At 37.5% G+C, this 288,358-nt stretch overlaps 17 protein-coding genes across 25 annotated transcripts; 6 read left to right on the top strand and 11 right to left on the bottom strand.

The window, feature by feature from the left end:
- Positions 1-65,042: 65,042 nt before the first annotated feature.
- Positions 65,043-68,452, bottom strand: lsm3 (LSM3 homolog, U6 small nuclear RNA and mRNA degradation associated). Of its 2 annotated transcripts, none has more exons than XM_007251495.4 (4): positions 68,336-68,452; positions 66,609-66,719; positions 65,899-65,994; positions 65,043-65,396 (listed from the first exon to the last, which is right to left on the bottom strand). In XM_007251495.4, exons 1-4 carry the CDS (start codon positions 68,357-68,359, stop codon positions 65,316-65,318), a joined length of 312 nt encoding a protein of 103 aa, XP_007251557.1. In that variant the 5' UTR covers positions 68,360-68,452; the 3' UTR covers positions 65,043-65,315. The 2 variants fall into 2 exon arrangements, with proteins under 2 accessions (XP_007251557.1, XP_007251558.1); XM_007251496.4 differs by lacking the exon at positions 68,336-68,452 and adding an exon at positions 67,972-68,079.
- Positions 68,453-69,141: 689 nt separating this feature from the next.
- Positions 69,142-79,739, top strand: zgc:171566. The gene is made up of 9 exons (XM_007251498.4): positions 69,142-69,378; positions 70,829-70,943; positions 71,039-71,089; positions 72,359-72,443; positions 72,546-72,684; positions 75,300-75,406; positions 75,489-75,579; positions 77,495-77,632; positions 78,093-79,739. The coding sequence occupies exons 1-9, from the start codon at positions 69,297-69,299 to the stop codon at positions 78,212-78,214; spliced, it is 930 nt and encodes a 309-aa protein (XP_007251560.3). The 5' UTR covers positions 69,142-69,296; the 3' UTR covers positions 78,215-79,739.
- A 4,081-nt stretch (positions 79,740-83,820) lies between these two features.
- podxl2 (podocalyxin-like 2) lies at positions 83,821-109,201 on the bottom strand. Its single transcript, XM_049471887.1, has 9 exons — positions 108,759-109,201; positions 101,634-101,882; positions 96,571-96,959; positions 95,123-95,398; positions 93,619-93,693; positions 89,133-89,289; positions 88,458-88,519; positions 87,552-87,731; positions 83,821-84,650 (listed from the first exon to the last, which is right to left on the bottom strand). The coding sequence occupies exons 1-9, from the start codon at positions 108,775-108,777 to the stop codon at positions 84,387-84,389; spliced, it is 1,671 nt and encodes a 556-aa protein (XP_049327844.1). The 5' UTR covers positions 108,778-109,201; the 3' UTR covers positions 83,821-84,386.
- A 912-nt stretch (positions 109,202-110,113) lies between these two features.
- mcm2 (minichromosome maintenance complex component 2) lies at positions 110,114-123,841 on the bottom strand. Of its 2 annotated transcripts, none has more exons than XM_007251501.4 (16): positions 123,696-123,841; positions 121,536-121,726; positions 120,793-120,959; positions 119,815-120,087; positions 118,888-119,107; positions 118,371-118,578; positions 117,463-117,597; positions 116,712-116,903; positions 116,099-116,192; positions 115,041-115,291; positions 114,518-114,644; positions 113,936-114,048; positions 113,318-113,560; positions 112,255-112,437; positions 111,429-111,584; positions 110,114-110,528 (listed from the first exon to the last, which is right to left on the bottom strand). In XM_007251501.4, the coding sequence occupies exons 1-16, from the start codon at positions 123,699-123,701 to the stop codon at positions 110,418-110,420; spliced, it is 2,670 nt and encodes an 889-aa protein (XP_007251563.2). In that variant the 5' UTR covers positions 123,702-123,841; the 3' UTR covers positions 110,114-110,417. The 2 variants fall into 2 exon arrangements, with proteins under 2 accessions (XP_007251563.2, XP_015461879.2); XM_015606393.3 differs by lacking the exon at positions 123,696-123,841 and adding an exon at positions 122,668-122,802.
- A 1,381-nt stretch (positions 123,842-125,222) lies between these two features.
- ccdc51 (coiled-coil domain containing 51) lies at positions 125,223-128,232 on the bottom strand. Of its 2 annotated transcripts, none has more exons than XM_007251500.4 (4): positions 128,082-128,232; positions 126,744-127,112; positions 126,293-126,457; positions 125,223-126,168 (listed from the first exon to the last, which is right to left on the bottom strand). In XM_007251500.4, the coding sequence occupies exons 2-4, from the start codon at positions 127,065-127,067 to the stop codon at positions 125,380-125,382; spliced, it is 1,278 nt and encodes a 425-aa protein (XP_007251562.3). In that variant the 5' UTR covers positions 127,068-127,112; positions 128,082-128,232; the 3' UTR covers positions 125,223-125,379. The 2 variants fall into 2 exon arrangements, with proteins under 2 accessions (XP_007251562.3, XP_007251561.3); XM_007251499.4 differs by having other exon boundaries at positions 128,086-128,231.
- A 1,241-nt stretch (positions 128,233-129,473) lies between these two features.
- On the top strand, positions 129,474-133,952 carry tma7 (translation machinery associated 7 homolog). Its single transcript, XM_015606386.3, has 4 exons — positions 129,474-129,616; positions 131,134-131,189; positions 132,021-132,108; positions 133,384-133,952. Exons 1-4 carry the CDS (start codon positions 129,601-129,603, stop codon positions 133,416-133,418), a joined length of 195 nt encoding a protein of 64 aa, XP_015461872.2. The 5' UTR covers positions 129,474-129,600; the 3' UTR covers positions 133,419-133,952.
- Positions 133,297-141,803, bottom strand: LOC103029902 (deoxyribonuclease gamma). The gene is made up of 10 exons (XM_022682184.2): positions 141,698-141,803; positions 138,332-138,417; positions 138,132-138,220; positions 136,970-137,056; positions 136,761-136,873; positions 135,795-135,907; positions 135,542-135,699; positions 134,418-134,514; positions 133,948-134,014; positions 133,297-133,819 (listed from the first exon to the last, which is right to left on the bottom strand). The coding sequence occupies exons 2-10, from the start codon at positions 138,410-138,412 to the stop codon at positions 133,797-133,799; spliced, it is 828 nt and encodes a 275-aa protein (XP_022537905.2). The 5' UTR covers positions 138,413-138,417; positions 141,698-141,803; the 3' UTR covers positions 133,297-133,796.
- A 1,823-nt stretch (positions 141,804-143,626) lies between these two features.
- On the top strand, positions 143,627-152,735 carry dnase1l4.2 (deoxyribonuclease 1 like 4, tandem duplicate 2). 2 transcript variants are annotated; one of them, XM_022682181.2, is made up of 9 exons: positions 143,627-143,785; positions 145,845-145,934; positions 146,206-146,294; positions 146,375-146,461; positions 147,210-147,322; positions 149,665-149,777; positions 151,524-151,681; positions 152,213-152,309; positions 152,386-152,735. In XM_022682181.2, the coding sequence occupies exons 2-9, from the start codon at positions 145,854-145,856 to the stop codon at positions 152,476-152,478; spliced, it is 831 nt and encodes a 276-aa protein (XP_022537902.2). In that variant the 5' UTR covers positions 143,627-143,785; positions 145,845-145,853; the 3' UTR covers positions 152,479-152,735. The 2 variants fall into 2 exon arrangements, with proteins under 2 accessions (XP_022537902.2, XP_022537904.2); XM_022682183.2 differs by lacking the exon at positions 143,627-143,785 and adding an exon at positions 143,906-144,010.
- A 3,778-nt stretch (positions 152,736-156,513) lies between these two features.
- si:dkey-222f2.1 (intermediate filament protein ON3) lies at positions 156,514-165,849 on the top strand. The gene is made up of 9 exons (XM_007251505.4): positions 156,514-157,058; positions 159,463-159,671; positions 161,134-161,194; positions 162,327-162,422; positions 163,325-163,489; positions 163,841-163,966; positions 164,605-164,825; positions 165,164-165,210; positions 165,412-165,849. The coding sequence occupies exons 1-9, from the start codon at positions 156,768-156,770 to the stop codon at positions 165,513-165,515; spliced, it is 1,320 nt and encodes a 439-aa protein (XP_007251567.2). The 5' UTR covers positions 156,514-156,767; the 3' UTR covers positions 165,516-165,849.
- Positions 165,850-166,255: 406 nt separating this feature from the next.
- LOC103046464 (pre-miRNA 5'-monophosphate methyltransferase) lies at positions 166,256-168,578 on the bottom strand. The gene is made up of 2 exons (XM_007251504.3): positions 168,282-168,578; positions 166,256-167,527 (listed from the first exon to the last, which is right to left on the bottom strand). Exons 1-2 carry the CDS (start codon positions 168,528-168,530, stop codon positions 166,973-166,975), a joined length of 804 nt encoding a protein of 267 aa, XP_007251566.3. The 5' UTR covers positions 168,531-168,578; the 3' UTR covers positions 166,256-166,972.
- A 1,076-nt stretch (positions 168,579-169,654) lies between these two features.
- Positions 169,655-171,409, top strand: LOC103045965 (cytochrome c oxidase assembly protein COX14 homolog). Its single transcript, XM_007251502.4, has 2 exons — positions 169,655-169,759; positions 170,981-171,409. Exon 2 carries the CDS (start codon positions 170,990-170,992, stop codon positions 171,170-171,172), a length of 183 nt encoding a protein of 60 aa, XP_007251564.1. The 5' UTR covers positions 169,655-169,759; positions 170,981-170,989; the 3' UTR covers positions 171,173-171,409.
- Positions 171,410-172,257: 848 nt separating this feature from the next.
- cers5 (ceramide synthase 5) lies at positions 172,258-198,639 on the bottom strand. 2 transcript variants are annotated; one of them, XR_002651586.2, is made up of 11 exons: positions 198,231-198,639; positions 187,257-187,362; positions 185,439-185,569; positions 184,931-184,988; positions 184,001-184,051; positions 183,763-183,855; positions 177,297-177,425; positions 176,445-176,551; positions 174,155-174,311; positions 173,791-173,979; positions 172,923-173,012 (listed from the first exon to the last, which is right to left on the bottom strand). XR_002651586.2 is itself a non-coding variant. In XM_022682180.2 (10 exons), the coding sequence occupies exons 1-10, from the start codon at positions 198,401-198,403 to the stop codon at positions 172,863-172,865; spliced, it is 1,155 nt and encodes a 384-aa protein (XP_022537901.1). In that variant the 5' UTR covers positions 198,404-198,635; the 3' UTR covers positions 172,258-172,862. The 2 variants fall into 2 exon arrangements, 1 of the variants encoding a protein (XP_022537901.1); XM_022682180.2 differs by lacking the exon at positions 173,791-173,979 and having other exon boundaries at positions 172,258-173,012; positions 198,231-198,635.
- Positions 198,640-204,816: 6,177 nt separating this feature from the next.
- On the bottom strand, positions 204,817-213,576 carry gpd1b (glycerol-3-phosphate dehydrogenase 1b). Its single transcript, XM_007251509.4, has 8 exons — positions 213,462-213,576; positions 209,059-209,236; positions 208,554-208,694; positions 208,129-208,267; positions 206,849-206,961; positions 206,523-206,759; positions 205,930-206,036; positions 204,817-205,507 (listed from the first exon to the last, which is right to left on the bottom strand). The coding sequence occupies exons 1-8, from the start codon at positions 213,500-213,502 to the stop codon at positions 205,411-205,413; spliced, it is 1,053 nt and encodes a 350-aa protein (XP_007251571.2). The 5' UTR covers positions 213,503-213,576; the 3' UTR covers positions 204,817-205,410.
- Positions 213,577-215,107: 1,531 nt separating this feature from the next.
- Positions 215,108-232,341, bottom strand: smarcd1 (SWI/SNF related, matrix associated, actin dependent regulator of chromatin, subfamily d, member 1). Its single transcript, XM_007251508.4, has 13 exons — positions 232,093-232,341; positions 227,457-227,629; positions 227,313-227,355; positions 226,894-227,016; positions 226,234-226,356; positions 224,813-224,929; positions 224,496-224,597; positions 223,540-223,701; positions 222,874-222,971; positions 222,558-222,693; positions 218,937-219,059; positions 218,004-218,105; positions 215,108-217,061 (listed from the first exon to the last, which is right to left on the bottom strand). The coding sequence occupies exons 1-13, from the start codon at positions 232,324-232,326 to the stop codon at positions 217,008-217,010; spliced, it is 1,590 nt and encodes a 529-aa protein (XP_007251570.1). The 5' UTR covers positions 232,327-232,341; the 3' UTR covers positions 215,108-217,007.
- Positions 232,342-235,697: 3,356 nt separating this feature from the next.
- On the bottom strand, positions 235,698-238,029 carry si:ch211-220m17.5 (guanylin family protein). Its single transcript, XM_022682179.2, has 3 exons — positions 237,883-238,029; positions 236,641-236,836; positions 235,698-236,113 (listed from the first exon to the last, which is right to left on the bottom strand). Exons 1-3 carry the CDS (start codon positions 237,952-237,954, stop codon positions 236,055-236,057), a joined length of 327 nt encoding a protein of 108 aa, XP_022537900.1. The 5' UTR covers positions 237,955-238,029; the 3' UTR covers positions 235,698-236,054.
- Positions 238,030-246,515: 8,486 nt separating this feature from the next.
- On the top strand, positions 246,516-252,656 carry nmur3 (neuromedin U receptor 3). The gene is made up of 3 exons (XM_022682178.2): positions 246,516-246,633; positions 249,511-250,445; positions 251,994-252,656. Exons 2-3 carry the CDS (start codon positions 249,578-249,580, stop codon positions 252,398-252,400), a joined length of 1,275 nt encoding a protein of 424 aa, XP_022537899.2. The 5' UTR covers positions 246,516-246,633; positions 249,511-249,577; the 3' UTR covers positions 252,401-252,656.
- Positions 252,657-255,036: 2,380 nt separating this feature from the next.
- lactbl1b (lactamase, beta-like 1b) lies at positions 255,037-269,743 on the bottom strand. Of its 4 annotated transcripts, none has more exons than XM_049471885.1 (8): positions 269,564-269,743; positions 267,323-267,459; positions 263,555-263,705; positions 262,615-262,721; positions 261,940-262,097; positions 258,556-258,803; positions 257,242-257,347; positions 255,037-256,574 (listed from the first exon to the last, which is right to left on the bottom strand). In XM_049471885.1, the coding sequence occupies exons 2-8, from the start codon at positions 267,383-267,385 to the stop codon at positions 255,596-255,598; spliced, it is 1,812 nt and encodes a 603-aa protein (XP_049327842.1). In that variant the 5' UTR covers positions 267,386-267,459; positions 269,564-269,743; the 3' UTR covers positions 255,037-255,595. The 4 variants fall into 4 exon arrangements, with proteins under 4 accessions (XP_049327842.1, XP_022537897.2, XP_049327843.1 ...); XM_022682176.2 differs by having other exon boundaries at positions 263,555-263,699; XM_049471886.1 differs by having other exon boundaries at positions 267,323-267,400.
- Between the last annotated feature and the right edge of the window lie 18,615 nt (positions 269,744-288,358).

The raw sequence follows: 288,358 nt of genomic DNA, 5'->3' as shown, positions 1-288,358 counted from the left end.
ATTATGCTGCTATCAGGGCATCTCATGGATGGCGGTCTGTCATGGACCCAAGCCATGCCAACTAAATGCCCAATGCAGCATATTATATATTATAATATAATATAATATAATATAATATAATATAATATAATATAATATAATATAATGGCGCCACCAGAACTTCTCCCTCTAGACAAGCACTCAAGTCTCTTCATGGTGTCATGATGTATAGTGCACATCTGGAAAACATGGTGGAGGTTGACGTGTCCTTTTTTCCACTTTATTCAGAGCAGCGGTACCACTTTAAATAAGACTACCTTTATAAAGGGTTTATAAATGCTTTACAATTAGTTTATTTATGATTACTAATTAGGTTGTAAATGCCTTAAAAATCATTAATAATCAGTTATAACACATACATAGAAAGGGCAACAATGACCTGTTGTTTGCCAGATAGTGAACTATATTACACAGCCCTCTATATTGTTGTCCTTTCTACGTATGTGTTATAATTGATTATTAATGATTTTTGTTAAAAGTTGAAAACCATTTCTTTGCATGGGTCCCCATATGCCCCTATCATTAGCACTGTTAGCCTGTTAGGAGCATTTGTGTAAATAGCTGTATTTAGGAATGCTGGGGTTGAACTGAGATGGGCTATTCAACAAATGTTTGTACTGGTTTTCATGTTTTACCATATAACACAAGTCCATTTCATACTGGAGTTTCTTTTCCCTTTTAATAATCAATGTGTCATCGTTGGTTAAGTTTATTTCGTTTTTTATTCACACAAAATGTAGTTAATTTTTTAGTTGTAAGAATTTGGGTTTTGCTTTTAGAAAAATATTTTTTTCTCTTGACATGGCTCATTTTCTCAACTTATTTATAGGACTGTGGATCTTTATAATAAGGGTTTTTTTCTATAATATCCCTCAGTCTGATCTGATCTAATGATCTTCTGGGATTTTATTTTTACATAATTTTTCATATAATATTTATTTGTTGTTAAATCAAGAACCACTGATGGAATTTTTTTCTCTTCTAACAACTGATCCACGTCCACCTTCTCCAGCGTGCACACTCAAACTGATACCTGCTTCATCTTCACTCATCATCATCACTTCTGGGAATCCAGACCACGCTTTACCCTAACTTAAAAAAAACTGCTCCATCAATAAATGATGATTATACTAAGAATTAACCCAGAACACTTGATTTCAGTGTTATTGTGAAATTACCCGCAGTGTTTTTAGTCTGTTTCTTAGAAATGCTGCTTCTGCAGCTCTTTTATTTTTGACCAGACCATACCATACCATACTACAAGATACAAATCAGAAGGTACAAATAATATATATATATATATATATATATATATATATATATATATATATATATGCACAGAGAGAGAGAAAAAAAACCCACAATCAAAAAAAAAGAAGAAATTACAGCGCCTTTGGTTTTCAATCATACTTTAGGCATAGCATCAATTACATTCTGTCTGTCCACATCTTCAGTCACACAGCTATAAATATTAAATATGTACTCCTGAATACTGAATATATATATATATATATATATATATATATATATATATATATATATATATATATACATCTTGTTACCTTACTTCACCCAATGTAAAACAAATACATGAATTTTACTGCAGTCTTTCCATTTTCTGTGCCTGAAAACGTTGGCACCAATTTAAAACATCACCACCCTTAAAGATAATCTCCCTCTGACTGTGAGGCAGTAATTCAGCACTGGGCACCAAATATTAAGATGTTTTTTAAGATAATCCTTGTGTATATTTGGCCCAAAGGGGACAAAACAAGACAGGACGGGACAAAATGAGACAAAACAAGACAAGACAAGACAGGGGGAGACAATGTGCCGTTAATCAAGCGAGCTGTTCACCAAGAGTCCCTTCACAGACAATAATATTCAATCAACATTAAAAACCGCCGCAAGCTGAGCGACGCTCTGTTTGGCTGAGAGTCTCAGTACTTTTCCACCGCAGTTAAAGAGGAAGTGGAAAGAGGAAAGTCAGAAGCTCACCCTGCGAGACGTTTCCCTGATGCCGCGTGTGTCATCAGTTCTGAAATACGTGAAATAAGACAACAACAACAGCGTGACCCTCAACAAACGTCCCAAAAATTCAGGCTTCATTTTTTTTCTTTTTTTTATTTGAGCAAATAAACAAGATTTTTGGAGATGATGCAATCGTTTCGAAGGACGATAACTGTGTCTCGGTGGAGGTCATGTGACAGGAACGAGAGAAAAACAGTTGAGAGTGTGGTTTCCTGAAAAACACCTACCCGCTGAAAGCTGCTGAAAGCTGTTATCGCTTGGTTCAGGGGTGCAATGTTTCGCTCTGCGCTCCTCTGCCAGGCTGTAGCATGGCGCTGCACGTGTTGGCGCTGCACATGGCACCACATGGGTACTGCATAACGTCTGCTCGGGTCTGTATGGTGCAATTTGTAATAAACAAGAGTGTGCAAAAGTCATGCCACCCCTAGCAAACATGCACTATACTTTATGTGCTATATTTTGTAATAAATACATGCATACAATGCATTTCCTTCAAGTTGCATGCATTGGTGATTTTTATTTTGTTAAATATTTTCTCCACAATTTAGCACAGCCAATTACCCAACCCCCTAATTAGGACTCAACACCAGGAGGGTGAAGACTAGCACACGCCTCCGCCTCTTTTTGAACTGCTGTTGATGTAGCATTGCAGAGTAGCATAACAGCGCTAACGCTTGGAGGAAAGCACAGTGACTCGGTTCTGATACATCAGCTCACAGACGCCCTGTGCTGCGGACATCACCCTTTAGTGATGTGGGGAGAGAGTGCCATCTACCAATGCAGATGCATTTGTGATTTGCAAAAAAGTGCAAATGCACACGCACAGCTTGTCTAGTGCCTGTAGAATTATTGCCAATAGAATAGAATAAAACTTAAAGATTAAAAGAAGCAATAAATGAGTAAATAATAAATTACTTTTGCCACTACAGTGCAGTAATAGTAAAGTTAAAGTCATTGGGGGGATAGAGGTTCTTACTGAATTGACTAAGTTACTACTTAAGTCTAGAAAGAAAGACAACTTGCATGAATGTCTAGGGATGATAGACATGCTGTGGTTGGTGTGGTACAGTGGATAACACCACTACCTGCCAATATATATATATATATAAAAAGCAACACACCAGAAATTTACCTGAACACAACTCACTTCCAGACCACCACGCCCATTAGTGTTAGATATATTCCTAAACCTTGGGCACAAGAAGTGAAAATAGACTGTTGGTTGGGTGTAAGATAGCAAAGAGCATCATGGCAACCCTGTGCAGGGTGTACAATATGGTCCAAAGTCTTTTAATATGCTTTACTTTAGGAGGAAAACAATACTTTTGTCCATAAAGTGTATGTTAATAAACACTTGTGCTGCCTTCTTGAGAAATGGGAGATCTTGGAGAATGTTCAAACATGGAATCTGTTGCGTAGGTTGTCTACAATGGTCCATCAGTTGGTAGCCCACCTGTTGGTCCTCTGAGTTCCTCTCCATGTGGTCTGAAGTAGACATTTCTTTGATGTTAGACAGTTTTACAGATTGGCTTTCAACCCAATGCCAACCCCATAACCCCGAGGCAAGGAGGTCTATATTCATCTGGCCTCTAGCCTTTGACCTGTCCAGGATGGATGGCCATTCACCAGTTGATGGATCTACTGGCACAGCTCTCCCAGTTGCTGTCTCAACATGACCCATGACCCAAGTATGGACCATGAGCATGTGCTTCACTGTCTCTGTTACAGTATAAGTTTAAGTTTCTCGAGGAACTTTTAAGGGAGCATCATCAAATTTACACCAAATGCACACTTCTGCAGACCAAAACAAAAGGGTTAGGACCTCAGAAACAACATAAACTACACTGAAAAAAGATAAAGTATCTTAAGGAACTTTTATTGGTTCTCAATCTTCAATCTGTGGAAGAGCCTCTTAAGGGAGCATCATAAAATTCACACCACCTTAAGACCTTAAGGTTCCTCTGCAGTTTTAAAATGACGAACCTCTGAAAGTTCCTCAAGAACTTATTTTATCATCTTACAGATTGTGCCAAGTGAAAGGTCAGTAGTGTTGTATTAGGTTACCTTGAAATCCGAAGTATTAACCAGTTTGAGTGTGAGGTCCATACTCCAAAGTTCTAGGTAATTAATTTGGTGAAAAATGATGATGAGTGAGGACAGTCTAACTAAATCACAATGAAATGTGCTACAGGTTCTAGGTAACAGAATAAAAAGAACACTTCTGAGACATCTGCTGGTGCCAGATGGACAGGACATTTAATTTCTGAATTTTCTTTCCAGGAATTTAGTGTTCCTCAATCTACAGTGTCACATGTGTAACCAGGAACACCTCATCATTACAAGGCATCATTACAACCCACAGTGGATAGTATTGCAGTCAGTGGTATTTATCGTGACTGGTAGTGTCTGGTTAGAATTGTCCATGCAAACAGACAAGTGACTCTGGCAGAAATCACTACAGTTTACTCATGTGAGGAGCAGAACTGAACATTCAAGTTCACAAACCCACTAAACTCACTAAAGGCACATGTTTAACACAGAATAATAACCATTGATAGCATGCTAACCGAATACACTGTTGTTTTACACATGATTAGCTATGCTACGCTACGTTATTAGATTACTAGTTTCTTTGACTAAACTCTTCTTTTAAGTGCAGCTACACAGCCAGGCCACTGACTTTGGTACCCAGTGCCAATCTTGAAAGGGCACTGAAGCTTTCGGATGTAATCTTCTTTAATCCCTGCATGCAGACGGCATCACCCAGTCTCCAGTCTACACACTGCGCAACCAGACATGATACTTCCATCGTCAGACTAGTGAGACCCCCTAGGTCATCATACCCTATGCAGCTTGGACGTCATACTCTATGAAGCTTGTTCATCATACCCTATCACACTCTTTGCATCTTGGACATCATACCCTATCATACCCTGTGAAGCTTGGTCATCATATTAAATACAGCTTGAATAACATATTCTATGCAGCTTGGTCATCATACCCTATCACATCTTTTGCATCTTGGTCATCTTACCCTATCATGCCCTATGCAGATTGGACATCAAACTCTATCATTCCCTATGCAGCTTGGTCATCATACCCTATCATACCCCATGCAGCTTGGTCATCATATCCCATGCACATTGGTTATTATACCCTATAATACCTTATGCAGCTTGGTCATCATACCCTATCATACCGCACGCAGCTTTCTCATCATCACCTATCATACCCAATGCGGCTTAGTCATCATACCCTATCATGACATCATTACCCATGCAGCTTGATCATCATACCCTATGCAGCTTGGTTATCATACCCTATCATTGCCCATACAGCTTGTTCATCATACCCTATCATACCGCATGCAGATTGATCATCATCACCTATCATACCCCATGCGGCTTAGCCATCATACCCTATTATGACATCATGACCCATGCAGCTTGGTCATCACGCCCTTTGCAAAACTTCTATCCAACCCTACTATCTCTTTTATATGTAAAACAAAATTTTGACTCTAATTCAAAAGTAAGCCGTGCTTTTAAAATCACGTACACCACCGTTATTCACCTGAAGCTATTTTAATCCACCTGTACGTCCAACAACACAGCCTGCAGTCGTGACATTTCCAAATAATTATCTCAAGTACCTGCATCTAGCACAGAACACATGCTCACGAAAGGTCCCACGAGTCCTGAGGACAATCCTCACGCGAACACACACACACACACACACACACACACACACAAACACACACACACACACACTCACACACACACACTCACACACACACACTCTCTCTCTGGTGGAAAGGAAAAAAGTGAAAGTCATTACACACACGCCTGACCCGCCCTGACTAATCCTCCAGGATGTTCCTCGGGTCAAAGGTCAGCTAATGCCGCTACGGCAGGCGGGAGGAAGTGATCTGACTGTTCTCAGACTCTCAGAAAGAGGAACAGTACGAGATGTTAGCTTATTAGCATATTAGCCTTTAGCATGCTGACTAGCAAATACAGCACCTCACTCAAACTAGAACTGATTTGACTTGTAAATGAGCGATGATCTGATGATCTGAGGATCTGAAGACCTGGTTCGGCTGTTGCTCTGTCTTTTTCTGGCGCGGCGCTGCGTGAGCATGTCTGTTTAATCCCATATTACCGCGGCTCAGATCTCCTCATGTGAGCTTTAAGCATCTGACTCTCAGGAGCTGCCAGGAGCGCGGATTAAACCCAAATAAACACAGTTCTCAGTAAATAGCCAGCCATTGAAAACAATACCTGCGTAATGCTATAATTGAACATCCGGTAACTGCTGGGAGCATCACACAGGGACCACCTGCTGCGCTGTGGGCATCAAAACACTGAAATTATTATAAGCACATTAGAGCTGTCATCACACATTGGATTAGTTATCCAAAAATCTAACTATTATTTAGTTTTTTGTTGTTTCTAACTAGAGATTATTCAATACTACTCTTTCCTTTTCAATACTGACACTAAAACCTTTATAAGGAAGTCTGTTTAATACGGTTGACCAGTCTTAGTTTCTAAGTATATGTATAAATTATTGATAAAATTTGATAAGTTCCTTTCTATACAAATCTACTTCCATTGCTTTTGGGTATTATCCCAGCATAAAAAAACCTTTATAATATTTACAAGATTTGGTAAAAATTAGGATTATAGAATATAGTTTAAGTTTTCTGATCATATTTGGGGTTTAACACTAATCACCAATTAGTTCATTGGAAATTTATACATACAGCTCTGGATAAAAAATAAAATAAAATAAGAGAGCACCTAAAAATGATGAGTTTCTTTAATTTCACCAAATTGAAAACCTCTGGAATATAATCAAGAGGAAGATGGATGATCACAAACCATCAAACCACCAAACTGAACTGCTTGAATTTTTACACCAGGAGTAAAGCAGCATAAAGTTATCCAAAAGCAGTGTGTAAGACTGGTGGAGGAGAACATGATGCCATGATGCATGAAAAAAACTGTGATTAAAAAAACAACCAGGGTTATTCCACCAAATATTGATTATTTCTGAACTCTTAAAACTTTATGAATATGAACTTGTTTTATTTGCATTATTTGAGGTCTGAAAGCTCTGCATCTTTTTTGTTATTTCAGGCATTTCTCATTTTCTGTAAATAAATGCTCTAAATGAGAATATTTTTATTTGTAATTTGGGAGAAATGTTGTCTGTAGTTTATAAAATAAAACAACAATGTTCATTTTACTCAAATATATACATATAAATAGTAAAATCAAAGAAACTGATTCAGAAACTCAAGTGATCTCTTCATTTTTTTATATAGTACAGTATGTGTGGATTACACGTCTAGATTACTGTGTGTGGTAGATGCATGTGTTTCTGTGAAATGGTTTGTAGGTGATATTTGGAAGTTTTAGTTTGGTCTTTGGTGCTACATGGTTTAAAATATTTTAAAACCTCGGCCGACAGGGAATTCTGGGATTTTTATGCATTATTTTTGTTTCTCTCCAACACTATCTGCGTTCTACAGACAGTATAACTCTGATATGCCAACATTGATAGAGAAAAGCTGATCTTAAGTCCAGATTTATTCTTTCTAAACAACTTCTTTCTAGACAACAAGTCCTAGCCTGTCTTATGAAAGAGGAATTTACTGCTGGGGTTCCGTATAAAATCTCCACAGAAGTGTTTGGATTTGAACCTTCTGGACATTGAATTGGCTGATGGATAAATGGATAAATTCATCAGGCCTGACTAAGAAAATCTTTACTCATAAAACATTAAACTGAGAAAAATGCACGTCTTCATCCAGCACTGGATGCGTTATATCGATTCACACATTCCTGTAATATTATTAACTCCGTCCACTGATTCAGTAGCTGTTCAGGTCCTTGTGTGTCATGGATATGTTGGTAAAGTGACGCAACATCTTTAAGTAAACAGTTTTTTCCTGGTTCAGTAAAGCGCGAGTGCAAGAGTTCAGCGGCTGAGCCGAGGCCTATATCAGCCTCATGTTTTGACTACAAATCTTCTTAAGGGCTTTCAAGGTAAACCCTTGACTTCTGACTCCAGTGTGGAGATGATCACGTTACTGAAGGTTGCGTCTCCGCTGAGCACAATCCTTGTTAAAGTGCACCATTTACCAACATCATTTATCAACAGAGGCCTTACCAACTTCCTCTACCATGACAGAGGCTATTTTTATCAAATACTTTCTTTAAAAAGTCTTTAAGTGATGAACCAAGACATAGTAGCACATAACTGTAAAGTAGAACGAAAATTTAAATCAAATAAAAATCTGAAAAGTGTGATGTGCAAAAGTATTCAGCCGCCTTTACTCTGAAACCACAGCTGTTTTGTAAAGATTTCAGTGGTTTTGTCACATATTAGCCTGTGTCTGTCCTGTGTTTTTCCCTCTTTTGGTTTTCTGTGCTCCTGCCCTCTGTTTCCCTGTCTTGTGTTCCCAGCCATGTGCTTTTTTTGAGCACATGGCATTGTTTTGTTATTGTCCAGTCTCCGCCCTGTCCCCGCCCTAGCCCTGCCCTAGTCATTAGTGTCATCACCTTGTGACTCATTTGTAACTCCGCCCCCTCATTACCTCCACAGGTGTACCTAGTGTGTGCCAGTGTATAAATACCCCATGTGCTCCTTTGTTCTCTGTCGTGCTTTTTGTTTGATGCTATCCTGTTCAACCGTGTCTGAAAGTCAATCTGTGTTTTGTCCATAGAGTTCTGGTTTGTTTTCTGTATATTGTTTGATCAGAGAAACAGCCAAGAGACCAATGATCACTCTGGAGGAGCTGCAGAGATCCAGGTGGATCTGGAGAATCTGTCCATAAGAAAAATATAAATTGTGTCCAACGACCAAGGCAACTAACAATTTTCAATAAACAAAACAGCACAAAGCACTTAGAGGTGGTCATAATGTTATGCATGGTTGGTGTAAGCACTGAAAACAGTGCTGTTATGGTTTTAAAAAAGGTTTGATCTGTGTTTTTTATCTCTTTACGAAGTTTTACTGAGGTAATCTTTCTCTCCTGGGCTCTGGAACACTGCAGACCTGCTTCAGATGGATGGATGATGTTGGAGCAGATAATTGGCTCTTTTACCTGCTGTGACCCGGATTATTATGCTTGACTTCAGTTTGTTGATGTTGATGTGATTTTTAGATTAGGGAAGACACTGTGTGAGGGTGGAGGTGAGGGTGGAGGTGAGGGAGGTGAGGGTGGTGAGGGCGTGAAATGAATTCTCTCAGAATTAAACAGAAAACTTAAAGCGATATATGGTTTTAATCAGACATACAGTAACATTAAAACCACTTTCACAGTCGAGTAGCCCCACCCCCAAATAAAACACTTAATATATGCCAAATATAAGTAAAAAAAAACAACATTTAAAATCTATACATACAGTACCAGTAAAAGGTTTGAATGCACCATCTCATTACTTATTACTTCTTTATTTTATTTATTTATTTATTTAATCATGATTAAAGACATAAAAAACAGTCTTTAAGGGACACACTTAGGAATTAAATTTTAAGAGTTCAGAAATTAATACTTTTGTTGGAATAAACCAAATCAAAGTTTTTTTTTTCATGCATCTTGGTATTTCATGCATGTTCTCCTCCACCAGTCTTACACACTGCTTTTGGATAACTTTATGCTGCTTTACTCCTGGTGTAAAAATTCAAGCAGTTCAGTTTGGTTTGATGGTTTGTGATCATCCATCCAGGTTTTCAATTTGGTAAAATCAAGAAACTCATCATTTTTAAGTGCTCTCTCACTTTTTTCCAGAACTGAATTTTTACATGTATTAATTAGATTGTATTGTTTTACTATTAATTTTTGTTTTAACCCAATATTATTGCTTTACCAATCAATAATGACGCACTTTGAATTAAATTTTGATTGATAGTTGGTGTCTAAATGTTGATGTTTTGCAGGTGCTGACGTCCCTTTAGGAACTGCAGAGCTCACCTGCTGCTTCACTCCTGATCAGAAACTCTAATATTGAAATGATTTGGTTGGAGGGAGGATGTAAATCTGCAGGGACAGGCTGGAGGATAAAGCTACATCTGCAGAGCTTTGCATTCATAACCAAATCTAACATCTCTGAACTGCAGTAAACCCACAGATCTACAACCCATCTCCACCTACACACTGCTGCCTGATTCTGCTCACAACTTAGCATCTGGTGCTCACCACATAGCATCAGGAGCTCACCACTTAGTATGTGGTGTTTACCACATATTATCTGGTCCTCACCACTCACTTAGTATCTTAGTATCTGGTGCTCACTGCTTAGTATCTGATGCTTACCACTTAGTAGCTGGTGTTCAACACTTAATATGTATCTAGTACTCACCACTTAAAATCTGGTGCTCACCACATAGTATCTAGTACACACCACTTAAAATCTGGTGCTCACCACTTAGTATGTCGTGCTGACCACTTAGCATGTATATGGTGCTCACTGCTTAGTATCTGGTGATTTGGTGTTCAATGCTTAGTATATGGTGCTCACCACTTAGTATCTAGTAATTACCACTTTAAATGTGGTGCTCATTACTTAATATGTATCTAGTACTCACCACTTAAAATCTGGTGCTCACCACTTAGTGTGTAGTGCAGACCACTTAGCATGTATATGGTGTTCACTGCTTAGTATCTGGTGCTCACCGCTTAGTATATGGTAAGCACCACTTTTTTTTCATCACCCTGCGGGAAACGACGTTAACTTTACCGGATGTAATTTTGCTGGATTAGATTACTAAAGATCCAGTTACAGCACTTACTGTAAATCCAGAGACCCTGCCAGTACACATGTTTACAGGGTACAGGATGTCCCAGAGATGGGAGCCAATAGATGCTGAGGCACTTTAAATATTTACTCTTCACAACTTTTACAGTATCTACAGTGTTTCTGATACGTACACTGCTTATTAAAAAATAATTATTAAACTATTAAACTGTCTTCTTATTCTTCCTTGACTGATTCTTCTCAAATTTTGCATTTAGATTGCACAGTCAGTCCTGTTTCAGAACGAGCCATTTAAGGTCTCTGTCACTTTTATGCAAATAAGCTGATGCTGGCCACACCATGGTTACTCTTGTGCTAAATGACAAACCACAAACAAGCTAGTTCATGCTTAACTGCAAAAGAAGCAGTTTAAAGCAACTCCAAAAACGTATTCATCTGCTTACCCCAGACAGTAGGTACAGATCCCTCCCTCAGACGAAGTCTGCTGGCTAATCCTGCTGTGTAGGGTCTGAGGTTGTTAACCAGCAGCTCAAATTGTGAGCATTTCTTCAACTGATCTAGTGGGTGGGGTTAATGGGTGAGGGGTGGAGCCAGGGTGGTTCAATGCAGGTTTCCTTATTGTGACATCACAATAAGGGAGGAGCCATACGAACGGCTCATAGAAGCATACAATTCCTGACACTAACTTTTTCAGTCGATCCATGATGTTTGGATTTTTTGGTGTTTGGAGTTTTTATAGGTGCAGTCAAGAACCAAATTAATTGTGTAAAGGTTTTGGTGTTTATTTCAGAAACTGTTGGGTTTTGCGTTTGATATAAACTTGTTTAATCTTCAGCTCAGCTCGAGTCAGGCTTCGAAACACAGAGCGAATGGTAGAAGTTCGGAGGTCACGCCGCAGCAGATGTGCGTCCTCATTGGTCCGTTCGGGGGACGCCGGAGGCCGCAGACATTTGCTCTTTCAGAAATGACATCAGACAGCTGAGTCAGAAAACATCGGCGCAGAATAATCCGTTCTGCTGCGAGTCGATTTTAATATGCTGATTCTTTTCCGCTCTATATTCAGCCTGGAACTAGATTATGATGCAGCGGGACGGAAAAAAAAGCTTTCATACAAAAAGCAATCAGTTTCAGAGCATGACTGAGCAGAAGAGACGGATACGGCATTACAGAACTCACATGAAGTCCAGGAGAGGGAGGGGCCTGGGGGTCGACAGGATTACGTAATAATAATTCAGTGACCTATTATAAGCTCCAACTGCAGCCAATGATGCATCCTTTAGATTAAAAGGCAAGAAAAAACAAAAAAAGCTCGACATTCTCGACATGGATATTAAAAGCTCTGTAAAAAAAATAAGAGATCACTTAAAAATGATAAGAATATAATCAAGAGAAAGATGGATGATCACAAGCCATCAAACCACCAAACTGAACTGCTTAAATTTTTACACCAGGAGTAAAGCAGCATAAAGTTATCCAAAAGCAGTGTGTAAGACTGGTGGAGGAGAACATGATGCCAAGATGCATGAAAAAAAAACTGTGATTAAAAACTATCAGGATTATTCCACCAAATATTGATTATTTCTAAACTCTTAAAAACTCTTTATGAATATGAACTTGTTTTCTTTGTATTATTTGAGGTCTGAAAGCTCTGCATCTTTTTGTTATTTCAGCCATTTCTCATTTTCTGCAAATAAATGCTCTAACTACTTTAGGCACATTTTAATGCTTTTATTCTTTTAGTCATCTATGTAATTATTTAATCAGATCCCGTCTCCAGTCTTTTTCATGTGTGCAGAGAAACATCCTGCTCCTCCATCCAGGCAAATCCATGCAAACATCTCGCGCAGCCTGTGTTCACAGAGCCGTGTTCATTTGCTTGTAGTGAATAGTAAATCTGCGCGAGAGTTGTGATAGGTTGTGATAGCTCTGGATTAATCACAGCCTCTGCAGATGGTGTCAGAGTTGCTATGGAAACCGGAGATCCACACAGATTTGATCAGGCTTTGGAGAACAGAGGTATGAAAGGATGCTGAAAGATAACGTCGTAAAACAGAGCGGGTCCAGTTTCAGTGACGAAAGAAAACACCTTTAATATTAACAGTAATTTACAAAGAGTTACAGGAGAAATGTGGGAAAAAAACATGTTTCTGATGATTAAAAGTGTCCTGTGGGCAGTGTTCTATAAGAAGTGTCCTGTAGGCAATGTCTCGTGGGCGGCATCCAATAGGCAGCATCCTGTGGAACAGCATCGTGAGGGCAGCCTCCTGAGGGCAGTGTCCTGTAGGGAGTATCCCATGGGCAGTGTTCTATGAGAATTGTCCTATGTACACTGGCATGTGAGAAGTGTCCCGTGGGCAGTGTTCTGAGTGTAGTGTCCTGTAGGCTGGCTTCCCATGGGCAGCGTCTTGTGGGCGGCATTCTGGGGGCAGCATCCTGAGAACAGCATCCTGTGGTCAGTGTCCTGTGAGCAGCATCCTAAAGGCAGCATTCTGAGAGCATTGTTCTGTAGGCTGTGTCTTATGGGCAGAATCCTGTGGGCAGTGTCCTGTGAGAAGCATCCTGTAGGCAGCATCCTGAGAACAGCATCCTGTGAGCAGTGTCCTGTGGTCAGCATCCTTGGAGCAGCATCCTAAAGGCAGCATCCTAAGAGCATTGTTCTGTAGGCTGTCTTATGTCCTGTAGGCTGTAGGCTGTCCTGTGGGCAGTGTCCTGTGAGCAGTGTCTTGTGGGTAGTATCCTGTGAGCAGCCTCCCATAGGCAGTGTCCTGTAGGCAGTGTCCTGTAGGCAACATTTCGTGAGCAGCATCCCATGGGCAGTATTCAATGAGAATTTTCTTGTTTATAGCAGCATGTGAGAAGTGTCCCGTGGGTAGTGTCCTGTAGGTAGTGTCCTGTAGGCAGTGTCCTGCGGGAAGTGTTAATTAAAATAGTTAATTAAAAATAAATAAATAATACATAGCAACTAAGTGAAATATCTACAGCCAGTATTTGAATACAGAAATGTTGCACGGTTTGGAGTGTAAAAAATTCTATATAATCTATATTTTTGATAATTTGTGTGATATTTGATGAGATGTGGGTTGAAGGTGAGTCCCTCAGGTGGGCAGATCTCCAGGACGAGGTCTTGTGGTCATTTCTCTACATGCTTCAGTGATGATGAGACGCAGGATTCAGGTTTAAGAGCCTCATTTGTGGTTAAAAATTAAACTCTCTGTTTGTAATTTACTGAAGCTCCTAAAATCAGCTGAAAACACGGCTGAAGAGGAACCAAACAATTAAGCAGTTGTGTTTACGCTGGAGGAGAGCTCTTCTGAGAAGCTCCTCATTGTCACGTCCCCGTTAAAAGTGTCCTCACTGCGTTCCTCTACTGGAGCTACTTGGAAAAATCTCAAAATGACATCAAATATTTAACTTATGTTCGACAAATATTTAACCAGAGAGCCCTTATGTAATATAAATGTAAATGTAAATATTTAACTGAAGAGCCGTAACGGGTGGTTTTATCACTGAACCTGTGATATACTGGAGTAAAACAGTGTAAAACAGAAAGACTGTAAATCTCCACAGCGCTCTCTACAATGATGAACGTCTGTGAGGCTGAAGTCTTTCTATAAAAACTGTATTTCATGCAGATTTTACATATAAAATTATAACTAGGAGATTAAAGACAGCCATAAAAGTTATTCATTGACTGATAATGAGTGAGAGTCATTTACCAAAACCTCATAAAATCTTAAAATCTGGCCCTGATAAGTTTTTGAAGAGTTTCATATCATATCATATATCATACCCTTTACCTGCAGGGTAAAGGGTGCAGGGTACAGTAGGACAGTAGGTGTAGTGGCTGGTTGATGATTGTAGCTGGTGCTGTCTGGCTAGAACTGTACATTTACACTTAAACTTAAAAACTTAAAAAAAAATTTTACGTGTTTCCAAGAGTCATGGCAAAAGTAATGGGAAAAAATTAACTGTAGCATCATTGGAGGTGTTAAAAGTAATGAGACCAGGTTATAGTCCTGTAGAACTGACTTTATTTAAAAAAGGAAAATTGGAAAAGACGCAAAACAAGCAGTGATTGCCAAAATAAAATAGTAGCCCACGGGTGGAGACCCTTATCCACCCTTCAACCCAATAAAACTCAACCCAAACCCAAAGCCCCCCAAAAAACATTTATATAACCACAACAGAAGAGAAATATAACCAAAAAAAACCTCTTAAGCCCCCACTTTTACTCCTAAACTACCACCACAACAGATCACAAACAAATTAGAATAAGTTTAGAAATTATATGACAGTAAAAAATCGATATTAAGGGGTTCAGATATCTGGCCCACCATGGTATGCTTTGACCAAAACTTTCTTAACCGACCAAATTAAAGAAATGTGCGTAAAAATGACAGAAGTTCATCGCAAATTATTTATGCAAGCTATTAAACCCATATTGGACAGGAAGATTGTAAAAAAGATCACCAAACAAGCAGCCGTCGTCAAAAAAATAATAATAATGGCTCATCAGTGGAGACACTTATCCACCTTCCAACCCAACGCCAAGAAGGTGAATAGCGATCCACCACTGGAGCTGCCACAACTAAACTAGAAATTATATGGCAGTAAATAGATGTTAAGGGTTCACCATTATGTCTTGATCAAAACTTTCTTAGCCAACCAAACTAGAGAAATGTGCTGTAGTTTAAGTCTTATAAAAACCATCCAAGCATCCAACTTTTACCCAAAAATGACCAGAATTCATCCCAAATAGTTTATACAAGCTGTTAAACCCGCATTCTCTGATATTACAGACGAGGGAACATCCTCTGTTATTGTAATCTTAAACGGACAGGTCGGACTGTAGCTCTTGTTCTTTCTGGCACGACTCGGACGAGCTGTTCTGGGTAATCAGTGAACATCTATTCAGTTTCCATTTTTAATAATTTGGGAGATCATAAACTCAGTAACACCGCATTCCTCACATTACTGTGGCGGTGCTGAGTGAAATGTAGACGGCTAATGCTTCGTTTAACAGAGACGCTGGCTCCTTCCCCCGTAACACCGTCCAACATCCTCTGGCCTCGCTCCTCACATTCAGAACTTGTTGATAGCTGGAAGGAATTTCCAGGTTCTTGATTTTTTCCTTTGATGCTAAAATTAAACTTTATTCTCCGTTAAAGAGCCTCGCGGACAGGTCGTATTTTAGGCCAGATAAACGCGGCGGCTGAAAATAGCCCTGTTTGTTCCTCTGGTTCTCAGCAGCGTGAAATTAAAGCTTTGCATGCATGCCCTCCATAAATCCAAATTATTAGATTTGGCAACTCTGTGGGAATGTGTTCAAAAAGAGAAGTTTTTTATTTCCTGAGATGCCGAGTCCACGGAGCTGCTGCTGGAGACGTTTAGAAACTTGTTTTTGTCCTTTTTTAAAAAACTCACTAGCGTTGGGTCCTGTGTTTTTAATTTTTTCTACTAAAAGCACTTCTTACAATGGTGTCCTTTTATTAATAGTATGTAACTTTAAGTTTTATAGAGATTTTTCGCAGCAGTTAATGAAAAACAAGTATGATTTCTAGTTTACTACATAATTTGAACATACAGACTGTTCCTCACACTGTGCCAAAATTTCTTGATGAACAAACCAATAGAAACTCTTCAAAATGACCTGAAATAAACTCTTTTTACATTGACTTCCATTGAAAGGTTACAAGGTTTTTTCTCTCTCCTGTAAAGTTGCTGTTTTGGAGATAAGTGTTTTTCACTGGACAGCGACGATATAAATGTTAGATAATCAAGCCCTCCTAGTCTGTTTTTGCAGTATTGCAGTATATATATATATATATATATGTGATTTATTGTTGTGATTCATTGCTCTCATCACTGACCTCGTGTGTAAAGCCAGTGTTGTGCCGAATTCAGCACCCCCACCAGGAAAAGCACCACCTCTCGGGAGCGCGCACTCATGTCTTTACTTTGAAAATAGAAATACACAGGATTCTGTTCTAAGCTACGCTGACAGGTAAAAGAATTAGGAAAAAGAAACATATCACCTGCAGCCTCTCCCGAGAGGAGGTGCTTTTCCGAGCAGGGGTGCTGAATTCAGCACCATAGTAGTAGATCTGCATCCCCGCCATGAAAAGCACCCCCTCTCTGCAGCGAGATCCACCTATTTCTGATATCATCGCAATTCCTACGTCAGCTCATAATTTTTAAATGGTCTCTAATTTTTTTCAGAGCTGTATTTGCAGTGGAACGCAGCTTTCAGTGCGAGTGTGTGTCCTTGTGAGAATATAATCAGTGGCACTTTTTATTATTATTTTATTGTAGATTTTATTGCCAGGTTGCTAAGGTGATAAGGTTAAGATAAGCTAAGCTTATCAGGTACCAACATACTACAGCTATTACTTTTGCATTAAACGATAATAAGGAATTATCAAATGAGCTGGACTCAGATCAGGAAAAAATGAAAGTTTCTATTAGAAAACTCTTTAATACTATGCCACAATATCTTACATATAATACAATAATCTTTTATTCAAGTTTTAAAGATTGAACCAAAATGCATCATTCTATAATTGTTGGTTTGTGCACATTTTGCACTCCTACTATAACCTAAATTAAATTACTTGAAATCTTTAATCGGAGATCTGTTCTTAATAAACATTGTTGTTAAATAATAGGTCTATGCTTCTTCAGTGTTGCAATGTTAATTAACATCATTCTGAACAGAGTTCGCTCATTCAAACAGCCTGAAAATGGTTTAAAAGCTCAGTTTTAACACTTTACTTACTTATTTAAAAAATATCGGGTTTAATTCAGGCTCAGGCTTATAAGGACAGTGTATGGGGCGGGTTGGGCTCGGTCTGAATGGATATTTTGGGCCAGTTCTAAGCTCTGATTACAATTATATTATATTATATAGTAACTACAGACAAACAGCCAAAAAATGGCCTTGGGTTTAAAGGATTTACCTTCCTGAAGTTAGTTTTTGCAGGGTGTGAGATCTGTAGATGGGACTCTGTGTTGTTCTCCACAAAATAAGGACTCCAGGACTGAGAGTGAGTAAAAATGTTCTGTACTTTTTAATAAAGTAAAAGGTCCTTGGTGTTCCTTTGTGGTCAGAAGAAGCTTCCCAAAATAGCAGTGAGAGCAACAGTGTTTAAAGAATCCTGGAATATTTCTACTGAGTTTTCTGGTAGAAGTCGTGTCAGTTGCTCAGTAAAGTCCATGAAAGACCACAGGGATGCAGGTTCCAATCCCCTCGCCGTTCCGCTGTGAAACTGAATTAAGTGTTAAAGACCAAGAACTTCCAGCATCAGCAGAACGTGCAGAACTCATCAAATATCCATCACCCTATTAAACGTCTCCTACTGCTAAAATCCAGTTTTTTCACTTGTTGTTTGTGAAATACAGCAGGTCTCTCTGAGTTGTTTTTGATGCTGCAGATGAAACTCTTCCTCATCCTCCATTGTCTGCAGCAACTAGTAAAAGAAAATCAGTGCAGAGCAGAGCTTTCAGACCTCAAACAATGCAAAGAAAACAAAAAGTTCATATTCATAAAGTTTTAAGAGTTCAGAAATCAATATATGGTGATAGTTTTTAATCACAGTTTTTTTCATGCATCTTGGCATCATGTTCTCCTCCACCAGTCTTACACACTGCTTTTGGATAACTTTATGCTGCTTTACTCCTGGTGTAAAAATTCAAGCAGTTCAGTTTGGTGGTTTGATGGTTTGTGATCATCCATCTTCCTCTTGATTATATTCCAGAGGTTTTTAATTTGGTAAAATCAAAGAAACTCAGCACTTGTAAGTGGGCTTCCTTTCCATACAGGAACCACTAATGGTTCTACTATGTATTAAATAACAATTTAAGACAATTAATGGTCTATCAACATGTTGGGCTCTATCCTAAGATTTACAGCCTATGAGAAAGTATATTGTATCTATTAATACGGCTAATCAGTACATAGTTTATGATGTCTAATAAACTGTTGTCTGATAATCTGCTACTGTTAATTAAATGACACAGCTTTTATCTGGTAATCCAAGATTAAAAGCTCATGGTGCCAATAGATTCATGCTTATCTGCACAAAGGGTCCTATTCTATTGGCAGTATTTCTCAAGACGTGTATACATCTGTATTTCTATATATATTAATATTTGCTGGTAATTAATTGAATCCATTCTTTCCTCCCTAGTGAATTTTCCACTTTGCCACTGGCTGCAACACAAGCCCAAAGCATGATCCTTCAACTTCATCCTGAACTGCTTGAATTTTTTCACCAGGAGTAAAGCAGCATAAAGTTATCCAAAAGCAGTGTGTAAGACTGGTGGAGGAGAACATGATGCCAAGATGCATGAAAAAACTGTGATTAAAAACCATCAGGTTTATTCCACCAAATATTGTTATATTTCTGAACTCTTAAAACTTTATGAATATGAACTTGTTTGTTTTCTTTGCATTATTTAAGGTCTGAAATCTCTGCATCTTTTTTGTAATTTTATCTGTATATCGCAGCTCTGCACACATATTTCTGGGGGTCTGGTTGAGAGAACAGCGGCGCTTTCTGCAGAAACCCTCCACACTAATCTCTTATCTCATATCTCTAAAAACAAGCCTTCATGCTTCTTTTTCTGCACCTCCTGACCTTCTTCTCTTCCTCTTCTCTTCACCTCATGTGACCCTCCTCTCCTATCTGACTCCTCTCTGTTATTATTCCTCTTCTCTTCATTGTGAAACTCGTCACTTTCACTTCCCTCAAAATCCAACAATGCTCAGCCTTTGACAAAGAGATAAAAACAGACTAAAACTCAATAAAAAAGATATTTTATTCAGTAGCTTCATATCTGAAGGATATACAGCTGTGTAAAGGTTTGGGTGCTGATCTTATCTTCTCTAAATTAACTGTGTAGATTTGTTTAGTTTAACAATTCTGCGTGATTTGATCAGCCGTGGTTTTATGTTTTTTTGGATACAATCCGGGTTAGCACCCGAACATCCCTTTCAGACAGCGTCCACAGTTAATCCTGTTGGATGTGGTTGGTCCTTCTTGGTGGTACGCTGACATTACCCTGGATACCGTGGCTCTTGATGCATCACAAAGACTTGCTGTCTTGGTCACAGATGCTCCAGCAAGACGTGCACCAACAATTTGTCCTCTTTTGAACTCTGGTATGTCTCCCATAATGTTGTGTTCATTGTAATATTTAGAGCAGAACTGTGCTCTTACCCTGCTAATTGAACCTTCACACTCTGCTCTTACTGGTGCAATGTTCAATTAATGAAGATTGAACACCAGGCTGCTCCAATTTAGCCATGAAACCTAAAATCCCACACTAAAATGATGACAGGTGTTTCAGTTTCATTGTCCAACCCCTGTACATGCTAGGCTGCTAGGCTGGGGCTATAAGTATATAATAAAGCAATGGCTCTGGCCTGTGGTCAGAGAGAGACAGATAAGGTCAGTGGAAAAACAGGAGCATTAATCAGAGCTCTGGAGAAACTCTGAGATACTGGGAGAGATATGTGAGGAATGCTTCACTGGGGGGTGGGTTTATCAGGGTGGAGATGAGGTGGAGAAGTGGAGGTGGAGGTTTTCCTCAAGGACAAAGCGAATCACAGTAAAGCGGAGCTCCCTGACTCACACGGCTCACGCCGGCCTGGGTTTTATTTCGGGTCGGAGAGAAGAAGTCCGAACAGCTCGCTGTTTTACTTCTGCTTCTTCTGTACTTCAGTCATGTGACCTACTTAGTGTTCACTTCCTCTCGATAAGCGCCGCAGTATCTGAGCGCTCTTATCTCCCAGCACTGCTGCATTGCCTTTTACAGCGCTAATCTGTAAAACCTGCCGAGCCGCTCACTGTGACCAGCACAGTGTTCAGATACATCACCCTACCCTACCCTACCTCCAGCACCAGGACATTCCTGTACACGGCTTAAAAACACACGGCCTTATAAGGTGAGGATCAGAGGCAGGGGAGAACATTGAGTTTCATTATTATTATTACTGTATTAGGGGCCTGTTTTGTATCCCATGACTTTTGTCCCATGTCCTGTGGAAGCTAAAAACAAACAAACAAAAACAAAACGTTGCACTGACTTGCGCTAACCTGGGACATGCATGGGAAACCTCTTGCCAATCAAGTCAATTAATCAATTAACCAATTAATCAATTAATAAGTCAAACAATCTATCAAAGTTTAGCAACATTTAAACTGATTCATTTTAATAACATAGACACATATATACATAGACTCCACATAGCATAGCAACCGGCATCAGGAGGCAGGATATAGAGAATCTATGTATATATATGTCTATGTTACTATCAGTACAGTGATGGCGGCGCTCAGACCTGAAGCTAGTAGTGTTATAGAAAGTAAACAATGGTTTTAAAAAGCTTTTTAAGCACTTTTTAAGTTATTAATGCCTCGTTTTAAATGTCAGGGCTCTCCGGATTCTAGCAAGTAGGCAAAGTAGAGCTACTTTGAGCTGGATAACAGTGTAAAAAGTGATTTATCAGGGTAAACTAATTGTTAAAATTCTCTGAACGCTGTGGGAGAACAGAGGTGTGCTATTCAACAATAGTAAATCATGATTTACTACAACAAAAGTCCATTTTACACCAGAATTCTCCTTTAATGTTGAAGACAGCAGGGGAACTCTGTGAGCTGGCTTGTCGGTGAACCCCTGGAGGATCCCGTTGCTCAGTGGATAGCGGGTTGTGTTACAACACCAACAGAACTTGGCTTCCACTCACACGCTTTACCAGAGGCATCCTGACAGGTGTTAGCTTAGCGCGCGGGCTAAATCCAAACTCTCTCAGCACTCATTCTGATCTTAAAGCTACAGATCGTCCACTGTGCTTCTCCTTGATCTAAAATAGATTCATACAACCATCAAAATAAGGCCAAAAATTCATAATTAATCTCTAACCTCTTGTTGTTCATTGGAATCATTGGAATTAAATAGATTTTTGTGTTACTGTGCCTTTAAGACTGATTTACTGTACAGTATATACCATGTGGAAAATAAGTGTGAAAGTATTGAAACACTGCTCATTTTGCTTTGAAGTTTTCCCACCTACAAAGTATGGAGAGGTCTATGATTATTTCTATCGTAGCTACACTTCAACTGTGAGAGACAGAATCTAAAAAAAAAAAGTGAAGCATGGGGGCGGAAGCATCATACTTTGGGGGTGACTTTCTGCAAAGGATGGATTCAGTCCTGCTTATAAACTTTTTATTCGGCTCGTTTATATTCTGATTCATCTGTCCTGATTAAAAACAGCTATTATTTGTGTAACGTGCAAACAAAATATTTGAAAAAATAAGACAATACATGATGTCTATTGTTGACATTGATGCAGGGTCTGAAAGGGTTAATTTCGTAAGTATATTTAAACTCTTTGGATTTTAGCATCCAATACAAAGCGAATACAATCTGGGCTCGTTGCAGTTGGACAAAACGGAAAATGTTGGGTACAAATGAAAAAAAAGGCACCTAAAATGGTTTTATCCATTTTACCCAACTCTATCTCAACTTCTATTTAAAAATCGGATATATATATATATTTTATTCCAATGATAGTGTTAGATAATGAGAGTGTGTATCATGTTATATAAGCTAACCATTAGACCATTAGATTGCAACCCTGGTTGGCAGTTTTATAGTGAAAATTGGAGCAACATGTACGTGATGTGCGCTGCGCTACACCAAATTATCACAGGGTTTATGACGGAGATTAAATATGCGATATCCCAAATTGCGTTTGAAAGGGCATCTGTGAACACTTGGGAAGGCAGCTGGGCTCAGAGCATGCACATCAGAAATAGTGTCAATAGCTGGATGCTGCGCTATCGAGTGAGAGCTAAACTTAGCGGCGTAGCCGTGTGTCTTTTATATACGAACGCTTTCGCCTTTGACACAGTTCCCGATTCCCGGCGAATACCAGCTTTGATGTCTTCAGGACCGTAAGACCCCGGGCTTAGGCGCACCGAGAGAAATCCAATTTAAAACCTTTCGCTTCAGATTCACACCTTAGTCACTGCACTGGAATGAATTTACAGTTAGCATTCTGCCAACAGAATAGCTTCTGATAAGCTCCCGGTAATGCTTTTTTTTAATGCAGCCTTTTGGCTAAATAAACCGCTAACTAAATTTAGCATTAGCCTGGACCCAAAGACCTGCTGCTTCTCTCTAATACAAAATGTTCTTGTCCGGGTTTTATGATGCTCAGAGCACCTGGTATCTGTTTCTACTGACACTTTTACTGCCTCCTCGCTATGAGCACCTCACACCTGGCACCAGCGCTCTGGCAGGTTCAACCAACGGTCCAACTATAGCCTCACTGGTGAGGTAATCGAGCTAAAAACAATACACCAAAAATAGTGATACACTGCGGTCAAATCCAAATATAAGATGCAGGAACTTTACTTTAATAAGTCCCCGCAACCAGCGGGACTTAAACTGCAAATTGCATTTCAGCAGGACAGTGCTCGTCCACATGCTGCTGCCATCTCAGGAGCTTGCATTGATCAACCACATCAATAAACTTATCATCAATTTAAAACGTGTGGGATGCTTCTCCACCTGCACATCCATCCTTCTACAGAATGATTTACATTCTACTAAATATACATATATTTACTAAATACAATACGTGCACAGGTTTTTATTTTTCAGTATTGTTGTATCTGCTGATACCTGCTTTTCCTTTTTACCTCATTTATTTTGTATTACTGCACGGTATCCTATTAACGCTCAGGTTACCTTCAGTAAATCCAAAAGGCATGAATGAAGATTTTTCTTTGAGTTGTTTTCTTTAATTTATTTGTTGTTTTTTGATGTGCATGTGGATTTTTAAGATACTGTTATTTTGTTTAATTGATTTTGAGTAGGACATATTTTCATGAGATTGTGATGATTATTATTGTTTTTGAAGTATTTTGGTTTTTACCTCTACTACCCACTACTTTACTTTAACTGATGCTCTCAAACACTTTATTAAGAGACAAGAAATTCAAGTAATTAACTCTTGATGAGTTCAGCACAGCTGTTAACTGAAAGCCTGAATTCCAGGAGACTCTACCTCATAAAACTGACTGAGAAAATCCAGCAGAGATGTTCAAAACTGATCATCTAAACAAGAGGAAATACTTTAAAGAATGAAAGAGAGACCTTCTTCATAGTTTGGAAGAGTTTAGTATTAATCTTAATTAATTATAATTTACGGTGCGTTCAAACTTTTAAACGGTGGATTATAAAATAGATTGGACATATCTATTCAGTTTCTTCTTCTTGGTTTCTTAAACATTAAGCAGAGTACTTAAAAACATATATAATCTTACAGCCTGACCAATTAAAAAACTGACTGAGCGTTTAATATATGTGTCACATGCCTCGTTTATTTCTCAGCACTTTACAGCTGCTTTCCTTTAAAACACAGTAAAACAGTCAGATCTCTCTAAAAACACTACAGTGATTTATGAAGCCAGAACAGGATGACGGGACCCACAGTCTGCTGCTGTCCGTTTACCATAAACCCACATTTAGTTTGTACTATTTTATGTAAAACTGGATATTTCCAAACATTACTCAACTATTATAAATTAGCTGAATATTTGTGGGTTGTGAGTTTAGTCCATTCAGACAAATTATTTGCATTTTTGGTGTTTTTATCACATTCTCGTCCTTTTCTGTGTCTTTCCTAGTCTCCTGTCTGTTTATTTCCTCTTGTGTTTCCCCACGTGACTGTCATCTGTAGCTCCGCCCCCTCGTTACCTATCCCCAGATGTCTCCTATTTCCATTTCCCTCCATGTGTATTAATATCCCAGCATTTCGTTGGTCTGTCTTTGTGGATTCTATATCATTATCTCATTTATTCTCCGTCTCCTTTGCTCTCCCGTTTATTTCCCTCGTTCATTTCTTGTTTGTTTCTTGTTCTGAGTTTAGTTTTAGTCTCTTGGTTTCCTCAGTTGTTTTGTTAGCCTCCCTGCTGTTTAATAATAATAATGATAATAATTTCAGCTTATACAGCACCTTTCTATGTTCCTTTTATGCTTGTTTTGGGTTATTCGGTTGTTTCTTTGTTTGTTTCTTTTTTTTTGAGCAAATTAATTGGTATAACAAAAATAAAAACAATTTAAAGCAACTTCCCCTTTTAGTTGTAATAACTTGATGTTTTAATTTATGCTAACTAAAGTTTTCAATACTCATTATTTAGCTATTTTAAAGCAACCGGTTTGCTCAATTTTTTAAGTAAATTCAACTTATCCGCCCAGCACAGTGTTTAACCATCTCCATTATTTATTTTCACGCCGGGACTCTTGTCGTGAAAGAATCTCTTCACCTCGCCGTGTTCACTGATCACTAGTGCCTGTTATCTTCAGCCCCCCCGAGGAAGATCTGCAGCATGTGGTGCCACATGATGCCCCTGCCCCCGCCGGAGCTCTGTACTGCCCTTATTTTACACACTACTGATCTGGAGGCAGTGGATAAAGATAAAAGAGGGGAAAATAATAAAAGGCTGATAATAATCACACAGACTGGGCAAACAATACTCAAACTTCAGAATGAGCCCTTCTGAAGTCTCCATTGCTTTTAGAGGCTGTACGTGGGACGTAAGGACATAAAGAATCGTGACGTGGCCAGAAGAAGAAGAACTCCCACAAAAGTGACCTGAAACCCCAGTTTATAGAATGAATATATTAGAATTAGGATTAGCGGGGATCTTGGTTCAGCATACTGGTACCAATAAAAACACAATATTTTATTCATATTTTTCTCCACTCAGAAATGCTTTTGTTTTTAGTTTAGAAACTAAATAATACAGACTGACACTTTAAATATATATATATATTTTTTGTTACAATTACAATTAAGCTTTTAAGTAATGTTTAGTATTAAACATGAAAGCCTTTTTATGTAATGCTTGAATAGTCAGAATATCAGAGTAGTAGACAATTGATAAAAAAAAATCCTGGACTGTTTAAATTATAGGTTTTATTTTTTATTTTTTGCTGAATTATTTCTTACATTTTTTTAAGAAATAAAAAATGATTTAATTTGGCAGGCTATACAAGTTTCTAAAGTATAAAGTTATAACGTTTATAACCAATCACATGGTTCAGGAGAGATGCTGCCCTCACTGAGATTAATCTCCTTCATTTTAAACTGCAGTGATTATTTGTAGTGATTATTTGTAGTTATATAAATGTTACACAACAAAGTTAGCGTTCCCCATAAACCAGAGAAAAGATGCCCTCCGGCCACCGGCGTCCGCCTGCTAATAAATTCCTCTCCGCGGCTCATCGCCCGTCTCACTCTTCACCTGTCTCGCTGGCGAGCGTCTGCAGCCTGAACGGAAAACCAGCGCATCCTGTCTGGCTCCGTCCTTAACTTTCCACTCTCTCTGTTTTGGCGTGGCGCTGCTCTCGTCCGTCTGCCAGCAGGAACAAAAACAGGAAGAAAGATAAAAGTTACAGAAGAAAGAAAGTGTACAAGTGCAAACTTCCAAAACTATACTCTGATTGGGGCAGCAAGACGTATCGGGAGAACAGAGCTCATCAATACAACAGAATCAGTGAGAAAGTTAAAGTTAAAGTTGTGCCGGGGCTGGGTACTTCAACAAGACAACGACCCTGCAAGCGTAAAACATCTGGCATGTGAGGTTGTTTGAACTATAATGAACGATAATAAAAAACATAACTCATTTATAATGCTTCTCTGGAGAGCTTTTGTTTACAACCCTCCCCCTGTCTCTATCTCTGTTGCGCTCGGTTTGACTTTAGTTTACACTCGTTCTTGTTTTTACGCCCGTTTTTGGGCGGCTCCTTATCTCCTTATAAGGGCTTTTTTTTTCCCAGCCATGTCCCAATTCACTGGCCAGGGCAGTAGTGTAGTAGTGTTGTAGTGTATTGGGGCGCGACCCTGACGACCCGAGTTTGATCCCGCATGAGGAGCAGTGTGTTCATTTTTTTTTTTTTCTTGGGTTTACCTGTTTTGAGATCAACTGTTCAAATCGTGCAATTACCTTCAAACTCCACCAGTCTTACACACTGCTCTTGGATAACTTTATGCCTTTACTCCTGTTGCAAAAATTCAAGCAGTCCAGCTTGGTGGACTTTTTTTTTTATCCAGAGCTGTACAACTAGACCTTATGGCATCAGGTTCATCTATTTTATTCTTAAACAGTAGAAAATCTGCTTAAATCTGTTATGTTAATTTACAACACTAATTCCAGTGAAGTTGGGACATTGCTTAAGCATAATTTGCATAATAAGTTCACTACAAAGACAAAATATTTAATGGTCAAACAGATTAACTTTAATTTTTTTGCAAATATAAACTTATTTTAAATTGGAAAGTAAGTGTGTGAAGCATATCATCACCTCTTATGGGCAGTAATTCTCTACAGGGTGTGCATTTGCACATCTGTGTCAGTTATGATGGCTGCAGCTTGAAGTATCTTAATGCATTTATTAGAAGAGGTGGATATAAACTTAATATGAACTTCTTTTTGACATTTGAACATACAGTATAGTGTTTTGCAGTGTTTTTAACATCCTTCCTAGAGCAGTACAGGCTGTTGCTACAGCAGAGACGCGGTAAATTCCCAAATAATGGCATTTATTTCTGGGGAAACGCTGGATTTGCAGGTGTATAAAAATATTTTTGTACATTTAGTCTCAGTTTCCCAGCACTGTGAATGGAGAGGGAAGTATAATCCAGGACTGAACTTAATCCCTGAGTGGGAAACTGAGGCCTAGAGTAATAACAGGTTGTATAAAAGCTACAGTAGCATTAAAATCCTGTTTAATTTGGGTTTGTTGACTTTAGGCTCATGTGTGGCTCCTGGGTGTCCCAAACTCCAGTCCAACTTAAGCTTCTTTAATATATATTTACATTCTACAAAAATACATTCATTTTTTATAAAAACTAAAAGCATTTCGTCACTCTCCAATGAATAAAAACACTTATCTTCAAAACAGCAACTTTATAGGAGAGAGAAAAAACTCAACTCAACTAAACTTTCAATGGAAGTCAATGCAAAAAGAGTTTATTTCAGGTCATTTTGAAGAGTTTCTATTGGTCCGTTCATCAAGACATTTTGGCACAGTGTGAGGGAGAGTTTGTCTGTTCAAATTATGTAGTAAACTAAAAATCGACAAAAAAGGAGATACGTGTTTTTCATTGGACAGCTGAAACACTAGGGAGGAGCCTAGTGCATCCTAAATTTCATTATGACATTTGGAAAAATATGTTTTGGGTAGGGGTGGAGGTACTGTACTATAGGACTCTGCACATTACTTTTACTTTTATACTTTTTAGTTTTTAGTTTTGAAAACAGTACTTTTACACTTTTACTTTTTTTTTACACCTTTTTTACAGAATTATTTATTTTTAAACCCATGTATCTGATATACTTCTCCCTACAGAGTAAAACAATAAATACAGAGAAGATTTTTTCACACTTTTTTTATTTTTGCACGTTTTTTACATTAAATGCATCAAAGAAACGTTAAACTTTAATCTTTTTGTAGGTTTAAGTCGATAACTGCTCCTCCTTTTTTATCAGGAGCTGATATCTCTGCAGTCTGTTATTAAAATAGCCCTGGTTCCCTGTGGGAGAGTGTAAAGTGGGAGGATAAGTGGTTATTTTTTGGGTTAAAAATACAGCTTTTTTCTCTCCGCTTTGTTGTTATAGGAGCGAACAGCGCAGCGCCTTGTGACTTTCACATGGGAGAATCAACCGCTAATAAAAAAACACACAGAGCGGCTGAGTCAGTTGTTTACAGGAAGTGAATTACATGTAAAAAAAAAAAAAAAGAAAGGTCCAAGGGAGACAAAGGTCAGCAGAGCATGAAATTATTTTTATGTCCAATTTAAAACACATTAACGGCTGGCCGAGCTCAAAACGTCCAATCAGGCTTCTTCTGAGTTCACTGCCAGATTAATCTTATCTGCCACAATATTAAAACCACTGATGCACAGGTGAGAGGAATAACACTGATGATATGCATGCTTCTCGGGAATCCACATGTTAAGGAGTGTTTTTTACATATTAGGCAGCGAGTGAACAGTCAGTTCTCTAAGAGCATTAAAAGTATGTTTAAATTCGCTAAAGAATGTACTAAAAGTGCATTTTCAATTTCAGTCAATATACTTTCTAAGAATACACATTTAATATGTTTTCCCTGTCCTTCCATAAAAGTATTTTTGAGCAATGTGCTATAAATGATACATTGTATAATTGTGTCATGAAATACTGCTTAAAGTGCACTTTAGAGTATTTTATTCCAGAAGTATTAATCTGTACACAGTATGTGCATCAATATGCAAAGCAGTACATTTACAATATACTTTAAGTATATTAAAAATCATGTTTAAAAATACTTAAATCAACTTAAGTTTGCAGAAGTTGTGTGAAAAAATGCAGCACTCAAAAGAAGAACTAAAATGATTTAATGTTGTATTTAAATTTAGTTTAATTACATTCTTTTCTTCAATCTACCATACTCTACCATACTCTACCATACTCTACTACACTCTACTCTACCATACTCTACTACACTCTACTCTACCATACTCTACTACACTCTACTCTACCATACTCTACCATACTCTACTACACTCTACTCTACCATACTCTACTACACTCTACTCTACCATACTCTACCATACTCTACTACACTCTACTCTACCATACTCTACTACACTCTACTCAACCATACTCTACTACACTCTACTCTACCATACTCTACTACACTCTACTCTACCATACTCTACTACACTCTACTCTACCATACTCTACTACACTCTACTCTACCATACTCTACCTCACTCTACCATACTCTACTACACTCTACTCTACCATACTCTACCTCACTCTACCATACTCTACTACACTCTACTCTACCATACTCTACTACACTCTAACTTACTCTACCATACTCTACTACACTCTACTCTACCATACTCTACCATACTCTACTACACTCTACTCTACCATACTCTACCATACTCTACTACACTCTACTCTACCATACTCTACTACACTCTACTCTACCATACTCTACCATACTCTACTACACTCTACTCTACCATACTCTACTACACTCTACTCTACCATACTCTACCTCACTCTACCATACTCTACTACACTCTACTCTACCATACTCTACTACACTCTACTCTACCATACTCTACTACACTCTACTCTACCATACTCTACCATACTCTACTACACTCTACTCTACCATACTCTACTACACTCTACTCTACCATACTCTACTACACTCTACTCTACCATACTCTACTACACTCTACTCTACCATACTCTACCATACTCTACTACACTCTACTCTACCATACTCTACGACACTCTACTCTACCATACTCTACCTCACTCTAACATACTCCTGCTACACTCTACTCTACCATACTCTACTACACTTTACTTTACCATACTCTAATGCACTTTACCTTACTCTACCATACTCTAACTTACTCTACTACACTCTACTCTACCATACTCTAATGCACTTTACCTTACTCTACCATACTCTACCATACTCTACCATACTCTACTACACTCTACTACACTCTAACTTACTCTACCATACTCTACCTCCCTCTAACTCACTCAACCTCACTCTATACTCTACCACACTCTACCTTACTCTACCTTACTCTAACTTCTTCTAATTTGCTCTACCTCACTCTACCACACTCTAACTCATTCTGTCTCACTCTACCTTACTCTACCATACTCTTTTGCACTCTACTTTACTCTACATTGCTCCTTTCCATACCACAACATATAGCGCATCCCAAACTCTTCAATGTTTCTCAGTGCCAGACACTTTTGATGCTAATATTCAATATTAGTACACTATGTACTAATAAAGCAGTGTGCAGAACACTGTGGGATTAATGGGATTAGTGGGATTAGTGGGGCATGATGATTAGTTGTTGAGGCATTGCCCAGTAAACGACCCCTGACCTCAGGCCTGTAAACAGTTTAATGCTAATTAAATGCTAATTGATGAGTATATCTTAGTAAGGGCTTGTTATGTAAAAGTACCGTATTTCATTACACTGAAAAAACATGATGAGTAAAATTTACTTAAAAAAAGTTTAGCAACTTTCTGCATTTGCTTTTTTTAAGTAAATTTAATTTCATGTAAATTTAAGTAACTTAAACTCGGTTTCGAGACTTAAATTTTTTTACTAAAATTTTTACTAAAAGTAAATGCAGAAAGTTGCAAAACTTTTGAGTTTTTTTCAGTGTAGGTGTGATTGTTATTTTCAGAGTCTCACGTTTCTGAAGTCCCTCATTAGGGAGCGAGAGTTTAATCGGGTCATTGGAGCTGTCTCCTCCGCTGTTCCAGCCCGAGAGGACGTGGTCATTGTTTGGGTAAAAGAGGGGAAGAAAAGGTTCAGAAACAGATCCCAATAAAAGCTTCCTGTAAATCAGCGTGATTGGTTCTGATTCTTGTCAGGAACCATTAGAGCGACGGGCTGGAACAGAATTTAAGCAGCACGGATTCTGCATTCCTCTGAGCTTCATAAAAAACAGAAAAAGAGGTTTGTGTTTGGATTTAATTGGTGTAACGTGATTGCCTTATCAGCGGGAGGTGAGGAGTTGGTTTTGGCAAAGTGATTTTTTGTTCCACAGCAAAAATATAAACAAACGAGCAGGAGGTTCAGTTCAGTAACAGAGAGAGAGAGAGAGAGAGAGAGAGAGAGAGAGTAGAGCTGTATGATCTGGAGAAAGAATGCAGAGTTCAGTAACGCTGTCAAATATTACAAAATCGCTGTGAAACCTGATAAACGAAGATCTTAAATTCAGTTAAACTCCTTAAAGTATTTTGGCGCTTAGCTTTGCTGCATTTATAGCAGTATAAGAAGTAGTTTGATGCAAGTGTTTACTGTGGACCTCTACCTCACTCTACATTAAACTCTACCTCAAACTCTACCTCACTCTACATTAAACTCTACCTTAAACTCTACCTCACTCTACCTTACACTAATTTACTCTACCTCACACTACCTCAAACTCTACCTCATTCTACCTTACACTACCTCACTCTACCTCAAACTCTACCTCACTCTACCTTACACTAACTCACACTAACTCACTCTATCTTAAACTCCACCTTATTCTACCTCACACTAACTAACTCTACCCAAAAACTCTACCTCAAACTCTACCTCACTATACCTTACACTACCTCAAACTCTATCTCACTCTACCTCACACTACCTCAAACTCTACCTCACTCTACCTCAAACTCTACCTCACATTCTCACTCTACCTCACTACCTCACTCTACCTTACACTACCTCACTCTACCTTACACTACCTCACTCTACCTTAAACTACCTCAAACTCTACCTCGCATTCTCACTCTACCTCACATTCTCACTCTACCTTACACTACCTCACTTTACCTTACACTACCTCACTCTACCTCACTACCTCACTCTACCTCACAGTAACTCACTCTACCTCAAACTCTACCTCACACTAACTCACTCTACCTCAAACTCAATCTCACACTTACTCACACTACCTCAAACTCTACCTCACACTACCTCAAACTCTACCTCACACTAACTCACTCTACCTCAAACTCAATCTCACACTTACTCACACTACCTCAAACTCTACCTCAAACTCTACCTCACTCTACCTTACTTTAAGCATGGTGGCTAGAGAGAGTTCAACCTTACTCACAAGATAACACCTCACAACTTATACAGGTGTGGGCATTTCCAGTCCCTGCGTTAACACATCATGATCACTTTACTTACTTTACAGAAAAATGAAAGAAACGTAACTTTAAACGTAAGTAAAGAGATTTTATTCTGTGTTATTTTGGAGCATTTGTATTGGTCCATTTATGATGAAATTCTAAAACAACATGAGGAGCTTCTATAATGTATTAATAGCAACTTAAAAAATATATATTCTTAACATTGTTTACATTGTCAATATTAGTTGGAATAGAGAATAGAAATGAAATGAAATGAAATGGTTAGGAAATTTTGTTCAGTTAACAATTACTATTACTATTACAAACTATTACAACTCTTTAACTTAAATGTGAATATTTATCCACACATAGTGCAAAATCCTAAATAATTCACTTACTTTCCTTAATTGTAACTTATTCCAACAATGTGGAAATTCCGAGTTCAGTAGTTAAGGGTGTGTAACATATCTCATTCAGGAAAAAAACAATTGAATCATTAATATGACTCTATTATCACATGATAAATGCTGAGTGAGCTTTAGTCACATTTGCTGTTTATTAGATCTGTATGCTGGGAGATCACGTGTCTGTGTTGAGCTTCTCTCAGTGGGTCAGATCTGCTAATCTGTGGATATGGTGTCATTCCATTTACGGGTCAGTCGGCCACTGGAGATAAGGAGCATTTGATGAGTGAGCAGAGTTCTTAATATAGACCCGGAGTTCAGAACATACGACCAGAGACCCACCTCTCACAACCTGGAGGATATATATATATATATATATGAGAGCACTTAAAAATTATGAGTTTCTTTGATTTTACCAAACTAAAAAAAACCTCTGGAATATAATCAAGAGGAAGATGGATGATCACAAACCATCAAACCATCTTTTTTTGTTATTTCAGCCATTTCTCATTTTCTGTAAATAAAAAAACTCTAAATGAGAATATATTTATTTGGAATTTGGGAGAAATGTTGTCTGTAGTTTATAGAGTATATATAGCAGGTCCACACCTACATTAAGTGCTTGGTTCGCAGAAAAACATGAAATTCTAAAGGGTTAATATACTGTATATTGCAACATTATGTGTCCATATATTTGATATATATTAGCAAATATTTAATCAAATCAATGCACTAAACAGTGTACTAACTGTGCAATGCACTATAAGGAATACACACATATGCCCATGTCTTAAAAAAATACACAACATACTGTATATAAAAATATATTTCTCCAGTATATCTAACTATTTTTTTGTAATATCTTAACACCAAGATTTCAGAAGCTTCACACCAATCACAGAACAGTGTAGTATATAGAACGTATAGTGGTGTATTTTGGGGTATTTTTGGTACGCTGTTTAGGATCTGGTTAGTTTAAAACGTGACGGCGTCTCTGTTGTTGGGTAAAGCTCTGTGTGGATGTTTAGTAATTCTCCTTCGGCATGCTGGCGCTAATCCTGCAGAGATTTAGAGTATTGGAAGTGACAGGACTGGTGAATCATGTCTAGCGTCCTGTAATCTCCCTGAGAGGATCTGCTCATTAATGAAGGCAAGGTCATCACACCCACAGCGCCTCCACGAGAGTCCTGAGCCCCCGCCGCCGCAGGAACGTGCCACCCGTCTCCAGGACAGTGGAAATTCACTGGACCCTCATCCTCCTACCTCCACCAGTTTAGAATTTACTTCTTTCTCTAATAAACGCTCTTAGTGGCGTCGTGTTGAGCACCATGATGAATAGTTTGGTGTCACGTGTCACAAAAAGCCCAATCCCATTTCTCTTTTGCACCCTACCCTTTAAAAACAGAGTTAAAAGAGAAAGAGGTGAAATTCTCCACCTCTGAAGTAGAATTATTGAGAAAAACCCATCAAGCTGCCAATACAGATTTAGCAGAGTTAGCATTGTAGCAGTGGAGCGCTAAAGTTCAGCAACCTAACTGCTGCTGCTTAACTAGTGAACTTTAGAGCGTTTTTTTTTTATTGTATATCTTTATAAAGAGGCTGGTAATGCAGACATTATTTATTCTTGTCCATTTCTTAATTTCTCTGTGATGGGGAGATAAAATTAGCTTTTTATGAGCTTTTTTAAATTTTATTTTCACGTTCCACCTTAAATCTTGCAGCCTCTGGAATTCCCAAACTTTTGAGGTTACTTACAATTTAAACCTATTTTCACTTCTTGGTAGTAGAAATCTCAACAAATTATGAAATGTAACCTTTAATTGCCCAGCTTTTGCTCATGATTGAATCATATGTTATCCAATTTAAGCCTTTTTTACTTTTTGGCAGTAAAAACCTCAACAAATTATGGAATTTTACCTGTAATTCCCAAACTTTTGCTCATGCATGTATCAGATTTTTTTTTTTTTTTCGAGTTTTGAGCCTATTTTCACTTTTTGGTAGTAAAAATCTTAACAAATTATGGAATTTTTCTAGAATTCCCAAGCTTTTGCTTATGATTGTGTGAGATTTCTTACAATTTATGCCTTTTTTTACTTTTTAGTAGTAAAAACTTCAACAAATTATGGAATTTCACCTGGAATTTTAAAGCTTTTCTCATGATTGTATCAGATTTCCTACAATTTAAACCTATTTCACTTCTTGGTAGTAAAAACCTCAATGAATGATAGAATTTTACCTGGAATTTTAAAGCTTTTGCTCATGATTGAATCATATTTTATCCAATTTAAGCCTATTTTTACTGTTTGCTAGTGAAAAACTCAACAAATTATGGAATTTTACCAGGAATTCCCAAGCTTTTGCTCCTGATTGTATCAGATTTCTTACAATTTAAGCCTATTTTACTTCTTGGTAGTAAAATCTCACCAGTAGCCAGTGGTGCGTGCAAATCAAACCAGTATGTTGGAGAGATTTAGTTACACAACATCCTTATCTTCCGCTGGTATCTACTGTACTGGTTAAGTGGAGCAGCGGCGATAAGATTGTACCAAACACTCTTATCATATGTCAACACTTTTAGTAGATGGACGTGAATAATTGACATTTAAGATGAAGCTGTTGCTGCAGGTATCAGAGTGAATTGCTGGCTTATGCAACAGGTTTGTTGGCTGGAGGTCCGCTGATGAGCTGCGTGGGAGGAAAACGTGGGTCGTCTCTGTACAGCACTGTTAAAGCGGTATCTTTGGGAGGCAGCCGGACAGATTTTGGCCTTCAGGCTGGATGATGGGTGAACTGATACATCAGGAAACGCTGCATCTCCATCAGATTCAGACACAGCTAAAGGACAACACACAGCTTAAAGGAGAACTCTGGTGTAAAACTGACTTTTGTTGTAGTAAAATATGATAAAAAGTACTTACCTTTGTTGAATAGCTCACCTCCGCTCTCCTACAGCTTTCTGAGATCCAGTAATTTTGTGCTTTTTGCCCAGAAAATCACTTTTTATACTGCTATCCAGGCTCAAAGTAGCTCCACACATCATTGGTCGAATTTGGAGAGCCCTGACATTTAAAACAAGGCACTAATAACTTTAAAAGTGCACAAGAAGCTTATTAAAAACACTGATTACACTGTTTACAACCCATAGCGTAACCTAATCTCTGGGTGCCGCCAACACTCTACCACTACAAATCATGACCATAGACATATATACATAGACACCACATAGTCCTGCCTTCTGATTATAAAAAATAATGATTATTATTAATATGCCACACTATATCTGTCTTTGTTAAAGAGCAGAAAACAAAGTATTTCAGCATGAAATCAGATATGTGTAATGTGTAACAGCATCATGAATCATTAGTACATCTCTGCTGTTTGTAACAAACCAAACTGTGTTAAAATCAGGTATAAATTGATAGAGTTTTTTTTATTATTATAGGTGTATTAAACACCTTCCTCAGTGTAAATAAACAAATGCAATGGGTGCCGACTGATACACCAGGAGGCAGACTACACGGAGTCTATGTATATATATGTCTATGTTATTATCAGTACAGTACTATACGTTAATAATGCCTCGTTTTAAATGTCAGTGGTGAGAACCTTAGACACATTGGTGAGACCATTAAGAACAATGGTGAGAACCTTAGAAACATTAGTGGGAACCTTATAAACATTGGTAAGAACCCCAGGAACATCAGTAACAACCCAAAGAACATTGTTATGAACCGCTGAAGCAATAGTATGAACCCGATGAACTTTGGTGAGAACCTATTTAATTGAATTTGGATTTAATCTATTGAATATAAAGATAGTTATACGGTTTGAAGAGTGGTCTATTACATCTCCCAACTGTTATTGCCCAATAAAGCCGTACAGTGGGACAACATTCAGCGAATTTGTTCCAGTTTCCCACAATAAGAGCTAGAACTATGTCAATCTGTGGCCAATTGGCTATTGGCTGCGAGACAGAGGCCGTACATTATATGAGCAGTTAAAAGAAAGACCCCCCTTCTGGCAGTAGCATCTGCGGTTTACAGAAGAGACAATGCATGGAGAAGTAAGTGAAACCACACTGCCCAAAGCAGTTTCTTCCAACACACTGCTGCCTTTCATTTGTTGGCACATTTTTGGCCATCTTTCAGTCTTGCGACAACAAAAGGCATCTGTTAGTGGCGTATAATCTGCGAAGTGTGGGGAAATTCTTCAGAAGCTTCAAATTGTCCTCTCAGGTTATATTTCCAACTTCTGTTGCTCTGGGCTCGAAACCATAGCCCACAGAGCCCACGATGTGTACATGTGTGTGTGTGTAAGAGTGTGTGTGTGTGTGTGAGCTGGGAGATCATTTCTCAGCGTGTCTATTTGAATTGAAGCGAGTGCTTGTATAAACAGGTATTCTGTTATGTAAACTGGTATGCTGTTTCAGGGGGCCACACAATAGCTGTGGGGATGGCGATACGAGGGCTCGGCCAGCGGACTCCAGAATGTGAACGCTAACATCGCCCCTGCCAGGAGACACATACGGGTTTAGACTAAATCTTAAAGTGGTGTTTAAAACCTCGCGGGACAAATATTGACAAGTGCATCACCATTACATCCAGGCTAAAAAAAACAGGTCAGTCTGTGGTGGCTCCAACAGTTGGTCTCACAGGGAAGATTGACTAATGGGGACTTAATATAGAGCAGAGGTTCTTAAACATTTTAGACCACTTTCCACCAATGGCCAAACTAAAACTTCCCATGTATATCCCTACCAGACCATGCCATACCATGCATATCCATCCTAGACCATGCATAACCATTCCAGACCATGCATAGCCATCCCAGACCATGCATATCCCTCCCAGACCATGCATATCCATCCCAGACCATGCATAACCATTCCAGCGTATGCATATCTCTCCCAGACCATGCATATCCCTCTCAGACCATGCCATACCATGCATATCCATCCCAGACCATGCTTATCCATCCCAGACCATGCATATCCATCCCAGACCATGCATAACCATTCCAGCGTATGCATATCTCTCCCAGACCATGCATATCCCTGTCAGACCATGCCATACCATGCATATCCATCCCAGACCATGCATAACCATTCCAGACCATGCATTTCCATCCCAGACCATGCATATTCCTCCCAGACCATGCATATGCCATTTAAACAAGTGACATCCCTGCAGAGTCAGCCCTCACATGATAACACTGAGTGTTTGACATTTAGCATTCTGACTGAACGCCGCCGGCCGTATGGAGGCTGCGAGTGGCTGTTATTTACATCATTATGTAATTGATGTTTGCAGTGCTGAGGCGAGATGCTGCGCGCTGTAGCGTGAGGGTCTCTGAAGGGCAACTCAGTGATGAAATTTCAGCGTAAGTGATTACGTAAACCGCCAAGACTGGATCAGAGCTTTAACTAAAGCAGTGAAAGTTTACTCAGCGCAAGAAAATGACAGATTATTTTTATTCAGCATTTTGTTTATTATATCTGTACAGTGTTATTTGGATTGCATTACACTGATGGAAAATTTGCTTGTTTCAAATTGCACTTACATATTTACATATTTCCATGAACCCAACCTCTTTATTTGACTTTAAATTGTGTTTATGTGATACGTTTCTGTGTATTTCATGCTATAAAAAGACCACAATATGTTGTTAATGATGAGATGTATTAGATAAAACATTATAATGTGAAGGGCTTCTTTAACTAGTTACCAAACTCCAGACTGTGTTTGATTAAATAATGATAAATAGTGCACACAACAGATTACAAACGCAGTTTTTATTACAGCAATTACATTATACACTTAATGCCCAGTAGGCTAATGTGCAGTCCGCTCTGTAAGCCTGAATAATTGTGCGTATTCATGAAGTGCATGCAAATCAAAGAGGGTTCTCATTGGTTTGTTCTCTGCAAAGAGTCTGGGAGTCAGCCAATCAGCTTTAAGTGTGGGCGGGCAGTGTTTTTTTCCCTCCTGGATGGGATGCGTTCAGGAGCATCATGGCTCCCATTAAAACTCATTTAACCTCAGACTACTCTAAAGTATATCCCTGTCTGGTAAAAGTTAAAAACTATGAAAGTGTTTCCCCTGTACAGTTTGCAATAGTGATTTTAGCATTGCTTATATTGTTTCTGAACAATCTTTCTCACAATGTTTGGTTATGGATGGGGAATGTTCTGTTTCACTAAATTGAACACTACAGGATTGTTTAATTGTTAAACTTTTATTTCATTATATATTTTACGTCAGTTTATTTATAGAAATTGCCTGCAATTCTGTTCGATCATTACCTCAGAATATATATATATATACTGATTATTAAAAAAATAAAAGTAGATTTTAGCAGTAGTTTTACTACTATTACTATTATAAGACCTATAAGATATTTTACCTTTTGAGTTCATATTTATCCACAGAAATATTGAGTGATTTCATCATTTAAGGCATTGTGCCATTTTTTATTGTGCATGAAAGATAAGAGTCATCTAAAAATAAGTAAATAATGAATAATTTATGCTATTTTAGATAACTGGAAATAAAAGTGCTGTTATAAGAGAATCTGGAAGCATTATGTGACTAAGTGTAATGAGATCATTTAATTTAACTAAATTACCTTATTTTAAGTATAACTATATAACAATAATTATAAAATGATTCCTGTATGATGCTCACATACTTGTTCATGTTTTTTTCTGAATAATCTGACTCACAGTTTTTATTGTATTTTAGCATCTTCAGGCTGACAGTGGATACTAAATATTAAATATCATGATTTTTTATTATTTTTAACAAAAGGCTCAGTCGAGTTGATCAGTGTCTGAGGAAAATATCAGAAGCCAGATTCTTTGTTGTGGTTTCAGGGTTTAAAATTTCATGTTTTTACGTTTTTGTTTGGTTTGATTTGCAGATTTCTGCTCTGATAGAGTGGATGGAGTGAGAGCGAGGAACCTGAGCAGGTATGTGAGGAGTAGAGCTGCAGGTGGGTAATGAAGATGCTCTGGAGCTCCAGGTGTTCCTCCCAGAGCTTCTACAGGTAACTGAACTCAGCCGTAACCCGACGCCGCGCCGAGACGCACCGTACGCTAATAAAACAACAACACAACAGCAGAACTGAGGTTTCTGCTCGTAATCCTACCTGTACCTGTACTGCTGACGCCCCGCCCGCAGCGCTGCACACTCACCTGGAGACTGACGCTATTATCATCAGCGTTTATAAAGCTCCCAAAAATGACAGAATATTACATTACACTACTGTACATCCAATATATTATATATCTGTAATGATTATGGATGCGGGAATGTTCTGTTCTAATATATATACATATATATATATATATATATATATATTAACTTTTTACCTGACAATTTAAATATTTTACATCAGTTGATGTATAGAAATGGTCTGAAATTAGCATGTGTCTATAATTTCAAAAATTAATCTTAGATTTTAGTAGTTGTTTCAACTATTATAAGAGAATTTTTCTTTTAAATCAATTTATCCACAGAAATATTGAGAGATTACCTAAAAATCAGTTACATAATTTAATAAACATTTTTTAAATAAATATAGGCTACTTTAGATATATATTGTGTATAATGTGTTTATTCAAAATAAATTGTAAAAATATATATTATTACACAGAGTTTTTATGCATTTAAACATGAAAGATCTCTTCAGACAGTGCAGATTATTGGTGGTATATTTGTTTAGTTGTGTTTAATCTCCAACATAATCAATTCCAACACAACGGAAAATCAAAGCTCATAACGTTTCCCTGTAAAAAAAACTCAGATTATCTCAGATGCTTATATTTTGGGAGTTGGCGATCACAACCTGTCCACGTTGGTTACGCTGAGGTTCACGCGAGGTTCGGTGACTCAGCACGGGACACCCTGTACTTTCACTGTAGCATCAACACAGATACGCCCTTATGTGTCATACTTGTACCCAATAGAAGTGAGAATAAGGGCTCTAGATTAGTGATCTATAGGCGAGATCTCAATGGCACACCATGCAGCTGGATTTAGGGTGCGTCAGAGTGTGTTTGGTATCGTAAAGTCGCAAAAAATATATTTTGTGCAGCTTAAAATTTAACAAAAGACATTAAATAATTATTTTAATTAATAATAGCTGTGTTTTGGGTTCGCTTTAAGAGCCAGGTGAGCTCTGACTTTGGCGCATTGGTATCTTAACAACACTATTTAAAAAAATAGACTGTTGATTGTATATATAAAATAAGTCCAGGGTTGATTTAGATGAATGGACCAATAAAAAAATGCTCCAAAATGACCTAAAATCTTGTAACACTAACATTTTTAATAAAAGCAACACATTATTATTTCAGAAACACATTTTTTATGTGCACAGTGATGATATGTAGTCTTTACATTTGTATATACACTTACATGCCAAAAGTCATGGAACCCACAGGAACTTATCCTGTCCGTATTGTGTCCCATGACTTTTGCCATGTCCAATGAAAGCAAAAAAAATATGCTGCATCCATCCATTGAACCCCTCCATCTGCCACCTCCTACTTTTAGGCCTCGCTCCAACTCACACTTGCCCATGTTTAATGTCACTCAGAAGATAACACCTCACTACTTATACAGGTGGGCCCTGTCCCTTTTAACATTCCTTAACACACATTGGACAGCACAGTAGGGGGTACTGATGGTGACCGGTGGTGTCTGGCAAGAACTGTCCTTTTAAATAGAAACGGACAACAGTTCAGAAATAATCAATATTTGGTGGAATAAACCTGATGGTTTTTAATCACAGTTTTTATTTCATGCATCTTGGCATCATGTTCTCCTCCACCAGTCTTACACACTGCTTTTGGATAACTTTATGCTGCTTTACTCCTGGTGTAAAAATTCAAGCAGTTCAGTTTGGTGGTTTGATAGTTTGTGATCATCCATCTTCCTCTTGATTATATTCCAGAGATTTATCATTTTTATGGGGTATCTTATTTTTATTTCCAGAGCTGTATGTTGTAAATATTGTTTTCTGTATATTAATGGGAACTTGCACCCAAGTACTGTGAAAATAAATCTGATTTGTATTTGATTTGATTTGATTTTTCATGCTGTTGGAAGCATGAGCTTTAAGCGTTTGAATGCTACTGTATACAGTATATATCAGACTGGACAGCTTCCATTGTTTTGGCCCAAACATTCCGACTCATCCTCTCATATTAATAATATTTCCTGTTCAGGTTCCTGTAAGCACGAGTTGCCATAATAATAATTGCCCCCCCCCCGCTAGCTGGAAAAACACCGCCGCCAGTCTGCCCTCCGCTACCCAGAATTCCCTGCAGCGTCAGGTGGTGGAGGTAAATGGAGGTAAGCATTAATTTTGACACGCTCTCTAATATCTGATCTGACGTCAGCAGGGAAACTGGGTCTAGACCTGATTTAACATGTTCACCAAAGCTCAGCAAACTCTTTCCCAATTCAGATGAGGAAACATGTCGGGTAATCAGACGTAATCATGTGTGTGTGTGTGTGTTAGTCACCAGGGTGGGGCGATCACTAACATTGACAAACAACACTGGTGAAATCACGAGGGCTCAGAGGATGCTGTGGTTTTTCTCAGTCACTTTGATGCATTGATAACACTTTATAATAACTCACATTAATATACCATTAACTAATGATTTATAACTGTTATTTTACACATTTTAAGAAACTAAAAAGTTGTAATGAACTTGCTTGTGAACAGTGAGTGACCAGATTACAGTCATCTGGTAAATTGGATACTCTAAATTGATCTGGTAAATTGGATACTCTAAATTGATCTGGTAAATTAAATACTCTAAATTGATCTGGTAAATTGGATACTCTAAATTGCCTAGAAAAATTGGATACTCTAAATTGATCTGGTGTATATATGTATATGTGTAAAGTGTGTGGTATGTATGTAAGTGTGTGTGTAAAATGTATGTATTATTGTGCCCAGATATGGATTGGCACTCTGTTCTGAGTAAATGCTGTAGTGCCCGATGCAGTCCTCCTCCAGGTGGACGGTTGTTTCCGGTTGAGAGAATGCTGTGCCGTACTTATTAGCTGCCGCTTCTCACCGGTGTGTGGATGAGTATTGATGTGTGTAATGTGCTTGTGTGTAAAAAAAAAACGTGTAAATAGTAAAAAGCATCCTTGGGTTTCAAGAAAGGCAAAATATAAGTTGAATTTCATTCATTCATTTATAAATAAAGCTTACTTATACAAGTGTAGAGCAGGATCTACAGGTCCAGCTGCAAAATCTGTTTAAAAAATGTGCTGCAGGATGCACCATGTTCTTTTCATCTCCTAAAATCTTGAGAAATGCCCGTCTCAGTTTTTCTTCCCATTAAGATGTTAACCAGACTCCAGGCTCCATGCCAGCTGAAATCCGTGAAGGGGCCGGACTTGTCAACATCTTTTAAACAGCAGACAATAGGCTCCAGTTTCACAACACAGAACCTCCAGGTCTTAAATACTAGCAGTCAGTGACGGGCAGTTCAGTCCTGTGTCTAAGAGACACTTCTGCTATGCATTAACTCCTGAAATTACTGTACATCCGAGAACATAAACCTGTAGGTTCATCCACACACTTTTGGTTCCAAGGTCTCGTAACTATGTGATGTATAAAGTCGGTTTACAGCAGTTACTGAATAGTGGTGAATAGTTAGATAATAACACAGCTTATGGCTTATGGGATTAGTAAGCGCACAATTAGTGCTAAGGCCAAGTTGAACCTGAACACTGCAGCAAAAGACAAAAACACAAGATATGATATGATAATAACATGTTAATAACAGTAAAATTTACATTTTGCAGGAAATAAGAGCTAGCATGTGAAATAGGTACATTAGTCCAATTTCAAAACACCACAGAGAGTTCTCTGCTCCGCCCACCCCTCTTCAGACACCAAGCTCACTCGGGTTGCCAAGTTGAGAGAGACTGATTCTACACAATCCATTGCAAGACGAGTTCTACCATGGCAAACAAACAACGACGAGTCAATGAATACGTTTGGAGTGTTTTTATTGTTTGCACATTATAAATCAGTTAAAGTGAACTTTGTCTGTAGTTAGCTAACCTAGCTTTGAGCTAACGCTAGCTGCGTTAGCCTACGCCAATCCTGTTTTACTAGAAAAATCCCACTGCTTCAAACATACACTCCCTAGAGCTGGAGTTAATACTTTAGAGGTCATAGTAATAATGAACTGCTTAGTTTAGCAGATAATATATACATCTATATTAGATTTTTTCATCTTGTTGTTTCCTTAATATCTGATGATACATCTTGATCATTTTATCATTTATTACTGAAAATATAATCCCTAATTCTCCTTATTTTTACCAGTTTCCATGGTTCTGTTTTCTCTCTTTTGCTTCTAAGTAACTGAGATCACTTGCAAACCAGTCTAAAGTCACTTCACAGCAAACACCTCATTTATTATATATTTTATTGTGTATTTATTTGTTTGTTTGTTGTTGTTTCTCCTAAGCTGCTACTCTGCACCACCCAGTGGAGGTCATATCTCATAATGCTTCACCTCCATCCAAGAACTGACCTAATTCTGCTGTGGCACACTGCCCCACTGTTTCACTAAAGCTATTAAAAGTATCACACCACATTACAGATGCCCTCATATCACTGCCACACTTACACTTTAAAGTGACCTCAGGTAGTGATCTCACTCAGGTTTTGAAGTGACCTCAGGTAGTGATCTCAGGCAGGTTCTGAAGTGACCTCAGGTAGTGATCTCAGGCAGGTTCTGAAGTGACCTCAGGTAGTGATTTCAGGCAGGTTTTGAAGTGATCTCAGGTAGTGATCTCAGGCAGGTTGGAGGTGATCTCAGGCAATGATCTCAGGCCGGTTTGGAAGTGACCTCAGGCAAATACAAGCCATCCAGAAGAGGAATTGATGGACAGCTGTCATCTATAGACTATTTTGGACTCTAGATGTATTTTGCCCAACAAATCACAGCCTCAGACAGTAGCCTTAGGTAGAAGCAAGTTTTAAGATGATCTCAGACAGGTTTTGGAAGTCACCCCAAGAAAATATAAGCGAATACAAAGGCCAAACCAGCAGCAGAGGGTGATGACCAACTGCTATTTGCACTCTATTTTGGATTCTAATTGGATTTTTTCTCAACAAATCCTCAATCCATGCAATCACAATCAAATTCCCAACAGATCTAGAACAAATAGAGCACATCATATCATATAAATGCTGATGCACAGAACGTGGGATGAGGGAACAGGGTCAGGTTCAGTTGTAACCTAAATCCACCTCCAGTGCTGGGATAGGGTTAGGGGCAGAAAGTGCAGCGTAGCTCTTCAGGCCAAGTCTTTATCCTTGAGTCATTCACACCACGGCCAATTAATAATGAGGTAAGGCCGGGATGAGATTTGTGTCACTGCAGTCTAAATGCACTCCACCTCAGATGACCCAAGGTCAGCTATGAGTGGCTCTGTTTTCGTGGCGTACAAATAAAGTGGTAAAGTGGTGCACGTCTCTCGGGAGGTCAGGGTTGTTTATGTTGTTTTGCATGTAAACTTTCTTTCTTTTTTTTGCTTTTACAGCAGAAGAGACGTTGCTGTTTTGGTCCAGTCCCGCTCTGGGATGCTGCGTGAGCCGGACAAAGCTCCAGTGTGTCGCCAAGGGAGAGGAGGCTGAGGGGTATTGGAGAGGGGGGTGGAATTCCCAGGATGACTCTCTGTAACCGCAGTCTCAATTACTTTTCCACTCCAGGCCCCGTTTGGAAAAACAGGCTCCGTAAAGCAGTTAAGTTGTCGATGCCCCTCGATGGGCAAACGACGACAAATCTGCGCCGTGCTAACGGTTTGCGGCCTGCTGTATTCTACACGCACTGCGCGAACCCGGCGCTCGTAAACAGATGCATGCACAGGCTGACACCCACATGGAATGCTTTTATTTGGCCAGAGCCGAGGCCTCTTTCAGGGCACTGGTGTAAATCCCAGCTGGGAAGAAAGATGTCTGCTGGGCCGGCCATTTATTCAAACAGCATATATACTGGCAAGCTGGGAGGCTGGCAGGGCCCATTTAAGCCTTTTAAGCAGGTCTTTATCTAGTCTTTTTATCGTGTCTATCCCATGATGCTACCATCTTTCACGAAAAGCTAACGAACACTGCACTGACCAGCATGAGTCGCTTAATATACTGTATTTTCGTACAGATAATTTTTGCACAGATCACAATCATTATCACCTTTCTTTTCCAAAAGGTAAATACATCTCCAAAATCCAACTCCAACAATTCACATTGCCTTGCTATGAGAGCGATGGATAGAATTCAACAGCCTCACTCACAAGATAATACCTCAAAACTTACAGAATACAGGTGTGTGTATTCTCAAGCCAAAGCTATTTTCCACGTCAGGCAATTTCGTTAAAGATAGGGTAAATGATAAGTTACATTACCATGACTCAAGGGGGTGGCAGGGGGGTCAACTGCCCCCCTTGGTGACCCTATATTATAAGGTATTGCATTTATGTTACTGGCAAATCCAGACAGGGACTTGAACCCAAGACCTCAGCACAGAGAGGTGAATGTGTAATGTGTTAACCACAGAGTGGAACATAGCTTGCAGAGCACAGTCATGTATGTATGACCTCACTGATTCCATGCCATGTACACATGGTCTCATGGTTTTTCATGAAGTTCCTGTTAGAGTTAGAGTATACCCGCCAAAATCCACGAGCACACAACAGCCATGCTTCAGGAGTGAGGTCATCATCAGCCCTTTAAACACACAGCGCTGCCTGGTCATCCTGGAACAGGTGAGGGAGTTCATACTGTACGTGAGTCATCAGTGGAGACGGTTTACTCCTGAAGAGTGTTAGCGGAGTTTAGCAGAACTTTACGGCAGTGTTGCACAGTTTTGTGTATAAAACAATGACCAGATCTCTTTAACACCTGCTTATATTTAATATTTCTTTTGAAATTGAGGGAAATTTATAAATAGGAAGATTGCTCCTCCATTGCTGCAGTAATAGGGGTATTGTCTGGCTTCTGGAAAGTCTTTAAGATCAACAAGATGTTGAAACATTGCTGTGAGGAGGATTGATTTGATTGCAGTCAGATTCATTTGATAGCATCAGTGAGGACAAGCACTTTTGAGGTATTTTGGACAGGAAATCAAGTCATGAAATAACAAATTTAAGTTCAATGTTATTTGATCATGAATGGTTAATTTAAGGAATAGCTTGGGAACATCCACACCTGTATACATTGTGAGGTGTTATCTTGTGAGTGAGGCTCATGATCTTTGGCCTGTGAGGCCACAATAATGGGCAATACAACCAAGAGTGAATATTGCAGTGTGTGCGGTATTGATGATTGTGATCGGCTGTTGAGTTGATGTGGCTATTGGCTATTGAACTCCCACACACATATTCCACAGATAAGTGCAGCTAAAGTATATATAGTAAATCTTTAGCTTCCATACAACAATGCAAAGTTAGTAGTTAAACATAAACATAAATTAGGCTTAAGGGATCGAGAGCTTTGCAGAAATGGAACGGCCAGTTCCTCTGACTCACTTTGTATGTATAGGGGACCCTCCCTGGTGTTTTTGCATCGTTCACTTTATACCACAACAGGTTATTCAGGGTGCACACCAAAGCTGGCACAGCCTCACACAATGTTCTTTGGCCGGGACCCAAAACCAACAGATGTGGAAAGAAGCAAGAAAGGGCAAAGGAAAAAAGAGAACAAAAGTGGTTGCCGTGGCTCGCAGTGACCGAAAGAGGACAATGAGGTTTCTTTAAATAAATTAGGGTCTGGCGAGAACAAATTAAGTCCGCAGAGAGCCGCTGAGACGGGGCCTCCTGAGTAAAAAGGAGGGGATGTAATTTCAATGCGAGTCAACAACACACAGGCGAGAGCACTTCCTGAACCGGCTCCGATCCGGTGGCTCCTGGCCGGAGTGCATGCTGGAAAACGTGCCCCGGAGAAGAATGGCATGCTAATGCCGTCGCGAGTCTTTTTCCCGGTATGCGCTGGTGAGGGCAAAGCTCCCCATAAACTTCTCCGCAAGTATGGGAAATGACACTCACAGGGAAGCTCAGGCCCATCTGCTAGATGAGTTCCATATGACCTGCAGATAGAAGAAGGCCTTATTAAGGCTATTTAACCGTCATTTTGGCTTTGAGGCGTCGCGTCTTCCCAAACTTGAGAGGGAAAGTCGGTCGGCGTGCCGGACCAGGACCTCGCTACCTCTGTTTACACCAGTCTGCGGCTTCACCCAAATGACTGGTCCTGACCAGACGCTGTTATTGTGTTTATGATTACTGTAAGGGGCTGTGCGCAAACACTCGCATAGCTAATGCCAGAAAAACAAGGCCAGGGACAAACAGCCGTCAGAGAGAGACGCTGCCTGGGTGCTGGCTAAGCATGAAATTAGCAGAGCCTACGTTAGAAATGCGTAAATGCTCTCGCGGCCCTGGCAAAAACAATCATTGGAAGGCTTGAATAAAGTCCAAACTGGAGATGTTGTTTAATAAAAGTGACAATAAAACTTATAAAACTGACAATAGAGAATACAATAGAACTCTATGGAGAACTAGAAAAGGCAAAGTTCGTGAACGAACTTTAAGTTGGCTTGTCAAATAGTTACTAAGTTGTGTAGTGTGTGTGTGGTGTGGCGTGTGTGGGGTGTGGAGTGGGTTGTGGAGTGTTTGGAATGTGGTGTGGTGGAGTGTGGGGTGAGTTGTGTGTATCAGGTGTGGAGTATGTGTGGTGTGGAGTGTGTGTGGTGTGGTGTGTAGAGTGTGGTGTGTGTGGAGTGTGTGGAGTGCATGGGGTGTGGAGTGTGTAAAGGTTGGGGGGGGTGTGGTTTGGAGTGAGGTGTGTGTGGAGTGTGTGGTGTGTGTGTGGTGTGTGTGTGTGTGTGTGGTGTGGGGTGTGTAGTGTGTATGGGGTCTAGAGCGTGTGTGGTGTGGGCTTTAGAGTGTGTGGGGTGTGGAGTGTGTGTGTGGTGTGTGGAGTGTATGTGGTGTGCACAGTGTGTGTGGTGTGTCCACATGGTTGCTAAGTGGTTGCTTGGCAGTTGCTAACATTTTCAAGGTGGTTGCTAAGGTGTTGCTAAGTGGTTGCTAGGCTGTTGCAATAATTTCTAAAGTGGTTGCTAAGTGGTTGCAAGGCAGATAATAACATATTCCAGTTGCTAACATATTCCACATGGTTGCTAAGTGGTTGTGGTGTGGGCTGTAGAGAGTGTGTGGCGTGGAATGTGTGGGGTGGGGTAAGGAATGTGTGGGGTGTGGACTGTGTGGTGTGGAGTGTGTGTGGTGTGTAGAGTGTGTGGTGTAGGGTGTGTGTGGGGTGGGGTGTGGAGTGTTTGTGGTGTGGAGTATGTGTGGTGGAGTGTGGGTGTGGTGAGTGTGGGGTGTGTGTGTCAGATGTGGAGTGTGTGTGGTGTGGAGTGTGTGGGGTGTGGATTGTGTGTGGTGTGGACTGTGTGTGGATTGTGGACTGTGTTTGGGGTGTGGACTGTGTATGGAGTGTGGACTTTGTGTGGGGTTTGGACTGTGTGGAGTGTGGTCTGTTTGTGGGGTGTGGAGTGTGTGGTGTTGGGTGTTGAGTGTGTAGTGTGGGTTGTGGTGCGTGTGTGTGTGCAGTGGAGTGTGTGTGGAATGTGTGTGGATGTGTGGTCTGTGGAGTGTGTGTGGTGTGCGGTATGTGTGGCGTGTGGAGGGTGTGTGGTGTGTGTAGTGTGGACTGTGTGTGGGGTGTGGAGTGTGTAGTGTGTGGTGTGGAGTGTTTGTGGGTTGTGGACTGTGTGTGGAGTGTGTTGTGGTGTGTCAGATGTGGAGTGTGTGTTGTGGGGAGTGTGTGGGGTGTGGAGTGTGGGGTGTGGAATGTATGTGGTGTGTGTGGGGTGTGGACTGTGCGTGGGATGTGGACTGTGTGGGGTGTGGACTGTGTGTGAAATGTGTGTGTGGTGTGGAGTGTGGACTGTGTGTGAGGTGTAAAGTGTGTGGTGTGGAGTGTAGACTGTGTGTGGGGTGTGGTGTGGACTGTGTGTGGTGTGGAGTGTGTGTGGTTTATAAGATAGAGGTGTATAAACCCCCCAAACATCCACATGGATTGGGCTGTGGAGCAATAGAACTCTTTTGCTCATTCTTTGGAATGATGGTGCTCCATCCAATACTTTTAGATAGAATGGATGAGTTGGGGAGTTGAGGTTGACAATGAATGCAATGAAATCCTCACAGCAATGTTCTATCCAAAAACTAGAAGAAAAAAACTAGGTATTTTGTGGACAGCAGAGACAGTTCCTCCAACAAAAACAACTAAAAATAATAAACTCTTTTTAATATCCTTGATTCTGTAATAAACAATAAATGGGAAGGTGTTCCAATACTTTTTCCCGCTGTATCAGAAATGGGTGCAACAAAAGTAACTGAGTGCATTCACTGCATTCAGAAGTGGTGTCCACAAACATTTGGACATATAGTGTACATTTATAAGCAGATGCTCTCACAACTTCTGTCTCACATCTTGAGACGTGTCCTTATATGGCTCAATGCACGTTTTCAATGCATGTTCTCACAACAATGTTTCGTCTTCTAGTCTAAAGTCTTTTTTATTTTAGAAGATAAAAGCTTCTTACTGCAACAAAAGAAAGCCAAAAACACGCTATTATTTCCCTTGATTTCAGAAGAAACCATTTCCCTATTCGCTCTGTAATCCAGAGTGCGACGTCACGAGTGTTTGTTTGTGTTGCCTCTTCCAGAAAGCGTCCTTGGCGCCACTTAATCACCTCACCTTGTGCCGAGGACATCTTCGGAGGACTGTTATCTAACAGCTTGATTGGTGAGCCATGTTAGGCCTTAACGATCTCACCGCTCTGTCCTCAGCTCCTGCAGGGTCTCTGCCGCCGCTGTTACCGCCTGGGAAGCGCCCAAGCCTTTTGACCTATATTCCTCGGCCCGATCCCATCAAGGTAATCCTCTTGCGGGAGAAAAAATGTCCCGACCCAAATGATAATCAATTTGTTTATAAGCCGAATGTTACCTGCCTCACAGGGAGAGACACATTTCATGAGTCACCGCATCATCGAGGAGCCGGCTTGAAAACACGAAGCTGGAATAAGGCTATTAGGCAGGCTGCGGGTATTGTATAACCACTGGGAAAGAATGCCAGACAACAGCAGATTAAATGAGGCATGCAACACTGCCGCACTGTCACAGAATGCTTAACTTTGTTGGGAAAGTTCGTTTCATTTCTAGCATTGCTGAGGTTTCCGCGCAACCTTGCCTGAATTTAAAGATCCTGAGGTGTTCCAATTAACGGCAACCTTAGCATCAGATTCTAGTTCAAATACCAAACAAAGAGTGGATAGAGGACTATCTACTATCTATATAGAGGATGCTCTGTCCGCTATCCACTACCTGATAGCAAACATCCTTTCAATTTTTAGGCCAAATGCACATATGAACATAAGTTGCATCGGCCCAAACTTTGAGGCCTTTAGGCCCGATTCTGGCCCAAATGCAAAGGCTGGCTCAGATGCTGAAATAGGCCAAGTGCTGCACATGCCAAAAACCCAGCCAATCAGCCACACTGTATTTTATGTAAAACTGGATATTTCCAAACATGACTCACTTATTATAAATTAGGTGAACATTTGTGGGAACCTATATCTATACTTTTTTTGAGTCAAATTAGTTTATTAACTGAATTTAGTCTGTTGGGAGTCTGTTGGGAGTCCTCCAGTTTCTGACAGACACTCACCATCAGTGTGTAGTCAATCCCCCCCCAGGGCTACCTTTAGTAAACTTGTATATTGTATACTGTATATTATGATTTACAGTCTGTACCTCTAAATCTAAAAACCTTTTCCAGGCTTACAGTGTGAATATTTATAAAATAAATGTTTAAGTGAAATGGAATTTAAAAGAAAAGTAAGAAGAAATCAACATATTATTTATTATTTATTCGGCGTCGACATTTTACGTCTCTCTGATCAACTTGTAATTCTGAGGATTTTCTTTTCTCAGCTGCTGCAGACAAGGGAGGCTAAGAATCAGTCTCTATGCAGCATCATAAACAACTCAGAGAGACCTGTATTTCACAAAGAACAAGAAAAAGTGAATTTTAGCAGAAGGAGACATTTAAGAACCCGTCGCATGCGGATCAAAGACAACCACACGGTACTTTGCACACAACATTCGAGACTAGAGGCCCAAGGCCTGAGCTGAAAAGACCTGCCGCAGTGTGCGTTAGCTTAGCGAACAAACACAAAAGCTTGTATCCACTTGCTGTATAAACCGACGATTCAGGCAAATCTGGGGGAATTATGGTCGGCCCTGAGTCCCAAAGCAGTGGAGGTAAAGCCTGCGTGATGTTCATGACCACTGACGAACAGAGGAACGAGTGAAGGACGAAGCTCCGCCGCTGTTCGGCCGTGATGAGTGGTGGAAATGCAGGTTGGCATGTCCACGCCATGACCTGTCTTCTGTCAGAGAGTATCTGTGATGGGAGGCATGTCCGAGCCATTTTAAAGACATTTTAAAGGTCAAGTGCCAACAGAGACCTGGAGAGAAGCCACGGAAAAAGACAGGTTTCCATGCGGTTCCTTTACCTGCAACATTTCGTCTGTTAGGACTAAAGTTCCTGACCTCTTTTCTCATCTGAACCCTTATTGAGTCATGAATTATTTCCCTCGAGTAGCCCTCAGGAGCCTGCATTTACCTAAAAAACATGAAACCTTTCAGTACAGTATAAAAGGCTGTGTTCTCTTTACGAGTCTCATTCATAAACTCTTGGTTTTTCTTGACGTTTCTGTTTTTAACGCTAAAGAATCTGTGCCTGGATGATCTCCACTTTGTCAACAAATGCATGTAGAAATGATTGAGTTATCTTTCTCAAGCACAGCAGCACAGAGTTACAGTATACTATAAAAATTAAACACTTAAAACTTAAAAAACAAAAATGTAAAAAACTGAAATCTTCAACAGCTCAGGTGGGAAAATCTTATAAGTTGTACAACATACAAATCTGGTCTTAATGGAAGAGTAAAAAGAAGAGGAAACCATTGTTGAAAGAAAGATGTAAGAAGTGCTGTTTGCAGTTTGTAGCTACAAGTCATGTAGGAACACAGCAAACACGTGGAAGAAGTTTCTGTGGTCAGATCAGACCAAAGTTTAACTTTTTTGGATAAATGTAAAACAGCGCTATGTGTGTGACGAAAAAAAGTGACACTGCTCATCTCCCTGATCACACCATCCCCACTGTGAAACATGGTGGTGGCAGCATCATGCTGCGGGGAAGCTTTTTTTTCTTCAGCAGAGATAGAGTTGGGAAGATGGATGAAGATAAATACAGGATAATCTATGACGAAAATCTGTTGTACGCTTTAAAAGAAAGAGATTGACCTTCCAACAAGACGATGACCCTAATGCCTTATGTTAACCATGTACAGAAGCAGTGTTGACTTCTTTGGGATGTATGTTGTGTGCTGCAGATACTTCTAGTAAAAACTGTTATCAGCAATAAGTGTAAAAGCCATGGCCTGTCATGGTATGGGGTATGTTAGAGGTCTTGTTTTGAGTTCTTGGTCTTGAGGGATGTTTCAACAAGACAATGTAAAAAAAAAACACATGCTGCACACATTTGAAAGATTTCTCTTTTTTGGAGTGTCTTTCAGGTCTGAAATGCATTTTTCATTTCGACGGGTGGTGTTTTTTTCATTTACAGATATAGGAGATTGTCCTACTAATGAATAATTAAATCTATGAACCAGTTTAGTTTTGTATTTAATATTATTTTGGGTACTTATTGGCTTTTATATTGGCTTATTGCTGTGTTAAAACAAAGTTGGATGAAATCCAGGTTTGAGTCTATGACACATAAATCATCTCAAGGTTAGCAATGCTAGCAATCTATTTTCCGCTCGCGTCGAACGCATGACAACTGCATTCAGTCATCGAGTCACTTTTTTATTTTTTATTTTGTGAAGCAGCTGCCTGTGGGGCAACCAGAGAAGTCACGGGAGCCCATATATATATTTATATATATGTATATTTCCCTCCGTCTGTCACATTGCTTACATTGCACTGCTGTTGCGTTTACAGTGGCTTGAAAATGTATTTATACCCCTTAAACTTTTTTACATTTTATCACACTACAACCACAAGCTTAATTTTATTCCATTGAGATTTTAAGTGATAGACCAACACAAAACAGCACATAATTAGTAGAATAGTAGTAGAATAAAAATTATACATGCACTATGTGTGGCAGAAAAATAACACTGCTCACCACCCTGAACACACCAGCCATTCCCACTGTGAAACATGGTGGTGGCAGCATCACACTGAGAGCGAAGCTGGTCGAGTTGATAAAAAGGAGACGATGGATGGAGATAAATAAATACAGAACAATCCTGGAAGAAAAAGAAAAGCTGTTGGAGGCTGTAAAAGACTCGAGACCTTCCGACAAGACGATGACCCTAAACATACAGCCAGAGCTACAGTGGAGCTATAATGATTTAGATCAGAGAATATTCATGTGTTAGAATGATCCAGTTAAAGTCCTAAAGACCTAAATCTCATTGATCTTCTGTGGAGAGACATGAAAACTGCTGTTCACAGACCAACGCTCTCCATCCAACCTGACTGATCTTCAGCTGATTTATAAAGAAGAATGGAGCAAAACCTAAACCTAAAGGTCTTCAGCTGTAACTGCAGTGATAAGCGGCTATATTAAGTATTGATATATTGAAAATTAAAATTACAAGCCATGGTAATGTAGTATATAAATACTGAGGGACCTCTGGGCTGTGTAAAGAGGAATGTATCTCCATAAATCGATCACCGTTAAATGCAAATACAAGCCTGTGTCCTCTAGGACATCCCACCAGTCAGATTATCACGCTTTAAAATAAGTTAATATGTGAACAATTAGCAGAAGAGTTGGCGAATAACTGAACCTGATCTTTAGAATGAGAACGACACTGACTGAACCTGAAGCTCAGAGTTTTATTATGTGTGATAAACATACTCCGAGCATTAGACAGTAAAACAGTAAAACAAAAATCCCTAATAAATCAGATGACATAATATTTATACAGAATATGGTAACACTTTATAATAACTTATTATTATCATGAATAGACCATTAACTAATGATTAATAATAACTGATATTTTTCACATTTTAAGAAACTAAAAAGTTGCTATCACATTTGTAAAGACTTATAGAAGCACTGGCAACATGAACATATAATAAGTCAAGACTGTGATGTAATAGTTTTGGGGTTTTGGAATCGGCTCGTTTTTACAGCTCTGCTGGATGTTATTTTAAGGAGGAATCATAGCGTTTCAATTGTATCAAATGAATTGTTATCACTTCTATTTACTGAACATATTTTCTGTATCTATGCCAAGATAAACACATTCAACACGTTCAACAACATAATAGGAAACTTATTATGGGGAACTGATTGAACTTTGAGTGCCCTTCACATGGGAAAAAACATCTGAGTGCCCTCTTTAGTGTCGTTTTTGCCAAAAAATAAGCAAGACAATTAAAAAATCTCCTAATAGTGCCCTCTATGTGCCTTAGCAATGCCATAAATGTGATTTTCCCTGTAGTTGAGTATCGTTCTGATGAAAAAATAAGGGAAATTTCACTTTTAGATGCCCAACAAATTGAGAGAACATGATGCAGTGCCCTTGAAACGCCCATCTTGGGGCAGAGGGTGCACTGTGAACCGAATGTTCGTCCATTCTTACAATTCAGGGCTCCCTCCAGACCACCACACACCTTGGCTTGGCTTAGCTGCCCTGATGCCATGTGCAGCTTTACGCTAGCGAGAAGCCTTTCCATAAAAACTCGTAAATTGTCCTGTCAACACATAACGTGAAGGAAAACAGAGGAGCCGGAGGCTAACATTAGTGAGACGACTGGGCTGAAGTGTAATGAAAACATTCCTCGCTGTTGTTTAACAGGCTTCGCATTAAGTATCCCTGATATGTCTGGGAAAATTATTTTTATAAAAGAAAGGGAAAAAGGAATTGCTGGAACCTCCGCACTGCGATTTTCTGACTACACTGGCAGATCTGGGTGGGTCATAAAGTTGTGGAGGAGGCTGCTGTTTTCAAAGAGGCTCTGCATAGTAAATTCCTTTCGGGTATTATCTTAAATATACTCATTTGGGCTTTTTTGGAGGAGGACTTTCTTTTGGACGAGGCCGAACATTTTTCAAATTGGATGTAAACACTTCTTTTATGCAGAAAAACAAGTCATTTCTTTGCTTTCTGGGAAATTTGCACAGCACTTTTCTAAAGAAATAAATAAAAATGTAAAAAAGGGCTACGACATTCTTATTCACGATATGGCAGAACAAAGCCATTGTCTACTGTCATTGTGCTAGTCTTCTTCTATTCTTCTATCCAATATGTATTATATTGTCTTTACTAACCCATAAGATATTACAAAAATGAAAAGTTTGAGTGCTGGCATCTCTTTAAATTGTTAAAAAAATCGTTAAAGAGTGGAAATACTGTACGTTTTAATCTGTGTTTTAATAGCCTCTGTTCCCGTTCATTCACCAGTCCTATTTCCTCACCCTGGGTTGCCAGGTACAGAACACAATAGGAAATAAACACTGTATGTTGCAGCCCCTGCATCCTACTAAAAAAACTCCATGACCAGAAAAGAATCCCAGAAGGACTACAAGACAGATGCAAATTAGGAGCTTCTAATTTCCTTCTGAACAAGTAAACACTGAGCTTTTGTTACAATTTGCTAAATATAGAAAGGTGATTCATCTCAAACACTATATATATATATATTAAGTCATTCATAAAATTGAGTGCTCAGGTCTTTCATTCATGTTCAGCTGGGTTATACTATCGCTATGCTATAACATGCTAACCTTTAACCGAAGAGATAAGGACAGTCTGGGGCCTTCCTTGAATCCTTGTGCAGGTAAAACAGGTATATCAGGTATACCCCCATAAACGGGGTGCCAGTCCTTCACAGAGCATTTACACGTAAAATGAGTTGAGTAAGTTGATTAGGAGTAACCATAATAAAATAAGAGAGCATTTAAAAATGATGAATTTCTTTGATTTTTACCAAATTAAAAACCTCTGGAATATAATCAAGAGGAAGATGGATGATCACAAACCATCAAACCACCAAACTGAACTGCTTGAATTTTTGCACCAGGAGTAAAGCAGCATAAAGTTATCCAAAAGCAGTGTGTAAGACTGGTGGAGGAGAACATGATGACAAGATGCATGAAAACAAAAACTGTGATTAAAAACCAGGATTATTCCACCAAATATTGATTATTTCTGAACTCTTAAAACTTTATGAATATGAACTTGTTTTCTTTGCATTATTTGAGGTCTGAAAGTTCTGCATCTTTTTTTGTTATTTCAGTCATTTCTCATTTTCTGTAAATAAATGCTCTAAATGAGAATATTTTTATTTGTAATTTGGGAGAAATGTTGTCTGTAGTTTATAGAATAAAACAACAATGTTCGTTTTACTCAAACATAAACCTATAAATAGCTAAATCAGAGAAACTGATTCACAAAATAATTTTGTACTGTAATACATTACCTATTCTCCATACTGCATGGTTTAAACACATGTAAACACGTCTTTTATGCAGGAAAACAACTCACTTTATTTTTTTCTGAGAAAACAACGAAACAATTTTTCCCTAGAAAATGAGAAGCAACGACATTCCCAGACACTGTATGGTAAAACACAGACCATCGGTAGTGTTTATCCATTTACACATTTTCATTTTTCCTTTTTTTTGTGTTCGTGCTCGTGTGTGTGTGTGTGTGTGTGTGTGTGTGTGTGTGTGTGTGTTTCAGATCAGAGCCCAGCTACAAACGAGCCCTTGGCCTCGGTCGAGCTCCGCCGCGTAAATAAAGGCCTGAATTATGTGTAATAAATTTCAACGGCCAATTAAGATTTGCTGCAACTGGCAGGAGGACCGGAGAACAGCAACAGCAGACGCTTTCGAAAAACATTGCGGCCGCGAAAGCATACCGCGGCAACATTTATGAGGCTGGCTGTTAGAAAACTCAGAAGAAGTGCTGGAACAGCCTTGGCTTTACTTCAGCAGCTCCTCACAGAGCCTTCAGCCTTGTTTTGATCCCGAAAGGACCTGGATTTTACCATTCAGGAAGCTAAAATGAACCTGAAATGGTAAAAACAAGGTAATATAGAGGAAAATTAAGATGTGATGGTCTCTTAACATGAGGAGGTTAAAACTCTCTGGTCAACAACAATAACCTGCAACTTTACTGAACTGAGATTTTATTTTACTAAACATCACTTTATGGACTGTAGGAAAAATACCGGACAATATGAGTAATAAATATACCTGTAAAATGTGATCAGGTATAACCCTGCTTAAGTCCAGTGGAGGAGTGGGTGGGCAGTGGTGAGAAACGACAGGATTTCGGCTCTTGCTCATGAATATTCATACATGCAAACATATCGCCTCTGATTGGCTAACAGCACTGCGACACCAGGAGTCAGCGAGATGAACAACAGTTAGAAACGTTTTAATATAAAGAGTTCTTACACTAATAACAGTCTTTACAATGTTATATGTTACTTTACAACATGTGTAATAATGCCCTGCTAAGTGCAGTTCAGCCACTGACCTAGAGTCTTAGAGTCTCTGTAAAACACCAAATCCACCGGAGATCCTATTTAAACCTATAGTTACTTAAACACAGAGGTGGGTAGAGCATACCTGTCAAGTTTTAGATTTAAAAATAAGGGATATTTTCCTCTGTACGCTTAAAGCCGTCCCACCAGCCCAACGAAGGTTCAGTATCCCTTACATTTTAAGACAGGTTTACAAAAAATCTAAAATAACCACAAGTGAACCACTTACACACTACAATTAGATTATCAGAATCTGAAATGTTGTGGACATTCCTACATATGTCATTCCTTTAATACAGCCAAATTAAAAACCCTTTTCTATATATTTTTTAAAAAATTAAGATTTCATGTCTTTTTTGTAATAAATGCACTCTTTTATATGATATATTTGTTATTTATTTAATGGATTTAAAATTGAACAAAGGGTGCACAAATTCTGCAAAATTACTGTTGGTGACCTAAAAATAGTATCATGAGCTTTTACTAAAAGGACATGGACCAGATATGTTTCATCAGTAAAAATTAGTCCTAAGGGGCCTGCACAATAATTTTTAATTAATACTTCTTCCTTTTGATCACTCCACCCCTGATTAGTTCAGTTAATTTCGGTCCTCTCCACATTTCTAGTTAAACTGAGTCACAAGCTGTATTTTTTATTTTAAAAGGTTTAATCTGTGTGTTTTATTTTGGAGACGAGTATTTTTAAGCAGCTATCAGAAAAATATCATCACAGTTTACATGATTAGCCAACCGTTACCTTTCTTTAAGAAAAATCGCTGTATATCCAAATCTGTTTTAACATCAGCTGCTCCGACTAGCTGCCTGAACTCACAGCGACGGGGGGGGGGGGGCTTCCCCACGCTGACCCTCCTTTGCAAGCTGATTGGCTGTTTCTCCTGAAAGGCGGGACTTTCTCCTTGAATCGGCTCCACGATTGGTTAAGAGACACAGAGCGGTCAGTGCCCTGTGTCCTCAATAATATATATATTTTTATTTTAATAGAATACGGGAAATTTACGGGAAAATACTAATACGGGAGGACGGCGGGAAAGAGGAGTAAAATACGGTAGTTTCCCGGCCAAAACGGGAGACTTGACAGGTATGGGGTAGAGTCCAGATCCAAAAACTAACTAGTGTAAACAGAACTGTTCTAAACATCTAAACACCTATCTATCTCAATAGTACTTGGCTGTTGGTGTTTTTCCTCCATAGACTAATTCTAACCATTTGTTTCTTAGCTCTGAATTACTGGGTAAAGTATATAAACACTGATGTGTTATTCGCACAAATAACACAGGAATGAACTGCATGCTGTTCCTAGAGCTGTTAGTTATCTCCTATCTGGCGAGACGGCATCGCCGCCCGGCTTCAGCTCTGCATGTGGGCGCTCCCCAGCCAAGGTGGGCGGGGCCATGGATACTTAAGTCACGGGTTGACGTAGACACGGTGCTTTTTTTCTAATCGTCTCGTTTTATTTTCTGAATATTTTCTTTTACTAGCTACTGCAGACAATGAGGAAGAGGATGAGGAAGAGTTTCATCATGTGCAGCAACATAAACAACTCAAAGAGACTCACTGTATTTCAAGTAAAGGACAAGAAAAAGTGCATTTTAGCGTAAGGACACCATCTAAACAGGGGATAAACCTGAGATTAAGGTGGGCTGTAATGATAAGGGGTCCATTTGGCCATGTCCCAGCCATTCGAGCCCCACAGGAGCATGCTCTCTGGGTTCTTTTAAAGAAAATAAAGATGTTTTTGCTCAAAAAAACAAGAAAACAAATATTTCACAGCCAATACTACATTACAGCTGGCATCGCTCATCCACAGCAGCACTTTAGGGTTTGATGGTTGGAATCCTGAGGCGAAGGATGGAGCGCTTTAACTGACTGCACATTTACATTTTACATAACAGACGACATTAAAGGCGTAACGCAACGCAACATCGTAAATAATTCACTTTCCCAAAACCTCAGCTTTTCCCTCTAAATGGGGCGGCCTGTTTCTCCATTACGCCGAGAAAGAAGCTGAGGACGAAGATGATTGAATAAACCATCTAGCAATTTTGGATATCAAGAGTGGAAATATGAAAACAACAAAACGATAAATCTGCAAAATTGCCCACCATCATCATCATCATCATCCTTGTAGTCATCATCTCAATAGGAGGTGTTTTTATGGATTTTAAGGATCATCTGTTATGGGCACATAATGACTAAACATCTAAAAGTTTCTAAATGTAGCCTTACTCTGTGGCAAAATATATATATATATATATGTATAAAAATCAAGAGGAAGATGGATGATCACAAGCCATCAAACCAAGCTGAACTGTTGGATTTTTGCACCAGGAGTAAATCAGCATAAAGTTATCCAAAAGCAGTGTGTAAGACTGGTGGAGGAGAACATGATGCCAAGATGCATGAAAAAAAAACTGTGATTAAAAACCACCAGGGTTATTCCACCAAATATTGATTACTGAACCTCAAATTTTAAAAGTCTGTCTTAATCCATTTTAACAGATTGTCTTTAATCAGACTCGACTACTTAAAGTCTTAATCCTAAACCCGACTCAACTGCTGAATCATAGTACTTTAATTTTCAGTTCTTATATAAAGTTCTGTTAAATAATTAGACCACTTAAAATGATGAGTTTCTTTGATTTTACCAAATTTGAAATCTCTGGAATATAATCAAGAGGAAGATGGATGATCACAAACCATCAAACCACCAAACTGAACTACTTGAAATGTTTTTTGCACCAGGAGTAAAGCAGCATAAAGTTAGGCAGCGAGACAAACAACAGTTAGAAATGTTTTAAAATAAAGACATTTTTACACTAATAACAATCTTTGCAATGTTATATGTTACTTTACAACATGTGTAATAATGCCCTGCTGAGTGCAGTTCAGCCACTGATCTAGTCTTAGAGTCTCTGTAAACCGCCAAATCCACCGGAGATCCTATTTAAACCTATAGTTTTATGACTGTTGTAGGTTCTGTTACTATTCTAGTTCTAGTTTGATTAGAGGTGCACAAACGTTTGCATGTCATTTCAGGTTCAATAACAAAAAGTCAAAAATAGATGAAAGAATTAGCTGAAAATTGTACTTTAACAATAGTGGACCCCCTTTTGATGCTCTATTAGACTCTACTGCATACTATTGGTTTTTACTGCAGAACTCTGGGAGAACTCTCTGAGACAGGGGGTTGTTTTTGCCCGGTGCTTCGTTCCTCGAGAGCAGAACGCTCAGCGCTAAAAGGTCATCTCTTCAGCTCTTCAGCTGGCGTATTTACCCTCGCTGTGTTCCAGAGCTGCAGATAGCTGAGGGTCCGTCTAGGAACAGACCCTGTAATAAAAGCTGTGTTCACATTACAAGCCACATTGTGCTCAGATCTGATTTGTCGATCTTGTCGGTTCACATTCACTGTAAATGTTTGTGATCTGTATGTGTGTGTAATGTGAACGAATCTGTTCCCGAATTGTCTCACGCCAAACTGCGTTGTTTTTTGGAGTGATTAATATCAGTGCTGTTCTGCAGACGCTCGGCTGCACCGAGTCCGGAGTGGCTTCTTATTTTAGCGAGGAATTCTCCTGTTTGATGTTTCATTGACGGGGAGCAGACAGCTTCCACTGCAGCTACAGAAAACAGCATTCTTCAAAAAACCTCTGGGAAATTTCCATTATTAGCTTCCAGCCAAACATCTGCACTCCAGCGACCAGCAACCAATCACATGATCCATAAAACACGAGTCCATACAGAAACAACAGTGTTTCATATCAGATATCAGATCATAAATCCCAATCGTATCAATTCCAACTCTGCAGCCACAAACACAACCCCACCCATCAGCTCTTCTCCTGGACAAGCATCTATACACACACACACACACACACACACACAGCAGACCGCTCATTTGCATAACAGCAAATTTCCAATCACTTTCCGATCACTCCAGATTTGTTTGTTTCCTTGTGTTTTTTTTTCCCAAGACCACAATTTGCTAAAATGAACAAAACCCCATAATTGTAATATTTAAATACACTGGAAAGGGGAAGAATTAGTGTAATTTGCTTGTAAAGAATATTTAAAAACAACTGCAGATATACAGGGCCATCTCAAAAAATTAGAATATCTTTGAAAAGTTACTTTATTTCAGTAATTCAGTTAAAAATGTAAAACTAATATATTATATAGATGTATTAAACACAGAGTGATCTATTTTAAGAGTTTATTTCTTTTAATGTTAATGATTATGGCTTACAGCCAATAATAACCCAAAAATCAGTGTCTCAGAAAATTAGAATATTATATAACACCAATTGGTACTTTCTGCAGTGTGGGCAGTGTGCCAAATCCTGCTGGAAAATGAAATCTGCATCTCTATAAAAGTTGTTCTCAGCAGAAGGAAGAATGAAGTGCTGTAAGATTTTGCGGGAAAACAAAACTGTATACTATGCATGTGGTGATTACATACACCAAGGAAAGTGGCTATAGTGGTCATCGTAGTTATGTCGTACTGATCAATATTTTAAAAATATACATATATATTGTGATATAAATTGTGGCTATATAATCTATCCCTGATTGAAAAGGTTTGGGATACAAAAAAATAAAGATTGAAATTGTACTTTTTTAATAAAAATCTCAGTCTTCAAAACACTGTTTGGTCTTAAACCAATCAATTGCTTCGACTGCGTAATTTACTGAACAAAAAAATACAGTTTGGATTAATCCCAGTCCTGGTGTACACACCGTTCTGAATAGAGATCTTTACTGGTTTAAAAAACAGGTTTATACACAGCATAATTTAAACGAAACAATTTAAACTAAAACAAAACCATTCTCAACCTGTTATTTTACTGTGTATTTACTTGTAAAACACTGATTTTAATCTTAATATTGGATAATATGACCTTATTAAAGCATCAGTTATGAACCACATGGGCCTATATTTAGATTATGTTCCAGCAATAGAGTTGTTTACATCAAGTTTCTCTCAGGAAGGTTCACAAGCAGCAAATCCACTATATTTGGTTGAAAACAGAATTAAGTAGATATTTTTAAGCTGTGGGAAAACCTAGACTAGAGCATCCTCACTGAAGACCTTACATCACTCTCACAAAAAGGGCATCATCATCATCATCATCATCATGGGAAAATACAAGGGCGGATTCATTCCCAAAAATATCCCTATTAATAAAACATGGAAAAGTTTGGGTTTTCTTACAGAAATAGTTCATTATTTTAATTTAGATCCAAACCATGAAGCTGCTTGTAGCCACTGAATTCTGGACAGTAAGTGAAACTAGTTTAAAATCAGTCCAGAGATCCAGAGAGATCAACAAAATAAGATTTGGAGCTTCTGGGTGAATCAGAATGATTATGTAGAGAAAGCAGCAGCAGCAGCAGCAGCAGCAGCACCTCTCAGTGGTAAAAGCAGCTCTAAGAATGAATGAGGAGATAGCACCACCTTCTGGAAAACACTGTACATGGCACCTAGTGGCAACCTGGTCAAAATGATCATTACAAGCCAATCAATTCAAATCTGATTTTTTCCTCAGATCTGATTTGTGTATCTTGTCGGTTCACATTCAGTGTAAATGTAAGTGATGTGTATCTGTGTGTAATGTGAACACAGAATCTGTTCCTGAATCGTCTCACATGCTGCACATTAATACCTGTATAAACACCTCCTTCACCAACAACAAACCCCTCATATTAGAGAGAGGAGAGACTCGTAGCTTTATAAAGGGAAATGGATGAGTTAGCAGCTCATATGTGGAGCATCTTTTGCTGGAGTGGAGAAACAGGAAACAGCTGCTCTGAAGTTCATGCTCAGCTCTAGGAGGTGAAAAAAAAAAAAGGTCAGGTGGTTTGCTTTTGCTGTTTTTTTGCAGCTATAGCTGCACAGCTGCACCAAGAGATACAGTGTGGGTACGAGAGAAGAATGCTAATGCGTAAAAGCTAAAATTAAAAGACGCATGAATTCCATGAATTAGACCGTTCACATTTATGTCGCATGTCCATGGATCAGATACGTATCCGATTTAGGACCACATATGAAAGTAACTCGGATCTGATTGAAAAAATCGGATTTGGCGTGTTCACACAGCTATGGGGGAAAAAAAAAATCAGATTTGAGTCACTTAATCCTAACTTTCACCAGGTACATTAGTAATCATGTGATTAAAAGCATCTGCTAAATGTAATGTAATCTAATGATTAGAACTTCTATCTAATGAGAAGTAGCACCTCTGCATCAGACCGAGAACAGAAAACACTCAGAAACAGGAAATTTATTCAGAGATGTTTTACAATATTTGAAACTGACCAGAAGTATCCTGAATAAATCACCATCAAAGAACAAATCATGATATTTTGTTTTATTGTGTTTGTGAAAATACCAAATTTCCATGAACTGAAACGTACAAAATCAACCACCTAGCATCAACCTAAAAACTCGGCACGCTAAGCATCAACAGGACTTTTCAACTAAAGAAATAAAAAAATAATATTACAGTCACAATTCTGTGATCTACCAAAAGACAACACAGGTATGCTCTCCTGAACACAATTTACAGAGACGGAGGGAGTGGGTGGAGGAGGATGGAGGAGGGTGGCTTCCATTCTTAATTTTTTTTTTACCCAACTCTTAAGGGCGGCGCAACCAGTACTACACCGTCTCCACGGACAAACAGCATCGGGATGTTTCTCTTCGTAGACTAAAAATATAAAAAACAAGAAAGACAGAAACAGACGACAAAAATAAACAATATTGTCTCATTTTATATCTATCTGATATATCTAAAAACAAATTGATATTTCTTAAAATATGGAGACTTTATTACTTTATTTCAAAGTGACATTAAACCCAACTTTCACAAATAAGAATTACTACCTTTTAGTGCAGCAATATATATGTATCAAATAAAAACAGATGAGGTAGATGCAGCAGCTGATGTTTTCAAAATTATACAGGTATTTGAATTGAGCTATCAAAATAAACTCAATTAACATTTTTTAAAGTGTCCGTCAAACAGCGTAAAGCAGAGTCACGTCGCAAAACCACATTATGAAGCACGCCAATACATTTCATCGTAGCCTACTTTATATTTTTGCATGAATAATTGATGAAATTACTGTAGAAATGATGGGGATGATTGAAGACACTTTTCTATCGTCCCCACGATATTTATCATCATATCGCACAGCACTAATTCATACCTTGTAAATTTCTTCATACGTCTCCTCGTCAATCTCCACCGTTGTTACCGTCTCCTCCACATCCCCGAGGATCATGTTCAAATGTTGGTCGTAAGCCTAAAAAAAAAGTGTGTATATACACACAGGATACAGTATGAGAGGTCTGCAGTCAGTTAATGACACACACTAACACACACACACACACTAACACACACACACACACACACACTAACACACACACACACACACTAACACACACACACACACACACTAACACACACACACACACACACTAACACACACTAACACACACACACACACACTAACACACACACACTAACACACACACACTAACACACACACACACACTAACACACACACACAACACACACTAACACACACACACAACACACACTAACACACACACAACACACACTAACACACACACAACACACACTAACACACACACACACACACTAACACACACTAACACACACACACACACACACTAACACACACACACACACACACACACACACTAACACACACACACACTAACACACACACACACACACTAACACACACTAACACACACACACACACACACTAACACACACACACACACACTAACACACACACACACACACTAACACACACACACACACACTAACACACACACACACACACACTAACACACACACACACACACAGTTAGTTATAAAAAGTCCTACATGTAATCTGCCGCGAAGTTCTCTGTCGTTCCTCATCTTTACATAAATTCTCTCATCCAGACTCAGCCGAATGAGGTCCAGCGGCTCCTCGACCGTGTTGGTGGTCTGTTGCTGCAAATGAAATTATAAAGTTATACATAAACTTAAACATAAGACTTAAAGGGAAGTGTCAAACCTGCTGATACTAATGTGCATTTAACTAACAGCATTGTATTTTTCCACCCAAGAACAGATTTTGCACATTCTAACTTGCGAATTCTAAAATGTTTACATTTTGCTTGCTTTTTTTTTAAAGGTGCTGATGTGTTCAGTGCATTCTTTCATAACTCTCTTAAACCTCAGAACAATTTAAAATATCATAACTATTTCATAACATTTTGGGGGGCAATTTATGGTACCTCAAATTCAAGTTCTTTGTAACGACACTATATGACAAGAAGAAAGATATGCACAATTCAAGTTACTTTTAGGTACAGTACCAGTAAACATGTTTGGACACACCATCTCATTCAATGTTTTTCTTTATTTATTTTTATATGGTAGAGTACCATTAAAGACAAAAAAAACGATTAAGGGACACTGGGAGTCTGCAGATCTGTCCTCAAAGAGAAATGTGATACAGAAAAAAACATTCTGATGTGATAGTATTACTATATTCTCTGGGATTAATAAAGTATCTATCTATCTATCTATCTATCTATCTATCTATCTATCTATCTATCTCTTATATGTAACCTATGTTAACATTTTAGATATGAATACTGTTTAGAGATTAAGATTTTAGCTAAAATATGCAAAATACTAATTTACTAAAAAAGTGCTGCAGCTAGATGAATAATTTACTCCACAGTTGCTTAAATACAGGATTTATAGGCACTAAAACAGAAAACAAAGTTAGCTTAACGTAGCCAGCTAACGTTACTATAACTCCGCATATAAACGCTACGTTAGCTTAGCTTAGCACAACTAGCTATAACCTTACTATTAACCCGCATATAAACGTTGCGTTAGCTTATCTTAGCAAAGCCAACTAACGTTACTATTACCTTGTACATAAACGCTGCATAAGCTTAGCTTAACACAGCCAGCTAATATTCCTAATACCTCGCATATAAATGCTGTGTTAGCTTAGCATAGCATAGCCATCCAACCTTACTATAACCCTGTATAAAAGCTGTGTTAGCTTAGCTTAGCTTAGCAGAGCCGGCTAAATTTACTATTACCCTGCATATAAATACCTATAAACCGTTAAAACTGGTTTAATCGATCATCCTAATATTATGAAATCTTGACCACATAGACTAGCCTCAGATTATGTGTTTTAAATGAGATTAAATAAAATAAACAGCTAAAATCTCCAAACCTGTTCAACTTCGTCCGCCATTCCTGCAGTACCCAATGTGCATCTCGGGAAGACGCGCGTTCATGTGCGCGAAACATCACCACCTGTTCACTATTATGTTTAAAACCTGAATTTTGATCTGTTTCTGGCACCGTTCATCCTTTTTAAAGCATGATTAATCAGAATAATCAGGAAAACACCGTGTAGTATGATAGGCTTCAAATATTCAGCCAGTTCTGATTCATTCCAGGCAGAGTTGACATTTAAGAGCTACAATACTTCATTATGGGTTCAAAATTTATTTAAAACACATAAATTAACCATTTTAGCAACTGCTAGTGGCTCTATTTTGACTTAAAAACTGAAATATAAAATTAACACAAACCTGTATCTCCACAACGGGTGCCATCGAAGCTACTGGTCGAATATAACCTATAATCTCATGCAGGTTCTAACCTCAAACCGATGGGATGTGTGAACACTGCTCACTGTGAGTTCATCAGCAGCATCACCTGAGAGCAACACGACTTTTAAATAATTAGACGAATAACATTTTATTCACTAAATATTTCACCTTATTTTATAACACCACGGGTTTTTTGTGCTAATGACTGCAATCATTTATTTTATTTATGTTTTTTGTACGCTTATTCATTTATAATATAAAAAAAGAAATACAAAAATGCGAAAAAGGGTTTTGCTTATGAGTGAGAAATTAAAAATATAATAATCCATGGTCTAACAATATTAATATGTTTTTATTCACAATTGACATATTTATTTTATTTTATTATTTCATTGAAAGTTAGTCATAAAAATTTGTTTTGCTTGCGAAATTAACTAAAGCTTCTAAAAGTAAAAGTACACAAAACATGTATAAGCTGTAAAAGTAGATAAAAAAAAGAAAAAAAAATATTGTTTAAATTATTTAGTTATTTAGAGCTTGCAGCTGGTAAGTGGCAATGGAAATTCCAAAACTGAGCTTTGGAAATTGATTTTTTATAAAAATTATAATTTACTAAGATTAAAATATTAAAATATATATTACAAAAATTATAATTCGCAGTAAAATAAACAACTAATGAATGTAAATGCATCAAAATGCGTAAACTGTTACGTATACATTTTAATTTAGTTTTATTTTGTTTCTCGTTTTTCACGTTTTTCTTTTTTTTTTTTTTTGCTGTTGCTAAACTGCAGTTCACGCGCAGCAGCACGAGCATCCATCCTGTCAGTGGGCGCGCGCGCGGAGAACCTGCGATTCTGACGTTTAATTAACGTTAAATTGAATGTTTTGACTATTTTAACAGATTTTAGCCTCTCTATTAGTTTCACACCTGTAGTGAATGTGTCTCCCGGCCGTGGTTTGGGCGGTGCTCGCCGCGTGCGCCTCAGCCAGCGTCCCCCTCAACTACAGACCCGTCATCGGTGAGTCTCGCGGAAAACCGCGTTTAACGGACGTTTAACGGCTTTCTAACGTCTGTAGATCTGCTGCTGTGATAAATATGGCGTTTTGAGTCTGTACCGTCAGTGCTCCCCACGCCCTGCGGAAGCTGGACTCGGTTGGAGCTGAAGCTCCGCCGGCTTTTCTCGGTTCTCTGGAAGGTTCTGGAAACATCTCGCCATTGTTCTTTAGGTTTACTGGGTCTTTCTGAGCGGTTCTATGGAGGATTTTGTGGAGAAAAGAACATCTTCCAGATCTGAGTTGTGTTTTCTGAGCGGGTTTCTGTTGTTTTCTGTTAAAATCAGTTGGGGATTGTAGCTCTTAGCTGTGGTTCCTGAATACAGTCAAATCTTCACAGCAATGTTTAACTGCAAACTCTAGTAGATGAGGATATTCTTAAACAATATATATGTTACAGTTACTCTAACAAAAAACAGGATAAACTATTTTAAGTTGGGGTGTTGAGGATGAGTTGGGATATGGGTGAAGAGTTGGGGTGTTGAGGATGTGTTGGGGATGAGTTGGTGTGTTGGGGATGACTTTGGGTCTCCTTGAATCCTTGAGTGTTGAGGATAAGTTGGGGTGTTGAGGATGAGTTGGGGTATTGTTGAAGAGTTGGGGATAAGTTGAGGTGTTGAGGATGTGTTGGGGATGAGTTGGTGTGTTGGGGATGACTTTGGGTCTCCTTGAATCCTTGAGTGTTGAGGATAAGTTGGGGTGTTGAGGATGAGTTGGGGTATTGTTGAAGAGTTGGGGATAAGTTGAGGTGTTGAGGATGTGTTGGGGATGAGTTGGTGTGTTGGGGATGACTTTGGGTCTCCTTGAATCCTTGAGTGTTGAGGATAAGTTGGGGTGTTGAGGATGAGTTGGGATATTGTTGAAGAGTTGGGGATAAGTTGAGGTGTTGAGGATGTGTTGGGAATGAGTTGGGGTGTTGGGTATGAGTTGAGATGTTGGGGATGACTTTGGGTCTCCTTGAATCCTTGAGTGTTGAGGATAAGTTGGGATGTTTTGGGGATGAGTTGGTGTGTTGGGGGTGAGTTAGGATTTTGGGATGAGTTTGTGTGCACATTTTTTCCAATCATTGAGCTGTGAAGAAGTGACAGACCTGTGTTTTCTGGAAATTTAGTGCTCCTGCCAATAGTTTAAGGGTTGGAAGATGGGTTGTGATGGGTTTGAGAGTTGGGATTTGGGTGTTGATCATCTTATCCAATATCCTGACCTCTCTAAAGCTCCTGAAGCTGAATGCAATCAAATTGTCACAACAGGGCTAATCCAACATTTAGTAGAAAGCATCCCCTGTGTAGCAAACGCAGGATAAACTCTTTTAATGACTTCAATTTAAAAAAAAAACTGAAAAAGTGAAATAAAATTTGTAAATTTGAGAATTTTGTGAACATATGACTCTTTATATTCCCTCCTGTTCTGTATCAGGTGTTCTAGCTCAGGAGAACCTAGAAAGTGACACTCATGCCCAAGGATCCTCCTACATAGCCGCTTCTTATGTGAAGTATTTGGAGTCGGCTGGTGCCCGGGTTGTGCCAATAAGGTAGGGTTTTTTTTAGGAGCTTAACATGAATATAAACTACAGATTCTACAGGTCAGAGATCAGGTGACTGACCTAAAGATTATCTGTTTTTGCAGGATAAATGGCTCAGAAGAGGACTACACAAAAATATTCTATGCAATAAACGGGTTAGTGCACAGTATTTTTTTATGTTTTACGTTTTTCTTACGGTTGAACTAAAATACCTTAACTTATTTTATGTATTTATGTGTATTTTTATTTATTGATTGTAAATATAATGGTACAATAGTACATGTCTCTGTCCAATATAATAAGACATACAAGTGGATTAAAAATAAAAATAGGTTTATTTACTATATTTCTCGTTGTAAATGTACTAAAGCTTTTGGGCAAAGTTATGCAGGTAGACCACTAGTGTTTCAGTTTTTTTTTTTCATCAAAAGTCAAAATAGAAATTCATATTTAATATATCCACAGGTACTCCCAATCTTTCAAAAAATATATGTCCGCCATTCCACCGAAGGGGTGACATTTGCTTGTTGTAATTCTTCCAAATTAAACTTATTTTTAAATCTTTTTTTCTACTCTGAGTCTATTAACACATATATTAAACTTTAAAAATATATATATATATTGATCAAATCATGCAACTTTACTTCATTTTTTACAAGGAACTAATTTCCTAATACTGGAACTCCTGTTACTGGGACTTTTTTATGTCTTGAGTAACAAGACTGAAAGTAACAGGAATGAGTTTGTAGTTTTTACTTAATTTTGGTCTTCCCGTGGTCTTCAGAAGAACCAGCTGATGTGACTTCCTGTTGTAGAATGTTTCAGATGTTTCAGCAGATGGGGTAATGAGCTACAGTAACAGGACTGAGTAAAACCCGGGGACACAACTAAAAAGTGTATTTCAGCTTAAATATTATGGATTTATTATGAAAATATGTGAAAAATAGTTTTAAAAATATGAAAAATACTTTTAAGGCATAGATGGAATTTAGACTTAGATTTAGACACAACAATGCAAAAAAATAACATTTCTGAAGGATTGTAATAATTATATTTCATGGTAAAGTTTATAGTTAGAGAGTGGGGAGAATGGGTAACAAATGCTATTTGTTCAGTCGTTTTTAATTACATATCTTACTTTTGCAATTAGGTCAATGTACAAGACACTAATCCTAATAATAAAATGTATTTTAAAGTTATTTTTGTGCGCATTTATACTAGAAATTTCCTGGGAAATTGCACCGGAATTTTTCCTTCTAAAAATATAATTAATGGCGTAGAGATTTAAGATTAGGATTGTCACGATACCCGCATTTAGATTCTGATAGCAATACTCAATACCAAACATTACTATGATAAATTAAACCCTCATCACTGTCTGATCTCCGTCCAGTCTCTAAATAAATCTTTGTTTTATATGGTAGGTTGTTGCTACCAGGTGGAGATGTTGACCTTCAGAAATCCCAGTTCAGTCGAGTGTCCAAGATCTTCTATGAACTGGCAATTAAGGTAGAGTTTTGGACATTTGGACGTCCTTTTCTCCATTTTTAATAAATATATGTTATATAAATACTGTTATAAATGCAGTTCTATTTCTTCTGTTCTCTGTAGGCCAACGATGCAGCCGATTATTTCCCTATATGGGGAACTTGTCAGGGTTTTCAGCAGCTGACCGTTCTGACCAGCAGCAAAAACCTGCTGACTTTAACCAACACCAAGGCTGTGGCTTTACCACTCGTGTTTACCCAGGGTTAGTGGATTCTCACGCTACTTTCCATCATTAAATGTAAAAACACATATATTTTTTATAAAGTTTGCAGCTTTGTACAAAATAATTGTTAAAAAAATATACCAATGGCACATTATATCTGACTTTATTAGGTTTATGTTTGAGTAAAATGAACATTGTTGTTTTATTCTATAAACTACAGACAACATTTCTCCCAAATTCCAAATAAAAATATTCTCATTTAGAGCATTTATTTACAGCACATGTGTCAAACACAAGGCCCGCGGGCCAGATGTGGCCCGCCACGTCTTTTTATGTGGCCCGCGAGAGCTTGTAAAATCTTAGTGTCTATAATAAATAGGTCAGAAGCGTTTTTTTGACCAAAAACTACATTTCCCACAATGCTTGTCGATTGTATTACCCGCGAAGTTACAGCTTACTGCCACTACACAGCAGTGTAGTCATTGATGTGGAAACCCTGCCGGAGGGAAGGCGTAACTTCGCGGGTGGAATTGAGACATGTTTATCCCATAATGTCCAGAAAAAGAGAAGTTGATGCAGACGGACGGCTGTGCTTCAAGGTGAAAGACCGGTATGCCTTTTGTGTTACGAAGAGTGTTACTGACCAAAATAAACGCTTTTTAGGAGAGATATAAGTTATGTGTAAATATTTATAAGACAATACCTGACAAAATCTGTTTTAATGTTAATAAACATCACTGTGACAGCGCTAGTCGCAGTTTCACCTCAGCAAAGGACGAGGAGGTGAATCACTTATCTAACCAGCCTTTACTGATTTCTGCCCCAATAACCCTTTCAATAACCTCCAATAGCCTTTAGTAGTCTTCAGTAGCCTTCAACAGTCTAACCTTGCAGCCGTGGTGTGTCCACTAAACTCCGTAGTTATAAACATCCTGAGGTTAGCAGCGCGCTAACTGACCTGTTTATAATGTAATCCGAGCAGTGCCTCCGTGACGCTGCTCTAAACTGCTGCTGTTAGCTGCTTGGGCTGAAAGATGAACTGTAGAGAGCTGTATTATCCGGTTAGTGGGGTTAAAACCTTTATTTCCTATACAGAATAACTTAAAAAACTGTAAAAACGCTCCAGACTGGCTCAGCTGAGCCCTGTAGCCCGTGGCTCGGCTGTAGCTCTGACTCAGTAAAGACTGCGGGCTTGTGCTGCTACAGCTCAGACTAGTGGTTGGATGAGGAACTGCTAAATCTGAGGAAATGCTAAATCTGTCACATGTTCTTAACAGCTCACAATTTTTGATTTTATATTTATTAAGCCTCTTTTCAGTATCAAACGCTTTGATCAAAGTTAATATAACTTGATGTAATTTCTATTCACTTGACTAGTTTGGTTCTTGATTGATGGAGTTTTTGGATTTCATAACAGGACAAATTAAAAGGATTTATGTTAATAGAGCAACAAGCAACCATTTTTCCATGCAACTGTAATATTTGATTGAATAAATAATATATTGAGAGTTATTTAACATTAAGGAGTAATTACATTCATTTTATATTACATCTGGTTACATTTTATTACATTTATAAGTTACATCTGGCCCTCAGAGGACAGCCAATATGCCAATGTGGCCCTCGGCCAAAATGAGTTTGACACCCCTGATTTACAGAAAATGAGAAATGACTGAAATAACAAAAAAAGATGCAGAACTTTCAGACCTCAAATAATGCAAAGAAAACAAGTTCATATTCATAAAGTTTTAAGAGTTCAGAAATAATCAATATTTACATGTTCAATATATACATGTTCTCCTCCTCCACCAGTCTTACACACTGCTTTTAGATAAGTTTATGCCTTAATAGTATACATATAAATTATATAAAATATATGAATTATAATCCTAGTAAAGTAATATGTATCACTACATTGCTTTATTCTCGTCAGTGCACATCTCTATTCACCAGCCCACCTGCTTTGACTAGTGGAAATTGGATATTACTAAAATTGGGGAGATTGTTCAGGATTTTTGTTCTGTCTTGGTTTTAGAGCTTAGAGGAACACAAACAAACTCAAAAACTAAATAAACTCTACGGATTTCACACATTTTTACAAAAATATGAGTGAGTAAGAGAGATAGAGAGAGAGAGAGAGAGAGAGAGAGATTTATCAGTTCATTCTCCCGCGTAGGTTGTTCAGGTATATGAGCTACTTACAGGTAAAGATTATCACAGCTGCTTCTCAGATGGACGTATATCTGTGTGGACTTTATTCCTCAAGCTGTATCACCTGTTTCACTACAGAAAACGTGCTTTTATTTCCTCCCGTTCATATTTTAATCACATTCTGCGGCTTCCTCAGAGTTTTCTGTCGTTATTTTGAGGTTTGCGTAAAAAATATAAACAAGAATTAACAAGCAGAATCGCCCCCTGTAAAAAATACCGTTTTTATTAGTTTCAGTTTTTGTTATTTCGTTCATTTTCGTTAACAGTAATACTTGGTTACTTTGATTATATAAAATAAAAATAACATTAAAAAACAGACCCCTACATCACAGACTATTTTCTGGAACCAGGTCGGATCAGGTTCGGGCAGAGAATCTAAGCTCTACTTGGTTTCTTTAAGTGGTTTAAGATGGTAATTATTCTTTGTTTGATCTGTTAAACAGGAGCCCAGAACAGTCGCCTGTTTAAAAACTTTCCAAAGGACCTTCTTCTGGCTCTTTCAGAGGAGAACATCACATCTAACTTCCACAGCTGGAGCTTGTCTTTACAGGTACTGATGAGATCATATTTCAGTACAAGCTGTTAAACGTGAGGATAGTTTAATAACTCACTGATCTGCTTTAACCCAACAGAACTACACCCGCAATGCCAAACTCAAACGCTTCTACAAAGTCCTGAGCACGAACTCTGACGGGAGGAAAGAGTTCATTTCTACGATGGAAGGTGAGAAACGCTTTGCATCAACAGATTCCAGTCATATGATGCTTTTGGCAACAGATTTAAGATCTATTTGTGAAGAGTCAGTCAGCTGCTTTGTGTTAAATTTCTGACCACAGGATTGGACATGCTCTGACTCTCAGTTCAGACAGTATACAATATGTTCCTATAACACTGTGAGATTCTAGAGAAATACTGTATTTTTGCATTATAAGGTGCACTTAAAGTATTATTGGCCTGTAGCCTGCTGCTAACCCCGGATAGCACTGCTGGAGCAGCATTAGCATTAGCATTGCCCGCTAATTGCACTCAATATTTCTCTGTCCAGAGGGGAGTAGTATCTGCCTGTAGACTGCTCTTAACCCCGGCTAGCAATGCTACTGACCTTTTAGCCTCTAAGCTTACTGTAAATAAACTGAAGTGCTTTAATCTATCTCCCAATTAAACAGTTTTCAGGAGAGAAATCTATGTAGATTAACACCAGCACATATTTTATTACAGTTTTGTTTACTTAGCTAAGCTTTACTTAAATTAGATAGCTTAGATGCAGCCTCTGCTGTCTGTTGCACGATTTAAGGTGGAACAGGGAAAATAAACTTAAATAAAGGCACATTTCAGCTAGCTAGTGTAGAAAAGATGAATTGAAGTATTTTACTATAATCAATAATAATAATCAGCTTAATAAAATATACTCTATGCATCATGGAAAGGTGCTATAAAGCTTCATATAATGCGCCTTAAAGCTACTTACTATAATCCCAATACTAATAAAGCTAATGAAGTATTATCAAATGCATTTTGAATAAAGGTGTGATGCTCTGGTAGACAACGTGACCAAACATAAAACTCAGGGCTTAGTTAAAGAAAAGGTGTTAAAATGTTACGGGCAGAGCCAGAGGGAGGCAGCTGAGATGGCAGCCACACAGTTCTCTATAATACTTCTCTGTTTTGACTATCAGATCTGACGGTTAGCGATGAGCTCGATGTTAGGCAATGGAGAGAGAACCGGGTACTACTGTGGGAATAAAACCGAAACACAAAACTTCTGATCAAAACCAGCCTGAACCAGTTTTTGGGGAACTGTCTAGGGTGCCGTCCTCCATAACTTTGACGTGGGGTTTGTCTATAAAAACGTGCGTCTTTGAAAAACTCTTGAAACCTCTTCTTTTAAACTCCTTGTGAGTAAAAGTCGTTCCCAGATAGGGCTGCACGATATATCGTTTAGGCATCGTCATCGTGATGTACGCATGTGCTATATTCACATCGCAGGAGGAGTGATATCACTTAAGGCAATTCAATGAAACGGGAAAATGGGATTGGGCCTACAACCAGTCTTTATCTCTGTCTGAGAAACTGCCCCCATATCTCTAAATGTTGGTGGACACCCTTTCTTATGAATTCTGCATCAAACTATTATAAGTTTTCACCCATTGCTGTTGACACATGCTGTGCAAATGCACAAACACAGCTTGTGTACTCCCCGTAAAAAATACAGCCAATAAAATAGGACTCTGGGGAGCAGATAAATAAATACAGTGGTTGCATGTTTGTCACTCCTAAATGTTTCAGATCATCAAACGTATTTGAATATTAGTCAAAGACAACACAAGTCTCTCATGTCCCTGTATGAAAAAGTGTTTATCACACCTGGGTTTAGTTTCTCTAACCACACCCAGATCTGATTACTGCCACACCTGTTCTCAATCATGTAATCACTTAAATTGGACCCACAGATACTCAAAATCATGCCAATATCCAAATAAATTCAGGAACAAATGAGAAAGAAAGTAATAGAGATTTATCAGTCTGGACGAAACCCCACTCCCAATGTATTGTTTTTAAGAAAAATGTTTCTATTGTGTAAAAAATGGTGAAACTGCATTTCTTTTTCTCACTGCTAACTGAAATAACCTTGTTGCAGCTTACCGCTACCCGTTCTACGCGGTGCAGTGGCACCCGGAGAAGAGCCCGTTCGAGTGGGTGGACAAGCCCGGCATGATCCACTCCGTCTCCGCCGTCAGAGCGTCCTTCTACACCGCCAGCTTCTTCGTCTCGGAAGGTTCGTGACAGTATAAACCATAATAAATATCAGATATTTGCTATTTAATCACATTACTTCTCACCAGTAAGAGAGATTCTTATTATTTTAATTGTGTTATTGTCTTTACTTTTAATTTATTTTGATTCTTATGATCTTAGTTCATTATTTTTCTTTTTGTCATTTCTTTTCATTTCTATCATTTTATTTTATCATTTACTTATATTATTTTTTTTTTTCTTTCTTTGTATTTTATAAATTCTTTACTTTTTAAGTTAAGAATTTGTTTATGGTGGTTTTATTTAGATTTTCCCATTTGTTATATATTATTATTATTATTATTATTATTATTATTATCCTTCTTTCATCCTGTTCTTCCTTCACTGGTCAGAACATTTATTTAAACAGGATTTTAGAATTAAATTAGTGTTTTATGTAATATTTTTGCTGTAATTGAGTTTTATATCTCTTTTTCTCACAGCTATGAAGAACCAGCATCGCTTCCCCTCGCCACAGGAGGAAGAGAAAGCTCTTATATATAACTACACGCCTGTTTTTAAAGGCCTGGATGCCATCTTCATGCAGAATTACTACTTTGATTAAGCACCGACAGCATTATTTCTGCGTTACAGTATGAATTATTGCCATATTAATATGGGAAAAACAAACGTTTGTTCTGTTTCTTCCAGCGTTTTACAGCCAGGATCAAAAATATTATTTTTTTTAAGTTCAAAGTTATTACTGTAATTTTTACATCTGTTTAAAGGCAGAATTTAGAGTTGTGACAGGGGTTGCCAGATTGTTTTTTAATTCCTGTAGATTACAGATGATTGTAGAGTGTAGCATGTTTAATACTTCACTGCGTCACTGAATGTAGCAGTGCGACACGCTGTCTGTCTGCTTGTTGGAATAATGAATATTGTGATTGTTTAGACAATCTTCTGAAAAATCTGCCTTTTATTGCTGAGTAACTTTTTTCAACGTTTTTCTGTGCTGTAATTAGTATTGTGTTCTGCAGGAAAGTGGCGATACAGGCAATATGTATTACAGGGGATACAGGAGTTATAATTTGATATATATATATATGGAGATATATGGAGGAGATGTATTGCAATTGTTATTTTTGTTTTATATGCAGGGTTCATACAGTCATGAAAAGTCATGGAATTTAAAAATAGGCATTTCCAGGCCTGGATAAGTAAAAAAAAACAAAAAAAAAACAATAAAGTTTAGGTAAAGTCATGGAAATTTGCAATTCACATATGTGTGTTTCAATTTATCGACTGAGAAAAGCTAGTAATATAATATAATATAATATAATTCAGTAATTTAGCCCCAAACAAAGCAGCTCTCAGGATCTGACACACATTTTATTATGATTATTAAAGATTGTGTCATTATTGCTTAAAAAATATATATTTTTCATGTCATTGTAGTTTTAGTTGTTTTTTTTTTTTTGTTTAATCGTTCATGTATGCATTGATGCTTTAAAGATCGTATTGTCATGAAAATTTGCCTTAAAGACATGGAAAAGTCATGGAAAACAAAAATTATTGGTTAAAAAGTGTATGAACCCTGTATAAGGAAAACTGTTCTAGTATACAAATACCATCATGATTTTATTGTTATTGTTATTGTTATTATTATTATTATTATTATTATTATTATGTTAGCAGCAGGTTCCACAGAGCAGTGTAAACCCATCAACAGTACAGAATGAAAAATTAACCATTGAGTGTGTCAGCTCATGCTTTGCATGTTGAGTCCAATAATGACCCATATAATACCTGATATAATATCAGAGGCCTTCGACCAATAATTGTTGATGTAAATCATGCATTAAACCATATCCTAGCAGTAGCCTGGGTTATGTGCAGCGTGTATTGTTCCAGTGCGATCTACAGAAGGAAGAATGTATAGATATTATATATAAATATAGTATTCAGCACTGTTCGGTTCGTGTGAAATTCTACATACTCGTGTATAAATGTTTCTGTGGGTGAAATCCAGTTCAGCGGAGGTTAATTCTGACCGTTCTGCACTGGGACGTTTCATTACTGTGTGTTATTCTGGATGCATGCATGTAAGAGTGGAAGAGTTTTATTAAAAATGATCTAATGTACCAAAATTATGCTTCTAGTCATATTTGTGACATCACATCTGTCTTCAGTATCATGGACAAGAATGGACTGTGTTCAGTTGGGGCTCTGGGTGATTGCTGGTGATTGCTGGTTCGAATCCCGGTCATGCAGTTCTGCATCAGCTGCCGGAGTCAGAGTGAGAGAGAGTAGAGTTGGCATGCTCTTTCTCTCCTAAGGCACAGTTGGTCTGTTAGCTCTTAGCTGATGTATTAGAAGTAAAATACTAACAATGCTGCTATTCTCACTGGCAGCTGGGTATACTGCGGTTGCTGTGGTATTGCAGAATGTGATTTTAAAAGGTAAAATTTAGAAAAACCCTAATTCTCCAAAGATCACAAGACGTGAAGAGGTATTTGGACGATTTTAGAGATGGTATTCACCATTACCACCATGGACTCTGGGTGGCGCCACTGCCACATCAGGTTTCATCAGATAACTGCAGTCCATCTGCTCACAGGCTGCATCAGTAAATACGTTTTTTTTTAATGTGTGGATTTATAATTTAAACATAATAAAAACTGTAGTCGCTGTTAAATAAGTGTTGTTTTAATTGAAACTGTTAATACTGGTAAATGAGTTAGTGGTGGCTAGTCTTAGCTGTAACATATATGTACAGCTGTGTGTCATCTGCATAGCTGTGAAAATTGACTCCATGGTTAATGATAATCTTACCCAGTGGCAGCATTTACAGGGAAAACAGGAGCGGGCCAAGGACAGAGCCTTCTGGTACACCACATGAAATACGGAATACGGATAATAGACATGAAATATCGCCTAAAAAACACACCCACCAAGTCAGCTGATCTTCTTAGAACATTTATTTCATTGCATTTCAAAATGATCAAACCTAACGTTACATTAGATAAACACAATGAGGCCGGAGAGTCTCCGTACAAACGTCCCATACAAAGCAGTGGAAGAGTTTCTCCGTACAAAGCAATCGAGAAACAACGTCCAAATGAAAAAAAGTGCAATCTGCAAATAGCTCTCAGAACTGTACAGGTACAGTATAATACAAAAACTACGCTTACTCTACGATTATCAATATCAGCCTCTTCTATCTTAACAAGGTTTTAATTATTATCATTGTTTTAGTGGAGTTGTGGAACAGTGCGTGTAAATACCGTACAGAAAACCCACATACTGAACTCTCCGGGAGATCTAGGCTCGTCGTGGATACGAGGACGTCGGACTCCAGCCTCTGATAGAAAAGCTTCAATACTGTCGACCCCTGATATGTGCTTAGGGCTTCTTTATTACTACAATGACATCATCATGCACTGGAGCAGAATCAGCAGGATACATACAGACTGTCACTTGTGATATATAGCAGATACTGAGACCACGCCTTTCAGACAGAGCAACTTCACTACTGTACTGTAAACTATACAGGCATTTATCACCATGAGTTTCACCACAAAACGGGGGCCATCTGTGTCTACAATGTTGGAAAAGATGAACTAAGCGAAAAAATTAAATTGAAAAAAATGCATTAAGAAAAAACATATAAACATTGTCCAACAGTACATGGCAATTTTACATCTAAAATATCAATATATATATATATAAATAAAAAATAAAACACTTCAGTTTCTGAATCAGTATTTATATGTTTTAGTATATGTTTGAGTAAAATTAATATTGTCATTTAAAGCACAAAAAAAGATGCAGAGCTTTCAGACCTCAAATAATGCAAAGAAAAAACAAGTTCATATTCATAAAGTTTTAAGAGTTCAGAAATAATCAATATTTGGTGGAATAACCCTGATTATTTTTTAATCATAGTTTCCATGAATCTTGGCATCATGTTCTCCTCCACCAGTCTTACACACTGCTTTTGGATAACTTTATGCTGCTTTACTCCTGGTGTAAAAATTCAAGCAGTTCAGTTTGGTGGTTTGATGGTTTGTGATCATCCATCTTCCTCTTGATTATATTCCAGAGGTTTTCAAGTGGTCTCTTATTTTTTTCCAGAGCTGTATATATTATCATTATTTGCGTTAACTGCATTGTCAACGTATCCTAAACATGACCTGAAAATATCTAAATTCCAATTTAGTATCTAATTATTTAATAAAAGCTCTTTAAAAATATATATATTAAAAATATTTGCACTTTTTGATATTTGAATTTTGCATTTTGATATTATCATTCAAACAATATATTATCCAAAAAAAAAAACGATCAATTTTTGTGACAGCCCAATTATTATTAAAAAAAAAATAATAATAAAAGTTTGACATTTTTTGATTGCCCTGTCATACTATCTTGTTTTTTTGATAAATAATTTTATTGTTGTGAGATAATGTGAGCCACATAATTTGAGACGTGAACAAAAAAAAACAAAAAAAAAATGAAGTTATTACCTTCTTTTACTTCATTACATTTAAAATTGTCATATTTTTTTTTTATTTGGTGAATATTTTTCCCATGTCTGAATAAAAAAAGTAATAATAAAATGTTATCTAATGTCTTGTTTCATGTTTTTGTGTTTGAGAAATGTGTTAAATAAAGTCATAAATGTGTGAATATTTTTATTTCACGTCATTTATAGCATTTCAATGACTAGAATTAAAAACATCACTACTTTAGAAAAAAACAAACTCAACAAAAACTGTACTTTTTCCAACATTATGAGACAGATTAGCAGTGGATCAATGGCTCCAGTTTTCGTGCAGTTACTGAACTGTAAGATTCACATTCTTTAAATACAGCAAATACGATTAAATCAGTGGCAGATTCTCCCTCATTATAAAGATTTTCTTTCTTTTATTTGCTGTATTTCTGCTTTGGCATTACAAATAATGAATTGAGCTGATTGACATCCTCATCTCGCTTTAGTGCAATTCTTATCTAACACACGTACAGCTAACACCGTAAATACGCCCCGGACTGTAGCGCTGAAAACACAGGACATTAAGAACAGATCATTGTCAGAGCGGCCATTCCAACAAGCAGTTAAAGAGCAAAGGCATGTAGGCTTGATTCTGCGCTAATCATGTTAAACTACAATGTGCTATTAATGTTCTGCTCTGAATACGGTAACTAGGTGCATCCATATAAACCAAACGGAGAAATATGCTCAGACTGTAGCAGCCATATTCATAACACACCGCTTTTACATTCTACCAAACACTGAAAACCCAGAAACCCTCGATTTCACTTCGGTTTCACTTTAACAAAGTGTGAAACTGTCGCCTTGAAGGTGCCTGAAGTTTGGCAAATTTTATTTCAAACCTTTACTAAAACAAATTGTGGCTGTGATCGAAATGGATCCTCTTTTGAGGGTTTTTTTGTGTTTTTTGTTTAGTTTTTTAGATGCAGGACCTTGATTGGCCACCAGGGCCACTCTCTTTTAAAGAGCTTCTCCTCTTTCATGACCTGGAACAGCCTCCTGCTCAGGCCAACCTGGTGTTGTGTCGAATTCAGCACCCCCACTAGGAAAAGCACCCTCTTTTAGGAGAGGCTGCAGGTGACATGATTATTTTTCCTTATTTCTAATGAGTCAGTGTAGTTTAGAACAGTATCTAGCTTCGAAGGTGCCTGAAGTTTGGCAAGTTTTATTTCAAACCTTTTCTGGAGCAAAAAGATGTGGCTGTGATCGAAATGGATCCTTTAAACAAACCCCCACGTTACGATCCCGGTCTTATTTGTTCCTTTTGAACAAAAAAAAATCTTTTTGTGTTTTAGTTTAGTTTTTTAGGTGCAGAATCTTGATTGGCCACCAGGAACACTCTCTATTAAAGAGCTCCTCCACTTTCATGACCTGGAATAGCCTCCTGCTCAGGCCAACCCAGTGTTGTGCCGAATTTAGCACCCCCGCTAGGAAAAGCACCCTCTCTCGGGAGAGTATTTCTAAGTTAAGTTTAAGCAATTATCTCCATGCTTTTCATGGCAGGGGTGCAGATTTCAGCACTATAGCTTTTTTCCCCCCTGTCAGGAAAAGCCCCCTTTCTTGGGAGAGGCTCCAGATTAGATGATTATTTTTCATTATTTCTTACGAGACAGAGTAGCTTATCCAGGCCTGGAAATGTATTTTCTTATGCCATGAGACTACAGAGATTTTAGAGAGAGATCTCCTTTTTGTCTTTTTCTGTTTTCCTGTGGGATGTTTTTTTTTTATTTGCTAATTGATCGGTATTGATAAAATTGATAATTCATATCCGGGGTCAGTGATTAATCACAATAATTGCAAAATTTACCCAAACTATTCCTGAAATAAACCAACAGCCACAAACAAACGATTCCATTCCCAGCTATGGATTTGATGCTCTCAGCTCAACACCCATCAAACAGCTTCTTTAAAAAAAGATCGATAGAGACGTGATTGGCTGATGCTCGTCGTTCTCGCGCTCTTAAAGAATCGAGCCGTTCCGGATCGATCCAATTTCTCAAAGCTCTCCGCAGCTGCTTTAACCGGGCCGCCGCAGTCGCGCGTAAATGAATGACCCTACGAGTCAAACGAGCCAATCACATCACTTCAAATATTCAGCGGATGTTTTTATTATAGGAAATAAAAAACTGAAAAAAGCCGTGGAGCTGTATTTGTATTTGTATTTGTATTTTTTGTGCCACAGACGTCCAGAACAGAAACCGTTTCATTCTTTTATTAGAGCGAGGTTTCCCCAGCCTGGCTAAAGGTGGGTGTCCTCCTCCTGATTGTCTTCCTCCTCTTTGCCCGGCTTGTTGACCAGAACCTGCCAGCCGCTGCCACTGCCGCTCCCGCTGCCACTGTGGCTGCCGCCGCCGCCACCTCCTCCCCCTCCTCCTCCTCCCACGGGCACTCCGTTGGCACTGTGCTTCTTCTCCTGCATCTCCGCCTGCCCGTCGCTCGTCACATCCAGTGTGGGGTTGTCATGGCAGCCGTTCTCCACGAAATGCAGCTCCTCTCCTCGCGACTTCGTGACGCAAAACACAAACAAAACAGTTATTAACCCAAATCGGGATTAAAAAACAAAGGATCAATAAGACTAGGTTCAGAATAACAAGCCTACCAATTTATACGGCCAATTATAGAGGAGAGAAAGCGTCAGAGAGAGAGCACGGACTACTCTGCTCTCTCTGACTCCGGCTGCTGAGGGCGAGGCTGGCTGCAGAGTTTATTTCTAAAAATATTCAAGCACATCCAGCACAAACCCATACATCATTTCTGCAGCCAGACTCTGTTGGGGATTTTTGGCTGGACTAGATTGCATCCAAATTGATTTATTTACACGATTAACAATGAGATTTTAGATGCGTCTAGACAAGTTTTAGATTTAAAAATAAGGGATATTTTCCTCTGTCCGCTTAAAGTCGTCCCATCAGCCCAACGAAGGTTCAGTATCCCTTACATTTTAAGACAAGTTTACAAAAAATCTAAAATAACCACATGTGAACCATTTACACACTACAATTAGATTATCAGGATCTGAAATGTTGTGGACATTCCTACATATGTCATTCTTTTAATAGAGCCAAATTAAAAACCCTTTTCTAGATATTTTTTAAAAAGTTAAGATTTCATGTCTTTTTTGGCATAAATGCACTCTTTTATATGATAGATTTTTTTATTTAATGGATTTAAAATTTAACAAAGGGTGCACAAATTCTGCAAAATGACTGTAGGTGACCTAAAAATAGTATCATGAGCTTTTACTAAAATTAGTCTTAAGGGGTCTACACAATTAATAATTTTTAATTAATACTTCTTTCTTTTGATCACTCCACCCCTGATCAGTTCAGTTAATTTCGGTCCTCTCCACATTTCTAGTTAAACTGAGTCACAAGCTGTAATTTTTTTATTTTAAAAGGTTTAATCTGTGTGTTTTATTTTGGAGACGAGTATTTTTAAGCAGCTATCAGAAAAATCTCATCACAGTTTACATGATTAGCCTACCGTTACCTTTCTTTTAGAAAAATCGCTGTATATCCAGATCTGTTTTAACATCAGCTGCTCCGACTAGCTGCCTGAACTCACAGCGACGGGGGGGGGGGGGGCTTCCCCACGCTGACCCTCCTTTACAAGCTGATTGGCTGTTTCTCCTGAAAGGCAGGACTTTCTCCTTGAACCGGCTCCACGATTGGTTAAGAGACACAGAGCGGTCAGTGCCCTGTCTCCTCAATAATATATATTTTTTTATTTTAATAAAATACGGGAAATTTACGGGAAAATACTAATGCGGGAGGACGGCGGGAAAGAGGAGTAAAATACGGTAGTTTCCCGGCCAAAACGGGAGACTTGACAGGTATGCATTCTGGACACTTAGAAAATCAGATTGCAGTAAGTCTAAATATACTCCATATACTACAATGAACTTACAGTATATGCCTTATATACTTTACACAGTGTTTGTTTTAACCAGAAATATTTAACATCTCCTTTATCTATGAAAAATCGATTAAAATGAATTCAACTCAGAACTACCTATTGACTATGATGACGCTGATACCAGCTTAAACAGTATGTATGGGATGATACTACTACACTGATGCTACAGCTAGAACACTATGTATGGGTAATGGCTTATTTAAAGGAACATAAATTAGGAGCTTATTATTGTTTGGTTATTTGCTCAATACAGAGTTCATACAATTAGTTTTTTACTTTACACAGCTTTTAAAGGGTCTGTAACACACATACAGTACGTCACAACGGGCTCTTTTCGGTTTTAAAGCTTTATACTGTATTAAATGTATTAGCACATAATTTGGGGTCTGTTCTGTGTAAATCAATAGTACTTGCTGTTGGGTCACAGTTCATTCTCTACAATTTGCTTAACAGGATGTTTATTACAGCAAGGGCGGCACAGCAGCCTCCTCAGCACTGGGGTCTTGGGTTCAAGTCCCTACTTGGGTGGACAGTCCAAAAACATGGAGATCAGGTCAATTAAATACTCTTAAATGATGCTATATAAGTATAATTGCAAGTAAGAAAGTATTTTTCACATAATAGACCCCTAATTACTGTATGTACTATGTACAGTAAAAATAGGCTAATCAAAAGTGTATGAATATCGAATTCAGACTTTTATTGAGCAAAAAACACAACATTAATAAACTACTAATTTGCGTTAGTGTTAGACTAAACAGCTCTGGAAAATGAAGAGAGCACTTTTTTGTTGTTTTATTCTATAAACTACAGACAAATTTTCTCCCGAATTCCAAATAAAAATATTCTCATTTAGAGCATTTATTTACAGAAAATGAGAAATTACTGAAATAACAAAAAAAAAAGAAAACAAGTTGATATTCATAAAGTTTTAAGAGTTCAGAAATCAATATTTAGTAGAATAATCCTGGTTGGTTTTTAATCACAGTTTTTTTGCATGCATCTTGGCATCATGTTCTCCTCCACCAGTCTTACACACTGCTTTTGGATAACTTTATGCTGCTTCACTCCTGGTGTAAAAATTCAAGCAGTTCAGTTTGGTGGTTTGATGGTTTGTGATCATCCATCTTCCTCTTGATTATATTCCAGAGGATTTTTTTTTATTTGGTAAAATCAGAAACTCATCATTTTAAGTGCTCTCTTATTTTTTACAGAGCTGTTTATTATATATATATATATATATATATATATATATATATATATATACTATATCTGGGATCCCCCCCTCTACCCCTCCTACGTCTCAAACCTCTGTGAGCGCGGTGCTGCAGGGGTACGGAGTGAATGAATAGCAGATGAGATGGATGGAAGGTGGCGGAGGAATAAAAACAGTGTTGGGAACGAACTCGGCAGAGAATTTCTGCAACAGACGAAGAACCAGATCAGAACCGGATCACACAGCACCGGCCGTACGGGTAACCTCACCCACCATGTTCTTCAGCTTGGGCAGGCGGCGCTGCCAGCAGATGTAGATGAGTCCGGAGGCGATGATGATCACGCACACCGAGCCGATGATCACCAGAACCACGAACAGCTTCCCGTAGTCGCTGCGCGTCTGACTGGGCCTGGAGTGGCAGGTGCTCACGCTGGAGAAGTTCTGAACACCCAGCTGAAGAAAGAGGGGCGTTTTATTTACGTTAATCACAGAAACAATACATTTTATTAACGTTTATTAACAGTGCAGTGAATACAGTGGGTACCCCTTCTGCAACCTGTTTCTTCAGTTTCAGTTTCAAGTTTATTTGTCATTTGCACATCATTTACTAAACTTTACTTAATTTCTGCATACAATATTACCTAATTACAATTACTCAAATAATTTATGATACATAATATATTATAATTCCTGAAATGTAAATATTTTTAGTTAAAACACACATATTACACTGTCTCTACACATATATGGCACGTAACACATTCTGTTGAGACAGTGAGACTTGGTCTGTTTACAAAATAAATCTTTGAGATTATGTAAAAATTTTACTTAAATTATTTATAATAATATTGTATAAATTAAGTAATTGTAATTAAGTAATATTGTATGCAGAAATTAAGTAAAGGTCACTAAAAGAAAGGATTGTTCAGTTCACTTATTTACTCTACGTAACATTTAAGTCTAGAAACGGAGGTGAAATTACAAAAAATTACATGAAATTAAATTTACTAGAAAAAAAAAGTTTTTTTAAGTAAATTTTACTCTTCATTTTTTTTCAGTGTATGACTTGGTTAAATTTCTATCTGAGAAACTGACTCAGATAAATTCAGCAGTTTATTAAGTATATGGTAATTTATAGATAATGCATGGTGATCAGGGGTGCAGGATGGATGGTTTTACCTCAGTTAAGCTTCCCCTCATTTCTCCCAGCATTGATAAAACATCTTTAGTGGCGATCACACCTACAAACACAAATCAAAACACATGTTAATCACCTGTGTAATCAACATGATGTATCACACAGACCTAAACATTCTATAACATAAGAAAATTTTCCATAAAACTACATTTTATGAAGATTCAAATATTCACTGTAACATATATTTTTATTATAATCACAGTCTATGCGATGAGTGTACCCTCTTCTCAAACAGTTATTAATTATTATTATTATTGAGCATATTCCAGAGCATATTATATAACCTATTTCCTTACAGATATTAGTTTAAGTTGTATGTAACTGTGCTGTTTAAATGTTATTTATATTATCATAATTAATCTTAATTTTTTAAAATGATTATTGATTATCAATCCCCTTATAGACTTGTGTTAAGCACTCTGATATTTATATAAATAATATCATGTGAAAAAACTAACTCACTGAATAATACTGTGTGTTTTTGTGTTTGTTTTTATGACATTGTGGGGTCTGCAACCTGTTATCACACCAGCAGCGTGGGGACCAAACATTGTGGAGTCAATTTTGATGGTCCCCACAATGTTGCATGTTTAAGTGTGTATGTTTGAGTGTGTGTGTTTATGTGTGTGTGTGTGTGTGTTGTGTGTGTGAGATACCCTGCTCGTTGGCTAGTGTCATGAGTAGCTGGTGCTCCTGTCTGCTGGGTTTGCTGAGTGTGATGATCCACGAGCCCAGAGGACTGTTCATCTTCCGAGAGAATAAACTCTCCACCAGCTCCAGCAGCCGGTCCCCATTGTCCAAACGGAATTCATCCTGTGCACACACACACACACACACACACACACACCTTTGTCTGGTCTTGTGCGTTTTCACGTCACATCCATACGTTTCTAGCAGCAATTCAAAGACGTCCTTGTTGCCTATATAGTAAAGTACATAAGGCAGTCGGTTTTTAACCCTCCTGCTATCCTCAAGTTTTCTAACACTCTTTATTATAATTTATATAATTAAATTTAAATAATAAAAATGTTAGCAAAAAGATTATTCTACAGTTACTTTGTTTTTTTTTCTGAATTATCAGCCATTCTGGCTTTTTTAATGTTATAAGAATAAGTATTATATAAGTATTATATACATGTTGTGTTGTTAAGATCATAAAGATCACAAAGTGAAGGGATATTTAGAGAAAGATTGTAAAACTGAATATCACAGTGACCTCAACATTATGACCAAACAAATGTGTGTAAAACACGAATAGTCTTGATTGTTCTTATGTTTTATGCATATAAAACAGCCTTAATAAAACTGACATTTTGAAAAGACAATAAATATGAATCACAAAACTAATGTCAAACCTTTTTTTCAGAGACTTTAAACATTAACAAGATAATGGGAGGGTTAAATATGCAGATACATGTGCATTGTATGTTGTCCTCAGACTGGACAACTTATACTTATACTTATAAATCCAATGCATGTCCAAACCTAGCCAGCATCCCTTCTAATTATTGAATTAAGCTGATTTAAGATGCATTGATTTGTGGCACAACTTATGCAATCTTTAAAAAGACACTGCCAATAAAATGGGATAATTTGGAGGCAAGTATTGGCAAGAGGGGTACTCTACAGAGTCCTATTATATTGGGAATACGTTTCTACTGGCATATATTGTACTTATTTTGGCAAGTGTTATAATAATACTACTACTACTGTAAGGTGGACCAATTCCCTGCATAGTTCAGTGTTTGGCTGGCCATTTTTTGGGATCTGACCCGGATTAATGAATTAATGCACTTCTGGTTCAGACTGGATAACTTATTAAATGCACTATGTGCCCAAAAGTAGCCAGCAGCTCTTCTAATTAGTGAACTGAGCTGATTAAAGATGCACAAATTGCTGATACAGCCTGTATAAACTCCAAAACTGCCAATAGAATGGGATGCTCTGGAAGCAAGTGTTGGCAAAAGGGGTATAAACCCCCCCGGCATTGGGCTGTGAAGCTCTGGAACGGTGTTCTCTGCAGTGGTAGATGGGATGTGCTAAGTGTTCTTAACTGTACTAAAATAAAACAATTTTAAATATACTTAAGTAACATTTAAACTACTTCATGTATGTAACCCCTTATTTATAAAAATATATATATTCTTACAGTGAAACTATAACACATTTAATGAGTATTACAACTGTATCACTATTTATTATACACCAGGTATATTAGAAATGTACTAAGAATTGATGTTATATATATTTACATTAGAGTACAAATATACATGCTTCTTGTTGCTGTCTTTTGTAAGTAGCACACTTCTAGTATACTTCATTGGGTATAAAAAAAAATTATATATATATATATATTTAATATACTATACTAAAATTTTAAGCGTGTTACAAATGTACTTTACATTTTATAAATGTAGTAATTGTATTTACTTTTTAAAACATTACATGATACATTGTACTTTAAGTAAACTGCACCGGGAATTCCAACACAAATCAAACAAACATGGCCGCCTCCTCATCATTGCACAGAATAAGGTGGATGGGGACCAGACAAGGAAAGCAGCCAAGATCCAGATAACCCAAAAAAACCTTCCCAAGAGCTTTTTTCCAAGAGAGATTTTTAAAAACTAGACTTGTTCACGTCCTCCATTTGTCCTTGTGCCAAACTAGAAGCCCACTTCAGGGGCAGCCGCACCATCCACTGATGATTCATCGGCTCAACAGGAAGGGGAGGGCTGGAGTTTAAAAACAGAGAGTCTAGAGACTCCGTGACTCACTGATTCACTGAGTCTACATGAATCAGAGCTCCAGCTTTGGGTCATTTAAAGACATTACTGGTTGAATACAAACCTATTTAAAGTATCAGTCCGTATTATTTAGTTTCTAAACTGAAAGCAGAAGCATTTCTGAGTGGAGAAGAATATGGATAAAATATTGTGTTTAATTAATGGTACCAGTGTGCTGAAACCACCATCCCTGCAAATCCTGATAATATATTCATTCTAAAAACTGGTGTATCAGGTCGCTTTTCGTGACCTGTTCTTCTTCTGGCCATGTCACGCGTCTTTACGTACTTACGTCACACGTACAGTGTCTAAAAGAGGATCCGGCTCAGTTTTACTGATCGCGAGCGGCTGGTGGAGCAACGGGGACTTCAGAAGAGGAAACTCAGAGCTCAGTAGATCATTCACTCATAGTAAAACCAAAGAAACAAAGGAGTGAAGATTCTTGTGACGTCCAACCACCTGTGCCTCACACTCACCTCTAATCTTGTTTTCTAACTAGATTTTGAAAAATAGAAACAACCGAGAACAAACCAGACGAGGAACACAGTATTTAGCATTTTACAAAGTTGAGCTAAAGGTAGAGATGCACCGTTCATCCATTCTGAACTCCTCCAGGTTCTCTCAGTCTCCGGAGGTCACTGTCCTGGCTGTGTTTGTTTGTTTGTACAAACACCGGCCATAATCGGCGGACCCGCCCCCGGTTGGCACACACTGTCAATTTGGCACGCAGCTGTCGGCACGCGAGCGGCAGAAGGTCAGACTGATTATAATTGCATGTTTTTTTAGCGGTTGCCATGGCGACGGACAGGCTAAGTTTTCGGGGAGTGCGTACGTGTGTGTGTGTGTGTGTGTGAAAGAGAGAGAGAGAGAGAGAGAGAGAGAGAGAGAGAGAGAGAGAGAGAGAGAGAGAGAGTAAAATGGAAAGAGAGTTTTTTTGTGGCCGGTCTGCTGCAGTGGCGGCAACAGAGAATGTGATTAAGCAGAGTCTGTGCTGGCAGTGCCGCCACTGCTACTGCATACAGTAAGAACTACATGTATATTTATAACTATATATGTATATATTTTATGCAACAACAAAAAAAAAACAGGAGGCAAACAATATGATCCAGACTGCAATTGAAAAAACTGGTGTATCAGTGAGTTTTTAGGCTTTTTTCTCGGTCACATGACATCACATAACGCTGTTCAGTAGCTCCTCCATTTCCACTCTCTTTTGTGTTTTTAACGTGGATCTCCGTGGAAACCTCATTTTCTAATTTTTCTCATTTTCTGTAAATAAATGCTCTAAATGAGAATATTTTTATTTGTAATTTGGGAGAAATGTTGTCTGTAGTTCATAGAATAAAACAACAATGTTCATTTTACTCAAACATAAACCTATAAATAGTAAAATCAGAGAAACTGATTCAGAAACTGAAGTGCTCTCTTCATTTTTTACAGAGCTGTAGATGAAGCTCCTGTATACACATACACTCACTGTAGTAAAAATAAAGCTCGTATGCGCTCTGTAGCAGGAAGAATACTGTGTCTAACACAGGTATCATTTGTTTAATATTTTCAGCGAACAGTGCGGTCAGCAGTTTTGTGTGCAGACACTGAAACACTGATATTCCCACAGGTCCTCCTCATTGCACTGCAGATACACTCCCAAAATATAGCATCAGACAATGGCTTCAGTCTGCAAAACTGGGGGAGGGGAAAATAGCTGCAGACTTATTACTACATACTAACAGAAAAAGACCTATTTCTGTATTTCTCCATCATATTTCACAACGCTGTCGTTCTAAAGAAGCTAATAAATGTGCAGATGTGTATTTAGATTATGATTAGACTACATAGAAAACAAAAACTAAATTGCTATTTAATTGGTCATTAAATAACCAATAAAATAAGATTTATTATAAATATTATGTACCATGATAAGATACCATGATAATATCATTATATTATTATATTATCTTATTTATCTATCTATACAGTTGGGTCAATGTTTTTTTAAGAATATGCTTAAAAAAAGTAAATGGTCAATAAAATAAAAAAATGTGTCACAACACGACAAAATATTGTTGAATTCCCTCCTATGCTTCACATCTAGACTATTGTAGAATTGCTCTCTTCACAGCTATACATATATATATATATATATATATTATAATATATAATATGTTACTACTAAATTATAATAAGCTGGTTATAAAATTGATTATCATTGTGTTTTTAGAATTTACAGTGGTGCATAAATCGAGTAGCTACAACCATCTCATTCTCAGTCATTTATTCCAATATAACTTATTCTGTGCGAACCCATCAGTGCGTGGATTGTTTTAAACAGCAGAATAATAACGCAGGAACTCACGCAGTCGTAGTTTTCCGACATGTTGAGGATGACGTAGCCTTTTCCAGCCAGACTGCTCCAGTCCACACAGATCACCTTGATAAAAGAGATAAAGATAAAATCACACAGACGTTTTAAAAAGTGACACGATCCATAAAACCGCACTGGAGGATCCGTTAGAGGAAGCGCTATCTTCCTGTTTCACTCAGCCTCGGCTACGTAAGAAAATGATTAATTAATCCTAATTAGCACCATTCATTACTGGCAGGAGAATCAATCACCTGATTAAAATGCAGCAGAAGCAGAGCTGCAGTAAATTTAACCTCATCAAACCCTTTCTGCCCCTCAACTGAATTCAATTTTGTTCATTTAGCTCTTTTTTGGTTTCTCTGAGATATCTTATAAAGATCCTGATTGGGTCTCTGTTAGGAGTGTGTCATATTATGTAATACACAATAATATCGCATTATCGTAAATTCTGAAACGTTAGAAAAACCCATACAGTGATAACACAGTGGTATTCTGAATTAAAAGCAGTTTATTTGCCAGAAATTCTTTATTCTGCTCTTCATATAAATATTCTGGAAAAATATTCAGGAAATGTTTACGCATTTTTTCCTTGATATATTTCATTTTTACCATTAGTTTTAGACCTTATTCTGGTGTAAATAAATTTTGTGTGTCAAATTTTTGGAAACATAAATATACAAATATATTCCCAAAAATGCAGTTTAAAAATGCAATTTTACAATTTACATGAATGCATTTAAATTCTGCATTCTGCACCTTTTTCTTACATTAGGTTTTTTAATATTGTGCCAAAAATAATTGCAATAATTAATGTTATTGTCATTTTAACAACATTATAATGCATGTATGCAAAGTATGCAAATTTAAAGAGCAATTCACTTTTTATTATTAATATTATTACCACCATTGAACTGGAATATAAATATTTCCAAATAAAACATGAATAAAATACAACCACTGCTTTTGAACAAAGTTACCATAACGGTTTATCTACAGCAGTTTCTGCATCGGTTTCTTGAATGATTTAGCTATTTATAGGTTTATGTTTGAGTAAAATGAACATTGTTGTTTTATTCTATAAACTACAGACAACATTTCTCCCAAATTCCAAATAAAAATATTCTCATTTAGAGCATTTATTTACAGAAAATGAGAAATGACTGAAATAACAAAAAAGATGCAGAGCTTTCAGACCTCAAATAATGCAAAGAAAACAAGTATCAAAAATCAATATTTGGTGGAATAATCCTGGTTTTAAATTGCAGTTTTTTTCATGCATCTTGGCATCATGTTCTCTTCCTCCACCAGTCTTACACACTGCTTTTGGATAACTTTATGCTGCTTTACTCCTGGTGCAGAAATTCAAGCAGTTCAGCTTTCTCTTTAATTTGGTAAAATCAAAGAGCTGTACAGTACTGGGCTATAGCCAAAGAAGTGCAATCACTGTAACAAAAATAACATGAAATATTGTGAGATTATTTTAGAGTCTCTGTACCTGCACGGCTTCCTGGGAATCGTGTAGCTCCGCCTCTGAGAGGTACTCGGTGCCGCCGTGACGAAGCTCAGCTTCCTCATCCTCTCCAGCTCTGGTGACCTCCACATCCTGCCAGGACATGTGGGTGAAGCCCACAGCGGGCATGTCGGACGGCGGAGTGGAAGACGGCCCGGCGGTGAGATGCGTCCAATCATCTTCCTCCTCACCGTCTACCTCAGTAGGAAAAGCTACCATCTCTCCACCATCATCATCATCAACAACCTCTTCATCTTCCTCCTGTTCCTCACAGTAAAGGAAGGCAAGGTATACATCATATAATCACAATATCTGAAACTCTGTATACTACTAACTAATGTTTAATCGAAAAACTTCCATGTGGAGAACTTGGGAATTTCTACAGCAGTATAAGTTGTGAGGTGATATCTTATATATGAGGTATAAAACTGGCCAGCATGCTCATGGCAAGACCTACACTTGGTATCTGTTCACTACAGTACCTCTTTATAAACTGACTGTACAGGGCTAGTATAGTAATGTTATCTTACGCAGCTTACTTAGCTCTAGCACAGGCATGTTTACCTAAATACTGTCTGATTTACTCTGTATAAATCTAACTCAAATTTCACAAGACATGCACTGCTGAGGTGAATGTATGACTAAAATAACACTTTTGAATTGAAAGTTAGGACTGCTGATCACTGTGTCGCGGCCTAAGGTTTTGTTCTTAATGGCTTTATTTTTCCCTGTTTTACGTTAATTTTACTTTTATACTTTGAGTATACATTTGAGTATTTGAAACCAGTACTTTTACTCTTTTACTTTTACTTACTCTTTTTAACATTCCTCCCCTGTCTCTCTCTCTCTGCTGCGCTCGGCGTGACTTTAGTTTCCGGCCGTTATCTTTTTTCCGCCCGTTCTTGGCTCTTTATAAAATAAGGGCTTTTGTTTTTTCCTGGTCGTGTCCCAATTCACTAGCCGCGGCAATAGTGTTGTAGTGTATTGGAGCACGACCTTGACCCTTATTTTTTATTATTTTCCTTTCTTCTTGGGTTTACCTGCTTTGAGATCAACTGTTCAAATTGTGCAATTGGGTTCAACAACCCTCTGGGCTGGAGAGCTACTAGTCTCTAGCGCTCCTCCATCATACTATTACACTTCATTACACTTCATTTTACAAAACAGGATTTTTTTTTGTGGCCACTAGAATCTGGCTCATATCTGGCCCACGGCCAAACTTAACTGGCGAGTATCTGAGTACAGTACTTCTACCCACAGAGTAATACTGTGAATTCAGTGATAAATACTTTTGACGCCTTTGTCTCCACCATTTTTGAATGGGTTTTAAAAATAAGTTTGAGTCCAAAACCTTGTTAAAGCTAGTCATTAGGCACCACCGTTTGCCGTTTATTAAGCCGATATTTTGTCATAACAGTTATCAAATCGCCCACCCTCATCTCTGAGTCGTCCCGGCGGGTGTCGTCCGGCTGCAGGGGCGTCTGGCTGGGGAACGGTCCTACTTCTGGAGCAGTGGGGGCCTGGGTGAGGAGGTTCTGCCGGTCCTCGTCCTCGGGGAGCGGGGACGTGTCGTGGGCAGCTGTGGCCTCGGGCAGGGGGTCTCTCAGGCTGAGTTCAGAGCCGGCGGTGTGGAAGAGTGGGCTGGCAGCTGTGGTGGACAGGCTGGAGGAGGAGGGGTTCAGGGGGAAGCCGCTGGACTCGCTCTCCCACCGTTCTGGATCTGGAGCTTCACCCGCGGGGGAGAAGAAGGACGAGGAGTTGGTCTGTTGGGGTTCTTTGCGGAGAGAGAGGGACGAGAGACGAGGCTGAGACGGATTGTAGCCTGTAGAGATAAGAAGAAGAAGAGAAAAGAAAGATGGACGATGTTACCTGAGAGTGTTTTAGCTTGTAGACACGGCTTGTAGGGCTGCAACTAACGATTATTTTGGTAGTCGACTAATTTAATAATTATTTTTTCGATTAGTCGTTTTTTTTTTATTAGTGATGATTTATTAATGCAGATTAAACAGTGTAATTCTTCAGCCAGTGTATGGAACACAGCAGGGGTAAGATGGAGAATTGTGTAAATGTGGGTTTTTCCACCAGAACCCAGAATCCTTCACTGCATGTCAGACTCGGGCTCGTTTTGTCCACCCGTGTATCAGACGGGGCTCAGCCGGCCCACTTCCTGTCACAGCGCTGGCAGCAGATCTCAGTGCGCTGGGCTGCAGCACTCGGCTTTCTGCACCAGCGGCAGCAATGCACCAAAACAAGCTCTCCCTGACAGCAGCTTCCTCAGCTCAGCTGCTTATTCATGCAGCCGACACGCCGGCGGACGGCACACTGACAGCTCGGGAAAAACCCAGACACTGAGAGAGACTGTACACTAGGGCTGAACGATATGACCCTAAAATAATATCACGATACTCTTGACATTAAATTAAACATTAAATTAAAAAAGATATTTCAAAAATACAATACTGCAAAAAAAAAAAATGTAATATTATTATTGCATATGATATGATATGGCACACTCCTAACTGAGATATTAAAAAAATACAAGAATTTTATCAGATTTGTAATAGAAGTCAATGATCCAGAATGATCAGTCATGATACTAATAATAATAATGCACTCCATATATCTCCATATATCCAGGAATAAAGTAAAATAAATCATACTGGACAGATATACAGCTATATGTTCGAGTAAAATGTACATTGTTGTTTTATTCAACTCTGTTTTTTAATCACAGTTTTTTGTTCATGCATCTTCAGGCATCATGTTCTCCTCCACCAGTCTTACACACTGCTTTTGGATAACTTTATGCTGCTTTACTCCTGGTGCAAAAACTCAAGCAGTTCAGTTTGGTTTGATGGCTTGTAATCATCCATCTTATAATTATATATAATATATTTATTTTTCAGAGGTTTTCAATTTGGTAAAATCAAAGAAACTCATCATTTTTAAGTGGCCTCTTATAAGTAGTTGTTTCTTCTCATAATCTGGATTCGAACATTACTGAAATATTCACTATTCACTGTATACCTGTAACTCTACCTCTTCACTACTTTACTTTAACTGATGCTCTCAAACACTTTATTAAGAGACAAGAAATTCAAGTAATTAACTCTTGATGAGTTCAGCACAGCTGTTAACTGAAAGCCTGAATTCCAGGAGACTCTACCTCATAAAACTGACTGAAAAAAAGAAGAAACACTTAATATAGATAAAGATAAAGATAAAGATAATGCACAATGGAGTGCAGTTAGGTATCTGTAACACACTTGTAAACACACACACACAAACACACACACACACACACACACACACACACACACACACACACACACTGACCTCTCCAGCTCAGCTCCATCCACATGGCCAGCCATATGCCTGCCCAACAGCTGTGTCGGCTAATTAGCAGGTAGCGCTAAAGAGTGCGGTTATGCTAATCGCATCACATCAGGCTGAGTTTTAAGGTCCCAAACATCCCACAACCAACTAAAATATCACAGATTTATAATTTTTCATACAGTGTTGATTAAAAGTTTGTGAATCCTTTCTATATTTTTATAAATAATTAAAAAAAATAAAATTCATTAGATTTTCAAGTCCTAAAAGTAGATCCCAGAGAACCCAGTCAAATAAATAAGATTAAAATATTATACTTTCTAATTTTATCTATTGAGGAAAATGATCCAATATTACATTACTACATCATTTTAACAAACTAACTGTTCCTTATAATGTGTTACAATTTCTTGATGAATGGACCCAAAATGGCCTACAAATAAAGTCTTTTTTATATTGACTTCCATTAAAAAAACTAAGACGGTTTTATTTCTCTCCTGTACAGTTGCTGTTTGTTTGGACAATGCTGATTTTTTTTCTATATGTTTTTAAATATATTTGTTATTAATTTTGTTATATTAATAAGAGCTTTAACACCCAACAAACCTACCAGACCCCTCTTTAGAGTTTTTAGATTGAATAATAGATATTAGACGTAGCAGTAATGCTGTTATTTACAATAATACAATAATATATCTCAGAAATCCACTGCTTTTAGTCTGAAAAAGTAAAAATCGTAGGCACTGCTGATTTATACAGTGTTAATATTCATTGACTCATCACAATGAGTGATGATTAATCATCATACTGATGCAGAACATCAACACCAGCATCACGACTGACTCTCACGCCAAATGCTCCTTTATTACCCAACAGCAGCAACAACAGGGATAAGGACAAGACTCTGCACTTGGAATAGAAGCTACTCTTTCACAGAAGCACAAGATCAGATTTCAGAACCCAAATCCTGGCCTTAATCTTAAACAGAGCAGAATATAACCCTGCTCTCAGATCAGTCAGTGAGGGCTGGTGGTGGAAGACGCATGGCCGCTGATGGGATTATCCTGGGAAATGAGATTGTGGCCTGGTTCGGAGTTGAGCTACAATCTGTGAAAGAGAAAATTAGATTGAGAAGCCTTAACTTCACGCCGAGGTCTAATTCTAAACCTGTTACAGAAGCGCACTGTCAAATTACAACAAACCAAGCAAGACTGAGGTCTTCCACGCTTTCACAAGCAAGTTGCTTTTCTGTAACTTCTGTAAAATTTAAGGTGGAATGGAACATTCCTGCATTCCTTCATTTGCGGGATGCGCTGTAAGTTGTGGGAATGCTAACAGTTAGACTAATGAATCAGTAAAATCAGTAAGGTGAGCAAATAGGCAATGATGTATGGAATTCTTTATCTACTTGTTTAATACCCTTGTTTGTTTTTTTTTAGATGAGCAGGTGTCCCAATACTTTTGTCGTTATTGCGTGCATTTATTTACACATTTGTTTTATCAGTTGTTTTATCAGTTTATTTTTCCTTATTTCTTACGAGTCAGTGTACAGTAGCTAAGAATAGTATATTGGGTAATTCCATGTTCTATAAAAAAAAGTAAAGTGAAGCCATGAAGACTTGGGTGCGTGCTCCCAAGAGGTGGTGCTTTTCCTAGCTGGGGTGCTGAATTTAGCGCAACACCGGCTTTACACGCAAGGTCAGTGATAAGAGAGAGCAATGAATCACAACAATAAATCACAATATACTGCAATAAAAACGGCTTCTGGGTAATGTCTTGTTCTGATAACAGACTGGGAGGGTTTGGGTTATCTAACATTTATATATTAACTGCTGCTCAAAATCTCTATAAAACGTTAAGTTTGATTCATTTTAGCAATACGTCCTTCTTTGTATCCACCTCTTTATAATCACTTCACACAGTTTGTAAACCACTAGAATATTCCATTAATGCTTGAGTGGATCCAGCGTCATGATTCCGAGTTCATACTGTGATGAGGACGTCTATAAAGGCAAATACGCAGGCTTTATTTAAACAGCTGTTCGGTGGTTTGCTTTAAGACTCGAGGCTTTAGTTATGAAGCAAAAGGCAGAACAAAGGCTGTTAAAAAAGGAAAAAACAACAACTGGCATCACGACACTCCCTCCGCCGAGGAGATTAGCTCGCCGCGCCGCGTCTAAATCTGCAAGCTGACTCCAGAAGATAGAGCTGCACAGAATTCCAATTTACCACCACGCACTGGAAAATCTGATGGACATTTCTTTCACTCTCGCACACACTCTCTCTCTCTCTCTCAAACAAAACTACAGACCAAGTTTACCCAGGCAAGAAACAGGGCGCCACAGTGGAAATCTTCACTGGACTTTAGGAGCAAGCCTAAAAATAAGCACCATTCTAGAGGACGCCCAATTCCCACACGTCTCCGTTAGCCTGGCAAACAAACACAACAGCCTTGCAGCTTTCCTCGCTTTCGCGTCCTCGCTCTCGCGCAGCACTGGGGCGACTACGAGACAAACATCACAGCGAACAGAACAGTGAACAGACACTTTCTTAAATTACCAAGAGAATAAAATGTGTTTCAAAGACGTTACCGTCACCCTCACAAGGCTAAAATGAATGACTAGAAAGCTTTAAAAAAGCCTTTTAACACGTCTTTCAACACATCTAATTGCTGTTTTGACATTCGAGTAATGTTCCAGGGCGTCAAGCTCAAGATAGATCTTTGTCAGCTAATCTAAATGACAGACACGAGACGATTCATGCTAAAAACCTGATGAGTCACTTTTACAGCTCGGTTTCAATCAAGAAGAACTTCTTAGCCAGAGGGACTCAGCTGAAAATGTATAAGAAATGATTTATAGCATACTTTAGCCTGCTGCTAACCCCTGCTAGCACTGCTGGAACAGCATTAGCATTAGTCACTAAATGCGTTTTGGCTAGCTCTTTCTCTGCTACTGCAGTTAACCCTGGGTAGAAAATATATGTTTATTGATGGTGCGTCTTGTAATCTGGTGCGCCATATATTACTACTGTATATTTTGGATGAGGCTTCTGTTCTTGTTGGATGCACTATGTTTTTTTTTCCCCAAAGTGAGCACATAGCTCATTCAGAGTGTTTATATAATAATAAAAAAATAATAATAATATATAAATCATTACACACCTATCAAGGAGTCTGCATCCAGACTGGTGTTGACCTCTCCCTGGACACTCCACTGCCGAGCCACCCGAGGCGCCTTGTTCTCCTCGCTGTCCTCTGGGAAGAAGCCGGAACTCTCCTGGGAATTTTCCATCAGACCCGGCTGGGTTCCCTCGTGCTCCTCGAGGCCGAGAGGAACGTCCAGCAGAGGCCGAGGCTCAGCAGGACCGGCACTCAGAACATCAGCAGATATCAGGAGCAGAAGAGACGAGCCTGAAGAAGAAGAAGAAGAAGAAGAAGAAGAAGAAGAAGAAGAAGAAGAAGAAGAAGAAGAAGAAGAAGAAGAAGAAGAAGAAGAAGAAGAAGAAGAAGAAGAAGAAGAAGAAGAAGAAGAAGAAGAAGAAGAAGAAGAAGAAGAAGAAGAAGAAGAGAAACGGTTTGTTGTTGGTTTGATTTGCTGCTGGTGGGTGTTTAGAATACACTAACAACAGAATGACCAAACATTTAAATAGCTTAATTTCATAGATATTATGAATTTCAAGTCTGTGATACTACAGAACCTGGGTGGACGGATCATAAAATCCACACAGTTTTATAAAATCTACACCCTTGAGTCTGAGTGGAGACGCTGAGCAGAAGCCGGAGTTGCTGAGTAACCAGTAAGAAGATAGTCTGCAGAAATGCTGCAGTGATGAGATTCCTGTATTTCAGATTTCACTGCTGTAAAGACTGAAACACACCGAGGAGTAAATTAATGCTTATCAAATGTAGCATTCTCTAACATACACTATATATCCAACAGTTTGTAGACACTGGTTATGGATATGGGTGTGTTTTGACAAGAAATCACTGGAACGATTGGTACAATTCAATTAGTGCAGCACGATATAGAAAAAAACAATCAAGAGCTGAGTCAGCACAGAGCTCTCAAAACCAGAGGAAAACAGCAAAACAACAGAAATCATCCCTTTAATCAGCATTTAAATGGCTTTTTAAAAGGTAAATAAGAGCGTTTTCTGTTTTTCTGGGATTAAAAGTGTGAATTCAGCTGTAACTGGAAATATCTGCACTGATAAACTGTGCTGGACTGAGGTGTACAGCTTTCAACATGTGTGTTTACAAGCACGTGCCCAACCATGTGGATGGAGGCCATGCGGTTTACTGCACTGACTTTAGACTTGATTATAAAACACAGTGGATCAACACCAGCAGATGACAGACATGTCTCTCCAAACAAACCACCACTGATTGGTTTAATGGAGAGACATGTCTGTCATCTGCTGGTGTTGATCCACTGTCTAAAGTCTAAAGTCAGTGCAGTTTTTATGGAGATGCAGATTTCATTTTCCAGCAGGACTTGGCACACTGCCCACACTACCAAAAGTACCAATTGGTCTTTTATCATATTCTAATTTTCTGAGACACTGATTTTTGGGTTTTCATTGTCTGTAAGCCATAATCAATAATAAACAATACAAGAAATAAACACTTAAAATAGATCACTCTGTGTTTAATACATCTATATAATATTAATATGAGTTTCATATTTTTAACTGAATTACTGGAATAAAGTAATTTTTCAAAGATATTCTAATTTTTTAACTATCTGAGAAACTTATCATTCAGGAGAGAGTGAGTTCGCCTCTGACGCATCTTCCTGCATCATTTATGAAATCCTAACTGCTGCATCATGAGCTACCTGCCACGACCCAGCCCTGAGTCCACACGGACGCTCCTGACCTCTCTTTTCCTGCATCTGAAGCTGCTGTCAGATTCCTGACTGTATGTTTGGACCCAGGAGATGCTGTTAATGTGCAAACAACACGTGAAATCACAGCTAGACCTCTGAGACCGGCTCTGTTCTATAACTCCAGAGTCTGGAGGAGGAGAGGAAGTAAATCATGTTCATACTGAAGCTCAGAGTCTTGAAGGTCAGTCAGTAAAGTCTCAGAACATCAGAAGACAAAGGATGGAAAGAGGATGATTCACAATGAATTCATTAAGACCAACAGATCAGAGGAGTTTAAAAATTCATAGCATGGAACAGAAGCTGTGACTCCATTCATTCAGATTCACCTTTCAGCTCATAAAGCCTGTAATCATCCATCGATCTTCTCTTACAAACTGGGTTTAATACATTATCACATTATTTCCAACAGACTCGCGCTGGTTAACCAGTATAGATTTTCACTGGTGAAATAATCTTAAATAATCAAGAGGAAGATGGATGATCACAAGCCATCTGAACTGCCAAACTGAACTGCTTGAATTTTTGCACCAGGAGTAAAGCAGCATAAAGTTATCCAAAAGCAGTGTGTAAGACTGGTGGAGGAGAATGTGATGCCAAGATGTATGACCATTTCTGAACTCTTAAATTTTAAACTTTATGAATATTAGCTAGTTTTCTTTGCATTATTTGAGGTCTGAAAGCTCTTTTAATTTGTAATTAGGGAGAAATGTTGTCTGTAGTTTATAGAATAAAAAAACAAGGTTCATTTTGCTCAAACATAAACCTATAAATAGTAAAAATGATTCAGAATATATATATATATATATATATATATATATATATATATATGTACATCTCATATTCTCTTAATTATAGCTTTGGAATGGAAACACTTTCAGTAGATACGATTCCTTAAAACAAGGAAAAATAATAAATAAGCTGAATATTCTTATTAAACACTGACTACAATGCAAATGTGAGAAATTACTGATATGGATGAAGACCTGGATTCTCAGTCTTTCTTAACCACCTTGACTAAAGATTAAAGACCACTTTACACATCTAAAACCAGATACCAGAGAGCAGCTGCTCTTGTGATGGACCTTTCAGCAGAAAAAAGCTAAAATAGCAATAAATTAACCCACTGCTCTGATCTGGATTTATTAAAGCCACTTTCTCAGACCCAGATTAAACCTCATCCCGGACCACAGAGCCTTTAAACAGCTATTTTCCACTGAAAGTTTAGTATAGGATTAAGCTTAATCTGGGGTTTGAAGAAAACTAGCTGGATGGATTTGCTATCTGCAAGCCCTTGTCTGTTGGGTGTTGTAATCTGTAATCCGTGGTTATGAGAACAGCAGAGCATGAATGGAATCAACACATGAACGAGCCGCTCACGGAGTGCATCCGAACAGTGCAGCTTTAATTTCATACCAGCTACGATTAGTCTTCTCTGCACCTGTTCCTACAGACTGAGCAGGGATTCTTATACACAACACAGCCTGCATTTTTATTTACTCAAGATCTGGAAGATATTCACACAAACTAGTGGAGCATGTGAAGCAAAGAATATCCCTTTTTTTATTCTTTGCTTTATCCCTTTTCTAAATGTAGTCAATAATTAAAGACATGTTGGTGTCAGAAGTTAAGAAGCTATAAGATATAAACATTGTGCAAATAAATTAATATAAATGTGACATGTTGAGTCCAAGTCAAGACCAAGACTTTTAGTAGTTGAGTAAAAGTCAAGACCAAGAGCAGGAGTGTCTCAGGTTGAGAAAAGACTGAGCCCAGATAAAGATTTTAAGAAAAATGTAAAAACATTGAGTGCTGGCCTCGGCTGGTCCATCACACCCAGAGACAATCTAGAGTTTAGAGGCTCAGAGGAGACTAAGACTGTTCATTTACGATCTTAAGACCGTTCTCAAGACCAAGACCAAACTCAAGTAATACAATAATAGTCTGTACAAAGCATGCAGTGCACCTGAGACCTGGTTATCCCCCCCTTTAATTCTCACTTCCAGCTGAACAACACTGGTGTTTCATTGACTGAACTCAAGTACTACAATAATAGTCTGTAACATGCAGTGGAAAAATACAAGAACAAATCACAGTACAAGAACATATCATCTACTGGGGCACGTAGAGTCCAAGTCAAGACCAAGAGCAGGAGTGTCTGAGGTCAAGACTGAGCATAAATAAATAATTTAAGAAAAATGTGACAACATTGAGCGCTGACCTCGGCTGGTCCATCACACCCAGAGACAAGCTAGAGTTTAGAGGTGGTAGAGGCTCAGATGAGACGAAGAACAACATTTAAGTACTACAATAGTAGTCTGTAACATGCAGTGGAAAAATACAAGAACCAATCATACATTATTTCAAACATTTAAGAGTAACTCCCCTGTGGTGGTTTTTAGTAGTTGAATATAAATCAAGACCAAGACTTTTAGTACTTGAGTCCAAGTGAAGACCAAGACCAAGAGCAGGAGTGTCTGAGTTTGAGAATAGACTGAGCCCTGAGCTAGAGGTTAGAGGTGGTAGCCTCGGACGAGACTAAGACTGCTTGTTTGTGATCTTAAGACTATTCTCAAGACCAAGACTGAACTCCTGAAGTCCTACAACAGTAGTCTGTAACATGCAGTGGAAAAACATGAGAACAAATAATTTATTATTTAGTTGTTGAGTCCAAAGCAAGACCAAGACTGGGACACGTTTAGTCAAAGGTCAAGAGACTACAACAGTAGACTGTAACATGCAGTGGAAAAATACAAGAACCATTTGGAGCTTACAAAGCATGCAGTCCATCTGAGACCTGGCCACGCCCCCTTTTAACCCTTGTGTTGTCTTGCACTTACACTTAAAACTCAGATTTTGTTCTGTAATTTACATGTAACCAATTTTATTGATCTATATGATACATATTTGAGATAAATTTATAGATACGTGGATGTATAGATAGATAGATACTCAAAATGTATATTTAGACAAGAGGAGTGAATTCTCACTTCCAGCTGAACACTGGTGTTTCATTGTGTCCCTGTTTGCTGGTTCTCCTCCCACTTGGGTCTAAATCACCCCTCATTGGGTCGGCGCTCCGGGGGCCGATGCTGAATCTACCTGACCTGAATAGGTCCTCCATCTGGCTGACTCTGCAGCAGTGTGTAGGTGTGTAGGACTGAGCATGAGGTGGGAGATTTATCGTCTCCTCCGGTTCAGGCTGGAGGTTCTGCAGTGGCTGTAATCATGAGAATGAGACAGCAGCAGACAGACAGGAAAACACTGAGGCTACCGCACGAGCTCGGCCACGGGCATCTAACATCCTGCAGGAGATCCAAACACGCTTTTACAGGGCTTCAGGTTGGGCAGAGGAGAGGGATCTCTGGGGAGGAGCATGAGTCAACAGATACAGAGCTGCAATTATATTACAAGGCCTGGGTGTATTTTTAAACCCTGCTAATGCGGTAGAGGCTTTTAATTTGAATTCTGATGCATGCTAAACGATTTAGGAGCGTAAGTACATTTAAATTGGACTTCTAATAGGTATGAACAGCATTACGATGGATTACAAGTGATTAAAACCACCAAGGTATGCTGTAAGGGTTTAAGAAAAACATTAAAAACAAAAATATAGATTTTAAGCACATGAATAGAGCACATGGAGAGATTGGTGTCAGACAGCGGTTCATTTAGTGTAGTGTTAATATGCTGACCAATAGAGGGCAGTGTTGCACTGTTCTGTGATTGTATAAATAGTAAATTATGTATACTATGACAATTTTCCAAAAAAAAAAAAAGAGTAAATAAATGATAATCGCAATATATAGTCTTACTTAAAGCACAACAATATACAGCTCAGGAAAAGCTCTGCTATTTATAGGTTTATGTTTGAGTAAAATGAACATTGTTGTTTTATACTATAAACTACAGACAACATTTCTCCCAAATTCCAAATAAAAATATTCTCATTTAGAGCATTTATTTACAGAAAATGAGAAATGGCTGAAATAACAAAAAAGATACAGAACTTTCAGGTTTTTAATCACAGTTTTGTTCATGCATCTTGGCATCATGTTCTCCTCCACCAGTCTTACACACTGCTTTTGGATAACTTTATGCTGCTTTACTCCTGGTGTAAAAATTCAAGCAGTTCAGTTTGGTGGTTTGATGGCTTGTGATCATCCATTGAAATTGTGAAATTTCATTCTTTGGCTAATTTAGCTTCATATCTCCAGTGTAAAACTAAAATCCTGAATAACAGATTTGCAGTTCACAGCCTGTCAGATTGTTGTGACTGAAGCCCGACCAGAGGAGCCAAAACAAGACCATGACTTTTGACCATCCAATCTGGACCCAATCTAACGGCGTCACTCGCAACACAGCCTGACCACACCAGAGCTGTGTGGAGCTCATTCACCCACATTTATCTCAAATATGTGAAGAAATACTGACAAATAAATACATTTTACACCTTATAAACAGGACCAGGACTAGGAGTGTATAATTAATTGCAGTGAAGCACAGAAGAAAATCGCATTTTTTTAGCAGAACCTAAACCAAACAAAATAAAATGTTTGATCAAAGACTAAAGACCAAATATTAAACATGTTTCTTTTCACCTCTTTTCTATTGTTGTCATGTTTTTTTTATCATTCCAGCAGATACTAAAAAAAAAAAAAAAACATAACCATGTTCACTGTTCTATGAGTTGCTATCAAAGCATAATAGCTAAGCTAGCTTAAACTTGTCATGTCAGAGAGAGAGAGAGAGGAGAGAGAGAGAGGAGAGAGGAGAGAGAGAGAGAGAGAGGAGAGAGAGAGAGAGAGAGAGAGAGAGAGAGGAGAGAGAGAGAGGAGAGGAGAGAGAGAGAGAGAGAGAGAGAGAGAGAGAGAGAGAGAGAGAGAGAGAGAGAGAGAGAGAGAGAGGAGAGAGAGAGAGGAGAGAGAGAGAGAGAGGAGAGAGAGAGAGGAGAGAGAGAGAGAGAGAGAGAGGAGAGAGAGAGAGAGAGAGGAGAGAGAGAGGAGAGAGAGAGAGAGGAGAGAGAGAGAGAGAGGAGAGAGAGAGAGGAGAGAGAGAGAGGAGAGAGAGAGAGGAGAGAGAGAGAGGATAGATAGATAGATAGATAGATAGATAGATAGATAGATAGATAGATAGATAGAAACTTTAAGTTATTTTCTCATTCGTCACCCCACTGTTCTAATAGCCCGTTCCACCTTAAATCTTTAGTGCAGCAGCAGTTCCAGCTACGCCGCTTAAGGTGGAACGGTTCAGTTGGAATAACAGGCTGGTAAAGGAGCATGTGTTGAGATAGCAGGATATCAGTGACGCCTTAAACCGAACATATGAAGCAGAAACAAAGACCAGACGCCTGTAAACAGAGGAAAACAGAGAAATAAGAGAGGAAAAGAGAGAGAACTCACCCAGAATAAAGAGAGGCATGGCTGCGGCTCTACAGCACCGTCAGGAGAAACGCGTCCAGACCAGACACTGACTGATCAATCAGAAGATGCTGCTGCAGCTCAGCGCGCGCTGCCCACATTAATCTGCATCCCCGAGCTGCTCAGAGTCTCTTACTGACTTACTGACCTCGATCTGCAACGTGCCACTGCATGACGATGCACACAGACAGACAGACAGGCAGGCAGGCAGACAGAGACAAACAGACCCCCTAGATGAGAGGAGGGATGCTCTGGAGGAGGGATGCAGATGATGCTGATGCTGAGGATGCTGATGGCAGGGCAGGCATGTGCCCGTCACTCAACTGCTAACGGAACTGCGTTGGTGTGTGTGTGAGTGTGTGTGTGTGTAATGAATGAACAGCCCGCCCTTGCTGCCAGGCTGAGCTGTGTGTGTGGGTGTGTACAGGGCTGAGCAGTGCAGGTCAGCCTGCAGTGTCTGCAGTATCTGCACTCTGGGTCCTAAAGGGAGTTGGGTTGGGCTCCAGGTGCTCCTCCAGTAGTGGTGCACTATTCTTTTGGAGCAACACCTGAAACAGCTGTGAGCAACATAGTAAAATATTGCATAGTGCATATTTTAAAAGCACTCCCATTCATTACTCTGTAGGTAGAAGTATATTGTAATACTAGAGTTTAAAAGCACCAACACAAGCTTTTTACTCTAAGTAAAAGTGTAGAAGTACTGTTTTAAAACTACTTAAAGTATAAAAGTAAATGTAATGAAAGTAATGTAAGGGGAGGGGGGCATTAAGAACAAAAGCTTAGGCCAATTACAGGCTGAATTATCTACTGTTTTTCTCTGAACTCCGTGCTCCTCCGGTAATTTTAGTCCCGTCCGTTCCTCGCCTTTAATAAAATAGCCATTTGTGCACTGCCGCGCACCGTAATTACACTTTGGGTGTGCTCGGTTTACACGGAGATTCACATAAAAAACACAACAGCGAATGGAAATGGAGGAGCTCCTGAACAGCGTTGTGATGTCATGTGACCGAGAAAAAAGCCTAAAAACTCACTGGTCCTCCTGTTTTTTCAATTGCAGTCCGGATGCAGGAGTTTTATCACTGAATAGAAGTGTGAAATATAATATTTTTCCACAGACCCCTGAGAAACTAATCCTGTCCAGATGGAGCTTATGGCAATATTACAGGATTTTATTTATTTTTTTTTTTTTAACTAATATGATTTACATTATGCCGTCTGACAGTTCCAGAAAAAGGTCGTCTTCAGCTTCACCCAAGTTTTATAGTGCAATAGAACTGTAAATATACTGTGAAGGATTTATTGCAACAAGTAGATTTAGTGTCAGAATAAACTCGCTATTGTTTATTATGAATTAGTTTATTTATTTTTTAACATGGCACAAATCTTTTTTTACAGTCGACACATGCAGAGTATTTCTGCACTGAACAATAGAAAAAAGTACAAAAGCAACATTTCTTTTCTTTCTTACAACAAGAAACACCAGAAGAGACCACAGCAAATGTGGTAACGTCCTTCAGAACCATCAACCAATTCTGTCCATTTCAGAACTCCTCCAGTCCCACAGTGGGAGGAGATGCAGGGAAATATATGTACAACATATCCAGAGTCATGAACGCAGTCCCACCCGATCCAGCAGGAGCTCTAGAACTGCTGCATTATGAGCTTCTTCTTCAGGTCGTGGGAGAATTTGTTGGAGCGGAACATGTCGCTGTCGTAAAACGCTGACAAGTTGTGGATGTTGATCTGCCGCGCCTGAGGAGAGAAAATAAGGACAAAAAAATATAAATAAAAAATGGAGAAATAAGCAAACAACTACTTAATATCTTATCACAATATTGTACACCAACTGAGAGAGGGGTGGAACAGGGGTGGACGATACAGCCCTAAAATAACATCACAATATTTTATGGTATTTTCGCGATAATGATACTTTTGGCAAAAGTGACAAAACACTGAATAAAAAAAAATACTACTACTGCAACAAAATGAACAAACTACTTGAGTTTTAGCATCAGGAGTAAAGCAGCATAAAGTTATCCAAAAGCAGTGTGTAAGACTGGTGGAGGAGAACATGATGCCAAGATGCATGAAAAAAACTGATTAAAAACCAACCAGGATTATTCCACCAAATATTGATTTCTAACTCTTTTTGAATATGAACTTCTTTTCTTTGTATTATTTGAGCATCTTTTTGTTATTTCAACCATTTCTCATTTTCTGTAAATAAATGCTCTAAATGAGAATATTTTTATTTGGAATTTGGGAGAAATGTTGTCTGTAGTTTATAGAATAAAACAACAATGTTCATTTTACTCAAACATAAACCTAGAAATAGCAAAATCAGAGAAATTGACTCAGAAACTGAAGTGATCTCTATTTTATTTTCTAAAGAGCTGTTTGAGAGTGATGCATCCTAAGCATGTTATTAAAAAGTGCTAAAACAATATATATCAGAGCTAGCGCCTTAATCCATCTTCAGTTTTTGTAAAGTTGTTGTATTACTGATTGATGTAAAATTACCAATTTTAAACATTTATGAAATCTATTTTAAATCACTTCTAAAGTCCAACAAACTACAGCACAGCAGACACCACTGAAACAAACAGGATTTTGTTGTGAACAGACAGTAAGTGTGACTGAGCCGTATTTTACCTTATCCACCAAATCTTTCTCCGGGATTTCGATCACGTCCTGCTGAGCTCCGTATCTGTTGCGCTGGTAAGCCACCTGCTCAGCCACCAGCTGCTTCAGGATGAACAGCAGCAGCTCGTTGTTGTCTCGCCTGAAGGCCAGGTACCGCGCAAACGTCTGGAGGAAACAGATATGCATCAATCAAACCGTGAAAAAACACACAACTCCAAAACACACAACTGCTGAGAGAGACGGCACTGAAACTCTATAAAATACTGAATAGCTTGATTTTTTACAGCTACTATCTACAGCAAGCATCTTCATAAGTTCCTTATCTCATCACATCATATATAATCTCAATACTAATCCTACTGCAGCTGATCAGTTTAAAAAAAAAAAAAGCCACAGCCACATTTTTTTAATAATGTGAGAAAATAATATGGGTATTGATTGTTAGATATATTATATATCTATATTTGTAGATTTTCTGGTTATTGTAAAATATGCTCCAATGCAGAAGAGCCATTTAACTTGTAAAAAGCGCTACATAAATTGATTTTATCCGACTGGTGGAATAGAAATGTAAAACGTCCATAACCAGAAGAGAATTTATATTTTTTTATTTATTCATTTATTTTTTTCTCCCTAGGACAACCAATCGGAATCAAGGTGGTACATAGGTATTGACTGCTAAGGTTCTAAAAAGATGGTCGCTAAGGTGTGGCTACAGTGTTCTAGTGGGCTAATCAGCTAGTTTTTAAAACACTTAAAAAAAAAAAAAATAAAAAAGTAGTTTTTGTTTAAATAGAACAAAAAAAGGAGGGGAGAAAAAGGCAATTCTGCACACCTTCCTCATGCTCTTCATCACACTGAACTTCTGCGTGTCGATGAAGCTCTCCAGCATCACGCGGATGGCCATGTTCACGTCGTCCTCCTGTACGTAATCCCGGAGGTGCATCCGAGCGTGAGCCTCGGCCATTCGGATCATCGACTCGATGTGACGCACCGTGATCGGGATGCTGCCCGTAGCCTGTAGGACAAATACATTTTTATAATAAAAATCTATAAAATAAAAGACTAACACCTTTAAATATATATATATATATATATATACATATATATACACACACACACAGTAGAGCTTAGATTCTCTGCCCGAACTCAAGAAAATAGTAAAGTAAGCGTCTGTTTTTAATGCTGTTTTTATTTTATAAAAAGCTATGGCGTGATAATCCCAATATAGCAAAGTAACAAATTAAACTGTTTTAAATAAAAGTTTCACAACCCCATTCTGAACAGATTTCACATATTCAAAAAAATAATAATAATAAATTACGCTCTACTTACCATAAAAAAATGTCGGGTTTAAAAAGGTTTTTGGGGCGAGTCGGGCCAGAAAATATTTTTAGGAGCACGATCTAAGCTCCAATACACAGGAGCATGTGATTTTTTTTTTTTTTAAATATCAATAAAAAGTTTCTTTATTTCAGTAATTCAGTTCAAAATGTGAAACATAATATGGAGGTATTACACACACTGCTCTATTTAAGGTGTTTATTTAGCAGTGTGGACAGTGTGCCAAGTCCTGCTGGAAAATGAAATCCACATCTCTATAAAAGTTGTCAGCAGAAAGAAAATTTTATGGAGATGCTGATTTTATTTTCCAGCAGGACTTGGCACACTGCTCACACTGCCAATGGTACCAATTGGTCTTATATAATATTCTAATTTTCTGAGACACTGATTTTTGGGTTTTTTATTGGCTCTGTGTGTAATACATCTATATATTATACATGAGTTTCACATTTTTAACTGAATTACTGAAATAAAGTAATGATACTGTAATTTTTTGAGATGCACCAGTATAAAGAACTTTTTAAACTACATATATCTAACAGCTCTGCTCTCACCATAGACTCCTTACGGAGGTCGCTGTAGATACGAGCCACCTTGTCCTGGTCCATCTGGTTGAGTTTGGGCCGGACGCGCTCTTTGGCGTAGATGATGTACTTCCTGAGCAGCTCCTGAGGGATGGGCGGCACATCGGAAGAGTTCGGCAGCACCACCTCTTCCAGCCCGGCCACGCCCCCTTCCTTATTGCTGGGGTGATGCTTGATGTGGCTGCCGACCACAAAACGAGCGAGCATCTCGTCCTTAACAGAGCGAGAATAAGAGAATAAAATCAACCAAAACAATCAAGCTTTATTTCCACTCAGTACATTAAGAGTAACCTTTATTTTCAATGCTGCTGAGCATTTACAAAATTAAAGAGACTGAAAAATGAGTTTAAAAATTATAAAAACAAGCAAAAAATATGGAAGATTTAATAAAGTAATAAAATAATTCAGAATAAAAGGATAAGCAAAAAGACTTAAATGTAAAGCAATAAATACATATAAATAAATAGAATAATATAATCAAAGAAAGACGACTAAAATAACACCAAAACTACAAAAGGTAAAATGAGGGAACTAAAAGTTTTTTTTAAACTGTGCAAGGGTGAAAAGGTAAAGGTGTTGGTAACTCACCTGCACAGGGTCCACAGTGTCTCTTACAACACACAACACGTCAAAACGAGACACGATGGGCTCGGTCAGGTCCACGTTCTCAGAGAAGGTGAGGGACGGGTCATAGCGACCACCTGAAATAAAAAAAAAAAAATATGAGTCATTAGCCACAGAAAACAATAGCCATTAGACAAAGCTCGAATAGTGAAACATGCGGTGCATCTGGAAACTTCTGCTGCCGCTCCTGCCTCTTGCTAAGGTGATACTACGGTACAGGTGCTGGTTGCTAAGGTGTTTCTAAGTGGTTGCTAATGTGTCACCTTTACAGTGTTTCAGTAAAGTTTTAGTGTTGCTATACTAGAGCTTAAATCTTAAAATATTGATTTCGGCTTACAGGCAAAAAAAAAAAAAAAGAAAAAAAAAATATCATTGTCTCAGAAAATTATATTATTATATACACTAAGACTATTTGGTACTTTTTTTAGCAGTGTGGGCAGTGTGCCAAATGCTGCTGGAAAATGAAATCCGCATCTCCATAAAAGTTGTCAGCAGAGGGAAGCGTGAAGTGCTGTAAGATTTTGCAGGAAAACACTGCATACGTACCGATAGGGTTGGCAGCAGCCATGACCGTGCAGCGGGCCTGCAGTGAAGTGACTATTCCTGCTTTAGAGATGGAGATGCTCTGCTGCTCCATAGCTTCATGGATACTCGTTCGGTCCTGGTCATTCATCTGGAGCGCACACAATAAAACTCAAGTTACTCAAAGCGAGTCTAAATGTACTTAGAGATTTTAACACATCCCACAGATCAGCGTAGCATTTACCTCCACTTTTTTTTCTACAAACTTTGAACTTTATTATATGAATAAACAGATGCATTTTTTTTACTGGTTCTGTTTAACAGGCAGCTAATCGTGCTAATGCTAACTGATAGAATTGCAAAACTATTTTGTATTCTATACTGTTTTATCACTTTAGATTGCAATCGTTAATAAATACATTTCTAAAGATCTAAACACAGCGTGCACGTTTCCGCACCCAGCATAAACCCATACATCACTTTTCTCCCACAGTGGAGGACAGTATAAGACTTGTCTACATCAGACACTCTCTCTCACGCTCCTCACCTTATCAAACTCGTCGATGAGGCAAACCCCTCGGTCAGCGAGCACCAGCGCTCCCGCCTCCAGCGTCCACTCCCGGGTCACCGGGTGCCTCTGCACGTACGCCGTCAGACCCACGGCCGAGGCTCCCTGCCCGGTGGTGAACACGGCCCGGCTCGCCACCTTCTCCACGTACTTCAGGAACTGGGACTTGGCTGTGCCAGGATCTCCACACATCAGCACATTGATGTCACCGCGCACTTTGTGCTTCCCTCCTTTAAAACAAGAGGCGTTTCAGAATGCGTTAGTATTAATGGGATCACCATCGGTCCTAGCATTTAACCCTAGCCCTCAGTTTTCCGTGTGCAGGTCTAGATAGTAGTGCGTGTCTTGATTAGGAGTATCATATCAAATCGTACGCAATATCGCAGACATTTTTAAATATGGCGAATTATACCCTGAAATATTGTGTCATATCTTCTACCCCTAATCACCACATCATATATCTACTAGAGACAGATTATATCTGTCCAGTATCATTTATTTTACTTTAATCCTGGATATATGGAGTTTCTATATTTGAAGTGCATTATAGTATCATGACATTCTGTATCATTGACTTCTGTTACAAATCTGATAAAGTTCTTGTAATTTTAATATTATATGTTTAATAATAAAATTTAATTTTCATTTTTTTTTGCAGTAGTGTATTTTTCTAGTGTTGTGTCAGATCACCAAGAGTATAGTCATCATAAAAAATGAATAAATAAATGATTTTTTTTTTTTTAGGGACATGTCGCCCACCCCTAGTCCTGATTCTTGTTATGTTGGAGGGGTATGTTATAGGAAGTGTTTTGAGGTTACATGACCTTTCAAACTTCACTAGAAGTTAATTTCAGATAGCTAACTTTCCCATTCCACCTTAAACGCTTCAACAAAAGATACAAATAAATAAAATAAATAAATAAAAGGTAATAAAGCTTATTTCAGCTCCCCATCAGAGAAATTAAGGAATAGACAAGAAAAAAAAAATGCTACAGCACCTTCCCACCTTTTAAAGACTGAACTCTAGATCCACTCACCTGGATTCTTTGCCTCGCCACCGAACAGCGCCAGAGCCAGACCCCTCTTAATGTCCTCATGGCCGTAGATGGAAGGTCCGATGCTGGCGAAGATCTACAGAAACACAATGCATTGATCAGTCCCGTAAAGATATAAGGGAAACAGACAATAGTCTAGATTTCTTAAAATTCTGGTATTTCTTTGTATTGTTGGGAGGGCAACAGTTATAATCGTTTAGAGTAGTTTAGGTCTGGGAGACTAGAGTCCTTTTACTTTTACTGTACTATAATCTCAGGAAAGGGAGAGCAAGTGAGAGAATGCTTGAGACTTCAGCGCAGTTCAGGTTTGTCTGCAGTTTGAATAAAAAATAAAATAAATAAAAAAGTGTGGGTGAATCTTTAGAAGTAGACTCTGAATTTAGAGCACGATGACATGTTTACTATGCTGTGAGCGCTCTGTATAAAATGCACATAAACATGCCAAACCCAAAGTATTGAAAATGAGCACAACTTTATTAACACCTTTCGGGACTCTATAGAACCGAAATATTTCAACTAGAGTCTTTTTGGTATTAAATTTTGATTGGAAGGTAATTTGACTGATTGAAAACAACATCACATAATCTGAGCTTACCCTCTCTCCAATACGCTCATCCTTGGACAGAGCTACGATAGCCTTCACATCTTCATCAGTCAACTCGGCCACAGCCACCCGATCATCTTTACGAGCAATGTGATTGGCTAGGATCACTGTAGCAAACACTGGGAAGCCATTGGCCATGTTCAGAGAGCCGTCATAGTTGTTGTGGTAGATTCCAGTGAGCTCCTGATAAAGAAAGAACAACATTTTAATAAGTAAATACATCAGATGACCGTTAAGTCTATTTGATTTAATAGAAACTTAACTAAAATTGCACCAAATAATTTTAATATGTCTTTAAAGCTCTTTAATAGCTCTTGAACGAACGAACCGTCCCCAAGTCATTTTCTTGATAAATGGACCAATAGAAATGCTCCAAAATTTCCTTAAACCTCTTTTTACATTGAATTTTTTTTCTCTCTCTCCTTGCTGTTTTGGAGATCCATGTTTTTATGAGCCTACATTACTAACTACACAACTAACTTTTTTTTTGTAGATAAAATTTGGATGCAATTTGATTCTAAATCCCATAAATTCCATTTCATTTATTTTAGATATAAACACATTAATTTTTGCATGAATGGTGAGCATTTGATGGAACTTGTGTGCTTAAAATCTGGGCTACAAAAAAATAAATCTCTCTATGTTTACTAAATTCAGGGTAGCTTTTTCACTACTCTGAGAATTTTTGTAAAAAGCTGCACTACAGACACAAGCACTACACTGTGGTGACTGGCAGACTCACAATTTCATCTCCAGGCTTGCAGTGGTCCACCAGATCAGCCAGCAGGATGGCGTCTTTGGACCGGGGCAGACGGCCAGCGGCTACTTTCCCAGGGCTCTCCTGGATGGTGATGCGCTGATAGTTCTGATACACCGTCTGTGGGAAGAGTGGCTAGTTAATAGAACTGCTAAAACTACGTAATTAATTTAGTCACTAGCTGTAATTCAGCAAACTTTGACTGATCCTATTCCAGCATTCTTACACCACAAAGTTTAATAAATACAGGCCAACGTGTGTTCTTCTGCAAAGCAAACTTTTAACTGCATTTTTCAAACTATAAGGCACATTTTGTGCGACTCTTGTAAGGAACAGGGGTGTTGCCATGTTTTTCTTCTAATACAGTAAGTGTAAAGCTAATCCAAGTTAAGTAAACAAAACTGCAATTCTTCAATCGAGTGCTGGAAGTTAATCTACACAGATTGGTCTCCTGAAAACTAATTATTTAGGTGAGTAAAGCACTTCCGCTTATTTACAATAAGTTTAGATTTCCAGATTTCTGCTAATGCTTGAGCAGGCTCAACCTCTAGCACTGGGGTTGTGGGATCAAGTCCCCATCTGGGTGGAGTTCTCATGTACTCCTTGAGTCTGTGTGAATTTCCTTCCACAGTCCAAAAAGATGAAGATCATGTAAACTGTGTGGGTGTTTGTAAATGTATGTGAAACTGTATGCACATATGGATTGGAACTGGATACAGTCCTCCAGGTGGACGGTGGTTTCCGGTTGAGAGTATGCTAAGCGCTATTGGCTGCCACTTCTTAACGGTAAACAATCCCTGGGTTTCTAGAAAGATGATATATATATATATATATATTACTGTAACTTCATTCATTCACTCATTTAAAAAGACAGAACCTTCAGTAAGACGCACCTGCTCCATGTTGATCTCAAAAGGCCCGAGCGACTGACACTCCGGACAGGAGCCTGGCTTCACCTCCTGATTCTGGGATTGGAAGAAGGGGCCGAGGATGAAGCTACACTTATTACAGTTGTATTTGACCATTCCCAGCTGTGGTAGAACCCCCGTGCAGCTGGTTACCACACCACTGGTCCTGATCAGCTGGTTCAGATGCAGCTGCCTACAGAGAGGATTCACAAAGCAAAGAATTACTACAGAATTCACTGGATAATAAACATGAGAACATCTTTATGTGCCAGCCAACAATACAACCGGAGCAACATGAGAAAAGAGCAACACCTATCATCACAAAGAGAGCATGGCCAACTATGCTCGCTCTGACTCCGGCTGCTGATGCTAAAGCAGCACGATATGAGAATTAAACTCGCAATCCCCAAGTCAGTGTTCAACAAGTCGTACTGGATAATGAAAAACCATCACAATGGCATCTAAGAGATTTATGCCCATCATCAGCTGTCTGAACATGTACCTGAGAGATCTCAGCTCCTCCACCAGCGGCAGGTTCCCGATACGGACGTGGATCTCGTGAGCGATGCGGTCGTATTTGGGGTACATGGCCAACACCACCTCCTTCGCCGCTTCATCAAAGATCTTCAACATCTCAGCAGGAGCTTCAGGGAGGAAGTAGGCCAGCACGTGCTCTCTGGAGGCCAGCTCCTCGTAGTTCACCAGCAAACTTTCCTTATTTTCTACAAAAAGAACAATTTCACAGTTATTAATAACAATTTTAAAAAGCTAGTCAACAGTTTAGACCAAACAAATAGCAAATTGCAAACTTTTCCTTTTCTAACCATCTTAATTTTTTAGGCCACTACTCGATTTTTAATGGTCAGAACTTGCTGTCGTGTAACTGGTAATCTTTTAGCTGGTGTGATTTATACACTACATCTGTGACCGTCAGAGACAGAGGATCACAAATTACAAGATCTTTCAGCAGGAGGAACACACGGTGAGCCTAACTGCTTTGTAAAATCATGTTTTACACCAAAAACACATGCTGCTAGAACTGATGCTGTACATAAGACTAGGGCTGAGTATCTTCTGTCTCTCTCTTCTGAAACTATAGAAAAGTGAGAAAAAAAAGCTCTAGCCTTACCAATCTTAAGACTAGACTAAACTATTAGTGTCTCCTCCCAAAAAGAAATAAAATCATGGTTTAAAATAATTTAAGTGATTATATCCCTAACAAAATAAAAATAATAAGTATAATTATATAATAAGTCTTGTATTGGTATCAGAAATTTTAAAACAATACTAGTCTTATGCAAGACACGTTTGGTTTTCTTCCAAAACGGAAGCCCATAAGAAACAAGGGATACAATTTCTTTGTGCACTGATTTGCTATGAAAAACAGAACATAGAAAATGAGAATACCTCCTCTACACAAGTAGCTTACCTTTACACATATCGCTGATCCTCTCTTTAAACACGTTGTGCCCGTGCTCGTCCACGTGTGTGCGCAGGAAGTTCTTGAAGCGGTGGTAGATCTCCAGACGAGGAGCAGCCATGGACACCCACTCTCTCACCGTGTGTCCCTTCATATCCTCCAGGTTCTCAATGCTCTCGATCATCTCCTCGTCCTCACCTTCGGCCCCGGCGCCCTCAGCCGCTCGCTCAGCCAGACGCCTGCGCCTCTTAGACGGCCGCTCGTCATCCTCATCTTCACTGTCTGTGTTAACAAAAGCACAGAGAACACATTCAGACGTGATATACTAGCAGAACTGCACATGTTAAAGATACATACTGTACAAAAAGCTTGAGAGTTATCAGTTATAATCAGACATTGTAATTAATAGAATTTGTATAACATGTTTTAAATGTACAGCTCTGGAAAAAATGAAGAGAGCACTTCAGTTTCTGAATCAGTTTCTCTGATTTTGCTATTTATAGGTTTATGTTTGAGTAAAATGAACATTGTTGTTTTATTCTATAAACTACAGACAACATTTCTCCCAAATTACAAATAAAAATATTCTCATTTAGAGCATTTATTTGCAGAAAGTGAAAAATGACTGAAATAAAAATAATGCAGAGCTTTCAGACCTCAAATAATGCAAAGAAAATTTTAAGAGTTCAGAAATCAATATCTGGTGGAATAACCCTGGTTTTTGGTCACAGATTTTTTAATAATGCATCTTGGCATCTTGTTCTCCTCCACCAGTCTTACACACTGCTTTTGGATAACTTTATGCTGCTTTACTCCTGGTGTAAAAATTCAAGCAGTTCAGTTTGGTGGTTTGATGGCTTGTGATCATCCATCTTCCTCTTGATTATATTCAAGATATTTTCAATTTGGTAAAATTAAAGAAACTCAGTTTAAGTGCTCTTGTTTATTTTCCAGACCTGTGTATGTACTAGAAGTAACTGAACGCACCATACAGCAGGCCTCTTCCCATGCGGCCCATGCCTTGATCTCGGTCTCGGCGCCTCATGGCCTCCTCTGCAGCCGCACGAGCTCCAGGAGAGAGCTCACTCAGGTCCTCTTCATCATCCAGACCCTCCTCTTCATACCGATCCAGCTCTGGGATGGCACGGTAGTCCCTGAAAAGAGCAAAATATGAGATTAACATGTGACAGTATGTGGTGCTGCTGGGCTAACATTCAGAAACTAACTTGAAACATTCTAAAACCAGTTTTCTATACCTACTTTGAGCTGGTGTTTCACTAAAAACAAAACATCCTCTTTGACTGAGGCTTGGAGAATATCAGAAATATTCTTTCAGAATTAATATATTAGCATATTTTCAATGTCTGTTTTATAATTACTGCTTTAACTGCAGAAAACAAATAATATTTTACACACGTGTGGTAATATCGTTGAGGTCACTGTGATTCAGTTTTAAAATCTCTCTAAAACCTTCCTTTCACTTAAGGCCCTAACTTAGCAACACAAACAATATATACTTACACAATACTTCAATAATACTTAATGTAAATAATACTAAAATATAATACTTAAAATAATACCAGAACCACTAATAATTCATCAAATAAACATAAAATAACTGGGGCATACACTTCGCCAACATGTTTAAATGTTTAAAACTTTACGAAAGTAAATTTCTGGAATCATATTGGCCAAGAATGAAGTGCATTTAGCAAGAGGAATTTCATTACATCTCCATCCCGTTCCCAATGAGCTCTTCTCCATCTCCTTCCTCCTCCTCCTCATTAGGGATGTTGTCCCCCAGCAGACCCTCGGACTCGTCCTCGAAAGGAGGCAGGTCTCTCCCCGGGCTGGAGGTCAGGTCCCCCCTCCGAGAGCCACGGCTGGGGCTGGTCGCCATGTGAAAAGACTCGGATGAATCCTGGAGTATAAAAAGAATGAAAAGAAAAGTTAGAAAATTACAATTCAAGGTCGTAAATAGCGCCAGTTTGAACCATCTGTTCTAGAATTGTATAAGCAATTTACCCACCAGACATGATTCCAGCATCACTGTAAATCCTAATTTTAAATATACATTTAGCGAAGTAAGATATTAAACTGGAAAATTGCTCCGCAGGACTTCAGTGAATCATTTTTCACTACAGCATAAATTAAACAAACTAAACATTATTTGGTCTTGCTTTTCAAAGAAATGCAGTTATAAAACTAAAACATAACATTTCTTGAATACTAAATATTTACAATTCCAACAGACAAAGCACAATATGCTATAATTATGCTGAAATTACCATTTCAATTTATTTTGTTTTCCATTTTTAAATAATAAACATATATTTAAGTTACAAATATATATGTTATAAGTATTCTTAATAATGCATGTGCTTTATTGATAGAAAAAAAGTTTTTTTATAACTTTGGAACGTAGTTTTATGAGCAAGAAGCAATGTGACTTTTTAAGACTTTTCCGTTCCACCTTAAAAATGTTACACGACTTAGCTAGCTAACCTACAGAGAATCTGGCTCGGTGCCCCAGAGCACTGCTGTATTTAAGGTGGAACGAAAGAATTCAATACAGAAGCTACGGACAATTTTATCAATAACGAATTGGATTACGTGAGCCATCGTTACCAACATGTAGGTATTAAAACTGCTCTATTATCAGCTTTTAGTATATTTTAATACTAAATCCTTCCCGCCAGTAACGTTATAGCTACTTTAGCTTAGCTAGCTAACTTAAACTGAGGAAACAGGCAGCTCTCTGGCTAGCCTGTTGTAGCTGCAAATACAAACACACTGCCTGAGAGAAAAACTTAATATTTTGTTGTACAGACACTTGAAAGGCGCCTAAATAAAATTATTCACCTCAGATTCGCCTCATATTTTGCTTCAGGGCTGCGTAATAAGGTTGATTAAGTAATAAACACTCGATTTAGCCCACAATGCTAACCAGCAGGAGCTTCAACAAAGACTGAACTTCTGCCCAACGTGGTCCTTCACTAGAGTACTAACTTTACGACAGACAGACAGAACAATACAGCAAAATATTAAGTTTCTCTCACTTAAACACATTTAACTTACTGGCGTCTAAATATCTAAAGTTAGATATTTTTAAGTAATACAATCAAGTTATTTATTTTAAAAATGTCAAAGTTAAAATTAAAAATTAAAAAGTTAAAGTTAAAATGTAGTTACAGCATCCGTATAAATAACTAGCGTTTTAACCATTCCCTTAAAAAGAACAGCTGTACAACAATAATAACAGTAATATCTAGTTATAGATAACGTTAAAACAAGATGATATATTTTAAATGTTAAGATAAGATAAAACAATGCCTTTATTAATCCCACAGCGGGTAAATATTGTGACCCATGTTAGCAGGTTAACAGCAGGAGTAACAGAAGACAATTAATGTTTTGATAATTATACAATAATTATTTTTAAAAATCTATTCGTAAAAAACGTATACGTATATATAACGTGTACGTATATCTTATGGTAAGCAGTCACCAATGTTATTGAACACAGGCTGACAGATTATTACAAAATGCCTCCATTCAGTTACATTAACTACGCACATTTGTTTATATCTAACTTACGAACTAGTGACCTATATAGTTATATATTTATAATTTACAATAGATCAAATCATATATATTTTTTAACATTTGGCCTTGTAAAATGCTATTATGTGCACTTGTTACTGCATTTCTATAAAAGACAACAACTTCAACCAAATCTATCAGATTTGTCTCTCAAAATAACCAGTATTATGACATTCTTCAATTATAATACATGTCTACATATAATCAGTTTAACAGTATCAGCCTCGTTTCAGACTATTTCCTTTAATACACTTTATTAAAATAATAAATAACAATCTTTAACTCACCGCCATCGTGCTGGTTTGATGTATACACGCCTGTTCTGCTCACTCTCCGGCTACTTTCCCCTGCAAGCCGAAGTTTTCGCGCGAAACTTCCCACGTGACCACAAAGCGCGGGAAAGCTTATGAATATGTATAGCTAAGGATTCTCCGCGAGTTCTAATTGGTCTGTCCGCAAGAGCGCCACGCCCCCCTGTGCTGTACTTCTACACAGATTCAATGCAGTATTTGACAAAGCGCGGGAAAGCTTATGAATATGTATAGCTACAGAGTCTCCGCGAGTTCTAATTGGTCCGTCGGCTAAAGAGCCACGCCTCCCTGTGCTGTACTCCTGCACACATTCAGCGCCGCATATGACAAAGCGCGGGAAAGCTCATGAATATGATCACATGACGAGTTTCCGCTGCTCTAATTTGCCGTTGGTTGGAGATGTAAGTCCACGCCCCCGGATCTGTAATTCCGCTGGGGGTCACTGTAGGATATTTTATAGAATAAAAGCACATTGTCGTTTTGTACTGACAGTACAGAGGAATAAATAAATTAATAAAATAAAACACACAATTAAAGTGTTTATTTTTAGGTCATAGTCTGGCCTTATAGCTCGGTAATATTTTTATAACATTTATCTTAAAATGATTTAAATAAACTTTTCCCTTTTCCCACGCGCTCGTAAAGGAGAAATCCAATGTGAAACGGACTTGTGTTGCAGTAAAACATGATAACCAGTACACCCTTTTGTCCAATAGTCCTCCTCCATTCTCCCCCAGCATTAAAAAAAAATAAAGTACTTTTAGCTGATGTTCCCAACAAGCTTACAATGCTAGCGATGGGGGTATACAGTTACCCATCAAAGTAGCACCACACTTCATTGGTAGAATTTCGAGGGCCTTACAAATAAAATGAGTGTTGCAGATAAGGAAAGCCATATATTTGCAAGGCAGGGGAAACAGAATTAAAGAACCCTGCTCTGGAGTGATGAAACTCCATCAAATATATATTTGGAATGAGTTGTAGTGTGAGTTTCTATCTTTATTTACGTTTTTTTTAGGCAAATACAATAAAATCCTCACTGAAATATTCAATATTCATCATACAACCTTCTTATTAGAGTAGAATCTGCTTTTAGCTAACAGGAATGCTCATATAGGTCGTATTTCTTATTCAGAAAGTTGAGATCGCCAACTTTAAATTCCAATATGGCTGCCCCCACATAAACAGTAGTAGTAGAAGCAGCAGTATGATATAGTTTATTATCATGTCTATCCCTTAGTGTTTTGTTAAATTAGTCATACACACAGTACTGTGTACAGCACCAACTTCTACCTGTGGTAATGGTGTTTCCATGCTGTTTGGATATGCAAAATAGTGTATAATGCTTTTTTTAATCAATAGGTATCAATGGTAGCAAACTAAATCTGACTTCTGAGGTTAACAGAATGAGGATAATACCCTTGCTTTCATAAGATGCACTAAAAGAGCAGGTAAGTGTTTCTTAAGAACATATTTAAACAATATTATTAAACAAGCAGCAGATCATTTAGAACATTTTAATCAGTGTTTATCCATCAGTGCATTAAGCCATGATATAATTCCAATGGTCTCCTATAAAATCTGAGGTTATTCTTGTCGGTCATTGGCCCCTTAACTGCACACGATCTACCTACACTAGTATCCAGTACCCTGTACCCTATTATGAAGCTTTAAAGATGACGTACAGCACTGGCATAGTTAAAGCAAAAGCAGTGTAGGTCAGAACTGTGGTGTACAGAGTAGTCTTATTGATCTGAGCCTCCAGTCTCTTCTCCGTCTGGTCCAGTCCCTGGATGATGCTCTCTGTATCACACACCAGCAGCTGCGTATCTTTAGTCTGAATGACTGGCTTCTCAACAGGACGATTCAACACAGATTTCCTCACGGCGTGAAGCTCTGTCGCCACCTTCCCCACGCTCTGCTCCAGCTGATGCAGCTGGGGCTTGAGATCTTCCATGAGAGCCTGAGCTTTCTGGCTGTGGAGGAGGATCTCCTTCACGGCTTCTTCTGAGGCACCGTGTGTAGACGGAGGGGTTGAAACGGGCACTGCTGCTGGCACTAAGACGGACCTTGGCTTGACTTTTTGTGCCTCGACTCCTCCACCTTTCACAGCTGCCCTAAACGTATCTATGAGGCCACGGAGTTCCTCCTGCTGGTTCTTGTGTAAACTGGCTTGGATCTTGATAGCTTCCTGTAGACTCGCCGGTCCCTTCTGAGCTTCTAGCAGCAGGCCTTTCAGTTCTTGAAGGCGTACCCGGTTTACGTAAGTGGACCCCATTACCCCAATGATGGCACCCAGCACCGAACCAATTACGGACCAGTTCTTGGTTCGCTCGGCCCGAGATCGCTCCTTCTCGTGGCTCTCTCGCACACCAGCCGAGAAGAGCGCAAATTTCTCTCGTTCGCACTCCTCCGCATTCTCGTAGGTTGTTTTCAGACGACGCTCTTCCTGCAGAGACAAAGAAGTTAGTGAGTGGATGGTTTAAGTAAATTAGAACCTCTTATCATGTTATTAGTAAGGATGCACAGAATATTTGGCAACTAAAATACATTTTCTGGAAATTACAACAAACCTGCAGTAGCTTGTGTTCCAGTGTTGCCAGTTCTAGATAATGTGCCTCCTCTCGTGATACACGGTCCAGGCGATCTCTGACTTCCTTCAATCTAACTTGAAGAGCCTCCAAACTGACGTGAGCCTCACGGACCATTCCTCTGGCTACCATGAACGCCTTCTCTGCCTTTAGACAGGATGAAAGATACAAGGATTACACAAACATAAAAAGATGATTAAGTCTAAAGAAGTGCTCTTCAGCATTTAGAAAGCTATAATATAAAGCGCTGGGAAAAAAATAAGAGACCACTAAAAATTATGAGTTTCTTGGTTCTTGATTTTACCAAATTAAAAACCTCTGGAATACAATCAAGAGGAAGATGGATGATCATAAGCCATCACCAATATGGCTTTTTGCACCAGGAGTGGCATAAAGTTATCCAAAAGCAGTGTGTAAGACTGGTGCTGCTCACCTCTGTAACTTTGCTCTGAGCATCTCGAACTTCATTGAGACCCACAAACTCCTCGTACTTCGCCCACCAGTAATTGACGGTAGTGCTCATGGTCCTCACAGAATTCTGTCCCCACTGTTTCCCAAGCTTTGCCACATTCTTCAGGGCGGCCGAGGCACGGTCCTGAGACGACACGGCCTTATCAGCCTTGTCCTCTGGGTTCTGCTTCGGGGAACAGTAGGTTCTGTTGATGGAGATGTTCCACTGGACTCTGCCAGGGACTTTGAGAAGGTAGAAGCAAGTTCCATAGCTCCTTGGTAGGACACAGCTTGCTCTGTACCTCATTGACTTGCTTTCATTTGGGCAGGAAACACACCTTAATCTGGCAACCTGTGGGAAACAATGTAAACAATGTAAACAGTGTAAAATGTTCTAAGGTGAGAGAACCGTGAGTATGGTAAAGGCAATTGGACCATTTTTAACTTCTTCAACATCTTCAGTGATGAAAAAATGTAAAAATGCTGTTTTCTGTCTGTAATGCACAGAAAAGAAGGCTCTAATAATCTATTATAAATTCTATTGTATTGGAAGCATGTGTGTAATATTTTACATTTGATGTTCACACTTTTATTTTCTAAACCTTCCATAAACTGGAAAAAAACATAATTAAAAAGTATTCTGAATCACATTAAATTAGTATAAAATAGCTGTTACTTTGCATAAATGGATCTAGGTACTATTCTACTGTTTTTCCAGTCTAGTGTATGGGGCAATGTTACCGTTTCATTGGTTCATAAACTTGTTCATTTGCTGGTTCGTGATCTATTCTGATAGACAGCAGCTCTCAAATAGTGTTATATACAACAAAACATTTAAAAATAAAAATATATAATACATGATGTCTATTATACTAGATGAAGGTTCTAAAAGGGTTAATTAAATTAGAATAAGATAGTAAATTGATCTCATTTCTCAGTGTTTTTTAATGAAATCAGTCAGCAGCAAGAATAAACACACATGAAAATAATGATAATATAATTGCAATATAATCTACTTTAATATACATAACCATTCAACACCATTCACTTTCACTTTACACAAGCTATCCTATATAATATATAGCAAAAATAGAATAAAATATTAAATATCTGCCTATATAACATGACATTTTAAAGCTATAAGAGTTTAAACACTTAAGCACTGAAGTTGCCATATATCAGATGTCAATAATTCACCCGGCAGCTCACTATTAGCCAGCTAGCTAATTAGTTAGCTAGGTTAGCTAGCTAGCTTCAAATTCATTTATATATATTAAAACACAGTTATCTAGTTATCTAACACACTAGTTACCAAACCTACCTACCAGATACCGTCTCTGTTAGTTAGTCCTGTCTGCCTTCGAGCGAAACCCTGAGCATTTTAAATACAAAACCAGCCTGTTATGAACTAATATCAGACAGACAGAGGTGAGTTAGCTTTGAGCAGTTAGTTAGTTATCTGTATGAAAGTCATGCTAAGCTAACATTTTCTTCAGGCACATTTCCAGGCTCCCCGGCCCGCTTCAGAAAGCCCCAGAAAGTCTTCAGGTGGTTTGTCAGACACTAGAGGGCGCTCGACAGGAAGACCAAAATGAATGGGTTCATATGGAGAAATTAAGCAAAATTAGTTTATAGAGTTTATAAATGTTTTATACTCAAAAAATGTTAAATTTTCCTCAACACAGAACAATAATAATAATAATTGTAATATTTTAAACTATACATATAAGCCCTTTAAACTGCAGCTGCAGTAAACACAATTGCAGTAACTTTAAATTTCTACATTTTTAATTTAGAAACATTTGGGTATGGAGGACAAAAAATGAAAGTATGAATAAATAAATGCACATATAAATGATTGAATAAATACGTATCTATATAAATACTGAATAATTGTATAGAAATAGAAATAAATTAATAAATACATTTTGTAAAATGAAAAGGTACACACTTAAAATTATATCAGGAATTTATTTTCATGCATGAACCTTTATTTGGGGCTGTTTCTGCAGCATGTCTATACAGTATTTGTTTCTTTATTTGGATATTTATTTATATGTGCATTTATTTATTTATACATATGTCATTTTTCGTCCGCCATATTATATATTTGGGGACAAAATGTTGGCTTTTTTATATTACAATATGGCTTTTTTTTTTTTTTCAAATTTTAGGTTTGACATCACTAGTTCGTGTGTTTTGACATGCTCTCCTCCACCAGTCTTTCACACTGCTTTTGTGTGACCTTATGCTGCTTTTGGCGAAAAAATCCTAGCAGTTCGAAGCAGTTCAGCTTTGTTAAATGGCTTGAGACCATCCACCTTTCTCTTGATTACATTCCAGATGTTTTAAATTAAAACTGTGAATAAAAATTTAAAAAAAGATTATTCCAACAAATATTAATATCTACCGGTAATCTCTAATCTAAAAACATTAGTATTATTATAGTGTTGTTTCTAAATGAATATTCAATGTTGCTCTGCATCTTTTTCCTCACCTTATTTTGACTATTTTAATTTTTCTGTAAATAATGGCTCTAAATGAAAATATTTTTGTTTGTTTTATTATTAGTATAAAACAACAATGCTCATTTTACTCAAACATAAACCTATAAAAAATAAAATCGGAAAGAATTATCATTTTAAGGTGGTATTAATATTTTTCTGCAGCTGTATTCGAATCAATGACAGTTACGCTAAGCTAACATTTGCGTCAGGCACGTATCCGGGCACATCTACCCGCTTCTGAAAGCCTCTGGGGTCCTGACAGAAGCAGCCTCGCTCCTCACGTTAGCACACTTCGCTAAGCAGCTAACGCTAAACCTACAGAACTACAGCAGCATGTCTGGAAGAGAAGGTAAGAGACTGAGGGGTTTTAAACGCTGTATTTGGGGGTAAAGAGAGGAAAAAATCGTTAATTATATTATTTTTATTAATATTAATCGTTTAAATGTCTATAAAAGCCGCTGCGGAGCTGCGATATTAGGCCAGGCTAAGCTAAACTAGGCTAATCTGGGCGGGCTGGAGATTAAACCCGTATTACAGAAGCGTAGAGAGGATTAATAATAATTATAACTGTTTAAATGTAATGTTTTTGTAGCTTAGAAATGAATAAAATCAGTTAAAAAGCAAAAAAAGGGGAAGTTAACAGTAACTTAGCGTGCCTGAGTGTAACTGTAAAACAGATATTTTACTTTAGCTAAGCTACAGTAACTAGTAACGTTAAATACAATTACAGACATTTACATGGGTTTAAAATGTTTTTTTAAATGTTTATTTAATATTTACGTTTAGTGTAATAAACCCTGTCTGAATTTGGACTGTGATAAGGATATTTAGCTAGCTTATTTAGCTGCTGTTTTATGCTGCAGTAATGCTGAGTAATAATATTGATTTATATATTTTATGTAATTTTGTTCTGTGGTAGTATTGTAGTTATGTCACAGTGTAACCTATGTATTGCATTGGATATCTAAGGTAACATTAGAAAAATAAATGGTGAAATGGTGCTGCAAAAAAAAAAAGTGTGAATTAGGGCTGCAGGATATTGGAAAAAAAATCTGTTATGCTGTGCAGTAAGTAAGTCATGGCACAAAGATGTCAACGATATTAATAAAGTTATTTGTGCACAAATAAATAAAATAAAAGGTATTGGGTAGTTCTGGTATAGTGTCATCTTTCTATTAAAACCTCTTAACAGGACAGAATTTATGTCAATTGTCTGCCTGACAATAAACCATTAAATCTTGAAGATTTATTTTCAAGCATTACATAAGAAGATGTCATGTTTGATACTAAACATTATTGTAACTGTAATAATATTTCTTTTTAGAAATCCTAAGTAAATCTGCAGCTTTTAAAAATATAATAATTAACAACCATAAAATTGGCAATTTCCCTAACTTCATTTTAAAATCAGTATTTTCCTGAATACAAATCAAACAGTTCATGTCCTCCAAACCTTATTTTTTGTTATATTTGTCTAGTTTTAACGTCTATTTTTTAACAGTAAACAGTATTTTAGCCAGTCCTACTTCAAAAACTGACCAATGCTTCAATAACTGTGATTCCATACACACTGCAGTAGGCTAAGAAATAGTTATATCATTCCTAAACTGCTTAATTTAAATTTTAGGGTCTTCAAAATGGTATGATAACTTTTTCATGCTATTCTGTTATCATAATGTCAGTGGCATTTTATAGTCTATTGCCGTGTCCTGCTATTGGCAATAATGACTCCCTAATGTTATACCATCAAATTTTAATATTATTCACTTTTCTAAATGGTTTAGACTGAAGTTATTTGGTGCAGTTCAGAGATTCAGTTGCTCTTTCAGTGTGATGCTGATCTGATTTGTGTATCTTTACCTGCAGGCGGGAAGAAGAAGCCCCTGAAGGCGGCTAAGAAGCAGTCGAAGGACGTAGATGATGTGAGTTAAATATGAGCTTCAGAAGATCCAGAGAAAAGTTTTCTAGTTTCACTTCTGTTCAGTGTTTCCAGTGTTGTAGCAGGAAAACAAATCAGGTTAGAATTAGGGCTGCAGGATATTAATTATTAAAACAAAAGATTTTTTCTGCAATATTCTATGCAGTATTTAAAAATATATATATTTATATTTATATAGATTTAGATTCTAATTGTCCTGTAATGATGAGTGCTCCAACTGAAATGATTTTAATTCATTTTTAAGAGATTGATAAGATGATATCTCTCTTGGTGACAGTAATTAAATGACAGTAAATATATACTCATGTTGGATTTTAAATAAATATGTTGTATGAGAATAACTATTGCCTGTTGTATCATTTGAGTATCAGTATCGTATCTGTAATGAAAATTTTAATGTTATCCAGCTTTAGTCATGATTACTATTTTAATTTGAATGGTATATTGTCTCCAATTTAAATTAATGTATTTAAAACGATGTGTAAAACAATTTTTAAGATGTTTTATTTATGCCATTGATGTAATGAGAATATATTAACATAATAATGCTAATGATGTGCTTTTAAACAGGAATGAATGTACTACTTTTAATATCCTAAATAAAATAAACACAAATGAAACCAAATACCGGTAATTAAAATCAAAAAGTATTGGCTCAGTTATATCACTTATATCACTCAATTTTAGAAGTTTTTTTCTCTCTCCTGTAAAGTTGCTGTTTTTCATTGGACAGCGATGAAATTCACTTACTTATGTTCTCTCTCTCTCTCTCCTCCTCCCTCCCCCCGCCCTCCCTCAATCTCTCGCTCTGCAGGACGATATGGCCTTCAAACAGAAGCAGAAGGAAGAGCAGAAAGCGATGGATGCGATGAAGGCCAAAGCAGCAGGAAAAGGACCTTTAAGTATGTATTTGATGTATTTTTATTGTATATATATTTTTTTTCTTTATAATAATAGTGCTGTATAGACAGAAGTGGTGCGCTAGGTGTCAGTGTTGAGCTGGTGTAGATACAGCTCTGCTGTTTGTTGAGTCATTTGGCATTACTCAGAGAACTCAGAACATTTTGTAGCATCATTTATTTGACTTATTTTATTAATGCAAAATATTGTTTATTGTTTTGTTAAAATGATAGAAATTATTGTGAATTAATTTCTTTTGAGCATGCCAGTCCTGTGGGGGCGATAGTATCTCATAAAAAGAGTCAGCAACACATAGAGGTCTTCCAAGTTACACACTACTCTCTAAACTGTGCACAGTGGAATTTACAGTATTACAGAGTAGATTTGTAATATAACACATTTAAACATTACATTGGTTCGTGCGTGGAAATCTAAAATCTAGCACTATATCTCTGTATTCAGTGTAGTTTTATGAGTACAATCTCAAATACTTTCGTATTTCTTTTATAGCAAACTACACATGAATCATGAAACTCTGTCAGACAGCACTAGATTCTCGTTCAATTAAAAATATATTCTGCTCTGTTCAGATTTAAAATCTATAATTTCCTGACGTTTCTCAGGGGGTTCTGGGGTAATTTTCTCTTTTATGTGGGTTTTTTTATCCTCTGTGATTTTATTCTCGTCCATAACGATCATCTAGGTGTTTTTCTCAGACGTCCTCTGAGAAAATTACAGGCTGAATTATCTACTGTTTTTCTCTGAACTCCGTGCTCCTCCGGTAATTTTAGTCCCGTCCGGACGCACATCTCTGAGTTTCGTCTCCTCGCCTTTAATAAAATAGATATTTGTCCACTGCCGAGCACCGTAATTACTGTACACTTTGGCCGCGCCACGGATTCCACGGAGATCCACGTTAAAAACTCAACAGTGAGTGGAAATGGAGGAGCTACTGAACAACGCGATGTCATGTGACTGAAAAAAAAGCCTAAAAACTCACTGGCCCTCCTGTTTTTTAATTGCCATTAGTCCAGATGCAGGAATTTTATCACTGGGTAGAAGAGTGAAATATTTTACACAGATGCCCCCCTGAGAAACTAATCCCGTTTGGATAGGACTATAGGCATAGTAAACTACTTACAGAGTAGTTTTATATAGTAATTTGGGATAAATGTCTGTCTTTACATCTATTTAGATGGAAACATGGAGTTTTATTCAAGTTTAAAAGTGATAGCACCTTCATTTCTTTATTTAACACGTCCTCGTTCTGTTCACAGCTGGTGGTGGGATCAAAAAGTCCGGGAAGAAGTGAGTTGGAGGATTATCTTCAGACCAGACCGTCGTTCTGTCCTCATCTGGGTCCACAGACACACGTGTACATGAGCTAGCATTTTTAATTCCTTTACCCTTCCTTTGTAAACTGAAATAGCCTGAAATAATAAAGTTTTTGTAGCTTAACTACTGTGTTTACATTTTGTAGACAAAATGTGCGAGATGGTAAACCACAGTTCACCGCAGATACAAACTACAGTACAGTTAAAATACATACAATTACACTTAAAACTAAAAGATAAAAACTGAAAGATCACTTCGTCCACGCTATTCCTGTCTTTACAAACTGGCTCTTTTTATTTATATATATATATTTTTCACGTCGTCCCAGCACCACTCCCAGTGTTTCTTTTCCTCTTTATTTTCCACGTTTTCCTGAGCCTGAAACAAAAAAGGGGGGTTATTTTTCTTTATTTTGTAGTTTAAGCGACTCTGAAGTGTAAATTTGGAGTCGTGTGTTGTTGTTTGTAACAGAGAGGATGTATAAAATAAAGAATTACGCTGCTTACTTTGACCCGAGCTCTTGCGTTCTTTCAGTTCCACCTCCACGGGGTAGTGATCGCTCACTTTAAGTGCCTGTACAGAAAAATTCACAGCATGAAGAAAACAGGATGGTTGTGCAGCTAAAATGGCTCGATATGGTGTTAAGTGGTTGCTAGGCACTTGCTATGGCATCTGTGGTGGTTGCTAAGGTGTTGCTAAGCAGTTGCTAGGTGGTTCCTAAGGTGTTGCTAGGTGGAAATGAAGTAAAAATAGAGAAAGCTCAGATCCTGGTCCAAATAAAAAAAATTTAAAAATTCATTTTCTGATTAATTACAGTGCACCAGAATCATTATTTTTGCCACTATAGAGGGCACTTAAGGGCTTGAAGAAACTAGAGCAGGGTCGGTTGCCCCCTCTGCCCCCCCTTGAGTCTGCCAGTCCACATTACAATACATTAGGTTTATGAATATTATTATATCATTAAAATCATATTCACCTCCTCCTCAGTCAGGCTGTACTCCTTCTGGAAGTTGAATGCTTTGGCAGTGTTCGGCACGACTCCGTCCAGCATATTCTTTCCATAAACTACAATCCTGCATGTAATAAAAGATACACAGATGTCAGTATAGCTTTTTTAAATACTCTATACTCCACAGGTTACTACTAATCTTGGGCTAAAGACCTTTTTAGTTTGTTTATTACGTAGCGATGGAATCTAATGCATTCAGTCAGTTCATCATCAATTTTGGAACAATGTAAAACACTATTTATGGTATTTAAAGGGGTCATGCTGCTTGACATCAGCAGCCGGAGTCAGAGAGAGCACAATTGGCAATGTTCTCTCTGGGTGGGTACTGTACATGGTGCCTAGTGTGATTCTGGATGGCACAGGCTTCTGTTGGCTGATGTATCAAAGCTGGGGATCCAGTACTTTCTTTAGTGATGCCGATGCTGATACTGAAGATATATGAGGAAACACTGTTTGCTTCAGTTCGTTCCACAGACTGTTGCTTAGTAATGAGATATATGTTACTCTGGGGAAAAAATGAGAGCTTATAAAAATCATGAGTTTCTTTGATTTTTTCAAATTAAAAATTTGAAAACCTCTGGAATATAATCAAGAGGAAGATGGATGATCACAAACCATCAAACCACCAAACGGAACTGCTTTATTTTTTGCACCAGGAGTAAAGCAGCATAAAGTTATCCAAAAGCAGTGTGTAAGACTGGTGGAGGAGAACATGATGCCAAGATGCATAAAAAAAATTGATTAAAAACCATCAGGGTTATTCCACCAAATACTGATTATTTCTAAACTCTGAAATCTTTATGAATATGAACTTGTTTTCTTTGCATTATTTGAGGTCTGAAAGCTCTGCATCTTTTGTTTTGTTATTTCAGTCTTTTCTCATTTTCTGTAAATAAATGCTCTAAATGAGAATATTTTTATTTGGAATTTGGGAGAAATGTTGTCTGTAGTTTATAGAATAAAACAACAATGTTCATTTTACTCAAACATAAACCTATAAATAGCAAAATCAGAGAAACTGATTCAGAAACTGAAGTGCTCTCTTCATTTTGAGTGGCACAATGTTTACTATAAGTTTATGATTGACAGACCTGTCGTAGGTGTTGTCGTTCTTCAGGCGTGTTGTGGTGTCCTCGTCTTCATCAATCAGCCAGTGGTAGTTTTTATCAGAGAAGATGCGAAGGCTCTTCATTTTCTTTTTGGACATGTAACTTCTGTCTGCGTTGAAGTCTCCCAAGATCATAATGTTCTGTGAGGATCAATGACATTTTATCTTAAAGAACATGAAGTATAATGTCAGCTTTACTAGGAATTAATCCTTAATAATGAACTCTTTTGACTTACATCAGTCGTCCATTTCTTCCTCACAGCTTTGACCACGTCATACAGCTCATCCAGCTCCTTCTCTGAGTCTTCAGGCTTGGTGTGGACTGGGATCATTACCCAATCTTTTACCACTGTGAATACAAAGCAACATAAATGATATAAATTAACAAAAGTTTGGGAGAAGGACCACGCCCGAACTCTACTGCACCCCGTATCAATCAACCGCCCTATAAATACCTGCCCTGACTAACTACCTCTTGTGACGAAAGTTCGCAACCCACCTCCACCCCAACAACCCCCTTCTTCTACTCTATCACTTCCTTTTAAAAAGGGGGGATATAACTGCACGCTTCTTCAGCACGCAGTTCAGAACTCCAGCCCAAAACTCCCCGAGTTCCCTCCCCTTTTCTTCCTCCTTTCTCTACTTTAATCAGGCGATGTCCACACTTAGCAAACAGTGAGTTCAGGCCTTGGAGATGTTTTATAGGCTGTGGTTTTATAACAGACGTCCCACTTCTCCAGGAACTCACAGAATGTTCCTGTACACTGCAGTGTTAATTTTGTTGACGAATAATTTTTGTCATAGTTTTCGTTAACAAAGCTTTTTTTCAAGACGAAAACGAGACGATAACTAAATGAAAACAGTATTAAAAAATAAAAACGAGACGAAATTAACTGACATGTTTGTCAACGAATAAAAACGACACGAAAATGTTTGGCAGGGACGAAATCCAATCAGAACTGATTTAGTTCTGTAAAAGGTAGGGACCAGTTAGGAAGAGATCCAATCACTACTACTTTAGCGAAGGTGAAGTAGCGCGGCGCGCTCAAACCTGCGACCTCCCGCTCATAGTTGCAGCGCTTTAGACTGCTGGACCACTCAGCGCCTCATAGAGACATATTCTTCAAGTGTTTGGAGTGATTAGTCTGGAGACTTTTATGGTCAATCAATAAATGACATTGAAATGCTGAAAGTTAGCTCACCTGTGTTAGTAGAGGCAAATCGCATGATGTAGGGTTCTCTTTCAAAAGCGTCCACATCTCCAGCCTGGTTGTCTTCATACTGGTACATTGCTGTGACATTCACCACGTCTTCCCTACCGATAACAACACAAGCGTACAGGAGCTTTATTAAACTAACTACAAACAAAAGATGAGTGCTTTGTAAATGCTAAAGTTCTTAAATCGTTTACCTATAAAGGAAGAGAAACTGCTCCTTATAGACGGTTCTTCCCAGACGTTTACTGATCTTCATGCTGAAGGGTCGCTCTGAGCTGAACCTGTCAAAAATTAAGCAAATCCATTATTCGTTGAGTTACTTTTATAAAAATATCAACCCATTTAAACATGTCCAGTAATTCTATGTACACTCTGTCATCTTGGGATAACTTGGGATTCACTAAAATGAAATTGTCCATCCTGTGCAGCTCGTCATAACAGGGTGGATCAAGGCATGAATGACAGGAAATAAAAAGTATATAAAAAAAAGAAACATATGATTTTTGTTTATTCTGCAGTTTTATCAGGGCCACTAGTAAAATTCAATTCAAACAAAGACTCCATTTCCCAGCATGCTGACTCACCAGAGTTCCCTGACTCTCCTAATCACGTGACACTATGCTGTTCATGCTCGCCGAGCTTCTAATTGCTCACACCTGTACTACCTTGTGTATATACCCCCCTGTTTCCATTGTTATCTTGCCGGGTATTGAATTTAGCATTTCTAGCTCTTCTACTAAGCATTTCAGTTTATTGTTTTTTCTGTGTTACTGGCTACTTTTTGTATTTTTTCACTACTGCCCTTTTGCCTGTGCACTCTGGTATGTAAGTTAAGAACATTAGGGCTGTTGCAATGTCATGTCATGAAATGCGATAAACCGTAAATCTGGAGCAGATGTGCGTTTTCCTTGTTAATATAACAAATTACAGGGTGTAAGCAAATTATAAGCCTGTTAAAAATAATTCTGTACTAGATCGTTACTAGCATTGATCGCCAGACATGTAGCCTAACTAGCTAACATAAAAACATTACCCATATGATTTGCTGCTAGCCTTCCTGCTGCTAAATTACACCATTTGTACAACTAGATCTAGTTTATTCAGTGTAAATCATCACTAACCACTGTCTTGTTATACTTTTCTTTCTCTTTCTCTCTCTTCTGTCTTTCTGATTGATAACTCCCTTGCTTCATGACCGCTGAAGGATCATGTTTTGCTGCAGGAATGACGAACCAAGTTTCATAAATATGAATATACGAAATAATTTAAAATCTTATGTGTTTTTCTGATAATGAAGCCATATGAATATGCTTATCTTTTTTAAAAAAGCATCTCCGTTCCACCGGCTTCACCTACTCATTCAGATCCTTCAGAAACGCCTCAGGCGTTTTCCCGCTTTCATCCACCACCTCCAGAATGAGAACGATATCATAGCGTGAGACTATCTGAGAAAAGAAGAGAGGATAACTCCAGTTAACAGTTTTTTAAAAAGTGTTTTTAAAAGTGTTTTAGAAACTCAGAGATTAAATATGAATAATCTGTGTGAATAACTTTACCTTAAAAACGATTGACTGAACTTTTGGGTCTTGAAATTTCTTCTTTCCGAATTTCTGAATGTTAAAAGAGGCGATCTTCATGATGACTGAAAGACAAAACAAAAAAAATCTATATAAAAACTGTAACACTATAAAACTGCAACTGCTTCATAACCTAAAGATAGATGAGTATAATATAATATTATAATACCAATTTGAATTATGTTTCACTATAGATTTTAGGTAAAAAATGTTTAAATAAGACTACCCTTATAAAAGGTTTATGAATGGTTTATAAATTAGATAAGTTCATATTCATAAAGTTTTTAGAGTTCAGAAATAATCAATATTTGGTGGAATAACCCTGGTTGGTTTTTAATCACAGTTTTAATTTCATGCATCTTGGCATCATGTTCTCCTCCACCAGTCTTACACACTGCTTTTGGATAACTTTATGCTGCTTTACTCCTGGTGTAAAAATTCAAGCAGTTCAGTTTAGTGGTTTGATGGTTTGTGATCATCCATCTTCCTCTTGATTATATTCCAGAGGTTTATGTTTTGTTTGAAATGTTAGATGTTAATCAGCGCTAATCGGAGTAGTGTTTTCAGCTGCAGGTAAATTCTCCTAACGGCTGAAACATGTCGGGCCTGGAGGCAGAAAAACAGGTCTATTAAGAGCTCAAGCGTGAAGATCGCTCTGACTGAGATAACAGAGACCTGTCTGCAAGTTTCCAAAATAAAAGGTTCTCCTTTGTGTGTCTCACTTCTTTCTAAAAGCTGTTTTAAAAGAACTGAACCTGTTTACTGACCAACCCTCTGGCACTGAGAGTGTTTTTATACCTGTGTAAACTGATCCTCCGCAGGGCTCGGGTTTCGTCAGGAGAACATGATGTGATTAAATGTGATACAGATAGAAACACAATAAAGTGGTTCCTCGTATTTGTACAATTATGAACATTTGTTTGTATATTTTCTATTTTCTATATCTCTGCTGGATTTATGATAGTGTTGAGCAGATTGTTGAAATGCACATTTGTTAAGTTGTTATTTTTCTATACCAATATTTTAAAATGTATTACAGATATGAAATCAGTAAATACGAGCATTTTTTATTTCTTCTAAAAAGTCTATTCTTTTAAGTATTTTAGCATTTATAAACATGTACTGTCTTGCTTATCTTTTTACAGTATTCCTTTAGATACGTTGTATAATAACTTCTTGGTGTAGCATAAATTCTTGGTACCACTTTAAAATAAGACTACCTTTATAAAGGGTTTATAAATGGTTTACAGTTGGTTTATAAATGGTTACTAATTAGGTTGTAAATGCCTTACAAACATTAATAATCAGTTATAACATACATAGAAAGGGCAACAGTGACCTGTTGTTTGCCAAATAGTGAACCCACAGCCATCTATACTGTTTCCCTTTCTACGTATGTGTTATAACTGATTATTAATGATTTTTAAGGTATTTACAACCTAATTAGTAACAATTAATAAACTAATTGTAATTAACCATTTATAAACCCTTTATAAAGGTAGTCTTATTTTAAAAATGGTTCCAAATTATTTGTTAATCCGTTTGAATGATTAAACTAAAGTTCTCACTAGTTTTGTCATCATAACACAACTTTAATACAAATAACAAAGGTATAGTTTAACAGTGTAGCAGTAACAGGACAGTAAAACAATGTGGCTGTCAAAAAAACAATTTAATTTTCACTGATTTGTAGTTTACAAAATTTGAGTAGGTTACCTTAAATTGTGTAAAATTGTCATGGTGAATGAACCAATAAAAATGTTCCAAAATTACTTTAGATAAAATATTTTTACACTTATTTCTACTGAAAGCTATTGAAGGGTTTTTTATTCTTCTGTAAAGTTGCCAATTTGGAGATATATGTTTTTCATTGGACAGCAACTATAAGTACTCTAATAGTAAGATTACTAACTGAAGTAAAAAGCCTGGAGCTGAAGTAGATCATAAAGTGTTTTTATTGGTCAGGAAGGGAAATGTAGTTTCCTTCCGGTAACAACAGGAAGAGCTTTATTCGTTTATTATTCCCCTACTTCCATGCTAATTTAATGCTTTAGTTTAATGGTTTTTAGTTAGCTTTAGCATGAAATTAGTCTGGGAATGTTCCTAGAGTAATCAACATGCCTTTAAACATAGTTAAAAGCATTAAAGTCTACTTTGATTAAATGAGTACTCAGAGTAATTCAGCTTAAAGAGAACACTTCTCACCTTCATACACACACACACACACACACACACAGTATTGTGATTTAATCCAGGTGTTAAAAAGCAGGTTGTGATTAATGGTGTACATTACCCACAACCCTCTTCACTAATTACTCTACTGTGTAGAGGATGGTGTGAGTGTAACAGGGTCAGTCTGAGGGGGGATGTGTCGGGACAGGCCCGTGAGGAGAGACTCCACAGGGCAGGAAAACGAGCTGCAGAGCCCGAGGCATCAAATCTAAAACTACTGTCTTTAAGCCCCTAAAGAATGTAGAATATTTTAAACCACAGCAAAATCACATATAGGGCTGCCACCTTTCAGAAATGAAAATAAGGGACGCCCACCAAAAAAATAGATCATTATAATATAAGATATAAATTATAATATGTGTTTTCTTTGCATTATTTGAGGTCTGAAAGCTCTGCATCTTTTTTGTTATTTCAGTCATTTCTCATTTTCTGTAAATAAATGCTCTAAATGAGAATATTTTTATTTGGAATTTGGGAGAAATGTTGTCTGTAGTTTATAGAATAAAACAACAATGTTCATTTTACTCAAACATAAACCTATAAATAGCAAAATCAGATAAACTGATTCAGAAACTGAAGTGATCTCTCTTATATTTTGTCCAGACCTATATATATATATATATATAGATTTGGGGAAAAAGAATAGACTGTAATTTTAGGTCTAGAATCAACAGGTAGCTTTTATTGCCACAGCTGATCATCAACAATCAGAAAGAGAAATAACTAGTCTGTTTTAAATGGGAGCTGCAATCAGTGATGTCAGTAATGAGTTACTTAGTAAAAGTAAAGAAATGTAAAGTAACTTAGATACTTTTAAAATCAAGTAATCCATAAAGCAAATAAGTTACTTATTAAAGGGGTAATTAGTAATTAGATTACTTTTTAAAGTAACTGTGCCATCCCTGGCTGTAATGATATGTAATCCTTAATCCTTACTGTCCAAAAAAAATAAATCCAGACTAAAAGTGTGCTTTAAATATAAATATAAATATGTATATATCTACAAACACACATACAGTAAATACATTGATCGATTTAAACTAACACAATAAAAAAAATAAATACTCCATCAATAAACAAGAATATAGCTGTAAAAAAACAAGCATCACTTACTTCTGCAGACAAACAACAGGAAGCACTCCAGAGACGGGGACGGGACTGTTGTGACACAGAGTAGCTCAACAACACTTATAGAGGCAGTCTGTCTCCTGATTGGCTGATTCACAAATGTCAATCATACCCAGCCTCAACTTGGCCCAGCCCCAAGCCTGAGCACCAAACACACAGGCCGACCAGCCACAACAAACAGCCCCGGCCCTCCCACCACCACGTTTTAGGGGCCAGAGGAATGTAGACCAAGGCCACGCCTGTAACCGGCCTCCCAGCACACCCCCCTCTCCGCTTTAAAATCCTTTAAATTAGTGTTTCAGATCTGAGGAAGGATACCGGAAGCCTGAAGCTCGAGGGACGGAGCCAAAATATGCAGTAATTAAAAACATTACACACAGTTACACACAGTTAAACCCAGCAGAGTCATCTAATCCACACTGAGATCCTGAGATAAACAGATAAACTATGAATCAGTTTCTCTGATTTCACTTTATCTTATATTTTTTGTGTTTATTTATCTTTTTTATTTTGTTCTATTCCCTTTTTATTGTGTTTTTATTTTGATATCTTATTTTATCTATATTTATCTATTTAATAACAGCTCTTAGGTGTAAACCGGATCGTGAAATCACAATTTCGTTCCAGCTCATGTACCACATGTGATGCGAATGACAATAAAATCTCCTTGAATCCTTAAATCCTTGATTTTGCTATTTATAAAACATTAAGACGTTCCACCCCAGAGACTGGACGGTTTTGATCAGCTGGAGACCTGTGTGTTTGGGAGTGTATTAGTCACCATTTGTTTTTATACCTGAGCCATTATTACTTCACTGATCCTCATAATACTCCTATTTTAAACTCCGTATTTCAAAATAATGAGTCACACTCTGGTGTGAATGCTGAGAAAGAGCTTCAGCGCAGAAGAAGCCTCTTCAGATACTCAGATACAGCTCTGGAAATAAAATAAAAAGTAAGAGAGCACTTAAAAATGCTGAGTTTCTTCGATTTTACCAAATTAAAAACCTCTGGAATATAATCAAGAGGAAGATGGATGATCACAAACCATCAAACCACCAAACTGAACTGCTTGAATTTTTACACCAGGAGTAAAGCAGCATAAAGTTATCCAAAAGCAGTGTGTAAGACTGGTGGAGGAGAACATGATGCCAAGATGCATAAAAAAAAAACTGTGATTAAAAACCAACCAGGATTATTCCACCAAGTATTGATTATTTCTGAACTCTTAAAACTTTATGAATATGAACTTGTTCTTTTTGCATTATTTGTCTTTTTTTGTTATTTCAGCCATTTCTCATTTTCTGTAAATAAATGCTCTAAATGAGAATATTTTTATTTGGAATTTGGGAGAAATGTTGTCTGTAGTTTATAGAATAAAACAACAATGTTCATTTTACTCAAACATAAACCTATAAATAGCAAAATCAGAGAAACTGATTCAGAAACTGAAGTGCTTTCTTTTTACAGAAATAAACTGAAAAATGACTGAAATGCCAGTAAAATTAGAGTAGATATGATAACTTAAAACATAAAAGTAAAAATAATTATAATAATTATAAATAAAGAGACAATTGAAAATGTCTAAATATCAGATATTTAGACTAGATTTAGGAAGTATTTTCTGATGTACTTTCACGTATGTATTTATTTGCAGTGCCTGTACTAAAAAAAACAACAACCAATAAACAGTGTAAACCCATCAGTGTTATCTATTATATTTGAATAAATGAACCACCTCCTCAGTTTGTGTTCAATATTAAATTTTGAGTGATTCTGTTCCTCTTAATCCTGTAAATATTTCACTCAAACATTACCATCGCAGGGCTGAGCAGGACAGTGTCTTTCTGTAACATCAGAGTTTAAACACACACGTCTCTGTGGTCGAGACTGCGGAAGAGCCTCACGTGAGAACAGCCAGGAGACAGACTGACAGAAAGCAAACAGCCTGCAGATCAAACCCAGGAAGTGTACCTCCACCACCACCATCACAACACACACACACACTCGTACACACACTCGTACACACACTCAGAGAGCGAGGACGTTACTGGAGACACACCTTTCACAAAGGTACGTTAGGTTTCAGTGAATGCTGCACTACAGCTTCTTACTGTTGTGTTGTGGGATTCCTCTATAATGACATAATACGTAAATACAGTCCTGTCTCTGTGTGTGAATGGAGGCAGGATTATCTTCAGGGTCATCTCCTGCCTTTGTCTTGGCGCGTTAAACATCCAGAATGTCTGGTTGTCAAATACCAGTTCACGTTGAATAAAGGCGTCTGCTAAATGCTGTGTAATTTAATCTAATGTAATTTTAGCAGAGCAAAAGTAATGTTGATGTTATGTTAATCTTGCAATCAGTAAACCTATCTTTTCTGAACACACACACAGGACAGGACAATGCTAGTTCACATACTGCTGCTGTCTCACACATTACATTTCATTACATTTAGCGGACACTTTTCTCCAAAGCAACTTATGAATAACGATAAATCAATGTAAATGTATTATTGTTTTCTGAACTCTTAAAACTTTATGAAAACTTTATGGTTTTCTTTGCATTATTTGAGGTATTTCAGCCATTTCTCATTTTCTGTAAATAAATGCTCTAAATGAGAATATTTTTATTTGGAATTTGGGAGAAATGTTGTCTGTAGTTTATAGAATAAAACAACAATGTTCATTTTACTCAAACATAAACCTATAAATAGCAAAATCAGAGAAACTGATTCAGAAACTGAAGTGATCTCTTCATTTTCAGCAACATTAGCAACAGAGGGGGAGCAGGAAATGTTAAAAGGTTAGAAGTAGTTAATTAGTTAGAGGTGTTAGGAGAGTAGGTGCTCTTTGAAGAGCTCTGTCTTCAGGAGTTTATTAAAGATAGTGAGAGATTCTCCTGATCTGGTAGTAGAAGGTAGTTAGTTAGAGGTGTTAGGAGAGTAAGAGCTCTTTGAAGAGCTCAGTCTTCAGGAGGTTCTTGAAGGTGATTGGAAAACTCTGCATAAGAACAGTCTGGAAGTGAGCTATAGAATATGAGGCTGTGGTTTTAATGTTATGGCTGTGTACGAGGATTCGACTGTGCTGCTCAGATTGCTGCTCAGCATTTTCAGGCGAAGATGTGAAACTGCTGGGTTTCCTCTCAGACTGAGGAGGAACTCTGCGGTCAGTCTGGTGCAGCTGCGCTCATGAGAACAGCAGTGTTTGTAACACATTCTGCATTATTTATGGCGGGAAGGATCAGGGTTTTGTAAAAAAATGTGCTTCTCATGTTATCAGTCAACAGAACCCCTGAAGGGAAAAGTAGTGGGAGGTATTAAACCTAAAACAAAGGACAAACTCTACAACAATACAGATAATTATATTCACATTATTACTTCCATAATAATGGGCTAGACTGTGAGAAACAAAAACAATAGGTTTCAAAAGCTTATTGATCTGACAGTGGAATACCACATACAGCTCTAGAAAAACATTTTTTTTACCGAATTAAAAACCTCTGGAATATAATCAAGAGGAAGATGGATGATCACAAACCATCAAACCACCAAACTGAACTGCTTGAATTTTTGCAATGACAATCTTTTCAAAGAAAAGATTACCTACAGTACCTACAGTCAAATATGGTGGAGGTTTAAATATGTTTTTGTAGTTGTTTAGCTGTTTCTGGCACTGGGTGCCTTGATTTTCCACAGATCCACAATATAAGTGATGAGCGGAAAGAGCGCCATCTACCCACTTAGAGAACGCATAGCCAATTGTGCTCTCTCTGACTCCGGCTGCTGATGGCGTACTGTTTATTCACCAGTTTAAATACAATCAATCACTTGCAGGGTTTTTGACTTTTTGACTGTATACTGTATACAACACACAAGGAAACACCCCTATAAAATTTTTTTTATTGGTTTGGCAGCTGTTGATCCATTTTTAGACGCTAGTAAACGTGACCTAATATAAGTTCCCCCTCGAGCCACAGCATGCAGCTAAAACTGAACAAACGTCTGCCAAACCATTTCCTTTAATATGGGTGCTTCCTTACTTTCAGGACACCCTGCAGATGTCAGACAAAAATATACTTGTTAATACAGATGTTGTAGATTGTAAATTTTAATGCTGTTCTCTTTTTACAGGCCGCCGTCATGAAGATAGCATCTTTCAATGTCAGACGTCTCGGGTTGAGCAAGCTGTCAGACAAGAATGTTGTAAAGTACCTCATAAAAGTAATATATATATTCCTTTCATCACTGCTGTAGGGTGGTGATAACTTTGGGCGAGGGGGGGGGGGGTCGAGATGAGTGTATTATAAACATGTATTAACATCAAACACAAAATTAGGTTTTTGAGCAAATTTGACTATTATAAATCAAATCTAGTAAAATTAAATGTCAGTAAAAGTTGAAAAGCTGTTATTTTGAAGATATTTTAAAGGTTTTGTTCCATGAGTTTTTTTACATATAAAAAATAAGATTTTACACTCTCTGTTTTTGGCAGATTGTGTCTCGCTACAGCATCATTGTAATTCTGGAAGTAGTGGACAAGACAGGTAAAGCTATGGCCAGGTTTCTGCAGGAACTCAACAGGTGAGTGAGAACATCCACAGCATCATCTACAGGACCGTGAGATTTGATTCACTATACTGAATTCTGTGTTTATTTAACAGGAGTAATAAGAAGAATCCGTACAGCATGGTGGTGAGCTCCAGCCTCGGACGCACCACCTATAAAGAGCAGTTTGTGTGTCTGTACAGGTGGGTCGGGCTTTTGTGGGCCTTCAGATCCTCATAAACTTATATTTAATATTTGTTAGCTTAGGTTTTTCTTCTTCTTTCTATTGTAAAAATTATAGTACGGACCGTAAGACATAGAGACACCAAAATTGGAAGATAGATGGAGTTTGTGTGACGAAAATAAACATGACACTGTCTGGCCAATAGGGGCAATATAGCTCCCCAATTTATTATAATTAAATTAATAACTATTGAACCATAAGACCTATTCTCAAAATTATTTTATATGTGAATCCTTAAGTCAAAACAACTTTGCAATTTGGATTATTAAACTCCACCCACTTTTTACTAATATGCATAATATACAAAACCTACTTTTGCAAACTAGTCCTAGGGTTTTTGAACAATCCTCACAAGTATGATATTAAAATACTCAGCAGATTGTGACGCTCAATAATTATCAAAAAAAAAAAAAATGTCTAAACAACATGGCAACCATATGCAAATTAATCCTTCTAGATAAGAGCCAAATTTACAAACATTAAATGTGAATACAGACTTGAATAAAATGTCACAGGCTGATTTAAGATACGATTCTGGGATGGGCTATAAAGTTTGATGTCAAAAGGAGGTCTTCATGCACGATACCACAGGTACCACCTTTGTATACTTCTGAAGGTGGTTTCTGTGGTATCTTTAGTTTTAATACTACTCATTTAAAGATGCCCAGTTTACACTCTGTGCTAAATCTGTGTTTATTATCTGTCAGGAAAGACCAGGCCAAACTGGTTGACACCTACCAGTATGAAGACAATCAGGAGGGAGATGAAGACGCATTCTCCAGAGAGCCTTTTATTCTACGCTTCAGCTTACCCAGCACAAGTAAATATCCGGATGACATGGAAACACCCACCCCTGTATAAGTTGTGAGGTGTTATCTTGTGTTTAAGTGAGGTTGAACACTGGTCAGGGTGCTCTGTGAGTTGATGGGAGCGATGGTTTCGTAGTGGTTGCAGAAAGATGATAGGATACTCCCTTTCTGTTTTCACCTCAGTTGTGTGGGTATTTTACTTTTCCCATTTTCTACCCAATTTATACGGCAGATTATCCAACCCACTCATTAGGGCTCCCTCTATCACTAGTGATGCTCCAACACCTCCTCCGACTCTTTTTGAGCTGCTGCTGATGCTGTAGCATTGCCGAGTAGCATCATCACAGCGCAGCGCTAACGCTCGGAGGAAAGCGCAGCGACTCTGGTGGTTCTGATACATCAGCTCACAGACGCAGCCTTGTGCTGATCCACATCACCCTAGTTATGAGTTATGAGGGAAAAGAGAGAGCGCCATCTACTGTACCCACCCAGAAAGAGGGCAACTGTGTGTGCTCTTTTGGGGCTCCGGCAGCTGATGGCAAGCTACATGAACAGGATTCGAACCGGCGATCTTCTGATCATAGTGGCAGCACTTAGCCTGCTGGACCACTCAGTATTTTATATATATATATATATATATATATATATTGTCTATATTATGTCTACTTTTCTTGTTGTTTATTCTATTTCTTTATTATTTATATATTACATATTACATAACATAAAACATATACATATTGTATACATATTACATATAATAATTGCTCTTTTGGTTGGCACTGGACAATGAGATTACAATTTCATTCCACTACGTATGATGCGATGGACAATAAAGGCTCCTTGAATCCTTAAATTCTTGAATCACACTGGATTTGAAATGAAACAAGAATTGTAGACTTGAAACCCAAATTAAATTCAAGGTCTTGAACAAAAATATGAAGCTATAAAGAGTTTAGGAATTACAACCATTTTTCTAAAGATCTTCCTCATTTCAGGGACTTAAAAAAGTAATTGGACGAATGAACTTTACATAAATAAAATGTTGAGAATCATTTGTGTCTGTTTATATCATTTCATTGTTTCATTTTAAATCCAGTGTGGCATGCAAAGCTCAAATTATGAAGATTGTGTCACTGTCCACAATATTTTTTGTCCTAATTGTGTATCAAATTTCAGATTTTCCGAACATGATTCCTTAAAACACCTTTTTCCACCTCTCAGTATTTTTTTTTGAATTCTCAGTATTTCCATGTAGGCGCAGTTTCCAGTGCAGTGATTCACCTCTTGTTTGTTTTGTTATTTCGATTTATCAGGCCTGAAGCCAACTGTGGTGTCTGTAACGTACCTAAATATATCAAATATGCAGAGATGAGTCTGAAGCGTGTCCTGACCTGTGATTGTGTGATTGTGTGATTCTGTGATTATGTGATTCTGTGATTCTGTGATTATGTGATCGTGTGATTGTGTGATTATGTGATTGTGTGATCGTGTGATGGTGTGATGGTGTGATCGTGTGATGGTGTGATGGTGTGATCGTGTGATCATGTGATGGTGTGATGGTGTGATCGTGTGATCGTGTGATCGTGTGATCATGTGATTCTGTGATTGTGTGATTGTGTGATTGTGTGATTGTGTGATTATGTGATCGTGTGATCGTGTGTGTGATTGTGTGATCGTGTGATTGTGTGATTGTGTGTGTGATTGTGTGTGTGATTGTGTGATTGTGTGATTGTGTGATCGTGTGTGTGATTATGTGATCGTGTGATCGTGTGTGTGATTGTGTGATCGTGTGATCGTGTGTGTGATTGTGTGATTGTGTGATTGTGTGTGTGATTGTGTGTGTGATTGTGTCATTGTGTGATTCTGTGATTGTGTGATTGTGTGATTGTGTGATCGTGTGATTGTGTGATTGCGTGATTGTGTGATCGTGTGATTGTGTGATTGTGTGATTGTGTGATTGTGTGATTATGTGATTGTGTGATTGTGTGACTGTGTGATTGTGTGATTATGTGATTGTGTGATTGTGTGATTCTGTGATTGTGTGATTGTGTGATTGTGTGATCGTGTGATTGTGTGATTGCGTGATTGTGTGATCGTGTGATCGTGTGATCGTGTGATTATGTGATCGTGTGATTGTGTGATTGTGTGATTGTGTGATTGTGTGACTGTGTGATTGTGTGATTATGTGATTGTGTGATTGTGTGATTGTGTGATCGTGTGATTATGTGATTGTGTGATTATGTGATTGTGTGATTGTGTGACTGTGTGATTGTGTGATTATGTGATTGTGTGATTGTGTGATTGTGTGATCGTGTGATCGTGTGATTGTGTGATTGTGTGATTGTGTCTGCAGTGCTGAAAGATCTGGTACTGGTTCCAGTCCACACCAAACCCAAGGACTCCAGGAAGGAGCTGGACGAGCTGTACGACGTCTGCATGACGGTCCGGGAGAAATGGAGAACTGACGTGAGTAAATCTTAACCAGTGGTTATAATCCAGCGGTTCTAAATCCCGGTTCTGGAGGCCCAGTTTCCTGCACTGATCAGTGTTTTACCTGCTTCCAGTTCACCTGTATGGAGGACCAAAACTGCCAAAATGTAAAATAAATAAATAAATAAAAACGTATGTAAATCACTCAATAAAAGTAATATGGTAAATTGTAAAGAATAAGTATTATTAATATAAAATAAATACATATGCATAAATGCATAAATATCTTAATTAATTGTTACTTTAATTGTTATGCACTGTCCTGCAACTACTTCTGCTGCCTATATCTATATATTCGGTATATATTTAGTTCTGCATATTAAGGATATTTTCTTTTTTTTAGCATATTTAGTTGTATCTGTTCCTGTATGTTTAGTATATTGCCTATTTTATTTAGTGTAATTAGTTTTGTGTAATTAGCATATTTTATATTTTACAGAGTATATTTTCAGTGTATTGTTTAACCAGTGTTAAACAAATCAGAATATTGATTTCAGTATCAGTCAGCTTTATGAGGTAGAAACTAAGTAAAGAAAAAATGACAAAATGAAGGTCAATCAATCCATTTTAAGAACTTTGAAAGTAAAAAAAAAAACATTATGATGGAACTGGCACTCATCAGGACCCCCACCCCCCAAGAAAGGAAGAGCGAGAGTTTCCTCTGTTGTACAGGATAAGTTAATCAGAGTTACCAGCCTCAAAAACCACAAGTTAACAAACATATATATATATATATATATATATATATATATATATATATATATATATATATATATATATTTTTTTTTTTTTTTGTATATTTATACATTTAGTATATTTTCTGTTTTATGTTTATGTCTGTATTTTACTGTATATGTAGTACATTGTTCTGTTCTAATTAGTATGTTTCTAGCTTATTATAAAGTTAAAGGGGGTGTGTTAAAGCAGGGAAACCCATAAAATGTGCAGGGCAGTGGGCCTCCATGACCAGGATTAAGAAAACAATGCTCTAAAACATCCTGATCTAAATGGACCGGATGAGTCTGAACAAGCTGCCTGTTCTGCACTGAAACGTTTGAATGTGTGGGTTCTGTACTGGGTTGTGTAACATCTATTATACCTGTCAAACAGGGGACACTGTGTTTTTATTTTAAATATGAATGTTTATCATGGTTGTTCTTTAGTTTACCACAAAAAAATATGCTACGAACTTAAATGCTAATTATAAGTATTAAAACCCTCCTCTTTGAATTGTATCCCTAAAATGTTGTAGTGGAAAGCAGTAATATAGATGTTTTATATAGTTATTAATTTTCTCATAGTCTTATGGGGAAATTTTCTTCCAGTTTGAACAGTATTAGGATGGATACTTATTCGGATTCAGTCAGGAGACTGATTTTTAGTTTTTCTACTATAAACACTATAATAAAGAGAATTATTTTAAAGCAGATTAACAGCTAACAATACCCCGAGTTAACCAGGCTAAAATACAGCCTCTAAACAACATGGTGGAGGTAGTTTCACATATTGTTACAAATAAAACCTCCCTAAATAACAATAGAAGAAATCCACTTAAATCTCCCTTTATACACCTAGATAAGTTCATTTTTGGACATTTTCTGTATATATTAATCAAAAAGGTAAAAGAAATCATTGTTCTTAAGCTAGGCTCTAGACAACTCTAAGGCGTCTCTACATACGTGAACCACCACAAATAGCTAAATGTGTTTAAATCTTCTCCAGAACATCATGATTCTGGGGGACTTTAATGCAGACGGGGCCTACGTCTCCAAGAAGAAGATGAAGGACATCAGGATCCGCACCGATTCAGACTTTCACTGGCTGATTGGAGACGATGTGGACACCACAGCTAGCCTGACCAACGACTACACCTACGACAGGTAAGACCAGTGCAAATAATTATAGAATTATGGCAATTTGGAATATAATCAAGAGGAAGATGGATGATCACAAACCATCAAACCACCAAACTGAACTGCTTGAATTTTTGCACCAGGAGTAAAGCAGCATAAAATTATCCAAAAGCAGTGTGTAAGACTGGTGGAGGAGAACATGATGCCAAGATGCATGAAAACAAACTGTGATTAAAAACCAACCAGGATTATTCCACCAAATATTGGAATCATTTCTGAACTCTTAAAACTTTATGAATATGAACTTGTTTTCTTTTTGCATTATTTGAGGTCTGAAAGCTCTGCATCTTTTTTGTTATTTCAGTCATTTCTCATTTTCTGTAAATAAATGCTCTAAATGAGAATATTTTTATTTGTAATTTGGGAGAAATGTTGTCTGTAGTTTATAGAATAAAACAACAATGTTCATTTTACTCAAACATAAACCTATAAATAGCAAAATCAGATCAGAGAAACTTAAACATCTTTAATTATTTGCTCCAATTTTCTTTTTAAAAGGATCGTGGTGTATAAGGATCGCATTTTGAATGCAATAGTGCCCAGATCTGCCAAACCCTTCAACTTCCACACGGCCTATCAGCTGTCAGAGGAGATGGTGAGAACCTTTAGATAAAGGTTTTTATTCATATGGAGCTAAAACTTGCTAAAGCTTGGTTTTTGATTTTGGTCAGGCTCTGGAGATCAGTGATCATTATCCAGTGGAGGTGAGTCTGAAGAAGAAACCCCTTAAGAAGACTGGAAACCAAACCAGAGCCCAGAAATGATGACGAGGCTGGAGCACACTCAAATCACACTCACTCAGGGATTTTATTAGGAATAAATAAGGAATAAAGTAGAACTGTTTGACTGACTATGTCAGTGTTAATTGTATTTGGTGCAACAAGATGTTGCTCATCAATACACCACATTTAATATGGGGGAAATAATAAAAAACATTACATATGGTCCTCTGATTAGACTTACAAATGCAAGTTTAATGTTCATTTTTAATTTAATAAATAAATGCCTAATGAATTATTAATATGTACTGTGTTTTAATCTCTTAAAGGAGTAAAGGTAATACTTAACATAAAAATAACAGTACTTAACAGTAATAAACATTGATGGTTAATCAATGGTAATGGTTAAGAAATTCTTAGTCTTAATTAATTCATGTAAAATTTCTAAATTTGATTATTTTGTTACGTAATGTTATAAATAATAATAAATTGAGACATTAGTTTAATGAGTTTATAATGGTTAGTAATGTCTTAACTAATGCCAGCTAATAATTTAGGTCAAGACGTTCTGTAGTAAATACTGTTAATTGCTATTATTGTTGTTACTGTTAATTAATGTGCCCTTATTGTAAAACATAAGCAGAGGAAATGCTTTAATAAAACTATATTTAATACACCTGTACAGGCCAATTTGGATCATGATTAATGGAGATATCTGAAAATTATATATAGACATATTACAAATCATCGTTGTCCAATGAAAAACACTTATCTCCATTTTTGTTGATTTTTAGTTTATTACATAATTTGAAAAGAAAAACTAAAAAAACAAAAAAATTACCTGAAATAAACCAATGTAAACTTTTTACGTTGACTTCTGTTGAAAATTTACAAGGTTTTTTTCTCGCCTATAAAGTTGCTGTTTTGGAGATAAGTGTTTTTCATTGGACAGCGACGAAATACACTGTAAGACATAAACAAGGCATTAAATATATTGCAATTATTAAAATATTTTTATATAGCTTGGTTTATCACTTTTGTAGACCAGTTAAACCATCAAACTGAAGCAAAAGCATACCACTGATCTGGCCGTGCATTTGTTTATATTTGTATTATTATTATTTATTTTATTTATTTTCAGAAGTGACCTTTCACTAAGGTCACCATACCCAAAAGCATTGATATGTCTAACGTCTAGACTCTGCAGTCTCCAGTACAGTGCTGTTGAGCAGAGGTTCATGAGAAGAGGTGAACTGAGCACCAGAGGGAGCTCTCTCACTAATCAGTGAGTCTCAAAGTTGGGAAACTTATTTCTAATGAAGAATTCTTTAATTCTTACCTTGTGTACCACCTAGCAATACCATGTAGCTGCATAACATCTATGAGCAACAGTCATAGATCTGAACAGGGCAGTGTGGGGTGATCTACATCATCAGTGAAGCAGAGCTGGTGTAGCACAGGTCGTCCCTGAGCTCTGCTAACGGCTCCGCTGGACCGTGCTGGGGTCAGAGTGTTTGGTTTCAGTGCAAAAGGTTGAAGGTTTGAGTCTCAGAGGAGGGATGTGTTCTGCAGTGACCGGTTAGCCTGTACCGGTTCCTCTCAGGTTCAGAACTTGGCATATATACATAAACAAATTAATGAAAAATAAGAGAGCACTTAAAAATGATAAGTTTCTTTGATTTTACCAAATTAAAAACCTCTGGAATATAATCAAGAGGAAGATGGATGATCACAAACCATCAAACCACCAAACTGAACTGCTTGAATTTTTGCACCAGGAGTAAAGCAGCATAAAGTTATCCAAAAGCAGTGTGTAAGACTGGTGGAGGAGAACATGATGCCAAGAAGCATGAAAAAAAAACTGTGATTAAAAACCAACCAGGATTATTCCACCAAATATTGATTATTTCTATCTTTTATTAGCATTATCTGAGGTCATTTCTCTTTTTCTGCAAATAAAAACTCTAAATGATAATATTTTTATTTGGAATTGGCTAAACTGCTAAACTGCCATTCAATTGGCTCTGTGCACAAGATGGCGCCACCTAACTTCCGGGAAGTGAGTGGTAGGTATACTAGTTTCCGGTTGGAGTTGTTGTGGGGAGAACTGCCGGCAGGAGTACAGAGTGAAAGCGACCATGAGTGTTTTTAAAGTTAAGGAGAAACGAAAAACACAAAACAAAAAAAAACTGACTGTGTTATTTTTATAATTAAAGGATCCTCTATAAAAAATTGGAGACACTGGGAAACATACCAAACTGTTATATTTTAATAATAAAATAAAAAAAAATTAAATTCAACAACAATACTATTTCATGCCTTTATTTCCAATAACGAAGGCAATGGGCCAGTTTTTCTTTTATAAAATTCATTACTGTTGGTCACATGAAAAGTTTAAGGCATATTTACAAGCTTATTCAATAAAAATAAATAAATTGACCCATAAGAATCCAGAGCCAGTTTTGAATACAAAAAAAAATACAAAATTGATTCAGGTAAAACAAACGTTGTTTACATATTATTGGGATAATGAGGGAACACAAATATTTTACGGTTTGAATACTAATGTAATATAAATGCATATTAAACATTAACAAACAATTTTAGAGAACTTCTGGGTTAATCACACACTGAACTGTTTGAAACTAAGGATATACAATAGTAAACAACTATATATCTCCCGATGCCAGTATAACTTACAGAGGGTCTAGACACAGGGTAGAACTTATCTATCTCTCTCTCTCTATCTATATCTATATATACATAATTATTTATAAATAATATATATATATATATATATATATATATATATATATATATATATAAATAATAATATATATATATATATATATATATATATATATAAATAATAATAATAATAATATATATATATATATATATATATATATATATATATATATGTATATATATATATATATACATATATATATACATATATATATATATACATATATAATATAAATATAATATATATATATATATATATATATATATATATATATATATATATATATATATATATATATAATATATTATAAATAATGGGTTCTGGGTTAATCACACACTGAGTTGTTTGAAACTTAGGATATACAATAGTAAACAACTATATATATATATCCCGATGCCAGTATAACTTATACATATTTATAACTTACAGAGGTTCTAGACACAGGGAATAACTTAAAAATAGATCAAAAATAATATTTATATATATATATTCTCTCTTACTCCTGGGCGCTGTACATCATTTATAGTTATTTTTGGTAAGTCCTGGAGAGATCGCGTGTAGAAAGCCATACTGTCTGCTGACCGGCGCTGAAAAGCGGAAATGACTCCGCCTACCAGTCGTATACCGGAAACAGGCAGCGTCGTCTCATGCAACTAGCGAATTGGCTGAAAAATGTCTATTCTAATGGACAACATGGATCAATTTATGTTAAGTACTAGGATATACAAAATCAGGGTCTGAAAGGGTTAAATACGATATGACTTTTCTTTTTTAACCATTTAATATGAACTGGCCGGATATTGTAACACAAATGCAGAATAAAGTAACTTTTGACAGTGGGCATGGCACAATATTTTGGGAGTTGCAATGATTATTGTCTGGTGAATAATGGGTAGGAAAGAGGTTCTGTTAAAAAAGAATAGCAACATATTTAGTGACATATATATTAACGTGGACTAGTTCATTTTTGGACATGTGAACTTTTAAAAACTTAATATGTAAAGATTTGTATGAACCAAACTTTGAACTAGTTTATTTAAAAATGTGAACAGGCACAAATTTATAATAAAGCCCCTATAAAGCAAGTCTTCTCCAGTCTGAGATTAAAGGCAGGCTTTCATCTTCTGAACAACGTCCAAATGAGCTCCATCCACAGCTCCATCCACAGCTCCATCCACAGCTCCATCCACAGCTCCATCCACAGCTCCTTTAGAAGTGGGATGAAGGTGGAGAGTGTGTTGGGGGGGCGGGGAGAGGAGAGATAGGAGGTGTGTTTGTAATCCAAGTGGGCGGATGTGGAGCGGAACTGAGTGTATCTGAGACAAGAGACCCATAGAAAGTGGACAGTCCAAATGTGTGTGTGCGTATATGTGTGTGTGTGTCTTCTAAAACAGGTTTCCCTACCTGCGACACACACTCCACCCAGTCCTGTTTGGGGATTTAAAAGGCCTCCATCCCACTCAGATCAGTTTTTCTGCAGCAGGTTCCCTGGTCTCTCAAATCCGTCCTCCACTACCTGGTGACCATCTTCAATCTTCCATCTTCCATCTTTTGCTTTTTCAATTTTGACCTCGAGGTTTGAGCCATGAGTCTGCGGAACAAGCGCATCAGCTCCAGCAGCTCCGTGCGGAGCAGTGGTAAACTCGGGGGCTTCGGGTACAGCGGAGGCTTCAGCGGGATGTCCCTGGGAGCCTCTTCGCCGGGCTTCAGCAGCAGCACCACTTACCTGGGCGCTCCGATAACCAGCGTATCCGTCAACAAGAGCCTGCTGGCCCCTCTGAACCTGGAGATCGACCCCCACATCCAGATGGTGCGGACCCAGGAGAAGGAGCAGATTAAGTCCCTGAACAATCGATTTGCGTCCTTCATTGACAAGGTAAGTCCTGTTGGGGTCTTGTTGTTCTCCTAGGTAAGCTGGGGTCACCTTGCAAAATTGGGAAATTAGAAAATGAAAATTGTGTGCAATTCAGACAATCCATTTTGCTTGATTGCTTGATAGATTTCAAAATCGCCCAATTTGATAAGGTCATCCAAATAACCTTGAACCCTCTTGACGCTTGATTCCTTCCCTGCCACCTTCATATTGCACCAACATTTCCAACATTTCTCACAGAAAGCGTCACGATATAAAAGGCTGCCACACAAAGACAAGCATTGTCCCTCAAACTCTAGGTTGTGCCTAGAAATCGAGCCAGACTTGCAGAGAAGTTGTCAACTCTGCTCCCTGCTCCCTGCCTTTTTAAAAGGTACCTCATTCCAGACACCCAAGACCACTCAAAGTGCTCTCAGGCAAGAAGGGTTCGCTTGATGCCACTAAGAAGTGCATGAAAACGATAGTTGAGCTTTCGCACCGTGGCCTATTTCTCCAAAGCCGTGCTGTAACCTGATGAAAACCAGGTCAGACTTGTCCAAGTCACCCAAGACACCGCTATCTCGGAGCAAATGAAGAGAGCCTTTGTGTGCCCAGGGTACAATGGCAACCCAATCCCTCTGCCCAAGGGACTGAAACAGAGACTTTTACTGTTGCAGGTTAGGGCGCAAGAGGAGGTCCCTGACAACCGGCCTCAGATCAGTCTTTAAAGGGACTGAAATTAGCTTTGTGGAAAGGTAGCTGATCTAGGTCAGTGGCTTGTCCCTGGAGTGCTGCAACGCGAGTAATGGTGGGGTTGGGTTGCTCTATTAGTGCCACGACGGCCATCAGTTAAAGCACTCGGGCTTTCAACATGTGCACCAGACCAGGACACCAAAGGACCATCAATTATCCTTTTAAATCCCCAAATTCCACAGAATCAGGCTCTGCCGTGTCCATGTTCCCGCGAGCACGGCCAATAACACGCGCATTATCCTTAACAGCCCGAGCAGCCGGATATTCCCCATAAACTTAATGAGGGTGGAAATCAGTTCGGTTCCAGGCTGCTGGGCACCGCACCCACACTTATCTATCTGACAGGCTATAGAAGTGATACCTGATATCTGACCATGGCAGGCCACTGGGGAAACACTGAAACTCTCTCTCATCAGCTGAAACAATAATACCATCATTTTTGGCAAGAGTGGATGTGCAGAGTATCGGTTCCAGAACAGCAAGGGACAGCGTAGAATTGGATCAATGTACTAAAAAGTGTTTCTATAAAAGTTTTTGGACGCTGGCTCGATTTCAAGACACTTGGACAATTGGAGATTAAGCATGCATAACATAATATAAAAAACATCTCTGTTTCAAGTATAAGTAGGTAATCAACTACCAAAAAGTAAAAGTATGTCCATCCCAGGATTTAGTTTCAACTGCCTACATGGCTCTGCTGCAGCTTATCTATACTATTAGCCATCCAGACGGTTGTAACAAAAAATCCTGGGGTGGACTTTTTATTTTCTGGACCTGGATTACCCAACTTTAGTTCCAAACCTTTGGTTCTTTATGGAACCAGTTGTGGTTATATAAGGAATATATACTAGGGTTCCTCAAACACTTTTGAACACTTTGCCAAAAAAAGAAAATCATAGTCTTGGCCATTTTTTTTGTACAATAAGCTTCATCACTTATTAAGTTTGGTACAAATGGGGACCATAATGACACACTACAGTACAGTAGAAACAAAAACAATACACAGTAGAAACAAACAATAAGTGTATTGTACTACACTTATTGTTTGTTTCTACTGTGTATTGTTTTTGTTTCTACTGTGTTGTGTAATTGCTACTGGCTGCTAAATTTCCTTCGGGATCAATAAAGTATCTATCTATCTATCTATCTATCTATCTATCTATCTATCTATCTATCTATCTATCTATCTATCTATCTATCTATCTATCTATCTATCTATCTATCTATCTATCTATCTATCTATCTATCTACATGTCCAAATGTTTGTGGACACCTCTTCTATTAAATACATGAAGTAAATGCTCACAAACTGCTTGTAAAGTCATTGTAGAGAAGTACTGCCAATATAATAAGACTTTAGAATAAGAGAATAGAAAAGAATAAGAGTCTATTTGGTGCCATTTTGGGATTTTTTGAGTTGGTGAGTTGGAGATGAGGTGGGTTGTAAATCCTCCAACATCCTAACTTCTAACTTCACTCATATTGAAATGTTTATTTCAATCTAGTAGATACACTTTTCTGGTAGATAAAGTTAATCCAACAATAGCAGGATAAGTAAACTACTAGATCATTAAAATACCGTTGATTTTAGATAAAAGAAACAAACAAAAAAAACAATGAATAAGCACTTGTCAAATGCTTTTACCCGTTATTTTGTCTCCTATTAAATCTACAGGTGAGATTCCTGGAGCAGCAGAACAAGATGCTGGAGACTAAGTTCGACTTGCTGCACGAACAAACCCCCGGCAGGTCCAACATCGAGCCCATGTTCGAAGCTTACATGGCTAACCTGCGCAGACAGCTGGACGTGGTGAACAACGACAAGATCAAGCTGGACGGAGAGCTGAGGAACATGCAGGGACTGGTGGAGGACTTCAAGCACAAGTACGGTTCATATTTTAACATTTTTATTTGAAAATCAAGACAAAAATACCATTTCATTTACATTTAGAATTTAAATATTAAACTCAGATGAAAAAATTGTGAAAAAATTGAAGAAAACCTGCTAAAAAATGTGTTTTATATATCCCAGCAGACCACACCAACAAAGCACAGTACATTTACCTCAGCAGAGCAATCATGAATCTAATCATGGATTCATGTCAGCGGTGCTGTTTTAGTTACACATTTAGCTAGGTTGCTAACCATCCAATTACAAAAGTACCTCAGCAGTGCAATGAAGTCATACATTTAGCTCAGTAGTGCTCAGTAGTTCTAATCCATTCTAATCCTAAATACATATCATCAGTCCAATCTAGTCACTACAGTAGCTTTTTAGTGCTATTCTAACAGTGAATTACCCTAAGTAGTGTTTTATTCCTAAATTTTATCTTATTTCAACTCTTCTAATTGCACATTTAGCTAGTTAACTACCTCAGCAGTGTCAATTTTGTCGTAAATGTATTAACAACGTGCCGTTTTAGTCATAAGTATACCACAGCAGTGCTGTTCAAGACACATGTGGCTAGCAAGCTATCTTGAGGATTTAAACAGAAAATTTAACAGGCAGGCAGTCTTTGGTAAACTAAGGTAACTAAGTTAACTAACTATCACTAAAGTCCTAAATTTACAGAGAATTCTGCAAAATGACTTTAAAAATGACCTGATTTTCGCTGACTCAAACCATAGCTTTGAAAAATGCAAAAAGAAAAATTGGAGGGGTAGTTTAGGAGGGGCACTGGGTGATGTATGGGTTTAGGGGCTGGGCATGAGGGAGAGTTGATTGGCTGAGCCAACAGCAGAGGCAGCAATTACAACAGTAAAAGTGTTTTTAAAGGTTAGAAAAGGTTAATAGAAGTTTTAAGCAGGACTTGTTTTATGACTTCAAATGAACACATTTCAGCTGTTAATAAAATATAATCTGGTTTAGGGTTTATTTTAGGGCTCTTTAAAGTCCAGTCCAGTGCAACACTTGGGTTATCCAACCAGTTTTTGTCAAATTTACAGTTTCCCAAGCCTACAGTGTTGTTTCTTCTTGCAAAATAAAGCAGCTTAGCTTAGTCTTGCATTACTTTAATAATCTTTAAAACAACTTTCATATTATATTTGGAAAGTGTGAAATACAATGTGCAAGAAAATAAAGAATTACAGAACTTAACTTAAAGAATGTATTTATTGTGTTTGACAGTTTTAAGACATTTGGAAGATGAATTTCATCACAATTTTATCACAATAATAAAATAAATAAGTTTAATACATTTCTGAAGGATCTGCATATACCCTGTTTTCTTTCTTCTCTATTTTCGGTTGCCAAATATTTCAGTTTCCACACCATGCCCGTCCACAAATCAACACAGAGTGCATTTGTAATGAACTTTTCTCCCGTTCTTTGTTATCTCTGACACAGATACGAGGATGAGATCAACAGGAGGAACAACCTGGAGAACGACTTTGTGATTCTGAAAAAGGTTTGATGCTCTGCTTTTCCTCTGAGACCTGAAATAAAAGCACAATGGAGGCTTTTGAGGCCTGAAGGCGTGATCTCACCCTGCCGGGAGCCGGGGTAAATTAGCCAGCGAGGGAGCAGGGTAACCCATACAGCCGGCTTTCTCTAAAAGAGCACCAACACAACCAACAATAGAGGAACTGAGCTCAGTAAAAGAGCCCCGCCTTTAAAAAAAGCTGAACTTATGAGGATCAGATCTCTCATAACAAAAGCCTGGGTGGAGCTGCACACACACTAAATTACTGTAAAAACACTGGATTTATCTATTTATCTGTGATCTCCTCATCTTCACTGTGTGATACATTTAATCAGTTTAATACAGTTTAATGTAGTCCACAGGCTCCACCTTAATAATTATACATTATTAATCTAAAATACAGATAAAAAGCAAATTCTAGCCACCCAAGCACAGACGTTCTGATCATCTTTAGATCTTACAGTGATCAAATCTGTGCAATTCTGGCCTTATTTACAAGGTTCATACACTTTTTAACCAATACATTTTCTATGACATTTTCAGGACTTTTCCATGTCTTCGAGATAAATGTTCATGACCATACGATCTTTAATACATCAGTGCAGAAATAGACAATAAAACCAAAAATCAACTAAAACTACAATGACAAAGAAAAACATTTCCTTAAGCAATGTTCACACAATCTTCAATAGTAATACTCCATTGCGCACCAGTGTGTAAAGCTTTATTATTAAAGGAACTCTGAGCTGACGGAATTTTTTGTATTTTTATTTTTCCAAATCTTATCCAGGCCTGGAAATTGCTATTTTCAAATTCCATGACTTTACCAGGTTTTTCATGATCGTTCGAAACCTGTATTTAGTACATGACAGTTTATTTCTTACCAAAGACAAAGATTATGTCATTGCCTTCTTCTTCTCCTCACGATTGGCGAGATCTAATTCTAAAAAAAAAAAAACTTTTTGGAAAGGGTCGACCCCATTCACACATAACAAATCGATAAAGGAAGTAATTAATTATATACAACTGGAAAATATTTTAAAAAACACTGTATTTGTGACACCTGATCACATTTTATATCATATTTTGAAGCTTGTGAATATAATCTGTTCTGCAGGATGTAGACTCTGCGTATCTGGTGAAAGCTGATCTGGAGGATAAAGTTGGAGCTCTGACTGACGAGATCAACTTCCTGAGGAGCATTTATGATGAGGTAATTCCACACGCCCTAAACACACACACACACACACACACACTAAAACAAACACACACACACACACACACACACACACACACACACACACACACACTAAAACACACACACACACACACACACACACACACACACACACACACACACACACACACACACACTAAAACACACACACACACACACACACACACAAACACACAGTGCTATAAAAACATACCTAAAACAAATATTTTTGTCTCTTTCTATCTCTCTGTTTCTTTCACTCTTTCTCTCTTCTTTCACTGTTTTTCTCCCTTCTTTCTTTGTTTCATTCATTTCTTTCTTTCTTTCTTTTTCTGTTTTTCTCCCTTCTCTTTTATCTTTTCTTTTTTCCTTTTATTTGTTCCTTCTTTAACTGTTTTTCTGTTTTTTTTTCTGTTTCTTGGTAAAAAATGGTAAAATTTTGTTGCATTTCTTCTTTCATTGTTCCCACAAATTCTTCTCCTCCTAATTTTCCTTTTTTTCTCACTTCTCTTTTTTATTTTTTCTTTGATTCTCCTGTTTTCATTTCTTTTTTCCTTTCATTTTTGTTTTGTTGTTTCTGTGTTTTCTTTCTTTTCCGTTTTTTTTTTTTCATTTATTTTTTCTCTTTCTCGCTGGAACACAAATGTTCATATACTTGCCCCACTGTAACCTGCTTCATCTGATTTGTCTTACCTTCTGTAACTCTGTCCATCACACACTCACACACACACACACCACACACAGACACACCACACACAGACACTGAAGGAAGGTAAACATTATCCTGCTTTTGACAGTTATGGCAAAACCTGGGGAAACATCTGCTACATCTGCCATTAAGCTTTTCTGAGCTAGAATAACATTATAAACACTTGTCATTTTTATATTTGTTTATGTAGGAACTGCGAGAGATGCAGGCGAGTATTAAGGACACCTCGGTCATCGTGCAAATGGATAACTCCCGTAATCTCAACATGGATCAGATAGTGGCTGAAGTTAAAGCTCAGTACGAGGAGATCGCAGCCAAGAGTCGTGAGGAGGCCGAGTCCTGGTACAAGTCTAAGGTACAACTGTTCCTTTAGAACTTATAAAGCCTTATAATCCACCTGTGAGAGTCTTAAAAAGTTTTAAAATGTATACATATGTATGAGTTAATGAGTTAGACCTGTGTAAACTTATTCTCAGGGTTTACTGGCCAAAGAAACACTATTTAAAATGTATGATAACGTAAATCCTAACCCCTTTGAATTATTTGGGATTTTCCAAAATAAAATGAACAATCTGATGATTAATCTAGTGATTGCCATCAGTACATTCACTGCTCTCTGGATAAAAACAGTTTTAAAGAGTGTAGCGTGTAGCTGTAATTTGTTGTGATCTGTAATGTGATTTATCACTGTGTGTTTTTTCTGCAGTTTGATCAGATGGCGAGCCAGGCCTCTCAGTATGGAGATGAGCTGAGGAACACTAAGGGAGAGATAGCCGAGCTGAACCGGATGATCAGCCGCCTGCAGAGCGAGATCGAGTCTGTGAAAGCTCAGGTACAGATCATCATCCCTCTCTCAAAACCAAAACCCGGACCCTCAAACTTCATTTAGATAATCAAGAGATCAGGAAGAATCAGTGTGAATACAGTCAATTCCTCCATCAGACACTGATCATCAGGGCTGGAGCGAGGTCTACACAATTAATCATGAATTAATCCCAACCAGAGTTTATAACTTCTAACTGTAATTTTTGAAATTGGTACATTATTTATTTTTTATCATTTAATTTTATTATATAAATTCACAATTATAAATGAACCCATTCAGACAAACCCAGTAGAGATTCTCAGGTGGGTGGTCTTCTCTCTTTTAGAGATTCTGTTGTGAAATTCTCAAATAATTCTGATATTGATCTGAGTTCATATCGTCCAGCTCTAGTTAAAGAGCTAAAAATGGGCCCATATCCCTTTCAACCCTTTCATTTAGTCTATCACATAGCCCTACCCCTCTAATCATGTTTTGTTTGTTTATGTCTTCACTGTAGGACCGGTAGATTAGTAGAAGTGTTAGGGGTATAAGGCCTTTTTATATATAACATATAAAAGGAGATTTTATATATAAGAATGAGATTTTTTAGAGGCACACTCAAAACAGAGGGCTGATGTTGGTGTTCTGGCTGGGTTCCTCCGCAGCGTGCTAACCTGGAGAACCAGATCGGGGAGGCGGAGGGCCGCGGGGAGCTGGCGGTGAAGGAGGCTAAAGCTCGGCTGAGGGATCTGGAGGAGGCACTGCAGAGAGCCAAGCAGGACATGGCCCGGCAGCTCCGCGAGTACCAGGAGCTGATGAACGTTAAACTGGCCCTGGACATCGAGATCGCCACCTACAGGAAGCTGCTGGAGGGAGAGGAGGACAGGTGAGCAAAGATGAAGCTGAAGATATTTTTTTAATAATTTGGCTGCTGATATATGTATAATAGAATTCAAATATATAAGCAGTCCTGCGGTCTAAGCACTAAGCGCCACTATGATCGGGAGATCGCTGGTTCGAATCCTGGTCATGCAGCTTGCCTGTCTTTCTATATGTTCAGTTTTTGACATTTGTGTGCTTTAGCAACATGTTTTCAAAACATTCACACTAATAAAGCCAACTTGAATTGAATATATAATTAATATTATTTAAAGTTATATAACTAGATGATTGTGTCTTATCTTTTTTTTTTTGAAATATTAAAATGAAATATTATTTTAACAGACTTGGACAGCAGGCCATTATCAACATCCAGGCAATGCCCAGTTACAGTGAGTATTAAGTATTTGGTGATTAAGTCCCTATTTGGGTGGAATTTGTAAGCGATTGTAAGGATTAAAGAAAGATGTTATCTATAGATTTAAAGATGGGTGCTGTCAAAATATAAATATATTTAACTCCAGGAAACTGTGTTTACTGTTAGTGTGTTTAATAAATATATCACACTTTAAAATCTGTATTTTTAATTTCAGGCTCCAAAGCGATGAACGGCTACCAGCAGATGTGTTCTCCAGGCCCCAAACTCGTGATCAAGACCACCGAGACCAGAGACAACACCAGATACTCCACCCACTGAACCTGCTGAACCACCTCAGCCTAAACTACAGTTACTTTACAACAGGCTGAAGAATCTGCTTAAATCTAGGAGTAGGTTTATTATAATATTATAAAACACAGTAGAATTAAATATATATAATATGCTGATGATTTTCTGTATGACTGAAGCTGATTTGCATATTATCCAAATGCACAAATAAATATAATGAAGGAGATTTTACTGTGAAAACAATGTATGTATCTGATTATATGGAATAACGTTTCTGCTGTCGGTGACTGAAATCATTTGATATTAATCACACAAATGTTAAATAAAGTATAATAAAGTTATATTATTCCTGTGTGACAAATTACAGCATGTGTGTAGTTATTTTATGTACAAACACCAAGAATTTATTATTAGGCTGGTTGGTCTTTAATGTCATGACTGGTGATGTAAATGAGTATTCTAATAATAAAAAAACATAAAAAATTGTAATTTGCCATATATTGCCAATTTTCTACAAACCAAAATATAATAGTATTTTGATCTAAGGGAATCGTATTAAAACATTTGATAAACTTGATTTGTTTTTTCATATTATCTTGTAAAAAGAGAGTTAAATATCTAAAAAAAATAGATGTGTGTGGTATCCATATAACAGAATATGAAACTCAAATCAAACTTTATCTATCTATCCATCCCACCATCCAGCCATCATCACTAGAGGTTATTATCCATGTATTATCTTGTAAAACACTCCCAGTAAAAACAATGAATTAAAGATCAGTTTTATTTTGTAATTTTATATTTTCAAAAAAAGAAAAAAAAAAAAAAAATATATATATATATATATTTGCCACGCTGTGCTGAAACAGAACAACACTGCCACCTTGTGCTGAATTAATGTACACATTCACATACTTGCATTTATTTTAATCCATATACAATAAACTAGGTCTCATTTAAATAAGTTATGCATGTTAACACATTCAGTTGTTCTTGCTCTCTCTGGGTGGGTACAGTACAGTAAATGATGCTCTCTTTTTCCCCTCATCACTCCTAGGGTGATCTGGATCAGCACAAGGCTGCATCTGTGAGCTGATGTATCAGAACCACCAGAGTCGCTGAGCTTTCCTCCGAGTGTTAGCGCTACTGTGACGCTACTCTGCAATGCTACTGCATCAACAGCAGCTCAACAAGCAAGAGGCGGAGTCTGACTTCACAAGTATGGGAGGAGGCGTGTGTTAGTCTTCACCCTCCTGGTGTATTGGGGCATCACTAGTGATAGGGGGAGTTGGGTAATTGGCCGTGTAAATTGGGAAAAAAATTGGAAAAATTAGAAATAAAATTATATATATATATATATATATATATATAAAATATAAAAATTTCAACAAGTTGTAATTACAAAATAAAAATATATAACATTTAAATTAAACTAACAGGACGTGCTGGACCTGGTCCTCAGTGTTCTTGTCTCTACTGTCTCGTCATTATCGTCTCCTGAAGAGCAGGACGCTTCGGTCCCAGGACGTCCAGCCGAAGCTCTGTGCGAGCTGCATGCTGCAGCGCTGCTCCAGGTGATCTTTAGCGTGAGCCGCCATGTCTCCCCGGATCTGCAGGGTCTTAAAGTGCTCGAAGTCGCTGCGGCCGAGTTTGCGTAAGCGGCGGGCGGCCGAGCGGTAGCACTTCCACGGCTGGACCTCCAGCAGCAGGTACTCGCTCAGAGACGCCAGGCCTGAGAGCAGCGCTAAAAACGCAGCATCCCCGTGGTTCAGGTGAACCCACATCGTCACAGCGAAGCAGGAACACAGGTGGAAGCGCCGGCGGCCGAACTTCTGCAGGTAAGCCCTGAGTTCAGCGTGGCTCTCCTGCTGGGTGATATCCAGGGGAATGAAGCGAATGTTCTGTGGGAACGGGTTCGAGTCCTGGGCTCTGGAGATTAAATCTTGGTCGAGATCAAATCCGAGGAGGTGAACGTTTCCTGGAGACCCACGGTCAGACAGGTGGTCCTGCAGAAGATGCTTATATAGTGCGATGGACAGGTCCTGTAATCAATAACACAATAATGGAGAAGGTGAAGTGGATTATTTCTGAAAAATAGCTGGGGGTGAATTTGGGTAAATAAACTAAAAATAGTATATATGTAGAAAACAAGATTTACTGATTATTATTATTAATAATATTATTAGCAGCAGTGGAAGTAGTAGTAGTAGCCGTGGTCGTAGTAGTAGTAATACATATCAGGCATCAGAACTGATTCTATATCTATATCTTTACATTGAGGATGCATCAAATATCAGGCAACTGGCTAAAAAAGTAAAAATTGTGTTTTGTTGGTGTGATTACTGGGAAGTTCTCTGTGTAATATATATTTTTAAATTGTAGTTTTGCCTTAGCTTTTTTATTTAAAAAGGAAGAAAAACACATGTAGGCTACTTATTTTATGCAGTGGTGTGAAGCTATTGTTATTATTCCATTGCTATTATAATTATTATTGATCAGTACCATTAATTATGTAAAGTACTACTACTACCACTACTACTACTGACATTATTAGTTTTTCTTTAGATTTTGCTGTTTATGTTTGAGTAAAATGAACATTGTTGTTTTATTCTATAAACTACAGACAACATTTCTCCCAAATTCCAAATAAAAATACTGTTATTCCAGAGGTTTTCAATTTGGTAAAATCAAAGAAACTCATCATTTTTAAGTGCTCTCTCATTTTTTTCCCTGAGTTGTATGTAAGGCTGAATCTAGGCTGGTTAATTAGGTTAATACAGTGATTTATTTTCTCACCCCGGAGTTACAGCCCACATCCAGCAGCAGGACCGGGTCCGGGTCCGGGTTCAGCCCGAGCTGCTGCAGCAGGGAGGCGGGGATCAGCTCGAGGCGGTTCTCCGGAGGATTAAAACTGTAATAATTTATAAAATTACCGAACGGAGCAGCTCCGGGGTCTTCCACCTCACACACCCCCTTATACACTCCCTCACACACACTTTCCTCACACACACTCCCCTCAGCAGCGGGACCGCTGGGCAGCGCCATGCTGTCCGTCCTCTAAATCCGTCCGTCTGCTTTAAGAGAGCAGAAACTTCTGGACCCACAGCGGAGATCCGGTCATCTAAACCCAGTGTTCTGTCGAGTTCTGCTACCTTGTCAAACCGTGCTACCCTAGTGTACATTTAACTGTAAAAATACAAAAAAAAGCTCCATATTACAGCATATTCCCAGTAGATGTAGCGAGCTAGTATATTTGAAAGGCCTTTTTGTATTTTTTTTAAATAATAATTATTGCATTTATTATTATTAAGAATAATTTCCATTTACACATTAATGCAATGACAGTGTGTCCAGCTTGTTTAATGCACAAAAAATAGATTTATTATTAAAAAAAAAAAAAGTAATCAAAAAGTGTAGGTCAGCGCATGCGCATTGTCTTTAGGAAGCACGTATCGATGGGTAGCATAACTCGACAGAACACCGGAAAAGAAAATCAGATTTACGGCAGGGACCCGCACACGGTTACACCACACAGTTAGACCCTGAATTTAACTTTACTTTAGTTAATTTTTATTGTAAAAACAATAAGCTACAATACACCGAAAGAACTTAAACACTTAAGATAGTAAATAATAGTAATCACAAAAAAAACAAAAAAATAAAAGAAAAAATGTGAGTTTGTTTGAGCTAAAGTTATTTGACTTACATAATGCTTGCAAAAAAATTCAGTCTTTATTTATTCTTTTAATTTCTTAGACCTATTTTTCAGTAAAGAGCAAGTTTGAGAAGTTCCAAAATAAGTAAACTGCTTTCATTTTTATTAGATATTTATCAAATAGTATACAGTTTTTAATTATTTGGCTGAATAAGTGTAGGCCAACGGGGACGTTAAAATGTTAATGTTTAGTGTTCAATTTAATAATAATCTTTTAAACAGTAGTTTTGCAGTTGCTTTCACAACACGTCCAAAGAAACAAAGCATTTATTGAGGGAGTGAATAATATTATTCCTAAAAGTAAAAAAAAAAAAAAAAAAAAAATCTAAAATTAAATTCTTAAATTAAACGATTAATACACAGGACACATTTTCAAGAATCTAAACATATTTTAAAGTAACGATTCATTTTTATTCGCATTTTAAAATGACTTTTAGGATAGGATAAATTTAAAAACGCGTTTACTACAGTTTGGCCCATCCCTCTTTCCGTAGTATCACAGTCTGGGAAGCGTGTTGACATTGAAGGATCCGGAGCGGTTTATATAAAGCGGATTCAGGTGAATTTTTGATATAAAACTCTGTTTACAGGTTTATAAGAGGCTCGGACCGCTGTACAGGAGAACAGACATGTTAAATAAGGAGCAGAGTGTGTAATTTACAATTTGAATTAGAATTAGAATAGACTACTCACTGTGACCAAGCAGAAATTATATTCGTTCCACCTTAAATAATATGTTACCTTAAAAAATTATACATCTTAAATAATACTACACGCATATGTGTTAGAATTTACTAATAGTCTATGAATAAATATTCGTGTTTAAATATTGAATTGTTTTACTTACTCTCATTTCCTTTCTGAAAACTTACGTTAGTAGAGGTTTGTTTATGAGTAAAGTAAATTAGCTAAAACAAATTAGCATTTGGCTGGTACTGTATCTACAACAGGTGAATCTACCACTGTCAAAAAAAATAAGCAAATATATATATATATATATATATATATATATATATATATATATATATATATATATATTAATAGTTTTATTAGTGCATTATTACTTTCATGACATGTTGAATCATTGATTAAATCATTCTTATTGAATGTGCTATATTTTTAATATTACAATATATAATAGAAATATTGCAGTGTCCCTAGTAGGGGTGTGCCATATTGTATTTTTGAATATCGTGAACAATATTATACCCTGAAAAATGGTGCCATTATCACCCACCACTTATTACTAAAATCACATCAGGGTACTATTTTTTTTACTGTTTTTAGCAAAAGAAAAATTCACACTGTTCTCATTTCCCATTAAATATCTACTAAAGACAGATTATATCTGTCCAGTATCATTTATTTTAATTTAATCCTGGATATATGGAGATATTTGGAGTGCATTATTATTATTATTATTATTATTATTATTATAATGACATTGATCATTGGATCAAATTGTATGCAATAGTAAAATCTAATATTCATTTTATTGCAGTAGTGTACTCTTGAAATATATTTTTTTTAATTCAGTGTTTTGTCATATATCACCAAGACTATCGTTATCGTAAATATACCATGAAATATCGTGATATTATTTTAAGGCCATATCGCCCACCACTAGTCCCCTAGTATAGAATACTTTGGTTCTGAAGTTTATATTATCTATACAATTTACACAACTACACACTTATGCACATCCAAATATATTTTAAACTTGAATAATGGTGAAAAATCGTGAAATTCACTTTTTCCCCTCTGTTCTGTCTTCCTGTAGTGAAGCACCATGCTGGGGGCTAAGCGGATTGCTGATGTGGGTTACCGGGTGTTCTCCGGCTCCATGATGGTCCTCACGGTGTACGGCGGTTACCTGTGCGCCATGCGGGGCTACCGCTACATGCAGCGACAGAAGGAGCTCGAGCTGGCTGCCCAGAACCAGACCGTGGACCCTGAGACGGTCAAAGATTGAGCTGCATATCCAGGAGAAGATGTGCTCCAAAAGAGACACTAACCTTTCAGCTTTATTAACCTTAAAGACCAATCTGGATCATCACATGTGTGGGACATAAAGCTGACCAACTGAGATTTCATCCTGTCAAACGTCCCTTACAGCTGCAGTTATTTTTTTAATTCAGGAAAGAATTCTGTGTTAAAGAACCGGTGGTGTTTATATGGATGTTATGTATTAAATTGTGTTTCAGTGTAATTTTCCCTCCCTTTTTTGTGAGCTTCTTATTCCTATTTCAACCAAATCAGTTTATTTCTGTTATTATTAAATTATTTATGAAGTTATTTCTGGTATACCCATTAGTGCATCACAAATTTAACAACATTAACATTTTAATATTTTAACATTATAGCCATGATGGCTTTTAGAAAAATGTACTATAGGACTGTGATACTTTTACTTTTATACTTTAAGTAGTTTTGAAACTTTAAAACTAAGTAAGTACTTTTACATTTTTAAATAGTAAAATGCTTAAGTTAATACTTAATCAGCTTTTACTGAAGTATTTTATTAAACCCTAGTATCTATACTTCTCCCTAATAAGAGTAATAACCGCAACAAAGCACAATATGATTTAAAATAAAAGAGAAAAAATGGTGATTTGCTCATGTAATCAAAAACATCATTGTTTAGTATAAATGATCATTTTCATTTATTTGGCTTCATACCAAAAGTAGGTTATTTTGGCAATTTTGTCTAAATAACTTTGGTCACTGTATTTTTGGGCTGTGGAGAAGTAAAACAACATTCTCTGAATCTCCATCAAAATTTATAATAGAGTTGTTCTGATGATTGTGATCCAGAATTGATCATGAAATATGAGAGCTCACTGATGCCTCTGTGGCTGAATGCAATCAGATCCTTACAGCAAAGCTCCAACCCAAATCCTTCCAAATGAGTTGAGTCTTTATCAATATCCTTATCAAGCAGATGATTTCAAACTTACACATCTGCAGCCAGTTTCCTCAGACATGGATTAAACCTCGTTTTGGACTAAACAGCATTTTAAATGAATATTTTTCACACAACACAACAGAAAAAGGCAATTTTACGACCAAATCTTTCTTTACAGTGTGACGCAATCAATCATATTTTAATAAACTTATTTGGTCTCACATAAAAATATCGACTGAAAACAAAAAAAACAGAACAGGCAAAAGAAAAAAAAACAAAAACAGTGAACTGAACAGTGAAATACAAAACAAGCTCAAGTACATCAGACTGAGGAATAAAACAGGAGTGGGAGAGGACTTCTTCTTCTCTAACTTCAGTAAAACGTGAAGCTTTAGGAAGACAGTGAGCGCACTTTCACTTCTTTCTTTCTGAAACAAGGGAATAAAAAATCACTTGTTTAATCTCACGTTTCGTCCCGTTTGGTTGTGTTTTATTTATTTTTTGTTTTTCTCTTTTTATTATTATTATTATTATTTATTTCACACATTAAGCGTCAGTGTCCATAAAGCCATCATCATAATCTTCACCATAACACGGCTTAAATAAAGTCAGCTCAGAGTGTGTAGTGGAAATGAGCACAGTCTCAGGCTTCCCTCGATAATTTAAGGTTTGGGGGAAACATGATGAAGGAACGTCTGATTGAGGGAATCTGGAGACGGCGGTTCTGGGCAGGGAGGTCCGGTCCGGTCGGGCCGGGTCACAAGCTGTCGTTCTTCTGGGTCCAGGGTCTGGAGCTGAAATGGCCGTTGGTGCCGTTCTCTCGTTTGGGTGAAGCTGAGTGACTTTGGTTCGTTTCAGTTTCTTCTTCTGAGCTGCTCTCGATATCACTGCGGACGTCTTTAGAGACCTGCAAACAAAAGGAAGCGTGAGCGGCGGTGACGCTACATCGCTAACAGCCAACATGAAGTTTTTACACTATATTTAGTATTTCACTAAATATTACACTATATTTATATTTAGTATTTACACTAAGTTTTTTACACCAAAACATTATGACCTGATTTGATGATACAGAAACGTGAGTAATGATCATTGTCTTATAGGCTGTGACTGAAATGGCTCCCTATTTACTAGTTAGGGCACTATTGAGTACGTCAGCCATTTTTCTTTGAGTATCCGAATCGTAAGAGGGAATTCAAATGTGATTTTGAGGGCACTAAAAACTCCCATAATGCATCATGATTTATAGTAAACATCGCTGATGATCAGCTCAGAGCTTCACTAACTTTAATTCAGAGCTCAGTTCAGTGTGTTTATGGAGTTTTAAACAAAGTTTAACCCTTTCTCTCACCTGTGTGTGTTTATGTGTCCGGTGCTGGCGCATGATAATGATGAGGGCGTGTCTGAATTCACTCCTGTTTTACCACTACTTAGTGAACTACATAGTGTCTCCCTAAATAGCGCAACACTAAAGAGGGAGTAGGGAGCCGTTTCGGTCACAGCCATAGTCACACTAGTAGCTATACAGTAGGAACAGGGGTGTCGCAATGTTTTTTTCCTTTCTAAATACAGCAGATCTCACCAATAGGTTAAATAAAAACTGTTATTCTTCAAAAATATTGAGACGAGTCAGACACGTCTTATAAGATATAACTGGTATGTAGGGGAGGAGTAGAGACACTTACTGCTGAGGAGAGGAAAGAGAAGAGCTCTACAAGACCATAAAAGCTTAGGGAGCTTAGAGGCGCTTAGGGAGCAGAGAGAAAAGCGAGAGATCTCAGTCGGGAAAGAGCGATAGAAAGACAGCAACGACCTTCCGAAGAAGAAGAAGAAGAAGACGAGGAGAGGGAGGGAAAGAAGCCTGTGGAGAAGTTCTGCAGTGGAGAGAGAGAGAGAGAGAGAGAGAGAGAGAGGGAGGAGGAGGAGGAGGAGGAGAAGTCAGAAGGTGGAAGGTTGTAAAAACTAAAGAGAGAACAATGGAAGCACAAAACTGATAAAATATTTATAATATATTTATATACTTTAGCACACTAAAGTTGGGTTCCTCACCTTTCCCCTCATCAGGGCTTTGAAGGCGATGCGGGCGATGAGGTAGGACCAGATGATGTGCAGAACCTGCAGCACCAGCAGCAGCGGATTAAAGACCCACCAGGAGGCGTACGGCCCGACGATCTCCCAACTCTCAAACATCGTACTGTTCAGAATCCTGAAACATTCAAACACAACTTATACTTCAAAATATAAAACATACAGCTCCAGTTCTAATATTCAATTAGTTAAAACTTAGTGTTCAGCCCCTTCTGATAAAAGCACTCAGCTATTTTTATTTTAAGTTGCAGACGATGCTGACACAGCTTTTCTTTTCTTCCTCTGAGACGAATGTGTGGTGTTTTGGTGTTTACTGCATGGATTTAATTGATTTAGATGGAAATGCTAACTTTATTGAGTTACTGTCCAGGCACTTGCTTTATATATCTGAGCCGTGGTAAATATTTCACATCCGTAGAATTATATAATAAAAACTTCTAATTTCTTCCTAATTTATTTTTCTAAACACAGTGTATGTTGTGTGCAAATATTTAATACGAGAAGTAAAGATCAATTTGTTTTAGGTATGTTTCTCCCTTAAGAAAACAAAAAAAACACTTGTCATCTTTAATTTAGGAACAAATTTAAGGTAAAGAAGCTATATGATCACGTACATTGCAGTTATGTAAAAAATACTATTTTGAGATGGATGTGTGTACAATGCCTGCTGTTTTTTTTTAATGCAATCATAGATTAATAAATCTTAAAATCTGTTCCAGATTAGATAGAATAGAAAGCAATGGATGCAACTTATTGAAAATAGATAAATTCAGTGTTCATTAGAAAGGTTCTTCACAAACATGAACACCACTACAGTTCCAGAACAGAACCCGTGTCTCTGGGACCTCCAGTCAGTAGAACAGCAGGGTATTGGAACGCAGGCGGTGGGTTAATGGCTCTCTGGCGCGGCGGTTAAGTGGTGAACGTGCTTTAGGTCGGGTTCTCGTGCCCATTGTGAGTCGGCGTGCTGTCAGCGCCCGCTGCCCCCTGCCCTCTGGTATAGATTTCAGTCTGCGGTGAGAACAGCAGGGCTCGAACCCAAAACCCCGGACACTGAATCCACCTGCTCGCGTTACCGTCCCCGCGTGAGCAATCTGAACCATTAACCCACACGCTTTAAACAAGCACCTAACTGAGCTTTTACACACTCACGCACACGGGCACGCTCACGCGCTCACGCCACCGTGCACACGTACTCAACCAATACCTGCACTCGTTTATTCATAAACACTAAAAACATTTAAAAAAACTTAAATAAAATCATAAAATAAAGCATGTGCACCATGAATTCCTACTAAAAAAATGAGTACACTCAGAGCTAAAAACTTTTATTCTCATTTGCAATTTCAATGCATCACCTCTAGGTGACACTAAAACACATTAGAAATGCACAAATAAAATAAAGCTGGAGTGGGGGAACACATTCACATATTCACACCTTTTAATTTATTTTTATTTATTTTTGTCCTTTTATTTATTTGTTTTATTACTTATTTTACTTTTGGCCTTTTTTCTCTTTATTTTATTTTTTATACTTTTTAAACATATTTTTATTTATTTTAATTACATTATTTACCTTTTAATAATTTTGGTGTTATTTTAGTCCTTTATTTCTTTGATTGTGTTTATATTTTATTATTCTAATTATTTATCTTTTTGTTTTATTGTTTTACATTTTAGCCCGTCTGCATCTATTGTAATTAAATTAAATTATTAAGTATATATATATATGTATAGTTTTGTAGCTTAAACATCTGAAATGACAAATTCCGTATTTAAAGAATAGTCGCCTGATTCACATTATTTTAGTGAGAACCTGCAAAAATGGAGATTGAGTCACTGCAATAAAGGTCACAATATTTGCTGCAAAAACAAACATATTGGGGCAAAAATGAAGCCTTTTCTTGAACTACACAGCATTTTGTAGAGATATTTTTCAATAAAAGAAAAATCTAATCTAGAACTTAATTGTAAGTATCTCTGGATAAGGGCATCTGCTAAATACATTACATTTAAACGTAAATGTAATTGTAATTATAATTATAGTTTTAACTGTTTGACAATAATTCTGCTTTTCAAGACATAATAGCAGGTAAAACAATCTACAGTATATTATCTCCAAAACAAAGCTTATTTTTACAGTACTTTGTTTATAATAATACAATTTAAGACCTAAGATAACATCAGTGGATGAGCTTTGTGTGCAGGAAGAAGACCCCCCCCCCCCCCCCCCCTCTTCACCGATACCCACCAGAAAGGGTAAATGATCAGCCTGGTTCCAAAGAAAGCTGCACCAAACACCACAAACAGGAAGTCACACAGACGCTGGTATTTGGCATAGTTCGCCAACTTGGCAGCCTGTTAAAAGAGAAGTACAACGATTAACCGACACAAACACAAACAAACAAACGAGAGTCTGATCGAGCTCTGAGACTAAAAATTCAGATTCAGCTCAACCCCACAATGGAGGAAATAAATGAGAGTGTAGCTCCATATTCCACACTTTCACTTTGCTCAACCAATCCTGAACTCACAAAGTATTATTCATTAAAATGGGCCAACGGGGGTTCAAATTTCACCCAAAAAAAAACCCAAAACAATAATAATAATAATAATAATAATAATAATAATAATAATAATAATAAAATAAATAAATAAATAATAAAAAATAACTAAATAAAAATGTATTATATAAAACATGGCCAATCAACATGGCACTAATCACTGCCTGGACCCCGAGGCTGCAGCCTAGTGTAGCTTGTGCGTTAATTTCACCCCTGCATTCATGCAGCAGATTTCTGTGACACATTTCAATGTTTAATAGAGAAATATAAAGGTGCAACATCACTAAAGAAAACCACTGTTGTACCAACTAGAGTGCAATTTAGTAGAGCTGTGTATTTGGCAATAACCTGACTATACAAAAGGGCTGTGAGAAAATATCGATATACTCAATCATTATTGCTGTATCATGATGCGCATCATAGCAGCAGGCTTTTGCTGATACACAACCCTACTGTACATGAATTATTTATGTATATTTTTATACATATATATGTTATAATATATTAGAATCCTGTAAGAAGGACGGTTATAGTCGTACCTCTAAGAGGAAGTCGGACGTGTCGTGAACGCACAGGACGAGGCTGCCCACCCGCACCATGTTGTTTGCGTATGAGAAGCTGATCAGGCTGACTGTGGCCAGATGATGTACAAACATGATAAGAAAGTCCTGAAAAACAGAGAAATTACAGTTTAAACACTGAACGCATTACATCCAATTATACCACAGTTAGTTCCGACCCTGCAATGTGATTGGCTGAGAGGAGTTTTAGTGTGAGTACCGTTATAAGCCGGTAATGCACTGTAATCGAAGCTCTCCATGTATTACTCCACCACATACAGATAACCTAGCAACCATGCAGCAGCGCTTACAAACCAAATAGTGCAGCTACAAACAGAGCAGCAATGGAACTATTTTAACTGGCGGAGTTTTTATAACCAAACAGATCCTATTTTCTCCTCCTCTTTAACTCTTTAAAATCTTTCAATAAACAGTGAAAATGGAACTGTGGTATAATCACAAGCAATAATACTCTCAAACAGCAGTACCAATATTACATTTTATAGCACGAACCTGTACAAGTCTATTATTGCTTTAATGTTTCTGGACACTCCTTCTTAAGGGGCTGGGTGTCCAAAAATATTGTCACAATATCTCAGGGTATTTATGTGATAACAATATTCTTGGCAATATATATATATATATATATAAAAACATAAAAGTGAAAAATATTTCATTCATTCAATTATAAATTTCAAAAGTATACTGCTGCAACAATATAAATGTAAAATATAATGGTTTTAAACATTCAGCAGAAACAAAATCTGTTAACGTTTATCTGTTATTTGATTTTGTGTGAAATAAGTAATACGAGTAATAATGTTACAAAATAAATAAATGTAACAAAAATAATGTGATGTAACAAAAAATGTAGCACATAATCACACAATTGGCTGTAATTATTTTTTGTTATTTTTAGGACTGAAACTTTTAATAATGTATTTTAAAATATAAAATAAAAGAATCAATGTAAGATCAACACAATGGGATGCACACACGTACACGCTCAAACACACACACACAAATCTAACTCAGTGAGGCACACAGTCTCTGAATGAGGAATGGTGGTAGTGAGATATCAGGTGGGAACTACTAACATCCTCTTCTGCTCCGTTTAAAAAGTGAAAGTGTGGTATAGCAGGTGTTTCCTCCTCCCCGGAGTCACGACTACCCAGAATGCTTCACTCTACAGCTACTGATACTGATCCTGCCCAGCTCTGAACAACAGAGCAGATCAGGTACTGAGAGTGAGATCTGAGGTTTCTGCACCGGTAATACAGGAGGATAATGAGTAATATTGTAATATTTATATAATAGATTAGATCCTAAACCAGGGGCTATTAAAATATGTTAAAAAGTAATTATATTCAACTGGAAATAACTTAAAATCTTTTTTTTTTCTTGCCTACATTCTTAATTTAAGGATTTATTATTATTTAAGTATTATACATTTATAATGTGGATGATCACATGATAGTGAGGATAAATAATTAAATCAATAAACAGGTAAATAAACTAATTAATAAATAAATGAATGATTATAATTATTGCTGAAACAAAAATTAGTAGACATAAAACACAAAAATATTAAAATGATAATAATAAGTACAAAAAGAGAAAATAATACATTTTTCATCTTCAGCTCTTGTTCTGTACTAATTTTTTGTCTAATTTTTATAATAATTCAGATTAACTTCTCTTTTCACTTCACTTTGCACAGATTTTACTTAATAGTGAAAAATCTAAGATATGTCTTTAGTAATTTATTTTGTACTTTAATTAGTTACAAAGGAAACTAACTACTTTTTAAATTATATACTTTTTAATTAAGTGATTTATCATACTATTTTAAAATGTTAAAATAACACAATGCAAGCACATCATACTTACAATAATAAAATTTCAATTAATTATATCACACAATAGCAATAAGCTGCAAATAAAATATAAACCCTATAAATCTATCTCTCAGACCAAGACTGGAATAAATCGTTTTATTTGAGTTTATTTGGGTACTGGCTGCAGCTCGATTTGACTCGCTGCGTCTCCTTGAGTTGAGGTTAAGCAGCGATGCAGTGATGGAAATGATATGAAAATTCACTTCAAACAATTACATCAGACCATCAGACTCATTTACAAACCACGCCCACATCCACTCTCTCTCTCTATTACACATAATCACCTTTTAATCATATAAAATCATATAAAATCATTTAACCTTCAGTACATACAAATACATTCTAGGGTTGTTAATCACTTAAATAATAATAATATTCCCACAACTGGATGTGATTAATAACATTTTTACTTTTTAGGACTGTAATAATGACACACATAATCACATATAATCACCCCATACAGCTCTGCTCAGGTAGCTCCGCCCCCCACTGTACCACCCACTCTGTTTAAACTGCTTTTCTAAACACTACTGAGAGTAAATGTACAGTACTAATCCCCCCTGAGACCCAACAGGCATGATCTGTCCACACACACACACACACACACACTACAAAAGACTAGTAAAAACAGGCCAAAAACACACCTACACACACTCGCACGCTGTGTATCTGACAGCTGTTGTTTCGCTGTAATCAGAGCACCATCATCCTCCATAGAAAATCATATAAAAAAGCACAATATATAAGAATTAACTCCTGTTAACATCAACTCAATGTTAACTTGTTTATTTCAGCTGAAGTTAAAGTTAAATATTTACAGATCTATCCCATTTTAGATGATGTTAAATCCTCAAGATCATATTTGCAACTCTGATGCTTCGCTGATGCTAGCTAATGTTAACATTACATTTAGAAAACGTCTAAAACGTTTAAAACGTCAACATTAAAAAGATGTTAACATCTAGCTGACGTCAACTAGACTGGAGAACTAGAACTCCTTGAGCAAAGGTTAGTTAACTACAACTGGGACGACACAGGCTGTAAAACGCAAAATCCGCCGGAGATCCTATTTAAACCTACAGTATAGTCCAGGTCCAGAAAGTAAAAATCCACTCCGGGGTTCACTGGATTTTTACTTTTAACTAGTGTAAACAGAACTGTTCTAAACATCTAAACACCTACCTATCTCTATTGTACTTGACTGGTGGTGTTTTTTTTTCTCCACAGACTAATTCTAACTATTTGTTTCTTAGCTCTGAATTACTGGGTAAAGTATATAAACACTGATGTGTTATTCACACAAATAACACAGGAATGAACTGCATGCTGTTCCTAGCACTGTTAGTTATCTCCTATCTGAGAGACGAGATGGCATCGCTGCCCGGCTTCAGCTCTGCTCTGCCTGTGGGCGGTCCCAATCCGAGGTGGGCGGGGCCATGCATACTAATTCACGGGTTGATTTGATGTAGATAAAGGTGCTTTTCCTGATCAACTCTGATCATTTTTCTGAATATTTTTCTACTTTTACTAGCTGCTGCAAAACAATGAGACAAAAGAGGTTGAGGAAGAGTTTCATCATGTGCAGCATCAAATACACAAAGATCGCTCTAACATCATTCCTGCACACATACGAAATAGACAGACAGCTGTCTAACTGTCTGAAAGGAAACAAAGAGCTATTATTACACCACACAAACCCAAACACCAGCCGCTCACAAATCCCCCTCACACACAGCCCAAACCCAAGTATTTCAATTATTCTATTACAGTTAACATTCCCGCAGTCACATGACTAATCAGATTTCTGCAGATCAGTCCTGAAGGGAATACAGCTCATATCACCAGTCTGACCTGACCTCTCCAAACACACCTCTCTGTACGACCTGAATAAAGTCTGAGTTTTATTAAACAGCAAGATTAAGCTCTATAACACAAGCCGTCCCATAAACCATTGCTGCCGACATCATCGTTTCATCTTTACGACGCCATAAAGCTGAAAGATTCCTGGTAAAGATCACCAGGGCAAAGTTCTGCCTCTACAACCCCAATCTACTACAACCAAACCCAGAAACAACACAGCACACAGTCTGATATATGGACAAAAGTATTGGGACTCCAGATCAATCAAATCAGTAGCTTTGTCCTAAAAAACTTTTAAAATACATTCAGAATTAAGTTAAGGTACTAATACAACATTTAACCTGTTGAAACACTCTCTTTGCTGTCCAGGAAAGAAGTATTTTTCATTAGATTTCTGAACAGCACTGCTGTGAGAATTTGATTGCATTTAGTGATTGCCAAAAACAGGATTGAGTTCCAGTAACAGGAATGAGTTCCCGTAACAGGAATGAGTGCCAGTAACAAAAATGAGTTTCAGTAACAGGAATGAGTTTCAGTAACAGGAATGAGTTTCAGTAACAGGAATGAGTTCCACTAACAGGAATAAGTTCCCGTAACAGGAATGTGTTCCCATAACAGGAATGAGTTCCCATAACAGGAATGAGTTCCCATAACAGGAATGAGTTCCCGTAACAGGACTAAGTTTCAGCAAGAGGAATGAGTTTCAGTAAGAGGACTGAGTTCCTGTAACAGGAATGAGTTCCCGTAACAGGAATGAGTTCCCGTAACAGGAATGAGTTCCCGTAACAGGAATGAGTTCCCGTAACAGGAATGAGTGCCAGTAACAAAAATGAGTTTCAGTAACAGGAATGAATTTCAGTAACAGGAATGAGTTTCAGTAACAGGAATGAGTTCCACTAACAGGAATAAGTTCCCGTAACAGGAATGAGTTCCAGAAATAGGAATGAGTTTCAGTAACAGGACTGAGTTCCCGTAACAGGACTGTGTTCCCATAACAGGACTGTGTTCCCATAACAGGACTGTGTTCCCGTAACAGGACTGTGTTCCCGTAACAGGAATGAGTTCCCGTAACAGGAATGAGTTCCCGTAACAGGAATGAGTTCCCGTAACAGGAATGAGTGCCAGTAACAAAAATGAGTTTCAGTAACAGGAATGAGTTTCAGTAACAGGAATGAGTTCCACTAACAGGAATAAGTTCCCGTAACAGGACTGTGTTCCCATAACAGGAATGAGTTCCCATAACAGGAATGAGTTCCCATAACAGGAATGAGTTCCCGTAACAGGACTAAGTTTCAGCAAGAGGAATGAGTTTCAGTAAGAGGACTGAGTTCCTGTAACAGGAATGAGTTTCAGTAACAGGACTGAGTTCCCGTAACAGGAATGAGTTCCCGTAACAGGACTAAGTTTCAGCAAGAGGAATGAGTTTCAGTAAGAGGACTGAGTTCCTGTAACAGGAATGAGTTTCAGTAACAGGACTGAGTTCCCGTAACAGGAATGAGTTCCCGTAACAGGAATGAGTTCCAGTAACAGGAGTGAACACAGCAACCTGAAATATTACACACTGCGTGGCATTATGGTGTTAACTGTGTATTTCTTATAGTGATGTAAGATCTATTGCTTTGATTTCAATAGTAATAAAATTAAAAAAATATGTAAAAATAACAAATAAATATAATATGAGAATGTTTGGATCAAATGTGTCTAGCTTATAAAAATGAAAACTTCACAGTTTAAACTGTTACTGATTATAAAAGAATAAAAATAGTTAATATAACAAGCGATGATACGGTCCAGTGCAAAGGGCAGAGCCTGCGTGGAGGTGTGTGTATGTGTGTGTGTGTGTGTGTGTGTGTGTGTGTGTGTGTGTGCGTGTGTGTGTCAGTGGGTCATTCTAATGTTCCAAACACACAGAGCTGTTCCCAGTGATGCCACAGCCATCTGTAACTGGGACCCAGTACACGTAACAGGCCTTATTCTATGGATGTGTATGATGTCGCTCCATCTCCTACATTACTCAGTGTTAGGGGTGCAACGATACACTCGATTTCACAGAATATGATAATTTGGACAGATATAAATTATGAAAATAACGATGCACATATATTTTTCGTTATTTTTAACTACACAAACAATGCCAAATGCATCTTTATAAATTAATGAAAGCAGAACTGTAATGAAGTAAATGTCAACAATCCGCTTAAATAGATTTTCCGTGCATCTTCAATGAAATATTTCCATTTTAGTGGCTTTAATTTACTTTAACTCAGCTGCTTTTCAAGTTAAAAGTGATCTTATATTTAACTTCACAAAAATTTCCAAAATCTATTGTTTCTTTTGGCTTGTGAACGCTGGGTGGTCGAAGTTACACTGTGCAGGCCGCCCCGTTCCCTCTTGCCCGGCGACTGGCTGCTGATTGGCTTAAAAAATGTGATTGACAAAAAGCAGTTGAGTGATTGGTTTCAGTCAAAAATTATTGACACATCCTCCGCCCTTTGCTCACGCCCACTGGTTCTCCAGCCTGCACTAGCGGAATTCTGACCTCTGGTGTTCAAACAATGCAACTGCATGAGCTGCCCCGTGGTGGTGTGTAATAAGATGAGGGTTGTTATACATACTGATAAAATTATATTAATAAAATATTAACAGCCAGAATAAAATGAAACACACAAGCTCTGACACACACTTACTTTTCTTTTGATGTCTGTAAACTGGGAGAACATTAGAGACCAGTAGAAGGCCAGTTCTGTCACATAGTAGTGATACAGACCAGGAGTGAGCACCTACCAAACACACAGACAGATAACGTAAATATCAGGACGCTGCGGGACATCAACATCACACAGATACCATAAAAATACTGTTACAGTGCACACACACACACACACACACACACACTCTGCAACACTGCAGATCAGATTTCCTCACCTGATATGGGTAATTATACCAGCACTGCCGCGTGTCCCACATCCAGGGAGACTAGAAATACACACACACACACACACACACACACACACAGTTAATACAAATGTTTGTTTATTTTCCATTCTCCCTACAGAAACTACTGACGATAAGCAGTATCATGGCTACAGTTCCCTGCAGAAATATTGGCACCCTCACTATAAATATCTCTATAATGACGGAAATACAGGTGATATAATGTACAGGTGTGTTACAGTAGTAAGGTTAGTGCAAATACAGTATGTATCATCATTTATATGTGCATCTTATTGCAAATTGCCCAATAAACCACTAATTACACATTAATAACTACTTAATATACATTCATATTCATTTATTACACATATATAATCACTGCATAAGCATAATTAATTGTATAATGCATTAAGCTTCCAAAAGGTTTTTTCAAGGTTTAACCCTGACCGACTAATCGTTTATCTCCCTCTGCCTCGCACTAATCGGCTACCCCGCTCTGCCTCGCACTAATCGGCTACCCCGCTCTGCCTCGCAATAATCGGCTACCCCGCTCTGCCTCGCACTAATCGGCTACCCCGCTCTGCCTCGCACTAATCGGCTACCCCGCTCTGCCTCGCACTAATCGGCTACCCCGCTCTGCCTCGCACTAATCGTTTATCTCCCTCTGCCTCGCACTAATCGGCTACCCCGCTCTGCCTCGCACTAATCGGCTACCCCGCTCTGCCTCGCACTAATCGGCTACCCCGCTCTGCCTCGCACTAATCGGCTACCCCGCTCTGCCTCGCACTAATCGTTTATCTCCCTCTGCCTCGCACTAATCGGTTTCATGTGCACTGTGGTTCAGCAGCTGGTAAAACTGCAGTCACTTTATGGTCTATATATTTAGTGGTTCATAATGCATGTATAATAACTGGAGCTTACCTGCCACAGGAAGCAGAACCCATAGGTAAATATACACAGATAAAACGTAAACCTCCACCTGCAGCAGAATCACATCAAAATACATGAATATAAACTGCAAATGTAAACAATTTTACAAAAATAAAAAATGCCCTTAAAGCTTCAAAGTAAATAACAAAAACCTGCTTTCAATAAAGTATACTGCTGTTATAACATGAATTTTTATTGTTTTAAACATTATAATGATATTATTGTGTTTGATACTATATGGCACACCACTAACACACACCACTAACACACACCACTAACACACACCACTAACACACACCACTAACACACACACTTAAATTCGTATCTGGAACCTGTCCAGGTTGAGAGCGACACTGACAACAATCCTATCACAGTAATCTGCTCAGGCCGCAGCGGGCGTGGGGGGTGGAGGGAGGGATGGATGGGGGGTGGAGGAGGTGGAGGTGGTGCAGGGTTACGTGTAGGCAGGTGTGGAGTAAAGACCAGCAGCAGGACCTACATGCTCTCGCAGAACTTGGTTCTTGTGCTGGGCTTATCTTGGTTCCGCCGGTGTCGGAACCATCGCTGGATCTTTCGCACGTCCCAGTCCAACTGCTTGGAAAGCCCATCCAGCTTACGTGAGTCTGGGGACTTCAGGAGACAAATCAAACTTTTCATTAAATCACCTCCCATCACTGAACCCACTTTATATTATTCATAGTTCAGCTAGTAATAATTCACTGTACTGTAGCATGAAATAATAAAGTGATAAAGCTGGAATTAACCAGTTTTAATATCAACAGCTATAAGATCATGACCTAGTAAACAACGTTAATTATGCTGATCAAACATCACCCAAATATTACAAATATTTGTCCACTTTGGGCCAAGAAAGTTCTGACCCCTCAAGGCATAAACCCAACAAGACCTCTGAAGGTGTCCTGTGGTATTTAGCACCAGGACTAACGTTTAGCAGCAGAGCCGTGAGTGAAAAATAGCCTAATAAATGGCTGATTTTAACCATGTCCATACGTTCTAAGTTCAAAAGGTTTAAAGTGCTGCCACTATAATCGGGAGATCGCTGGTTTGAATCCAAGTCATGCAGCTTGCCATCAGCTGCCGGAGCCCTGAGAGAGCAAAATTGGACTGCGCTTTCCTCTGAGCGTTAGCGATGTGATGCTACTCAGCAATGCTGTATCAGCAGCAGTTTAAAAAGAGGCGGAGTCTGACTTCACATGTATCGGAGGAGGTGTGGTGTGTGCTAGTCTTCACCCTCCTGGTGTTGTGGCATCACAGACGCAGCCTTGTGCTGATCCACATCACCCTAGGAGTGATGAGGGGAAAGAGAGAGAGCGTCATCTACTGTACTGTACCCACCCAGAGAGAGCAAGAACAGTTGTGCTCTCTCAGGGCTCTGGCAGCCAATGGCAAGCTGCATGAACAGGATTCGAACCAGCTGGACCACTCAGAGATGGGTTTGGTATCCTCAGTTCTAATACATCTTCTGTATTCAAGTGTTGTGAGGAAGAAAGACAACATTTCAAAGTGGAAAATGATTTACCGCACAAAGTTTTCTTTGTTTGTTTTAGAATGTGTCCCAGGCCTGAAATGCATTCAGCATATAAAACATCATCTATATTGGGTTTATACTGTGTGCAACTAAATAAAAGCTATTGCAAAAAACACTGAAATTTGTGTGGGACTGGATAATCAATGCTGTTCACCTTACTGGTTCTAATGTTAAGAAAACTAAATACCACAGCAATGCTAACGCTAAAGCTGTTCACCTGTAGTCAGAGTGGTTTCACAGCTTGGCTTGATTTGCCCTCTGATGTCACAGGATATTGGAAAAGGAACCCCTGCATTTAACAAAGTGCTCTGAACTTGACCCCACTGTCACGGTAATAGTAAACCTTCCAAGACGGAGCGTCGTTTTTCCAGTCTGTGCAATAGGCCAGATATGGATGGAGTGGTGTGTGAACACACACAATAAAAGAGAAGGTTTTATGCAATAAAACACAAAAGGCATGGGTGTGTGAGGACCATAAAGCGTGAACCTAAGACCCAGGAACACAAAAAGCAGGTTCTTGCTAAAGGTTGGTCTTATCTTATGTCTGTTTGCCACTAGACGAGTTAAGCAACTGCTTGGGGCTCCTGAAGGCTGACAATCTTCAAAACCATAGTAGTGGCAATGAATAAAAATGAACTTAAAGGGACCCCATTTAACTGCACTCACTCCCGTTACATGTGGCGTGCATAAAAACAATGCTAAGTTATCCTTTTCAGTGGTTTTAAAAAAAAGAAAAGAAAAAAAAAAAGAAACAAGGCTCAGCTTTACCTTTGTTTCTGATGTAAACACTTTTTCTAGGATGGCGTTTGGCTGGGCTCTCCGGATCACCTCACTCTGGATCTGTAGGATGTTTGCGCAGGGTCCTGCTATAAACCTACAAAACACATCAAACACAGCTTTCAAAAACACAGATACAACACAACAGATATCTACATAAAAGTCTCAACAGAAATTTAACAAGTTCTCAACAAATTTTCCAACAGAAAGGCCGCAACAGAAAAATCACAAATAAATGTTCCTAACAGAAATTATCCAATATACAAAGTTCAACATCAACACAATGTTCCCAACATAGAAAAGTAACAACCTTTACAACAAAGTTTACAAAGTTCGCAATAGTTCTCGACAAGGGTTCTCAGCATTAAGTTCTAAGCATAAAATATCCCAAAATAGCGCTTTCAAAACAGCATTCCCGACAGAGTTCTCGACAAGGTTTCTCAAACATAAAGATCTCAACACGACATCCTTAATTTTTAAAAGAAAATTCTACAATAAAACAAGTTCTTCATTCTTAATGGCATGAAATTCTCCAAATGCATGATTGCAGGGGTGGGCTAGGGGAATTATTAACTTCCAAAATTTAGCTGACTAAGTTAAGTAAAGCTAATCTAAGTAAACAAAACTGTAATAAAAAAAGACTTTATTTTAAAGTAAAACGAGAGCTGGATATCAATCTACACAGATTTCTCTCTTGAAAACTGTTCATTTGGGTGAGAAAAGCATCTCCGTTAAATTACAGTAAGCTTAGATTCCCAAATTACCCCAGCACCAAGGCTGGAGCATTAGCATTAGAGGCTAACTGCTCTGGCAGTGTTAGCCGGGGTTAGGAGCAGGCTACAGGCCGATTATACTCCCCTCTGAATTGGGAAATGGCGGTAAGCAGCTAATGCTAATGCTAATACTGCTCCATCCTTGGTGCTGGAGAACTAAACTGAAACTTCACTGCTTCTTAATACCTGACTGATATTGAATGATGAATTAATTCATAAGGTGCACTGATGATTTTTGAGAAAATTCAAGTATTTTAAGTTCGACTTACAATAAAGTTAATGTCAGGTGAATCATCAATGAAAGTGCCATCATGAGCTCATAATTCTAGCAGGAAGGTGATTTCCACACTGTGTCCAAAAACCTTCACTCTAAACGCCCTTCCTCTTTCTCCCTCACTGGTGAAACATCCTCCGTCCACGTCCGGGGGGTCAGGAAACTATAGGCACACTGATGAAGTGAATGGTACCCTGGAGGAAAATGCAAATCCTGCTGTGCGATTTCCTTTCGGTTTCTGTGGAGCTTATCTGACCTGTTGGCGACGGTGATGGTGAGGTCAGGGCTGGGGGCGGGGTTAGATCTGGGGGCGGGGTTAATAACGAGATTGGCAAGCTTTTCTCCATTTCCTGCATTTTCCACATTTCTGAATTAACGGTGAATGTGCTGCCTGAAAAGGAAATGAGCTTACCAAACGCCTGCACCAAACACTGGGCTTAGGATGATGCAACTATACACCGAGGAGTGTGTGTGTGTGTGTGTGATTGGCTTTCAGCTATTCTGAGAATGAAATGAACACACACACACCATGGTGACGAATAGCTGTCTATTTGCATGGCTTGAGGGTGTGTATTTTTATTTTATTTTAAGCTGGAAGCAAACGAATTGAAATGAAATTAAACAAAATTTGGTAACATTTAAAATCTCTATAATCCACATGCAGGCCACAAATTAGGGGTGGGGCAATTACACTAGAATAAAAGTGCTTAAAAATAAGAGTTTAACATTGACACCCTCACTGACTTTATAGGTTTGCTCTAATTTTCTATAATCTTCAGATTAATGATCATTGTATACCTGTAACAAACTCTATATAACAATAGTAATAGGTACTTTTACCAGTGGTGTCAACAATAAAGTGTTATCACACGCAAACTTCACCAACAAATGATTTTTATTAACACAAACAATTTTAAACGCTACAAAGTTTGGCTCCATTTTCCTCCACTAATTCACTTTTTATTAATAAGTATTTTATTTAGTAAGGTAAAAACAGCATCAATACTTCTACGTTCAGAAATACTTTTATTTAGATTACTTTTTATGCTGAAATATGGATTAAATCTCATAATAAACTCTCAATATCAGATCAGGAGCTTCCCTTACTATCTTTAATAAACTGAAGACAGAGTGTGGGGACGATAGAAAAGTGTCTATTGTGCTACTTACCTTCTATCATTCCTACCGTTTCTACAGTAATTTCATCAATTATTCATGCGAATATATATAAAGTAGGCTGCGATGAAATGTATTGCCGTTGTCACTTTAAACACATAAACTGGGTTTATATAAGTGATATGAGGGTCACGCGGGGACACGCCGGTTTGCGTCATGCTTTACGTTACTAAACTCAAGAGAGCTGAACAATGGAGACGCATTGTTCTTTTAAAAAATGAGCTACTGCATCTACCTCATCTGTTTTCATTTGATATATTCACATATATATTTTTGCATTAAAAGGTAGTAATTCTCATTTGTGAAAGTTTGGTTTAATGTCACTTTGAGATAAAGTTGGAAAAAAGTAAGCAATGATATTATTTTGTTATAAATATTTTGATATATATCGTTATCGTGATATTAAAAATTCCACATCGTGATATTTGATTTTTCTCATATAGCTCAGCACTAATCAACACCATTCTCAATTTCCCAGGTAGGTGTTATTATTAAAGGTCAGGTGAGAAACTGTAAACTGGAAAATCACCTCAGATTAGCATTAGCTGGAATATGGAAATACCCAGCCTCTATTTCTGAACATTCAGCCTCTGTTTAAAACCACAGTAATACAGACACAGAGCCACCAGATGCAAAACCGTGACCACAGGTGCAGCAGATCCAGGTCCTGCAGTAGCGCAGCATTAGAGCAGCGCAGGACGAGTCCGGCTAGTCCTGTTCCACAGCAGCAGAGCTGCTACAATTCATCAGGAGAGCACTGGGAGCTGTGGAATCTGTCACACACCATAAATAGAGCTTCACAGACTGGGTTTTAATTTAGAACAGCAGCAGAAAAATACAAAACACTGCTGCTCAGCTGAAGGTGCTAAATTTAGCAGGTTCTGGTCCTGTTATTTACACTATTCTGACCCGCAGGTCTCGCTAACAGCTCGCCGCGGCTAACAGCTGGAGTTGGAGCTGCGCTATTAGTAAACAGTCGTACTCTTCACTCGACTCAGTGGAGCGCTTACCGAGAGCCCTGTATCACCCAGATCCACAATGTTTTGGACAACATGCCGAGAGTGTGATCACTAAGGCTACAATCACATCACAAGCTGATTACCCTGGTTATCAGTGCCTCCCACAAACTAACACGCGCATATTTTCTAAACATTCCATTGAGGACTGAGCTCGTACCGAAAAATGTTCCAGCATTTAAATACAGTGTTTGGAGAATGAAACTGAAACACCTGTTTTTAGATTAGATATTGATTGTGGTGACGAACAGTTCTGGTGGAAACAGGAGAGTTGAGGTGCACATTGAATTCTGTGTGATTTGATCAGCCGTGGTTTAATGTTTTTTGGATACAATCCGGGTTAGCACCCGAACATCCCTTTCAGACAGCTTCCTCTTACAGCGTCCACAGTTAATCCTGTTGGATGTGGTTGGTGCTTCTTGGTGGTATGCTGACATTACCCTGGATACCGTGGCTCTTGATGCATCACAAAGACTTGCTGTCTTGGTCACAGATGCTCCAGCAAGACGTGCACCAACAATTTGTCCTCTTTTGAACTCTGGTATGTCTCCCATAATGTTGTGTGCATTGCAATATTTAGAGCAGAACTGTGCTCTTACTCTGCTAATTGAACCTTCACACAGCTCTTATTAAGATTAAGATTAGCCACCAGGCTGCTTCAATTTAACTATGAAACCTAAAATCCCACACTAAAATGATGACAGGTGTTTCAGTTTCATTCTCCAACCCCTGTATATATACATCGTCCAGCATTATGTGAAACCTAACTTTAGCACATTAGCATGCTAACAGCACCAAAGCAAGTCTTTGGCGATCAGACCTCCTATTTTAAGCAGTTCTTTCAACAAAATCAAATAATAAACAAAACTACTGTTCTGTTCATTGACTGTCAGCACCGAAACCGCCAATTAAAAAGAAAAGACATCAGTCCAGTCATTCCAGTACAGACTGCATACCACCCAGCACTAAGAGCCCTGGAGGAGTTCCTGCTCCGTTACACAGTGAGTGTCTTCAGGCTGAGGTGGTGTGGAGGGACATTTCTCCAGCCTGACTCATCTCTGTACTCTTGAGTAACAGGTCTCCTCGAACCCTCACTGGGGTTTAGTCATGACTGCTGTTCAGCACACACTCCTGGATCTGTGTGTGTGTGTGTGTGTGTGTGTGTGTGTGTGTGTGTGTGTGTGTGTGTGTGTGTGTGTGTGTGTGTGTGTGTGTGTGAATGAGTGTGTGATAGACGTGGGTGTTTTTAATGCGTAGGGGGTGAGGGGGTGTTTAGTACAGGCACGTACATATATGGTCATGTTGAAGCCTGACTCCACCATGTGCTCGTATGATGACACCTCTTAGGAAATAAAGCAGAGGATACGAGAAGAACCACTAAAACCAGTGTCTCAACATACAGCTCTGAAAAAATAAAATAGAAAATAAGAGAGCTCTTAAAAATGATGATTTTCTTTGATTTTACCAAATTGAAAATCTCTGAAATATAATCAAGAGGAAGATGGATGATCACAAACCATCAAACCACCAAACTGAACTGCTTGAATTTTTACACCAGGAGTAAAGCAGCATAAAGTTATCCAAAAGCAGTGTGTAAGACTGGTGGAGGAGAACATGATGATGCCAAGATGCATGAAAAACAAAAACTGTGATTAAAAACCAGGGTTATTCCACCAAATATTGATTATTTCAACAATGTTCATTTTACTCAAACATACAAATAAACACAAATCCTATATCATTATTATCAAATATTATTGAGGCGATGTCCGTTTATTGTACGATAAGTCGATAATGAAATTACCTATCTATCTATCTATTGTGACAGGTCTATATTACAGGGCTATTTATTTAACAGTATCATTATCCTGCACTGTTTCTCTGATCATGTCCGCAGGTTTAACTCCACCGCAGGAGATCATCAGCGTCTCCGTCACTGCTGATGAATAAATGAATGAGTCTGCAGGAACACTGCTGATCTCACTCTGGCCCGGGGCATGATGGGAAACGGTGCTCCCCCGCCGGGGATCAGGAGCAGCCAGCCGTTACCCCTCCCTCATCACCCCCGCCTCCTGCTGAAACCCACCACAACTCTCTCTGGACCAACTAGCCTAATTGGGTCGCCTGGTGATCCGCGCCAGCCCGAGCCGTGCGGGCACGGTGAGTCACGGCTGGGGAACGCCCGCGCCCGCGCCGCTCACTGCCGCCGGAGACGCTGCCAGATCAGTATCCTCAAAAAGTAAACATCAGGTGATAGACTCCCCTGAGAGAGGGGGCAAGCAGCCGCAGGGGGGCAACAAGCTGCATCAATGGTTGTCAAGCATTAGAAAGAGATTCAGCACCGTAATCATGACCTGTAATCATCAGTTCATACACCAGTACATTGTTTTTAGGACTTTGTCATGACCTTTCCGTGCCTTTTGCGGCCGATTTTAATGACCATACGACCTTTTAAACATCAGTACAGACTAGGACTGCAACGATTAGTCAATATAATCGTCAATTATGTAAATGTATGAAATGCTTACTCGTTTATTCATTTATTTATTTATTTACTCATAATCTGTCCTTATGCATTGCTCTCAACACTAGAAGGACACTATAGGAGGAAAAGGGCATGATACATCTGATATATGTGAAGTTAGACTGTCTTTTCTAACTGCTACCAATTCAGCATTAGTACATTTAATTTCTATTTTTTCCTCATTTTTCCCCCAATTAACACGGCCAATTACCCAACTCTATCACTAGTGACGCCCTTACACCAGGAGGATAAAGAAGACTAGCACACGCCTCCTCCGATACATGTGAAGTCAGACTTCACCACTTGCTCTTTGAGCTGCTGCTAATGCTTTAGCATTGCACAGTAGCATCACAGCACAGCGCTAACGATTGGAGAAAAGCTCAGCGATACATTAGCTCACAGGAATGATGATGGGAAAGAGAGAGCGCCATCTACTGTACTGAACCCACCCAGAGAGAGCAAGGCCAACTGTGCTCTCTCGGGGCTCCAGCAGCTGATGGCAAGGTACATGAACAGAATTTGAACCTGTACACAACGCACCAAAGTACACTATAGGAAGCATAGAGGAGTAAACTCATGATTGGTTTCGTATAGATTTGATTATGTCCACTATCTACAAAAAATAACTTAAATAACTCAAAATAAAATATTTTAGGTGCTATACCTTTCAGTATTTAAATATTTTATTTTAAGTTGTTAGGATTCTACAATCCCAAATCAGTATGAATCATATATATATATATATATATATTTTTTTTTTTTAGATATGTTTTATCTGCTTTAGGGGTAATAACATGTTAAAAGCCCCTTATAATTATGTGATTCTAAACACATTAAAATTACTCTGCAACACAGAGGCTCTATGTTAACCATGCGCAGAAACATCTGAGCACTGAGGCATCTGGGATGGTCATCACACAATAGAAATAATGTTTTCTATTGTCAGATTCAATATTCAATCAATATTCCTGATTTGTTTGGGAAACAAATATATAGTCATGTGCTCTGGACCAAAGATATAAAAATAAATATTAAATTATCCACACAGTTATCAGCAACCAACGCAAAATCCAGGTTCAGACTACGTCATGGTATAAAGTTGTGTCAGTACACGTCTGTGACTGGAATGTGTTGCAGGCCTGAAATGCAGGAATGCACGTCTATTAACAAATGAAATGAAACGGAACAGACAAAATATAATGGGTTCAAACTGTCAAACATGATGAAATATATAAAGTCCAGGTGAAGAAACATGCATTTTAATTTTCTCTAATTTGAAATGTGTTTTTTTGTCAGAAGGATCAAATCTGCTCTTTTCTCCTGGGAAGGTAAATGTCGTGCACCTTCATGCGTAACTCGTTTTATAAAGTACGTAATTAGACCTCCAGGACCAGGCTGGATCTTAGAGGGTACCTTTATTGGGCTGTACTGACTGTACTCGAACGCTATCCTGTGAGTTAGAATTGCAGCTAACCGGCTCTAACCCTGCCAAGCCTGGTTGTTAGCATTGCGGCTAACACCCATTCCAACCCTACCAACCCCAGCTGCTGTGTCTGTTAGCATTGTGGCTACAACCCTGCTGAGTGAAGCAGTTGGCATCACAGTTCCAAACCTTGCTGAGACACACTGTTAGCATATCGGTCGCCGTTAGCATTTTTTTCTGTTGCATTTTCAAAGACCTCTTTGTAGTATGAGTGGGTTAAAAAAAATATCTCATATCATTTAATATAAACCTATGATCAATCTTTAAAATGAGTCTTTCAGCAGAGCTGGAGAGCTAGCTGCAGCCAGTAGTTTCAGACCAGCGCTAAGAAATTCTGTAGTTTTAGAGAAGCTAATGTTAGGGTATTTTTAGTTTTTTCCACAGTTACACCTTAAATTCCACCTTAAATGCACTAGACCAGCAGATGCAAAACATGGCATGGCTTCAGAAAAGCTATAGTTAGCAACAGTTTTTTTCGCACTCAATGTTACTAGAGCCTGCTAGAGTAGTTTAACAAGATGTTTTTAGCAAATTCATATCTTTTGAGTTTAGCAAACAAGTTAGCATTTTCTAATTTGGACCTGTGGAGATGCCCAGCCCTAATTTTAGTACCATATAAAATGCTTTTAGCTTTGTTTTCTCAAAAAAAAAAAAAACTATATGATGTTGCTATTTAGCACTGTTTCAAGTGTAAGGGTCTTTTTTTTTTGTCATTTATAGAATCATACTGCATCAACTACATGTCCGACTCCAGAAAGTTAAACCCTGGACTAGTCCTAGCTTTAGAAGGAAGACATGCTAAATTTAATTCAATCCAATAATTCTACTAGAAAAATAAAAATAAAAACTCGCAAGAACCATCAAGCTTGGACCACTGAAACACACACTCAAATACCCCCTTAGAAGAAACACACAAACACACTCCCACCTCATACAGTGTAGGTACTTTTAGGTTATATGTATTGTGAATATATTAAGTATTAAGTATAGATCAGATTCAGTCTGACCTGAAAAGACCTCACTGAGCTCTTGTACGGGTCTGATCTCAGCTGATAGAGAATCTAAAGTTAGCTACTGCTAAGTATTCTATAGGTTTAGCCACTTTTAGCTCCACAAACAGCCGAGTTTAGAACTAGCTGAACTTGAAATTAAAAGCATCTAAAGACTCCAGTGTAACTGGAAGAGCCAGACATCATCTTTACCTTCAACAGGTTCCTCCAGTGAGCACTTCTTCTTACTGGTAGGTACACCAGTTAGCTCCAGGCTAAATCATACCACAAGCTGTCATGCACTGAGGGACCTATTGAACCAGTTTTTTTTGTATGTCAACACTGAGTTTACTGACAGGAAGGTAAACCTTTAGCATGCCATCCATCTGCCAACCAGCTGTCAACCTTAAAAATTGATTCTTCACACTTTAAAGATCAAACAACACTGTATTTGTGAAATATCTTCATAATTATATGGTTAAAATATGGCTAAAGAAAGTCTTTCACAGGGTTTGGTCTAAAGATGCACTGAAATGAAACCAGTTTGGCCGAAACCAAAACCGAACTAAATGGAAATTCGTCTGAAAACACATTTTTTATTAATCTTGCCAATTACTTATCATTAAAATATTTAAACTGCCTCAAAGAAAAAGCAATTCCAAACCTACCTTTTTTAAATATTTACTGAATGCTGAACAACAGATTAAATATCCTTGCAGATAAACAAACAAAACACATTATGTTTATATCAGAAGTTGACCCTATTCTAATCAGGAAATGATGTTAGCCAGAGCTAATCAAGTCCACTGCAGTCATCCTATCAAATATAATTAAATTTCCAATTATCAACAACCATCATATTTTGATCATAAAATTTACCTCAGCAGTGCTACACAAGTCACACCTGTGAAATTTACGCAGAGCTGGAAAACAGGCAGTTTAAGAAGAGTGCGTAAACTGTGATACTAAGCGTGATAAGTAGTGAAGATTTTTTTCAATTTGTGTGTGTCAAGAGTTAAAATGAACTTAAACTTGCATTCATTTAGAATGTGGGCTTCAGGTGAATTCTAAGTTGGTTGCTAAATGTTTTTATTGGGATGCAGTTGGGCTTCCCAAATGCCCATCATTACAGCCCACCTTAATGCAACCTTAGGCCTCATGTGTGGTGTACAAACCCAGATAGTGCCCAGGTGTAACTCCTCCTAGTCTCACCTGTTGGGGTCAGCCCTCTGGCCTCTATATGTGGGGCCAACATGGAACCTGTGGACTGAACTTTCTAGTTCCTACTAGGACTGTGTATTGCCTAGAACCCTGTGATATGATTTTCATACATCACAAATTGATATTTAGCAATATATTGTGATTCTGTAAGCAAACAATATATATAGAGAATTACTAAAGGTAAGAAATTCAGGAAGAAACTTGCAGATGGAGAGAGAAAGAGAAAAAGGATAGAGAGGGGCGGTGTGGGCTCAGAAATGCCCCAGGGTAGAATGCTTCTTCCTGGGGTTGGGGAATCTTAGGCTGCCCGCCACTTGTTTTGGTAGTTTAACTGTTAGCCAACTATTGAACATCCAACTCCACAGTATCAATAATACTCAATATAAAGCCAGTGTAAACTCATAGCTAGTCTCTAGCTGGCTGGTTTTACTCCATTACTCTACGTTATGACCCAAGCTATATAGCTAACTAGTTAACTCTTTAATCTAAACATTTGCTTAGATCAAATGTTGGAACAATAACTTCAGTAGAGATATTACTGTTTATGCAACCATAACAGCGACATCTGAAGCTGTCTATTGTTTGTTTTTGATAGAGTACTGCAATAGTTACCAAATATCAGTATTTTCCAGTTGGGCTATGCACACATCCCTCCCACATGGGCATGTTATCTGGGTAGGTAACGTGTTAATGGTAGATGGTAGATCTCCAGAAAGCTACATTCTTGTAAATCTGGAATCTGGAGTTTTGGAGGCCCTCAACAATGGTCAATTATACAGTCCACTACTGGATCACAAGACTGATAAATACTTCTCTCTCTCTCTGCCTCAAATCCTGCTCTCAACAACAGCCAGCCTCGCCTCTAAGGCATGCTTTCAATTATAGGTTGGCATGAGTGCATTATGAATGAGTGTGCCTGGCTGAATTTATAAAACTGTTCACTGGCTAAAAGTCTTAAATTCAACTGTCTTTTTAGTGACTTAAATTCAACTGTCTTTCTTGGTTAGTCTTACATTTATCTGTCTTTTTTCAGTTAGTCTTATACTCAACTGTCTTCTTAGTTACCTAAGCTAGTTAGGTTATATTCTTGGTTTATAAAGTATTAATGGAGTAAAATACCCAATTTGGACTCAAATTAAACAGATACAGAGAGCTAGAGTCTAGCTATGAGTTTACACTGGCTCTATATTGAGTATTGTTGATATTGTGCAGTTGGACGTTCAATAGTTATCTAACTTCACAGTTACACTACCAAAACAAGTGGCGGGCAGCCTGAGCTCCCTCAACCCCAGGAAGGCGCACTCTACCCCGGGGACACTTCCAAGCTCACACCGCCCCTCTCTCTCTCTGGCTCTCTCTTTCCCTCTCTTTCTTTCTTTCTTTCTTTATCCGCAAGTTTTTTCTTAAATTTCTTGCCTTTAGTAATCCTCTGATGTCTGATGAGAGAAAGGTAAATAGGAATAATAGGAGGAGGAATAAACAAGCACCCAAAACACACAAAAACCCTACCTTTCAAAGAATATCCTTACGACGAAGATCCCCAAGGCCAAGGGCAAAGCTCTGAGCAAGTGGCCGGCTTTAGGGTACTCCACCCCGGGCGCAGGATCCGCCAAGTCCGCCCAAGTTACATTGTGAGGAAGCCAGAACCTCTCGTCCCAAAACCAGTCGACCAAAGCGGCCATGATACGGAGAAAAGTCCCCAGAAGAGGGAGAATTAGTACCTGAAGGGGAAATAATATTAAAAATAATAATAATAACACTAATAAAGAGGCGAGGGAGCTATCCGTCCGCCTTCCAGCAGCAGCAGCAGCAGCAGCAGCAGCGCCGAGCCCGAACCACCATTGAAGTGTTTCCAACCCGTGATGGAGCCCGGAGGAGGAAGTACGGAGCTCCGCCTCGGCCCGCGCTGCTCAGCTACTGCTGGAGAAAACCCGAAATCACAACCTTATTCATCCAGAAAACACAGCTCAGATCATTTAATATACAATATTAATACATTTATACCAATATTACAACAGCACATTTATAATAGAAGTGAAACACTGCAAATCATTTGCTGTAATTCAAACAAAACATATATTTCAAATAAATGGCATAATATTAGAACATTTTTTATTTATTTATGTTATTATAGTCATATAAGCCACAAAACGCTATATTAGTCACATATGATAACTTATAATTTAACGATATAGTAACATATAACCGATTTAAAAAGAATGTAGCTTATGTGATATGAAAAAATATGTCATGTTTATTCATATTATGCTCCTATTCCAATCATTTTAGAACAATTCAAATTGGGCATGATAATTTGACTCAAACATATTTTTTTCTGGTCTTTGCAGGGCAGTTAATATATATTTAAAAATATATATTTGTAAAAATAATTTAAAATGCTTACTAATTATATATAGCAAAAAACAATGTTTCTAACATATTTCTTAACAGTGTATAATAATTCTAACTAATCTGACATTTTTCAACTTTTTAATTCTCCTCATCTTTTCTTGACTATTAGACACTGAAATATTTAAGTATAAAAGCTGACAGTTCATGGGAAAGGAAGTGGTAAGGCTACTACTGGTAAGGTACGAGGTAAGAATTTATTGTTAAAACTATAAAATAAATTCACATATAATACTCATCATAAATATAAATATATATATAAATACATATACACATATACATGTACATACATAGTGAATTATCCTTGGTGTATGATATATCCGATTTCTGTATGAGTACACTGGCTAAAAACCTACTGTTTTAAAATGTGCATTAATTTGTGCATTGTTTATTTTTTTAATATTATACAATATTTTTAATATCAGAAAATAATAGCGTTATTTTATTTTTTAAAACGTTTTAAACATTTGAGAAATAGCATATGCCATTTTCTTGCAATATTATTAATTGACTCCATTCATTCATTCATTCAGAAAACAATGCTAAATAAACATTAATTCTATAAAACCCAGTCTATAACATGTGCAGGCTGCTGAAGACTTCCTTTTTTAACTCTAAAAACAGATTAGTTTTAACTGAATTTACTGTGGGATTTTCCTGCTAAATCTCCGCCCTGACCTGAGAGCCGGATTACAGCGAGGAGCGATCTGATTGGTTTCCTCCGCAGCGAAGGCTGTAAACACACGTGACTGACGACAGTGCGACCACGCCCCAAATGCCGGCCTCGTGATTTGATTCGCTGAAGCGGAGTGATTGACAGGAGCTGTCATTACAGTCTCGTCCCGCCAAAACGGAGAATATGTCAAATAAAATGTTAATAAAGAATTAATTCATTATAAAATAAAAAATAAATACATTTTAAGATAATAAAAAGCATAGTTATTTTTCTAATCATTGTTTTTTTTTTACTATTTTCTGAATACATAATGCAGATGTAAATTATTATAAATTTACACTGACAAAAAAAATAGCAGATTACCATAAAATAATTACAAAATAATTCACATGTATTTTAAATGAAATGTTTCTTAAAATATAACAAGTGCAGTATAAACCTATCAGCATTTTAGAATAAATATTTATTATTTAAAAAGAAAATAATTACCACTACTATGTCTGACTGACTGGGGAATTTGATAATTTGTGCTAATACTTTTATTAAAGCATATTATGTATTATGTAAGTAAATTAAATGTATTTATTTTACCTCTTATTAATTTTCAATCAATTATATATAATTCATATAGCTTATACTGTGCTTTTGTAATATAGAAAAGCACATTTAAAAAAATGAATAAATAATATTATTATACTGGTGCAGGGTCACTTCTACAATCTGCCTGTTGGTGGCGTGAGCTTTAATTTTCCCACAAGAAATTCTGGTCTATTTCTGTAATCCTCAGAGCCTGCAGGTCGAAGGACGTGGGTTTCACATGTGAAAATATGTAAACCATTCAGAGGTGTGTAGAGCAAATATATACGTTTTGTTATATATAAATATATCTCTCAATACAAGTGTAGTAGATTAGAAATGTGTCAGCTCAGGGAACTCCAGCATCTGTTCAGGAACTGAAGGTTTGAATATATTTGTGTTGTTTTAATCCTAAATACATTTATATTAAGAGTAATAATGAAGGTAAATCATTATATAATACTTTACATTAATATGATACCCTTAATACACCGGGAGGCATAGTAACCAAATTATCACCTTTATTCACTTCACCTGGCAGTGGTTTTAATGTTTCAGTACAGCTGGATACAGACTCTGTGTGAAACACTACAAATACTGTTTTTGGTCATTTTATTGTGATAAAACCAGTTCTTACAACATATGATGTGATAAAAATGCACCATTTTTGCAGAGCTCATTTTGTTCTGCAAAGAGACGTTGATTTAACATTAATTCGTCATCTTTTTGCTATCTGAGAAATCTTATTATTATAGTTGCCACTACTTTTCTTGCCTGAAATATTTTAGAAAACCTTTATAATATGCAATACAACTATTTGTTTGTTTTTAGTGACAATTTAGAGTTTTTACCTAAAAAGGGATACAAATACAAAGACATAAAAACAAAGTAGATGTGGAAAAATACAAAGTAAAAGCAAAAAAAGAAACAAATAAAGTAAAACAAATAAAAGTCAATATAAGAATAAGAAAATAATGCGTGACTTGTCAGACTCAAGGTTGAGATGCTTTGGTTATGTGCAAAGCGTCAAAACCCACATGTAAATTCTCAGAGAGCAACTTGTCTGGTCTTAAATGATTATTTAAGAATTAAAGATCTTAAAGTTGTCATCATATTAAATGCTAATGAAATGTAATAAAGTAAATGTATCAAAATTAATCTATAACTTAAAAAGTGTACAATTTTATTGTTCCTTGACCAGTGGGTAATAAAGAGAGAAGTCTACAGTTGTAAATCAGGAGAATCTCTCGCTATCTTTAAGAGACTCCTGAAGACAGAGCTCTTCAAAGAGCACTTACTCTCTTAACACCTCTAACTAACTACCTTCTACTACCAGATCAGGAGAATCTCTCACTATCTTTAATAAACTCCTGAAGACAGAGCTCTTCAAAGAGCACTTACTCTCCTAACACCTCTAACTAACTACCTTCTACTACCAGATCAGGAGAATCTCTCACTATCTTTAATAAACTCCTGAAGACAGAGCTCTTCAAAGAGCACTTACTCTCCTAACACCTCTAACTAACTACCTTCTACTACCAGATCAGGAGAATCTCTCACTATCTTTAATAAACTCCTGAAGACAGAGCTCTTCAAAGAGCTCTTACTCTCCTAACACCTCTAACTAACTACCTTCTACTACCAGATCAGGAGAATCTCTCACTATCTTTAATAAACTCCTGAAGACAGAGCTCTTCAAAGAGCACTTACTCTCTTAACACCTCTAACACACTAACTACTTCTAACCTCATTTCCTTCTTCCCCTCCTTCACTCCTCTATCCTATTATTCCCATTTGACCTCCTTTTATCCCTATCCAAAGATGTTTTTCCTTTAAACTTATTTTACATTGTACTTGACTATTGTAAGTCGCTTTGGACAAAAGCGTCTGCCAAATGTAATGTAATGTAATGTAATGTAATGTAAATGGATTTAATCTATTATTTGATCTGGACTATTATTTGATAAGTGGGCATTTGTTAGTGTATATATTATTAATATGTTTGGACTACAAAATACAAAATATTTTTTCTTATTATTATTATTGTTCATGTTCACATTGATCACTTTGAGATTGACTAGTTATCTAACAGTAATGATACACATGGTTCACATTTGTTTGTCAATGGCGACATCATGCGGCGAGTGTGTGAACTGCAGCTGCAGCTCAGTTAAAATGTTGATGGACTATAACTTACTATTACTTACAATTACTTCTTTAGGCATTAATAATAATTATTAATAATTACATAAATGAACATTGTTGTTTTATTCTATAAACTACAGACATCATTTCTCCCAAATTCCAAATAAAAATATTCTCATTTAGAGCATTTATTTACAGAAAATGTTCATATTCATAAAGTAGTTTTAAGAGTTCAGAAATAATCAATATTTGGTGGAATAACCCTGGTTGGTTTTTAATAACAGTTTTGTTCATGCATCTTGGCATCATGTTCTCCTCCACCAGTCTTACACACTGCTTTTGGATAACTTCATGCTGATTTACTCCTGGTGTAAAAATTCATTCAAGCTGTTGGTAAAACTAAAGAGACTCATCATTTTTAAGTGCTCTCTTTTTTTTATTCCTAGAGCTGTATACACGATAAGAACAATATATTAATCTAAGGATCATAATTATTGTGATTGACTGTAGAGTAGTGAACTAACGATCTTGATGATCTTTCAAGCAAAGTTCTCGAGAAAAAGCTTCTACTTTTCTGCAGCAAAATAAACTCTATGAGAGCAGGTGTCTACACAGTTTAGGACAGTGTGAGTAGTGTGAGAGTAGTGCTGCAGCTGTGTAGTAGTTCTGTAAATGTTTGATCTTTGAGGTGAAAGAGGATATGGGTTAATTTCCTGTACCATCCCTCTGTCCTCTGCCCCCTGCCCCGTCCACACGCTTCTAATTATAGCTCCACCTTTGCCCGATGGGCAGCAGTATTAATAGCAGTGCTGTGGGCTGTGCCACTCTGCTGTAAACTGCTCTCAGGATTACAGACTCGGCTCGGGTATAAGTGTCTGTGGAGCTGAGGGGGCGTGGCCGTCGCTCCGATCACTCAGCGTGAACGATATTAAACCCTGAAATATTGTTCCATATCAACCCCAATTATCACATCAGGGTTCTTCTTTTATACTGTTTTAATTAAAAGAAAAATTTACACTGTTCTCATTTCCCATCATATATCTACTAGAGACAGATTATATCTGTACAGTATCATTAATTTTAATTTAATCCTGGATATACGGAGTTTTTATATTTGGAGTGCATTATTATTATTATTATTATTATTATTAGTATCATGACTGATCATTCTGGATCATTGACTTCTGCTACTGTAAATCTGATAAAATTATTGTATTATTTAATATCTCAGTTAGGGAAATGTTTTAGATTCAGTGTTTTGTCATAGCGCCATTAAGCATAGCCATTAAGTATCTTTACGAGTGGACCAGCAGTCTAAAGCTCTGCTACTACGATCGGAAGATCGCTGGCTCGAATCCCGGTCATGCAGCTTGCCATCAGCTGCCAGAGTCCTGAGAGAGCACACACAGTGGGTCTTGCTCTCTCTGGGTGGGTACAGTACAGTAGATGGTGCTCTCTCTTTCCCCTCATCACTCCTAGGGTGATGTGGATCAGCACAAGGCTGCGTCTGTGAGCTGATGTATCAGAACCACCAGAGTCGCTGCACTTTCCTTCAAGCGTTAGTGCTGTGATGCTACTCGGCAATGCTACATCATTAGCAGCAGCTCAAAAAGAGGCGGAGTCTGACTTCATATGTATCGGAGGAGGCGTGTGCTGGTCTTCTTCGCCCTCCTGGTGTTGGAGCATCACAAGTGACAGGGGGAGTCCTAATGAGCGCGTTGGGTAATTGGACTTGTAAATTGGGGAAACTGTGTTTTTACAGCAAATTACAGAATCAGAAGCAGGGTTGTGTTAGCATGAGATGCTAATGCTGTGATCTTTGCTGTGGTTAGGGCTGAGAGGAGAGGCGTTAGCTCTCTAGAAAAGGTCGAGGGTTCAGTATTTTGGAAATGGTAAAGGTGAAGAGTTTAGGGTAGCACCCCAGGGCTTCCAGAGTCATGTTTCACATTTAGAGTGTGTGTGTGTGTGTGTGTGTGTGTGAGCACAGTCAACAGCCGCAGAGCAGCATACAGTAAAGAGTTAGCTGAAGGATTCATGTTAAAATCGTAAAGCAAATTTGTGATTATTTTAATACACTATGTCATTATTTTGAGATACTAAGCCATTATTTTGGTATCATGTTCTCCTCCTCCAGTCTTACACACTGCTTTTGGATAAATGGGCTTCCATATTATAGTTTTAATATAATCTTCAATATTACATTTACTATGTATAAAATCAGAGCATCCCATGAAAAACATGCGATTAGTCAAATATAGACGAACCTGAAGAAAAGACACCGTATAGATGTTTTATTACAAGTGAAATAATTTATTTCAACATGAATCTTCTGAATAGCGTTCTGCAGCCATGTACCTACAAAATAAAAGTCAGGTGGTTGAACTGCATAATAAAAGTCTTTACAGATCAGTGCATGTTCTTGTGTTTAGACAGAGTTTAGATTATTTAGGCCAAAAGCGTTTTAAGGCACTTTACAGATAATTAGGATAATTAGGACGTTGGCGAGTGTTAGAAAAGTCCAGTCTGCTGATTTCAGAGCAGCAGTATTTAAGACCGTTTGGGACGTTCTGAATCTTCAATACCAAATATAGTATATATATATATATTTCTTAGGTTAAGTTAAAAAGAAACACAGCTATAAGACAGAAGACACAGACGATGTGATGTGATGTCTAGTGTTTCAGCTTTTTTAAAACAAGGCCAGTGTTCTCCGGTTCTCCGGTTCTTCAGCTCAGTCCTCAGTTAAAACCAGTCTCTTTATCTTTAAAAATGTATGAAAAATAGGCACAGCATAAGTCAGCCCTTTCACCCCCATCTAAACCTAAAGCTGGTGTCTCCTCAGCTTGGTCGGTCTGTGTTCCTGTAGCCGGGTTGGTCAGGGAGTTACATGTGTTCTGGGTGGTTCTGCAAGCAGTTGATGAACTCTGTGACCGGATGATTCTGGAAGCAGATCTGATAAACTGCATTAAACAGAGGGAATCTGAAAAAGAGACAATAAAGAGGTTTTAGAGAGGATATAGAATAGAATAAAGAAATATATACAGTGCAGTGCATGGTATGTCTTTATATATATATATATATATATAGCCACTAGAGGTGGGCGATATGGATCTAAAATAATAAATATCACAATATTCATTATAAGCTGTTATACCTCTATATTTGCACTACTGTTTATACTTGTACTATTCTCTTCTGTCTCACGCATGTCCATTTGTGTCCTTGTTGTATTGTAAATATAGTGTCTCCCATTCTTTTATAATATATATTATATATTATATTCTATTTTCTGTACTTGCTGTAATTTTTGGGTCGAGTTTATATTTCATGGTATTTTCTTGCGGTAACAATACTCTTGAAGTCTTCATAAGAATGAAGATGAAGCTTCTCCTGGTCACTCACTTCTCCACCATGTTTTTGTGTTTGAGAATATGGTTCACTTCTGCTGCGGTTGCTGGACCCTGAAGCTTCTGCCCGTTTAACAGCTCCTTCTCCAGCTCCTCGATGGTCTGAGAACGGCACACAGTCAACATCAAACGATAAAAAAGCCACAATGCAGACAATATTAAACTAAAGCAGGGTTCTAGCGCCATTTAAAAAGTCAAATTCAGTGTTTTTTAAGACCTTTTTATGACCGTGTTAATATAATTTAAGAACCAAAAAATATGGTCATAATTTCTTAATTTTATATTTAAATTTTGTTCACTTGTGATGCATTACATTAAAAACAATGCACTGAAAGCAAGAACACTTAAAGCAGTCTCCATTATAAATTATAAATAAGCTCAAATTGAAAAGCGTGTTCAAAGCCACTAGTTTGAAAATTATGTTCAAAACTGTTTGCAAAACAGCAAAACTCTTTACAAGAGAATCAATTTTACAGTAAATTTAAGACCTTAATTACCCTGATTTTAATTTAAGATATTTAAAGGCTTTTTAAAGTCCTGCAGGAACCCTGTAAAGCAGCTACACCATCTATAAGTCTTTACACTGACTTTGCCGGTTTTGGCGAAGGCCTCGCCGATCCTGCGGTTGCGTCCTCCGTAACAGGTGGTGATGAGATCAGCCACCCCGCAGCTCTCCAGGAAGGTGGCGGGGGAAACCGGGCCGGCCGTGCAGAAGATCTTGGCGAAGGCGATCATCTCCATCAGACCCAACCGGATCACTGCAGCCTTAGTGTTATCCCCGAAACCGAGACCGTCGCAGAACCCCGCACCAACTGCCACGATGTTCTGAGAGAAAACAAGAGAAAACGAGAAAACACAGACCTTTTTAATAAATCTGGAGAAGAGATAATATCTAAACAGCAGCTCCAGCTCACCTTCAGAGCTCCACAGATCTCCACAACATCCGCCTCCTCCACCACAGTCACTCTGAAGTTGGTGGTCTGCATGAGCTTCTTCAGCAGGGGTCCGTGTTCCTTACTTTTACAGCCTTTTCATAAACATATAGACATGAATCACGAGAATGAAGACTGAATGGTCAACTTAGCTCTTTAATTTATCCCAACATATCTCCCTAACTCATCCCAACCCAACTTCCTACCTGATTCCAACCCAACTCCCTAACTTATCCAAAACCAACTCCTCAACTCATCCCAAACCAATTTCTCAAATAATGCCAACCCAATTCCCAATGTATCCCAACCCATCTCCTTAAATCATCCCAACCCAACTCTCTTAATCATCCCAACCCAACTCTCTTAATCATCCCAACCCAATTCCCCACCTTATCTCAAACCAACTCCCCAACTCATCCCAACCCATCTCCTTAAATCATCCCAACCCATCTCCTTAAATCATCCCAACCCAACTCTCTTAATCATCCCAACCCAACTCCCCAACTCATCCCAAACCAACTCCCCAACTCATCCCAAACCAACTCCTCAACTCATCCCAAACCAATTTCTCAAATAATGCCAACCCAATTCCCAATGTATCCCAACCCATCTCCTTAAATCATCCCAACCCAACTCTCTTAATCATCCCAACCCAATTCCCCACCTTATCTCAACCCAACTCCCTAACTCATCCCAACCCAACTCACTAATGTATCAGAACACAACACCCCAACTCATCCCAACCCAACTCTCTTAATCACCCCAACCCACTTCCCCACCTTATCCCAACCCAACTTCATAACTCATCCGAACACAACTCTCTAAATCATCGCAACTCAACTCCTCAACTCATCCCAACCTAATTCCTACCCCCACCTGAACCCAACCCCCACCTATTTTCATATCAACTCCTAAACTTATCCCAACCCAATTCCCCACCTTATCTCAACCCAACTCTTCATCTTATACCAACCCAACTCCACAACCAAACTCCAACACCCCAACTCATTGAAACAAAACATCCCAACCCAACTCCCTTACTCATTCCAGCCCAGGCATTAGGGTAAGTATGGTGCCAGTATGAACATGTTTCTCTCTTTTATGCTCCAGAAGGTCCTATTCTATCAGCAATACTTCTGTTACTCATAGACCAGACAGGCTGCATATCAGCATTTGTACATGCTGTGCTGAATGCATTTATTAGAACGACTGTCCACAAACTTTAATCATAAACTGTTATGTATTATTTATGATCCCCTTACCAATAGTGGTTTCACAGAATTTCTCCTGAGCTACCTCGTTGGCGATGTTGGCTCCCATGAGCACAGTCATGGTGATGCCCAGTTTCTCTTTAATGACGTCGGAGATGAGCTTCAGCCCATCCGGACCCTCATCCACACCCTAAAACAGGAAACAGTCATCACTCACACGAGAAATTAAGATTAACCCTAGAATAAAACTACAGTTTAGAATAAACCTAGGCTTATTCTACGTTCTAATCCACCTTTAGATATGCACCAATTTATACTACATCTATTTACTGTATAGACTAGATTTAAAGGGCATATGTTTAAACAGATTTTACATGTTGCATCCCAACCCCGATTGCCTTTAAACTTAAAAATTATTGTACGTAACATAACTTTCAGTCAGATAATGGCATCAATTAAAAATCCATTCTACTTACCTTGATTAGTGACATTCCCACAGCATCTTTCTTGATGTGCCCTTTAATGGTTTCACAGGTTCTGTTTATAAACTGGTGAGGAATAACAAAGATAAGGACGTCTGCACCTTTCACAGACTCCACTACATCTGGAACAGCCACCTGAAAACACAGTACAAAGTACAGAAAAGTCCATTTTTGGCAATCTTGGCATTAGCTCTAACTGGATGGGATTTGTGTTTTTTTCCTCAGACGTCCTCTGAGAAAATTACAGGCTGAATTATCTACTGTTTTTCTCTGAACTCTGCTCCTCCGGTTATGGAGACGTAATTCAATATTTTTCCACACAAGTCCTCAATAAAAGCCCGATTTTTTTTTCATTTTGAGGTAAAATAACAGGGTGGTAAACAGGAATATAAAACAGCATCTGGGCATTTTATACTCCAACCAAGTTTAATAAGTACTTTTTATTCATACATCAAACAACTATTTAAAAAAACTCAGTAAACACAGCAGCGTATCGTACCACGTTAGGGGGCAGTTTGTGTCCGGGCAGGTACTTGACGTTCTCGTGTTCGGTGTTGATGATTTCGGTGAGCTTGCGTCCGTTAACCATCTCCTCAAACACCCACATGTTCACCGTCGTTTCGTACTCGTCGTATTTGGCAGCATTGGCTCCCACGATCTTGGCAATAGCAGAACCCCTGTGCAACAACAAACATTTCACAATAAAGAGAGACATATGTTACATTTCTCACATCATAGCGTATATATTTAACCTCCTAGATCCTGGTGTCAGGTTAGGGTTGTCTAGACCACAACACTACATTTTACTCTACTAAGGCCTGGTGTCCTCATATGAGGACATTATAGTGGTGGCAAAAGAGTTTAACACGTTACTGTTTCGATTTTGTTCAGATATGTAAATGAACAGTAAATACAGTAAATATTTATGTTTTTTATTTTGTTATTCGTCTTTGTGTTGAAGCAGCAGCACTTCAAATCAGCCATATTGATCAAAGGGGAACACTTTGTGTTCAGACACAAAATAACATTTTTGCACATCATTACTAATTAAGACTTTATTGTGTTCTATGGAAATATAAACCTAACGTCCTCATATGTGGACATCATTTTTCTCAGAAATTACATCATGTAAAAATTAAGATAATTCTTTGTTTTTACCTGGGGGTATTCTATGTAGTTGCAGAATGGATGGTTGCAACTGTATTTCAGGTGGTTGCTGTGGTGTTGCTGGGTAGGTGCTAGAGTTTCTTTACCAACCCAGTCTCATTTTGAAAGGTCTTTCAGTTCATTAAAACATGTTGTTTTGTGGTATTTTTGGTGCATGTTATTGTGTAGTTTAGGTAGTTGTTAATTAGACGTTACATAACATTAGATATTATAATTAGAAATTACACAACAGTGAACAATACACACACTGTGCAGCTCTGCCTCCTACACCCCTCATCAAAACAGCAACCCGTAATTACCCCGGGGCAGGGTAGCTAGGGGCAAAGAGAGGGATTGGCCAGTGCAGCAGTTCGGGTGGTGGGGTGGTTGTCATGGAAACACTAAATTCTTGGCAGTGGTGTTTCATTACTGGGAGTTCAATTCCAGCCTGATGGATCACAAACTGCCTGAGAAAAAACTGTGAGATGCAGCTTCTGCAGTTTGAACAAAATCCAGGGGTGGATTTTTACAAGCAGCAACCACTGGGATACCATTGCAACCACCTACTAACACCAAAGGGACCACCTAGGATACGCATGCAACAGTTGTAGGTAGTTAGAAAGTGAATGGTTGCTAGGTGGTTGCTTTGATGTTGCTTTGATATTGCTTCATGGTTGCAACATCAAAGCAGCTCCTTAGCAGCCACTTGGAATACCATAGCAACTTAAGTAACATGTGCACCCTTAAAAATAATGGTGCTAAAAGGATTATTTGGAGGAATTCTCTTGTAAACTAAAGTAAAGCCTCTTCTGGTTGCCATAATTGCCACGATGAAGTTGTGATTGTAAAGAAGCTTTAACCATCTTAAACGACAAAACCCTTAGCAACCACCAAGCAACTCCATAGCAACTGACCTAGAAATACTAAAGCACCCAGCTAGCATTAGCTCAGCATCCACAGCAAAACAACCACCTTCAATGCTAGATTAGTCACCTACTGTAGCAACCTCTTGGCAACACCATAGCAATCACCTAGTACACCACACCAACCTCCTAGTAATAAAAACGGTTCTCTTCCAGTTTTTATGAAGCAGCCTCAATAAATAAATAAAATAAAATCACTGATCAAGTGGCTGCTTTTCCCAATTAACACAGAAGCTTTAACAGTTTAAATAATATAATAATATTATATAACAAGAGACTGTTATGCAACCTTGTACATTATATAATATTATACTGTTATATAATTTTATAATAATTTAATTGTAAAAAAAAAAAGTTTAAAGTCCTTGAATAACCTTTCAGAATGTGGTTTTATCTGTTTTTCTTTTTTTTACTAGTACACTGTGATCTAGAGCTGTAGATCAGGAACAGTTTAACAGATAAGAAGATGCTCTTCACGATGATCTCTCGTCTCGTCTCTGACTGAAATCAGATCTTTATAGAATCCAGTAGAAATCTCCCATGAAGAGAACAGTTACTCTAAAAACAGATAAACTCTTGTTTTTAATACCTGTGAAAAACAGTAAATGAGCAGGCGTCCCAACACTTTTGGACACATAGTTTAGATACACATGTTGAATAAAAATAAAAATTCCTATAATGTTACCCATTTTAATCAATTTTAACTAAAACACATCTAAATCTAAATTATTTCACAGTATGCTTTTATGCCAAAAGTCATAGGACAGTATGTGTATGTATATTCACATATCATGAAGTGTTATCTAGGAAAAGCCCACACTTTATTTATATATACATATACTATATATGCAGCTCTGGTAAAAATTAAGAATCCACTTAAAATGATGAGTTTCTTTAATTTTACCAAATTAAAAACCTCTGGAATATAATCAAGAGGAAGATGGATGATCACAAACCATCAAACCACCAAACTGAACTGCTTGAATTTTTGCACCAGGAGTAAAGCAGCATAAAGTTATCCAAAAGCAGTGTGTAAGACTGGTGGAGGAGAACATGATGCCAAGATGCATGAAAAAACACTGTGATTAAAAACCAGGGTTATTCCACCAAATATTGATTATTTCTGAACTCTTAAAACTTTATGAACATGAACTTGTTTTCTTTGCATTATTTGAGGTCAATGCAGTGCTCTTTAGTGTCCATAAGACATGCCAAAAGTCATGGGACCAGTACTATTCCTGTCCCATGGCTTTTTGCTCTTTAGTTTTTTGTCTAAACTGATACAGAATGGATCTAACAGCGTTTTTAGGCCACAAGTCCAAACTCCTCCTCTCTTTAAACAGAACAGGCCATGTTATTGATCCTCCTGAGAAGCTGGATGCACTTTAACTCTGACGTTAACTAATAGCTGCTGATCCAGAGAGTCAAACATCCCTCGACAAACAGCCGCAGTGGTGAATATGGAGGAACTGCAGTCGGTTTATTCGTTCTTCAGGAATCAGCGTCTGCTGAGGATCACAGCTTCTGTTTAAACACTGTCTGATCTGCGTTTGTAAATTAAATATACCACAATATACAAAATCGACCACATCTCAACAGTGGTGGCTGAGAGTAATCCACTGTAGAATGCATTGTCATGTTCATAAAACCAGTTTAAGGGACTTTATTTATTTGTTTAATCAGCTCCACTGAGTCTATAGGAGTGAGAGCTTTGTGTGTTAGTGTGTGCTGTGCTGGTTGTACAGTGAGTGGATCAGATACAGCAGTGCTGCTGGAGTTCTTAAACAACCTCAGTGTCACATAAAACATTCACATACATTAATATTGGAAAATATTATATAAATATAAATAAAAGACAGAGAATCATTTTTTTTGCTCCGTAAACGTGCACATTTTTAAAGTCAAATGATTTATCTTTTTTTTAAATACACAGTTGCATATTACCCGATATAAATGTTATATCATACAGCCATTAAAAAAAATAATTATACTAATGGATCAACATGTGGTTAAAATTAATATATTCATTCTACTTTAATTTTACCAAATTAAAAACCTCTGGAATATAATCAAGAGGAAGATGGATGATCACAAACCATCAAACCACCAAACTGAACTGCTTGAATTATTTTTGCACCAGGAGTAAAGCAGCATAAAGTTATCCAAAAGCAGTGTGTAAGACTGGTGGAGGAGAACATGATGCCAAGATGCATGAAAAAAACTGTGATTAAAAACCAGGGTTATTCCACCAAATATTGATTATTTCTGAACTCTTAAAACTTTATGAATATGAACTTGTTTTCTTTGTATTATTTGAGGTCTGAAAGTTCTGCATCGTTTTTGTTATTTCAGTCATTTCTCATTTTCTGTAAATAAATGCTCTAAATGAGAATATTTTTATTAGGAATTTGGGAGAAATGTTGTCTGTAGTTTATAGAATAAAACAACAATGTTCATTTTACTCAAACATAAACCTACAAATAGCAAAATCAGAGAAACTGATTCAGAAACTGACGTTTTCTACTGTTCCTGGTTCTGTATATGAGAACATTGCTCAGCATTTCTGATTTTTGAAGGTTATTACTCAGCAAATTTCCACAGGTATGACATCATCACCCCATCTGATCATCTGTCCTGCTGTACCAGAACAAGTTTACCAGCTCTCCCCACCCAGATCACACCACAGACCCCATCACTGTCTGTCTGTCTGCTATCACAGTAAAGCAAAGTTCACAGAGGCAGGATCAGATTCTGCAGCCTAAAATAGAGCCCTGGCTTTTCTGGAGGGCACCAGATAATCCAGCAGAGATGAGAGACGAGCAGAGGCACTTACCAGTTACCAGAACCGATAATGCAGACCTTCTTAGCTGCCATTATTACAGCCTTTATAACAGAGTTCTGCAGGCTGAGCGGGTCCACGAGCCACTGCTGCACTACTGAGAGCAGCCGAGCTCTGAGCTCTGAGCTTTTATACACCAGAGGAGGGAGGGGCATGGCAGATCCCGCCCACTTTTACACACACACACACTTACTGGTTTATGTAATACAGCACTGCAGGGGGGTTAGTGTGCTACAGCTGGAGTGTGTGTGGTCATTTCAATGGAGAGAGATCTATCTAACCGGCTGTAAAAATGCTGTTTTTGAAGCTTAACCCTCTCAATATGTTCTGGGTCAAACTTAAGGAAAATTAGCTAAAATCCTCTTGTTCTGGTTGTTTGTGAAATACAGCAGGTCTCTCTGAGGTGTTTATGATGCTGCACATGATGAAACTCTTCCTCGACCTCTTTTGTCTCATTGTTCTGCAGCAGCTAGTAAAAGTAGAAAAATTCAGAAAAACAAAACGAGTCGATCAGGAAATGCACCTACATCTACATCAACCCGTGAATTAGTAGTCATAGCCCCGCCCACCTCGGTTCGGGACCGCCCACAGACAGAGCAGAGCAGAAGCGGGGCGGCGTCTCGTCAGATAGGAGATAACTAACAGCGCTAGGAACAGCATGCAGTTCATTCCTGTGTTATTTGTGCGCATAACACATCAGTGTTTGTATACTTTACCCAGTAATTCAGAGCTAAGAAACAAATGGTTAGAATTAGTCTATGGAGGAAAAACACCACCAGCCAAGTACAATTGAGATAGGTAGGTGTTTAGATGTTTAGAACAGTTCTGTTTACACTAGTTAAAAGTAAAAATATCCCCATACTTTTACTTTCTGGACCTGGACTCTACCCACCTCTATAGGTATGTAAATATAGGTTTAAATAGGATCTCCGGTGGATTTGGTGTTTTATAGAGACTCTAAGACTAGGTCAGTGGCTGAACTGCACTTATCAGGGCATTATTACACATGTTGTAAAGTAACATATAACATTGTAAAGACTGTTATTAGTGTAAAAAATCTCTTTATTTTAAACATTTCTAACTGTTGTTCATCTCACTGCCAAACTGATATGTTTGCATGTATGAATATTCATGAGCAAGAGCTGAAATCCTATGGTAAAACACCCACATACATGACTACTGGAGAGCAAAAGATTAATAAAGCCCAGATTTTTAAGCGGCAGTGTCCCTTTCCCATAAACAACATGACCCTCTTACGATACAAATATAAATAAGAGAGAGAGAATTAACTAAGAAAAATGCTGGGAAAAATTCCAAACTCTTAAAGTAAAGTAAGCACAACACAGGGTATGAATAATTACACTCTATATAAAACTCACTGACCAAATTCCATTCCTTATCTATTATAGGCAGTAAATACAAATTATAAGTCAGAAGAAACCGTGTATATATATATATATATATATATATATATATATATATATATATATATATATATATATATAGCCCCCCCCCCCCCCCAGAGCTGTACATTCAAATTCAAATTCAATAATGATGAGAAGCACAATTTCTAGCCAAATAAAACTTGATTATAGTAAACAAACTAATTTAAATGAAGTTAATGACTGAAATAAGCAAAATCCATCAATACAAGATAGTCTTTATTGTAAGGGTCGACAATTTCAAACAAATTTGGTCCATAAAAGAATACAAAACAAAACAAAAAAAAGAAAAAAGAAATTTAGAGCTTTAAATGTTATTTTTCTTACGCTGGTCAAATAAAGAAGCAACGCTGCACACAATGATAAAAGCACTGAAACACTTCAGTCTGAACCCAGAACCACCTTCAATTCTTTCATTCTTCTCAGGAAGGGCCTGAGAATGACCACTCTGCAATTAACCAATCACAGGGCTCGACTGTCCTTCATGTAAAAGGAGTGTGAAATTAATTATTTAGATAGAAAACTAAAAAAGAAAAGAAAAATAAGTTTGTGGTGCAAATTACCTGAGCATGATGGACCACGATGTAGAGAGCAAACGTAGTAGTAGTGTGGTTTCTAAATTGACCAATGTAGCATTGATTGATTAATTAATTAATAAATTGATTGATTAATTAATGCCAATCGACTAGCTCTAAAGCGTCCGCTTACAATTTCATAGCTTTCATTAGCTTTGTAGCGTTGAGGTACTATAAACTACTTCCTTTATTAAATCTACAGCTACCTAATCTTAATATACTCCATCATATTCAAGAAGACGAATATCTATTCTCTGCAAAAACCTAAAAGTGAATAAATGGCCCCACAGAGAGTTTCCTGTTGTGTTGTTGTTACTTTCTTCAGGCAAACAGTTTGGAAACGTACTAAAATCTATGCAGCACCTGTTAGCAAAAAATTAGGAATTAGGAAACACAAACGGTGGTACAATATATAGTAACGGAAATGTCAGTTATATAAGGGATAAAAATAATAAGAAAATAAGAAAAAAATATTTTTAGTGGAGGCCTAAAGCTGACGTATGCTTCTACGTCAAATTACTGCCATAACCGTATAATCTACACAGTGTCCTACGCCATAGAACCGTAACTATACATTATACCACAGTTAGTTCAGACCCTGCAATGTGATTGGCTGAAAAGCGTTCTATGAGTACCGCTACCAGCCGGTAATGCACTGTAACCGAAGCTCTCCATGTATTACTCCGCCACATACAGGTAACCTATAGCAACGATGCAGTGCTTACAAACCAAACAGCGCAGCTACAAACAAACAGAGCAGTATTGGAACTATTTTAACTGGCAGAGTTTTTATAACCAAACAGATCCTTCGATGTGTATCTATGTTGTAGGACACTTGCGCAAAATACAGCGCAGGCTTTGCGTAGTAAACTCGACGTAGTAGTATAAATCAGCTTTTATTTTTAACAAACCTCATCCAACGTTCTTATGTTACTAGAGGAAATCGAGGCTTTGAGTACTGAGGTAACACACAATGATCACGACCGGCGGCTTCTGGCTAAAACTGTCCTTGCTTGAAAATGTGTGCTTCTGCATTCAGTTTCTCCAAAACTGCCCAATTTAGCAACAATTATCAATTATCTCCTCTAACACTTTATTATATCATTTTATTTTCGTATCTTATTCCCATTTTTCTATACACTGTAGCTGTTGTAACTGCATTTACAAAAAAGTGATTAAAGCAGCTCAACACAGGAGGAGGATACAGCTTTAACTCTCTTTTTCTAAAAGGTGAATTTTTACGATTTTTAGAGAATTAGGCCAACATATTCAAAGAGTTTAAGGTAATAAAGGGGCACCAAATCATATCAGTCAGAACATCAGAACATCCTTAAACAGCTGGAGAAGAGCTAGCATGCCCTCCTACCTGCTACACTAAGAATACAGGCTAATAAACCTTTTATAAACGTCTGTGTGTCTGATTAGTAACTGGAGTAACTGGGAGACAGCAGCCCAGTTTATCAGCACTGGAACAAACACCACTACCCAGCAGCCTCTTCTGCCTTTGGTCCTCCTGTTTCTGCTTAAGTGTTCCTGATGCCCAAGGCCTGCTCCAGCTCCTGTCTTCTCTGCTGGACCTGTGATTAAAAACAAATAAAACAAACATTAGGTGTTTTAGGAGCAAAAACAGGTATAGATTTGTCTCTTTTTTCATCCTAGAAGTGAAAAATGGAAGCTGGATTTTTAGGATTAGCTTGAAATGAATGGAAAAGTTATTGCCAACAAATAAAAAACAAAAATTAAAGAGTTTAGTAGCAAAAACAGGTACAGATTCGTCTCTTTTTCCAAACTAAAAATGGAAAATGGCTGCAGGACTTCAGAATTAGCTTGAAATGATCTGAAAAGCCATTGCTAATATACAGAATATATGTACAACCACAAAAATTCTGTATTAACCTTTATTTAGAAAAAAAAGAGAAAAAAACAAAACAAAAAAACACTTTTTTTGCATTATTCTTAGAGATGTACTAAAATCTAAATTGTGTCTGAAACTGAATAATATTTGGAAACTGAAGCATTTAATTGATGAACAGACGCAAGAAATCTTTTTCCATTTTCACTAAATAATCGGTGCATCACAAATTTTTGCGCCACAATATTTTCAGCACGTCGATCACATTAAAATTGTGTATAACTGCTATGAAATTTTCAAATGCAATTATTTCTGCAACATAACAGCATAAAGCTAAAAAGGTCCTAAATTCACAGGGTACATAGTAAGAGTGCACACATAAATAAATAAATAAATAAATAAATAAATAAATAAGTTGTTTGATATTCCAATATCGATGTAAAACACGATACAGACAAGGTAACAAAAGATAAGATCTTAATTTTAGTTGAGCTCCTCAAAGGCTTCCCCACAATAAGAAGTAGTTTGATAAGCATGTTCACTGTGGACCTCTACCTCACTCTACATCCATCCTAGCTCCAAACGCAGAGCAAACAAAACACAGTATAAAACATAAAATAATAATAATAATAAATCAGCTACACAGCAGCTTTAAAAACAATCTTACCTTGGAGTAGAAGTAGCGACACACAGCTTCTTGAGCCCACGGTTGGAAGTAGAACTCAGCTCTTCTCTCTTCTTCTGGGTTTCCAACCACATCGGTCATCGTCTGCGGGGAACAGAACGTTATTAGCAAGTTCTTAACGTTAAAATGTTAACATTTTAAAGCATTAAGCACTACCAAAACCTTTATAAACGCTTCTGTATTTTTTTATAGGAGTTTTAAAACCTCAGCAACCTTCATGCATATGAATCACTCTGAAGCATCACCCTGTATCACGTCATTAAAAGTCCAGTCAGCCGAGCTCTGGCTCAAAACCAACAAACAGCTGAGCAAACAATACCAGCATGGAGACTAATGGAGGACTGGACTGAAGGTTAAAACTGCTCTGAATTTAATGTGCATGTGGTTTTGGACAGAGACGCAGCGATTTTTATGTTCATATTGACGGTTCTAACCAGAATCTGCTGGTCAGAATCATTTTTCACCCACTGAGCCAGTGCTGTTTCTCTTTTTTTCTCTTTTTAATTTATTACATACTTCCTTTATACACTTTACAACAGACACAGGACAAATCAACAGGTATAAAAATAAAATACATTCAGGATTGAAGGGCATAAATATAAACTAAACTAAAATATAACAGTTTATACACTTTTTAACCATTACATTTCCATGTTTTTTCCAGACTTTTCCAGGCCTTCAAGGCAATTTGTTCATGACCAATACATGCAGCTGATGGCGAGCTGCATGACTGGGATTCGAACTCTTGATTATAGTGGTGCCAGGCCTTGCTTGACTTTCAACAATCCAGATAATACACTTTTTATCGCTTTGCCATATGAATGCTGGCTACTATTTAAAACAGGTCGTCCTTTGAAGTAGCACTTATGACCAATTAAAACGTTCACATTTAATTATGTTAATCAGGAGTCTCACCTTCAGGTCTCTGCACTGCGACTGCAGCCAGTCATTGATGAACCCTTGAGGATCGCGGGCGAAGCTCAGCATGAACTCCCGCTGGGTCTTCAGCTGGTTGATGGTTTCGATGGTCTCGTGGATCTAAAGGTGAAGATCAGGATCCAAACATCACAAAACTTTACAGCCATATATAATCATCTAATAAACATTTCTAAATAAATAAACTGGATTATAAAGGTTAATGACGGCTATGAATGGAGGAAACGGTGAGATCAGTGCTGGTGGACAGACAGACTGGTGATGAAACCAGGTCAAAGGGAACAAAAGGACTAGCCTAATTTTTTTTTCCTGTGTGGATAAAAACGACGGGCTCGGGGTAAAGAGACCAAGTAAACAATACAGAGAGTTCTAAGCCCAAAAGAACTTTGGACTTAGCAAAAGAGTGTGTTTCTTCCTGTATCTGCTTGTTTTAAGTTTTTTAAACAATAATACAAAAAACAAAAGCCAAAACAAACATACGATAATCTAGGCCTGGGACATTATGCAACACTAGTAAGGAACAGGGGTGTCTCCACGTTTCCCTTTTAATCCAGCAGGTCTCTCCTCTGGAAAGTTAAGTAAACAAAATTAATTCTTAAAGAAAAACATTTTCTGTTAAAGTAATTCGAGTGCTGGATGTTTATCTACACAGATTTCTTTCCTGAAAACTGTTTATTTTGGTGAGTAAAGAGCTTCTGTTTATTTACAGTAAGATTAGATTTCCAGACTTACACTAAGGCTGGGTGCAGCAGCATTAGCACTAGCAGCTAACCACTAGTAAACTCAGAGGTAGAGGTCATACATATGGCGCACCGGATTGTAAAGCACACTGGTGATTTTTGGGGAGAATTTCAAGTGTGCCTTTTAATGCGAAAAATACGGTAGACATGTCACCAAATCCCCAAAACTCAGTCGGTTTCTTTCAATTTCAGACTCTTACATTATAAATAACCCTTAAAATCCTTTTATTTTTTTTAGAATTAGCATAGCATCTCTGGTTTTAAGCTAAATGAGCTTCTTTCTCAGATGGTGAACAGATCATTATTAAAAGGTGACCACAAAAATGTGAACATACAGCGAGGATAAGCTTAGCAGGATACAACAATCCCTACAAAGCTAACTTGTTTGCTCAGAGGGCAAATGTACAAAGTTCACCAGTCCTGAGTGTCTCGTCTCTGTAATTCTGCTGAACAGACGTTGCAAAATCTCAGGACGGGTCACTGTGTCACAGGAGCACAGCTGTAACCCTGACCACCGAGCCCTGCGCTCTGATAAATCATTACCACACCGGTGACGACTCTCAAACTCCAGATAAAAAAAAAAAAAAAAAAGACTCGAGACGAAGCTAAACATCAGCAAACAGAAAGAAAAGCACTCCCTCCTCCCTCTGAACCGTTTCCATTGTGTTACAGCATAAAGCTTCTACTGAACCTGGAAAACATCCCAAACCACTTCCCCGGAAGATTCACAGCACTTTGATGCGGGCTGAAACGGAACAGGACGTGCAGAAAAAAAAAACAGGCTGTGGACCTTCAGACCTACAGAAAACAGCAGCAGCACAATGCTCCCCTGCAGTGTCTGGGGGGGGGGGGGGGGGGGGGATGCTGATCCAGAAAGAACAAAAAGAGACCGGTCTGCAGCCACCATGATAAGAAGCCCCAGATCTTGTTTGCATTGTATTTATGGTCATATTTAGGTTATATATTTAAGTCTCGCACAACATGTAGTTTCATTTCCAGGGACGTGCACGTCGAGCTATAGTGTAGAGTACGTGACTATGCATAGGCTGCGGTGTAGGTTCAACGGAGAAGTAAAAATTGGCCCTAAGAACTGAACTTCCCATGCATGGGAAAAACGTTATGATTTAACACTGTGGACCAACACCAGCAAATAAAGTCATGTCTGTCATCTGCTGCTGTTGATCCACTGTGTTTTATTATCAAGTCTAAAGTCAGTGCAGTTTTGTTTTCCCACAAAATCTTACAGCACTTCATATCTTACAGCTTCCCTCTGCTGAAAACAACTTTTATAGAGACGCAGATTTCATTTTTCAGCAGGATTTGGCACACTGCCAAAAGTACCAATTGGTCATAAATATAATATCCTAATTTTCTGATTTTTTTGTGGGTTTTCATTAGCTGTAAGCCATAATCATCAACAATAAAATAAATACTGTGCCAGTTCCACATTAGGGGCTAGCAATGTGGCGTACGAAAAGTTAAGTAGCCGAATTCATTCATTTAAAGGATGTCCAAAAACATTTGGACAGATGTGTTCTTCAGAACTGTGGCTATGAGGCAAACAAAGCCATGCCACAAAGTCCACGATGAGTGCACTTACTCTGTGCATGCACACGCAGGGGAGATTCTGCATTAGCACAGGGCTACTAGCTAATCATTTACTCACTCACTACTGATCACTACACCAAAGCTTGTATAAAAAGGGTCACCAGTGACTTAATTTAATGGATTTTAAAGAGAAAACGTGCCCAAATTGGTCTTTTTTCAGTAACAAATTCCAACCTACTCTTCAGGGATTATTACATTACATTATATTATAACTGCAATCAAATCCCACCAGCAGCACTATAGAGCAGTTACAAAGGTCAGTTACAGCAAGTAAAGCAGGAGATTTCTCAACAGGAGGAGACCTTTTCTCAATTCTTCTTCACCGGGTGCCAACAGAGCATTGTTAAATTACTCTCTGTGACCTCCTGCTTTCTTCAGGGCATGTATTTCACACAACCTGACCTTCTAATACACAGTGCTGATTGGTCAGTGCTATCACCATGATGTGTGGGTCATAAAGCTCTGAAGAGCGAAGTGGGTGAATTGAAGAAAGCATGCGGGCCATAGGAACAACAAGGATCAAAGTCTGTTACTGGATTTTACGCACTATAAACTACTTTTACGCACTTAAAATCCTTTAATTTTCTCAAAAATCATCAGAGCTCCTTATAATCCGGTGCTCCTTCTGTATGAATTCTACCAGTCAGGTATTAAGGAGCTTATAATGCTGAAGTACAGAGTTATACAGGAGTTTCAGTTTAGTTCTACAACAGTTTTAGCAAAAGCCACTAACTGTGCTAAGCGCTTGCTCTTTGGGCATTTAAAGTGAGTATTATTCACCAGAAAAAATAAATAAAATAAAAATAAAAATAGAGGCATGGCAGCAAAGTACAAGCTAATTTTTATCATTTGTATTATTTTATGTGTATATCTTTTTTTTTTTGTTTGTTTACATTTTTATCATGTTAAGTGTTACTGATATGTGAAGTAATAGAAAAAAAAAGTCAATATCAAACCTAAAATAAAAAATATATATATTAAACACAGGCAAGGCATCCAATGCAATTCAATATCAGTTATTTAGATTTATTTATTTATTTTTTTTTATACAGATTTTTCTTTAGACCATTAATCATTATTTCTGTGCACTGCACTTTTATATCCATTATATACATTTATATTCATCCTATTGTATATACACACACACATACATGAAAAGAGGGCAGGGGAGCAAATAAGAGCCCTAACTTCCATTAACTACACTAAATAATTCAGCTTAAAGATGTTGAACAGTGAAAGACTGCTGGAATACCTTGTTATCTAAGCCTGCGATCTCCTGCTGACTGGCGGTGGACAGCAGGAAGGAGTTCATCTGGGTCTTCAGGGTGTCGTCCACCTCCACATCTATATCATAGCAGGCCGTCTTCTTCTGATCATTCGGGTCCACGCTGGAGACAAGAGACAAGAGACAACAGATGAATCACTGTTTAAGTATGTGACACACAAAAAAAAACACTACAAAAAAATTAAAACGCATTAATTGAATAATCATCAAATTGAATAACCATTAAAGAGACTATTTAAAAGCACAAGAGTGAAGGAGAAGACAAAAAACATCAGCATCCTACCTGATCACATGGTTAATGATGATGGGCTCAGGAGGCATCAGTAGAGCGTGCAGACGCTGAGGGATCTCAGAGAACTTCATCCTCTGGGTCTCAAAGATCTGCAGGAAAATATCATGGAAGATTTGGGGAAAAAAAAAAATTAAAGTATATATTTTATATATTATAATACTCTCAAGAGACACAAACTCTTGCATAACTCTACTCTAATTTGCTATTTGGGTTAATTGGCAAATTATTAGTATAAAAACAAAAAAATATATATATATTTGTTACATGATGCAGTTCCTGAGAAAAATTATGTCCACATATGAGGATTTGAAGACTAGCACTATACGTCGAGTGCCGGTAGGTAGGTAGGTAGGTAGGTAGGTACACACACACACACAGACACACACACACACACACACAACAATAATAACAGTAATAATAAATAGTAATAATAATAATAATAATACATAAAATACTATATATTATATATAAAGTGCTGGGTGGTATGACCAAAAATGCATGTCACAGTACTTTGCAAGATTCTGACGGTTTCACTGTATTTTTTATTATTTTACTTATAGTTTTTGGCATGACTGGGCTAGAAATATAGGTTTGGGACTCACTGTACTGTTAGGAAAGGGTTATGAGCTGTACTGAGGGAACAGTAAATATCTGTACCTGCTGGAGGTACTTGTCACAGTTGATGAACTCGCGCTCGTGGGGGTCCTGTAGTTTGTGGGTCTTTACATACTGCCACAGAGCCTGGATGATGACCGGCCGGGTCTGGGTGTGGATGCCCAACATGCGGGCCAGCCTGGGGTCCAGCTTAAACTGAGGAGGCTGGAGGAAACAGAGAAAAAGAACCATCACAACAGCACCTCTCACACTCATTCACTCACATGCTTAACGTATTTATATCTGTAAGAAAGGGTATATTCATTAATAAAGTCAGGCCCCCCCATTATCCACAGTTTCCTTTTTCTTTCTGCCAAACACATTCATATATTAAAAAAAAAAAAAAAAACACACATTAGTTCCCAGCTCAAGCGACAAATAAAATTTTATCCTTGCAGGGTGCCTAAATCAAAGTGCACACGGGTGCTGACACAATCAGAGTACAGTACGGATGCCCACACATATACTATATAAGGTGATGCCAGATTCAGTATGTTAAAAACTAAAATAAAAATCAGTATTAATAATTAGATTATATATATATATATATATATATAACACACACAGCATCTACTATAAGTGATTCAGCATGAGTATATATTCTTTTGGCACATTTATTTAAATGGTTTGAGGGGGTATATAATTGAAGTTTAGGCCACATACATGAGTAAAAAAACATAAGGCGACCGAAATGTACTGCTGTAACTTATCAGATCACTTTATTTCTTATTAAAAAATCATCACCTGAGATTTAATAATAATCAGTGATGTGGCGCCACCTGGTGGTGAAGCTTAGAGCTGTGAGACTAAAACTACTCAGACACTCCCCCCAAAAGACTATATACAGCAATTACAATTACAATACAACCCCAAAGAGCTCAAACTACACCTGAACACGGTTTGTGAGGCTCTAAATCTGTGTAATGAAGTGCTGATGCATCACATCAGTGCAGGTTTACCTGGTAGTCGAGCATGAGGAGGACGGTACAGCGCACGCCCACGTCTCCCGGCCGTTTCACCTGGAAGCCATCGGTCTCCTGAGTAGTGGGTGTTCTGTGCCACTGTGGAAACAAGAACACAAGCTTTTTACAGATATAAAAACAGTCCATAAAATAAGTGTTCAAAAGAAATATTGAATGTTGATTTTTAGTTTATTACACATTTTGAACAGACAAACCGTCCTTTACACTGTGCCAAGATTTCTTGATGAACGGACTAATAGAAACTTTTTTTTTTTATATTAAATAATCCGTATCCATTACTGCCCGAGTCTTACCTCTACCAAATGATTGTCCGGCCCATAAAGATCTTTATCCAACTCGATCACTAAAGACTTGAAGAACGAGGAGAACTTCCTCTTCTGCTTGGTCGCCTCGTATTTGGAGACAGCAGTCTGAAATACACATTTATTTACTTTATATTTTATATTAGGGCAAGGGGAAGATATTTGGTCATCACATTTCTACAGAAAAGCAAGAAAAGAAATCTAATTCTGTATAGAATATATAATATATAATATCTATATTAAAGAATAAGTAAGCAAAACAACCAGGGTTCATACACTTTTAAACCAATATATTTCCATGATTTTTTCCTGCTTTCACGGCCAATTTTCACAATTATACGATTTATCATGACCAAAACATCAGTGCATAAATTATAGTAGACCTAAAATGAGTCTTATAAAAATGCTGAAACACAATCTTTAAGAGGGCTGCAGCTATCGGTTATTTTAGTAACCGAGTTCTCTACTGAAAAATCGATTCGATTTATCAAGTAATCGAATAAAACATAAAATAAGAATTTTTACTTAATAATGAATGCCCAAATGGTTTAAATTTTAAATTCACAACATTTCCACATTGCAAACACAAATATAAATAAATAATAAATAAAAAACAAAACACAAATGCCACAAGTAATAAATTTAATAATTAATAATTAAGCTAAATTATTTCAACTTAGGATTTCTGGTAAGTATTAAATATAGGGCATTAATCAATAATGGCCTTCATGTTGTGCATCTTAGCTAAATGACATAATACAGTAAGTTCATGGCTCAGCTAACTATCATGTATTTATTTATATTTAACTCCACAGTGCTGAGTTTACTGATTATATAAATCCTGTATTTAGTCTAGAAATTGTCTTTGTTGTAATAAACTAATCAAACACACACACATTATACAGTATTAATAATAATCAGCGCTACACAGTGCTGTTGTTCTGTTATTAAAGTACATAAATGGTAATCTTATTTATTTATTATAAGTTAAATTGACCTGCTCTCTCCGCTCTAAAAACCTCTGCCTCCTCCACTTCCTGCTTCCTGTTTGTTTTACATTAAAAGTCCTCGCTAAATTCCGTGCGCTGCGTCTTAAAATTAATTAAATGATTCCTTGAGGCACAGAAAATTAATCGATCACATCGAGAGAGCTCCATTGTGTTAAAGTTATATTAGTGAATTAACTCTGAGATGTATTTTGTTTGCACAAAAAAGATTTTCTGCACTGATAAACTAACACAAAATATCTGTAGAGCAATGTTTTTCATGCCTTTTCGAAAACTTTCTGGGTCTTTTTATTTTTTCATAACTTATCCAGGCCTGGAAATTGCCATTTTCAAATTCTACAACTTTTTCCAGAATAAAAAAGGACCCCGGTCTACCCAGTGTTCAACTTTAACACATCTACTCACATCCTCCAACAGCCTGCCCTCCACCCGCAGCTCCCACGATGCTACAGTCCCCTCACCGTCCTCAGCGTCAGGCTTGGCAGGGTTGAAAGTGTTGGAGATAAAAATGCGCAGCTTTCGCTTTTGCTGAAATAAAACAAACAATCCAACTATTATAATTCATGAATTACATCCATTTACCTGCACATTTATAATGGAGCCTCTTTTATACACATTTTTACTATATGCAGATGCTCTGCACAAAGCTCAAGGACGGTAATGAAAAAGGGGGAAAAATAAATAAATAAAAAAGAAAACCCACAATGAATTCAGTGCAAGATTTGCACCAAATTTAACCATTTAACCATTTAAAAAAATGTTCTGTTCTGTACACTGCAGCATCCCAGAGCTCTGTACAGCAAATATCTAATTTATTTACTGATTACAATTTATAGTTAAGATTAATTCATACTGTATTGTTTTATCTATAATGCATTTTTTCTTGTACCTACACAGCAGGTACTCTAAACTTTAAAACTGACAAAATTTTGCTTCTCGAAATGCAATAAATCTTAAAATTAAGCCCACTGTAATAATAATGACTATCCTGATAAAGCTGTATTATAAAAACTGGACTATAAAACTGTATACGAATTTTATTCTTTGTGTTTAGATCAGGTTTACCTTGATGGGTCTCTTTAGCGCCTCCTGGATGTCGAGTCTCTTCCGCATAATGGTCTGATCCAACTTCCTCTCAAACGCCAACAGATCCATATAAGCCTGAGACTCCGGGACCAGCTCTCTGATCTGAGAGAGAGAGAGAGAGAGAGAGAGAGAGAGAGAGAGAGAGAGAAAATAAAATATATATTACTGTAATCATGCACATATTGCAATTTTGATGTACATTAAGCATCAATTTAATGTTGATATTTTTAGTTAGTTTTTTTATTTATTGATTTCGTTAATTTTTTTCCATTTTTCTCTTTATGTGGCATACTTTGCAAGGAGCAAAAAAATATTTTAAATTTAATTGTAAAATAAAACTTGTTTCCTTACTCATCAGTCTATAAAGTTAAAATAATTTTACTTTCTGAGCTACTTACTCTCTGAGGTAGAATTTTATCAGCCATCTTCTTCTTCTTGGCACTAGAAGGTAAAAAAGGAGAACAGGTGAAATTGTTTTTAACTGCAGAACATTAAATTAAATTATGTTAAACAGTAATTGATGGTGTAGGTCTGGTGCGTACTGTTGGTTGCGGTTCTGCTGCTGGACCTGCTGGATCTGTGCTGGGGCGGGTCTCTTGCGGGAGGGATCCATGACCGGCATGCCCGGGCGGGACACGGGGCTGGCACCGTAACCTGGAGGCCCCATGGACGGGCCCTGAGGGGTCATACGATTAGCAGGCGGCATCCCTGGTCTCTGCAAAATGATAAAAAGAATTTGTTTTGGATTAGAAACTCACAAATTACCATTATATAAATAAATATATATATTTTAATGCAAATACATAAAATAGTAAATTACACGGGACCTGGATTCACAAAATGTGCCTTTAAGAAATTTGAGATCTCCTTTTATTTAATTTAATTTTGTATCATATTTTTGGATGTGAGGCCACATTTATTTTTTACTTTCAAAAATAATTTTTCCTTTTGGCATTTCACATTATTTTGCATGGATTAAACTGAATAATATGCTGTGCAAGTCATTACTATTACAAACATTTAATCATTCACTCATACCAGTGCTTTTTTATTAATTTAAAGCAATCTTTCAACACAATTAGCAGCACTGAAACCAGAATATAGAAACAGACACATGGAGAATCACAGCCTGATGGTTAATAAACTTATTATAATTCACTCTCGACCTCCAGAAGCAGAGAATCCTCCCCAACAGATCAACCAAGCCCATCATCAAACCGGAGGAATTCAGGCCAAGGTCAGGAGATATCACCAGAGAAAGAAGCTCCAGGTGAAGGACAGCGCAAACACGCCCAGACCAAACCACACAACCACAGATCACAATTACACAGCTCTTCTCTTCAGGAGATAATTATTTAGTCTTTGATGTGCTCGTCAGCAGAGCCAGACCTCATTAATATGCGAGAGATTCAGCAGAAAAGAAGAAGAGCTGACGGACAGAACTGACCACTGAGGACACGATCAGATCACACCAGCACATCAATCACTCGCCAGTATACTACACCACACCTCCCAGTGCGTACCATTTAATTATGACCAGGGCTGAGTACCAAAATTTAATACCAAAAAGGTGCAGACTGATATTTCAGTACTACAGATTTGCTTATTTGTGATAATTTGCATGAAACACACATAAAAGTGCACACTGAGATAAACATGTCCAAGTGCTCTAAAGTCTGAGTCTGCTTCTAAACATTCATCCACAATTTATTTTCCTTTTAATAAAAAAAGTACATAATCTTTACGTTAAATGTATTTGGCTGAATGGTTTGGTCTGCAAATACATTAATATTGGTTTCCAGACTAATTGTTCTTGTATTTAGGTTAATAAATACCATTTGTTTTCAGCTATGTATTTTAATCTATTAACTCTTAATTCATTAAATATCAATACAGTAACAGTGTAAAATATGATTTGGAGAATAATATATGAACTTACACTTTTGCAACTTATTTAAAAAGCTTTTAATACTTAAAGATCTCTTCAGGGTTCCTGCAGCTTAGCACTCACCTTAATATCATGAATCATTAAATTACTTTTAAATGGATAAAATCTAAATATATTTGTTTAAAGCCAATATGACTTGATTCGATAAAAAGAGACATTTCTCTGTAAAGCTAATCTAAGCAAATGCTGTATGCATATATGTTAAATACAGTGTATATGTTAAAAGTGTAAATGAAATGATTTTAAAAAGGAAATCATTTGTAACTAATTATGCTATGAAATACAATTTTAAATAAATAAATATGTAAGCTTACTCACCAAACCATGAGCCAGGAAATCAAATAAGCGGCTGCGCGTCTCTGACTGCATGTGAGCCGAACGAAACACCAAAACTACTATACACTACCCACCACTGGAACTCCACCACACACACACACACACACTGAAAGGTCAGTAAAAGTCCAGCTATATATACACACATATACACACACACCCCAACACACACAGATCCCTCAATAACAGCCCAACACACACGCTTAAACTCCAGCCGTCACATCTCACACAGACATGCGTCCCGGCCGGTGCATCACGCTCTGAGCAGCTCCTGGGATGCTCTGCTCGTTTTGTGCAGAACAACAGCGGCGGCTGAAAGCATCCACAGCTCTTTGTGAGGCTGCTGAAAACTCGTCACTCTTTGTACAGAAAGCCGCATTACTTATCAGAAAGCCACAAACTCGCCGTCTTTCACAGCATCCCATCCCCACAACCTTGGAGCTCCAGAAGAACAATCGCTGCTCTACCTGAGCGCTGAATGTGGAGATGCGCTGAATTCCTGTGACGCACGCGGCGCACTGTGTGTGGAAGCTGTCAAGGCCGTGCAGACGAGAGGAGAAACGTTTCTTTAGAAGGAATCACGTCCCTGAGATGAGGAGGGAAAAAAGGCCTGGCAGAGGAAATAATGACTAGTATGCTTTCACACCACCATCCAAACCATTTAACAGCAAATACAGTTTATTAATTCTTATTTTATTTTTATTTAAATGGTTTACTCTCAGCCACACATGGGAAAAATATGTACGAGGTATCAGGGTAAAAGTACACTCTACTGATGCATCTTAATAGATAAAAATATTGCTTATAACCCAACACTGAATTTGCTTCTGCAATGGGGTAAAATTAATGATCCTCAAAAGTCCAGCCATGGATCCAAATTCAAACCAGCCCAAGAACAGATAATCCCCGGCCCTCTGCATCACTTTAATCACTTTATTTATTTATCAGTGGCCAATTATTACATTCAAGAATTTCCTATTAAAGTTAGCTAAACAAAGAGCTGTGAGTTTCTCTATATGGACTTTAATTCAATTTACAGAACAGCATTAAGGGATTGCAGCAACAACAACAAAAAAAAATGTGCATTAAAGCTCTTTTGATATATGGTTAGTTATTGAGCTAAAACTTAATTATGTTTTAATAATAAGTACTGACTGTTCTGTATGTTTTTAGATGTTTTTTGCACGGGAGACCAGGCTTTTTATATCTATGCAGATCCATTCAGATTGTGTACGCAATTGTATACATTACACATTAAGTTGCATGACATTTATCACAATGAGCTGACGTCTAGACAAAATTAAAAATATAAAATCTAGGTTCTCTACTTTACTGGAGTAATTATTTTGACACTTTCACGCAGTTATCTGAACTTTCTCCTCCTTACATTTTAAATATATCCTCGTTACTCCTGTTTCATTTCAGCTGGTTTTCATTCCGGCTTCTCATCCTTCAATAAAACCCCTATCCAGATAAATCTCTCCATCCAGATAGAGTGAATCTGATTGTGATTGGATGTAGAGAAGTATAAACATATACCATTCCGACTCCCTATTGGTTTATACTGTGATCCATCACACCTGCACACGTCCCTGTCCAATTTTGCTATATAGGTTTATGTTTGAGTAAAATTAACATTGTTGTTTTATTCTATAAAAACTAAGAAATGGCTGATATTACAAAAAAGATGCAGAGCTTTCAGACCTCAAATAATGCAAAGAAAACAAGTTCATATTCATAAAGTTTTAAGAGTTCAGAAATCAATATTTGGAAAAACCATGGTTCATCTTGGAATCAAGTTTGCCTCCACCAGTCTTACACACTGCTTTTGGATAACTTTATGCTGCTTTACTCCTGGTGCAAAAATTTAAGCAGTTCAGTTTGGTGGTTCGATGGTTTGTGATCATCCATCTTCCTCTTGATTATATTCCAGAGGTTCTCTCATTTTTAGGTGCTCTCTTAAGCTTAACATATAAGGACTACCCTCTAATATCGTCTATTTACACTGTAAATTGTATAAAAGTGTCTAAATTAGAAGTAAAATAGCTTCTAACCTACCCAACACCACATCAGGCCATTCATAAACAAAGCTGGGATCCAGGTCCAGAAAGTAAAAATCCATCACAGGGTTTTGTGCCAAGTTGCAGCAGATCCGCCTAGGCAGATGGTAAGTTACAAAACCCTGGGATGGATTTTTACTTTCTATAGCTACATCATAAAAATGCGTAAAACTAATGGTATTATTGATTCCTTACTTTTATTACATTTCCCTTCAAATAAAAAGCGAACTAACTAACTAATATTCGGTCCATAAAACAGACAAAAACAGTAACTTAGACCTAGACCATCTAATAAACTCCGGCAACTTGGCTAGGCTAAACTAAGCTAACAAGCTAGCTAGAGTTAGCTTAGCCAAGTTTTTAATTCATTTATTAGTTCGTCTTTTTCTCGTTTTAGCCTGTAATTCACTTATTAATCACACTAAAGTTTGCTTTGTTCGTTTTAATCTCTTCTCACACTACTGACCACTATTTTACAATTTAACATAATTTTGATCATTTCAACCTAGCTTAGCTAAATTGGCTAACTTAGCTTCGTTATGTTGCCTTTCTCCAGTCCACCTTAAAAAGAGCAATAGTTTAAAGCAGGCGACTCTGCAAGCGCCAGGTCACAACTATAACGTTTTTTAAGGTGGAACGGAAAATTCTAAACAGGCGCTGCTGAATTAAGAATCCATAAGAGCCTTTACAAAGCAGATCTCTGTTTTAGCAAATACTCAAAATACTGCACTTAAACAAAACCCGTTAACTGGATTTAAGGATATCAGAGCGAGGCCAGCGCACCGGATAAGCAGTGTAACCCGCTGGCCACCCCCCGCTCTTTGTTCTCTCTCTTACCGGGTAACCGGGCCCCGCCATCGGGGAGCGGTACAGGTGATTCTGCGCGCCTGCGGGTCCCATCCTCCCTGTCGGCGTGCCTGGGCCCATGCCCGGCCCAGCGCCCGGTACTGGTGGTCCAGGTCCCATTCCTCCACCCCCTCCTCCAGCTCCACCGCCGCCGCCTCCACCTGCTCCTCCGCCGGCTCCTCCAGCTCCAGGCGCCCCGGACTGAAAACCTCCACGCGCCGCCATCTTCTCCTCTCCACCGACCGGAGCTCCGCCTATACCACGCCGTGTCACGCGTCACGTGATCAAATCTATGCAATGCAGCCTACCTAGGGCCCTACGGAGGGAGCGCACTTCTAGTGTTCAATCCTGCAGTGTTCCAATAACATACTGAACACTAGAGGTGAGCGATACCGGATCAGTATTGCCGATATCGATACCGATACTGACACTTTTTAATATTTAATCTTCATAGATCCAAAGGATCCAAAATACCTAGGATAAAATGTTGCCAAATATTATACGTGCAACAAAATACTTTATTATTGTAATCAACATTTTTGTTTAGAAACAATGGAACAGTAATAAAATGAAGTTTGCCTTAACATTAGGAATATATATATATATTTTTTTGAGGTAGAAAAGTTTACAAAAATACAATAAAAATTCTTTCCTCACTAGACATTTTTCTAGTTCTTTCTTTCTTTTTTTCTTTTTTTCAAATAGAATTATTCTTAGGAAAAACAATACCAAAATAACAATAATAATAATTGTCTATCTTCCAGTGCAATTCTTACATAAACAGAATGTAAAATAATATTAAAAAATAAAAATATATATAATCCGGTGGTGTCTCTGTCTGTGCTGTGACATGGCGACTCGAGGACAGTGATGATAGTTGTGCTGAATTCTCCGCGTCGTGGCGCTCACGGCCGTGTGGTTTGTGTTGTGCACTTAGGGAGAGTTATCAGTAGAAAGTTTAGATCTCAGGGTTTTTATTCTGATAATAAAATTGTCTGATTTTATCTGATTACTTCTGCTTTTTGGCCAAACAAGAAGCCCTATAAACCTGCTGCTCACACATCAGCCACATAAACACTTTCTGCCACCATTTATACACTTATACATTATAGGCTTTCACTAACAGATTCTGCATTCAGGCTGAAACACCCATTCATTGGGCATATAATGGGCTTTTTATTTAATTGCAATTATTATTATAATTAAATGATTAAATACATCATAAGCATTGTATAGATTTACTGTAAGTAACAGGCGTTTAAGATGTTTATAAAGTTGTTTGTAAAACACTAAGTTTATTCGTTTTTGGGAAACACACCCCTGAACAGTACACTCTAAGAAATATAAGTACAGATTTGTACTTAAAAGAGTACAAAGCTTGTCGCTGGGGCTGTACCTTATATTCAGGTACAAAAAAGTACCTTTCAGTGAAAGTCCTTTTTTGTACCCATGGTTTTTGTGGCAGTAAAGATAATAAAGATTATAAACATTATCATCAACTAAATATGGCTCAAAAACTTGATGATACAAAATTGTCTGGCTTTCAAATAAAAAATGTGCAATTTAAATATATATTGTTCATTAGTACAGTGATGCAGAATACTGAATGTACCCTTTGGCTGGTTAAATGGTACAAATCTGTACTTATTGCTGTTAGAAATTACTTTGTACTTCAGAGGGAACAAATCTGACCCCGTAAAGACCAATATTGTACCTTTGAGGGTACAATTATAAAGAGTGTACCTTCGAGTACAAAAAAGTACTCATATCGTACCTCTGTTTTTTAGAGTGTACTTTCCCATCGGGATAGAAATATTTCCTCATAAGATCCAGTTGTTTGGTTATAGAGCTGTTTAAATAAGGAGGCTATTAACTGGTTTCTTTATTTTTATGTATCTAAATCTAAAAAAAAATCAAATATCCAACGATGAGTTACTGCTGAGGGGGAGGGGCTTACTTTTGCAAAGCTTTTAAACAATATTGTATTATGTTATCCAAGATTTACACCCTAAATTTCCACCTTTAAATCACCCTGAGAAGCGACAAGCGTGTTTAAACAGTTAGTGATGGAATAGTGTGTAAATTCACACGCAATAAAATCTTATCTTTCAGATCCCAGTCTCAGATTAGCTGCTCGTTTTTGTTGCTTCTCTTTATAAAGGTCTATGAGTTTATTGGATGAATCATGTTTATGTGTTTATCAGTGAGAACGCTGGTGTATTACTTTAGGTTTAAAAATCTATAATCTATAATGTTCTCTAACAAATAACAGCACAGAATTGTACATATACAACTAAAGTGTGCTCCAAGACGTGTAACATTTGCATGAAAATATTTTTTTGGAGAAGTCATCCCTCTCTTAATCCTCTGTGGCTTTAAGGAGGAAAAATATTGTTTTTGGAAGTTTGAAGTCCTTGTGTATATAGCAGATATAGCAGATAGATTTTACTTTTAATAATAAGCTGAAAATTTGAATTATTATGAGAATTACTGCTTTTTTCATAATTCATCTAAGAAACTTTGTATAACTGTATAACTCTTAATCTAATAACACACATATTTAACTATTTAAAACAAATATGTACTGGTCAATCTTAGGCAGCTTTAGGTTTCTAATCTGAAGATGGTTATAAAAAGCATTTAAAAAGCCCAAGTTTTAAGCATAGAATTAGCATAAACATGAAAAATAGCTAAATGGCTAATAGCATGAGGACACTGAGCACATTCTGGTGATTTTCCCTTAATTTGTGTTTTAAAAATAAACAAATAAGATGTAAGAATGAATTTGGGTAACAGGACTGAGTGTTGAGATTGAGCTCCTCAGTCATCGTTACAATAAGATCAAATATACAGAAAAAAAAACTAATGAGGAAACTTTAGGAATTTTGTTCTTCCCATGATCTTCAGAACCAGAACCAGCTGATGATGTCACTTCCTGTTGTAGATGTGACTTCCTGATGTTTCAGATGATCAGGGTAATGTGTTACAGTAATGTAACAGGACTGAGCGAAACCACAACACGGGGACACAACTAAAATGTGTATTTTATAATTTAAATAGAAAGGATTTATTATGGAAAAAAATATATTTAAAGCATAGATGGGATTTGGAGTCACACAACAATGCATAATTTTAATAAATATAGTTTATGGTATAGTTTTATTTATTATAGTATATTTTATTTATAACAGGTATTTACCTGTATACAGGCTGTAGGTGTGAATGATACAAACCCTTTTTATCTGCAGTAAAATAAGTTACAACTGTAATGAAATAAAAGCTTTGTGGACAGAAAATGGCCATTTTATGAGTTTATTAATTTTATTTTAACAGTTGCAGATTTACTTCAGTTTACTTCAGCTCGAATAGAAATCCTCAATATATAGACCTGTAATATCAGGTATAAAATAAACAAAAATGCATGCCTTTATGGAGTTAAAACTGAAAGACATATACACACCTGCATACAGGCTGGAAAACGTATAAAGTGTAAAAATGTGAACGTGTTTTAAAAATTGTAAAAGTATGTAATTAAAAAGGTTTAAAGTGTTTAACAGGTAAAACTCAAAGCTGAAAAAACAGAAACAGAAAGTTGGTATTTTTTATAATCTCTTTTATTGCACGTATAAGAATATGAAAACACAAGAAATATATAAGCAGTAGAAAAATAAGACAACCCTACTTTCATTAAATAAGTGAAATGTTAAGCTGTAACACACAAACAATTACAGTAAATCTACATTTCTAAATCTAAATTCCAGATTAATCATGATTTCAAACAAAAAAGTAACAGTTCAAAAAGTTCTGCTGCCACGTGGACTATAAAGCCATTTTTGTAAGTGCGAGGAAAGTGTGTGTGTGTGTGTGTGTGTGTAGGGGTTTGTGTTTATTGAACAGTGAACTGATGGAATGGAAAATCTTCCTCCTTTGTCTGATGGATGATTGATGGAGGTCTAGCAGCCGGTGCACGCAGCAAACGCACAGATTTCACACACGTCCATCGGAACAGCAGCTAAACACATGTTAAAAAACACAGTTAATGATGCTAATTGCTAATGCTAATGCTAATTTTCTTAAAAACACTGATTTTTGGGTTTTCATTGGCTGTAAGCCATAATCAATAATCAACAATAAAAAATAAACACTTAAAATAGGTTGCTCTGAGTGTAATAATATATATATATAAAGCTCTGAAAAAGGAGATCACTTAAAAATGATGAGTTTCTTTGATTTTAACTAACTATAAACCTCTGGAATATAATCAAGAGGAAGATGGATGATCACAAACCATCAAACCACCAAACTGAACTGCTTGAATTTTTGCACCAGGAGTAAAGCAGCATAAAGTTATCCAAAAGCAGTGTGTAAGACTGGTGGAGGAGAACATGATGCCAAGATGCATGAAAAAAAAACTGTGATTGAAAACCATCAGGGTTATTCCACCAAATATTGATTATTTCTGAACTCTTAAAACTTTATGAATATGAACTTGTTTTATTTGCATTATTTGAGATCTGAAAGCTCTGCTCTAACGCTCACCTAGTCTTGAGAAGACCATGCTGGATCCGCTCTGGTTGCAGAGGGGAACGAACTCCTGCGGCAGGGTGGGATTAGCACAGACGGCGCTGTAGCTGGTCGTGGCCAGACGAGGGTTTTGCTGCTGAGCAGAAGATCCACTTTCAGACAACTTCTGCAGAACTTTCACTGATTCAGCCGAGAAGAAGTATTCCCCATCCTACAGAACACAGAGCAGATGATCAGCATTAGCTCCTGATACAGTGCAATATTAGCATTAGCATTAGCATTAGCTTCTCTGACTGTACAGTTGTTTTGAAAGTTTAACTGTACCAAAAGATACTGTGTTCATTAGCCCAGTGCATCAGTCAAGAAAACCAACCACAGACTCTTATCTTGTCTTTCTAGTTGCATGTTCTATAATTATATTTCAACTAAGTAATAAAAATCTGTCAATTGTCAATGCAAAATTAAAGATACTAAAAAATTTGTTTAAAATGGATAAAAACAAGCAAACAATATAAGATTTAATTAAGAAGAAATAAAATAATTCAGAATAAAAGGATATGCAGATAAGCTAAAATGTAAAGCAACAAAATAAAGAGACAAAATATTAGAATAATAAAATATAAACACAATAAAAGAAATAAAGGACTAAAATAACAGCAACATTCTAAAAAAGGTAAAAAGTAAAAAAAAACTAAACTAAAAGTATTAAACTAAAAAAAAACTAAACTAAAAAAAATATAAAACTAAAATATATATATAAAAAATAAAAGGATGAAATAAAATAAAAATAAAATAAAAAGGTAAAAGGCCAAAAGGAAAACCAGTTAAAACACAAATAAAAATAGATGAAATACATTAAATACATAAAAAGGATAAAAAAGGTAAAAACGGAAAATTAGATAAATAAAACTAAAACTAAAAACTCAACTAAAACAGTTAAAGGCTGTCTAAAGGTGTTCAGATATTTAAAAGTTTAAAATGATTTTGTGACACCAGTGAGCTGAGTTTTAGAGTTTTAGAATTTTAAAGTTTTAGAGTTTTTTTTAGAGTTTCCTGTAGTGAATTCTTTTTTTAGGTCAGAACAATAAAACATGGACAATATTCACCACACACTGAGACATTATAAAGAGAATAAAAATATTGGTTTAATTTGAATTTGGTTCAAATCCAATCCGGAATATATATATATATATATATATAGTTTTATATATAAATGTAAGATTTTTATATACAAGAATTGAAAGATTTTACACTTGCCTGAACTTGAATAGCCTCAGAGAAAAGGCACAGAGTGCTGAAAAGCAAAGCAATTGAGGCGATGGTCTTCATGCTGCTGATCTCGATGTTTCTCTCGATGTTTCTCAGGTGTTTCTCAGGGGTTTCCTCCTCAGCGTTATGCTCTACTTCTTTCACTGACTGTCCTTATAAAGGATTCCCAGCTCGGCTCATGTGCTAAACCAGCCAATCACAGCCAAGCTTCTCTCGTTACAGTTAATCAACACACACACAGTGGGATTTACAGCACCATAAAGGGAAATTCATAAATCCAGACTGACCTAATCTGAGGTGTGAGGTGTACAGTGTTTTATGGATGAAACTTCACTCCGTCATCTTCTGAGGGTTAATTAGTAACTCTCACAAAAAGTGTGTAAAGCTGGGTGCAGCAGAAAAACGTGCGTAAACACAACTGTATATGAATAACATACAGTTTTACACTAGAATCTAGAGTCTTACAGTGGTTTGAAATAGAGTTTACACCCTTTGAACCACAACAAACTTTAGTATTTTAGTGATAGACAAACACAAAATAGCACATAATTGTGAAGTAGAACGAAAATTACACATTTTTTTTATAATTTCAATTAGTGCAACATGCAAAAGTATTACTCTAAACCCCTAAATAAAATCCAGTGCAATCAACTGCCTTCAAACGTCACTGAATAAGTTAATAGAGTTAATCCAGCTGTGTGTAATATATTAATTTAGTCTCAGTATAAATACAGCTGTTCTGTGAAGACCTCAGTGGTTTGTTAGAGATCACTAGTGAACAAACATGAAGCATCATGAAGACCAAGAAGGAAGAACTCAGCAGACAGATCAGAGATAAAGTTTAAAGTGGAGAAGAAGTTTAAAGCAGGTTTAGATTATAAAAACACATCCCAAGCTTTAATTATTCCATCAATCCATCATCCAAAAACCCAAAGAACCTGAAAAATTATTCTACTAAAACTGTTTCTACAAATCTAATCTACCAAGACATGAACCAACATCCACCCAAACTAACAGATCCAGCAAGGAGAGCACTGATCAGAGAAGCAGCTGAGACCCATGATCACTCTGGAGGAGCTGCAGAGATCCACAGCTCAGATAGGAGAATCTGTATACAGGATAACTATCATTAGTATCTATAGTCTCTATAGAGATTTTTCCTCCATTCTTCTTTATAAATCAGCTGAAGATCAGTCAGGTTGGATGGAGAGCGTTGGTCTGTGAACAGCAGTTTTCATGTCTCTCCACAGAAGATCAATGAGATTTAGGTCTTTAGGACTTTAACTGGATCATTCTAACACATGAATATTCTCTGATCTAAATCATTATAGCTCCACTGTAGCTCTGGCTGTATGTTTAGGGTCATCGTCTTGCCGGAAGGTAAATCTTTGTCTATAACAAAACAAGGCAAGGCAAGGTGTTCATGTGAAGAAAACACAGGAGCTCCACTGACTGATTAAAACCCTGACAACAGTCAACAGTCATTAGATTGAATGAATTTATATTAAAAAAGTACATAACCCCCAAAAAAGCTGGATATAACAATTGCAAAAGCCTGTTTACATTTGCCTTCCTCTTCCTACACACAATTCTCGAAAAATAATAGGATTGTCAACGCTGTACACTGTGTAAAACGGCACATAGTTTGGTTCTCTAGTCACTGAATGTAACAGGAGACGAGTGTTGGTAGAGTATAAAGTGAATGAAAATGCATCTCCTTCAAAATGTTCTTCAGGAAATTTTGTTCAAAAGCAGAAACTTTCTGTTTTCTACTCGAAACAAACATCAATCAGGCAGCAGAAAGAGTTACGGATCAGATCAGCACTTTTACACCAATCATACACTATTACCACCCATTACAATCACACACTGTGTGAAGGTCAGTCCTCAAAATAGGCCTTGTGATCCATTAATGGCCATCAGATCCAGAAGAGTTTCCTGGGCTTCTGAAGCTGTTTGAACTGTTAGATTTGCAGCTTTATGTCGAAAACAGTTACTTTTACATATACAGTACATTTATATTAAGGGACGTATTTTAGTGATCTAGAGTGATCTGGTGAATTGTGAATCGTGCCGCTGGATTTAGGGCGTGTCAGTGTGTGTTTGTATCGTGACGGCACAAAAAATAAGCTATGCCCAGCTCCAAATTAATCATGAATCAGAATAATTTATTTATTCTGCATTACTGCACTACCTGATATCTACAGCTGGTTGCTTTCACACTTTGTATAGTTTTTGTATTTATATATTCATGTATACAGTCTCGTTTCAGCTTTTTAATTTTATTTTTACCAATCAACCAATCAGTGTGCCATTTGTCATTCTCTTTAAGAGTAGATCAGGTGAGCTCTTACTTTGGTGGATTGCTATTGTAACGGTGCAGCTACCTGGACGTGTTCAACAAACTCTTCTCAGCAGAGGAAACTGGGCTGCTGGTTGACGCTGTGAAGGAGCTCCAGCAGCTCATTTACGGGAACAGCAATGTTATTTTATTTACTATTCTGTTTATTGTTGATGTAAAAGTCAGGTTTGTGCTCTGCAGTACATCTGTGTGTGTACGAGCGCTGGGAGCATCTATAGGAATCTAATGACTGACTGTTGACTGTTGTCAGGGTTTTAATCAGTCAGTGGAGCTCCTGTGTTTTCCACCGCTAAAGTAGGTAAATATTTAATGCTGTGAAAATGGAGGGACTGTGTAAAAATGGCTGTAATTCCTAATCAGCTGAAAGTCTAACCGCTCCTGTACACTCCTTACTGATACGCCCTGATGATGCAACATATCTTCATAAATCTCCACAACCAAGCCTCTTCCTGACACCTTTAATACGACTCACCCACCCACACACACACACACACACACACACAAAAGCATGACCTTTTTAAGTTGAGGCTGTGAAACAAAAGATGACAGGTATGTGTGTATCCCCAATATCTTAAAAAATCTGCAGCTCTGTCACTTCAGACTGTCTCACCTGACCTTCTCACCCACCTGTAACTGTGGAGTTCAGACTGTGCTGTTTTAATATGCGCATGTTTATGTTTGTGTTTGTTTAAGTGTCTTAAACTAAAAAACTCTTTGGTTTTATATTTTTTGTAAATTGCTAAATTGCTTAAGAAAACAATTTTGTCATCTATTCTAATTTTATCAAAATATTAACACAATTCACAAAACATAATAATTCAACATAATCATAAGATAAGCCGTGAATCCTCCTCCTGCTCACAAACCAGCCCTTTATATAAAGTGTTTTTATATCCCAGTAAAAAAGGAGGACAGTCTACAGTGTTTTTATTTTACAGAGTACAGCCGGAACTACAGCAGCTTGTGTTTGTAAGGGAGCGTCTTTAAAGTCTGGACTCTGTTTAAACATGTAAAACATTTACAGAGATTAGAAGCATTCTGGTGTTTCTGACTTTCTACCAAATACCAAATAAAAATAAAATAAAATGATAATAAAATAAAATAAAATAATAAAATAAATGATAGATGCTTTTTATACTAAGGATGTTTTTATACCAGCAGTATTAAACAGTTAAAACAGACTCAGGCTGGTTTGTTTCAGTAGGTGTGAAATCAGTAATAATAATAATAACTAGAAAAGGCAAAGTTCGTGAACGAACTTTAAGTTGGCTTGGAAAAGAGCGCTAATAACGTTGAAAAGTTAAAATGGTTGTTAAGCTGTTTCTGTCTGAAGAGTGTGCCAGGGTGGTTGCTAAGGTGTTGCTAGGTGGTTGCTAAGGTGTTGCTATGGTATCCAGGGTGGTTGCTAAGGTGTTGCTAGGTGGTTGCTAAGGTGTTGCTATGGTTTCTGGGGTGGTTGCTAAGGTGTTGCTAGGTGGTTGCTAAGGTGTTGCTATGGTATCCGGGGTGGTTGCTAAGGTGTTGCTAGGCGGTTGCTAAGGTGTTGCTATGGTATCCGGGGTGGTTGCTAAGGTGTTGCTAAGTGGTTGCTAGGCAGTTGCTATCATTCCTAAAGTGGTTGCTAGGCAGTTGCTAACGTTTTACACGTGGTTGCTAGGCCGTTGCTATCATTTCTAAAGTGGTTGCTAAGTGGTTGTTAGGCAGTTGCTAACGTATTCCATGTGGTTACTAAGTGGTTGCTAGGCAGTTGCTGTCATTTCTAAAGTGGTTGCTAAGCTGTTGCTAGGCAGTTGCTAACGTTTTCCAGGTGGTTGCTAAGGTGTTGCTAACTGGTTGCTAGGCAGTTGCTATAATTTCTAAAGTGGTTGCTACGTGATTGCTAGGCAGTTGCCAACGTTTTCCAGGTGGTTGCTAAGGTGTTGCTAACTGGTTGTGGTGTGGGTTGTAGAGGGTGTGTGGTGTTGGGTGTGTGTGGTGTTGAGCGTGTGTGGTGTGGGGCGTGTGTGGTGTGGAGTGTGTGGTGTGGTGTATGTGTGGTGGAGTGTGGGGTGTGTGTCAGGTGTGGAGTGTGTGTGGTGTGGGGTATGTGTGGTGTGAAGTGTGTGGTATGTGTGGGGTGGAGTGTGTGTGGTGTGGGGTATGTTAGCTGTGGAATGTGTGTGTGGTATGGAGTGTGTGGGGTGTGGGGTATGTGTGGTGTGGAGTGTGTGCGGTATATGAGCTCTGTGTGTGGAGTGTGTGTGTGGTTTAAAGTGTGTGTGGTGTGGGGTATGTGGTGTGGGGTGTGAAGTGTGTGTGGTATGTGTGGGGTGGAGTGTGTGTGGTGTGGGGTATGTGAGCTGTGGAGTGTGTGTGGTGTGGGGTATGAATTGTGTGTGGGGTGGAGTGTGTGTGGTGTGGGCTATGTGAGCTGTGGAGTGTGTGTGGTTTAAAGTGTGTGTGGTGTGGGGTATGTGTGGTTTGAAGTGTGTGTGGTGTGGAGTATGTGGTTTGAAGTGTGTGGTGTGGGGTTTGTGTGGTTTGAAGTGTGTGTGGTGTGGAGTTTGTGTGGTGTGGAGTGTGTGTGGTGTGGGGTATGTGTGGTTTGAAGTGTGAGTGGTGTGGGGTATGTGAGCTGTGGAGTGTGTGTGTGGTATGGAGTGTGTGGGGTGTGGGGTATGTGTGCTGTGGAGTGTGTGTGTTGTATGGAGTGTGTGGGGTATGTGTGGTGTGGAGTGTGTGTGGTGTGGGGTATATGATCTGTGGAATGTGTGTGTGGTTTAAAGTGTGTGTGGTGTGGGGTATGTGTGGTGTGGAGTGTGCGGTGTGAAGTGTGTGTGGTATGTGTGGGGTGGGGTGGAGTGTGTGTGGTGTGGGGTATGTGAGCTGTGGAGTGTGTGTGTGTTTTAAAGTGTGTGTGGTGTGGGGTATGAATTGTGTGTGGGGTGGAGTGTGTGGGGTGTGGAGTGTTTGTGGTGTTGGGTATGTGTGGTTTGAAGTGTGTGTGGTGTGGGGTTTGTGTGGTTTGAAGTGTTTGTGGTGTGGGGTTTGTGTGGTTTAAAGTGTGTGTGGTGTGGGGTTTGTGTGGTGTGGAGTGTGTGTGTGCTATGTGTGAGGTGGAGTGTGTGTGGTGTGGGGTATGTGTGGGTTAAAGTGTGTGGTGTGGGGTATGTGTGATGTGGAGTGTGTGTGGTATGTGTGGTTTGAAGTGTGTGTGGTGTGGTGTATGTGTGGTGTGGAGTGTGTGGGGTGGAGTGTGTTTGGTGTGGGGTATGTGTGGTGTGGAATGTGTGTAAGGTGTAGTGTGGACTGTGTGTGGTGTGGGGTTTGTAGTGTGGTGTGTGTGTAGTGTTGTATTGGTTCTGGTGTGGGTTGTGTTCAGCAGTATCTTCTCCATACAGATACAGTACTGAGGAGCAGGGCAGAGAGGGGGGCCGTGCGCAGGATCGGCTGGTGTGTGTGAGATGGCCAACATTCCGCCCATTCATTCCTATGGGGAAAGTTCGTACGATAATTTTACGAAAACCGTAAATCGTATCGGCGAGATCAGCATATCGTCTGAAACGTCTCTGCAACTTCTGTATGTCTTGTGAATTTCGTGGTTCTAGCTTGAAAATTGTGACTTTTAGAGCAGTTTGAAAAAAGTGTGAATGGAAGTCTATGGGAAAAAATCTGACTTTGGCGGACCACCGATCGGACCCTGGTGGTCCGATCACTTAGAAAAGCACAAGCACACCCCGCGGCAATAGGTTCTATCATCTTGTGAAGTTTGGTGGTTCTAGCTCGAAAACTGTAGGACGAGAAACTGTTTATAGAATTTACCGAGAATAATAATAATAATAAGATTTCGAAGAACAATAAGTTGGCTTTTCCAAGCCAACTTAATAATAATAATATAATATTTAATATTTTTTATTTGATTGTTTTTGTTGTTCTTATTTTATTCAGCTTATTTTATTCCATATTTTATTTTATTATTTAAAGTTTTTTATTTAGGTATTATTTAATTAAACCTTTACTTTTAAACTGTTTTTATATGTTTGATATTATTTATTGTTTTACATTTTTATGTTTATGTAATTTTATTGTGAAGCACTTTGAGCTGCGCTTTTATGTAAGAAAGGTGCTATAAAAATACAATTATTATTATTATTATTATTATTATTATTATTATTATTATTATTATTATTATTATTATTATTATTTTTATTATTATTATTATGCTCTCAGGCATGAATACAGCATATATAAACAAGATATGTTTCTGATCAAATTTAAGTGCTGCTAAAATTGATTTCATCACCAACATCAGTGAAGAGCAGGATTAAGGCTCTGGGAATGATGGATATATTGTGGATATATTGTGGATATATTGTGTTGACGTACCTCATTTTAGTTCCCTATTTTAAATCCTCTGAATTTATGGCTGGTATTTTATAGGTGGGATATGATTTATAATACCCCACCACCCTGTAATGACCTCATTTTAACGTCTTGTTTAAGCTGTAACTAAACTAAGTGGTCGGGGTTATACACTCTCCACACGTAGACTGTGTAACATCCCACTGTGAGTTCTGCTATTCTGTTATTAAATGACGTCTTCGTGGATTTAGTTAGTTAGATACTGAAGGGAGGAAGGAAAAAGGCACTAAATCTGTTCACACACATATACTGATTACACTGAATATATTACTATATATAGTTATCAAATATTTATCATTATGTGCAAAATATATTGTTATTCTAAATAAATTGAAAAGTTTGAATGAAGCTTAAAACAATGAAGAACTACAGTTTCCCAAAGAGTTATGAAAAATTTTGCCACATCAGTCGATAAAGTAAGTATCCCCAACAGCCAATCAAAAACCAGATCCTGCCAATAACTTTCCAGACAATGCAGAGCGACACACTGATTGGACGACGCAGGAGCGTTAAATTAATGGATTAGTTATATTTGTTAAGTATTGTATGCTGTATGCTGCTGTACTTAAGTATGAATATACTGTATCTGTATCTACTGGAGTATTATTCTTTAAGTACAAATAATGATGCACATTATCAACAGAGGACATAAAAATCCAAGACAAACATTTCATCAGGGTTTAAAGGAGATTAAAGTGTGATATTTGGATAAAGAAGGCACAGAGGGGGAGTAGGTGCTCTCTGAAGAGCTCGGTCGGTAGGGTAGGGTTATTGAGGGTAGATAGCGCTCACTGGGAGTTCTTTATTCTGTATTTATAAGTTTGATGTTTTGCCTGATTCTCTGCCCTGTGATTACATTTCTGTAAAGCTGCTTTGAGACAACAACAAACAACAACAAACAATTTGTAAAAAGCGCTATACAAAATAAATTTGATTGATTTGAGATAGAAATAATCGTGCTTTGGCAGCGGTAGTTTGTTTCAACATTGGGGAACGGGTTTGAGAGGACCACAACTTGAACCTTTTCTGTGAAAAAGGATAGAAGTGAAGAGCAGAACTGCACTGTTTTACTGAGATACTGTAAGATTAGCTCGCACTCCAAGCTCACCCTCAACTCCCAGCAGAACTGTAGCGTGATCTTCAGCTGGACGCCTTAATCAGTCCACCTTAACCAGAGCGGCTCAACCCAAACCCCACACCCACAACTCACTGAACCGCCACCAAACCCAGACACCTTCAGAGAAACAGAGCACCAGAAACCCACTCTGATCCAGCGCTGACCCTCGGACTGTACACTGAAGATTATTACCAGCCCAAAACAGCACAGTGTCATAAAAATAATACTCCAGTAAATACAGATACAGTATTTTATTAATTAAAAACAGCAGTACGATAAAAAATAATACTCCAGTAGATACAGATACAGTATATTAGTGCTTAAGTACAGCAGTCTAGTTTACTCCACCTTACCTCTGACTACACTGAAATTCACATGAACTTAAACTTGCAGTATTCTAACTGATTTCATCGCTGTAGTTAATATTATGATTATTATAATAATAAATGAGAGGAGGATGAGTATGTTAGTATTGGTTCAATGTTACATTTTTAACAGAAATCAAGAAGAAGTGACAATCTTAATGGGCACTACTGTCCAATCACAGTTCAAGAAGCGGCACACGACCGGCTAATCGCAGTGCAGGAGGCGGGACTAATCCCGGTGTTCAATGGGAAACAGTCTCCACATCTTTTCTGCACATCAACCCGAGGTAAGAACTGAAGGTAGCACAGGGTTTCTCTAGCTGTAGCTCTCTTTCTCTCTCTCTTTTTTCTTTCTCTCCCTCCCTCCCTCCCTCGCTCTTCCTCCCTTTTCTTTTTCCTCTTTCTCTCTTTCATTCTCTCTCTCCATCATTTGATGCTGTTTTAAGGAGCTGCTCTCTGAAGCTGGATTGGAGCGTTGGTGTTGGATGCAGGAGGTGAGTTTGTGTGTTTTTATTAATGTGGTAAAAATGTTAAATATGTTAAATTAAATGTTGTGTGTGAAAGAAAAGGCAGGTCATCTGAAGAGTGTAATTTTTAGAGATGTTTCTTCTTTTTTTCTCTTTTCTTTCTGTAATTCTGAATCTTTTCTCAGATCAAATTTGTGTCCTAAAAACAGGACAGGATTTATTTTTTTTGTGATCACAAACCATCAAACCAAACTGAACTGCTTGAATTTTTGCACCAGGAGTAAAGCAGCATAAAGTTATCCAAAAGCAGTGTGTAAGACTGGTGGAGGAGGAGAACATGATGCCAAGATGCATGAAAAAAAACTGTGATTAAAAACCAACCAGGGTTATTCCACCAAATATTGATTATTTCTGAACTCTTAAAACTTTATGAATATGAACTTGTTTTCTTTGCATTATTTGAGGTCTGAAAGCTCTGCATATTTTTTTGTTGTTATTTCAGCCATTTCTCATTTTTCTCATTTTCTGTAAATAAATGCTCTAAATGAGAATATTTTTATTTGTAATTTGGGAGAAATGTTGTCTGTAGTTTATAGAATAAAACAACAATGTTCATTTTACTCAAACATAAACCTATAAATAGCAAAATCAGAGAAACTGATTCAGAAACTGAAGAGATCTCTTCATATTTTTTCATGAAAGACTGTTCTGCAGTTTGTTTTAAGGAGGTAATTTGAGAGATTAAAGGCATTAATATCCTCTCTAACTTTGCCTATATGGAGATTTTAATGTATTTTTAATGTATAAAAGGTCAGGAGTCAGCTGTATGCTATTATCTATTAACTGTATTCTCAGAGTCAACCAATTAGAGCCCAGGAAATACTGCCATTCATTGGGGCTGAAACAGAGAGTGATGATGCACTTTTGTCATGTAGACCTGGTAACCTGGGCAGAGATACTGTTGTTCTGTGTTACGATTTCTGTATAAATGGGAAGAAATGTCCATTCATTGGCCTGTGCAGGTCAGAATAATGAATTAACCAACCCATACTGTTAACATAAAGCACTCATAATACTCTATATAATAATGTTTTTTTACACATTCTTTAAGTTTTACCCTTAATTACTACACTGTAAAAAATGTCCGTGAAAATTACAGTGAAAAACTGTGAAATGGCAACAGAAATAAACCGTAAAGCAAGAAGAAGCTTATTGTTGTAGAATAAACATTGAATTACCATAGATTAAAAAACTGTGAAAAATGTTAATTTTAATTGTTTTAACATGTGAAATATATGGTGAAAAGCTGAAACATGCCGTCAATTATATTTTTTACCATTTTAAGATGTGAAATATACACTGTAAAAAAAAAATCTTGTCAAATTTACGGTGAAAAACTGGCAGCTGTGGTTGCCATTTTTTCACCGTAAAAAATACAGTGATCTTGTAAATGGCTTCACGGTAAGGTATATTATCACTTGTAAAAACAACAGTTTGAAAATGCTGCCAGTATTTCACAGTAAAATAAACAGTTGCAAATGTATAAGATATTACAGTTTAATTCTTGTCAACAGTAAATTTCATATTGATAAACCGTTTTGTTTACAGTATATTCTTGTGAAAAAAGTATATTACATTGTGAAAAGCAGGGCCTGAATGGGATGTAACGCAGCTGTCTATGGGGCGTGGCTATGTTAATTAGATGTTTAGTTCAGAGACATCACCATGATGTAGTTTCATAGCGGTTTTATCCACCTGCCTGGGTTTTACATTGTGTGTATATAAGTGATTTCACTCTCCGAGCACATCTCTGTGCTGTAAGTGAGCAGTATAGTCCAGTTAATGAAGCGCTTTTAAAAAAGATAATGCTGTTTAAAACTGTATGTTGTTTACAGCGTGACTCAAAGCTATTGGACAGCCACAAAAATTTGCCATAAAATTGGACAATAAATGCTGTGGAATGGATCATTTTTCACTTAAAAAGCAACAGGGTTACATTGTGAATTATACAGCTATACCATGAGCCTATATACACTTTCACCGTTATTTTAACAGTAACTCCTCTTTATTAGTACATTTTCAAACTGTTGTTTTACAAGTCTTAATATACCTTACCGTGAAGCCATATACAAGATCACTGTATTTTTTACGGTGAAAAAATGGCAACCACAGCTGCCAGTTTTTCACCGTAAATTTGACAAGATTTTTTTACAGCCCTCTGTAGCCCTGTCTGTACACTGTCCTCACACTAAAACATCCTGTGAATATGGATTTTAAAATAGAGAACTGAGATGATGTTTAGAGGCAACATAATAAATGTGCTGCTGTTCAAATGCTTACAAATCCTACTGTTTACTGATATACAGTGTGCATCATGGAGAGAGCACTTCAGTTTCTGAATCAGTTTCTCTGATTTTGCTATTTATAGGTTTATATTTGAGTAAAATGAACATTGTTGTTTTATTCTATAAACTACAGACAACATTTCTCCCAAATTCCAAATAAAAATATTCTCATTTAGAGCATTTATTTACAGAAAATGAGAAATGACTGAAATAACAAAAAAGATGCAGAACTTTCAGACCTCAAATAATGCAAAGAAAACAAGTTCATATTCATAAAGTAGTTTTAGGAGATCAGAAATATAACAATATTTGGTGGAACAATCCTCATCTTGGCATCATGTTCTCCTCCACCAGTCTTACACACTGCTTTTGGATAACTTTATGCTGCTTTACTCCTGGTGTAAAAATTCAAGCAGTTCAGTTTGGTGGTTTGATGGTTTGTGATCATCCATCTTCCTCTTGATTATATTCCAGAGGTTTTTAATTTGGTAAAATCAAAGAAACTCATCATATTTAAGCGGTTACATATATATTTTTTGTATGTTTGTCCCCATTATAGTGAACATGATTTGTGAAAAGCTGTGTCAGTAGGAAGCACAGAGGATCTGAGGATTCCCTGGTCCACGATGTCGTTGGACTGCTTCTGTGAGCTGAATGAAACTGAAGAGTTTGGTTTTGCTCTGTGCAACATTACGACAATGAACCGAACAGGTAACGGGAGCGGATACTGCCAGACCCAAACGCTGAACGATATCCTGTTCAGACTCCTCGGGCCGAGGAGATCGCCGTTCTTCCTCCCGGTGACTCTAGCCTACATCCTCATCTTCATCACCGGAGTGCTCGGAAACCTGCTGACTTGTATCGTGATCATCAAACACCGGAAAATGCGGACTCCCACCAACCTGTACCTCTTCAGCCTGGCCGTCTCCGACCTGCTGGTGCTGCTGTTCGGAATGCCTCTGGAAATCTACGAACTCTGGCAGAACTACCCGTTCCCGTTCGGCGAGAGCGTCTGCTGGTTCAAGGTCTTCCTGTTTGAAACCGTCTGCTTCGCCTCCGTGCTAAACGTGACAGTCCTGAGCGTGGAGCGCTACGTCGCCGTTGTCCATCCGCTCAAGACCCGGTACGCTCTCACCAACAAGCATGCCCAAAAAATGATCGGAGGAGTCTGGATCGTATCGTTAGTGTGCGCCGTGCCAAACACCTCCCTGCACGGCATTCACTATTACTACCTGCCCGAGAAGGTGCTGGAGTCGGCCACCTGCAACCTCCTCAAACCCCAGTGGATCTACAACCTGGTCATCCAAGTGACCACGGTTCTGTTCTACTTCGTCCCGATGATGGTGATCTGTGGGCTGTACCTGGTGATTGGGATGAAGCTGGGCAGGGAGCAGAAACAGCAGGGCAGGAAACTGGGCAGGAACTGCAGTGCGGACGTCAGCAGGAGGGTTCAGGTGGAGAGCGGGCGCAGGAGACAGGTCACGAAGATGCTGGGTGAGTCACCTGTTCAGTTTCAAATTATTTTTTTCCCCCCAATTTACACAGCCAATTACCCTAACCCACTCATTAGGACTCCTCCCCCTATCACTAGTAATGCCCCAACACACCAGGAGGGTAAAGACTAACACACGCTTCCTCCAATACATGATGGGAAGTCAGCCACCGCTTCTTTTTTAACTGCTGTTGATGCTTTAGCATTGCCGAGTAGCATCACAGCGCTAACACTCGGAGGAAAGCGCAGTGACTCTGGTGGTTCCAAAACATCAGCTCACAGATGCAGCCTTGTGCTGATCCACATCACCCTAGTTATGAGTGATGAGGGGAAAGAGAGAGCGCCATTTACTGTACTGTACCCACCCGGAGGGAGCAGGGCCAATTTTGCTCCCTCTGAGGGCCGGCAGCTTGATGGTAAAGCTGCATGAGCAGGGGGTTCAAACCATAGATTGTATATAAAGATGGACGCCATGTCGCCGTTCCCATTCATTCAATGAAAATGAAGCCAAAATCTTCCGCCATTTTGGCGATTCTGAGACCAGAGTCTGCGCAGTAGAGACCAGAGGAGGGAGAAAGACTGTGGAGAGCTCCTACTCATTTAAATAACCCCGCCCCTGAGGGCTGCCTCGCGGTCACAGACTGCAGAGCGAAGCGGAGCGGAGCTGACGGTCTGTTATTGGTCCCGCCCATAAGCAGCCCTTTTACCATAACCACACCTTTTTTGAATAGAGCCGAATAAAGTTTTAAAAACCGAATTCTGTGGGGATATAAAAATTTAACAATATAAGCAGAGGTTACACTAGCTGTTGCATTTAAATAGTGGAGGTAGAATTACAGTATACTAGAAAAAAACGTGATTGAAAGTTGTTCTGTTTTGCCATTGAAACCTATGGGGATGGGTGGGGTTACACAGCTTTCTGCAGCCGAACAGCAGGGGGCGCCCGACCTGTGGTGGCTTCACTTTTGGAGACGATGCTCTGTCCAGCTATACAGTCTATGGTTCAAACCTACGACCTCCTGCTCATAGTGGCAGCACTTTAGACCACTGAACCACTCGGCGCCCAAACATATTTAATTTCTATTACTGTATTTTTTGGACTATAATGTGCAAATGTGTTGAAATCCTTTAATTTTGCCAAAAATCATCAGAGCTCTTTATAATCCGGTGCTCCTTATGTATAAATTCTATCAGTCAGGTATTAAGGAGCAGTAAAGTCACTCCACTGAAGGACAGAGTTATACAGGAGATTCAGTTTAGTTCTCCAGCAACCTAATTAATAACTAATAATAAACTTATTGTAAACCATTTATAAACCCTTTGCAAAAAAATTCTCTAAATGACTTAAATATTTTTATTTGTAATTTGGGAGAAATGTTGTCTGTAGTTTATAGAATAAAACAACAATGTTCATTTTACTCAAACATAAACCTATAAATAGCAAAATCTGAGAAACTAATTCAGAAACTGAAGTGATCTCTTCATTTTTTCTAGAAAAGGCATTATATTGTTTTGTATTTCTAATACTCTCCTCTCGTTGTTCTCTGCAGCTGTGGTGGTTCTGGTCTTTGCTATCTGCTGGGCTCCGTTTCACACCGACCGGCTGCTGTGGAGCTTCATCACGCAGTGGACCGACCGCATGTACAGCGTCTTCGAGTACGTGCACATCCTCTCAGGTGTGCTGTTCTACCTGAGCTCTGCGGTGAACCCCATCATCTACAACCTGCTGTCCAGCCGCTTCCGCGAGCGCTTCCTGGAGCTGATGTGCGCTCGGGGGGACGGAAACACGTCCAGGAACAGTTCTCCACCGTCCTACAAACGGACGTCCTACCCTAAAGACCCAACCGCACCCGCCCAAACCAACCCACCAATCACAGCTGCTCATCCTGCAGCCCTCCCCCCCTCTGTGATCTTCAGCAGACGATGGGAGCAGGACCTGGAGACCTCCTTCATGTGACAGACGTCCTGCATTAAAATACTAAGAAGTATTAAAGTATTAACGTATTAAAGCCGCTCTCAATTTAGATGTGTTAAAATGATGAACTGCTGTATTTTTGTACATATTTGCATGTAAAGTTCAATAGAAATACACACTGTAAGCACAGATAGATTGAATTTACTTTAAATTTTTGAGAAAACCAGTTGCCTTAAAAAAGTTTAGAAATATCCAATTTTATGTAAAACAGATTTAAATCATTTGAGTTCAAACAGCGTATGAGTTTACAGTGTAAATATATATATATATATATATAATATGCAGCATTTTTAACCCTAATTGAATCAATAGTTTAATGAGATTCCATGTACATATATAAAATGGTAAATAAACAGTAATACTTTCTATGAATGTCATTTCTATTATAAAATGAGTTTATTTCATTTTTTTTTGGACAATTTCTATTGGTCCAATCATAAGGATGTTTTGGCACAGTTTGTCTGTTAAACAGTATTATTTAGTAAACTAAAAATATCAAAAATACATGTTTTGATACATGATACATGTTTTTCTATGAACATGTATGCTACATATACAAGCATGTATTCTATGATACATGTATGTTATAAACATATTCAAATCAGATTATAATGCATTCCTGCAAAGGTAGTGTTATGTGTATGTGTATAGAGTTTTGTTTATAGAGATGACATTCATAGAAAGTATTTCTGAAATTTCTAAGAATGTGTACTGTTTTACTGTTACAGATATGAAAGCATTATAATGCATTATAACGCATCTGTATGGTTTTATCGCAGTACTTTCTGTGTTCTTTCTGGTCCTGATGTGTTTTTATTGATATGGTAATCATGTTATGGCAGTGAGTCGTAGCTAAAGGCTAATTTACGAGCATCTTCTTCTCTGGGCTGTGTGATAGATCCTGTAATCAGGGAAATAAAGTGTTCTTTTCTGAGGTTTGTATAAGAAAGCTAATTTCCTGAGAGCTCTGTAGTAGGAGAGGCATGTGTGCTCTCTCTCTCTGATGGACATTAGTTGCCTTGACAGCAAAGATAGTCCTAATTTTGTGTTTCTGTTTGAAAGACATGAAAGGAACAGCGGTGAGAGACGAGACGAGACGAGACGAGAGACAGGGCTTTTATTCTCTTAAACATCCACCAGCTCTGTAAAAACAGCTGCAGATCCAACAGGAAGCTCCATGCATGGATGAATGAATGGGTGCATGGATGGGTGGAGGCATCAAGTGATGGATAGGTGGATGGAGGATGGGTGAATGGATTGTTGAGTGGATGGATGGTTGGATGGATGAGTGGGTAGATGAGTGAGTGGGTGGATGGATAGAAGGTGGATGGGTGGATGGATGAGTGGATGGATGGTTGAGTGGATGGGTGGATGAGTGAATGGATAAATAGATAGATGAATAAATGGATGCATGGGTGGATGGATGGGTAGACAGATGGGTGGATGGATGAGTGGATGGGTGGATGAGTGAATGGATAAATAGATAGATGAATAAATGGATGCATGGGTGGATGGATGGGTAGACAGATGGGTGGATGGGTAGACAGATGGGTGGATGGATTGGTGGGTGAATGGATGGATGGATGAATGGATGATAAATGGATGGGTGAATAGATGGATGAGAGGATGGATAGATAAACCCCTCCTCCCCCGCAGAGAGGAGCTGTACAGTCTGATGGGGTTTTAAATATGTTGTTAACTATGTTTTTAATATATTTATTAACATATTCATATATCATTTGATATTTAATTTAAGAAAACTAAAGAAATTAAAATGAACACATTTAAAATCGTTGTTAGTAATACAATAAATAACAGTAAACCTCTACATTTATAACTCCTGAAAATGCTGAAAATATCTATACTGAATTATATCATGGTTATAGAGATCGTGGTTATAGAGAACACCGGAGGAGGAGGAGGAGGATTTTCTTCTCGTTTGACCTTTTCTAAATGTATTTGTGTTTCTTTAACGAGGTTCACAGCCCGTCACTTTTCCACACCTCCGCTCAGCTGAGAGTAAAGTCTCTAAAGTGATGCTGAGCTCGTCACAGTCACGCTCTGCAGTCTGAGAGTAGACACAGCAGCAGCGGCTCTATTCACTACCTGCAGCTCCTCTGTGTGATTTAGCAGATCTTTTCTCAGCACTGCTGTTATATACTAAAAACAGATTCAGTCAGATTTATTAAACAAATAGTTCAGTAAAAATCAAACATCCATCACTAATCAATATTCAGTATTTAACAGTGCTGCTCCAGTGCTTTGGCATTTTAGTTCACTGATGGTGTTCTAAAGGAGATTTACAGAAATGTGATTTAGGACAGAAAATCAGACAAAAACACAGGAACCAAGAGTCTATCATATACCATCACATGTACTGTAGCATGTAATATCACCTAAACTATCACATGTTCCTCATACATCACATATACTATTGCATGTACTATCACATATACTATTGCATGTACTATCACATTTACTGTCACAGGTACTGTCACCTGTGCTATCACGTGTATCATCAACTGTATTATCACATGTTCTGTCACCTGTACATCACCTGTGCTATCACATGTACTAATCAAACAATATTTTTATTAGTAATGAATGTAGAGATCAGGTCATTCCAAAGGGTTTATTTTATTGTTATTGCATCTTTGATGTATCACAAAAGGCATCTTAGGACAGGATGTGAACATACTATATATTGGCAGTTTATGCAATATATCTGTTATGATACATTGTAAATAATATATATATATATTCAATGACATATTCAAATGATCCTACTGGACAAACAGAATTCTCTATCTTGAATAAAAAAAAAAACATAATGCATTTTGTACAATACCTACAGTAATTTATAGACTAAAATAAAACGTTCAGAATATGAATCAGAAAAATGTAATCACATGTTATTTGGACGTACTGAAAAAGTATTTGCATATCATCATGGAGCTGTAGAATAATGTTATCTATTTACAAACTTTTACTGAAGGAGAAAATAAAGGTCTTGGATACATAATAATGCTGAGGTGTCCCTGACCTGTAATTATGTTGTTATGTTGTAAAGTCAGAAGGCAAAAAAATGTATAATTTATTTAATTTAATAATTTATGTACACATAGATACACATTGAAAGTAGCCTATAAACATGAACCAAAACGATAGTAAAAAAGGTCAGTTAGAAAAGGTGGGTTTTTGGTTTATTCGCACAACGTTGTAAGTGTTGAGACCCGGAGCATCGAACCCGGGGGAGATTTCTCTTTTGTTAAAGGTGTAAAAATTGAAGAGCTGTCCGTCCTGAGCTTCTAATGAGACGGAGGCTGAACCCACGTTAAGAACGCAGGGGTATTCCCTCTCAAACACCACCCTGAACACCCGATCCACCAGGTAGTTCAGCTTTATCGTCCGATACCTCTCGGGAATCAGGGTTTCGATCTGAGGGCCAAACTGCTGCATGACGAGGACTCCGCCCGGCCCGGCTTTGATCTCGTAGAACGTGATGTTTCCGTACGTGTAGAAACCTACGTACGGCGCCGGATTGGGTGGAGGGACTAGAACCCTCTTGGCGTCTCTGAAAGCTCTCTCCATCGCAGGGACGATGTACGAATACGCCTTGGTTACGATGTCCTGGTTCTGAGGTCTGGTTCCGGCCATTAAAACGATCAGGCCGAGTTTGAGACGAGGAATCAGCGAGAGCGTCGCCGAATATCCATCCAGATCTCCGTCTTTGCGCACCGTCTCGTAGCCGAGCTGCTCGTTGACCTCCCACGGCGTTCCTGTACGATTAGCGAAATAGTCTTTATCGCAGCGGAACAGAGGAGTCAGCATGATCTTCAGCGTATCCGGCTCCAGAAGCTTCCGGTGGTACGCCCCCAGCAGCATCATGGCCAGCTTGGCCAGGTCGGCCGCCGTGGAGTACATCTGACCCGAGGGGCGGTACCAGCCCAGGTCGTAAAGCGGCGAGGGCTGTCCGTTAACGTAAACCCCCACGGCCATCTGACCCTGGATGCTGGAGCTGATCTCAAAGCCCGTGTCCTCCATCCCCAGCCGGTCCAGGATGTTGTCAGAGATCCAGCGCTGGTAGTTCACCCGCGCCACCCTCTCCGCCAGAACGTGAGCCAGCAAGGAGAAGGCCAGGTTACTGTAGTGACATCTTCCAGAAACAGAAGAAAAAATAAAAATCTGACTTAATTTACAATTTAAACACATTCAGCAGCTCCTAGCAAATTACATACACCAGATAATACACTTATCATTATTATTATTACAGATTTATATCAAGATCTTAGAGCATTTATGTCTTTAGCATGGAATAACAGTCCAAAACTGTAAAGCTGTGAAACTTTAAAGCTGTAAAACTGTAAAATTCTGAAGATATAAATCTTAAAAGCTATAAAGCTGTAAAACTTCTAAATCTACAAAAACTTTACACTTCTAAAGATCTAAAACTGTAAAACTCTTAAGCTTTAAAACTGTAAAAATGTAAAACTCTACAATTCTAAAGCACTAAAGCTCTAAAAATCTAAAACTCTGAAACTAAATTTCTAAAGCTCTACAACTGTGAAACTGTAAAACTCACTGGAGTCAGTAATCACTTTTTTTTCATTTTTTAACCACCTTCACACAGCCTGTAAGTGTTTCTTTTATCTGTTTTTTTATTCATTGATTCTGTACATTTGTTTATTGTATTTTATGTTTAGTTTTAATCCCTTCAGTTCTCTTTACTGCATCATTTTCACTGTAAAACATATCCCTGAATTCTGTGAATCATCTACACTCAGTTTCTCCATTTAACTGTATCACTCCTGTTTAAAACTTACTTGGTTCCTGGATCTGCAACCAAAACATCATCCTGTAAAAGATTAAGAGCAGCTTGAGTTTTTCCTTTCCACAGCAGGTTAGTCGCTCTGAGTCTTCTGGGTAAACCTGAAAGAGAATAATCAGGAAAACTCACAGTGTAAATTATTATAAATAGATATTTAAGAGGAGTTGTACAGTTAGTGTAGCAATAATATACAGTAAATGCACATTGCACTTCAATCAGTATTATTTTCTAGGACCTTAAATAGGGAAGAACACATACTTGGATTTTCATGTTTGTAATAACCGACCCTTATAATGTAGGTCACTGGGTTTCCTGGGTAGCCATTATTATAACCCTATATACCCTCCATCAGCTACTGCATATAGTCAGTTTCTCTGATTTTACTATTTATAGGTTTATATTTGAGTAAAATGAACATTGTTGTTTTATTCTATAAACTACAGACAACATTTCTCCCAAATTCCAAATAAAAATATTCTCATTTAGAGCATTTATTTACAGAAAATGAGAAATGACTGAAATAACAAAAAAGATGCAGAGCTTTCAGACCTCAAATAATGCAAAGAAAACAAGTTCATATTCATAAAGTTTTAAGAGTTCAGAAATAATCAATATCTGGTGGAATAATCCTGGTTGGTTTTTAATCACAGTTTTAATTTCATACATCTTGGCATCATGTTCTCCTCCACCAGTCTTACACACTGCTTTTGGATAACTTTATGCTGCTTTACTCCTGGTGCAAAAATTCAAGCAGTTCAGTTTGGTGGTTTGATGGTTTGTGATCATCCATCTTCCTCTTGATTATATTCCAGAGGTTTTTAATTTGGTAAAATTAATGAAACTCATCATTTTTAAGAGGTTTATTATTTTTTTCCAGAGCTGTATATTAATAGGCTGGGTTGCCAGTTTGTTGAGAATTGCTCTCTTGTTTGTGCACTTTAGCACTTTATCCTGCGGTACAGGAGCACTCTGCAGGATTACTGTAATTTACTGTAGTAATCTGTAGCTGCACAGTCAGACCTACAATTACAGATTACTGAATTCAGACACATCCAGCCTCTACTACTGATAAACATCCAGAGTCTCCACAGATATACATACATATCTCTCTCTCTTAATTCGATTCAATTTTAATTTAAAGAAGCTTTGTTGGCGTGGTCATAATAAAAATTACAGTATTGCCAAAGCACAATTTTGAATAAGGCAAAAAAATCGAAGAAGAAAAAGGTATTGAATTCAAAGTGTCGATATCAGATGTGAAGGTAGGAGGTGATTATTGATTAATGATGATGATAATAATGGAGATTACCGGAGAGCTGGCTGGCCATTCTCCTCAGGGTGACGGAGGACGAGCGGATCGGGACCTCGCCGCTATCCAGGAATATCAGCCCATCCGTCACATACTTCAGCTCCGAGTCTTTACTCTTTCCCAGCGGGTTTTTAATGGTGAAATTCTCCACGTACTTCTCCAGAGGATCATCTAAAGAGGCGACCTTACCGTCCTCCCACAGCCGATACAGCATCAGAGTCGGGAAGATCTTAGACAGACTAGCAATCCTGAAACATCACAAACCACACGATACGAAATCTTAACCTTATTCACTGTGGGAGGGTTTAGATCATTTTTGATATAAACATATCTTTATATATCTTTATTTAAGTTCAGCCAAACATTAAAGGGGCTGTCATTTACCATCAAGCTTTAATCTACCATTTCACATAAAGAGATAAAATAATAAATGAAAGGGTTAACAACAATAAGAGACGTCTAATGATAAGAATAAAAATAAAATATGAGTGAAAATTCTACATATATGGGTAATTATTAGAATATGCTGCCTTTTCTATATGAACCAGCAGCTCAGTTTCCTCTGCTGAGAAGAGTTTGTTGAACACGTCCAGGTAGCTGCACCGTTACAATAGCAATCCACCAAAGTCAGAGCTCACCTGATCTACTCTTAAAGAGAATGATGAGCAAGAGACACTCTGATTGCTTTTTTATTTCTGAACATAACCTGGAATCAGATTAATTTGCTCTGAAAGAAGGAGACCGCATCACACCCGCCCAGTTTAAAATGATTCTTCCGCATGTTTGGTGTAGTTACCCATTCTCACCAGAGAGGCGCTAAATCCCCCTAATCCCCCAAATCCCAAAACTTACAGACATCAGCTTTAAAATCATGGTTTTATTATATATAATATTATTTATTATTATATTAATACTCTTGCTGTATAACACCTGGATACACTGTAAATAAAATAAGAGTCATCATCAGTGTATTTAAGCTTTATTCTCAGTGTAAGAGTGGAGTCCACTGTGATAAACCTCAGCAACAGTGTAAACAGGAGATTAAAGGTCAGGCAGAAAGATCACAGATATATATATATATATATAATAAAAGTTAACTTCAGAAAGCAGGAAGAATAAAAACAGAAGAGTGGAGCATTAGCCCAGCCCGTCCTGCTGACCTTCACTAATCACCTGTAACTCTGCACTAATGCAGCGGGTGTTAAAGGTGAGGAAACGCTGCAGGTAATGATTCATTTCACACACTGATCACAGAACTGAACCTGATCTGAGCAGCATCTTAAAATTAAACAACTTTTAAAAACAAAAATTTAAATGAATAGTTACAGCTATTAAATAAAATAAAATACTGCATTATATGTCTTAATATTTTTAGCTTAAAAACAACTGTGAAAAAATTATTCTGTAGTAAAAGTGTATGGATGATTTACATACAAATATACTACATGCTTCTTATATGTTCCTGTTTTTTGTTAGTAGCACACTTTAAATAGTATACTGTATATATACTGTACCACAATTTTTAGCAAGTTAAAAAATATATTTTTAAATTTTATAAATGTAGTAATTTAATTAATTTCTAAAAAGTTACATAATACAAGCACAATTAAGTATGTATATATATTTTTACCAGTCTATGTATTTCATATATGGCCAGTAATGATGTTTGAGAAACTGTTAATCAGTTCATTAATGCTGCTGTTCAGAGCCGGATACAGTAATTTCACACCTGACCTCCTGCATAATTTACTCACACATACTGTAATTATACCAACCTGTTCCTAATTACTGTTTAACTGTGCAGAAAAAAACAAATATCTGTATATCTCTTATCTTTCATAGATATTAAATAAGAATAGGTTGGTGTAATACAGCCACACAAAAAGCAAGAATAAGAAAAAATAAGAATAAATATATAAAATACACAAATATATTAAGTTAAATTAAACTTCCATTTAAAACTGGCAGCAAGACGAAATGTGCGTCTGGACGCACATCTCTGAGTTTCGTCTCCTCGCCTTTAATAAAATAGATATTTGTCCACTGCTGCGCACCGTAATTACTGTACACTTTGGGCGCGCCATGGTTTCCATGGAGATCCACGTTAAAAAAACACAACAGCGAGTGGAAATGGAGGAGCTTCTGAACTCTGCGATGATGTCATGTGACCGAGAAAAACTAAAACCTAAAAACTCCCTGATCCTCCTGTTTTTACAATTATAGTCTGGATGCAGGAGTTTTATCACTAAAGAGTAGAAATGTGAAATATATATTTTTTATATTTCTGTCCGGATAAGGCTTGTGTTGGTTATTTTTGCATAAGTCATGGTATTTTCAGCTGTCTGCTCCGGTTCACCCTGCTTTTGTGCTGCAGACTCTTTTATTGAGGAGTGAATGGAATAAAGTGAAGGTCTGTGAGACGAGTCGTGTGGATTGTGTAATTGCTCTCAGTCCCAGAAGATGCTGCATTCAGGTAACAGATGAGTCACAGCCCACCTGTCCATTACCTGCAGGGCCCAGGCAGAGATATATGTACTGTAATTGGAGGTCGGCGGGACCTGCAGCAGGACGATTATGTTCATGCTAATTCAGACTCCTGGTTTTCAGCTCAGTATCCCTCATCTAAAAAAGCCTCAGCCAGTGAAATGCGTGAAAGGAATCTAAACTAAGACAGTTTTTACACAACAATAGCCCATGACATTTTTCACATTTTCTCACCTTATAACCACAAACTTCACCAACACAAGCTCTAGAAAAAAATAAGAGACACTTAAAAATGTTGATTTTTTTTTATTTTACCAAATTAAAAACCTCTGGAATATAATCAAGAGGAAGATGGATGAACACAAACCATCAAACCACCAAACTGAACTGCTTGAATTTTAGCACCAGGAGTAAAGCAGCATAAAGTTATCCAAAAGCAGTGTGTAAGACTGGTGGAGGAGAACATGATGCCAAGATGCATGAAAACTGTTGTCCTGTGAACAGATTCTCCTGATCCTCCTGATCTGTGGATCTCTGCAGCTCCTCCAGAGTGATCATGGGTCTCTGCTGCTTCTCTGATCAGTGCTCTCCTTGCTGGATCTGTCAGTTTGGGTGGATGGTTGGTTCATGGCTAGGTAAATTAGATTTTATTTATTTTATAAGGGTTTTAGAGTGATGGGGGTTGAATACCTTTGCACGTCACACTTTTTTAGATTTTTATTTAATAAAAATTTAGAAAACCATGTATAATTTTCCATTTCCAGTTTTATTTAACAATTATGTGCTACTTTTTGTTGGTCTATCAATTAAAATGTCAATAAAATACATTAAGTCTGTGGTTGTGAGGTGAGGAAATGTAGTTATTATAGTTTCAGTTGAGATTAAAGGTGAGTAACTCACCTGTAGATGGTGTACTCGTTTGGAGGTGCTGAGTTTGGGTCGCTCCCGTTCCTCTTGCCGAAGTTTCCGGTCCAGAGCACCGTATCGTTATAAACCACGATGGCCGACATCGCAGGGAGCCTGATGGGATTGATGCTCTGCCGGAGTAAAGTGTCCACCTGAACACGGAGGAAAGGAACACGTGAATTATTCATATTTAAACAAGAGCATTAAATGCATAAGAGAAGCTGAACCTAAGTGGGAACATTCTGTGTTTTTAGCACATAAAGCATTTTTTGTTTGTTTTGTTTGATCTTCTTTTCTATTGTCTCAAATACTTTTTAATGCAATACAATGCAAAACTAATATTTAAGAAGTATACAATGGTTTTTTTTTTTCGATTTTATTCTTTACATTTTTTACATTTTTTACGGTTGAATTACACCTATGATTACTTGCAAAAAACTTTCCCACAGTATTGAGTTAAATACAAACACAAATACAAAAGTAATTTCTGTTTTATTTTCACTGTCTTGCTGCATTTAAATCAAATGTAAATGTATGAAACTCTGTATATTTTGTTAAATATAATTATTTTGAGAATTATGAAATATTGAAAATAGTTGCCAAAGGGTGTGATGCCTGTGTGTGTGTGTGTGTGTGTGTATATATATATATATATATATAATGCTTTACTTTCTCTAGCGCCTCCTTCAGGTATGGAATGGGATGCTCCAGGGGTGTGGGTTCAGGAAAACGAGGACACATCCTGTCAGAGCTGTACTTGTTTCCTGAATCATCGTCTAAAGATAAAATAAATAAACAGAAAAACAAATAAATACATCAGGCACAAACACACACACACACACACACACACACACACACACACACACACAGTGTATAGGTATAGAGAGCAATAATGCGTCCACAATAACAAATGATCAAACTGCAAACCGCAAAACCCAAAAATATTCACCTGATGCCCCCTATTATCAGAAATGGAAACAGACATTTATAATCATGGCCAAAAGTGTTGAAACCCATAATTTGATCCCAGAATTATTGTAATTACACATTTTTTGTTATACACATGATTATTTCATTTGTGTGAAACTGGAACAACACAAAAAAACGAAGAAAAATAATCTAAAATTCTATAATTTCACACAAAAATGATTGACACACTCAAATGAATATGTGGTTCACACCCTTTGGAAAAAATAACTAAAATCAGTCACTTCCCACAACAATCAGCAAGTTTCTCCCTATATCTCTCAATATAAAAAATATAAAACTAAAGTCCTCATACGGGGACATAAAGTTAATTCTTTACACTAATCAGCTGCCAGTTCGTCCAAATAGCAAAGAGAAATAAAAAATGCTCTGCAAGAGTTCGGGTCTTCGGAGGAAATGGATTGTGAATAAAATTAAAAACAGGTTAGAAAATAACAGTCTGCATTATTTTGGCCAAAATAACTTATGAAACAATGACTTTTATTAAATTAATAAAACATATAATATGGAACTGTGGCTGGTCATGATGCTTACATCACACAGTAAAGCAACGCTGCGATTGGCTGGTTTTCATACTGATTAGCTTAAAATGTTTATCAGATAGCGTTGTGTGAATCTCTACCTTGCTGTAGTTTAGGGAGATGGTACTGCCAGAAGAAGCAGCCGGTCATGATGATGGAGAGCAGCAGGAAAAACACCAGGCCCAGGTGAGTCCACTTCACCTTCATCTTACTGCTCTTAGTGAGACTCTCTATAGCAGCTACAGGACTCGGCTGAAAAACACAGAATAAACACAGCTAATAAACAAACATCCACTTATACATATTAATCTCATAACACATAATACTAATTACATTACAATTACATTTCATTATGCTCTGATACCAAACTTTTATTTTATATTATTTCCAATTTCTGTGGACCAGAGCTACTTCAATCCCATAAATAAGTAAAAGTAGAAATACTCCAGTTACAAAAATACTGATGTAGAAATTGCAGTGTTTGTATTTTAACTCTATAAAATGTATTAAAAAGAGCATTCTCCAAGAACTTAAATCACTCAAAGTAATAACTATTTGGTAACACTTTTTTATAAATCTCTATTTCTCTATAAGACTCTATAAACATACTCATAACACATTATAATGCATTTATAAGAGCATTATAAACATGATTATACATATTTATAAAAATGTATAACACATCATAGCAATGTTTATGATGCATTATGAATTGTGATCATAATGCATCATTAATATCTGTGTTTATAGCAAATTAAGCTTTTATATAAGTGCGTAACACATTATAAAGCCTTATATACATTCATTACAGTCAAGACATTATAGTGAGGCATAATAACATTTAATTCATGTTTAAAAAGCATATGAAAATTCATTTCACTTTAAGTCAGTAATGACTGTATATAAGGCTTTATAATGTGTTACGCACTTATATAAAAGCTTAATTTGAGAAATCATAGCTGCATATTATAATGCATTATACCAAAACATACCAAATCTGTGTTATAGTGCATTACAACACTACATTGTACAATGTTCTTATGAACAGATATTATAAGGCATTATACCAAAATATACCAAATCTGTGTTATAGTGCATTACAACACTGTAAAAACTTTGTACAATGTTCTTATTAACAGATATTATAAGGCATTATAAGCCCTTTTTTATGCACCCTTGCACTTGTAGTTTATAACGTGTTATGAATATTGCTGTAAGTACTTATGAGTTATTATACAGGCTTATTACAGTCATTATTAGGTATTATGCATGTCACATATATATAAAAAATGCATTATAAATGCATTTATAATACATTATGAATACAGGGTTCGTAGAAAGTGTTAACATAATATTAAAAGCATGCAAAAAAACTAAATTTGATGTACAGTAGTTTTATGGAACTGCTCCAAAGAATCAGGTCTTTTTATTATGTTGATGTTTAGTAGTTTATATACTCACCACATGGAAAATATATCCTATATATTTCCTCTGGAATTGCAGGTAAATATCAGAAATTGTCTTGACTCTTCATATTTGAGGATCCTACTCTCTAAAAGTGCCGAAATTCCCCAAAATCACTGTTCAATCCCTCCATCTCTACACCCCGACCAAACCCCAGCCCCCGAGCCGACACCCACCCGCCATCATCCTCTCCAGCCTGACATCATAATCCTGAGATTTACTCCACTAAACCCGTCCGAGCGGCGCTCCGCCTAATCCCAGCGCTGGAGTTCACCACCGCCACCGCTGCTGCTGGAGATAAGTGTTTATGGAAATGGCCGTGGAGAGCTGAACTCATTTCTCACGACGTCGTGGATGAAGAGGACGACTGACAAGTCCTGCCAGAGTTCATCACATAACCCGAGGAGATCCCCGGCCCCGAGGAGACCGCTGACGGGGGAGGATTCCGGATCAGAGAAGAGACGATTTAATAAAACCAGACTGATACTGACTTTTAACCATTCCCCCACTCTTAAATCCATTAAATCACTCTTTAACCCTCTCTTTTATCCTCTGTGATTTTATTCCTGTCCAGAACAACCATCTACACTGTAAACCCAGATAAGTTGAAACCGGTTGCCTTAAATAGATATTTGTCCATTGCCGCGCACCGTAGTTACACTTTGGGCGCACCACGGTTTCCACGGAGATCCAAGTTAAAAACACAACAGTGAGTGGAAATAGAGGAGCTACTGAATGCTGCGATGTCATGAGAAAGCCAAAAAGAAACTAAAAACTTTATGAATATGAACTTGTTTTCTTTGCATTATTTGAGGTCTGAAAGTTCTGCATCTTTTTTTGTTATTTCAGCCATTTCTCATTTTCTGTAAATAAATGCTCTAAATGAGAATATTTTTATTTGTAATTTGGGAGAAATGTTGTCTGTAGTTTATAGAATAAAACAACAATGTTCATTTTACTCAAACATAAACCTATAAATAGTAAAATCAGAGAAACTAATTCAGAAACTGAAGTGCTGCTTTATTTTTTTTCCAGAGCTGTACATGTTATTTACAGTCCCTTACAAAAGTATTAAACAGAATACAGTTAGCTTTTATTTTGGGTTTCAAAATAAAAGGCCAGAACATATTAATGAAAAATGTTTAGTGAAATAATAAATAACGTCCATGATTTTTTTAACTTATTTGGAGACTTATTTATTTCATTTGGACTTTACTAAGTTAAAATATGGTCAAATATCTAAATTTTGTTAGTATTAGCATCTCATTTTAAGCGTTTTAATCATGGCTGGCATATTTAGCAGCATATTTCAGTGTATTCACTTTTTAGGACGTATTTGAGTAGAGTACGATCTCCTGAAAATAAGCTCTGGCCTGTGTAAGCATCCTCTATAATATGTTTATAATAGTCTATAATATGTTTAGCATTAAACAGAGCATGTGATTAATCAGATTATTATATTTTTTATAGTATTACAGCACATTTCAGTGATGGTTTTTGTTTTTATTGATCTGGTGTTCATGGATACAGCAGTGAGATGAACTGAGTCAGTGTTCAGATAAATAACGAGTCGTTTCCTCTATAGAAACCCTGCAGTGCTGATCAGTAGATGTGTTAGTAATTGGGAAACGTGTGACTCCAGAAGAGCTCAGATGACCTGAGTCCGGGTTAAAGGCTGGGTTTGAGTCTGTGGGCAGATCATTAGAGCTGTAACTGGGTCAGGAAGGTAGGAGACTGAGAGCAGTGAGACGATGGAGATAAAAAAACCCACAACCCCCCCCCCCCCCTTAACACACTGATCATCAGTTACTGAGCAGCTCATTCATCACTGAGCCGTTTCTGTACGATAATAATAATAATAATAATAATAATAATAATAAACACCTGCAATGTGGGCTTATTCCTATTATTATAAACCTAAATTAAATCTATCTACACTATCTGCTTGTCTGTCTGTCTATCTATCTACATCAATAAGAGTCATTGGGCAAGACTCCTAACTAACACTACATTGGCTCTTCCTCTGTAACTAGTGATAAATCAGCACACACTTGCTTTAAAATCAAGTTACGTAATATCAAATGCATATTGTATACATGTTATATACATTCCAAATCCAAAAGTATTGAAACAGAGAATAGTTAACTAGCATTGCCAGTTAATTGCTATCCATTATAGCTAAGCCATCATTTTGGGCTTAATAATAAAAGGCCACAACTAATGATAATTGAAATAATAAATAACATCTATTTTTTATTTACTTGGACTAATTTATTTAATTGGAAATGCAGTATTTTATTGTTACAAAGCCACATATTTCAGCTATTAATGTAAAAATGTGTTAGAGTGTACTAACTCATTTAGGTGTACTAGAGGAGTGTGTGTGTGTGTGTGTGTGGCCTTACCTGTGACTGAACTCCATCCAGTGAAGATTCCCTCAAAGATAATTTACTACCTGCCTTCCCCATGATTACTGTCAGCACCTGAAAACAAACAGTTTATCCCAGCCCACCGCGTGTCACACGCGGAGATCAGAGCGGCTCTGAGAAACACGTGGAAAAACAACGTGAGGATTTTGGGAGGAAGCGTGTAATCTCATTTTTAGAGAAAGAATAATCACTGAGATCAGACTGTGTTCATGTACTGACATTAAATAACGGGAAAAAACACACAGATACAGGGGCAGATTTAGAGATTTAAAACTTATTTTACATTTACTTTGCAGTATATTTTCTTTTTTATCCTTTCACTGACTCAATTCATTGACATACATTCTACATACATCTCTGAAAAAACAATGAGTTTCATTAATTTTACCAAATTAAAAACCTCTGTAATATAATCAAGAGGAAGATGGATGATCACAAACCATCAAACCACCAAACTGAACTACTTGAATTTTTACACCAGGAGTAAAGCAGCATAAAGTTATCCAAAAGCAGTGTGTAAGACTGGTGGAGGAGAACATGATGACAAGATGCATGAAAATAAAACTGTGATTAAAAACCAGGGTTATTCCACCAAATATTGATTATTTCTGAACTCTTAAAACTTTATGAATATGAACTTGTTTTCTTTGCATTATTTGAGGTCTGAAAGTTCTGCATCTTTCTTGTTATTTCAGACATTTCTCATTTTCTGTAAATAAATGCTCTAAATGAGAATATTTATATTTGTAATTTGGGAGAAATGTTGTCTGTAGTTTATAGAATAAAACAACAATGTTCATTTTACTCAAACATAAACCTATAAATAGCAAAATCAGCTGTATTTTTGTACCGTTTGTCTACACAACAATGTTTTGCATTGTCGTATGTTTTATTTTGTAAATATTTGGTGATAGATTTCATAAAACTGACCTTTATTGTGTGTCAATGTCTCAATTTATATTTTTTGATCGATGTCTGAATGGTCTCTAAACTCTATAATCATGGACTTGCTCTACACTAATTTCAACACTATCATCAAGTTCGCTGATAACACAACTACAATCAGCCAGGTAGCTGCACCGTTAAAATAGCAATTCGCCAAGGTCAGAGCTCACCTGAATCTTAAAGGGAATGATGAGCAAGAGACACTCTGATTGGTTTAATTTTCAAACATTATGTTTTGTAATTGTATAATAATTTTGTGAAATATTTAGTAAAGGATTTATAAACGTAGCTTTATGTTTCTTTTAAATGGTTTTTGTAATTTTTTTACAACCTTTTTTTCTGTTATTGTGTGAAGGATAAAATCTGACTATATAAAAATATTAAAAGCAGTCTGTGCAGAACTGAACGTCTCTTTTTGTTAAACAGGAAAGATGATGGACTGATTGCGTAATCCTGAAGGAAATATTTAGTCTGATTAAAATGCCGTGTGTTTTAGTAAAGCTGCCCTAGTTTCCTTTAGGAAAAAAGGTATGAAACACAGCAGCGCTTCCATTAACCACTTTACCAAGAATACACAAAAAAAAAGAATCATTTATTCTCTACAAAACATGATTTTAAAATAATAACTAAACCAGACACATCTGCTGCTGTAATACTCATGATCACCGCTGGGTTAAAGTTATTATAATTACAAAATTATATTTTTAGTGGTTCGAAAACCACTAAAACCACTTATCCATATTTTATACTTATAAACATTACTTTATATCTTATTTCAATGGATAACAGGAAACAGAGTGAAAAACTCAACTGGTGCAATTTTTGGATATTTTAATCAAAGAGTGTAACAGAGAATTTGTAGTATTTGCTAAATATATATACATTTATTTCTTTATTTTTTATTTTACATTGTTTAATATCAGTAAACTACTAAAATACCATGATGTTTGATTTAACTACACTGATTTAGTCTTTTTAAAATGTAGCAAATTTTGTCAAGGTCATAAAGGTTGGTGTTTTATTTTGTATCTTTGTGTCTTATTTCTATAATAATAATTCTGAATTCTGTCAAAATAATCATATTTCATTTAAATCATTCTGAAATGTCAGAAATCCTAATTTATAATACTCTTTCCTAAAGAAATGTAATACATTAAGTTGCACCATAATTTATTTTGACTTTATATTTTCACTAGCCTTTTTAAAACGTAAAAAAATCACCCCAAAAAAACTAAACAGAGTCGAACCTTACGAGTGAATAGTGATACTCACCACGTGTCGGAGTGTGTAAGAGCGGTTTCTCTTGTGAAAATAATAACGGCGTTTCAGCTGTGCGGTTTCTCTCTCTGCTCTCTTTACTCTGAGCTCTCGACAGATGTTGGATCATGGATGTAGATAAATCCTGTATCAGGTCGGGGATTTCGGATTATCTGGCAGCAGCAGCAGCTGCGAGACAGAAACGCTGAGAATTCAGAATATCTACAGCTAAAGCCGAACACACTCATATACTACTAGAAATATACAGGGTCCTGTCATGCACCCTGTGTAAGGCGTGTCTTGATGCTTATTGCTATCTTACACCCTGTAAACAGTCTATTTTACACCTTGAGCCCGCATCGTTAACATAGCATCGGAGTTTAGGAATATATTAAAGCTGATGCGTGTGGTGGTCTGGAAGTAAAGTGTGTTCAGGTAAATTTCTAGCGTGTTTTTATCTTGTCGCCAGGAAACACATGAGCGCCACTGACTGATTAAAACCCTGACAACAGTCAACAGTCAGCCGCCCAATCAAAAGCTAAGATAGAAATGCACCAAAGTCAGAGAGAATCTGGCTCTTAAAGGGAACTTCTACTGGCACTTCTACTGATTAATTAAGTACATTAGTACATGCCTTTTGCACGTTTCGAGCTGCACAAGATGTACTTTTTTGTACCCTGGTGATACTGAAGACACACATTACGCCCCTAAATCAATCTGCACAAAGTGCAACTGACTAGTGCACTATAGATCACTAAAATAGGGCCCAGAGTGTTTGACTGACCTGATGCACTGGATTCCAGAACAATCTTACAGCGGTGGCTAGCAAAGGTATTCATACCCCATGAACTTTTTCACATTTTCTCACCTTACAACCACAAACTTAAATATATTTTTTTGATATTTTAAGTTATAGACCAACACAAAATAGCACATAAATAATGCTGTATGTGACTAAGGGGTTGAATAATTGTGTCAATGAGGAACATTTGTTGGTATATAAGATGAAATATTTAAAGAATAAATTTAAGTTGCATTAGTCTTTTATACAATTCCTTATTTGATATGATTGTGAACAAGATAAAAAAAAATAATGTAAAACTTTATCAAGTTAGCAGCAAGGATATGCAAAACAACAAAGAAACAGATGCAAAAATGACTGGAAACAAAGAATCAAAGAAACAATCTGATTACTATAAAGACCTACAAAAATAAAGAAACACAAGCAGAAACAAAAGAGCTGATATAATAGTACACGAAAGAGCAACAGGAAACAGGAAACACCCGGGGTCAGGTAACAAGGGGGCGGAGCTACAAATGACAAAACTGGGAGCACTAAAGACAAGGGCGGAGACCAGGAGATCACAGAGAGCCACCTGCAGAAAGCAGAGATGACATGATAACTTGTTAAAACACTTTACTGCAGTGAGGGTTGAATAATAATAATTATTTTGAACACTTTAACTGTACAGTGTTTTTACTGCTTTTGCTGATTGAATTGTTATAAACGCCCATCAGAACAAACAGTCACTGTTCTAATGTCTCACCAAAAACACAACAAACAGCTCTAAAGAATAAATCATGTTCCCTCACTGTGCTTCAGTTTCACTTATAATATTCATGAATTAACTAACCAACACTCACTGTGATACTGTGGAGAAAAACACACACATCTGTCCTGTTCTTAAATATACATTACAGTTCTTAAACCAGCGCCAAACGGAGCACTAAACAGTACCTGCAGAAACAGAGCAGAGAATGTTCAGATCAAAAAAACATTAAATAAATAACATTTCTTACTCTTATAAATTGATTAATAATTATCTGAAAACAACTTCTAAAAAGTAAATGAGAAAAAATGAGAATATTATTGAAAATTTACTTTATTTCACTAATTCAGTTCAAAATGTGAAACTCATATATGGTTTGGAGAGTCATGTCTGTCATCTGCTGGTGTTGATCCACTGTGTTTTATTATCAAGTCTAAAGTCAGTGCAGTTTTGTTTTCCCTCAAAATCTTGCAGCACTTCATATCTTACAGCTTCCCTCTGCTGAAAACAACTTTTATGGAGATGCAGATTTCATTTTCCAGCAGGACTTGGCACACTGCCCACACTGCCAAAAAAAAAACAGTTGGCCTCATATAATGTTCTAAAACTCAATAAAATCTACAGGTTTCACAAATTTTCACCAAAATTATCAACTTAGTAGTAGTTAAAGTAGCTTTTTACCATATCAGTGCAGAACTAACAATACTGTACCTCACACATATATATATATATATATATATAACATCAAAAATCAACACAGCTGTATGAAATACACTTCTTTTACACTGTGTGAGTAAGAGAATGTTTGTGAGAGTGAGAAAGAGAGAGAGAGAGATTTATCAGTTCATCCTCCCGCTCGAGGTGTTCTGGTGTATGAGCTTCTCACAGAATCAGGCTGGTGAAGGTTCTCACTGTTAGCGCTCTTATGCTGCTACTCTAACTGACTTATATCTGAGTGGAGTTTATTCCTCATACTGTATCTCCTGTTTCACTACAGAACGTCATGCTCATATTCTAATCCCACACACAATTCTGCAGCTTCCTCACTGTTTTCAGTGCAAGCGCTGTAAACATACAGGACGTTCATCAGTTGTACATAAACACTGCTACACTTTACAGAAACAGTATATTTCAGAGCAGAAATATATCTTAGATGTAGTGGTGAAAACTGTGAACTTTAATAACTTTACACACTCATTCACTTTACCAGCCTTAAGCTACTATTATACCATATTTGCACTACTGATTTTTACGGGTTCTGTTTATTCTTGCACTGTCATTCCATTTTAATCCCCCCTCCCCATCACTATTGCACTATTGTCTTGTGTCTCTTGTCTCATGTATGTCTATTGTGTCCTTGTTTTATTGTAAATATAATGTCTCCTATTCTTTTATATTATATATCTATACTTGCTGTAGTTTTTGGGAAGGAGAGTAGTGTAATTTTAATTCTCTGTATGTCCTGTACACATGCAGTACTGACAATAAAAGAACTACTTGAGCTGAAGAGTGAAAGTGTGCACAGAATAATTATAACCTGTCTCCTCTCTCCAGAGTTCTTCTTATAACAGTAAAGAAACTACAGTGAGACAAAGACAGAGGAAGTGCAGTCAGGATGAAATCACAGGACAAAAAAGAAGTCAAGCATTTTCATCAAGCCAAAGGGCAACATGACAGGATCTGACAGCCGGAGCGGTGCGGTTCTCCGAGCTGCAGCACACAGACTGAGCTAAGATTAGAGAAGCTCTGATTAATCTGCACATTTCTGCAACAAACACAAACATATAACGTCTGATTTACGTGGTAAACCAATTGAAAGGTGTGTGTCAGCTTCCTGTATTTGTATATATATATATATATATATATATATATATATATATATATATATATATATATATACAGCTCTGTAAAAAAAATAAAGAGAGCACTTCAGTTTCTGAATCAGTTTCTCTGATTTCGCTATTTATAGGTTTATGTTTGAGTAAAATGAACATTGTTGTTTTATTCTATAAACTACAGACAACATTTCTCCCAAATTACAAATAAAAATATTCTCATTTAGAGCATTTATTTACAGAAAATGAGAAATGACTGAAATAACAAAAAAAATATGCAGAGCTTTCAGACCTCAAATAATACAAAGAAAACAAGTTCATATTCATAAAGTTTTAAGAGTTCAGAAATAATCAATATCTGGTGGAATAATCCTGGTTTTTAATCACAGTTTTAATTTCATGCATCTTGGCATCATGTTCTCCTCCACCAGTCTTACACACTGCTTTTGGATAACTTTATGCTGCTTTACCCCTGGTGCAAAAATTTGGTTTGATGGTTTGTGATCATCCATCTTCCTTTTGATTATATTCCAGAGGTTTTCAAATTAATAAAAGTGCTCTCTTATTTTTTCCATATGTATATGATTATATATTTTCTATATTATATATAACGTTTCTCTAAGCAGTAAAAAAAAAACTCCTAAAGTGATGGGAATAGGTGTTTACTCTTCTACATTAGCAGAAATGCTACCATGCTTTTGTTTTTATTTAGTGAGCAGATTTTTGTTTTTAATGCAGTGAGCATTTTAACTGCTGTTTGATTGACTGATAAGTGTGTGTGTGAAATGAAAGAATACAAAAAAAGAAGAAAATACATCATGTAGGACACGTTTGAGAATGAATCCTGTGTTCTCTCAGTAATAGTGTGTGATGCTGCTCTCTACTGGCACTGAGAGCTCAGTTTTCTTATTTAACCCTTTCAGACCCTGCATCCATTACAATAAACATCATGTATAATGATATATCTTTATTTTAAATGTTTTATTGCACATAACATTATTTATCCATGTCCATTTTGCAGCCAATCAACATGTTTATACACCAATGACTTCTTGTACTTATGTACTTTTTCTCTCTCTCTCTCCTGCTCTTACTTTAATTTTTAATCTATTTACTCACCTCTCTCTTTGTCTTCATGCCCTCTCTTCTCTTTTCTTTTTTCTTGTTTTACTTGTCTTTTCATCACTGTCTTTTTCTGGTTCACTCTCTTCATCTCTCTTTGTCCTGTATTTTCCTCTCATTTTTTACTTCGCTCCTTTTTTTCTTGTTCACTCTTTATCTCTCTTTTCTTATATTTCTCTCCTTTTCTTTATCGCTCGTTTTGTCTCATGCATTTTCTTCATTTTTCTTTATCTCTCATTTTCTTATTGGCTCAGTTTCTCTCGTTCGCTCTCTTCACCTCTCTTTTTCCCTTCTTTTACTCTTTCTCAATCTCTCAGTCCACCACTATTTCACTATTTCTAGTGAGTCTGTCTCTTCCCTCTTTCACTCTCTCTCTCTCTCTGTCTTTCTCTCTTTCTTTCTTTCCTACAGGATCTCTCACTCACTACCTTCTTGCCACGCCCCCTCATTTAGAAAATTTCTAAATGAGAATATTTTTATTTGTAATTTGGGAGAAATGTTGTCTGTAGTTTATAGAATAAAACAACAATGTTCATTTTACTCAAACATAAACCTATAAATAGCAAAATCAGAGAAACTGATTCAGAAACTGAAGTGCAACCTTCAGACCAAACACACTTTTGCATTACTCCACTAGATGGGGTCCAAGCACTTTTATAAAAGTGTATTATTTCAGACCCTTGAGCTCCAGAAAGAAAGCCAAAAATATATTTAATACCCATACTTATCATTCTCCATCTCTGTACCCATCATTTTAATAAATGATTTATTATATTATAATAAATCAGTAATTGAAGTTGTTGAGTGCTGCAGAATGATCCTGTATTCTGTTTCTATGCTGAAGACGTTATTTTTTTACAGTTTGTTATTGTTCATTTTGTTCTTGCTAGTCCTTTGTTTGTTTTGATTTATTGTGTTTTAGTTCTTTAGTTTGTCTCTGATATGGATAATAAGCTGCTGGACTCTGATAAACTACAGAAACTATATCAGTATACATGTTCAATGTAATTTTAGTGTAATCTCTGCAGGGCTGGAATGTTTCAGGATGCCTAAACTCTTCTATTAAACTTCACGTCTTTTTATAATCAGTGAAGCAGAACCGCAGCGTCTGCACTGCACAATGACCCCTTCACACTCTGCCTCCACCAATCACAGCGGGCGCTGCGCTAATGTGTGCACACACTCTCCGCAGTAATGAGGAGAAGAGAAAAGGGGGGTAACTGCCCCCCCCCCCCCATGCTTTTGTTTCCACACAAACACACACACACACACACATTCATACTCACACACTGTGTCATACACACACACAATCACAAACACTCTCACACATTCACACACTGTCGTACACACACACACCCGCACTCACACTCACACACACAATTACTCTTTCTCACAGATACACACACACATATACACACACAAACTGCCTCTCTCTCTCTCTCTCTCTCTCTCTCTCTCACACACACACACACAACCACACACACACAAACTGCCTCTGTCTCACACATTCACACACACACACACACACTGTGTCATACACACACTCACACACACTCACACACACTATCACTCTCTCTCATACACACACACACACACACACACACAATCACTCTTACATACTTTCTTTCTTTCTCACACACACTCACTCTTTTATACACACTCTCACACACACACAAACAATTATTCACTCTCACACACAGTGAGAAATCTTTACTGGATGAAGAGTCTGAGCATCACTCTGTATAAATCAGCTGTTAATCAGGCCTGTTAATTACAGCGGTGCAGTAATTGATTTTACAGGGGGGGGGGCAGTAGGGGGGGCAGTAGGGGGGGCAGTAGGGAGGTGGCAGGGGGGGCAGGGGTCGCCCCTCTGCACTTACTCTTTTGACACAGATTAAACAGCGGAGACGCGGCGGGGTCACGCAGAGCATCGACCACCGACCAATCAACATCCAGCAGTTCAACAGGTCACGTCCTCACACGCCACGACCTCACACACACTCACACACACTCACACACACATTACACACACACACACTCTCACACGCACTCACACACACTCACACACACTCACACACACACACACACACACTCACACACACTCTCACACACACTCACACACACTCACACACACTCACACACACTCACACACACATTACACACACACACACTCTCACACGCACTCACACACATACACACACACATTACACACACACACACTCTCACACACACACTCACACACACTCACACACACATTACACACACACACACTCTCACACACACTCACACACACTCACACACACATTACACACACACACACTCTCACACACACTCACACACACTCACACACACATTACACACACACACACTCTCACACACACTCACACACACTCACACACACATTACACACACACACACTCTCACACACACACTCACACACACTCACACACACATTACACACACACACACTCTCACACACACTCACACACACTCACACACACATTACACACACACACACTCTCACACACACTCACACACACTCACACACACATTACACACACACACACACATTACACACACACACACACACTCACACACACATTACACACACACACACACATTACACACACACACACACATTACACACACACACACACACTGAATTAAAACCTATTTAAAATGTGGAATACATGTAGACCTGTCACAATAACTGCAATATCGATTTATCGTACAATAAATGAACGTGACCTCAATCATTTTTGATAATCGTGATATTGTGGCATTTAATAGTTATAAAATTACAATAATATAATGTATCACAATAATTTTTGGGATAATTATTATAATCATATCGTGACAGGCCTAATTACATGGTTTATTATGAAATCATTCTACCTTAAAATCTGCAGCTAAAATGAATCTTCCCCAGTTTATTATTTGATGTTTCTTTTCCACCTTAAATAATGATAGAGTAAAGTTCAAGTGCACTTTATTGCTTATTTCTTGTTTTATTTATATTTATATTAGTAAAATATGTCTTTATAGGTAATAAAAAGGGGTAAATATAATGCATCATTTGAAGAAGAACTAAAGAACTATTTGAAGCAGCTTTATTTGGTAAATAGAGACAAATAAATACGTCTCATTAAAGCAGAGATAAGTGTAACTGCTCTGTCCTCTTTAGACAACAAAAACAGCAAAACAATAGAGCAGATAATCCTGTAATTTGGGCAGAAAGCTGAGTGGGGAATGGTTTGTAAATAAATATGATGCCGTAAACAGCATTACAGCAGGATTATTCAGCTCTACAGAGAGAGAGAGAGCGACAGTAAAGCTGTCTGTGTGAATGGGAATCTGGTGTTCTTTCTCTTTTGTGAAAGCATTTTGTGAAAGAGTTGTTTGCTAAATGATTCATGAGTAGAGTAGAGAGAGAGAGTTTAGCAGAGGAATTAAACATCAATAACAGATTAATCCTATTTATAATTAATGACATATTTTGTCAGGAGTACAAAGATGTGCAATTTCTTCTTTAAACATTTTTCTTAAATAAATGTAGTCAAATAATTAAAAGACTTAATAGCTAAAAGCTATATTTTTTAGTTTAACATTACATCATAACAGTAAAAATAATTTGCAAATCCTTTTTTAATGTATATCTGAATGAATAAACTACAAAGACAAGATATTTAATGTTTAAACAGATAAACTTTTCATTAAAATTACTTAAAATATGGTGAAATGGCAAAGTAAGAAAATTAAGTAAGTTTAGATAAATAGATATTTGTACACTGCTGCGCACCGTAATTACACTTTGGGCGCGCCACGGTTTCCACGAAGATCCACGTTAAAAACACAACATTGAGTGGAAATGGAGGAGCTACTGAACTCTGCGATGTCATGTGACCGGATGCAAGAGTTTTATCACTAAAGAGTAGAAGTGTGAAATATTTTACACAGACGAATTCCTGAGAAAATAATCCCGTCCAGATTATTTGTGTAAATTTATATATTTTTTATTTTTCCCCTCAGTCCTGAGGTTTCTCTCATTGTCAGAGACAGATGAATGCTGAATACTCCTACATACAAACTATTTAATTTTAATTTTCATAATTTTAATGCAACAATAATAAAAACAACTGTAAACCGCAGTCAGACTGCGCAGGGTGCATGTGTGTGCGTGCAGTCAGCCCTGCAGCTCTTTTCTTATCTAAATTTCATGGTGTTGTATTGCAGTGTCGTGTGGTATTAGGTGCTGCTTGAATTTGTGGGCAGGTTTGCTTGTGAACGCTATAGCGCCGTGTTTCAGCGCAGGTGATGCACCCTGGCAGACTATCCCGGGGGTCTTCTCAAACGTTAATGAACTGCTTTATTTAGGATGTTTTATACAGTTCACCCTGAGTCACACAGTAACGATGAACTGTGTGAGTGTAGCTTTAGAGGAAACATCAACATCACTGTTATTAGAATCCCCCACTTAAATACACTACAACTGTTTCTACAAACCGACCAAAACACAGCCATGACCCACCCAAACAAAGAGAGCACTGATCACCCATGATCACTCTGGAGGAGCTGCAGAGATCCACAGATCAAGTGGATCAGGAGAATCGGTCCTGAATCTGTAGAAAAAAATAAATATGAATGTAATTAATATTTCAAATGTTTTTTTTAAGATTTTGGCAAAAACTGGTTTTAATTTAGAAAAAATAAATAAATAAATAAATAAATAAATTACTAAATTTGAAGGTATATCATTATATTTCTTTAAAAATGTACCGGTGCATATTCCTTATATATATATATATATATATATATATATATATACATATATAATCTTTTTATTATTATTATTTATTTCTTTTTAAATAAAATATGCATTTTTTATTAGTTTTCTTGTTTTATTATTATTATTATTATTATTATTTATTTTTTTATTTTTATAGTTTTGTATTATTGCTTTTTAATTTATTCAGATTTTCTTTTATTATTGTTACTATTATTATTATTATTATTATTATTATTATTATTATTATTGCTTTTATTTTATTTTATTTTTTTATTTTTTAGTTTATTTATTTATTTGTATTTTTATTGTATTATGTAAAAGTTAGTTTTAGCTACTTTTAACTCATTTTTGTTGTATTAGTCAAATTTTCTTTTGATCTTAATTTTTTAATCAGTTAAACCATACTTTATTATAATCATTAATTTGCTCGATCCTGCCGCTTTGCGCTTTACAACATCGGAAAAATTCGACCGTTTCTGACGCAACAGGCCACCCAACTCCTGGTACAAGCTGTGGTAAAAGGAGTGTTTATTTTTAACTTCTATTATTTTGTACTTAACCTCTTCTATTATTTGCACTTCATTATTGTAAGTCGCTTTGGACAAAAGCGTCTGCCAAATGTAATGTAATGTAATTCTTTTTTTCTATTTTATTCTAATTCTATTTTTATTTTTTTTAAATCTATTTTTATATTTTTTTTATTTACTGTTATTTTAAAATAATTAAATTTAGCTATTATTTTCTCTGTCATGTCAATCCCTGTCTGTGTAAAAGCTCGGCTGAAAATGATGGTTGCCCTCAGTGTACATCCGAGTCAAAATAAAGGTTGATTGATTGATTCATTGATTGATTGATTGATTGAATTAGTCATGAAATTAAAATATTTTCTCAGCCGTATTGTGTATCAGTGTGTGTATCAGTGAGTGAGTGTGTGTGTGTGTGTGTGTGTGTGTGTGACCTCACTCTGTAAGGTCGATTCGTCTCATTTGGAGTGGTGGCATTAGTGAGATGCTTCAGATCACATCAGTATCAAAACCCCTCACTTCACCCCCTCAATACTGCCCCCCCCCACAGCATATCAGCACCTCCCACTCCCACTAACACCCACACTTCAGGAGAGCTGGGGGGTCAGAGTGAGGTTCTCCGTGGGCTGAACTGCGGAGGACGGGGAAATGGAAGCCTTCACGCTCTCCTGAACAACTTCACACCACTGAGCTCAGATCAGATCACTGAACCAGAAGAGACGTGTTAAAATCCAGCAGCAGAGCCCAGAGTTAGAGCGCGGGTCAGACCCGCCGTAATCCCAGCGATAACAACACCCAATACTTCAGAATTCAGATAAAACTGGTTTTAATTTTAAAAATAAAATTAATTAAATCACTGATCGTCATCTATATCTCTCAGTGCAAAAGACTATGAAAAAAAGACTGTTCAGCTCCTCTCAGCACAGCAAACTGAAGACTCAAGACCTCCCAGCAAGACGATGACCCTAAACATACAGCCAGAGCTACAGTGGAGCTATAATGATTTAGATCAGAGAATATTCATGTGTTAGAATGATCCAGTTAAAGTCCTAAAGACCTAAATCTCATTGATCTTCTGTGGAGAGACATGAAAACTGCTGTTCACAGACCAACACTCTCCATCCAACCTGACTGATCTTCAGCTGATTTATAAAGAAGAATGGAGCAAAAATCCATCCAACCTGACTGAAGCACAGCAAACTAAAGACTCTCTGACACTTTTTCATTCTGGCCACTCTATAGACACTCCCTCCGAGATGCCCTATTTATAAAAAGGTTATTTACTGTTCAGTCTTTATGTCTCTGCTAAATTATTATACAGCTCTGAAAAAATAAGAGAGCACTTAAAAATGCTGATTTTCTTTGATTTTACCAAATTAAAATCCTCTGGAATATAATCAAGAGGAAGATGGATGATCACAAACCATCAAACCACCAAACTGAACTGCTTGAATTTTTACACCAGGAGTAAAGCAGCATAAAGTTATCCAAAAGCAGTGTGTAAGACTGGTGGAGGAGAACATGATGCCAAGATGCATGAAAAAAACTATGATTAAAAACCAGGATTATTCCACCAAATATTGATTATTTCTGAACTCTTAAAACTTTATGAATATGAACTTGTTTTCTTTGTATTATTTGAGGTCTGAAAGCTCTGCATCTTTTTTTTGTTATTTCAGCCATTTCTCATTTTCTGTAAATAAATGCTCTAAATGAGAATATTTTTATTTGGAATTTGGGAGAAATGTTGCTTGTATTTTAAAGAATAAAACAACAAAACAACTCCTCATTTTATTTATTTTTCATAAAATATGTGTTTTTCTAGTTATTACTTTGTTTTTAGTCAACACTGTCAGACGCTATAAAAAGCTTTTTTTTATTTTATGGATTTAATATGTCTGTAGAGAATTTAAATAATAATCTGGTTTTCTTAGTACACATATATGCTGCTGAATAATTAATTCATTTTTGTTTATTTTGTATAGTTTGATTTGTAGTCCTTTATCTCTCCTGATCCAATATACTACAACATTTACTTTAAACCTTAATAGAAAAGTGTTTATATATATATATATATATATATATATATATATATATATATATATATATATATATATAAAATTGTATTTAATATTACAATGATTTTTAAGAATTTGTTTTAAAAATAAAAATAGTTAGGTCAGGAATGTAGTTGATATTGTAGTTTTCGGATTAAATTGATTAAATTATGAATATCTGATGGTGGTGATGAATATGTGGAACACATTTTAAGGAAAAAATAATATTAAATATTGTTAAAAACTTGCTGTTTATAGTTTGATTTTTTATACATATTAGAATGTACTCTTTCATATGGTGAAGATATTATTTAAATTAATAATATTATTTTTTTCGTTTTTTGTTGAATGATTAGAAATGATTATCTCCTATCTAAAAAGAACTCAGTGATTTTGTAGGCAATAGGCAAGCATATAATTAATAAATCAATAAAAAAATATAAATATATTTACATCATTTCATTACATGTTTTAATACATAATACATAAGACATGTATTTAATACATATTTTATTAAAATTCTCAAGAATCAACGATACAAATTTAACATTCATATTTAATGATAAAAATAATACAAATAAAAAGTTGCATCGTGAAGTGTTAAAGTTACAGATGGATTTTAATTTAATATTTTAATGTAAGCAGAATTTTTTTTCTGGGATTATTTAGTTAATGTATTGGCTTGAGATACTTTAGTTACCAAAGTCTGAGAGTTTTTGGTAATAAATAATTTGGATTGTATATTTCTGCAGCACTGTAAAAGCTATATATATATATGCTAAAGGGATAAAGGGAGCATGGGAAAGGGTCATTTATTAATAAAATATGACTGTTTTTGGAAATCCACATGAATGTAACTGCACTTCAGGAGGAAAAAAATAAAAGAAATGGAGAATTTTTAACGTTTTTAAACTTTTGGGAAGCTGAGAGCTCTTGGAGTTTAGAGTCTAAAGCTTCTCGTGCAGCGTCTTTCTTTTCTCATCTGATGGTTTGTGAAAAGTTTAGTGTGAATAAATAAGATTAGTGTTGCAGCTGCTGAATTCTTCAGCTCTTTTATTGCTGCATAAAATAAAATGGGGCACAAGGTTTTCAATAATTATGTAATAATCAATACCACTTTCAAATTAGGCTTCTTTATAAAGGGTTTATAAATAGTTTATAAATAGTTTATTAGATAGATAGGATAGGAGATAGTAGATATCAACAGAAACATAAATCTGTGCGAGTATTGTATTTAAGTTAGGTGTGTAGTGTAGTGTCCAGAAGTGCAAATGTACAGGATGTACAGTAAAATGTCAAAAAATGTTTATTAATGGTTAGTAATTAGGTTATAAAGCATTAATAATTTTCTTTATTTCCTCGTGGAAAGTAAAGTTAAGTTAAAATAAATTAAATGGGATCTGACGTCACTTTTTCCAGCCTGGATTTTACTGTGAGTAAAAGGTGAGGGTTCAGTCACCCGCACTGATTCAGCAGCTCACTCATAAAATCTTTATCCACAGAGCCGAGAGAGAGAGACGAGAGCGCAGCGCAATCACCACCATAAAATACTGCATCTTACACACATCTCAAATTCAGGGTTTCACAGGAATTCACAATATAACTATCCTAACACTTTCTGTATGTCTTTAAATAAACGTTTCTTATTATTTCTTCTTCTTATTATTATTACTTGTAGTACTGTACCTACATGTGCAGTACTTACTTACTTAATCTGTGTAAATGTAAAAAAAAAGTTTTTTGGGGGGTCAATTATGTCAATTATTTATATTTTTGTCACTTGTAAACACATAAATATTTATACAGATTATACGTACGTGTACACAAACAAACAAACAAACAAATAAAAGTATGCTGCTAATCTGTTAATCTGTGCGTAATCATAAAAGTATACATGCACGCATTTTCACAGCTGGTGCGCACTGTGATGGTGAACACTGATGGTGAACACTGTGATAGTGATGGTGAACACTGATGGTGAACACTGATGGTGAACACTGATGGTGAACACTGATGGTGATCAGGGTGAGTGAGATAAGCTCTGAGATAAGTCTCAGCTCTGCACTTTAATTTCTGACCTCGAGAGTCGGGCCAGATTACTTCTGATTGGAGCGTTGGTGCCATATGTGACCTACAATCTGTCCCCCGATTGTATTGGCCGGCTGTAGGGGTCAGCGGTCTCCCTGGGCAAAGGTTGCCATGGGAACAACCTCCGTATCCTCCAGCCTGCTGCTCCTGATGCTCGTCGCTCGTCTTCGGGCGAGAACTGAGATCTGCTGTGGATTCCTTTATTCTTACAGTCTTACAGTCTTCTGCTCCATTTCCCCACTGTACTACTGCACTCACACACTCACACACACTCACACACATCCATACACTCACACACACTCATATACTCACGAATGCGTGCATGTGCACTAGTGCCTAAACTGCGTAAATGTATGAGTCTTGTCTTTAAGCAGCTTTAGTCTGTTTTTATGATGCACTTTGATCATCTGAAATAAAAAATCAAACAAGATTCATTCCTTTTCAGTGAGCCTCCGCTCTGTTTTGATTGCTCTCTAAAAAGCCCAAACAGCCGGGCAAATGTCCACTGTCACGTCTAATAACTTCACTTCAATTGGCTGTGCAGCCTTGCCCTTAAAAATATAGGGCAAATACAATATACTCACTGCTGCTAGTTTACTGCAGACGACCCTGCACTGAGTGTACGTCCACTCTGATGGAAAAAAAAGTATTATTCTTATATATTAAAGAGGCACAAACTAAACCACAAGTAATAGAACCTATAACCAGTCCTGCTTAAACATTTCCTAACCTTTATAAAACTCTTTTATTCTGGTAAATTCTGCCTCACTTTCAACTGTGCGATAGGTGAGGATGATGTTTTCTTGTACTTTGGTACGCAGACGCATCATAATATGAATCCAAATTCAATCATCTGTCTCTCACCGCTATCAGCTTCCCCTCCTGCCCCGCTTCTAAACCCATACATCATCCCGCACATTTGAGCTGAAGGTGGAGTCAGGGGGTTTAGTTACCCTTTAAAAAGTTACCCTTTAAAATCCAGCTGAGGGTGATGAAAAAAGACAATGACAACATGTTATTGTAGTTTATAACAAAGAACAAATTTTATTACACTTGTGGGAATCACTTGTAGTTGCTTGTGCATTCACTGTGCTGGTAATTAATCACAACTCTCCGTTTAGAGTGTTCTTCTGAGAAATCTCAGACAGTAAAATTACGTTCCTCCAGAACCAACACAGTAAAACATGGTTCAGTTCAGTCTCTGTGTGAGTTTGGGTGTGTTTGAGTGTGGTAAAAGGGGAAGTTAGTTGTGTGTTGAGGAGTCTGACTGCCTGGTGGAAGAAGCTGTTGCAGAGTCTGGTAGTGGAGGCTCTGTCTGTGTGTTGAGGAGTCTGACTGTGTTATAAGATGCTCCTCAGATCATTAATCACTCCTGCAGTTTGTTGCAGGAAAACAGCAAAGACTGAAGCTTCACCACAAGACCTCCATCACTGGATTCCAGTCTGAAAAGGAACGTGATCTTTAAACGAATGGAAAAGACACTCTAAATGAATTTCATCAACCTTTATAATCGAGAAATTTGTTTTTATTAAGATAATTTACACAAATAAAACACACATAAAAACAATAAAAGAGAGAAGAACAGATGCGCTAAAAATGATCAAAGTGTTTGAGTTAAAGCGTGAGTTAATGGCGGGGTGAGGTGGATGTTGTGTGGACGGATTAATGAGAGCCGTTCTCCGGATCTCCTGCTGGTTTAATGAGTAACTCTGCCGGAGGGAAATGACTATACTCTACTATCGGTTGTTAAATGAAGGTCAAAACAAATTTATCTGCACTCGGCGGATCCGGAGCGCTCGGCAATGCTACAGCATCAGCAGCAGCAGCAGCAGCAGCAGCTCAAAAAGGTGGAGGTGGAGTCTAATGAGTGGGTTGCGTAGAAAATGGGAATTAGATTTAAAAATAAAATAAATAAAAAAATATGGTAAAATTTTGGTATATGCTTCGAATGATTCAGTATCTACTAACTGACTATCTACTATGTTCAGAACTAAACGATCCTGTAGCTCCTGAATGAATCTGAAAATTATTTATTTAAAGGATTTTAAAGAATAAAAAATAAATTATAAATAAAGAATAAAGGCTGAACTCCGAGGTTTAAAGAAGGGTTAAAAGACGGACATCAATCACTGGGGCTTTGGCCCGAGGCCGAGCTGAACCCGGGCTGGACCTGGTCCTAATTGAAACAGCGCTCCTCACGTAAATGTATGATTGCTCCAGCAGTTCTGCAGGAGAGGCAGTAAAAGCCGAGCTGGGTTCGGTTCCTCAGGTGAACCGAACGTCTGGAGAAAAGTGGCTTTTATTAAAAGCTTAAACACACAGACTCCCCACCCGCAGCTTTGTTCCCCGTCCAGATGCAGATTAGCGTTCGGGTTCAGTTTCAGATGTTTCTGAGGTTCTGTCAGACTGCTGGTAGCCACATATATAATCCCAGAGTTTCTACACTGAGCACCTGTGAGCCTCTTTATATATCAGAGCTCATACAGTACGTAACTCTACACCCAGCATACGCATGTGCTCCTCTGAAAAGAAACACACACTGTACACTATATTTATATACATTTATACTTTATTTTGTTTCCATATACAACATATACAAAAAAACAACAGAAAACCAAATATTCCAGAAAGTCATTGTAACTTGTACATCCAAAGTAAACTTATTGATTTTTAATTTTAGTTTTCAACTCAGAATCTAACTACACATGCATAAGAAACCACTTAAAAACGACAAGTTTCTTTGATTTTACCAAATTAAAAATGGAATATAATCAAGAGGAAGATGGATGATCACAAGCCATCAAACCACCAAGCTAAAGTTATCCAAAAGCAGTGTGTAAGACTGGAGGAGGAGAACATGATGCCAAGATGCATGAAAAAAACTGTGATTAAAAACCATTTGGGTTATTTCACCAAATATTGATTATTTCTGAACTCTTAAAACTTTATGAATATGATCTTGTTTTCTTTGCATTATTTGAGGTCTGAAAGTTCTGCATCTTTTTTGTTATTTCAGACATTTCTTATTTATAGAATAAAACAACAATAATCATTTTACTCAAACATAAACCTATAAATAGCAAAATCAGAGAAACTGATATTATGATGTATAATATTTTACATAATACCTGCTGCAGACAGAAAACCCCTTATTTAAACACTGAGAGCTTCCAACCAGGACATATAATATACAGTAAAAATAAAAAAATATATTTTTTTTACAGTTTACTTTAAAATGTGCTTTCCTGAAGTATGTTTTACTGCAGGTCACTAAAAGAACACAGTTCTTTACTTAACATTATCCCTTTGGTTTTATATTATTTTTTACAGTAAAGGCTTCAAATAATAATAATAAATAATAAGTGGTTTATAAAAAAAAAACAGATAAACTTAGAGAATGAGGGTAATTAATAATAAATAATAAACGAGTTCATACTGTAGAGTTCACTATTTTCAGTGCTTTGTTTTTAAATAAGAAATAAAAGTGTGAATGTTAATCACTGTGATCACTGCTGGATCTTGTTAAGAATGATAAAAAAAAATAGGTCACAATTTATATATTTTTTTCTGAGTAGAGTTTATATTTGATTTAATTTATTACAATATTGTTTGTTTATAAAGTGTGATATTAATGTGATGAGGGTTTAATCCAGTGTGGGTCAGATTAGAGGGGAAGCTGTAGGTGGCTGTAGGCTGTAGGTGGCGCTGTTGCTGCACTTTAGATTAAAGCTGGATCTGCAGGGATTAAATCAGTTTCAGAATAAACAGATTTAAACTTTAATTTTTTATAAAATATTCTTTTTTTATAATAAATGTATTTTTGCAGAATATTGCACCAACACAAAATAAAATATGTACATAATTAACAACTGCAAAAACTAAACTGTTTGCATGTTTTAATGTAGAAACTAAAATGAAAGAAATTCCAGTAATTATCCAGAATTTAAAATAATAACAATAATTATTTTTTGAGGTAAGAAAGCATTTGCTTGTTACATTTCATTACATTTCATTTCATTTGGCAGACGCTTTTGTCCAAAGCGACTTACAATAATGAAGTACAAAAGTAATAGGAATTTAGATAACCCATTTTTATACAGGGCTTAAAGGAGGTCGAAGGGAAATAAAGGGATAGAGGAGTGAAGGAGGGGAAGAAGGAAATGAGGTTAGAATTAGTTAGTTAGTTAGAGGTGTTAGGAGAGTAAGTGCTCTTTGAAGAGCTCTGTCTTCAGGAGTTTATTAAAGATAGTGAGAGATTCTCCTGATCTGGTAGTAGAAGGTAGTTAGTTAGAGGTGTTAGGAGAGTAAGTGCTCTTTGAAGAGCTCTGTCTTCAGGAGTTTATTAAAGATAGTGAGAGATTCTCCTGATCTGGTAGTGGAAGGTAGTTAGGTAGAGGTGTTAGGAGAGTAAGAGCTCTTTGAAGAGCTCTGTCTTCAGGAGTTTATTAAAGATAGTGAGAGATTCTCCTGATCTGGTAGTAGAAGGTAGTTAGTTAGAGGTGTTAGGAGAGTAAGTGCTCTTTGAAGAGCTCTGTCTTCAGGAGTTTATTAAAGATAGTGAGAGATTCTCCTGATCTGGTAGTAGAAGGTAGTTTGTTCCACCATTGGGGAACTCTGTATGAGAACAGTCTGGATTGCTTTGTGTGAATGTTTGTTTGGTAAAGCGAGGCGACGTTCATTGGAGGAGCGCAGCGGCCGGGAGGTAGCGTAAGCCTTCAGGAGTGAGTGCAGGTAGGAAGGAGCTGTTCTGTCATCACCTTGTAGGCGATTGTAAGAGTTTTGAATTTGATGCATCAACTGGTAGCCAATGGAGCTCAATGAGCAGCGGGGTGACATGTGCCCGTTTTG

The sequence above is a fragment of the Astyanax mexicanus genome, chromosome 24 (assembly GCF_023375975.1).
Source record: "Astyanax mexicanus isolate ESR-SI-001 chromosome 24, AstMex3_surface, whole genome shotgun sequence".
Lineage (NCBI taxonomy): Eukaryota > Metazoa > Chordata > Actinopteri > Characiformes > Acestrorhamphidae > Astyanax > Astyanax mexicanus.
Note: the sequence above shows the minus strand (reverse complement) of the source record. Positions and strands in the feature narration are given on the sequence as shown.

Excerpts from the sequence above, each read along its gene's own strand:
- lsm3 (XM_007251495.4), bottom strand. The coding sequence starts at position 68,359 with ATGGCACCCGTTGTGGAGATACAG. Across the intron at positions 66,720-68,335 it reads CACCCGTTGTGGAGATACAG|CAACAGACCACCAACACGGT; the intron begins GTTTGTGTTAAT and ends TTTCATTTGCAG. Across the intron at positions 65,397-65,898 it reads CGTATGAAGAAATTTACAAG|TCTACGAAGAGAAACATCCC; the intron begins GTATGAATTAGT and ends TTATATTTTTAG.
- zgc:171566 (XM_007251498.4), top strand. The coding sequence starts at position 69,297 with ATGTGTCTCCCGGCCGTGGTTTGGGCGGTGCTCGCCGCGTGCGCCTCA. Across the intron at positions 70,944-71,038 it reads GCCCGGGTTGTGCCAATAAG|GATAAATGGCTCAGAAGAGG; the intron begins GTAGGGTTTTTT and ends CTGTTTTTGCAG. Across the intron at positions 72,685-75,299 it reads ACCACTCGTGTTTACCCAGG|GAGCCCAGAACAGTCGCCTG; the intron begins GTTAGTGGATTC and ends TCTGTTAAACAG.
- podxl2 (XM_049471887.1), bottom strand. Across the intron at positions 87,732-88,457 it reads TGAGGGGAAGCTTAACTGAG|CTGGGTGTTCAGAACTTCTC; the intron begins GTAAAACCATCC and ends CTCTTTCTTCAG. Across the intron at positions 84,651-87,551 it reads TGCCCAAGCTGAAGAACATG|TCGCGAGGAGAGGAGCTGCA; the intron begins GTGGGTGAGGTT and ends TGCGTCACGAAG.
- mcm2 (XM_007251501.4), bottom strand. Across the intron at positions 120,960-121,535 it reads ATTGGGAACGGGATGGAGAT|GGACTACCGTGCCATCCCAG; the intron begins GTAATGAAATTC and ends TGCTCTTTTCAG. Across the intron at positions 113,561-113,935 it reads ACACTGTGGACCCTGTGCAG|GACGAGATGCTCGCTCGTTT; the intron begins GTGAGTTACCAA and ends CGCTCTGTTAAG.
- ccdc51 (XM_007251500.4), bottom strand. The coding sequence starts at position 127,067 with ATGAGGTACAGAGCAAGCTGTGTCCTACCAAGGAGCTATGGAACTTGC. Across the intron at positions 126,458-126,743 it reads CTCAGAGCAAAGTTACAGAG|GCAGAGAAGGCGTTCATGGT; the intron begins GTGAGCAGCACC and ends TCCTGTCTAAAG. Across the intron at positions 126,169-126,292 it reads TGGAACACAAGCTACTGCAG|GAAGAGCGTCGTCTGAAAAC; the intron begins GTTTGTTGTAAT and ends TTGTCTCTGCAG.
- tma7 (XM_015606386.3), top strand. Across the intron at positions 131,190-132,020 it reads AGTCGAAGGACGTAGATGAT|GACGATATGGCCTTCAAACA; the intron begins GTGAGTTAAATA and ends CTCGCTCTGCAG. Across the intron at positions 132,109-133,383 it reads AGCAGGAAAAGGACCTTTAA|CTGGTGGTGGGATCAAAAAG; the intron begins GTATGTATTTGA and ends TTCTGTTCACAG.
- LOC103029902 (XM_022682184.2), bottom strand. The coding sequence starts at position 138,412 with ATGAAGATCGCCTCTTTTAACATTCAGAAATTCGGAAAGAAGAAATTT. Across the intron at positions 135,908-136,760 it reads ATTTGCCTCTACTAACACAG|TGGTAAAAGATTGGGTAATG; the intron begins GTGAGCTAACTT and ends TTGTATTCACAG. Across the intron at positions 135,700-135,794 it reads GGAAGAAATGGACGACTGAT|AACATTATGATCTTGGGAGA; the intron begins GTAAGTCAAAAG and ends TGATCCTCACAG.
- dnase1l4.2 (XM_022682181.2), top strand. The coding sequence starts at position 145,854 with ATGAAGATAGCATCTTTCAATGTCAGACGTCTCGGGTTGAGCAAGCTG. Across the intron at positions 149,778-151,523 it reads GGGAGAAATGGAGAACTGAC|AACATCATGATTCTGGGGGA; the intron begins GTGAGTAAATCT and ends AATCTTCTCCAG. Across the intron at positions 152,310-152,385 it reads ATCAGCTGTCAGAGGAGATG|GCTCTGGAGATCAGTGATCA; the intron begins GTGAGAACCTTT and ends GATTTTGGTCAG.
- si:dkey-222f2.1 (XM_007251505.4), top strand. The coding sequence starts at position 156,768 with ATGAGTCTGCGGAACAAGCGCATCAGCTCCAGCAGCTCCGTGCGGAGC. Across the intron at positions 161,195-162,326 it reads ACTTTGTGATTCTGAAAAAG|GATGTAGACTCTGCGTATCT; the intron begins GTTTGATGCTCT and ends TCTGTTCTGCAG. Across the intron at positions 164,826-165,163 it reads CTGGAGGGAGAGGAGGACAG|ACTTGGACAGCAGGCCATTA; the intron begins GTGAGCAAAGAT and ends TTATTTTAACAG.
- LOC103046464 (XM_007251504.3), bottom strand. The coding sequence starts at position 168,530 with ATGGCGCTGCCCAGCGGTCCCGCTGCTGAGGGGAGTGTGTGTGAGGAA. Across the intron at positions 167,528-168,281 it reads ATGTGGGCTGTAACTCCGGG|GACCTGTCCATCGCACTATA; the intron begins GTGAGAAAATAA and ends TATTGATTACAG.
- LOC103045965 (XM_007251502.4), top strand. The coding sequence starts at position 170,990 with ATGCTGGGGGCTAAGCGGATTGCTGATGTGGGTTACCGGGTGTTCTCC.
- cers5 (XM_022682180.2), bottom strand. The coding sequence starts at position 198,403 with ATGGCCGCTTTGGTCGACTGGTTTTGGGACGAGAGGTTCTGGCTTCCT. Across the intron at positions 174,312-176,444 it reads CTGATCATTTACCCTTTCTG|GATTCTGAACAGTACGATGT; the intron begins GTGGGTATCGGT and ends TGAATGTTTCAG. Across the intron at positions 173,013-174,154 it reads AAGCCCTGATGAGGGGAAAG|GTCTCTAAAGACGTCCGCAG; the intron begins GTGAGGAACCCA and ends TTTTGTTTGCAG.
- gpd1b (XM_007251509.4), bottom strand. The coding sequence starts at position 213,502 with ATGGCAGCTAAGAAGGTCTGCATTATCGGTTCTGGTAACTG. Across the intron at positions 208,268-208,553 it reads TGGGAATGTCACTAATCAAG|GGTGTGGATGAGGGTCCGGA; the intron begins GTAAGTAGAATG and ends TTCCTGTTTTAG. Across the intron at positions 205,508-205,929 it reads CACAAAAACATGGTGGAGAA|ATTCCCTCTGTTTAATGCAG; the intron begins GTGAGTGACCAG and ends TCTCTTTTTCAG.
- smarcd1 (XM_007251508.4), bottom strand. The coding sequence starts at position 232,326 with ATGGCGGCGCGTGGAGGTTTTCAGTCCGGGGCGCCTGGAGCTGGAGGA. Across the intron at positions 222,972-223,539 it reads GTGACAAGTACCTCCAGCAG|ATCTTTGAGACCCAGAGGAT; the intron begins GTACAGATATTT and ends ATTTTCCTGCAG. Across the intron at positions 222,694-222,873 it reads ATCATTAACCATGTGATCAG|CGTGGACCCGAATGATCAGA; the intron begins GTAGGATGCTGA and ends TCTTGTCTCCAG.
- si:ch211-220m17.5 (XM_022682179.2), bottom strand. The coding sequence starts at position 237,954 with ATGAAGACCATCGCCTCAATTGCTTTGCTTTTCAGCACTCTGTGCCTT. Across the intron at positions 236,837-237,882 it reads CTGAGGCTATTCAAGTTCAG|GATGGGGAATACTTCTTCTC; the intron begins GCAAGTGTAAAA and ends TGTGTTCTGTAG. Across the intron at positions 236,114-236,640 it reads CATGGTCTTCTCAAGACTAG|CTGCTGTTCCGATGGACGTG; the intron begins GTGAGCGTTAGA and ends ACATGTGTTTAG.
- nmur3 (XM_022682178.2), top strand. The coding sequence starts at position 249,578 with ATGTCGTTGGACTGCTTCTGTGAGCTGAATGAAACTGAAGAGTTTGGT. Across the intron at positions 250,446-251,993 it reads ACAGGTCACGAAGATGCTGG|CTGTGGTGGTTCTGGTCTTT; the intron begins GTGAGTCACCTG and ends TGTTCTCTGCAG.
- lactbl1b (XM_049471885.1), bottom strand. The coding sequence starts at position 267,385 with ATGGGGAAGGCAGGTAGTAAATTATCTTTGAGGGAATCTTCACTGGAT. Across the intron at positions 262,098-262,614 it reads TGAAGGAGGCGCTAGAGAAA|GTGGACACTTTACTCCGGCA; the intron begins GTAAAGCATTAT and ends CTCCGTGTTCAG. Across the intron at positions 256,575-257,241 it reads GTTGCAGATCCAGGAACCAA|ATGTCACTACAGTAACCTGG; the intron begins GTAAGTTTTAAA and ends TGTTTCTGGAAG.